At 38.5% G+C, this 288,358-nt stretch overlaps 1 protein-coding gene across 8 annotated transcripts; it reads left to right on the top strand.

Moving 5' to 3' along the window:
* The first annotated feature begins 45,872 nt into the window (after window positions 1-45,872).
* Window positions 45,873-266,207, top strand: LOC149226183 (uncharacterized). Of its 8 annotated transcripts, none has more exons than XM_089377417.1 (7): window positions 45,875-50,484; window positions 51,379-51,505; window positions 121,896-121,997; window positions 155,782-155,871; window positions 253,707-253,853; window positions 265,363-265,417; window positions 265,587-266,207. In XM_089377417.1, the coding sequence occupies exons 1-4, from the start codon at window positions 46,826-46,828 to the stop codon at window positions 155,842-155,844; spliced, it is 3,951 nt and encodes a 1,316-aa protein (XP_089233543.1). In that variant the 5' UTR covers window positions 45,875-46,825; the 3' UTR covers window positions 155,845-155,871; window positions 253,707-253,853; window positions 265,363-265,417; window positions 265,587-266,207. The 8 variants fall into 8 exon arrangements, with proteins under 8 accessions (XP_089233548.1, XP_089233547.1, XP_089233543.1 ...); XM_089377418.1 differs by having other exon boundaries at window positions 265,363-265,422; XM_089377420.1 differs by having other exon boundaries at window positions 265,363-265,454.
* Window positions 266,208-288,358: the final 22,151 nt, after the last annotated feature.

Below are 288,358 nucleotides of genomic sequence, written 5' to 3'. Positions count from 1 at the left end.
ACATGTGGTGTAAGCGAACTCGCATCATTGCAATGAAAACTTAAAAACCAACCATGAAATTGACCCATTGTGAGGGCGGACTCGATCCATTATAATGAAAACTTTAAAATCAACTATCAAATTGGCACATAATGGGGTTGACTTGTTCCTCGAGAATTGAAACAAACATTGCAGAAAAAAATAAAATAAAATAAAACAAAATAATAAATAAATAAAAATACAAAACAAAAAATAAAAGATAGAAGAAAAAAAAATTAAACTAAAATAAATAATAATAAAAAATAAATAAAAATTATTTGTTGAGACCGCTTTTAGAAGAGATCCATAATTTAAAGCTCTCTTTTAATGTGTTTACAATTGATCATATCTTCAGGGACCGGAATGAAGCAGCGGACAGGGTTTCTAAAGATGGTCTGCAACAAGTTATGGGCTCGTGGCGAATAACTGAACAAATCCAGGATCAGATCCGTGTGTCGGATCACCCTCCTTACACTTAATTTTATATCATCAGTTGGTTTAGAGTTTTTTTTGAAAATCCTTCCCATCTATAGACTGCAGTTTTAAAATTTTGGATAGTACAATTTTGTTGTTATCTGGACAAGGAAATATGGAGATCTCGATTTCTTCTCTGTGGGTTGTTTTTCCTCTTAGAAGGAGACCCACGAATTGGAACCGAACCTGTGACTTTTTTGACTATGTTGTTTTTGTTGCAACAAGCCGGATAGGTAAAGAACGTTTTGGAAATAAGGGGAACAGTGTTTTGGTTTTTTCTTACACTGATTATTATACAGAGGAGACAGGTCCCCCGTTTGGACTGCTGTTGGTTGCATCACCACAACTCACTGAATGTTAACTCATCTGCTTGTAACTTTTTTATCAATCCTTTATAAAAAAGTTCGTTTTTTTTTCTTTGGAAAAAATAAAAAATAAATAAAATTTTATATATATATATATATATAACAAAAAAAATCAATGTAAAAAAATAAAATAAAAAAATTAGCTTATAAAAAGATTAAAAAAAAATAAATAATAATAATAATAATTTAAGAAAAAATAAAAAATAATATCTAATTGAATAATAATTTAAAAAACAAAAAACATTACAAGTAAGTAAATAAATAAATAATAATAAAAAGGCTTCGAAATAATAATAAAATTTTAAATAAAAAATAAATAAACAATAAAAAGAATTAAACTCTGGCCCGCAGCCCCGAGAATCAACCTAGCTCCCCCACCCACCCAAGGGGCCACTAGCCAACTGCCCCTTGGACGACTAGGGGGCTAGGCCGATTTACGTAGCCCCTTCCCCCCTCCCTTGCCAACGATCCCTTGGGTGGCTAGGGGCTAGTTCGATTCATGCAGCCCTGTCGCCCTGGCCAATGGCTTGGGGCACTAGAGTGATTCCGAGAATTGGCCTAGCCTTCTCAGCCACCCAAGGGGTCACTGGCAAGGACAAGGTGACAACTCCCATGTCCCTAACCCGCAACCCCTTAGGTAGTTGGTGGGCATTTGTATCTATTTTTTATTTCTATTTTAATTTTAATGTTTTCTTATAGTGTTTTATTTTTTAATTATTATTTTAAATGTTTTTATTTTTTATGTTTTATTTTAATATATTTTTTTTCAATTTCTTTTTTTAATGTTTTATGTTTTATTTTATTTTTATTTTTAATGTTAATTTAATTTTAGTTTTTATTTTTATGTTTCTTATTTATTTATTTTTCTATTATTTTTACTAAATTTAAATAAATAAAAATCAAATGTCATTTTTTTTTATTATATAAAATTAATAAAATTTTCATAAAATTTGTTATTTTTCCAATTATTTTATTTTAAAAAAAATATATTTTATTTAACATGTCATTTTTAGTGAAAATACATATTTTTTTAATTATATCTATTTGCAAATGTCTATTTTTGTGTGTTCAAAATTATTATTTTTTATTCACAATTATTTCATGTGTTTTGATGTATTAATTAACGATATATATATAAATATATAAAAAATCGTAACCTCAAAATATTAATGTTATTTTTTTAACTTTATAAAAAAAATTAAAATTTTCGTTATAAAAAAACATTGCAAAAAACAAAAGAAAATTTAAAGTGTCAAAAATATGCCAAAAAAAGAAATGTTGATGTTTTTCAAAGTCCCCATCAAAATCACTAACATTTAAAAAAAATTATCCATAATATATCAAAAAATCCGAAGTGTCAAAAATAAAGATGTTGCATCAACACTTTTCAATTTGGCATGAAAATCACTAACATTTAAAAAAAATTATTCATACTTTTTTCTTTTCTTTTTTTCTTTTCATTTTTTCATTTTTCATTTTTCTTTTTTTCTTTTTCTTTTTCTTTTTCTTTTTCTTTTTCTTTTTCTTTTTCTTTTTCCTTTTTCTTTTTCCTTTTTTTTTTTTTTCCCACATGGAAAAATCATAATTTTCATTGATAATATCATAAAATTACATGTTGTAGATGCAAATAGCATATGTAGAATAGTGGGCATAAGCCACATACAATGCAAAACTCCAAAAAGAGTACCCGTCAAAAGCCCTAAAAACCGGCTTCAGTTCATACTTAATACATAAGAAAATTTAAAGTCTCAAAAATATGTTCCAAAAAAAAGTGTACTCTGAATCAGCGCTTTTCAAAATCTAATGATTTTTTACTATCTCTAAAAAGTGAGAACTTAGTCAAGTTCTCGTTTGATTGGTAACTATGTTAGACTCAATTTTGAATCTTTGCTATTCCAATAACCTGCAAATTGACATAAGAGTTCTGATAAAACTACATGCGCATAATTTATATATACAAAAAAATGCAATGACTTGCAACCACATGACACTTATTATTTAACATAAATTAATTAAATATATATATCCATAAAACTAATTCTAAGGAATTTGATAATATTAGCTATGCATACAATTGTCTTCCTAATTCAAGCCATTTGCATTGGTACAAAATATAAAATAAAGCTCACTAATGTATTTTGGCATTGTTACTACAAGGTTTATAAAATATTCATAAAAAAACTAATTATTCTGAAAAATATATATTGTAATAAAAGATATGTTGACTTGTTACTTCTTTTGATCATTTGCAAATGTATGCTTGCTCCTAGTCTCTAACGTCTATGGCTTCGACCTCTGAATCATTGTGTCTTCATCTTTATTCTCTTTTAATTTAGATATTATTAGTCCCTGCCATCTCGCAATGGCATGGGACTATAGTAATCGAAAGGGCGCCATTTTACATTAATTCAGCTGCTTGTTGTCACGAAGCATCATGAATAAGCAAAGTTTTATATTTCGCCATCTTATTTGGCCTCTTCCCGAGGCCGAGAGGCAAAACTATATATTATAGTTATCCATTTGGATAACATTTTGAAACTGTTGAAACTAATGTTAGCATTAATCGAAAGAAATAAATGCTAATTTACAAACCACAACTAGTTGGAGTAAATGTTTTCATTTCGTAAGAAACTTGTAACTTGTAATTGCCAGGTGGTGCATGTTGCATACTGCATGTTTTTGCCAGGTGGTGCATGTTGCATACTACATGTTTTTTCCAGGTGGTGCATGTTGCATACTGCATGTTTTTGCCAGGTGGTGCATATTGGATGTTGTTGCTGTAGGCCTGTGCGCAAAACTATAATAGGAATACGAATAAGTAGAGTGCATCAGATTAGATACCCCAGTAGTCCTAGCTGTAAACGATGGATACTAAGTGCTGTGCATATCGACCCGCAAAGTGCTGTAGCTAATGCGTTAAGTATCCCGCCTGGGGAGTACGTTCGCAAGAATGAAACTCGGGGGCCCGCACATGCGGTGGAGCATGTGGTTCAATTCGATGCAAAGCGAAGAACCTTACCAAGGCTTGACATGCCGTGAATCCTCCCGAAAGAGAGGAGTGCCTATGGATGAAGACATGTACACTCTAGACGTTCTTCAATTTTATTTTGAGAATGAACCTTCTCTCTCCCGGGGACAACTTCTATTCTACCCCTTCATATAATCCCTAACTATAAGCATAAAGTCGGGTCGATACCAACTATACCTGTGACATATGATGATTTTTCATCATCTGGAATGGAAAAAAAAAAGAAACGAATTTCCCTCTCCTCTCACACTCAAATATCAAATTGAAAAAGTTTGAAAGCTTGATCAATTTATGGTCAAATCCTTTCCATAGTAAATTTGATCAGAATTGAAAATTGGGGATCGGATGGTATAGTCTATTCAATCTATTGGGAGCTTGTAAGATCATATGAGTCCCTCCGGGTCGTAGGGAAAATTGAACCCGAAGTTGAGCTATTTGGGTGGGGGGGCGTACCTCAGGCGAGTCCCTCCGAGTCGTAGATGTTGCGATATCATATGTATATCGATATGTATTTCGAGATCTAGATATGTTAGGTAAACTTCAGGAAAAGGTCATGTTCAGTAATTAGTCTTAGCCCTATGGAGTAAGGCCCATGGGGAATATTGAAACGGTCCTATCCAGCAGTATTGCTGCTGTGTTTTTTGCAGCTTTCATTGTTGCTGGGATCATGTGGTATGGCTCCGCAACTACTCCAATCGAATTATTCGGAGTTCAGACTTGCTTAACGACCTTGTCCACTTGGCCTGCCTGCCTTCCTGCAAGACCGGGTGGTCATCCAAGAGCGACAAGGATGAAATCGGTGCTCTGGATCTATTAATAGGGTATGGTGGGCATGGACTCGCACGGGGAAAATTTCTTGGTGCTCATGAAAAAAAATGTAATATTTTTCTAATTTCCTAACTATATTGGGGTTATTTTGGGTTGTTGGGTAGTGGGATTGAAATCTCTTTATGTTCAATTCTGGCCACTGATATGTATATTTCTCATGTCTAATTTGAATGTAATGCACTGAATATGTATAGTTTTCATATTTTTCATATCTAAATTTAATGTAATACGAGGAATATGTGTATTTCTCATAGCAAACAATGTAATACGAGGAATATAATAAACAGAACATGTATATTTTTTATAAACACAGAAAAAACTAACGAACTTAAAACATACTGACCACAGTGCTGCAGAAGCATTTGTGTTTAATGAGAGTACATTGCAGAGTCGCCTTCATAGAAGGCACATGAACTAGTTTTTCCAGACCTATGATCACTAAAATGTAACTGTCCATGTAAAAATGGCGAAATATAGCTCCTTGTGGAGACATGGGTTCTTCTTCTTCATTTAAATTGTCTTTTCTCAGACTGATATGCCTCAAGTCTGGCTGTTGCTTCACACAGGACCATAATCTGCTCTCATTGTCGTCCATGGCTACTGTTGTGGCTTGTCCACAGTCCATGGCAGAGTTCTGCATAGTGCAATGGCCTCTGAATATTTTATGTCAGCGTGTTTCAGTGTTATTCAATGCATACTGATCTTTCTGTAAAATATCTACAAATACATCTCCATTAATGAAACCTCCGCCAACAACTCAAAGCAATGCGGCTCCTCGCATTTAATATTCGAAGACTTTGCCAAATTAACCTACACTACATTGGACGATTTGTAAGCACATAACAGCAAAGGCCACATGTGTTGAGATATAAATAATTAAACCGGAGATAGCGAGAAACCATCATTTGTCAACCAATAGAGAAGAGTTGGAATTCGATCGTTGATCAGTGCAGCTCTGTTCCACTCATCCGCTTCAAGCTAAAAGAACCAGCTACGCTACGCTTCAAGCTTCCTTCATTCAAGACAGATAGAACAACAGCATTCCACATGACCGACATTTCCAGACGACCAGCAGCAGAACTGACACTATGGCTCCCTAGCAACTTATTTGGTATGCAAATAGGGAGATCTTCTGTTATGCTCGCCACAGGTATGCACTCTCGAATCACCCATTCCCCTAACTACTTTCTACACCCATTCCAGGTTTTCATGATCGTCGAGAGAACCTCAGCTCATGCGTGCTACTACTGCAAGTACTAACCAAGCTTCTAAGCTTTTTCGCTCAGCTATCCAACACACAAGATTAACATAGAATGGTACTTGTCACTGTTGTCCTGCTCTTCAGCCACGTTTCGATCATGCATTATGATATGATGCGTTATGTTCAACCACTTCTCTTGTTATGTTCAACTACGTCTCTGTGGCGCTTGGCTTGTCTCTCGTGGTGGGGCCAAAAACTCATGTTTTCTTGAGTTCTTAGCAGCACAAATGACCGATATCTTTCCATGTGGTGACTCAGCAACTGATATGAAGGGTATTTTTCAGGAACAACTTAGTAGTGTCAGGATTCAAATTGCTTCTTTTTGTTTATAATATATATGGACAACACTATTCTCGTGTTTCATCGAACTTAGTGCTTTTCTCGATCAATTTTTGTTAGTTTTTTATTTGTAAATTCATGTAATGTGTGAAAACCGGTGAGAGCATGGAATAGAAGCGTGCCTTCTATGATGATTAGTGCTTTGCTTCTTTTGTGGATTGCAGATTTGATAATTGTTGAAGAAACGATTACAAGGTTTAATCGTATTGTATGTTTCTAGGAAGCAAATAGACGAAGCGAGTCATGGATACCGCCACCTTGGGTAATTGTTGCTTTGGTCGTTCTGGGTTTCAACGAGTTTATGGCACTTTTGAGGTATGTTATATGCATTCTTTTGTGAGATAATGTATATGCTTCCTTTCTTATCTGTACTGAAGTATGCCAACTAGCCTGGAATCATCATTGGAATTTATTGCTAACAGGAATCCAATCTATATCGGCGTGATTTTTGTTCTTTACCTATTGGGCAAAGCTCTTTTTGTGCAATTGGACATCCCTGGGGAGTTCCGGCATGGATTTGTAAGTAACATTATAATTTGGGACATATTTGCTTCTGTAAAACTTTCTCACTTCTATTTAATAAGCGTGATAGTGTTTTGACGCTATTAGCATTGGTCTCTTTGTGCATTTACATTTATAATGTTTGACGTGTGTACTTCATTCAGCTTTTTGGAATATTGTCATTGTCGGCTAAGTTTCAACCAACAATTATGGCCCTCTTAAAGAGACTTGCTGATGAGGGCCAGAAATTCAGTGGTTCAGAAGCATCAAGCAATACCACTATTCTTCGTTCTGAAAACTATGGAGTTGGTGTTAAGGATGTGCAGTTGCAGGACCCTGCATGAAGTTCTTCTCAGTCAAGTTCTGTTGAAAATGTCGAATGCTCGCATTCTATAAGACATAGACAAAGCGCACCTGTCAAGGCCACTTATTGATTACCCAGTTCATTGGATGGTATCTTGTCGTGATGTTTTGATAAACCCGCCAATGATACTATGCACTGCTGGTCATATGAGAGGAGTTTGCTATATTTGTGTGGATCAAGAAGCCAAGTAGCCAAGTTTACGGATAAAGGAAATCCTGGCTAGCTGGTCAACCTAGCTAGCCAGCGGGGGCTGCCGGGTGAGACTTTGAACTTCCTTACCTTAATCTCTTGACCTTGCTCCTTGACTTTTACTTGACACGATGTGATCCGATAAGCCCAAGGGTTGTGTGTGTTTGTTCGTTTTCTCTGGGAGTTCTGATTCTCGGTATGCTGGTGGTTCCTGTTTCTTTGGGGGAATCAAGTCAGATGTAATATCTCAAATTGCAGAATTTATGCTTTTTGTCTTCTTCTTGCTTGGTTCTGTAGGGGGGTCGTCAATCCTGCCTACCCTTAGAGGGTAAGGGACAGCTACTAGCACTGCTTCCAAATGCTAAACCTCTCGACTCGCTCACTCTCAGCCTAACTCTCCTAAACCTGACAACCATGTAGTCCTCAACCACCCGCTCGCTGCACTTAAGGCAGGGACTAGCTGTCGTGCAGCCCCTTTTGTTTCATTGGAAACCATCAAACAAGAGGCTCTATTCCTTTCTCCACTAAATTTAAATAAAAACAAAAATCAACTTAGAGTATAGAGTTGAATGTGTGAAGAGATGCACATTGTCCTCCCACCACAAAGAACAAAGAGGATGAATTTAGTAGTGTCCACCTTCATTATAGTGTAGTGAGTGCAATTACTACACATAAACCTAAAGAGTTGCACCATAGCACCATTATCCTAAATGAAGTTTTTAGTCCTTATAATACCTCATAATTAAATCTAGTTAATCTCTTACAAAGTGATATGGGAAAAAATGTAATTTATATGAATAAATTCCTGTGAACTTGCTTCTCAATGATAGTTACTTAATACTTGGTCTTGACTATTCTTAATGATGCAATACACAACATTGCTAAAAATAATACTTAGTCATGGAATATTTTATTATATTTAAAATTACAATCGTATATTGAAATTATTAAACATTACAAATGATGTTAAATATCATTCTCTTATATAATTAATTTGGTATAAAATTTGAAAATTACATTATAATTGTTTGATAATTTTTTGTTTTAAATTTTGTGTGGAAAAAGTGAAAGTTTGGTTCTAGGGTAAGATTTAAAATTATTTTCAATTGGTTAGGAAATTGTCTTTCTTGAACATAAAGAAACATAATTCATTTTTCTTGACCGAGAGGCATCTAGCATGACCTAGAGTTTCCCTCTTTACGGACCACCAACAAGTCATTTCAAGAGGTGTGTGGTTTTCCTTCAATAATGAGGACAAGTCAACCGCATTTGTAGATAGCAATAAGTGATGCCTATTCTCACTATTGGTTGACAATTGAGTTTTAATGTGTTTTTCCATCTTTCGAAAAAAAAAATGATAAATTAAAAATGAAAAAGTTCAAGTATATTTTTCTTCATATTGAAGTGGATGGTTATGACCTTCGTATCTAATTGTTTCTAAACATTCAATATAGCTTGTTCATATTATTATTATTTATTTATTTTGTATCCTAGAGGAACCCAACACTCTGCCTGACACATAACTACTAGTAAACCTCTTGGAGTCTACGGTTTGTCTTACTCTTCGCAAACTGAGTCATAACAAGGAAGATTTGAACTTTGGTTCTCTCAATTTTCACAGAACTCACATTACTTCGATGACCAGTTAAACTTCCCCTAGAATATTATTATTATTATTATTATTTAAAATTAAATTTATTATTAAAAATAACTCCAATGAAACTAACAACACTAGTTATACCTCCAAATATCTACAAATTTAGTTATGATTCAAAATTGTTTGCACTAGTCAAAAACATAAGATCGAGCTTGCAATTGTCCATTGGCAAACTTTTCTAAGAATTTCTTCAACAATTCTCAAGAAACCGATTACTCTAAAACATATAATCCAGGAAGGTGTGATGACTTGTAGCTTCATCCAATCATGTGTCGGTACATGTGGCTCTTGGTCTCAAGTGTCCATGGCTTCAATTATTTGAATTGTGTCCTTGTCTTTATTCTCCCCTTATTTAAACATTCTCTAATCCGAAGCCACCGAGTAATTATGCATTTCCAATTCTCCACCAAATTTTTAATAAGAGAAAAAACAACTTGGAGCATGGTATTGAATCCATGTGTATTTTCCCACCATCATACCACTAGAACAAGGATGGATTGGCCATTATCTCACTTGGTTCGGATGATTAAATCACAACCTTCGTTGCTACTTATCCCTACCACCATAAGCATGTGAAAGGAGACCTTGTGTCTCATCAAGTTTATTACTCTCTAGTGGATGGGTTTGTACATGAGAGGCACATGGCTTGATACAATTGAGGTACTTGTTATTAAATTAGCAAGGGGCATGATCCTAGTATTACTTGGGTAGTTAGAATTCCATTTACCCATAGCTCCCCATTTTTTTAGTGGTATTTCCTTATTAATCATTAGGTCAAATTGATGATTGTGATTCCCTAATACATGAAAGAAGGTGATGTCATGAATTTTCAAAGCATTGTATTGAGCTTTCTTTAAGATTGATGCAAGTCTATGATCATATGGACTTGTTTTCGTGATCATTTACTTGATGATCATGTTAGAGTCCCCATTATAATTAGGTGCTAGATTTGATTTTCCACCAATAATCTCAACTCGTGGGGCAAACACTACGCTTCTTTTTTGTTATTAGATAATGTTCCAATATATGATAGTTTAATTTTTCCTCCAAGATCAATAAGGATTGCCTACCACCCTTACCACCCTGGTTCATAATACATATTATATATGTGCAATGCTTCCATGATTAATTTTCCCAAATCATTAAGAATAGTTACTTTCTTAAGTGCACTTTGCTTTCCTAAACCAAAAGATGGTTCTTAAAATTCATTTTAAAATATAAGTTAAAAGAATGGCTTGTTTTCTCTCTCAACACTTATTAAACTAATTTAAGACTTGATCTTTGTAAACAATTGACATATTAAAGTTTTAGTGGAATTACAAATCAATGTATATCCATTTTAACCATGAATCTATTAAGCAGAAGAGGAATAAATTAAATTAAGATATAAATTTCTAAGTACTTAGAGTATTATTTCCATTGGGCTTGAATTGCAAATGAAATGAATGTTGGTGTTGTGATACTTCACATTGGAATTTTGTTATTCACAATTTTTCCATATCACAATAAAAAATCATGCCATACAATATATATTAACTGTAGATTGTGCCAAGAGGCATTGTCTCGCCAGTATGGAAGAAATGTTGTAATGTTATGTTATGTGAATATTTTGACTCGATCAAATGACAAAAAAAAGTTAGTCACTAGTTATTAAGAATTAAACCAACCTAGATTTATCTTAACTCTGAATCTATCAAGCGCCAAGAGGGATCAAAATCTCTCGATGTGCAAACCTTTATTCAAAAAAGAGGTTTGCACCTTGAGATATTTGATCCCTCTCGGCGCTTGATAGATCCAAAATTAAGATGGATCTAGAATGGTATTATACCATATAAATTAATTATTGGTAAATGGAGGTTTGAAATTGTAATCTTTGTATAAAGAGTGCTTTAACATAACACCCTCTCACCAACCACTTTATAATCTATATATATATATATATATATATATATATATATATATATATATATTATTATAATATAAATTAATAACACTTGTATAAAATATTATTGTAGTTATTTTATATACATTAATGTATATAATGTTGTTAAAAAAAATTAAAATGGAGAAAAAGTAATTGAAAATGCTTTTTTTCATCAGTCATGTTTATTTTCTTTTTTATTTATCACCCCAATAAAACTTCAATTCTTTCCACCAATAAAATGATTTACAAAACTAAGATTTTAATATATTAAATAAAATTGCTTGTTTAATATTTTACATTGATAAATAAGTCAATATTTATAATCAATTATAATTAATGCAGGTTCAATAATGAAGTGATTCCTATAGACCTCGCCTTGCATAAGCACTAATAAGATTTAACACTTTATTTTACCTTTTTTAATTAGGAAATTATATTTAGAAGTTAAAAAATTCAATTTGATTTTTCATAGCAATCTTTAACAATGTTGAGGACAAATCTCAGATCTTTGACTCTGGTCCATGTTTATGGGGTAGCGTAGGGCTCTCCATGCAGCGTTGGTTTCCCATATTTGATCCCCTCTCAGCATCAATCTCAACTGCTCTGGTTTGGGTATGGCTCCCCAACCTCCCTTTACATTGGTGGAATCTTGCCTACTTGATTGCTATTGATAGTGCAATAGGAAAATTCTACCGTCGAGGTGTTGATACCAAATTATACTTAAATTTTACATATGCTCGCATATGTGTGAATATGGATTTCAGTAATGGATTTCCTATTGAAATTAAGTTAACACATCCTGGATTCTCATGGATGCAAAACTAGATTATGAAAATACATCATTCCATTGTAGAGGTCGTTATGAGACTAGACACTCCATCAAAGCTTGCCCCAAAGCAAGGAAAAATACAACAAAGAAAGCTAGCCAAAAACCTCAATGGTGGGAGGAAGCCAACTTTGATCACTGCTCAATCTCTAAGGAGGACCCTCTCTCAACCTCTTGTAAAGAGGGAAAGTCACAAAATGACTCAAATTGTCCAGCAAAAAAACAAGAAAATATGAGGTCTAATGTAGAAGACATTGGCATCTCGGCTAAATATATCACATCAATTGCTTCACCAAGCACTTCCCTAGTGAACTTTAATGGGAAAAAGCCCTTTGTTGTTGGGCAATCAAGTTTGGACAAGGATATGAATATCTCCAAGTCCATCCCCTTCGCAGATGCCCCCCAGGAATTCAGTTCGAGAAAGGTCCTTCTTGGGCAGATTTGATGGACGAGGATGAGCCTCCATTGGCTCGAAGGAGCGAAGATGTTAACATAGATCGTGCAAAGAATGGTGGTAAGTGAGATTCTTCAAAAAATATGGGTTGGACCCAAGTGGGAAAAAAAAGGAAGAAAAGTAACTCTCCAAGGAAAAGTGGAAGAATTTCTAAACCAAAATGAAACCAAGTTAAAAATGGGATGTAAATTCATAAAGATTTTAGGGGTTTTTTGGAAAGTCTATAGTTGAAATGGGAACATTTTTCTTGTAATATGGAATCCTCAAGTAAGGTTTTGGGATGATCCTACGTTTTCTTTCCCAAACCTTCAAATAATCAAGGAAATTCTGATTCTTAGAAAAATTGTAACTGTTTGGGCCGAATCCCGCTTTTATTAATATAATTTCAATATATATTTCTTAAATAAAATAAAAATATATATATATTGTCATTTTAATGTTGACTTACTTCTCGTTATCCTTGGCGAGATAATATTTTCCTTTTTTTCAATTTTGATCCATCCCAAGTTATCTAGTGAGTCTATTGCATCACCTTTCTTTAGATGGTCTTTACTAGTAGCTTCATCCTTTTGAATCATTAATGGATCTTCCTTGTTTTCTCGGTTAGCCCAAAAAGATACTTATTCTGGAGAAACACAGACAGAGGCATTGTTCTTAGAGCAATTATCTGAAACAACAATGGAGTTGTCAAAATTCTCTATCTTGTCCTTAACCAGTTTTGGAAGATCATTCCCAAGAGTCTTTTTTTCAAATTTATTCTCAAGGGAAGCAATTGGGGTACCATAATTCTCAAGGTTGTCATAAGCCTCCTCTCTGCTACCTGCCATTCACTTGGATTTCTATTGAAATTCCTTGACCTTGATGGGGATCTTTCTTGGATTTTAATGAATTTTTGTCCTCTTGTTGATTTGCCTCATTACTGAGATCTGGGGGGAGTTCATCCTTAAAGATCATGTAATGTTCTGACTTGGAACCTTCCCACCATCTTGGTTTGTGAATATTTTTCCTAGCTTTGATCTTCCCAGCTTTGGGACAATTTTTGAGGGAATGCCTTGTTTCATAACAAACTCTATGTTGAAAAGAAATATTTTCATAATCTAGCTTTTGCCCCCATAGATAATCTAGGATTTTCAGTTTAATTTTTGCAAGAAATCCTTCATTAAAGTCCATCTACACACAAATGTGAGCATATGTGGGTTTCAAGTACTATTTAGTATCATCGCTTTGGCAATAAAATCTACCTAAAGCAATTCTTATTGCTTTCAATGATGAAAAAATCCACATCTGCAAAGGGAGATTGGGTAGCCTTACCAAAACTGAAGAGGTAGATATTGAAGTCGAAAGAGGGTCAAAAGAGGGGTATCAAGGTTTCATAGATATCCCCGCACAACCCCAAAACCACAGACCAGAATCAAAGATCAGTACTTCAACTTCAACTTTATTGAAGATTATTACAAAGAACCCTCTAGCCAAAGGATTAATATTCAAGTCTTCTAAAATTAAGGGTTTCCAATGTTCATAAATCCATGAGTGTAGATCTACTAAGCATGGCCATATATCATTAAATTTACAAACCAATCTTGCCTTCGAGAAGAACGTTTCCTCCTTAAGAGCTTCATCCACAAAAGGAACCTTTATCAATGGGGATTCATGAACTAGCGACCCTAAGAAAGAAAGGTCAGATTCATATTTCACTACATCATGAAAAGATGGAGAATCCAATGTCAAACTTGTGCTCATCGAGATTGAGAATTTTTTTGAAGCAAAGGGCAGATTCGAGCTTGTCGCCATGGTAGCAGAGGGAAAAATCAAGCATGTGGCCATGGAGAAGGTATGAATCAACCCCATGTCAATAAATGTGTTATTCTTTCCAGCTACCATGGAATCTAATGCGAAAGACAAATTCGTAGCAAAGGACGAAAATGCAGATGAGTTCGAGTTTCCCACTGCCATGGGCACTAGAAAATGCAAGTAAATATAAGGGTCTTCGACGGATAGAGAGGAGAGGATTGAAGCTGCAGTGGGAGAGGAATCCACCATCTACAAAATTTTGGGAGTAAGGGAGGAGAGGCGACTAGCGAGGGCTGAACCCTAGTTGCCACAACAGAGGAGCCTAACACGAGGTCCATTCTCTACATGGTCAACAATCAACTAAATCTTATCAATAATGCGTTAATTTAATTAATGTTATTAACTTAATAATGATAATATTTGAAATTATTATCTAATATTTACTTATTAAACATGTGTTTATTTATAAAATTTAATAAATTAAATGTTGTTTAATTAATGTTTTCAAAAATATTTTTCTTTTAATTTAATATAAGGAAAATGTGTAATTCCTTTTTTATTTAACATTAATTTGATATATAGCATGTAACATGTATTTTTCTAATTTTCAATGTTTGTAAATTTGTAATTAAAGAATGATAATGTTGGAGATCTAGCATGGATATATTACGAGGAGTGTCTCACGTAAATATATTTTTATTTCATTACAAATTTCTCAAAGCTTCAGAAGGAGGACAAGCATGTAGGATCTTGATGTCTAGAAGGATAACTTGCTTAGGAAGTATGTAAGGGATATCAAGAAGTTTCTTGTCTTCTTTGAATTTAATATTTTGATCCCTAATGTTCTGGTTAGACTACTAATTTCCCAAGTAGTTATGAGAAGATGGGGAAGGAGGTACTAGAGCTGCCCAAGCATGGGCTGTATACCTCACAGTAGAGTCCCGGTTGACTTCGCAACCCAAGAAGGAGACCCTGGACCTTTCCTACATGAATTAGTGCTCATGGGGAGAAGATAGGGAAGTTTTTTAGTTTTTCGTGCTGAGTGGAGTTGGGGGGTGGTAGAGATTCAAGACCCAGACAAAAGAAGAGATCTTAATTAGGTGTAATCCCAAAACCATTATGAATTTTTGAACCTATAACCTTGTAAACCAGTGTTTAGAAACAGGACCATAGAGTCAACGCTTGAACTGTAATAGATGAGGAAACCAATGGGAGAGCCCTCCACTTGAATTGGGTAGACTTAAGAGAACTATGTTATTTGGTCGTGTTTGTGCATGTGAAACACTAGAAAGAGGGAGGATCATTGAGGGAACCATAGGAAGCAGTGAAGGGGTCTCCCTTTGTGTCATGTAGACCCTTAGTGGCCATATTTTGTTGTGTATTAAGTCTAGAATTAGTGCTTGAAAAGTGACATACATTTTCCCATCTAGTGAAGGAGATTAGCCTTCATTCTCCATAACTGAATTGACTCATTTGGTATAATATCTTGAGTGAAGCATCTTCCAAACATTGGATATTGCTTAGGGATGACCAACTACAAGAAATTTTCAATGTAGTTGTGCCTATGATTGGGTGGAGAGTGGCAGTCTCTTCTTCAATTTCACTTCAATTTATAGCATAATTAAGTGGAACAAATAAATGTGATTCTATCTTGTAAATGAATTATGAATGTTGTTCAATGTTTCATATTTATATACCATGTTGCATTTAGTGTGTATGTATGTATTAGTAAGTTGAAGGATATATATATATATATATAGAGAGAGAGAGCGAGAGAGATATCTCTCTCTCTCTCTCTCTCTCTCTCTCTATATATATATATAGAGAGAGAGAGAGAGAGAGCTCTCTCTCTCTCTCTCTCTCTCTCTCTCTCTCTCTCTCTATATATATATATATATATATATATATAGAGAGAGAGAGAGAGAGAGAGATGGTGGAGAAAAAATGAGTTAATAAAGGAGTAGTTTAAGAGATGAGCTGGTGAGATGCAGTTCCACTAGGGGGCGGTTAGGGAACCCTAGCTGCCTTTGCACCCTTATTCAGACTGTCGTATCTAGATTGTTGGGATCAAATCTAAATTCTAGGGCATCGAGTGCCTCTACCTTGGCTTATAGCCTTGCTGATGTGGCTTGTTCATTTTGCGGGTGGTGCTTCCACTACGACCATTGTTGCGTTGGTACCTTGGCTTTGTGCCTATCATCGTTGTTCCTTTTCGTTGTCATTGTCACCACCTTTGGTTTTTCCATTGAGCATACACTATGGGTTTTCTACAGGGTTGTCTTAATGAATCCTCTTCCGTTATCACCTTGCGGCCATTGTCTGCTAAGTCGTTGCAAGGCTTTTTGGATGCAGATTTGCTAATATATGGATTTGAAGTTGTTCCCGTGCCTTCGTTGTTGCGTTTTTCACTGCCGCCTCATGTTGTTTGCCACTTTACACTCATTTTTTGTTTCTCATAGTTTTGGCCTATGGGCTTGCTTGCAAGTGATGTTTGAGCTGGATTTTATGGATGCTTGTTTGTTTGAATGGGGGTTTTGGCCCTTGTAAGGTGGTTTCCTATGTATATGGGTTTTCTTGTATTTTTCCAGATTTATCATGTACATGCCATCAACCGTTTCAAATGGCAATTTCAACCTTGAAAAATACTTTCTTTGTATTTTTTTGTGATTGTAAGTTACATGTCTTATTTATGATCATATTTTGCTCCTTGCAACATGTTATTCCCATGCCACACAAAAGAAATTACTCGAATACACTCACACGGTATATATGCAAAAAATAAATTCTTTTCATTTATTTTTTTTTATGAATGGGATTACCGGTTTTTTTCTACGGGAATATATATATATATATATATAGCCCCAAGGGTTAGTTATCGGTCAAGTTCTCGTTGCTAAAGAACCTCTCTAATAGGAGGTCACGAGGTCAATTTTCATTGATGCTCTCGAGATTAGTCTCTGGTAATAAGCTGACAGGATGTGATCCCTTTGTGTTGATTTACCTAGATGTTTCCTCAGAATATATATGTGTGTGTGTGTATTATGTTAAAATGAACATGAATAGAGAGCTGAGGTCTAGCATAACTTGCTTGAATGTTGGTTTGAAATCCTTTTATGAGTATGAATGTTGTATGCAAGTGGAAATATTTACTTATATTATCTGTGATTATGTCATGTAGTATATTCATGGATTGAGAAGTATTGCTTTGGCTATATCTCATCATTGCTTCATGAAAGTGATCATGTTGTATTACTATTACAATTGGTGGTGAAGAGGAACAATTGTGATGACTAAAATTGAAGGCTTTGTGTGACTATGGAGATGAGCTAGCTTGTGGGCCTCCATATAGTATAAGGGATCTAGGGGAGGGGGCTTGAAGCCACTTTGTGAAAGGCAATGAATTGCTTGGTTTTGGCGCTACTAAAAAGCTCTAACCAAACAGAGGAAAATGGCCTAAAGTCTTGATTTTTTTGGAAATTTGGAGTTTAGGAAGTCTCTGTCCTTTCCCTCAGTCACATGGTCTGAGGGGAGCCAAGCCCGAGAGTTAGCTAAAAAGGAGGCTTATCGGAATATCCACCCTTAGGAGTTTGTGAAAGGTTTATAGTTGTCAATGATGTGTTGAGGCCTAGATATATTGCGGCCCTAAGTGATGAACTATCATATGAAAACCCTAATTTTGTTTAATGGACCCGTCCACTTACAACCTCAGAGTATCATAGTAATTAGAAGAATTGGAGTGATGTCATGGATGATGGTGTCATTATGCCACACGTCACATAGATTTGCCTCTTTTAGGTATTCCAACTATACAAATACAAGGGACACGTGGCACATGTTAGCGGGTGCCATGTGGCAGCGGACACGTCAACCTTTGTCACATGGAAGAATGCAATTAGACGTAAAAAAATGAGGTGGCATGATGATCTAGTCACTGTCTTATTGATGTTTTGTAGTGATTTTTAGTTATAAAGAAATTTGTCAATAACCCATTCATTCGTGTGGGTATATTGACATATCCATGAACTAGAGATTTGTGCTTATATCAACATATAGACCATATCAACCATATCGACAACCTGTTATACTAGCATGTTAGAGTGTATAGCCATATCAACTAAATCAAAGTATTGACTTACCAATGGTTGTAACTATATCAGCCTGCCAAGATATTAGAACGTCGAAGATTAGATCACAAGGCATTTTATAGAAAATGTTGATATGGTAGGGTCTGGTATGACACATGGGTTGGGAGCATGACCAATGCAGAGTTACTAAGTGGCCAGGAACATATTATGATGAGTCCCTTAAGGGGAAATTTTCAAATGGGCATAGCTTTGTGTCTCAAACTCAGAATGAGATGAAATTTATATTTTTGGAAATCTCTCGACAAGTTGAAGACAATGGCAGTATCATAAATGTGATTTGAGGAAGTGAATGAAATATTACTTTTTATCACCCCATCTTCATAATAAACCTTGAAGGTTGGGTCTAAATTATATCTAAGCCCTAGTATGACATTAGGGGGTTGAGTGTGTTACATAGGATTAACAAAAAAATATTAATAAAAAATTGTCAAGTATAACAGAGATGTGTAAAGATTCAAGTCATTACAACAAAGTTCATTATGTTGTCATTTGTGAGAATTGAACCTAGGTAGGGAGGATTACACTGGTTCCCCCCAACAACCCTAAATAAACACAAATGACATAATTGAAATGTGGTATTTAAGAAGAAATAAAAACATCAATAATGAAAAACTATTTAAATATCTACCATAAATAAAATATTTCAATTTCATATTTTAATGGCATTTCTCTCTCTCTCTCTCTCTCTCTCTCTCTCTCTCTCTCGATATATATATATAAACAAAAAAATATTATTAAAGCATTTTAATGGTGTGATGCTTAGTATGAGAGATATGTATAAATTTTTAATGCTCAATATGGAGTTGACATGTTGCATATATATAATGGGAGTAAGTCTCTTGTTAATCATTTTGTGGAAGTACCGTTTTTATAGGTCACTATTAAGCCATAAGATGGTGTTGACATATTGCATTCAAAAATATTAATGAAAAGATATTTCAACCATAAATTAAAAATTTCAATAAGTGCGTATCATTTTTTTCTCTATATATATAAAGTAAATGAAAGCAAAATTTTATTGTCTTCCTAGACAAATGATTTTTACATTACAACATGAGAGAGACCTATTTCATTATTTAACATGGAAATAACACATGTATTTAAAAATATTTCAATGTAGATCATAACTAAACTATTTCAATGTTTATGTTACATAGATATTTCTCCTTATATAGTTTTTATACAACACCATGAGATAGATGTGTAATTTTTCCCATCATGAAATTAACACATATTGTTTAAAAAAAATACTAATAACAAAAAATATTTCATATTAATTATGAATAACTAGGACAACCATATAAATTAAATGGTTGATAGACTCAAATGGACCTCAAAACACTTACATCATGATACATATCATATTGCCAAAAAAATTAAAAATATTAAAAAATAACTTATTACTATTAATTATAAAAAGAATTAATATATGAGTTAAATATATATACGTTTAGAAAAATATGCAACAAGATTTTTTAACCATGGAGATTCACCCCTCTAGATTCTTAAACCATGAGCCAATTCCATGGTTTACTAATACCACATGCCTAAAAACCATAACTCATATTCATATGACACATGTTCGTATGACCTTTTTTTAGTTAATCAATTTAATTAAAAAGGCAAGAACATCATAATTACCTTGGAAATAAATCTCAACCTTTGATTTGTGTATAATACTAAGAATATTCTAGGATATTCAATCAAGGTTAAACCCCTACCATCCATCTAATAGTTGTTGATATTAAAATTAAAATTTTGGAAGCCCTATTCCAAAATAGACACGCTGTGTAGATATTTCAATGTCATCTTTTAATAACATTTTCAAAAAAATCAATTTTTAGTAAAAAAAAACATTTAATTAAAATATTTCAATATGTAGTTGTTGATATTTAAATTAAAATTTTGGAAGCCCTATTCCAAAATAGACACGCTGTGTAGATATTTCAATGTCATCTTTTAATAACATTTTCAAATAAATCAATTTTTAGTTAAAAAAAAAAAACATTTAATTAAAATATTTCAATAGGTGAGTGCTAGATTCAGAATTAAATGGATGCATGATAAATCCATGGTTAAGATGGATTTATGTTGGTGGCTAAAACATTTTAAGAGTGTGCTATTTAGTATGAAGGAGGTGTGTAACTCCTTCCATACTAAATATGGAGTTGATTTCTCCCATATCTATCTATCTATATATAAAATCAAGAAGGAATCAATTACTTCAAAGATTTTTGTTTTTAATTGAAAATAAATCTAAGAAAACTTTTGCAACTAAAGTGATGGATTTACACTTGTTATATTTACAATTTTGACGATATAGATGGACTTCAAAAGTTCATTTAAATTAACTAAAATTATTATTGTTATTATTTTAGATATTATTTTATTTTATTTTTTCTTAATTCATTATGGATCACAAAGCCTCAATTCAGAAATTTTAGTTTTATTTTATTTTTTTGTGTTCAGATGAGCTCTCACTTGATAGGAGGTTGATTCCAACCACTACCACTATAACCTCTATATGCACCACACGTCCTCCAAACATAGCACCACTTAGGCAAGATTTGAACCAATGACATAGTAAACAATACCTTAACAATACATTTTATCACCAACTAATTTACACCCACAAAAGTATATAATTTTTCCATTTTAAAATAAATTTTATTCTTAATTATTCATATTTCGCACCCTAAACATTAAAGGGAGGCTTAAACCTTAACATCTTTATCATTTTTGTTGATTGTTTTGAAACCATGATTCTATGGTTATTATCTTAACTACTTAAAAAAAAAATGAGTTGGGGGAATTTTTATTTTTATTTATTATTTTTTTTTCTTCTTCGACAAAGACTAATTCTATTAACTGAAAATCAAAATAATGTTACAAGGGGGTTGAGGCCTCGGGCAAGAACAATCGAGAGCTTTCAACGCAACAAAACTGTCCCAGGGAAGGGAGAACCAGTTACAATGAGCTAGGAACCAGACATAGGAACCAAAATTTAACAAAAAGATCATGAGGAAGAGATGGTATAACCACCTATTAAGAAGACGAGACCAAAAAAGAGAGACAGATATGCTGGCCAAAACCACAAAAGAGCTTTATACTATCGCCCACCAGGAAGAAGAACGAAATCGCCAGGCTATAGAAGCAGAACCAGAGCTACATCCAAAACCACATGAACTTGATCATTCGAGCCATAAAAAAAAAACTGAGAAGGTATGAAAGGTCCCAGGTGGCCTCATATCGCCATGTTCTCATTCGAAGGCTCCTCCACCACCGGGCATGCGTTGCCATACCACATTTCATTATTTCCTGCCATGTCACCCGCATCACTACCACCAGGATGAAACGATGAGGGATGTGTGTCACTGGAATTTCCTTCCGTGACCATCGAGACAAAGGCTCCCTGAGAGCAGCCACCTGGTGGTTGATTGTCGCTGGGAGCACTGCCCTTGTCATGCAGCTCACCATTCCTTTTCTCCTGGCTTCCATCAACCAAAATATGCTCACTGCTCTGGCTGCCTGCCTCTCTAAGACCACCCTAAGAAGGCTCAGACATCAAGCGCACCATAGTTTGAGGCGGAACCTCTTCAGAGAAGATAATAGTAATATTGGACAAGATAACTGGCCTGTTAAGATTGCTTTGAAACTTGAAGTGAGTAGTCTGAAAAGCATTGTGCGGAATCGGCCTGCGGGAAGGGCTGAGAGGAGGCGAATTCACCGGAGAAGAGGGCTGAGAAGCAGGAGGTGGGGTAATATCCACAGAATGAACAGACTGCGAACGCCCACGACCACCACGGCTTCCCCCAAAGCGACTTTTCATGCGATGGCGTACCATGATGAGGCGATGGAAGGGAAGCACAGCAATACCAGAAGCAATGGCGTGGAAACAATACAGCACAACGGGAAACCACTTCAAGCTTAGAGAACAGGCCTGAGAGTGAAAGGAGGGTAGCACAATTCTAACGACAAGAGCAACCGAGAGCTTGCCTCTGTTAGCAGAAACAGTCCTGCCACAGAGACGCACAACCAGAAAAGGCCTGAGACAAGAAGGCAGAATGCAAACAGTGGGAAGGAGAGCCAAGATCGCCATGGTAATATCAGCAAGAGCCTCGCCTTGGATGGAGTGAGCAGTTAATACTGAATTCAGGCCAAATCTCCCTCGCTTAAGGTTAACCTGCTTGAGCTAGATACGCTCATGGATAGCTGCGCTGGTCTGCAGCTAGCAGTACCACGCTCTTCCGCCCGTCATTAAAATCATCAATTGTCATTTAATTCACCTGCACCCGGTTGAGTTGGGGGATTTTAATGAATTGGGGATTTTAAATTATAAATCCCTATTTGGTGAGTTCTCAGCATATATTGCAAAAGGATTATGGTTATACGTAAAAAACTTACAAAAAAACAATAGTATTTTTACTACTCTATACTACATTGTCAAAGTTTAAAACTAATTGAAGGATGATGCGTTTCTTTGGTCCCTTTAATATCCATAGAAGTCTTACTTGAGTTGCTTTTTGTTATTTATTGATCGCTTCTTCTAGCATCAAAGATTGCCAATGTACCTAAATCGTCATGACAAAATTTGTATCTCAAAATAATTGTTTTCTTGATGACATTGAAATCAAAATCTATGACTAATATCCTCTTGAACAATACCTCCAAATTCACATCCTCATGGAAGTAAATTGATGCCACCTAATCCTCTAATTTTTTTAGCAACATCCTCAACTTAATTGAGAACCTCTTTAGGACTTTCATGTTTCCCATTCACAGGAAGAATATGTATTCTTGTATCGAGGAACCCAACATAAAGGATTAGAATACAAAAAAAAGTTTGAAGTGAATGGCCCCAAAAGAAGGATAAACCACCTTCCCACTAGAGCCATAAAAAAGCTTGGAGAAATCCTGCAAGAAACAAAGCCCAACACTTGACTGATGTCATATAATGGTTAATACAAACCTAATTTTGCTTGGGAATAGAGAAAAAATCAGCCATAGTTAACCATGCACCAAAAGTTGAGACCCTTGAAAACATATCAACATAGATTTGAACAACTAGTCCAACCTAGGATAAAGACAAGAAGTCCCAATATGAACAAGTTAGCAACACCTGCCACACAATTTCATTGGAATCCCAGCCATACAATTTCAAGTAAGATCTTGATTTTTTTGTTGCCCAAAATGCATTTTTGAATGTTTAAATAGATTCAACATCTGAAAGCCTAGGGGCACTAGAATTATGTAGATTAAACAACTTAAACACAAAGTTTTAAAAATATCTATCGGATTTTGGTTAAAATTAACTGAAAAAAAAATGCCCTAAAAAAAAGAAGAAGAAGTCATTTTGTCTATTAGTTATTTTACACTTAAATTAAATGGCTAGTAAACATTCATAGCCATCAATCCATGATAGAAATCAAAACACTTACCTTGTCATGCATCTTACATTGCCCAAAAAAAAATCACAAAAATTAATTAAATTATAATTTAATTTTAAATTATTATTATTATCAAAGGGAATTAATATACGAGTTAAATACATATACATTTACAACAACATGTATCAAGATTCTTAACCATGGTGATTCACTCTCACTTTACTATGGTGATTCTTAACTTGTAAATATACTTTGTTACAATACCATGGCTTATCAATACCACATGCCTAAAACATTATAACTCTTTTCATAGTCAAAATATTTTTATACATGTTTCAATTTAATTTAATTTATAACATTTTTTTAATTAAATTGAAAAAACAAAAGGGCATAACGACCTTTGAGATAAATCTCAACCCTCTATCATGACTACTATTAACTAGGGCAGTTGGATATAAATTAAATGGCTGGTAAACATTCATAGGGGCATCAAAACACTTACTTAATGGAACATGCCACATTGTAGAGGGAAAGGCAGTTGTTTTAGGGTTTTGTAATGTCACCTTTCTGAACTAGGTGTCTCTGAGGTTAGGGAGACAAATGGGAATCTAGGCTAAGGAAATGGACGACTTGGAAGAAGACAAAGTTGTGGTCTATGACTTGACTTATTACTTTTTCCACAAGCATTCTGGATGGACACATAATTCAAAGAAATCTTAGGGTGTGTCAAATACTTTGATACTAGCCTTCAAACCCCCCTCCCGCCCTCCCCCGTGATATTAAAGGAGGTTGTGCTAGGTGGCAAAAGGATTGTGTTGGTTGGGTCACCCTCCTGTATTGTCGCCAAAAGACTTACTTTTGGCTCAAATGATGGGAAAGGAAAGAAGGATCATCTTTTGTGTGATCTCCTGGAGGGGGATGCTAATGGCGTAGTTTCCCAGCTAGGTAAAAAAAACTCCAGTCGCTAAACATTCTCATTGTCCAAAAGTTCCAAAGAGAAATTCCCTCTCAGTTGATGTTCAACTAAAGACATGAAACACAACCCTCCATATTGTCATGCAACATAAGTCTAATTTTAAACTTAAACGTCAGATTAGGTGTGTCAAGAGGCGAAAGGGGGTTTTTGTCCTGGTTTTGGGATTTGATGTGAGGTTGGAGCATGCACAAACCCCAACAGAAATAGGGTTAGTTGGAAAACTTATGAATAAGTGGGTGTTCAAGTGTGGTTTAGAGGAACGGGTGGAGTAGAATTGGAGTTGTAGACTTGGTTATACCCCTTCAGTTAGTCAGGTGATAAAAGGTAGGCTCTATGTGTTTCCCAAATGTAAGAACGATGAAATTTTTATAAGAGACAAGGTCTGGTTCTAGGGTACGTTGAGCCTTGTTCTCAAAAACTGGCACCCAACCTTCGACCCCATAATTAAACCTTTGTATTCCAACATATATCGGCTTTATTTCCTGACTTGCCCCATTCATTATGGATGAAGGATGTGTTGGATCAAGCTTCAAATGTCCTTGGTAAATTTGTATTTTGCAAGGAGATGACAAGTGGGGTGGTAGACCAAAGAGTGGCTAAAGTACTCATAAAGGTCGACCTCAACAAAGGATTGATTATTGAGTTGGAGATCAATTGGGGCGGGTGGGTGTTGAAGCAAAAATAATAGCCCTGCGTTAGGCTTTTTAGTCAAAAATCAGTACAACTGAAATGACCCAAAAACTTAAGGAATTTGAGACATTGAAGGAAAGTGTTTTGGATGTAGAGGAATCAATGTGGAGATTCAGAAGTAGAGCCATGTGGTTGGAACGAGGAGATAAAAACATAAGGTTTTTCCACAAGTTTGTGAAACATTAGAAAGTAGTGAACACGATTTGGGGACTAGCTGGCCCCAATGGGATCAAAGCAACTACACAAGACAAGCTAAGTAAACAGGGCTATCAGTGATTTTAGGCTATATTTCAAGAACCAGAGGTTCAATGACTCAAGCTCAATTGAAAGTTATCAAGAACTACCCATGGATGTTCCATGACAAGGAGATTTTGAAATTAAATGACCCAATCACTAAGAAAGAAGTCACCGGGGCACTTAAGAAAGCAAAGAAAAATAAAATCCAAGGCCCAGATGGGTAGACAACTGAATTCTATTTGGCCTTTTTCGATATCTTGGCTAAGGACATAGTAAGATTCATGGAGGAGATTAGAGTAAGGGGAAGAGTATCGAGTTCTCTAAATGCAACGTTCATCACATTAATTCTTAAAATATCAGATCCAAGGACATTTTCAAACTTCAGGGACATCTCATTATGTAACTTCCTTTACAAACTTAATGCTAAAATCCTTATCAGTAGATTAAAAGAATTTTTGCCACAAGGTATATAACAAGAAGAATCTGATTCCCTATTCAATTGATATATTCTTAATGCCATTAGAACTGCACAAGATGGACTTCACAATATGAAAGAAAAGAATTTGTTAGCTTTGGTATTGAAACTAGATCTAGTGAAGGCATACGACAAGGTTAACTGGATATTTCTAAGGTTGATCCATTTGCAAATCGGCCTTTCATTGGAAGGTTCTGGTGAATGGTTCACAAACAAAGTTCTTTAAGGAAATGAAGGGAGTCATATAAGGATGCCCACGATCTCCTTTCTTATTTCTACTAGTAACAGAGGGGTTGAGTGTCTAGTTAAACTAAACTATAAGGTATAGTCAACTAGAAAGTATTCAAGTCTCTTCTTTATTCAAACTCTTACAACTACTATTTGTGTATGATGTCTTTATTTTCAGACATGGATCCTTAGAGGGGTGGAGAACCATTTGGCATTCCCTCAACCTGTATTGTGAAGCGTCAGGAATGGAAATAAGTAACACAAAATCCTTTGTCCTTATTAATGGCATTTCAAATCACCTTTTGATGGATCTTGAATCTTTACTTTATTTTCATCAGGGTATCTTTTAAGGATTCAAATATTATGACTATGTATATTATTTTAGGCAACAATTATGGTTTGAAAAATTATACATATACAATGTAGGCGAATACTCAAGAAAAAAATATGTACTTTACTACCAAAATTGTTGATTTTTTAGCACATATTACCAATTGAATCATATATATGTAAAAAATAGGTGAATTTTTAATCAAATGGGTCAATACTTTTTTTCAAAAAATGTCTAAAAAATAACCAATTGGCAAAAATTCCCTACTTTTCATTTTTCTCCTTTAGAAATTGGTTTGAAATACTTAGGTTATCAACTAAAAGCTAAAAATTATAGAATCACATATTGGCTATGGTTATTCAAGAAGGTTTAATGCAAGATTACTTACTGGTGCAATTGTTGGCTCACTCTAGGCGGTTGACTTATCGTGGTTAAATCTATCTTGGAAGGAATACCGATTTACTGACTAGTGTTGGCTAGAGTACCCAAAGCTATTATGGAAATTTTTTGAAGGATGTACTTCTCTTTCCTATGGAAAAGTAGAAGAAAAACTCGTTACTCTTTAGTAAGCTAAAAATCATTAGCTAAGTCAAAGAGGGTTAGAGGCTAGGGTATAAGGAATATTTTCTCCTTTGTTAAAGGCCTAACAACAAAAAGACTCTGGAGATGTATGTTTGATACAGGTATGTGGGGTAGACTTATGAGGGACAAGTATTAGAGGAACAAGCTTGTCACTGAATGGATGAGATCATATTAAAAAATGGGATAAGGGGGTGAAACATCTTGCGGGCCCTAACAACAGATTACCTGATCATTAAAAAGTATTTTACCTACCATGTAGGTGATGGACATTGTGTTGATATTTTTTCCAAGGAAAAAAAATCATAATTTTATTCAACCTAAAACTAGGGAAAAATTACATTTTGTAGATACCTAAGGGTGTTACAAATACATCACCAAAAATCCTACCAAAAAAACGCCTCATGAATATACAAAAAAGGCCTAAATTCCCACAAGAAAGCAAATGCACATGCCCACCAAAAATCCCCAAAGGCTGCACCAGAAGAAACCAAAAAAGACAGCCCAAGGCCACATATAAGAAAAAAAGGTATGCAAGCCCAACAAAAAAATCTAGAGGGAGCACCCCCTAAGCCCATATATGTTGAAACTAGCAAAAAGAAATGTTAAAAATAGAATCTAGAATATTCCAATTTTAACTTGTCCTTGAATTAAAATTGTGAATTAAAATTCAAATTTAGTCTCACCAGCTGCTTGAAAATAATTAATTAATTCATCTTGAGTTAATTAGTTGGAGAAATTCAAGTTAGAAGTCTTTCTGAATTCATGCAACAGTTATCCCTTAAATTAAGGAGATTACCCCTTAATTAAGGAGATAAGATTGAGTTGTAATTAGTTAGCTCAGTTTACTGAGTTAAGTCCAGTTAAATTAGTTCCAAACTGTTTAAGGAACTAATTGTGAGTTCAGTCAGTTAATGCATGCATGCATCCAACTGGTGTACTCCAGATAACTGAAGATTCTCTCATCGTTAACTCATGCATGTCTATTCTGAGAAAGACCCATTTGAGATTAAAGATAGGGACAATGTACTATCAGTTGCATGTTTTCTCCTATAAAGGAAATTCATGCATGTAGAAGGAAGCAGGTTCCTTGAGGATTGCGTAGTTTTACAGGGTGTGAGATCAGTGTTACACTTGGTAACAAGAGGATCACCCAGAGAAACTTCGCAAGGAAATAAGAGGCTTGGAGGGCAAAGGAGAAGGTTTGTGAGAAGCCTTGTTTGCCTGTGAGCATCTAGGAGGATTGTACTGAGAGCTGGTTAGCTGTGAAAGCTAAGGCTTTTTATTATTCTGATATATTACCACCTTGTATGATAATATAGATAGTGGGGTTTTTAGCTAAGGCTTTCCCCTGAGTATTCTTCTGTGTTTCATGTGCATTGATTCTTCTTCTGGTTATATGTGTTCAGCTTGATCTTGCTCAAATCTTTTAAGCTTTCGCAAGTTTGATAGTAGAAGTAGATTATAGTATTTTGCTTTGGTATATTGCATTATCGAGTTAATCTACAGTCACATTTTCTACATAGGTCTCAGAGCGAGATTTGTAGAGAATTTGCAGAATTTCTACATGGTATCAGAGGTAGTTGATTTATAGAGAAATTTCTACAATATACACGCTGCCAAACTTGGGCATAGGTTATTTAGTAAGCCCATAAAAACCCCATAGAAAATTTGTGGTAAAAAAATCCTCGAAAATGGCCACAACCACAACAGCGAATAAGGCCATACCCCATGGTGATGGGACACATTCCAACTGAGAAAACCATGGATGGCAAACGGTCCATAGGAACAACTGGTAAAGACCATACCCCGATTGGTGGCAGCAAGGCTATAGGCGCAAAAAAGCGCAAAGAAACTCAATGGAGCTGACAACGACTTCAAAACATGGTTAAACAAAACGATTAGTCAGGGTTAGATGACCACGGTGAAAAGAGATAGTGCCCTTCAAGTGAGGCTTGAAAAAGAATCACTCCAAAACCATGCTAAGGGAACCTGCAGAATGCAACACCTGCTAAGGAGAGGAAGACCTTCACAGACAACATGGACTGGGAGGCATGATACTGAGAGCAGTGGCACTAGGGTTCCAACCGCCCCCCTCTTGAACTTAGCCCTTTGCCCTGGACATAGTGTTGATCTATTAGTTGATCCTTAGATCATTGGGGATGGAGTTAAGAGGTTATCATTAGCCCTTATGATGGATCTTAAGTTTAGAGGCACTAACACGCTTGTGAATGCATCCTATCTAGATGACATTGATCCTTCACGAAAATGGTATACATCACGTGTATTGGGTCTCTCAGTTGGTCAAGAAAATAAATGGTCTTCCTTCATTAGCTCCTTATCACAGAATGGAATTTCCCTAAGGCGAGGTTTAGACCACTTGCTATGGGCCAGAAACAAAGTGAATGGAGTGGTAAAAAACAAACTAGCTTATGAAGCAATGAACCAATTTGAGCAGGGGACAAGCCATTTTTGATGGTGCGCTGTAATATGGTAATGGAAATTCCCTCTCAAAATTTAGTTGTTTGGTTGCTTGGCACTCCATAACAAGATTTTAACACAAGTCAACTTGTAGAAATAAGGTTGGGTAGGCCCAAGCTCGTGCGCACTATGTCAAAAGGATTTAGAGACTGTGGATCAAATTTTTTTTAGGTGTGACTTTTCCCTCTCTATTTGGAAAACTGTTCAATTTGACTTGGCATGTTCTAGAGTATGGGAGGGTCATACTCTTCTTGAGTGCATGTCCAATTAGTTGACATTGCCTTTACTGACTACCTTTACTTTCATGCCTTGTCTTGTTGTGTTGAATATATGGCTTTCCAGGAATATGATCATATTCAAGGACCAGGTAACCAATATTCCTAGGGTGGTCTATAAAAATCAAACGAAGTTTTTTTCGGGCTCAAAGAGGAGAGATGCATTAAACTTGCATGGGTTCATGTTGGCCCATTGATTGATAGAGCGCTGCCCTGGGCCTTCTTTGACAAGGCCAAGAATAGATCCCTTGACAATGTGGAGAAAACATCCTCTTTTATCTAAAGTTTGATCACTCCTTTTCCTTCAGTTTAGGATAGAGAACATGCATACATAACAAAGCAGAGCTTGTGGGGTTGTGGCTCACATTGTTTATTTCCTAAGAAAGGAATGTGAAAATATTGTAGGTTTTTGACAACTCCCAAGTGCCCATTGATTGGCTAAATAATATTAGTTCTCTAAACAACTTAATTCTTTCACCATGGCAACAAAAGATTAGGAAACTGCATAAGTTTTTGAGGAAATTAGAGTCTGTCATATTCATTGAGAACACAATTGCTTAGTTGATTAGTGGTCTAAAATAGTCATCGACCTATCTGTTGGGCAACTGGAGGTCCTAGAATCCACCCCACTAGGCATTGTAGAGAAGTAATTATCCTTTTTCTAAACACAAGAACATATTTTTGGCCTTCCTATTTTGTGGTTACAAACATTAAAGTTATTTTCTGTTAGCAACCATGTATTTTGTTTTTATGATCCATTTGCTTATTGTTGAACCTCTCTATGTATACTTTGATTCATGTGAATAACAAGTATATGTTTTTTCCACGAGAAAAAAAATAAACATTTCACATTGCCAAAAAAAAAAAAAGAATTTGAATAAATAAATAAACTATAACTTTATTTTAAATTACTATTATTAATTATAAAAAAAATCAGCGAATGAGATAAACATATATAAATTTAAAAAAATATGTAGCAAGATTATGAACCATGGCGATTCAACCCACTTTATCATGGAGGTTCTTAGCATCATGGAGGTCTTAGCCTGTAAATAAGCTTCTTTACAATAATGAGTAATGATTTTTTTGGCATGTGGTATTGACAAGCGATAATATTGGTCCATGGTATTGTAACAAAGTCTATTTGCAGATTAAGAATATCCATAATTCAGAATCTTGTTACATTCTTTCTAAATCTATATATGTTTAACTCATATTAATATAAAGCGATAATTTAGTTAATTTTTATGGATTTTTTTAATCTTGGCAATTTGAGATGTATCAAGAAGTAAGTTTGCCTATCGGCTTACCAACCATTTGCTTTATATATCTGCACTAGTTGATAATTAAATTAAAATTCAGGAAACCCTATTCATAAATAAACACACCTATAAGTGTAAAAATATTCTATGGGAGGTTAAATCCTTACTGTCCACTTATGAATTAGTGCATCCATGTAAATTAAATGACTAGTTTAACACGAGTTATGATTTTTTAGGCACGTGGTATTCGTAAGCCATGGTATTGTAACAAAACCTATTTATATTCTTAAGAATCTCCATGATAAAGTGAGGACGAATCTTCATGGTAAAGAATCTTGTTATATATATATATATATATATATATATATGATTCACTAAGATTGGTGACCGTGGACGAAATATTTGTTCTAGGCAGATCCACACTTCCCGTTGGTTCAACCATGGGGCCTACCCTTGAGAGTGTCGAGAGAATTGAATGTGTGACAGGGTTTTTTTTTTTTTTTGTTTTTTTTTTTTTTTTTTTCTGATGAATTGGTCTACTCCTATATTGATACAAAAATATGTTTACAGCGAGGCAGATGCCTCGAGAGTTCTAGCCCAAGAGATGGCATGCTTACAAAAAACGCTTGATGTACTGACTAGAGGACCTGCATAGTGACTTACTTCAGGACTTGAAGTTTCTGAAAACCTTAAACTCAGTACCATGACAATGACCAAAATCTGACCTAGACATTGACCAAATCTGACCTGTGAACAACATGCACCTAAACAGAGACCAACATACAAGAGAATGCCGCCCACACAGGGGAAACCGGCAAGTAAAAGTTGAAAGAGACCTGATTCTGGGAGCTTAAAAACATGAAAAACTATGTATCCAGAGGGGATTGAGCGACTTCCTTCATCAACTAACCAAAACCAAAAGGCGCAGACCTGTTCAATCTTCATGCGAGGTTGTTGGCTGTTCTTCAACAATGCGGCACCCGAAATGGTCTGGGTCTTCAAACTCAGAGGGATGGCCCTCTATACCTGAAGGACCGCCTCCTGCTGGAGCGCTCAGGCCGGCGTGCGTAGTAGAATCCAGTATTGCCGAGCCACCTGTATCTCTGCGCTGAGAAATGTTCTGGTCTTCCATCCTGGGTTCCAGAGGAGCCCCTGGACTGACCTCCCCCGAACCCACATCATCCTTACACAACTCTACGATGACTGACACAATGAAGGATGAATTTCCTAGAGTACAAGGGAAGCGGAAGCGAGCTGTGTGCGGATGTGAGTGGTGAGAGTAAACTTCTGTTATGAATTGCCCTCTTCCCCTGCCCCGCCCACTTCTACTTGCAGGATATCTATTACAGCAGAAATCCGAAGCCTCAGACGAAGGGTCTGGGGTTATGGAGGAAGGCTGGCAGGATACACGGCCTCGAGAGCTGCCTCGTCTGCGACCCATCCTTGTGCACTCTTTGGGCATTTTAAAGTGAGCAGAACAAACAACCGAAGAGGGAATGGCGAAGTGGCTATAGAGGAAGATGCAAACCGGATGAATAGGAGCCTGAACGCACTGATAAATGTCAGCACCTTGAGCCAGAGCCCGACAGTGCCTTGTTCTGTTTAGAGAGCGAGGAGCTTCCACCTTGCTGGACCAAAATGAGCGCAGAGGGGAAACAAGAATGAAGACCAGGCCGAGCGCCATTGCAAATAAATCATAATCGAGGGAGAGCGGCGTTAATGCTGCATTTAAGGTGTTTGTGTGAAACCATAACTCATACCTCCTGCGAATCCATCTGGCGACTGTGAGTGGCCACGCGCCCACCCTCCACGCCACCTTCGTACTGCTATCCGGACTACTCATTCGCATCCGTGAAAATGTGTGACGTTTTAAGGACCAGGAACTCAACCAATTGAGCTAACCCTTAGGGCTATAATTAATAATAATAATAATAATAATAGGAGCTAATTATTTTGACCCCTTTACCTTTCTATATATATATATATATATATATATATATATATATATATATATATATATATATATATATATATATATATATATATATATATATATATATATCTGTGTGTGTGTGTGTGTGTGTGTGTGTGTGTGTTATTTTCTCATTTGACGTATTAATCTTCATGCTCCTTTTCCTTCTAATTTATATACTGTATTTTCTATTAATTTGTTTCTCTAATTAATTAATATAATCATTATTTGGACACATTGATATGATCTTCTTATTGATGTACTAGTTTCATCTAACGACTACTTAGTAACTTTACCTATTTAAAGGTTCCTCAACACTCATTCAAACATATTATTTAGAGGATTCCTCAACACTTGCTTAAACATATTTAAGCTTTCTGGTCTTGATGATGGGTGGAGTGACCACTGAAATGTTGGACGAACTTACTCTACTACATAGTTCTCTTTTGGAAAATAATATCAATAACAAAAAAGTTATAATTGTTGCTATGCAGATCTCCAACCCAATGTGATAGAGATGTTCTAATGTAATGTCCTCTAAACATTTAACTCAATCAAAATAAAAATAATCTTATGTTAAAATAAAAATTCTATGATATTATTTTATTATTATTTTTTTTGCAGGGTAGTTAAGGTAAACTTGATTTGATCAAGTTATCTTAACTCCAGATCTACCAAGCAATAAGAGGGAACATCCAAAGATAAGAGTGAAGCTCCAGAGATAAGATGGATCTAGGCTGGTTTAGTTAATTTTTATGATTTTTTTCATCTGAACAATGTGAGTTGTATTATAAGATAAGTATTTTGATGTCTATTTGCTTTTACCAACCATTTTATATATATGGTTGTGCTAGTATATGAGTTAAACATATATACATTTAAAAAAGCATGTAGCAAGATTTTTAATGATGAAGATTCGCTCCAACTTTACCTCTCTTTGTTACAATACCATGGGCTTCTCAATACCACATGCCTAAAAAATCATAAAAATCATAACTCATTTCATGGTGAATGTTAGCTTCCATATTGTTATTGTGTGCAAATATTTAAGATGTCCAATGTTTTAGGTGGACTCACCACCCATCATGAGGAACAAAAGCAAACTAATTGATTACCAATATGGAAATATACATACACAAATAACTCATTTCAATTTACAGTGAAACTATTTTTTGTATATTTTATTTTAATTGAATTTTATAATATTATTTTTATTATAAAATTAATTAAGATATGCAGGGCAACTCAATTGCCGATGGCTATGAAAATGAAGTGTTTATACTAGGAAGTGACGTGTTTATACTAGGAGGTTCAAGGTTCAAATCTTCATGATTAGGAAGGGACATATGTAGGCACCTAGAGACTATAGTGGTAGGTGTTGGAATCAACCTATTGTCGCTCAAGTATGAGAAGGAGAAGACAAAAAAAGTAAAAAGAAGAAGAAATAATTAATGTACGAGTTAAACATATATACATTTAATAAAAACATGCAACAAATTCTTAATCATGGAGATTCACCCCACTTTATCATGTAAATAAGTTTTGTCACAATATTATAATTTATCATTGTTCTTACTCTCACAAACAACTGATGTGTCCCTAGTGATAGGTGGAGTGTCCACCCAAAAGCTTGGTAGTTTCAATCAAGATACATAGTTTCTACATTAAAAAATAATTTGACAAAATCAAAATATTTATATATATTTTATTGTAATATAATAATATAATATTTATTTAATTAAATTGAAAAGCAAAATAGACATAGCTACCTTTGAAATAGATTTCAACTCTATTCTTAACTATCACTAAAAATACGCTATGATGTTTTATAAAGTTAAACCCCTCTCATCCACCTAACCATTGTTGATAATTAAATTAAAATTCTAGAAATCTGATTACAAATGAGATACTCCACGTAAATATTTTATGGATATATACTTATTAATTATTGATAATTAAATCTTTATTTTTTAAAACTTTATTCCAAAATATACATTTTTATTTAAGTAATTATTGATAATTAAATAAAATTTTTGAAGCCATGTTTCAAAGTAGACATCTCCATTTAACAACAATTAAATTTTAAAATTATAATGAAATTCGACACTAAATTGATTTATGAGACCTCTTCGTTCAATGATTTGCTAAAGTCTATAGAAATATACGTACAAAATCCACTTAACTCAATTACTAGTTTACGGATATGAACATAATCTACCACTTTATTTTTGAAAATATATTTTTCTAAGAGGAAATACACACACACACACATATAATCTTGTTTTTATTCACATTTTATTATATTTAAAATAACAATATTTATTATATTGATCTCTCAAGCCAAGTATGGAAGAGACATTGTAAGGTTATGTTATGTAAAGATCTTGACTCGATCAAATTACATAAGAATAAAAATAAAAATAAAATATAATTAAAATAAATAAATAAAATATAAAAATAAAATTAATAGTTATAATTATATAATAAAACATTTTGACTACGTCAAATTACCTAAAAAAACAACATAAAAATAAAATAAATTAATAATTATCAATTATCGATTATTAATACTTAAACGAGTTTAGATCCATCTTAACTTACTAATCTATCAAGCCCACAGATGGATCAAATCTCTTGAGGCGCAAAGCTCTTTTAGAGTGAAAAGAGATTTGATCCCTCACAACACTTGGTAGATATAGAGTTAAGATGGATCTAAGCATATAGATAGAATAGTAAAGCATCACTTCTGTTTGTCTAGTTTTTTGCTTCACATTCCATTTCCCGCTATCTGCGGTGTATTTTGACTTTCCCATATCCTCTGATGCCATCTTTTGGCTGTTATTCATCCATATACAATTCCTCTCCACCATTTTTCTGCACGTCCATGCCTGCATGACGGACTACCTTTGGCTTCACTCTTCACCTGAAAGCACCCCATCTTTCGATCTGTCGGCATTACCAGGTATGTTTTAAAAGACTCCTATCTCTATCTTTGCATCATTTGGGCTATATGTTTTAGATAATTTCTGCTCAGGTTATTGGCATAGTAGGGTCGGTCCACAGGATAATTATAGCCTGCTTCTATGATATTATCCATGTTATCCATCTTTGGAGGCTCATAGCTTTTCTTAGAAGTGTTCTATGGACATTTTTCATGTATAAGCTCGCGAGTATATGCTGGTCTTGGGTCAATTGTTTCAGATTTCAGAGTGTCTGTTTCATTTCTAAACCATGTACAGATTTCCGGTGTAAACTGGGTCCATGGTGGTGCAAATGTGTGATATGTTTCTGCTGTTGTTTTACATGCCAGACTGATTTCACATGATATTGTTTTTTTCTCTAAAGCCATTCTCCACTGGATTACCGGATTTCAGTCTCTGAATTTGAGTCTCTGATTCCTGTATCTGGTATTAGATCTCTGGTCTAGCGGTTTTTTTGGTTCGGCAGGATTTTAAAATTTACCACCTTGGGGCCTGCTGTATTAAAGACCATCAGCTACTCCTGACAGGTATAGGACCGATATAAATGAGGTTTGGTCTATTTCGCCGTCGATAGTTTGTGAAATCCTTCCTGCAGTATCTTCCTATATCTTGAAATTATCTATGAGGGTGACTGGCATGTTTTTTATATCTGACTTTCCAACCGAGTTAATGCTCATCCTTGTGGGAGGTGTACTTTGATTGTACTATCTGAAGATCCTTTAGGATTGATCCATCCTGTTCCTGTCCTTCTCTTTTATTAGCCTCCTTCCATTTCAGATAGCGATATACGGCTATATCCTTTTTTAGTCTTTCCTTGGATTTTTTTGAAGTCATGTGTCAGACCTTTTAATATGATGGAATTAAAATCTGACTCATCAGCCACGGAGGCTATGGTCCACGCGGCCATACAGGCTGAATCACTCCATAGCAAAGCCAGACCGTCTTTTGACTGGCCTTCCACCTTGGATGACTTGCTGGTTCAGCCATCGATCCCTCCTCATGTTTCTCATGTCGATAAATGTCAACAAGGCAAAGTTCCTTCTGTGGATCGCTCCCGCAAGTGTTATAAGCCGGCTAAGACTTCTCATCCTCCGGGAGCTATTCGGATTGACAGCTCACAGTTGTCTGAGCGTATTGATAGTCTTCAAGATAAAGCCTTAATTGGGAGGTGGCATTTCCCGGTTCTGAACGATAATCAGATGAGAGACTGGCTCGAAGCTCAGTGGAAACCCATAATCGGGTATACCCCGATTATTGCTAAGCTCTTGAAAGAATGGTTTTGTTTCCATTTTCTAAATGCAGGGGATCGGGAAGCCATCTTAAAACACCAATGGGTATATGGCCGCAGTTTTCTTTCTCTGCATAGGTGGTATCTGGGATTCAATCCCCTTAGCAACACTCCTTCTAATAATCTTATTTGGATGAAACTTCCGGGACTTCCTCTCGAATTCTGGTCTTCTGAGACTCTTTCTGAGATTGGTAATGCTGTTGGTAGAAGTGTTTATGTTGATCCCTGGTGTCGGGGAGAGAAAGACAAACGTATCGCCTGGATTCTGATTGAAAGATCCTTCAGAGGCGGTTTCCCGGAGCATATCGACATCTGCTGGAGAGATTTGTCGATCAGACAGAGATTGGATTTCTGGGGTGTGTCGTTTCGGTGCGCAGCGTGTCATCATACTGGACACCTCATTATGCATTGCCCGAGAAGGCGAGCATTGGGTCGAAAACATCATCGCCTTACTAAATTTTCTGAATTTCCTTTTATCTCTAAAGATCCTATTAAAATACCTGAGAAATCTCTTTCCCCCTATATCTCTCCTCGCCCCCTCAGTTCAGATTCTCCGATTGGATGTCATGAGAATACTCCCTATCGGCCTATTGATCCTGACCCATTACTCCGGGTATCGCCGTCGATGCCGGAGTTGGAGACTGCCTCCGAGTATGAGTTGCCCCATCCTCCGAATCATCCTGCGGAACCAATCGGAGATCAAAATGTCCCGATATTGCCTCCTATCCCACTCTCTTCTGTCAAAATTGATCACTGTACCCATCGCAGTCCGCAATCTCCTCACATTATTGATTCCTCTCCTGAGGAAAAAGGCACCGATCCATTGATTACTCCCACACCTGCTAACTCTCCGTCTAAATCGCCTATCAATTCGATTGGTAGCGATTTAGACTTTTTGTTATCCAAGAAATCTCTGGATCTTGTTCCTCTCACTGTTCATAAGCCGTCATCTCCTATTTCTCCAAGGATCAGCCCTTCTTCTGCTATGAATATCACTGTTAGAAGGAAGAACAAAAGGGGTAGTAGGCATTTCAGGGGGAGGGGTGTTGTATCCGATTGTTGTTTCAGGAATTTATCTCTGGTGGATGTTCCCATCACTGATGTCTCAGTTGACAGGCCTCTTAGAGCTGGAAAGGCCGATCTTCCTTCAAAATGAATTTTATCCTTTCAGTAAATATTCGAGGCCTGGGAGCAGACCTGAAGTTCTTGGCCTTAAGAAACCTTTTTTTGTCAAAGAGTCCTAAAATTATTTTAATCCAAGAAACTATGCATCCGGTTCCTATCACTATATCATATTTTCGGAAAATGCTTCCTAATTGGCATATCTCTGCAATTGATGCCGTAGGTTTATCTGGTGGTCTAGCTGTTTTGTGGGATCCTCTGTGGATTTGTGCGAAGGCATACAGCTGCCTAGCTGGTATTCTCATCTCTGCACATGTTAGAGGTCTTAGATGCCGCATCAACATTCTGAACATATATGCTCCATTCCGGAACAGAACTGCATATTGGGAAGGCCTATTTGCATCGGAAGTTTTTGATATTGACTCTCTGTTGGTTGCAGGTGACCTTAATATTACTTTCACCTCGGATGAAATATGGGGGAAGGGTAAGAGAATGGATCCTAATGCATCTATGATAAGAAATGAATTTCTTATGAGAAACTTCATTGACATTCTTCCGTCCACTATTCTGCCCACCTGGGACAATGGAAGGTGCGAAGAGGCTTACATTGCTAAGCGGATAGACAGATTCCTTATTCATGCCTCCCTGGTAGATATCCTCGGCATGCCTTTCTCTGTGGTTGAAAACTCCTTCATATCGGACCACCGACCGATAGTTCTGGGATGGAAGTCCTTGGGCATCAGAAAAGGAATCCCTTTTAAATTCAACAGACAATGCCTTGAGGAACCTGTTTTTAATGATATAGTTGTTAAAGCATGGCGAAAATTTGCAGATAGCGGATCTGTATCTCATCAGGAGAATTTTATGAACAAGATGATTAAAATCCGGAAAGTGGTTAAAGAATGGCAGAATCAGAAAAGAAGATCCAATAGAAAAGAACTTCAAGACATCCAAGAGGAATTAGATAATTCTGCAAATTCTTCAGATTATAATTCTTTATCCTTCGAAAGGAGACAATTCATCAAGAATCTCCATAAAAAGAAGCTGCTTTTTCTGAAGAAGGAAGAAATATTTTGGCGCCTGAAAAGCAGGGCCATATGGATGAAAGAAGGCGATAAAAATTCGAAGTTTTTCCATAGGTACGCAAATGCCAGAAGACTCAAAAATGCTATATGGAAAATTAAGGACGAGAATGGAGGATATCTATACTCTCAGCAAGACATTTCAAAGGAAGCAGTATCTCATTTCAGAAAGCAATATCAAAGGATGGAACATAGAAGCTTTCAGGATATATTGTGGGGTATAGAAGTTTACCCAGTGATGTTTGATGACGAAGATAATGACCAGCTTTTCCAGCCTATATCAGAGGAAGAATTGATGGCGACAATGAAATCTTTCAGCAGGGACAAGAGCCCTGGACCAGACGGCTGGTCTATAGAATTTTTTATACATTTCTATGAATATATTAAGGACGATCTATTAGAGATGCTGGAAGAGATCAGAATAAAGGGGAATATCAGCAAGCAATTGAGTTCCACATATATAGCACTCATTCCCAAAAAAAAGGAAGCTCAGACTTTTATGGACTATCGGCCGATTTCTTTATGTAATACCACCTTCAAAATATTATCAAAGATCATTGCAGAAAGGCTGAAAGGAGTGTTATCTGAGTCAATATCAAAAGAACAGTATGGTTTCCTTAAAGGGCGAAGCATCCATGACGCTGTAGCTGGTACACAGGAGGCATTATTTTCTATACACTCAAAGAAAAGAGAGGCGGTCTTACTCAAAGTAGACCTCAGAAAGGCTTACGATTGTATTGATTGGGGATATATCAGGTGTTTATTGGCAAGAATTGGGTTGAGGAGCAACATGATCAACTGGATCATGGCTTGTGTCGATCCTGTGGATTATGCTATTATTATAAACGACATTCCTACTTCCTTCTTCAGTGCAGAGAGGGGGCTGCGCCAAGGATGTTCTCTCTCCCCTTTATTATTTATTCTGGCTATAGACTCTCTCAGCTTACATATTCATAAGGCAGTAAAAGAGCAAGCATGGCGGCCCCTCAAAATTTGCAGGAACATATCTCTGACTCATAACTTTTTTGTAGACGACATATTATTATTCGCTATGTTTTGCAGGACCACTTGGATGCGCTTTCAAAAGATAATGGAAAAATTTCAAAGGGCTACGGGACTTCAGGTTAACCTGGATAAATCTTTTATATACCATTCTGATCTCAAGCAGGAAGATGTTCAATGGCTATCTGAGCTATTTGGTATAAAAGCCCATCATATCAGCAGTGGCATAAAGTATTTGGGTTTCCGAATCAAAGCGAATGGATACTCGAGAGCCGATTGGAACTAGTTAGTGGACAGATTCTATAGGAGAATCTCCGGATGGGAGTATCGATGCCTTTCTTTGGCTGGGAGAATTATATTAGTACAATCCATTTTGAATCAACTCTCTGTTTATTGGGCGCACCTATACCATCTTCCGGTGAGTATTATCAACAATATGAACAGACTTTCTGCAAATTTCATATGGGGGGGTCATGCTGATAGGAGTAAATTTCATCTTATTAAACTGTCTGGTATCTCTCTTCCTAAGTCGATGGGCGGCTGGGGATTAACAAATTTAAGAATCTTTGGTAGAGCTCTCCTGTGCAAGTCTTTTTGGAGAGCTATACAAGGTGTTGGCCCGTGGAGTCATATGATAAGATCGAAATATCTTGCTAAAAAGAATTTCCACTTCTGGTACCGTAGAGGCTCTATTGGTGCAGCATATGGATCCCCCATATGGCGTAGTTTTCGAAGGATTGAGGCGCTCTGCTTGAAGCATCTGATCTGGCGCTTTCAATCGGGGAATAACATCATTATAGGCAGAGACCATTTCAAATGCGGGGCTGATGATATTGATATTCCTGAATCCCTTCTTCATCACTTCCACAGAAGCAGAATCTTTTATTGGGATAAATTGATAGCAGAATGGAATGGCCCCATTCCACGATGGAAAGATGCAGCCGATTTGAACATCCCCCAAGAGATTGCGCAGCAGTGGCATAGCATAAGATTGAGGCTACAGAATGGAGGTCTCTACAGAACAAGAGATTCAGATTTCTTAACTTGGAACATCCCGAATGAGGCGGAGAATATATCAGTAAAAGGAATTTATCAGCAGTTGATCGGACAGCATACTACTGGATCCCCTATATTCCCACAAATCTTCTGGAAAGATGGCTGCCCTATGAAGATGATTCTCTTCTCATGGCTTGCATTTCACAATCGAAACCTTACCTGGGAGAACTTATTGAAGAGGGGATGGAATGGACCTAACATCTGTTCTTTATGCAGAGAAGACGAGGAGTCAAACTTGCATATATTTCTTAAATGCAAGCAGTCATATCTAATTTGGCAGGAATTAGATAGAGTCTATGGCTTTAAGCTGGAAATGCACGATTCGATCCAGGAATGGTTCATAAAATGCAGTAAGCGACATATCCTATGGCGTAGAATTTGTATTTTAACCATGTGGTATATCTGGAAATGGCGCAACAACTGTATCTTCAACAGCTCGAAATTTTCTTTTGCCAAAGCATTTGATTCTATCTCTGTTTATTTGGAATCGCTCCCTCAGAAGAAAATAAAGAACCAATACAATTCCCCAGACAGGTCTTCTTCTGCTCAGCTTTCTCAGCCGACAGCATTCTTCGACGGGGCAGCTCAAAAGGGTCAATGTGGATGTGGATTCCACATCAAGATATCTGAAAAGTCTCATTTTTCTTCTTTCTGGCACGGTGGTCATGGTTCCAACAATCTGGCTGAAGCCTTAGCCCTCACAGGTCTTTTAAAATTTTGTATATTCCTAGACATTCAGCAGGTGGCTATCTATGGAGATTCGAAGCTATTGGTAGATTTGGTAAACAGGAAAAATACCATTTTGGCGTAGCACCTGAACGGTTGGAGAGACAGGATCAACTTCTACTGGAGCCACATGGAGAATTGCTCTATTCAGCACATCAACAGGGACAAAAACTCAACAGCCGATGCACTTTCTAAAATGGGTCTTTCTTCCTCACCTGGATTCTGGCATCTTGAGATAGTATCGGATGATTCCACTTATCAGATCAATGATTTTGTCTTACCAGACTTTTAGTGCTCTGTTTTGCAAGTTAGCCACACCATTTACAGAGATTTTGATAGCAGATAGTTTCATAGACATTATGTTTTTCTCTATAGATCATAGGTTTTTTTGTTTGAGACTATTGTGGCATACAGATCTGAATCATACCAAGCGGATGTATCTCAGCAATTTTTGGACTTTATATTCCTCATATAATATATTAAGCTTTTTTTCTCTCTGAAAAAACTGATTAAAAAAAAAAAAAAAAAAAAAAAAAAAACTTATTTAACTAAAACAACAACAACATATTTAACCATAGTCAATTAAAATTAACTATGGTATACTAATCCTTCCCCAACTTATTTAACCATAGTCAATTATGGTATACTAATTATTTCACAACTTATTTAACCATAGTCAATTGAAGTCAACTATGGTATACTCATCCTTCCACATAAGTTGGTTTTCGAACAAACACATTAAAATTATTTGATATACATCATAGATCCCATTAATTTTTTGATGATGAAAAATAATGCACATCTATGTATATCAATCACTTTTAATGTGGTTTAAACATTGAAAGAGATTTGAGCTCTCTCAATATGGATTTACTTCTTTTGATGATGAAAAATAATGCACATCTATGTATATCAATCACTTTTAATGTGGTTTAAACATTGAAAGAGATTTGAGCTCTCTCAATATGGATTTACTTTGGTATATATACCAACCTAGATCCATCTTAACTATGAGATCAATTTTTTTTTCACTGTAAAAGGGGTTTGCATCTCAAGAAAGAGATTTGAGATTTTGTCCCTTTTGACTTTTGGTAGATCCAAAATTAAGATGGATTTAGGCTGATTTAATTACTAGCCTTTAAACAGGCCACATTAAAAAGACTATGGATTAAAAATACCATGGGAAAAAACCATAGACACCAGATTTTTATGTTTTTATTTTATTTTATTTCTAATTTAGTTTTATTTTGATTAGGTCAAAATGTTAAAGGCTATAACATCTCCCTCATACTTTGCTGGAATCCTCTCCACTTAATAAAAAACTACCCTAAATCTATCTTAACTCCGGATATATCAATTTTTTTTAATAAAATTATTATAATATATATATATATATATATATATATATATATATATATATATATATATATATATATATATATATAAACAAAAAAAACACAAAAAAACAATAAAAATGAATGTCCACAGTCATATCCATATACAGAAAGTCCATGAATGTGGATAACAAAATGAGTGTCCACAGTCATATCCATATAAAACAGGGCGCTGGAAAAGGCCAAAGGAAGTGTGGGAGGAAAGGGTATGCATTTTTTGTGCTTCCGGAAAAGTGGAAACAGAAAAACATTTCATTTTAGAATGTGAGGCCTTCAAAGACAACAGGGAAAGTTATGCAGATACGCTGACAGCTAGCTCTTGGGATAATCTATTTAACGAGGGGTTTGTCGAGAAGATGAGAGCATTTATTGTGAAGCTTCACAAAAGAAGGGCCGAATACATCAAGCAGATGAAGAAGCAATCTGTCCCATAGGCTATCTTTAGCTTCGTGGACGTTAAAATAATTTCTATTCTTTTTATTCTATTCTATTCTATATAGAAAGTCCATGAATGTGGATAACATTATCTCTCTCTGAAATGGTATTTTAATTGGCAACATGCAAATACTTTCAAAGACAACATTTCCTTTTGTTTTCAAGACGTTTACCATAAATAATCGATAGACATTTTGAAAAATTCATATAATGATTTCAAGCGAGAGTCCACAAACATGAAGATTTGAATTATCTCCTCCTCATGCCTCTCTTCTATGGTTGGATAATAGGATCACAAAACTTTGATGACAATTATTATTTTTGCAAGGGCAATACAATTGACCATGATTATAGGATTATTTTTGTAATGGCAACACAATTGTGGGATCTGCATCAACTTTATTACTCAAAAAATAATTTAAAATCTTTAACCGTGTAAATCAAATAAATTTATATTTTTGGGAAATGATTTTATTTCTCAATTAAGTAGTTAAGAAAATATGTGTAAATATTATATTTTTTTGATCTCATATAAAAGGGACAAATATTATAAATGCAATGTCCATTAATTCAACCGTTCACATGAAAACTAGTTCATTATTGTAATAGTTATTAAATGATAATTTTTTTTAATGAGTGATAATATTTATTCTATTAAGAGAACTTTTGCAAAAAGAATTGAATGTTGAAATAGCTTGTAAATGGAAATAAGTGAGACCATTTCACTAACAATATTGTTGCAATTATTTGGAAACATAAAAATTGCAAGAATTCGCCTTAATTAGGAATGTCATTGCATTGAAAGGTGTAAAGATTTGGTTTAAACTCTTGGAAGATTGCAATTTGTTTAATTAGATTACAAGATCTTAAGCATGATCTCCGTGAAAATTGACTAGTTATTAGATTAATTATTAAGGTGAGCAAATTTCATGAGTAATATGGATAGACATCAAGAACCCTAATATAAAACATACGCAATTTTAACCAATTAAATGCTAGCAAATTAATTTTTAAAATAAAAATAAAAAATACACGAATTATTTATAAAGTTAAATGGTCAATGTTAAACTGAGTGGTTAACAAACAAATGGATTATTAGAGGGACAAGGACTAATAATATATAGGCATTGTTTACCAAGGCCATAAATTCTCCCAAAAAGTTATTTTTCACAATTCAGTGATTTTTTTTCCAAAATATCTGACCCTCATTTGCATTATCCCAAAATCCTAAACTTTAGCTATAATCTAGATTTTCTAAAATTTCTATAAGATTTTAACAAAAATCATACCAAAATTTCCACTATTTACCAAACAAAATTAAAACCTCTTTAAATTACTTTATAATATATTATAACTATATATAAATAAATGAAAAACACAAAAATAAAATAAAATATAGAAAATATGCCACCCTACTTAATGAAATATAGCTTTTTTTCTGCCTGAAAAAAGTTGTTAAAACAATTAAGAAAATCAAAATAAATAATTGATTTAACAATTCACGTCTGTTAAAAGAATTAAGAAAATCAAAATAAATAATTGATTTAACAATTCACGTCTGTTAAAACAATTAAGAAAATCAAAATAAATAATTGATTTAACAATTCACGTCTTTAATCAGCTAGATCCCTTTTAAATAAAGCAAATAATAAAAAATAAAAGGGAAAAAAGTTTGAGAGGGAAATGGGAAATCAGTAGCACTGTGCTCTTTCGGTTGAAAATTGCAAAGAGAGAAAAAGAATGGAACAGTTGTGCCAAAAACATGTATTTCAAATAAGGTAAAAGGTGGAGATTTGAACCTTGACAGCAACGCCAACGCAATGTTGCTGGATTCAACACATGTGCAATTATATATGTGCGGTATTCCACAGATTTCATATCATCTCAATTAATTGTCTGCACTCTTCAGTGTGTCAGCTTACGCAAGTCGAAGGAAAACTTGTAGACCCTAATAAGTGGTTTAGAAAATAAAGAGTTTGTATTGCGAGTCCGCCGATTCACAAAATAGTGGATTTTGCTGTGAATTTGAAAGTTCATGATGGCCCGTGGTCGGGTTGTTGAATTCTAACATCCATGAAGACATGCCTAGCTCCTGGTATATTAGAAGGTTAGGGTTTCTATACGCAGTAATTGCTTGAGATATTGTAAGTGTTCCAGTGTGAAGGTTTTCAAGTGAGCCTGCCTATATTTTTTTTCCGGTCTCTTACGGTTTGTTAAATGTTTGGTGAGAAGAGGTTTTGGGAATAATGGGGACTATGCATTTATTACCATACTGATTGTTATCATGAAGACTCGACATGGGCCTGGAGAATTCGCCAGACACAGGTCTCAAGTTCCGTCCATGTTAGCAATGGTGACACTCTTGCAGTAGCCAGTAACCGGGTCGGTTATTGTTTGGATCTCGTGCTCAGAGGGCCGCAAAGTAGTAATTACCCAGACTAAGTAACAGCTGTACTTCTCATAACTGGGCTCTGACTATTTACTACTGGATACTGCTGTCATTGCTCCTAGTGGTGCCAAGAGATAAATAAATGTAATCTTCGGAAACAAAGATTTAGCATGAAGGCTTGCGAGTTTGGATATGCCGTCTTCATTTGACCTGGAAAGTTTAGGGTGCAGGCTGTTTTTTCCAGTTGGGTACTCTCCCGGAATTCATTTGACCTGGAAGCTGCAATTGTTTGAATGGAGGCCCAGATTATTGATGGACGCAGCAATACTGTTCATGAAGCTGAGGACCGTAAATTTGACATGGACAAATGTTCGGAAGCCGAAAGTGCCGAAGACTGGGACAGGGGAGGAAGGTTTGATGGTAACATGGATGGGCAAGATCTTCTTGCTTATATTTCTGATACACAGGATTTCCTTGAGGAAATGGAAGGCAGATTATTGGTGTCAGCGATGGTTGCAGATGCGGTTACGAATGGAATAGTAAATGCCGTCTTGGAGGAATCGTCTGAGTCCCTTGCTGGAAAGGAATCGGAGATAGTTGCATTGAATGATAAATTGGAGGATAGGGACGCTAAACTGTGGAAGCTCGAGGAAACTCTACGGTACAATCACCAGGAAAGCAGATCGGAAACGGAGAAGCTTGTTATGAATTTCATGCACGAGAAAGATCGAATGCAGCGCAAGTTGAATGCCATGGAACAGCAGATAAAATGTCTGCAGGAAGTCGACTCTTCAAATAGAAGAGAAATTTCGGCTTTGGTTGAGAAACTTAAAAGAGCACAAAAGCACCAAGACACAGATCACTCGTTGGTTAGAGAAGAAACTTTGCAAAATGAGCACATTGAGGATTTACAGAGGGTTATAAAGGAAAAGAATGAACATATTGGCTTCTTGGAATGGTCAATCTCTGAGAAAGACAAGAGCATTATGTCTTTAAAACAGAACAGTTTGCAGCTGCAGAATATGAAGACTCTCGAAGTAGCATTAAGAGAAGAATCTGAAGGGCAGATGCTAAGGCAAGAAATTGAGAGGTGTGTAGAGAACACCATTTATGAAGGACAACTACAAGAACTAAGGGACATGCTCGAGGGAGACAGATTGCAGTCAAATGCTGTAGTATTTGATATTCAACAGAAACTAGAGAGACTAAAGGAAGATTCTGAAACTGAGTTGACAACAAAGAAGTTGGAAATTTTAGATCTCGCAGATAAAGTGGAAGAAAATGAAATTAATAATGGATTGCAAACTACTGTTATTGTTGGTCTACTAGAAACATTTATTCAGGAGTTTGAGTATCAAATGTCACAGTTTAGGCAGGACTTGGATTTTAAGAATGGACATATAGATTCATTGGCTACTAAGCTTGATTGCCTGGGGTTAGAGTGTGAGAGATTGCAGGCCCAAATATCTAGCAATCATGTAATTGAGGCAGAGATAGAAAACAATCTTAGTACCCTGAAGGCAACAATGGAAATTCAATGCTCTAAAATGAAGGAGGAATTAAAGGAAGAAAGAGCTATAATAACAGATAATATGCCAAGGATAGCAAAGCTTCAGACAGCCAATGATAGTCTGGCTGAAAGGTTGAGAGAATATAAACTAAACTTAGAACGGTTGGAGGAAAAGTTGTTGGAACAGCAATGGCAACAAGAAACCGAATGCCAGTTGGTTAACCAAGTCTATGAAAACAAACTGATTGAAGACCTGCAACTTATTTCAGACTTACGGTCAAAATTAGAAAAGAAGGATATGGAATTAGCTGTTTATTTCAAAACTGCTCTTGCATTAGGGACAGCCCAGAATGCCGAGAGGCCAGAAGTGTTGAGATTACAAGAAAGGCCGGAAGGTTTTGAATCTCAGATTGGCTGCCTTCACGGGGTAGATTCTGTGTTTGGCTATATTAACTCCAAATTCTTGGATATGACCCTAAAATTAGACGGCTTGGAAGAAACTTCAAAGATGTTCCTTCAACATATTCAGAGTCAGGTTGACTTATATCAGGAGGAACATCTAGATCAACAATGGAAGTATGATTTTGAAGAGCAGATAAGGGAACTTGTGCTAGGAGGATTCTTAAAGGACCTTGAAGGGTGTCTTAAAATAAAGGAGCAGGAGGAAAGAAAACCGTCTATGCTGCGAGTGAGATGGGATGATGGGAGGGTGGCACTGATGAATGAGTTAAATCATCTGCGTCAAGAGTTAGAGCTCTTGAAAATCGAGGAGCCAGTGAAATCTTCTGTCAATTCTGATGGTGGCAACTCAAATGGATTCGCATATTTCTCTAATCTTACACATGAAGTGAAGAGTGGGGAATCGCCCGATAGTCAAAGAAGGGACTGGTCCTTGAAAAAGTTTTATTCAGGTCAGCTTTCTACTGATACATCAAAAGTGGAGGATAATAACTATAATACTGCTCCGACAGGAAAAGATGCAGGTCATTCTTCAAAGGAGCCAGATCTATCTGGGCACACTCACACTGAGATTGCAGATATTCTAGAATCTCCTTTAAAAAGCATGTCTAAGGAGCAGCTCACAGCACATTATAAACGAGCAATGGCTGAACAAAAAAGGGAGCATGAGTGCATTATGGAAGATAAAACTGAGGAGATTTACAAGCTTAAGAGGGAACTCCTCAGAGAGAAAAACAGTTTGCACTCTAAAAAAGACAAGGAGTTAAATGTTTTGAAGAAAAGGATTGCTGAGATTACTGGAAGGTTGGTCAAACTTGTTGAGGAGAATGACGAGTTATCTTTAGCTGTTGTTGAGGATCACGACTACAAAATGGTTTGCAGATTGAAGGATGAAATGCAAGTTGAAAAGATAAGTTTACTGGAGAAAGTTACAGAAAAGGAAGTTGAATTGAAAGCATTGTCTGAGAAACTCTCAGATGCCTTGAGAAAAGACACAGAGCGTTTGAATCATATAGCAGAGTTGGAGTCTGAAAAGGCAGAGATGGATATAGTGACATTGACTACAATAGACATAATAAGCACTCTGTTTGAAGAGACAGTCAAAGAGAGAGATAGTTCTTTGAGTTTGGCATTGCAGGAACGGGATCACATCATGCAAGAAAAGGTTTCACTTGAAGAGATGTTGCATGAAAAAGACAGCTCTCTGAACTCAGTGTGTAAAGAAAACGAAGAGCATAAGCTAAAATTAGCTCTGCTGGAGAAACTGATCAAGGAGAAGGAAAATTCTTCAACCGTGTCATATAGCCAGTCGGAGCAAAGAGATCAGATTGAAGAACAGAAAAAGATGTTAGATCAGGCATTGGAAGAATGCAAAGAACTCAAGAAACAGAAACTGTGTCTTGAAAGTTCTCTATTGAATAAGAATGGTGTTGTAGATTCAGTGAAAAGAGAGCAGGAAGAACTGAAGGAGCAAATATTATCCATAAAGAAAACAGTAGAAGAAAATGAAGCTGCACTGAATATAGCATCGAGGGATCTTGAAAAGGAGAGGAAAGAAAAAGAAGTACTCGAAGGAATAATCAAAGAGAAGGAAAATACTTTATATGTGTTTGCTAAGAAAGATGAAGACCAAAGGAAACAGTTTGAAGCCATCATTTCAGAGAAAGAAAATGCATACACTGTGGCTACAGGAATTACCAAACAATGCAAAGAAACAATTCTTTCCCTCACGAAAGATCTCAAGGAGAAGGAATTATCCTTGGAGTTGTCTATGAAGGGTAAACAAGAGGAATTACAAGAAAAGTATCTCTTACAGGCAGAAGTGCAGAAGCTGAAGATGGCTGCCAAGAATATGCAAATCCACATACAAACAATTGAAAAGCTGAATAAAATAGAGGTTGTTGAGTCTGTTAAAAAATGCATGGATGCATCGCTGGAGTTGGAGCGCAGGGTGATAGAGAAAATTCAAGAAAATGTTTCAAGGTGCTGAGCACGTCATAGCCATTGTTTACATGTGTTTATTTTGGCATTGCCCATTACTTGATTTTTTATTTTTATTTATTTATTTATTTTTATCTTTGTCTCACTCAGGGTCAACCTTTAAATTTGGGCTACAAGGCAAACTTGTTGAGCTTGTCTTTACCACTGCAGGGAAAGCCCTTTTTTAAAATTTTGCATGTCCTGTATGAGAACATGATAACCTTTATCATAACTTCCTACTAGACTATTTCAGGTTACATCAGGTTAGGTATGCATAACTAGTAGGACAGTAGTTTTGCTTTAAAAAGCATTGCTGATGTGCTTGTTGATAGATTTTGTGACTACTAAGAAAATCTTGCTTTTTTTTATCGATTCAAGCATTGTTTATCACTATGTAGACAGTTGAGGTATCCATATGACTTCTGAAGTCTGTTAGACAATCAAGGGATGCAGACGACTTTTAAAGGCTGTTATGAATTTTGTCAATGCTGTACTTCTGAGGATTAGATCACACATGTTGCCTTTGTGAATGTGTCTGGAAAGTTATGAGACTTGAGAACCAGGCGGTTCTGTGCTGTTTTAGGTCTAAATTGGTCTGGACTGGTGGTACCAATTGGTTTGAGATTGCTTCTGTGTTGAACCGGCTGGTTCAAGACAGAACCAGTCAACTGGTCAGTTCAGAACCAGTCAATCTCCAGTTCTGGTAACGCTAATATTATGCATCTTAGAACTGTCGATGTAATTTTATTTTTTGCATCCTTGCATGCAATACAAATAACTTATTAAACAAACTTTGCTCATTTGGTTATGGGTCTATGTTTAGTGTTTTATAACTGTACTTTAGGAGCATTCTAATTTTCAAAATTTCAATTAACATGTCCAACTATTATTTATCAGGTTGGACCAAAACAAGCAACAACTAAAGAAGCTACATGAGCGAGTTGATGCACTTGTGTTAAGGGAGGCATATTACAAGGAGAAGCTCGAAAGAAAATGTCACAATCTTCAGAAAGCTGAGGAAGAGGTCAGTGGAATATCATTATAATTGGTTTGATAATTTGAGTCTGTAGCCTGTTTTGATTTCTCTCTCTCTTTCTCTCTTGCTCTCCCTTTTCTATCTTAGGAAATTGAGGAAAATTTTTGTGATTGTTTCCATGAATTATGTCATGTAGCAGATAAATGGTATCCTTTATCCATCATACATATTTTACTAGGATGACATGTGACAATGTTGGAATAACACCAACTGCAGATTGGTTGGTATTTCGTAGCTTGCAGTGCCAAATAAGTGCTCATCTGTTGCTCAGGACGTTCCACATGATACGTTTAGTTCTATCACAATTTTTTTGAGCCAAGTGATGTACTTTTACTCGACACTGTCCATAGTATGCTGAATATTTCATGTTTCTGTGTCAGATCCTTGAATGGTTTAACTCCACACAATATAATTGAATTTTAAAAATAAAATACTCACAAGAAGGACCTTGACTTTTATGGAAGCACTTTTATCTAGTGTGTACATTTTAGGTCCCTATGGTGCGTTCCTCTTATTCTGTGATGAAGAGCAAGCTATATTATTTTTGTGTTTGTACCTGTACCAATTAAGTGAAATGCTTCCAAAGACTCTTGGAAGTGATGTATTTGAATGATGGAATGCATTTAGATATTTATATGTATAGGATTTATAATATCTAAAATATTTCTTTATCTATATAAAATATATGAGAAAGGTTTGACAAATCTGTCCATGTGTTCATCCCCTCGACTGGGATTTAAAAGATTTTGAAAAATCTCCTTTGGGCATGGAGGATGAGGCCCTAGGAACATGGGGTGATCCTTGTAGGCACACAAGACATGAGTCACCTGTTCACATAGGCCCTGAGGTGCCCTGCAGGTCATAAATCAATCCAATTCCAAACTTTTATATTAATTAAGTATTTTATCCTGTCAAATAATTGACACAGTTCATACTAGTATTAGCATATAGATATTATTCTCAACCTGTTAGATTATACCATTCTATGTATGTATGTCAGCCATTGATAGTATTAATAAAGTTCATATTCTGGACTTGGTTTAGTGCTTGAAAAAGGCCAGAAAAATTTGTAAAACTAGCTATTAACAAAAATCTTCCGGTTTTCATATTGCAAGTCTAGCCATGCTTATAAATTTGTGAAATACATAGTTGCAGATTATAGGCTTTGATTCAAATATAGATAGCATTGATTAATTAAATGTGAAGAGTGGGGTGCCTGTGTTCTAAATGTCTTCAGCTGATTTGCTATAAAACAATTTCAAATGGTGATCAATAAAAACATATTGGTTACTTTCATCAGAGCATGTGACAGTGTATGTCACAAGGTTCCTCGAATTTCAAGTCGTCAACCTTGAGGTTCAAAATTTGGCAAACCTAATTATTTTTTTTTGAGGATTGGTGAACCTCTTCAAACCTCATAGCCAGTGACCAAGTCCGTAACTCAAAATTAATAACCTCATGTCACAACTCAAGCTTGCAATCTATCCTTGCAGTTTCCAAGTCCATGATAGCATTTTTTATGTTTATTGATGTTGATTTCATACTATTCTATGATATATTTCCTTTTTTTTGTGTGTGTGTGTGTGTATATATATATTTTTTTAGACGAAACAGGTAGAGATTTATATTACTAAAAAAATTTGGATTACAAGGCCAGAACTTTTACATATTCCAATCTTCCTTGCATGTTTAAAATTGAGCACAGTCTCAATCCAAACCTTCAAGCAAGTTCCCTATGACACGTATATATTTCTATATATATATATATATATTTTTTTTTTAAACGAAACAGGTAGAGATTTATATTATTAAAAAAATTTGGATTACAAGGCCAGAACTTTTACATATTCCAATCTTCCTTGCAGGTTTGAAATTGAGCACAGACTCAATCCAAACCCTCAAGCGAGTTCCCCATGACACAAAAATTTCAGTCCCTTTCCAACTAAATTTTTTCCAAAAAACCCCCAATATCCAGACACATTTACATTCCATTATTCACTATTTTTGTTTTGATTTAGTTTGACTTCTTGTTTTTCTTGGAGAAATACTTTTTCCTTTCTTCCCAACTTGAGTCCAACCCATGTTTTCTATAGATTTCAATGGATTGTTCTTCAAGAAGTGCACGTTGCTGTTCTTGAAGTCTTCCTTATCCACCTGATTTTCCCAAGAAGTTGCATTTCCACGTTATTCCTTATGGTTCCTGAAGGGGATGCATTTTCCACAAGGGTTTGCTGCTTTTCCACTTTTGCTGAGACCGAAGAATCTTCAGTGGCATGTGATTTTTCCAGATTGACTTTTGTTACCTTTGATGTATTTTGGCAGTATCAATTTCTGGTTTATCTTCTGGTTCTTTCTTATCCCAAGACTTTTTCTCTTTGTATACTATATAGTGATCGCCTTGAGCTCCTTCTTACCAATTAGACCTTTGGTATTTTTTTCGATCTTTGTTGCTCTGATGCTTGCGGCAGTTTTTTTTTACATGCCCTGTTTCATAGCACGCTCTACACTAGAATGAAACATTTTTGTAGTCAAGCTTTTGGAACTAGACATAATTTGGGGTTGTCAAATTGATCTCAGTAGGAAAATCCTTATTGAAGTCTATCTCCACACAAATTCGAGCATAAGTAGTTTTATAATAATTCCCTGTATCTGGGCCGCGACAACAAAATTTTCCAAGAGCATTGCCAATAGAGGATAATGATTGGAGATTCCAAAGATGTAAGGGTAGGTTCAAAATCAAAATCCTTACCCAAATTGGAGTTGTGGAGATTGATGTGATTGCGAGATCAAAGATGGGAGACTAGGTGTTAATTTTAGGCAACAATGGTATGTTCTATGCTTTAGAGCAATTTTACTTCAATTTCTTTATTAGCCCAGTATCAATATTCAGATTAGCAATCACATCAACATGATAGTAAAATGCAGATAGAACATAAACATAAAAAATAGAAGACAAGCCAAGACAAGAGGACACAAGATGTGGCACTAGCCAGGGACAAACCCCAATGTGGAGAAACCCTTGATCAAATCTTTTTTTAGTCTTCAATAGTTTAGTAGAGAGAGATAATACAATTTACAAATATGATAATTTATAACAGCAACAAAAGAGCCCTAACCAGAAAAGTCAACGCTGGTCAACAGGGCAGATTTTACCCTCAACAAATCGGTTAACTTCAGTTAACTTTGACCTCCAAACAACAAGATAAAACAACCCTCAAAACAGTCAAATTCAGCCCAGTCAAATTCTGGTCAAACAACCCACCTGCGGTCAGCCCTAGCTGCAGTCAACACTGATCAAACTGTCCATAAATTCGGTCTCCTGAAATTTTGGCCTCCTGAAATTTCGGTCTCCTGAAATACGGACGTGTGGATAGAGAGAGGCCCAGAAATCTGTACCTAATCAATGAGGAAAGAGAAAGAGAGAAGTGTGAAGATGAATGTGTACAAATGACGCTAAGTCACCTTCTATTTATATGCAACGTTGAGGATGAATAGACGTGACTGTTGGGCTTCTGAGCCTACATAAGTTTGCTGGCCGACCTTGACAATTTGACCATAATCAAAATAAATTCATAACTTCATTTGTACATGTCAGAATCAGATGATCTTTAGATCAATCCTACACCTCTCGGAGAGAGGAATCTAAGAAAAATATCATCTGTCATAAATAAGATGACCCATGTGCATTTTGGCCCTAGTTGCCAATTTTAACACCAGGGCTGCATGAAAAGGCTACCACTACTTTGGAACCACGACCTAGATTCACAAATGGCCTTATTGTCCTCAATAATATCGAAAACAACAATGAAAAACCCCGAGCCATGGGATAAATATTAAAATCATCTGTTAAACGAGGTTTCCATGTCTCAAAGATCCATTTATGCAGCTCTGTTAGCCACCAAAATCCACTAAACTTATAAACCAAACCTTGCTCCAATGAAACTTCTCATTGCTGAAAGCTTCCTCATCCAAAGAAACATCGAGGGAAGGAACTTCTTGAACGACCAGGAGGCTAGATCCGGATTTCAGAATGACACTATATGAAACCGAAGAAGACCTTGCTTGTCCAGAAACCATTCCTGCAAACGAAATTGTCTATCACTGAATCACTAAGATTCACCATTGATCAGATTGCCACACAGATCTACAAAGAAACCCATGCGATTTGTTCACTCAAAAAATCCTCCTCGCTGTGAGATAAGGTAACCTTTTCCAACCAATCTTGCAGATTGAAGGCTAGCCCCTTCAATTCAAAGAGGGCTCTCTCTGACAACCTAATCACTAAGCCTAGCAATTGGATGTATCTTCAAATAATGGCTAGATCTTCAGTAGGGTTGCAATGAAATAGGGTTTGGTTGGGATGAAATAATTAATCCATTGGGCAATGGGGTCAACAAACTAGTTTGCAAATATAGATACTAAGATCTTGATTGTATGAATCAAGGTGGACAGAGTTAGGGTAGATGGCAGACTTTAGACATGTCAAAACATCATTTAGATTGTAGTAGAAGGAGATAACAATCCACTGTAGCAAGGCATGAAACATGAATCCTGCAAGCTTTATAAGAAAAATTGCATATGTCTAAACCATATGAACCAAAGCATTAAATTAATGAATTTTGTCACATAATCTCATTTAAACATCAAAAGGTAAAAATATAAACTGACATCACATAGAAAGGAAACTATCACAAAAGAGAACAAACTGAGCACACCATCACAAGAATCTCTGTATCATTGATCATAATATCCTATTCCTCTTGGTATTTGAAGAAATGAATAATTTGATCACACACACAACAAAAGAATATTTTGTTTCAAAGTCCAACCTTTTTTCTTCCTTTCTGATTTATTATATAGGAAATTACATAAAGTTTTCAAGATTTACTAATTTTGGAAGTTTAACTATTAAATACTACAAAACTTGAAAATAGAACTTACAAAATGTCATAAAACCTATTACAAAATGTACTGAAATTGCTGTACTCATCCTCTGTTATTCTTCTGGGAAAGGACAAGTCATAACTGTAATGTAGGATTTGGAATTGCTCACACCTTTGTAGGCTTCATATCTAGAATTGTAACTCACTCCTTTCTTGTAGCAAAACTGATGCATGAACCTGTGAAATTTGCTGAAACTGTGCAACTGTCTTGTGTAATAGTTTGTACCTTTTAAGGCCCTTTTCTCTTGTGTTGACTCATATTCTTTGCTCTTCATTTACAAAACTTTATCGACATATTACCATAATATACTGAAGATAAACCAACTGTTAAAAAGATAAACTGGAGCATACCAAAATGTTGAGGTAAAACTAGGGTTTTTAGCAAAATTAGGGTTTCATACATTGCTCTGCCAATGAGGTAAGCTTATCATTCTTCCATAGCTTCTACAACCTGAGCAAGGAGGTTTAACTTGTCTTGACTTCTTGTCATCCTTCTATTACCTTTCTGTATGGTTTTGCTAGCTTCTAGGGTTTCTTTCCCTTTTCTGCCTACATACTCTGTTTCTTTTGTTTGGTAGCCTTCTTTCTGCTCTTTGAAATCTTCACAATTTCTTCTTCTTCATAAAAAATCACTGTCTCCTTTAACTTAGGGTTGAACTTTGCCTCTAACCTTGGTCTTAATTTATTTGTAGGATGAGTATGGGGTTTTCTATAGTAAACCCTAGGCTCTGTTTCTATTTCTTCATCCCTGTTTCCATACTTTGTTTCCCTTTTTCAGTTTTTGTTGTTTTATCCTTTGCCTCTTCTTCTTCTAGCATTTGCTTCTGCTGTCTTCTTTTTCTCCTCTCATAGACCCTAACCTCTGCTTCATTTACAAGGTTTTCAGTATGTTCTTCAACAGGGATATGACCAGGTTCTCCCTCTGTTTCTTGAGCTAGGATTTTGATAGAAATTTTAGTTTGACCTCTCTTTTGCCTTCTGGGTGTAGGGTTTCTCATATTTATTTGTCTCAGTTGTTCCACCTGCTTGTTCAACTCATGAGTGTATAGTATCTTTATTAGGCCATGATGACATATGTCATGAGGTAACAACTTAGGTCTAGTTCTAGCTTTAGTAGACATTTTCAACAGACTTTGATGAAGAAAATAAGGCAAATTCATTTTATTGAAACCTGCTAAATGACACAAAAAACTCATGTGATATAAATAAGCTTTAGAGTACTTGCCTTCACAGGTAAAGAAGAGTTGCACAGTCCTTAGAGCATTAGACCATTCAGGTTTCAACATGTTCTGGGGGACTCCTACGTTCCAATCTTGGTCTTGACAGTCTTCCTTCAAGAAGAAGTTTAGGTCCATGTTCTGTAGTCTCTGTTCTTTAAACCATCTTTCGTCCTCAATAGGCAAACTTGTGGCCTCTCAGTGGATTCCTCGGTGACTAGAAACTGTAAGGCTGTTATTCGTGCTGTGCTGCCATCAAAGGAATGTATAAAGTCATGACACCAACTTAGGTTATATCCATTGAAGCGATGAAAGACTGATTCCCAGTTGCATTTCAGAATAGTGACAACATTTCTAGATAAACCTCAAAATACATTCCATCCGACTCAAATTGTTTTACATGGCTTGATCTTCCCATCTTGCAAATGCTTTGACATTGTAAATGCTTCCACCACCTTCAATCCTCCTGGCTGGATGCTGTACCCTTCCACAACCTTCATGCGCGCTGCAAATGGTTTTTTGGAAGTGTTGGAAATTAATTTTTTTTTTTCACAAAGAAAAAATTCGTAACTATTCTATTAAAAGATTAGTTACATGTTACAAAAACTGGTAGTATCAACTACTGTTCAGTCCATAAAACTATTACAAGCTGCCACAAGTGAAAACTGCAGGCGATCACAGTCCCATAAAACCATGAAAAACATCAGTGATGAAACTAGTGTCCACATAGTAAGTGCTGGAAATTAATGTTTAGGGAAAACTGTGCGTTTTTAGGGTTTGATTTTAAACTTCTTTATTAGGCCTCAAAATGTTGCTAAGTGTCATATCAAGGATAACAAGGGATAAAACTTTGTGAAAAACCACTTAGGCATTTGAAATGATAAGGATAGCAACTTGAAAACATAAGTTTTAATTTTTCCTGTGAGCGCTACGAAAATATTTCGTAGCGCCAACTATAGGCTTGCGATAGGCTGATTTCGTTACAAAACTTAGGGAATGCTTAGGATGAAGTGAAATAACTTGTTTGGACATGTTCTTAAGCTTATATTGCAATTTCCATATTTTTTTTTATAGGCACTTACACCCCTTGCACAATTAATTGAAAATCATAACCTGTGAACCTTTAGAAAGGTACAAACTTGGTGCTAACAATTGGCTCTAATGGGGATACTGTCTCCCCATGAGGTAGTAAAGAACACGTAGACTCTTAAAAAAAAATCTGCTTTGAAAAGACTGAAAACTTCAATCTGTTTTATTGAAAAATAAACACTTTGGAATTGCTTAACTGAACTTAAAAAATGGAACCAAACTTTCTTCACAATGTGACAACCACCAATCAAAATCGTATTGCCTTCACCTCGGGCTTCAAATCCTTCAAAGTTGTTGTCCAAATCTGAAAACTATTATGAACATGGATATATACAATGAACTTGTGAAAATTGATCTTTCTCAAACTAGGAAATGTTTTAAGAAGCGTCCATTTATTGAACCTCCACTCAACAAAACTCCACTTAGATCTTCCAAAATAAAAGCATTCTTACCTCTGAAAGCAAGAATTCTATAAGGTCCCTGTTGAAAATAACAACAAGAAATGTTAAAATAACATCTAGAAATTCCAATTTAATTTGTCCTTGAAGTAAATTGTAATTATTTTCTCATAGCAACTTGTAATAGTTAACTAAGTGAAGTTGACTTAGTTAACTTGGGAATTTCAAGTTAAGTCTTTTGGAAGTCATGTATATGTTCTCCCTAAGTTTTAGGGGTCCATAATTATTAAAATTGGCAACTAGGGCCAAACTCCATGTGGGTCATCTTATTTATGGCAGCTGATATTTTTCTTGGATTCCTCTCGTCGAGAGGTGTAGGATTGATCAGAAGATCATCCAATTTCGCCATGTATTCATGGAGATATGAATTTATTTGTGTTATGGGACAATTCGTCAAGGTCGGCCAACAACCAAATTGCCCCCACTTATCTTCCAATTTTTAGTATAAATAGAAGAGGACTTCAAGTCATTTGTCACACACACTCTTGTGATCTCTCTTCATTCTGTTTTGGGTTTGATGAAGATGAGATCTAGAGGGAGTGCCCTAGGTGATGCGCTGCCCTTATAGGAGATGCCCTAGAAGTTGTGATGGAGAAGGCCTTACGCTGTCATGGACAAGGCTCTACGCTACCCTAATGGAGAAGCCTAATGCAACCATGGAAGAAGCCTTATTGTTATCATGGAGAAACACCTACACTGGCATGGAAATAAGCCCTAAACGTTGAAATGAAGAAGCCCTACTTACAGTTAAGAATATGCCCTAATTGCTGTTCTAATTGAAACACAGTCATGAAGGATAGATGCTAAATGCTGTCATGAAGTCCTGATGCTAAACGTTGTCATCCTAATGCTAAACGCTGTCATGAAGAGATCCTAATGCTAAACGCTGTCATGGAGGATCTATCCTACCCTAGCCGCAGTAAGGAAGTAAACACAGTCTCCTAGCCACAACACTTAAGGCAGCAAGAAGGGACACTTATATACAACAATAATATATTGTCCTAGGCTGCATTCATAAAGGGTTTAGATGCAGCAAGGGGAGGCCCTTGACAAGCCCTAACACAGTCAAGAAAGAGATGCATACACAGTCCATGAAAGAATCTAAGCCGCAATTAAGGAGGGTGGTATAGGCAGCTCAAGGAGGCTCCAAACAACAACATTTAAATAGGCACTAGGACGCAGTCATTAAAGGCCTCAATCTGCAGTTGAGGAGGATTGTTCGAGGTAGACCTTACACGCTGTTTATAGGAGGAAGGTCACAAGTAGTTGGTTGTTGTCCTGAAAGAAGTCTTGCATAGTCATCTAGCCACTTGCTGTTGGAGACAACATGGTTATGTTTTGGTATGATATCCTAGGCATAAGTATCTCATAAGAAGAAGCTATGGGGTTGCTATTTGAAGGATGAATGGATCACTACATAAATGGGACCTATTGAAGGAGTCTGCTACTATAGCCTAGCTGCTTTGCTAGGTTGTAAGCCATAGCAAGCAGCTAAGGCTGGCATGCATTGAGTGTGTGATGGTGCAACATAGTGCACAGTAACAGTTAACAGTATGCATCATATAGGTGACAGTGAGGATGGGTGCTGCATGGTGCAGCACAATGATGATGGGCATGGATGTATATCAACAACAAGAATATATTGCAGCAACATGATGATGATGTATTGCAGTATGTATTTGGGTGCAACATAGTGCAATGAAGGGTATAGCATAGTGCAACATGAAGGATGCAGCATAATGATGATGAAGAGCAGCTTGATGGGTGCAACATGATGATGAGGTGCAGCACAGTGATGGGTGCTGCATGGTGATGGAGTCACCTTGGAGGATCAGTTGAAGCAATATGCCTTCACTTGAGTTCAGATCAACTACCTCATGTGTTATCTTCATAGAGAAGATCTCTGCTCTTATTATGACAAAGTCAAAATGTTGACTTCTGATGTATATGTACTGTTTCTCTCTCTCTCTGCTGAACTATTGAAGAATATATAAGAAGAATTGATCAAGGGTTTCCCCACATTGGGGTTTGTCCTTGGCTGGCGCCACATCTTGTGTCCTCTTGTCTTGGATTGTTTTTTGATGTTTATGTTTATGTTCTATTTGCAATTTACTATCATGGTGATGTGATTGCTAATCTGGAATTGATATTGAGCTAAATGAAAAATTTGAAACAAATTGCTCTAAGCATAGAATATACCAAAAATTAACAATAATGAGTTTATTTATGAGTTGTAATTTAGATAACTCAGGTTACTGAGTTATGGTCAGTTAAATTAGTTCTAACTATTTGGGAAACTAATAGAGAGTTAACGTTCAGTTGGTGCACTAGTGCATCCACAAGTGTCACTGTAGTTAACTGAAGACTCCCTCAGCAGAAACTCATGCATGTCGATTCTGAAAAAGACCTAATTGAGACTAGAGTGTAGGGACAATGTACTCTCAGTTGTATGATTTACTAAGTTGTAAATATCATGCATGTAATCAGAGAATGACCTAATTTTGGATTGCATAGTTATGGATGAGGGATTTCCCTTTAAATACGGGCTAATTCTCCCAGGAATTGCGCAAAGAAGTAGAAGCTTGGAGGCTTGGAAATTTGGCTAAGTATTGGCCAAAGGAAGTCATCAAGTGGAGGATAGGAAATACTTGTGCCGGTTAAGCTCAAGGTTGAGCAAAGCATATTGTATTCATCCAAATTCTTTGACCAAGGGCGCAAATAGATTAGGGGCTTGGAGAGTTGCAAAATTGGCTAAGTGTTGGCCAAGAGCTTGCTTGTGAGCTGAGAGAGTTGAGCATACTTGTGCGGAATTGTTCTAGTGAGAACAAACTTTGTATCTTCACTCATATTTTTGATATATGCAACACAAATAGCGGGGTTTTGAGCAGTGGCTTTCCCCAGATACATCTTGCATTATGTGCCATTAATTATCTTCCTCTTGTCGATTACTGTTATAATTGGTATTTATGGGCTTTTGCTGTAAAGAGTAGAGTAGATTCTTGTCTTGTGTTTTAGGAAATTACTTGCGCTATGAATTTACAGGAAAATCTACATGGTATCAGAGCTAGATTTGTAGAAATTATCTACATGGTATCAAAGTTGATTACAGTACAATAGAGTAGATTTCGAAGCTTTTTGAGGTGAAATTCGAATTTGCAATACATACTTCAGGATCGACAGATGGCGTTTTGCAGTTTGTGGCTCGAGTATGCCTTGAATGGCAGCTCGAATTACATAGCCTGGAAGGACAAGATGGAGATCGTGTTCGAGGATAATAGCTTGAAAGAATTCATTGATCAAGACATTCCTAAGTCACCAGCATCAGATGCAAAAGATCTGGTCGAATGGAAGAAGTGTGTGGCAAGGGCGAGGCAGATAATCCTCGAGGGAGTTTGAGACCACATTGTCTGAGTCTTCATGGGAAAGAGACTTTGTATGCTATGTGGAAAGCATTGACAGACCTTTTCCAGAACATAAGTGACCATAGGAAGTTTGCACTAAAAGATAAACTTCGAAAAATCAAGATGGAGGCGGGCGACTCGATTCCAAATTACTTGACAAAGTTCACTCATTGTCGAGATGAGCTTGGAAGTGTTGGAATCACTGTTGCTGAGGATGATATGGTGAGCCTAGCTCTTCTAGGTCTTCCCAAGAGTTGGCATAGTTATTAGGACTCTGTCAATGGGAGGGGGAAGCTTCCGGGAACAACTGTGGTTGGATTTGGTACAAGAGGAGTTTTGATAGAACACCAGAGATGGGACCTCTTCCAAGGAAGTGGAATAGGATTTTGCCTTAGAGAGTAAGGCAAAGAAGTCCAAGGGAAAGAAGTCCCAAGGCGAGGTAGGGGACAAGAAGATGGACTTGTTGAAAGTCAAGTGTTTTCACTGTCACGAGCATGGGCACTATGCCACAAATTGCCCATAGAAGAAAGCAAGCAAGAAGGAGCCTGCAGTAGCTGTAGCAGGTGAAGCTCTAGCTTCACAATTCGAACTTGATTTCACTCTCATTGCATGTATGGCCAACACTGTCATGGGAGGTGTGTGGTATGTTGATAGCGGTGCCTCGTTCCATATGATGAGGAAGAAAGATCTCTTTAGAGATTTTGAGGAGAAAGACCTCAAGCAAAACATAGAGTTTGGAGATGACGAGAGATATAGTGCTACCGGGTTGGGTACAGTTACCTTTTAGAGGGAGTCTGGCTCCCCTCTCAAGATCACAGATGGGATGTATGTTCTAGGACTAAAGAAGAATCTTGTTTCAGTTGCGGTATTGGAAGACTGTGGCTATGATGTGATTTTTAGTAAGGGAAATATTTTCCTTAGACACATCGCCATGGGACAGGTGAAACAGATCGGTGCACGAGTCAAGAATTTGTATGCTCTTGAGGTACAAGATGCATGCAAAGCCTTGAGGAGCAAGGAAAATGTTAGAGACTTGGTGGTTGAGAGGGAACGTAAATTACCTCTCAACATGCAGCCCCAGAAGAAGCCTCAGAAGCAACTTCAAGAAATTGTGGAGCAGCCACAATTGGAGAAGCTGAGAGGAGACAAAGTGGAGAGATCCACTCAAGCAGAGAAGAAGCAGTCTCAGACAATTGCGGAGCAACCACAATTGGAGAAGCAAAGAGGAGACCGAGTGGAGGCTTCCACTCATGCAGAGACCTCCAATAGGGGGAAATTTCGAGCCAAGTAGGCAGAGGGAGCACATGCAACCATACCGCTAGGTGTGAGGTGGGGCGATGTGAAGTAATAGTCCCAAGAGGGCAGAAATTTGGGCATGGTCCATTGAGAGGTTTTATCTCATGGATCGTACCTTGCTACGGGAGCCCAAAGTACATAGTAGCGGGAGGAATCAGTGGTGATTGATGCAGTCAAAGATCAGAGTGACAGAGGCTAGAGCAGTCAAATACTGAAGAGCGCAGAGAAGGGTTGACAACAGTGCAACAAGGCAGAGTCAGCAAAAGCACATAGTTTTCAGATGACAAAGGCAATAACAGTCAGATACTTTGATGACAGATGCATCATATTGATTCAGGTTGGATGTTTTCTTTTTTTGTTTTGTTTCTGGAGTTGATGTAGCAGCAACACTAGAGAGAAGTGTTGCATGCAGAACATTCCAAAGGTTCAGGATTGGGATCGAGTTGAATTCCTATCTTGTTGAGAGGGGCTGTTGAAAATAGCAACAAGAAATATTAAAAATAATATCCAGAAATTCCAATTTAATTTGTCCTTGAATTAAATTGTGAATTAAAATTGTAATTATTTTCTCATAGCAACTTGTAATAGTTAACTAAGTTAAGTTGGCTTAGTTAACTTGGGAATTTCGAGTTGGAAGTCTTTTGGAAGTCATGTATATGTTCTTTCTAAGTTTTAGGGGTCCAAAATGAGTTTATTTATGAGTTGTAATTAGATAACTCAGGTTACTGAGTTATGGTCAGTTAAATTAGTTCTAACTGTTGTGGAACTAATAGAGAGTTAACAGTCAGTTGGTGCACTAGTGCATCCACAAGTGTCACTCTAGTTAATTGAAGATTCCCTCATCAGAAACTCATGCATGCCGATTCTGAGAAAGACCCAGTTGAGGCTAGAGTGCAGGGACAATGTACTATCAATTATATGATTTACTGAGTTGTAAATATCATGCATGCAATCAGAGAAGGACTTAATTTTGGATTGTGTAGTTATGGATGAGGAATTTCCCTTTAAATATGGGCTAATTCTCTTAGGAATTGTGCAAAGAATTAGAATCTTGGAGGTGTGGAAATTTGGCTAAGTATTGGCCAAAGGAAGTTATCAAGCGGAGTATAGGAAATACTTGTGTAAGTTAAGCTCAAGGTTGAGTAGAGCATATTGTTTCATCCAAATTCTTTGACCAAGTGTTGGCCAAGAGCTTGCTTGTGAGTTGAGAGAGTCGAGTATACTTGTGCAGAATTGTTCTAGTGAGAACAAGCTTTGTATCTTCACTCATATTTCTGATATATGCAATACAGATAGCGGGGTTTTGAGCAGTGGCTTTCCGCAGATACATCCTGTGTTGCGTGCCATTGATTTATTTCTTCTTCATATTATTTTCATTGATCTATTGACTTCCGCTGGTTGAAAGTAGAAGTAGATTCTTGTCTTGTGCTTTAGTACATTGCATGAGTTTGTGAATCTAGAAGATTTTCTACAGTCCCTTCCATAAATGATCGAACTTTCCATGCTTCCCCTTTTCCTCAAATTTGGCATCCCACTTCAAGACTAAACCCTGAATCTTAAAATCATCCTCCTTTACTTTCTTATCATGGATTTGCTTGATTTTGTCTTGGAACAACTAAGACTGATTATATGCTTTCTCTCTTAACTCCTGTACTTCAATAAGTTGATTAGTCCTTCTTTGAAAATCATTAGGCTCTGTATCATTTTCTTGCAATAATATCGTCACGGGTATACTCAAGGAAACTGGGAAAAATACTTATGTGCCATAGACTAGCTTGAATGGCGATGTGACAATGGACTTTTTGGTGTTGATCTTGTTTGCCCATAGTGCAAACTTCAACTTGGTATGCCAAGACTTTTTGTTTTCCTCTAACAGTGTCTTAATGATTTTGACTAGACTTTGGTTAAATGATTCAGGTAGTCCATTACCTTGGGGGTAATAAACTGTTGAATGACCTAGGGTAACATGATAATTCTCACAAAATTTGACCATTTTATGAGATTTAAAAGACTAAGCATTATCTGTTATGATCTTTCTAGGGCAACCAAATCTTGAAAAAATACTTTCTAAAAACTGAATCACCACATTATCAATAGCCTGTCTTGTTGGTATGGCTTCAATCCATTTAGTGAAGTAATCTGTGGCAGTTAATATCCACTTATGCTGTCTTGAAGAATGTGGATGAATTTCTCCAATAAAGTCCAACCCCCATTGTTGAAAAGGAGTTTCTACTGAGATGGGCTTCAGAGGTAATGACAACAATTTTGTTTTTCCTTCAAAAATATGACATTTAAAACAAGCTGCCACTTCTCTGTGTACATCTGCAAAAAGAGATGGCCAATAGTAGCCTGCCCTAAGGATTTTATTTGTGGTGGCTTTCCAATTGCGATGCTCTTCACACACTCCTTGATGAAAATTTTCCACCATCTTTTTTGCTTCAGTTTCAATGAGACAATTCAAAAGGATCCCTGCTGGATCTTTCCAAAACAAATAACCATCAAGACAACAAAACATGGCAACTTTCAGCGTCAATGACCGTGCTCTAGTTTTATTCATCCCTGGTGGGACTTCCAAATTTTGTAAAACGTAGATTATGTCGTTGTACTAGGGGGAAGTTTTAAGTTCATCAGATACTTTAAAAACCAACCTTTCTTTTGAATCATTGGAAAAGATTGAGAAAAAAATTATGCCCAAAGTGTCACAATTGGTTTCAGTCATTAGTTTTTATAGACCCTGACCTTTGATTAACTTTGTTGGTTTAATCTCTAGGTCATACTCCAATAATCTTGCTATCCACTTGCCTCTTCTACCATTACTGCTAGGTTGACTTAGGATGTCCTTTACAACAACATTGGGAACACATGCTATTACATGAGAGTGCAAAACATATGCCCTAAAATCCTTCTGTGCTTTTACCAATGCAAAGCCCTGTTTTACCATAATGTTGTATTTTCGTTTTGCATCAATCAAATTTTTGCTAAAAGACTAAAATAGGCTGCTCCTGATTGTCCTTACTTTTTTGCAACAAGACTCTTGAAATAGTATGTTTTGAAGCAAATGAAAAGACTAGGAACTCTTTTGAGAAATATGGGCTAATAAGAACAGGGGCTACAATTGTCCACTTGACTTTACTGTTATTTTTTAACATGTTGTTAATTACCCTTAAGATTTCAACAAAATATGGAATGAATCTCCGCAAAAAATTTACTTTACCAAGGAATGAATGGACCTCCTTTTTACTTCTGGGTAACTTCAGCTTTTGTATTGCTTCAACTCTTTTTGGATCAATTCAGATGCCATATTTAGATACTATATGACCCAATAGCTTATCCTCCTTCATAGCAAAATGTGATTTTTTTGGGGTTCAGTGAAATACCGAATTTTCTGCATTTCAAAAACACTTGTCTAAGATGTTTTAAGTGCTCCAAATTAGATGCTGAATATACTGTGATATCACCCAGATAGACTACCACAAACTTATTCTTCTCCTCTGCAAAGGCTATGTCCATTGCCCTTTGAAATGTAACTCCTGTGTTCATCAATCCAAAAGGCATTTGGGAGTACATGAACGATCCCCATGGCGTAGTGAAGGCTGTCTTTTCTTGGTCTTCTGGATGCACCGATATCTAATTGTACCCCGAGAAACCATCAAACATTGAAATCCTCTCTGAACCAACAACACTTTGCAAAATATGTGCCATCTTAGGCAGTGGGTAGTTATCCTTCACCGACACTTTGTTTAGATTTTTGAAATCCACACATAGTTGAATCTTCCCATTCTTTTTTCTGACTGGTATAAGGTTAGCAACCCATTTGGAAAATCTCAAGGAAATTATAATCTTAGCATCCAACAACTTTTTAACCTCCTTTTGAACCTCCTCAGTTTTTGTTTGAGAAACTTTTCATTTTCCTTTAAGGGTATAGTGTGCTGAATTATGCTTTTGTCATATACCCTTAAATCTTCATATCTCCATGCAAATACATCAGAAAACTCTTTCAATAAAGCAACATATTTTTTCTTTTGCTCTTCATTTAAAGAGTTAGAAATTTTGACAACTTTTGGTTCCTTTTCTGCCCCTAAATTACAGTCCCGTAATTCAATGTTATTAGGCTTAATCTTTGGTTTAACAACCACATCATTGCTATCAAATAATTTTTCCAGAAGTACTAACCCACTAAGCAAGAAGTTATTGCTTAGCTAAATTATTTTATGATCACCTATAGTATTTAAAAACCTGTCTGTATCAGCTTGGTTATCTGAATCTCTATCTTCATCATTGGGACTGTTGGCAAACTCATTGCTCATTTCCAAAATCTCTTTATTTGCTGATCATCTTCAAAGACCTGCCAATGTTTAATGTTGTTTGGAATGGAAGGTCTGTATCTCATTTCTATCTGATATTTCTTATTTGGGTAAACAAGAATTTTGAACTTACTTGCTGTACTGTTTAGTGAATCAACAATACAATTTTCTTGTCTAGAAATTACTGAAAACAAGAATTTTGAACATACTTGCTGTACTAGCTATTGAATCAACACAATTTTCTTATCTAGAAATTATTGAAATTTTGGGTTCGACAAAGAAATTACCAAATAAGTCCCAAACTTCATTTCTGTAAGCTCTTATCCTTGGGTGCTTTGTCTGATATATTCCTTTGACCTGATTTATAATGAGCTATGAGTCCCCAAAAATACAGATCCTTTTAGCCTTTTGCTCCTTGAGTTTGTTCAAACCAATAAGTAAAGCCTCATATTCAGCTACATTATTAGGGAATTCAAAATATAACTTGAAAGAATACACTTGACTACCTTCATCTGGTGTAATGATCCATATACCAGCGCCTGATCCCTCTTTGCAAACAAACTCATCAAAATGCATGATCCATGTCTCATTCATGTCAGGTACTTGCTCATTTTCTGTTTGAACTTGATCTTCCACTTGCTGCTTATTTTCTTCTTCCAAATTTAGGTCATTATATAGAATTGCTGATCCGAAATTAGTATCTACAGCATAAATGGGATGGCTGTTTGGTTCAGCCTTACTACTTACCACATATTTCATTTTGACCTCTCTCTAGAGCCTCCTTATTTCTCCAAAAAACAGGGATGGAAGCATAGGACATGTCCATTTGCAGAGTACCACCCACATTGGCTGCCCAAGAGCAAGAAAGTAACATTTTGAATCTTGGCAGTATATCTGCCATCCATCACAATACTCTTTGCCGGAATTTGAGTCAAATTTACAACCAGATCTTTAATCAGCCCTAAACACTGTACCTTTCTTGAATCAAATGAAAACAAATCTTTATAAGGTCTAGTGATATCCAACCCCAAATTATCCATAACAATCTTGGGCATCAAATTGTGTGAAGTCCCTGAGTCAAGCATTGCATTATGCAAAACCATATCATGAATGTTAAAGCTAACATAAAAGGGGGGTACATCTTCATTTAGCTTAGTAGCATGAGGACCAAATAAAGATGTAGGTGAATCATCTTGGATACTCAAAGAATCCCGAGTATTCATATTCATTGTCTGATCAATTGGTAAGCCCTTTACCATCTTGACAATCTGTTCTCAGATTGCATATTTTTTAACAATTCAACAAAAGGAATATATATCTTAATCTTTCCTATCTCATTTTCCAAACTGAAAGAAGACTGAACTTTTTCCAAATCTTTTACATTTCCTTCTTTTCTGCCTTCATCACCCTTCATAGATGTATCCTTCTTTGATTCCACTGTTTTCTTAGGCTCAAACTTGTTGCTGCTCAATTGCAGATTTCACTGGAGGAGATTTAGCAACAACTACATTTCTGCCTCTCAGGTTATATTGTATCTGGATTCTGGAAATCAACAACAACATTGTTGTAACCTTGCTACTGAATCAAACATCAATTGATTACTATCCCTTTCTTCTGAACATTCAGTAGACCTATCATGCTCTTCTTTAGTTAAAAATACTTGAGTTTCTTCATCATCAAAGCAATTAATCTGCTGCGGTTCGGTCTCTTCATTATCTTCCTCATCAACAAAACTCTCAAGAAATGGAAGTCTGACTCTTTGTTGTTCATCTGGAATCTTTTGACGAACTTGAGGTCCAGGTGGCCTTCTAAAATTAGGATTTCGAACTTGGGGTTGAGGCTCACCTCTAGGAGGAGTTAGCTTGTCAACCAATTTCTCCATTGTCTTTAGCATAACATCGAATTTGGTATCCGCTGAAGATGGTTCGTCCTTAAATGCTACTCTGCTCTTTGACCTCATCTTTGCTTTTTTAGCCAACAAATTTACTTCCACTCCTATAACATTGTTTTGCATAGCTTCCAATGTATCAAGATTTCTTTGTCTCAACTGATAAGCTAGCTCAACATCAAAACCATCAAAATAGTGAAGCAGGGCTAAACCAGGGGGATTTAATATCAATCGAGATTGAATTATAAACCTTATTGAACCTAGCAAAAAAATCTTGAACTGTTTGCCCTGGGCTTCTCTTTAGATTTTCATATTCGGCCAAGATCTGCAAAGGGTTTTTCTTCACCTCCCACCTAGCGAGGAACAACTGTTCAAACTGCTGAAAGTTTGCAATGTGTCTTGCTGGCAATCCTCTAAACCATTTCTTAACTTCCCCTGAGAAACTTTGTGCAAAAAATCTTAATTTAACATCTTCATGATCTACCTCCTCCAAATCTATGGAGTCATTGAATTTATCCATGTGTTGCTGAACTGTAATGGGTCCTATCCCATCAAATTGAAGTAAACGCTGACCATAATTCAGAGGAAGATCATATAGTGGAGCTTGGAGATTGAGAGGGGCATATCTAGCAGCCATGATTATATGAGATGAGGTAGAAGGACTAACAATAGGAGTTTGGAATGAAGATAACAAAGGAAGTGAAACTGTTGTTGTAACAATTGATGAAATAGGCATCGCAGAACCAATAGAAATAACTGGAGCAGAACAATATGGAATGGAAAATGGAAGTGAAACAAATGGAGCAGAAAATGGTGGGACAAAATGTTGAAATGTAGGAGATTTAGAAACAACTACTTGAAGTTGATGAACTAAATGCTCTAATTTGTGAAACTGTAACCAAATATCTTTGTCCTCTTGTGAGACACTTAATCCTTGAAAAGTAGTACTAGGAATATAAGGTTTAAATTTTGTTTCATCAAGGACTATTTTTGACAAATTAGACTCTGATTTTGATCTGAATAAACTATGCTCAAATTTTAGATCAAACTGGATGTCTTCAACAAATTTTATCTCTTTAGGTAGAGACAAAGACTTTTCTAAAAAAATGGTCCTTGTTTCCTCTGCAAACTTCCTTTTCCTGAAAAGTTTTTCTGGACTTGTTAGGATCTTTGGTGGATTAGGATCTGGGTTGCTCCTTGTGTGAATCCTTCTATGCGCCAAAATTTCCAATATAATCACCTCAATCTTTGAACTGTGGAGTCGCCAGAGCAAATAGAACAACCAACACTGGTATCTAACCCTCTGTTTGCCCTCAAAAGGTAGATTTGATGATTAAAAACAATTCTAGGGAAGATGTACTTCATATTCCCAGTATGGTTGCCAAGATGTTATCACTCAAAAAGTCCTCTTGGCTGTGAGAGAGAAATTCCTAAGGTAACATTTTTAAACGAATCTTGCAGATTGAAGGCTAGCCCCTTCAATCCAGAGAGGGCTCTCTCTGACAACCTATTCACTAAGCTTAGCAACTTGCTAGCTGTATCTTCAAATAATGACTAGATCTTCAGTAGGGTTGTGTTGAAATAGGGTTTAGTTGGGATGAAGCAATTAATCCATTGGGCAATGGGGTCAACAAACTAGTTTGCAGATATAGATACCAAGATCTTGACTGTATGAATCAAGATGGATAGAGGGCAGGGTAGATGGCAGACTGTAGACATGTCAAACATCATTTAGATGGTAGTAGAAGGAGATAACAATCCACTATAGTAGGGCATGAAACATGAATCCTGCAAGCTTTAGAAGAAAAAGTGCAGATGTCTAAATCATATGAACTAGAGCATTAAATTAATGAATTCTGTCACATAATCTCATTTAAACATCAGAAGATAAAAATATAAACTGGCATCACATAGAAAGGAAACTATCACAAAAGAGAACAAACTAAGTACACCATCACAAGAATCTCTGTATCATTTATCATAATATCCTAGTCCTCTTGGCACTTGAAAAAATGAATAATTTGATCACATAACAAAATAATATTTTGTTTCAAAGTCCAACCTTTTTTCCTCCTTTATGATGTATTATATAGGAAATTACATAAAGTTTTCAAGATCTACTAATTTTGGAAGTTTAACTATTAAATATTACAAAACTTGATAATAGAATTTACAAAATGTCATAAACCTATTACAAAATGTACTGAAATTTACTATCCTGGCTATCTAAGCTATTCAAATTTCTACTTGACATATAAACATTGGTCAAAGCATTTTGAAACTGCCGTATGCATCCTCTGCTATTCTTCTGTGAAAGGACGAGTCGTAGCTGTAATGTAGGATCTGAAACTGCGCACACCTTTCTAGGCTTCATATCTGGAACTGTAACTCTTGCTCCTCTCTTGTAGCAAAATTGATACATGAACCTGTGAAATCAATTGAAACTGTGCAACTGTCTTGTGTAATTGTTTATGTGAAAATTCAGAATCTCGAATCACTACTGCAACAACTGATTACGTTTCTCACATTTTTAATTATTGAACCAAATTATTTACTGTTTCCTACAACAAACACTGAAACGAATACACTGCAACCTACACCATTTAAATTTATAAGCGGAAACAAGAAACATAACAAGAAAAAAATACAACACATCTACACAATTATTTTTGGACAAATGATCCTGGAAAAACCCAATGTGGGAAACCGGTGCAACAACTCTGAGGGTTTTATTATTATGTAGTAGTAATTTCTGAATACAATCTCTGGATGCCTTCTTGACAATCTAGTTACAGAGAATATCACTGACAGAAAGATAAGTGAGGTTACCTCACACTATCACTGGAAATCCTGGCTGATCCAGCCACTGAATGAGCTGTCTCTGGCTGCCTCTGCACAGTCATAGCGTCAGCCCAACGTCACACCCTCTAGGGACAACGTCACCCCTTCAGCTGATCGATTTGCCTCTGAGATCCTGACTTTAGCTCTCCCGGTCTCACACCCCGGCTTCCAACTACAAAGATCGATCTTGCCAACAAATTTTCGGACTTCCTCAAGGCTTTGCGCTGGCTCTGCGCGGCCCTGCGTCCGCGTCTTCTGGCTTTGCGCGGCCTTGCGTTAGCCTCTTCTGGCTCTGCGCTGCCTCTCCCAGATCTCTCTCTGCCTCCTTTGCTGAGTATTCTCCGATCGAGAAAGATTTACCTTCATATACTATCCGTTGAAAATCTCTCCGGCAGCTGCTCTGCTTTAGAAAATTGAACTTCGGATCTCTCCCCTTTGTGTGTTCTCCAAGTGCCCCTCAATCGTTTTTTTAGATCTTTTTGTTGGACAACCAACGACTTAGATTAACTTCTAATCAATGGCTTAGATCATTTTGGCTTGATCCTCGTCTTCTCTAGAAGTTACACCCACAATTTAGATTAATATTAATTATTTTAATTTCCTAAGTTTAAACTTAGGGTCCCATTAAAAATAATTAATTATTTTAATAAAATTGCCTCTGGGTGGAATTTCCTAAAACGTTTTCTGGGTATTGGAGAATGCATGTGTCTAAGCCTCCCTGTAAATTTTGAGACTTAGAGCACATTTGATGCTACTAGAAATCAACACTCCCTCTTTGCAAGGAATGTGCTCTAGCAATGCCCCCTGTTGAAGCATCACTCTGTTCTGTAACATTTCCTTCTGTGCTCCTGATGTCTGACATCCTGTCCACCAAGCTATTGTGCAAATGTTGCATCTGTACTGTTGCTGACCTTGCCACTGTCACTGTCAACACTGCATCCGTACTGCAACTCCCTCTCAATTTTGAATCTGTGCTGCAGTACGGATGCAACATTCCCTTTTCTGCCTACATAATATGTTTTCTTTTGTTTGGTGGCCTTCTTTCTGCTATTTGAAACCTTCACAATTTCTTTTTCTTCATCAACAATCACTGTCTCCTTTAACTGAGGGTTGAGCTTTGCCTTTAACCTTAGTCTTAATTTATTTGTAGGACGAGTATGGGGTTTTCTACAGTAAATTCTATGCTCCGTTTCTATTTCTTCATCCCATGCTTCCATGGTTTGTTTCCGTTTTTCAGTTTTTGCTGTTTTATGCTTTGCCTCCTCTTCTTTTAGCATTTTCTTATGCTGTCTTCTTGTTCTCCTCTCATAGACCCTAACCTCTGCTACATTTACAAGGTTTTCAGTATGTTCTTCAACATGGATATGACTAGGTTCTCCCTTTGTTTCCTGAGCTAGGATATTGACATAAATTTTAGTTTGACCTCTCTTTTGCCTTCTGGGTGTAGGATTTCTCATATTTCTTTGTCTTAGTTGTTCCACTTGTTTGTTCAACTCATGACTGTATAGTATCTCTATCAGGCCATTATGACATATGTCATGAGGTAACAACTCAAGTCTAGTTCTAGCTTTGGTAGACATTTTCAGCAGAATTTGATGAAGAAAATAAGGCATATTAATTTTACTGAAACTTGCTAAATGACACAAGAACGTCATGTGATATGAATAAGCTTTAGAGTGCCTGCCTTCACAGTAAAGAAGAGCTGCAGAGTCCTTAGAGCGTTAGACCATTCAGGTTTCAACATGTTCTGGAGGACTCCTATGTTCCAGTCTTGGTCTTGACAATCTTCCTTTAAGAAGAAGTTTAGGTCCACGTTCTGTAGTCTCTTTTTTTTAAACCATCTTTCGCCCTCAGTAGGCAAACCCTAGGCCTCTGCAATGGATTCCTCGGTTACTGGAAACTGTAGGGCTCTTATTCATGTCGTGCTGCCATCAAAGGAATGTATGAAGTCATGACACGAACTCAGGTTATATCCATTGAGACGATGAAACACTGATTCCCAACCTGCATTTCTGAATAGTGACAAGATTTTTGGATAAACCTTAAAATACATTCCATCTGACTCAAATCATTTTACATGACTTGATCTTCCCATCTTGCAAATGCTCTAACAGTGTAAGTGCTTCGACCACCTTCATTCCTCCTGGCTGGATGTTGTAAACCCTTCCACAACCTTCTTGCATGCTGTAAATGGTTTTCTGGAAATGCTAGAAATTACCGTTTAGGGCAAACTGCGTTTTCAGGTTTGATTTTAAACTTCTTTATTAGGCCTCAAAATGCTACTAAGTGTCATAATTCAAAATTTCGGGTCCCCCCCCTCCCATGCTCGCCTTAGACCACCAAGGGCAGGATATAATTTTGAATTGGCCAACCTCCCCATGGCTTGTTCTTATCAAACCTTGTCGATGTACCCACCCATGCGATGTATATTACACTCGTTCGTCTTGTTCTATCTCATGTTTGCATTAGGGTTTTGGAGGTTTGTTGCTTCAACGATGCATTAAAGGTTCCTTGTGACATTGAAACCCATTCTTCTATAATATCTGTCACAATCAAGGGAGGCAATATGTGGAGATGGATTGGTTTTCAGTTTGGTCTTCATCATATTGACCATATTAACGTTGGGGAGAAACCCTAATGTTGTCAAAAGAATGTTTCCCTTCATAGTTTAGCCTAATTCAGATACCTTTAGGGGTGCATTCTCATTGACGTTGTATGGCATCATGGTAAGGGTCATGTGCTTTTCATATGTCTCTAGGCTAATGATTGGTTCCCCGTCTCGCCCTGTTCATTAAAGTTTCGGTAACTGATGCCTCTTTTGAAATCATATGGCAACTTATCGTGTGTGTCTGCCATTTCTCATCTTGGTTCTTGGAATGTATTAGGGTTCACAATGTAATTATTCTAACATGGTTCCCTAATCTTCACCTTCCTTATGGGTATACTCCTTGTCACCAGCCATATTTTGCCTCTAAACTCGTTCCTTACCTTGCACTCTCAACCTTGAATGCATGTTAGGCATCACATGATATATCAATGTCACTTGTAATCAATAGGCCCATCAGGGTGCTTCAATGCTGAGTTGATTTCCAAATTTAAGTATGTCTTGTTCAATTCATACAATTCATAACACCTTAATTTGGATGATTACATATGTGCTCCTTAAGTGGATTATTTTATCATTATGTATTTTCCATGTTCTCATTAATGTGGAATGACTTAATGAAATGTTTTACTTCGTTTTCTTGCAGGAAATTAAGTGAAGACAACATGGATGTGCAACAAATGGTGCAACACTTACATTAAACAATGCCTTGACATAACAATACTCCAATGTAGGGAAGATGGAGGATAAATCATTTCCACATGAACCCCGCACACAATTCTAAAGCATGCAATAGGTGGTCAACACATACATGAATTGAAAGAGGCATCGAAAATTATAAAGGGTGGCACCAAACGATTACAAAGGGAAGGATACATTTATAATGCGCCAAAAGGTCACCAAAAGGAACAGTGAAGCAAAGCATTTGCATTGAGATGTGAGGTATCAACTGCATAAGCTTATAGAAAGAAAGATACAATGTTCTCTAAAGTGCAATCCAAAGTCACGATTTTGGGTTATTGCGTGGTGGGCCCTTGAAATGGGTAAAATGGTGCATGTCTGGTGTTGAAAGGCATAAGATGAGTGCATATCCATGCGTTGGATACGGGTGTACTTGTCTTGTAACCCACCAACGACACCAAACGATTACAAAGAGGAAGGGCCTTATAATAATGCATGTAAATGATAGTCCATTGAAAATGTGTTGAGGGCCCCAACTAAAATTAACATTTGAGCCAACTCGTTCTCTTGGGCATGGATTTTTTGTAAGCCAACGATTGTGAGAATACAATGTTATGCATTATGTTAAGAACCTGTAGAGAGTGTGTTGGTGGCAATCAAAAGGCCTGTGAAGGAGAAGTGAGAGCGGAGGATTGTGTTGTTAACATACACGTTGGGAGCAATGGTGATCACTTTATATGTATATGTATGTAAACAACTCCACCATGGTTTAAATATCTCTGACATTGCGATGAAGGACTTTCATTTCGATCAGAGGTTGACCCTTCCAAAAGGAAGCTCTAAGTCAAAAGCAAGGATGAAGGCCTTTTGATGGAAATATATGAAAGTTCCCCATCACATGCACGCTATCGCATAGATCTATGGGAAGGATTGGTATAATATGGTTACACCATCATGTACATTATGAGTATCAATGGAATGCATTAGCTGTAGTAAATTCGTGGGACATTATCATTGACTGGCAATGCATGGGGCATTGAAAAGGCCAAGATGAAGCAAGAGCAACAATGCGACCAACGCATGTCATAATAGCCACGCAGCTGCCTAAGAAGCATGCACCTGGGCGATATGGACAACGCACGTGCCAAAGGATTTTGACAACGCTGCCTTACTAGAGCTTAATGCAGACTTTTCTGAAAGGGCATTTACTAAATTTGGAACAGACCTTGCGCTGGCCCCAAGCAGTGCTAAAGAGGCCTGTCTTCAAATAATGGAAGCAGTTGAATCTCACATATAGTGTTACTACAAAGGCACTAGTGCGGATTCAAGAGCGATGCGCTGCCATATGAATGTGCTGGATGGTTGATTACAGGAATGTTAGATGCCATTGGAAACGCTTCATGTTGGGTGTCTTTACCATTCAATTGAGTGTCTTTTATGCCCCGGGGCAGTGAATATTCCATGTGACAAATGCGCCAGGGATGTGGGTGTTTCTATACTGATGGAGATCACCCATCATGGCAAATAATAGTGGGCAACATTATTGAGTCAAGAGTATTTCTCCAAGTTTGAATATGAGTTATGGTTTTCACCTTTATCCCTGGCAATCACAGTTTTATTCCCATCGGCAAATGCGACTTGAATGATCGTACTAGTCCTCCTCTGCAAATCTGCTACTAGCTCCCTCCCTGTTAATGCTATAGGTTGCAAGGTCGTGCTTCAGGACCTCAGACAAGCAACAAAAGGGTGTGACTTTCATGCATTGCAACTATGCAACCTCTTTAAAGGTCGCTAAGTCACAGGATCGCTCTTGCGAAAGTCCATAACAATGCGATCTTCAATGGGATGTGACTATGCGACCTCTACCTAGGTCGCTAAGTCGCATAATCGTAACCGAACCTTATCAACAATCCACCAAATCTCCATTATAATGCGACCTCACTGCCTGGCACTAAAAGCTACCGTGGGTCACAGTCCACATACCCAACCTCCACGATTGATTCTCAAATCTGACTTGTGCTCCCAATGTGAAATGCGACCTGTTTTAAAAGTTGTAGAGAGCTTAAATAACAACAAATGAAACACCAATATGTCAAAACATTATAAGAACAATATTTGTGACACTCCATGGATATGTGAGGATAGTTGGCAATAAGGTTAGCTAAGGAAAAGGAGACAATATAAAGACAACCACACGATCAAGAGAGGGATATGAGGACAATGTGATAGCACCAAACACGACTATCCTTCACATTGAAAGTAGACCAAGGATGAATAGTTCGTCACTGTAGTTCCCTGGGACATGGCAAAAGATTATCTAGTTTTGAGAGCACTATGTCTTTCTAACATCTCAAGACAATAGAGCTGTATTCAATGCTTGTTATATGCATAATAGCAGGTCTATGGATGATGACATGATCAATGAAACTTGGAAACATTGCGCAAAGACCACTTGCTTCGGCAACACCGTTACATAAAAAAAGGGAGGGGGGACTATACAAGGGGCTCGATGAGTGTTTTCTTTCAATCAAATGCTTATGTTTTTAAAATCACTCTCTATTAAAAAGTATATATGACCAATGTCATTTGTTTGCTGGAGGACGGTTTGCATGGAGAGTTAGGATTTCTTCCAAGAAGCTGGTCAATTAGGGTTTCAACAAATGTTAGTTGAATCCATGGCGCTACTTGAAGCATTGTGTCAACTATGATGATAGGAACATTAGCAGGAAAATCAACATTCAATGCAGCGAGTGGACCGCAACCTTGTCCAGTTGCTTATCATGATTTCACAACAACATTAGGGTTTCTCAAAACCCTCTTCATCTTCCTCATGACCTCTCTTTTATCAATGTGTAATATTTCTTGTTATAATACCAACAACTTTGCTGAGGTTGATTGGAGCATGTAACAATTACTGGATGAGAGAGAGTGGTGAGGGAGCTCAAGAGTCATGAGGGTAGATGAGGGGTCACAGGAGAAGGTGAAAGGTCACCCCTTTCTTTCCTATAAATATACCCTCACGACATATTGTAGAGGACTTTTAGTACTTGAGTTGGTTGGCAATAGTAGATAGTTGATTTGTGTTTGAGAGCTAGAGGTACTCTGCTCTTGGAAGCTAGGAGGGCGAGTCAAAGTGAGGCTAGGTTTTTTTTTGCATTGGGCAATGGTATGAGCAACCCATGTTCCACTGTTGGGTTTTTGACAAATTGCAAGATATGTACTTGAATTTGCAGCAACATTAATAAGATGTTCTTCATGTTTGGCATTGATTCCCATGCTTACACATGGTGGTTGTATCGTTTGTTTGGTATTTTCAGTGTATTCGTATGTGTGCTTTCATACACGTAATATGTTATGGATTGGTTCATAGTTGTTACATGTATGTTTTTTTTCGAATCTGTGTTTTCTTATTTCTCGCCATGTCGATGATCTATTGTGAACTAATTTGCAATTAACCTCTGGCATGTTCTTGTTCATGTATGTCTGATTGGGTTTTGGCTCACTGATCCTTCTCATGGCATACTCCTTATTGTTGTTGTGACTTGCTTGTATCGCCTTCTGTAGTTTGTGAATCTTGGGATGACTTTGCTTCATTGCTTAGGCATTTCATTCTTGTCCTCACTCTGACACCTTTTCATTTGATAGCCAATAGAGAAAGCATTCTTGGTGGCAATCGGGCCCACATATCGGATGGGGCTCCTATCCCAAACGGTGTGAGGTCTAATTGGGACTTTGCACCGGAGAGACCCCCTCGCTGTTGGCGACATCCAACACTGTCAACACAAGCATAACAAGGGATAAAACTTTGTGAAAAACCACTTAGGCATTTGAAATGATAAGGATAACAACTTGAAAAAATAAGTTTTAATTTTTCTTGCGAGCGCTACGAAAATATTTCGTAGTGCCAACTATAGGCTCGCGATAGGCTGATTTCATTACAAAAACTTAGGGAATGCTTAGGATGAAGTGAAATAACTTGTTTGGACATGTTCCTAAGCTTATATTGCAATTTCCATAAATTTTTTTATAGGCCCTTACACCCCTTGCACAATTAATTGAAAATCATAACCTGTGAACCTTTAGGAAAGGTACAAACTTGGTGCTAACACGATCTAAGCATAGATCTATATATATATATATACACACACACACACAAAAAAGAAGAAGGAAATATATGTATATTTCCTTCTTGCATATATATATATATATTAGTGAAGCACGACTCGAGTCTTCACGAGTCAATAGCTGAAAGGAGTCTAGAGGCCAAGACTCGCGCTTAAGACTTAGACTCATGAAGACTCATCTAGAGTCGACATGACTCATGGACTCGCCAAGATTTGCACAAAGACTCGTATAAGACTCGTGACATACCCATCACAAATTTCCTTGCCTGAAATTTGATTATTTTAAAAATTTCTTTGTTTTTTTTGAGATCTGGTGGAGGGAAAGGGAAAATGGAAAGAAGGAAATGCTTTATAAGCACCTCTCTCCCTCTTATATTATTTTAAATTTTTCTTTGTTTTTTTGAGATCTGGTGGAGGGAAAGGGAAAATGGAAAGAAGAAAATGCTTTATAAGCACCTCTCTCCCTCTTATTTCTCATTAATTGAGTGTTCACTGAAGGAGGTGAGTGAATCCATTGCATAATGAAGGAGATCTTGCAGGAGGTTGAAGAAGGCTAAAGGAGGCTTCATCAGACCTAACTTCATCACAACAAGGTAGGCTTCATGAAGTTTGATTATTTGTTTCAATTTTTTTTTGCTTTCTCTAATTTGTTTTAGGCCTTGTGGTTGAGTTTCCAACGATACACCGGGCCAAAAAATTCTCCTATAGGCTATTACATAAATTAAAAAATTTAAATTTAGAGCTAAATTTCATAGTCATTTAATATTTTTTTCTCTTCCAGATTGCATGCCACCGAAGGGTAGTAGAAAGCCTTTTGATTTGGCATGGACACATTGTGTCAGAGTCATTCTCGGTGATGACTACCAAGTCAAGTGTTATTATTACAATGCCGTAATGTATGGGGGCATAATCAAGCTAGAATACCACCTAGCTAGAATTCGTAGCAAAGGTGTGGTGTTTTGTGATCATTTCCCTCCAGAAATCACTGTTGAAATGGTTGCTTTTGTTGAAATATGTCAGTAGGTTCGGTCTTCATAATGACATGTGTAATCATGATTTTATGTAATTGATGAAATGAAGAAAAATAAAATTATTTTGTAATGGGTTTCATGTTCAAGGAATTTTATTTTTAGCCGAAGCTCCCATTGTGATCTATTAGGTTTGGTCATCAAGTCATAAAGTCTATTGAGTCAATGTCAAGTATTGAAGACCCCTTTGGGCATGTTACACATTGTAAAAAGAGAAGTTATTTGTATCACAAACTTTCCAAGACCTTGTCACAAGCACTCCCTCATGTCGGCCTTCAAAAGATATGAAGATCATTCTAGACAAGCATGTCGACCTAGTCACAAAGTGAAGTTGGCCTATTTTGATGGACAATCCACTATATATAGTGAGGACTCAGCCTCCATTAGTACACCATTCGATCAAGCATCTAAGTTAGAGAAAGAAGTGCGAAGAAGGGAGAAAAAGAAGCCTCTCATCCAACGAAGAAAGGAGAATAGCAAGCCGAAGTATTTTGGGTCTGTTTAAGGCTAATACCTCCACACATGCGAAGAAAGAGGATTGCCACATGTTGCAAAACAAACCAAAGTTATCACTGCTGTCTTAGAGGCCAAATCAAGAAGAAAAACAAGTTAGTTCTCAAGCTGAATTGCAGAAGAAAGGAGTCTTCATCTAAGCGAAGGGAATCAAGGGATAAACCTCTCACACATGTTGTAACTAGGTTTTTTGGAGAGGCTGAGGGTTGTAGGTTTGAACCAAGAAGCGAAAATCTGAAGGAGAGCCAAGATAGAAGGGGAAGCAAGTAGTTTGACCATCGTTGACTCAAGGAAGAAGAAATCAAACGAAGAAGTCTTGTGACTTGGTCTTGGAGAGGTTGATATGTCAAGGGTCTTGGTCTTGGTATTCGTCAATTGAAGTTTCTATAAGAAGAATAATTCATCTGGGTTTTCCTCTCAATTTGGAGAGGTTTTCGCCCTGGCTGATCGCCTACATTCTGTGTCTCTTGTCTCCTCATTATTTACGATTTGGTAGATATTTGATGAAAAGGAACACTATAATAATCTAAGTAGAGAAGAACCTAATCTATATAGGTAAAAATCATTCACAAGTAGTTATCATTACAAGAGAAATCACTTAATCCTAATGCCCTAGATTTCTCAATAGCTTTGTGCCAAATATCCCACCATTTTTTGGACTCCATGCGTTGCCCATTGCATAGACTTGATACTGGAGGACATTGGGAAGTTGGAGAGGGTGCAAGAGTGCAAACAAATTACCAAGTATATCTATAACCATGCTTGGGTGTTGAACCTTACGAGGGAATTCACAAAGGGTAAGCTTAGTCACCCAACTATCACATATGTTGCTACAAACTTTCTTTCCCTCCAAAGCCTTTTGTATGAGTACCAAGCTTTGAGAAGAATGTTTTGTAGCCAACAATAGCTATTTTGGAAAGATATCACAAAACTAGAAGCATTGGCCGTGAAAGCATCTCTCCTAGGTGATAGTTTGTGGGAGGAAGTCACTGAGATTGTTAGCTTCACTGAGCCCCCTGTGAAAGTATTGAGGTTGATGGATGGAGAGAAACTTGCAATGGGATACATTTATGAGATCATGGACAGTGCCAAAGAGGACATCAAGACTTTCCATAAGAGAGATGAATCTAAATATCTCCCTTTATGGGAAATTGTTGATTCCATGTGGGACAAGGAGCTACATTCACCATTGCATGTAACATGGGAATATCTCAATCCGACCTTATTTTATAATGAGGGGTCTAACATTCAAGAAGATCCCGAGCTGTCATGATATGCATTGAGAAGATGTTCCCAGATCAAAATATTTGGGACAAAATCAACATGCAACGAGATATGTACAAGGAAGCACTTGACATGTTTGGATTCAACTCAAACCAACGTCTCAAGGACAAGAAAATGCCTTTGTTAAAACTTAGCATATAATTTTGCTAGTTCTCTTTTATATGTTTGGCTTTGCAAACTGATAATATTTGTTAGTTTTTACAGCTCATTGGTGGATAAATTGTGGCTCTGAGGCAACATAATTACAAGAATTCACCATCAAAGTTCTAAGTCAACCCTACAATGCTTTTGGTTGTGAGTGAAATTGGTCGGTATTTGAGCACAATAGGTTGGTGCATGAAAGGTTGGAGAAGTTGGTTTTCATCTACTACAACCTTCGAATGCTCACAAAACAACTGTAGCCAAAGGATCTAGATCCAATTTTATTGGATAGTATTGATTTACAGTCTATTTGGGTTATGGAGGAGGAGTCCCCTGATTTGAGTTGTGTTAAAATTTGGCAGCGCAGGGATGAATTTCTCTTAGAAGAAATCAATCTTTCAGTTATGTTTGAACCACCTATAATAAAATTCATTTCTGACAATTCTAATATGACTTTCCAAAACTAGTAAGTCATCTCAATTTGGAAGTGACTTTTCAAATATAGAAAGTCATGTCTAAATGATCAAGGATAATCTCGATATATGGAATCCACTTTAATATCAAATCAATCATGATTATACAAGTCAAGAATTAATATTTTTATCGTTACTAGTATTATTATTATGATAATATTATTTATAAAATAGTCAGTGATTCACTTTTAATGGATTAATAAAATCTAATTCTCTCATGGAATAAGTAAATTAAATTGAGAATCTCTAACTTGGCAAATCGAACCTTTCTCTTGGAATCAAATAGTAACTCCACACTTAAGAGAATGTAACTATCCTTCACTAATTCAATGTAGGGCAAAAATGTAACTCCTAATTAAATGCACTTGTAACTCCCTCATTCAATTCGATTTATAACTCTCACCAAATATTCTCTCATGTCTAAGTGTAATTCTCTCTCTCTAATTTGGATTTTAACTCATCAAGACAAGGGTACCTCTCTCTTTATTCTTGGGATGAGTTACACTTCTCCTCGAGTAACTCCTCCCTCATGGAATTCATCTCTCCTATTATTGGCTCAAGGCATGGATTCATTTTGTAACTCCTTTCTCATCTATTTAAGCAAGAACAAGTGAGAGTTGAGTGTAGCATGTCCATTGTGAAGAAGGAGAGCGAGTGTTGGGTGTGTGCAAGAGAAGTGTGAGAGCTAGTGAAGAGCAAGAGCAAGGGAAGAGCGGGAGCAAGTGTGAAGGACGTGATCTGACCAAGAGAAGGAGCAGATCTTCAAGCAAAGAGCAAGTGCACTTCAGCTGCAAGTTGATTAGACATTGGTGACGTTATTCATTCTCATTTTCTCTCTCTCTGTACTTTGCTGAACAATTAAAGAGCAAGTGCACTTCCGTTGCAAGTTGATTAGACATTATTCATTTTCATTTTCTCTCTCTCTGTACTTTGCTGAGTAATTAAAGAAATCTAATAGAATAAGAATCATTTAGGTTTTCCCCCTTGAGGGGTTTTGGCTTGGAAGTTAATTTTAGGTATGTTCTATGCTTAGAGCAATTTATTTCTATTTTCACAGTTAGCTCAATATCTTTCGCAGATTAGCAATCACATCAGCATTAAAGTAAATTGCAAATAGAACATAAACATAAATCGCAGAAGACAAGCCAAGACAAGAGGACACGAGATGTGGCGCTAGCCAGGGACAAACCCCAATGTGGGGAAACCCTTGATTAATTCTTCTTATATGTTCTTCAATAGTTCAATAGAGAGAGAGAGAGAGAGAGAGAGAGAGAGAGTACATTTACAACAGAAGTCAATACTTTGACTTGTCTAAATAAGAGCTTAGATCATCTCTAAGAAGATGATACATGAGATTAGTTGAAGACATGCTGCTTCAACTGATTCTCCAAGGTGACTCCTTCACCTATCATTGTGCTGCATCTCATCATCATGCTGTACCTCACCGTGCTGCACCATGCTACTCCCATCATCACAATGCTGGACCTCATGACCATGCATCATACTGCTGCAACATATGCTGCACCTTCCAATATTGTGACATCTTGCTAATGCTGTCACTACTCATACTGTTGCACCATGGTTACTTGCTGTCCCATTGTTTTGCTGCTGTCACTGATGTACCATCACAACTTGTTATACCTTGCTGCTGTCCCATGCATCTTAGCAGCTGTCCCATGCATCTCAGTAGCACTATACCTTACTGCTGTCCCATGCATCTTAGCATTGCCATACCTTGCAGTTGTCCCATGCATCTTAGAAGCACTATACCTTGCTGCTGTCCCATGCATCTTAGCTGCTGTCCTATGCATCTTAGCAACACTATACCTTGCTGCTGTCCCATGCATCTTAGCAGCACTATACCTTGTTGCTGTTCCATGCATCTTAGCTGCTGTCCCATGCATCTTAGCAGCACTATACCTTGCTGCTGTCCCATGCAACTGTTGTAGGAGTATAGCCTTACAACCCTCCACAACTCATCCAAACAGTTCTCCGTCCCACTGTAATTACAACAGGGATTTGCGGCCTTCAATTTCAGGAAGAAGTTCACCCTAATCTGCACCAAACAGTCCAGATTCAATGTTGCTCTTTGGCCTTGTCACCTACTCAAACTCGGACCCAAAACAGTGAAGAGAAACACCCTAAATCTTGCCCAGATTTGCCTCTAGGCCTGCGGCTTACCTCCTATAGCAGCTTGGCCTTATTACAGATGTTTTCTTGCCCAAAACAGACCCTTCACATCAATGTCCTCCTTCTTGAGCTGCCTTAGGATAGCTTTGTTAGCGTTTCCTTTAAGTCTTAGTGAGGGTTGCCTTTAGGTCTGCGTTAGGGTAGGGACCAGCGTATAGGTTTAGGGCTCCTTCTTGATAGCGTTTAGGGTTTTTCTTCATGACTGCATCCTCTAGATTAGGGCAGTGTATTTCTTCTTCTTGACTACGGCTAAGGCAACCTCGTTTCCTCCAACGTCTAGGGCTTCCACTCCTAGATTTCTCTTCCACTAAAACCCAAGACAAGTGGAGAGAAATCAAGATAGAAGTGTGTGTAGAAATGACTATCAAGTCACCTCTTTCTATACTAAATCGTGGAGCACATGAGGGGTTTATTTGGTTGCTGGCCGACCTTGACGAATTGTCTTATGGCACAAATAAATTCATATCTCCATGAATACTTATCAAAATTGGATGATCTTTAGATCAATCCTACACCTCTCGATGAGAGGGATCCAAGAAAAATATCAGCTGCCATTAATAAGATGACCCACATGGAGTTTGGCCTTAGTTGCCAATTTTAACACTCCCTCTCAACTAGGGAGAACTCCATCCGCTGAACCATATGTCCCACTGTACTATCTCTGCCATCAGTGCCCTGCATTGCTCTGCTCTACTGAGCTTTGCTCAGCGTTGCTCGGCTGAACCATGAAGAAGAAGAATTCATCGAGAATGTCTCATACCATTCTCTACTGACCCGAAGTCAGTGTCATCTGAAGAGAGTGTGTCATATCACTCTTACTGACCCGAAGTCAGTTTTATTCATCTCAGATCAATATCACAAGAGTGTCTCAAACCACTCATACTGATCCCAGATCAGTTGGAGGTCATCCTAGCATAGGGAGTACGGTAGATACAATGATGTGTCCATCGATAGTACTATTATGGTCCCTAACCCCATTTCCCTGCTCATTGATCAGATGAGAGGTACTTCCCATGACTCCCCGACTGCGTGGGTAGGATGCCTCGACAGGAGAACTAATCATCCTGTCTCAAGGAGAACGAATCATCCTGGATCACAGGAGAACGAATCATCTTGTCCCAAAGTCGCCTCGAGGTATCACAGGGGAACGCTGAGCTATTCACCCTATACACAGCGCACCATTAGGGGAGGGTGAGTCACCCTGTGGTCGTGTGTTGCTCCAGTAAGTACCCCAAGCCCCTCAGAGTTCCCAGAGCTCAAAGCATGCATCATGCAAGACCCTCATAAGAAGGTCTCTCAATGACTCCAAGTCATTCGGGAAAGTCACAAATTTGACCTTTCCCCAGGGCTTTGACAGAATGTCTGTGACTTGTACATCAGTCTTAATGCGATAGAGCCTCCTTGCTCATCGACATACCATATCCTAGATAAGGTAGTATCTGATGTCTATATACCGGAGCAATCATCGAATATGAGATTCCTCAACAATCGAATCCCTCCCTAGTTGACACAGAACATCATGGTGGTATCCATCATGTGTACAAATAGCTCACTGAAGAGCTCCCACAACCAAGCAACTTCACACGAGGTCATACTCGTAACTATATATTCGGTCTCAACGGTGATTATAACAACCGAATTCTGCTTCCTCCTCATCTAGGATATCGAAGCAGAACTCAAAGAGAACCAACACTCAAAAGTGCTGTTGCGATCCTCCACACTACTCGCCCAGTTAGCATTCGAATAATCATGCAGCTTCACATTTTCGACAGTATATCTGAATCCATGAGAGATTGTGCCCTGAAGATATCTCGGAAATTCTTGGCACCAATCTAGTGAGGCTCAACCAAATATGAGCCCAACATGCTAACTGCAAAACATATATTCGGACGAAAGTTCACCAAGAACATCAATGCGAATGAGTTTATGAAACTCAGAGGCATTTCCCAAATCTGGTCCGGCATCACTACCATATAACTTTTGAAAGTTAAGATCCTCAAGGTAGTCACGGGCTTGCAGTTTACCATTCCACATTCGGAATCCAACTCCCTCTTACTTTTGCAAATGAGAGGGTCAGCACCTGTCAGAATTAGGTCGTCCTCAGAAGGTGCTGGTTTGAGAGTTCTATCATCCACAACCTTCAAGCAATGGTTTGGATCGGCTTCACTCCTAGTGAATCTTAGCTTCATCAGACAGCTATCAATCCTCTCATACTATGCCTGGGGTGTTTTGCTTCAAGCCATAGAGGGCTTTCTACCACCTTCATACGTGAGATTCCCGATCATGAATCTCAAACCCCACGGGTTGCTCCAAACCTGTGGATCTGCTACATGAGGGGAATGGTCCCCTTGTAATAATTTCCTTCGGTATATCTCGGACATGTACCTTGCCGGTTTGAGAGGTCTATCATCCACAACCTTCAAGCAATGGTTTGGATCGGCTTCACTCCTAGTGAATCTCAGCTTCATCAGACAGCTATCAATCCTCTCATACTATGCCTGGGGTGTTTTGCTTCAAGCCATAGAGGGCTTTCTACCACCTTCATACGTGAGATTCCCGATCATGAATCTCAAACCCTACGGGTTGCTCCAAACTTGTGGATTTGCTACATGAGGGGAATGGTCCCCTTGTAATAATTTCCTTCGGTATATCTCGGACATGTACCTTCATGCTCTTTTTGAATTCAAGCATCCGAGTCACCATCTGACTCACATCGGGTAGGGCCCCATAAGTAGACCTCTGGTGCTATAGATGAGATGTGTCAACTGACATGGTCCCCAATGGACCATCCTGCAACTTGATACAAATTGCCAACCCTGAACTCAAAAGCATCTTAGAAATTTTTTATTTTTAAACACGTACCTTTCCATCGATGAATGCCACCCTGTAACCTTTGACTTCCATTGTCGAAATGGACACCAAGTTCTTCTTGCGATCAGGTACATAAAAGAGATTCTTGTAAATGAATCGAGTTACCCTTATTCAATTGAGGAGTAACATTCCCTACACCCTTTCCGGGATAGGTGGCATCGACTCCAAGTATAATCCCACGATTGTTTCCATCTCTACCAAATTAGAGAGAGCACCCTTCTATTCGATGAAGTCCCTTGAAGCACTACAATCAATAAGCCAGATTCCCAAAGAGTCTGAAGGAGAGGGCCAATATAAGATAACACTTCTTTATCTTATCAGAAACAACATTTGATTCTTCATACCTGGGGTTCCTTTCTTTCTTGAAGAGTCAGCTGTTTCCTTGATGACTTGAATTACTTGTCATTCCTTTGATCATTGAAGGTGTCCCTAGAATGATTGTTATCATCATCAAGTGATGTGTCCCTGCTATTCGGATACTCCTTCGCATAATGGCCGAACTTATTACAAACAAGGCATCTGCCTTTCCTTCCACCCTTAGACCTGGACTTCCCATTGAAGTGATCTTTAGGTAGGCCATCAGAAGCTTCCGTTGCGCCATTCTGATAATATTCTTTGCTTCGACTTCACTCTTGGTGAATTAGAAGAGGGATGAGGAATCCATTGATCCTTTTGTCCTCTCCCAATTGCCTTTGGTGATTGCTTTTTCACTCTTGCTTGGGCTTTGTCTTCACCTCACCGCTAATACCAAGTTAATTTTAGGCATGTTCTATGCTTAGAGCAATTTATTTCAATTTTCATAGTTAGCTCAATAACTTTCCCAAATTAGCAATCACATCAGCATTAAAGTAAACTGTAGATAGAACATAAACATAAATCGTAGAAGACAAGCCAAGACAAGAGGACACGAGATGTGGTGCTAGCCAGGGACAAACCCCAATGTGGGGAAACCCTTGATCAATTCTTCTTATATGTTCTTCAATAGTTCAACAAAGAGAGAGAGAGAGAGAGATAGTACATTTACAACAGAAGTCAATACTTTGACTTGTCTAAATAAGAGCTTAGATCATCTCTAAGAAGATGATACATGAGATCAGTTGAAGACATGCTGCTTCAACTGATTCTCCAAGGTGACTCCTTCGCCTATCATTGTGCTGCATCTCGTCATCATGCTGCACCTCACCGTGTTAAACCATGCTGCTCCCATCATCACAATGCTGGACCTCATGACCATGCATCATACTACTGCAACTTATGCTGCACCTTCCAATATTGTGACATCTTGCTAATGCTGTCACTGCTCATATTGCCGCACCATGGTTACTTGCTGTCCTATTGTTTTCGTGCTGTCACTGCTGTACCATCACAACTTGTTATACCTTGCTGCTGTCCCATGCATCTTAGCAGCTGTCCCATGCATCTTAATAGCACTATACCTTGCAGCTGTCCCATGCATCTTAGCATTGCCATACCTTGCAGCTGTCCCATGCATCTTAGCAGCACTATACCTTGTTGTTGTCCCATGCATCTTAGTTGTTGTCCTATGCATCTTAGCAGCACTATACCTTGTTGCTGTCCCATGCATCTTAACTGTTGTCCCATGCATCTTAGCAACACTATACCTTGCTGCTGCCCCATGCAACTGTTGTAGGAGTATGGCCTTACGACCCTCCACAACTCATCCAAACAGTTCTGCGTCCCACTGTAATTACAACAGGGATTTGCGGCCTTCAATTTCAAGAAGAAGTTCACCCTAATCCGCACCAAACAGTCCATATTCAATGCCACTCTTTGGCATTGTCACCTGCTCAAACTCGGACCCAAAACAATGAAGAGAAACACCCTAAATCTTGCCCAGATTTGCCTCTAGGCCTGCGGCTTACCTCCTGTAGCAGCTCGGCCTTATTACAGATGTTTTCTTGCCCAAAACAGACCCTTCACATAAACGTCTGCCTTCTTCTTGAGCTGCCTTAGGATAGCTTTGTTAGGGTTGCCTTTTGGGTCTGTGTTAGGGCAGCGTTTAGGTTTGCGTTAGGGCAGGGATCAACATATAGGTTTAGGGCTCCTTCTTGATAACGTTTAGGGCTTTTCTTCATGACTGTGTCCTCTAGATTAGGGCAGCGTATTTCTTCTTCTTGACTGCTGCTAAGGAAGCCTCTTTTCCTCCGACGTCTATGGCTTCCGCTCCTAGATTTCTCTTCCACTAAATCCCAAGACAAGTGGAGAGAAATCAAGATAGAAGTGTGTGTAGAAATGACTATCAAGTCACCTCTTTTTATACTAAATCGTGGAGCACATGAGGGGTTTATTTGGTCGCTGGCCGACCTTGACGAATTGTCTTATAACACAAATAAATTCATATCTCCATGAATGCTTATCGGAATCGGATGATCTTTAGATCAATCCTACACCTCTCGATGAGAGGGATCCAAGAAAAATATTAGCTGCATTAATAAGATGACCCACATGGAGTTTGGCCCTAGTTGCCAATTTTAACATTATAGGACCAAAAATCTCAGTGTCTCATACTTGTGCTTGGCTATCTTCATATGATCTTTAAGTTTATGTTATATCTACAATTTCTGATCTGAAATGTTTTGAAGAATAAATCTTCATTCTAAGTAATTGTAACAATATATAACATTCAGTTCCATTCAATTTTCTGCAAAGTACATTCAACTTTATGCAAAGTACATTCAGTTCTGTTCAGTTTTATGCAAAGTACATTCAATTTTCTGTATAGAACTTTCAAGTTTCTGCAAAGAATTTTTAAAATTCTGCATAGAACTTTTAGATTTTAAATGGTATCAGAGCCTTGGTGAAGACAAATCCAAGGAGACCAGAGATGACCTAAAGAGACCCCACTTGTTGCCAAATTTTTCTGATCAATATGATTTCGTCCTATTTCAAGGTAGAGGAAAAGCTGAATGATGCTTCAAACTTTGGTCCATGGAAAGCAAGACTAGATATCACTCTTGAAGAACACAAACTTCTGGAGTATGTTGAAGTCACAGTGGCTGATCCACCAGAGAATTCAAGTGCTACTGTCAAATCCAAACATAAAAAGGTGAAATCAAAGCTAGAAAAATTATCCCTAATTCTCTTAGTGATCATCTCATTAATTATGTTTTTGGTTTGAAGAAAGATAAATAAATGTATGACAAACTAATTGTCATGTTTGCAATTAGTAACTTGAACCATATTATTGCCTTGAAAAATTAACTGAAGGACATCAAGATGAACAAAGGAGAGACAACTCAAGCATACTTCTTAAGAATGACAAAAATCAGGAATCAACTGTTAACAATTGGTGAAGTTATAGCCAACAAAGAAATGGTGTTGATTGCGTTTGGAGGCCTTTCTCTTGTTTGGGAGACTTTTATCACCACCGTCAACAATATCATCACTATTCCCACATTTGATGAGCTCCTGGGAAAGTGTATCCAAGAGTAGGCCAGAATGATCTCTAGAGGGAGAATTCCACATCATGAAGAAGGAGAACCTACTGCATTTTCAGCCTATGACAAGAAAAAGAAAGGTAATAAAAAGAAATCTGCTTTCAAATCAAACAAATGAATTTAGACATGTCAAAAGTTAGATGCTTTAACTGTCAAAAGCATGGTCTCTTTGCTCGTGACTGTAAAGAAAGAAGAACACTTAAATTCAAAAACAAATCTGACTATAAAAAAGACACTTATGAAAATCAAAGAAAAAACCATTCTTAGAAAATAAAAAATCCAAGGTATAGAAATAATGCAACATAAATTCAATCATAATATTTATTTTATTTTATTTTTTATTTTTAATTTTCCAGTTCTTCTTCTGCAAATTCATTTGATAGCTGGTTACTTGATAGTGGTGCTTCCAAACATTTTACTGGTTACAAAGAAGCACTCTCTAATTTAGTTGAGAGGGAAACTAATTTAAATGTTATCTTTGGAGATAATTCTACGCACCAAGTTAAAGGTTATGGTTCAGTTTCATTTCAATTAGATGATGACAAATCTATTTTTCTGCAAGAAGTTTTGTATGTACTTGGTCTGAAAATAATCTTATATCCATCTGCTCTAGAAGATAAATGAATGAAAGTTGCTTTTATCGATGGAAAAGTTCTAACTTGGCCTTTGAACTCAAGTATGAGAAAAGCCTTCACTCTTGGATCAAGATGTGAAGGGCTTTTCAAAGTCAATGGTAAACCCATTCATGCATTGGTCCGTGATATTGATCTTTAATGTGAGCTATGACACATAAGATTTTCTCACCTACACTACAAATCCTTACATCATGTAAGGAAGATGATTTCTGGAGTGCCTAAGATCAGAATGTATCATGAAGGAGTTTGCCCAGGATGTGCAAGTGGAAAGCATATAAAGGGACCATCTCTTTCAGGTAGAACAAAAACTAGTTAGGTACTTTAGCTCATACATTCTGATTTATGTGGACATATCTCTGTTACTTTTCTTGGTGGCTACTTGTATTTCATGATTTCTGTTGATGATTTTTCTTGTAAGACATGGATATACTTTTTGAAAAGAAAGGGGAAGCATTTGACATATTCAAAGATTTCAAGGCTTTGATTGAAAATCAAACTGGAATGCTGATCAAAGTTTTTAGATCTGATAATGATGGAGAGTTCACCTCCAATGATTCTAATGATCTTTGCAAAGACGCCGGAATAAAGAAAGAAACCATTGTGTCGTACAATCCACAACAAAATGGTGTGGTTGAGAGGAAGAATAGTGTTGATTTTTGTAGCTTGGGAGGTACTCCAAGCCTTGAGGATCGAGGGTTTGGAGGAAGGAGCTCCATAAGTGGCCTTGAAACCCAAGCTTGGGGTTATGCACCCATCGATGTTTGAGCCAAAACCATGGAGATATTTCTACATGTGATGGATGGAGATGATAGAGGATGGCGCGGAGAATCCAACACAATGAAAATCGTCAAAATCCAAGTTGTAGAAGTTGAGATATGAATTTTTGAAGATATGATGGGTTAATTTGTCTACTTGGGCAAGTCGGCTTGAGGTCAAAGTGGTTCCCAAAGACAATTGGTTGGAGCCACTTGATGCATATAAATATAGGTCAAGTGTGAGGCACTTTACATATCCCAAGTGCATTCCTTCATAGATTAGCTCTGCGATTTTGGTGTGGATTTGAGGCAAGATAAAGGAGTCAAGGCAGCTGAGTTTTGAAGAGAGTATCTCTGTGATTTTGGTGCAAATTTCTCTGTGGAGCAGTACGTAGCTCTAAGGAAGCCGAGAGGTGACTTAAGGGCAGTTTTCAAGGGTCGGTTTGTGTGTCTAATATGCCAGATCAGGCCGCAACAAACCAAGTATGTTTAGGGTTGTTCTGTGCTAGTTTTTGGTGTGTGGAATCTCTATTTGGACCACAGGAAAAAGGGATGCTACAACAGCGTGTAGGGTGGCCTGTTTGGAGGGATGTGAGCCCTTAAGAGGGTCTCCTCACGGAGCCACAGTGATATCAAAGAGGCTGTAGCCTAAACAAAGTCTTCTTCCTTGTTTTTGGTGTTGACTTAAGTTGCTAGAGTGAAAGGCTTGCTGTAGGGTGCTGTAGGGTGTCTTGTGAAGCTTTTCCAAGGCCCAAAATAGTGCATAAGAAGCCTAGATTGGACAACAAAGAGAGCTGATTTGTTGGAGGAGGATACACAGGTTTGGAGCAAGGGTTGAGGGTTGTTAAGTGTGCCCTAACCAAACTTGCAGATGCACAAAACTCAAGGGCAAGAGGGAAACAACACTATGGTTACAAAATGTCTTCTTGATTGATGGTTGGATGCTAGGTGGATGGCAGTCCTAGATTAGGACAGTTGATGGACATTTTAAGGAGCAGATTACATCAGCAGCTTATGTGACATGTCAAGAGGAGCAACAGAAGGTTGCAGAACAGGTATGGTTGTCCTCTTGAGTTGATGTGACTTGCAGGTGAATGGGTGTCCTAGGAGAAGTTTATTGGCAACCAAGAGGAAGGGCTTCATAGGTGTTGGATGCCCTAACTAGGAGCATATGCTACAACGAGGATTGGTCACTCGTGGTCTGTTGGAGGGTAGTGTGAGAGTGGACCAAGTGTGGAAAAGGATTGGGCATTTATGGTATGTTGGAGGACAACGTGATAATGCCCAAGTTGGAGCTCGATGTGCACCATCTTCATGGAATTAGGTGGTTTCTAGAGTGGCAGTTGTTGAGCTCAAGGTTTGATGAGCCAAAGGAGCAGTTGAGCAACCCTAGACTTGTGTGTGGAGAAGGACTTCTATAGCAGATGATGGGCAGTCCTCCTAGCCCGTGTTCATTATGGGAGATGGACATCTTGCAGTGATAGGTGGCAACCCTTCGTGCCCTATGTTAGTCTTCATTGGAGTAGTGCAAGAAGACTATAGTGGGTTGAAGTCCCTGAGTAGCTAAGGAGCAACAGTGGGCAGTTGAGAGTTGTTCACAAGTGGAGCTGTGAACAACTCAATAGGAGTCTCGATGTGTTGTGCCCTTGATGGACTAAGGCACAACTAGTGAGCAGATTGGATAGCCGAGGTTTAGTGGCCAGATGGACTTGGATTGTTGATAAATGTAGTGTTGTAGATTGGGAATCAAAGGACCGGGCATGCATAGGGTACGGCCGAGGGGAGTTGTGAAGTCGACTACATCAACCAGATGGTCAGAGTATCTTGTTGAGGGTAGGTTGGTTGTCAATGGATTGACACCAAGCCCCAATTTTATATTCTTGTACTAGTGGATGTATGAGGGCCATTATCTGGTACGAGAGCCATAGACTGTTGTATTATTCAGTTTGATTAATATAACGAAGTTGGGTTAAAAATTGTAAAAAGGGTTCTATATTTTGTGCACTAGTAGATTTACTGCTGTTTATATTCCGCTGTGCAAAGTAGCTTTGTTGTGATTCTTGGTTTGGTAGTGTCAAAGATTTAAGATTTTATCCCAAACACAAGGGTCGTGGAGAAACAACAAATAGAACCATTATGGAAGCAATCAAAGCCATGCTGCATGATCAAAAGCTACTAAAGTTTCTGTGGGGAGAAGCTACAAATATTGTTGTTTATGTGTAAAACATAACTCTTCATCAGGCCTTAGACAACAAGACCGACAACGGGGTAGTGCTATTCTTGGGTTTTTAAAAATCAAAACAAACCTTCTTTCATTGCGCTAAGTCGAAATGGATGAGCGTTATGGTTTAAAGCTATAGGATGTAGTTTTTAAATTAAATTCATATGCGCTATATTAAGGGAATGAGATATAGTTGTTAAAAACGAAGTGCATAATGTATATGCATTGAGCCATTTCATTAGCTAGCTGCTAAATGGTTAAAACAAATTATGCTAAAAGTAGCATTTCCCATCCTATAAAAAACTTCGAATGTTTAACACATAAACACACTTGTGGAGAACACATATTCAGTGTGAGAGCCCTTAAGAGAGTTCAGAGCTCTACTTGGCGTAGATTGGTCATCTTGAAGCCAAATTGGGCACGGAGACAGGCGACGGAAAGACAATTCAGAGAGCCATCTTAACACAACATCCAAAGGTGCCTGCGTGCATTAGTTGGGTCAATTTGTGTGCAAGAAATCAACCATAGTTTTTTCTGATTCATCGCTTGTTGTTGTAAGCTGGTCGTCAGAAAACTGAGTTAGAGAATTTTTCATTGGACAGAGCCAACTGTGTCCAAGGCAGTGTTTTAAGATTCGGTCGGCTCGAAACCGATTCGGCCGAGTTGGTCCGAGTCAAGGCCTCACCGGGTCGACTCGGCCAGTGAACCGGTTCAGTCGGCCGGGTTATTACTGAGTCGACCGAGTTGTCTAACAACTCGGCCGACTTGGTAATAACCCGGCCGACTCGGCTGAGTCCGAGCCTACTCGACCGGGTTGGATGACAGCGGCCCGTGAATTAAAAAACAACGATTTTTATTTTTATTTTTTTTGCTTTTGGGGGACTCCAAGGTTTTCACGATGATACTTTAATGGTTTTTTGTCCCTAAATAAGTTTATCTTGCTTGATCTTGAGAGGTTTGTTTAGTTGGTATCACATATGTAGTAGAGATTCCTTAAGGGATAGCTTCATTCTTCTTCAAAACCTTCCAATAGGTTCTTTGCCCCTTTCTTAAAGCAAACCTAACTTTGTGGCCCCAACCTTGGCTCTCCAAAGATAAGCATCGAGCCTTGAGTTGATTCCGCGTGATGTTACAACCCTTGATGAGCCTCCAAATGCTAAAACAGTAAACTTAAAAGCTTGGACGTTGGACTATTTGATGATATGCCCCATAGTTGCGGGGGAGCGCCCCCCCCCCCTCGCTCCCGCTCCCGATCCGCGCTCCGGGCGGGAGCGGGTCAGGAGCGCGCTCCCTAAAAAAAATTTCGCTCCCTGCCTTTTTGGGAGCGTTTTGCTTTTTTTGCATTTTTTTTTTTGTAGTAATGTTCGAAATGCAATTTTTTTTGAAAGAAACAAATAGTTTTCGAGTGGGGCAGCTTAATGATCAAGTCTAGGCCCTAGTATTGATATGCTATTCATGGTAATGTTAAATTCTTAAAGTAAAAGTGACATTTTCTTTAATTTTCATTTTCATCCTTTTACTTAAATTTTTAACATTACCATGAAATGACTCAGGATGTTTGAGAGTGGTTTCGTCCTCATTGGATTTCATATGGAGAAAGTAGAATTTTAGATTTCATTCAAAATCCAGCAGACTTATCAGTTTTTCAGGATTTCAGGATTGGGGGATTGCAATGTTTCCATTGAATTTTGTCATGTATTAGGGTATGGAACTCGTATTTAATCAAGAGTACCAATCCCTCTATGTACCTTGATGTTAGTGACATTGGTTGTCGAACTCCTCTATCATGACCCTTCTAAAAATGTACGCATCACTCAAACAAAATCTTGACTTGACATGCTATGCTTTTTCTATCTTATGTTAATGCTTAGAGGGTGATATTAATGACAAAGATCCCTATACAGATACAAAGGTAATGACAAAGATACCTCTGGATATTAATGCTTGGAGGGTGATATTAATAACAAAGATCCTGATTTTGCAACAAGACTAAAAAATTAGACATTTCTCGTGGTGGCAAGAGGCCCAAGCATAAGAAATAGATAATAGATTTACTTCTCTTTTCTAGTTTCTAGTAGCTTTTATAACTATTGACTCTTTCATATTTATTATGATATTTTTTTAAACAATATATGACAATTTAAGTTTGAAGTTGGCAATTATAACTCATTAGTAATGAATTATGAATATGATGCTTCATGAAAGTTGAAAGTTGTTTCATTTCATTTCATTTTATAACATTTCATTTCATGTTAGATATTATTTGTTGTAATGGTTACACTTAGCTTACAAGTACAACTTTGGTGATCAATGATGATAAATGTTATATATTGAATTTTGAAAGCTTGAAACTTTAAGATTGATGAATCATGAGACTCAATATGTTGTATGTTACTATGTTACTAACTTGCGGACGTGGTTGATGAAGATTATAACTTCTAGATGATTGTTGTTATATGGTTCAATCTATGCTTTTTTATGTTTTTTATATCTAATTCATCATTCTACATGTTTTTGTTGACATATATGTATCAAAAATTAAAAAATATAAAAAATATATATATTTTTAAAAAATCGCTCCGGGATTCGCTCCCAAACCGGGAGCTTCTGAAAATGGTCGCTCCCGCTCCCGTTTTCGCTCCCGCTCCCCGCTCCCGCTCCCGCTCCCAAGTAACATGGATATGCCCAAATGGACTGAAGATGCCCCTTGGCTGGCCTTGACCCTATTTTGGTGGATGGTGCCTTCTTCCAAAGTACAGATGAGGATGGTTATCATTGAGATGACTTAGGAGGGCTAGCACATCCCTCTTTGATCATTGATGCCAATGCTTACCCTTAGGGGTACCATGTCACTCACATGCTTGAAAAGGGTGACATAGGGTCTCTCCTAGATGACACCATGGTGGAGGATGCACCTTTTGAAGATGTACACATGCACTTTGGGACTTTCTTGGAGTGAGGAACACTCTTGGACCCTTGTATTAGTTCCTTGATGACTTACAATCTATTTTGGAGTATAACGCCATTTTTAGCCTCCTTGGTTATGTGTTTTTGTTTTGATCTCTATAGCATCATCATGCATGTATTGGACAGTGCACTAGTTGCCATTTTGATATAATGGATATATTCATGAGCCTTCTTTGATCATATGTTGTCTTCTATCTATATTCTAATGCTGTGTGTTTGAAACATGAATGAAAATCTTTAAAATTATGTTTTTTTATAAAAAAAATATTTAATGTATTTTTTACAACGACCGAGTCATTGAAATCGAGTCGACCGAGTCGGAGTCGACCCTCGGTTGAGTCAGAGTTTTAAAACATTTGTCCAAGGACATGATTCAGTTGGATTCTCTTTGTAAGAAAATTTGTCAGCGCTTTCCTAATACAATGGACGCTCAATTAAAAGTAGACCCGGAGACGTAGTCCAGGAGGGACGAACTCCGTCAACAAACTGAGTTGCATCTTTTTAACTGCTGCTTATGCATCTTTTACTTTAATGGTTTAAAGTATAATGTCTGTTAAGTTATCTCATGCATTTTTATTGAGCAATCGTCTTCCAGTTCCATTTTAGCCTCGCACACATTGAGAGAATGATCTAAATTTTCCGCATTTCAGATCAGAAATTCATATATGCAGATTGAAGAAAGCCTTATATGGGCTGAAGCAAGCTCCAAGAGCTTGGTATGCTCGCATTGATAGCTACCTGATAAAGCTTGGTTTCACAAGTAGCAGTGCAGACCCAAACCTCTACTTTAAGATAGTCCAAGGTATACCTTTGATTTTGGTATTGTATGTTGATGATTTATTCTTGATAGGAGGAGAACCTCTTATCCTCCAGTCTAAGGGGGAGTTCGCTTTTGAATTTGAAATGAAAGACCTTGGTTTTATGCATTACTTTTTGGGTCTAGAGGTTTGACAAAGACCTAGTGAAATTTATCTTTTTTAAGGAAAATATGTTGTTAATGTTCTTGAAAGATTTGCTATGGTAGAATGTAAGTCCATGCATACTCCTATGGAAATGAACTTTAAGAAATTATGTGGCAAAGCTGCAACACCTAATCTGGCAAATCCCACAAAGTATAGACAACACATTGGTGCCTTGATGTTGTTGGTAAACACTGGGTTTGACATATGATTTGCTGTAAACACTTTAAGTCAACATATGATTGATCCCTTTCATGCCCACTAGATTGTTGCAAAACATTTACTCTGATACTTGCATGGAACTATCAATTTAGGATTGAAATACACTACTAAAAATGTAAGACTTTATGGATATATTGACGCTGATTGGGTTGGTAACTATGATTGATCCCTTTCATGCCCACTAGATTGTTGCAAAACATTTACTATGATACTTGCATGGAACTATCAATCTAGGATTGAAATACACTATTAAGAATGTAAGACTTTATGGATATATTGATGCTGATTGGGCTGGTAACTATGATTGATCCCTTTCATGCCCACTAGATTGTTGCAAAACATTTACTCAGATATTTGCATGGAACTATCAATCTAGGATTGAAATACACTACTAAAAATGTAAGACTTCATGGATATATTGATGCTGATTGGGCTGGTAACTTTGCTGATATAATGAGCACTTATGGGTGTTGCTTTAGCTTGGGATCTACAATGATCTCTTGGATGAGCAGAAAGCAGAAGTCTGTTGCACCACGTACAACTAAAGCTGAGTATGTTGCAGCTAGCATGGCTAGCTGTGAGCAATGTTTTAAAACTCCGACTCGGCCAAGGGTCGACTCCGACTCAGACTCCGACTCGGTACCAACTAGGTTGACTCGATTTCAATGACTCAGTCATTGTAAAAAATACATGAATTTTTTTTTTTTTTATATAAAAAAACATAATTTTAAAGATTTTCATTCATGTTTCCAAACACACAGCATTAGAATATAGATAGAAGACAACATATGATCAAAGTAGGCTCATGAATATATCCATTATATCAAAATGGCACCCAGTGCACTGTCCAATACATACATGATCATGAATCATGATATAGAGATCAAAACAAAAACACATAACCAAGGAGGCTAGAAATGGCCTCTACAACAAAAGTAAATTGTGACCAGTACTACTGGCTACTGCCAGAGGAGCCAAGATCATGTGGATCAATCTCTGGATCATCATCAGAGTCAGACAGGGGGCCCCATGGCTCCTCCTCATCATCATCTCCAACTGCAACTGTAGAAGTGGTAGCACTAGCAGGTTGTGTAGCAGATGCAAGCTGAGATAGACAAGATATGCGCTTCTGTCGTGGTTGAGCAGAGGAAGCGCCTGCAACTGGAGGACTTGCTCGCTGTGAGGCTGAGGCTGGTACAAGTGGATCAGGATCTGCATTCAACTGAACATTATGTTCAAGTGATGCTATCGTCTGTAATTCATAATCCATATCCTCATCAGAAGCAAACTCTGTTGGATGACTCTCCACTACCCAATCTGATGTTGGATCAATGTCTTCCAACACAATGGGATCTGAATCAGGTCTTTTGTTCAGCAATTGGTTGCGTCTGAGCCAGAGGTTGTATTGGACATAGACTAGATCATTTAACCGTTTTTTATCCAAACGATTTCTCTTCTTTGTGTGAATCCTCTCAAAGACAGATCAATTGCGCTCACACCCAGTAGCACTGCAAGTTTGACTCAAAATACGAATTGAAAACTTCTGCAATTCAGGACAATGGCTACCAAAAGCCTCCCACCATTGTGCTGCAAAAAACATAGGAGTGTAATGAGTTAGCTCAACAAAATTACAAATAATATCCAACCTTCAAATTATAAACGATTTAACAAAAAAAGTATTAAGAATTTGAAAATTGAAATTTTTGTTTACCTGGCTCATCTGCTTCCCTTGCAATCTTTGCTAGGTTCTTCCCAAAGGTACGTGAGGCATTGGTGAAGGTTGTGACCTGTCGATGTATCTCCAGCTGATCACACTCCAATGGGATCATGCGATCAATGCAGTTAATCAGTCCATCTCTAACCTCCCCCCTCAAAGCTCTTGTCGCCTTAGCTTTATAATGATACCGTGGGTTCAAAAAATACCCAGCTGCATGTATAGGGCGATGGAGTTGATTGTTCCGTCTTTCATTAATCCCAAATGGGTCCATACTTAGCCACTTTATCCTTGTATGCACTCTTTATTTGCTTATTTGCTTGATCCATAGCCTCATAAATGAAGCCCATAGCCATTCTTTCCCCATCCACCAACCGCAACACCTTAACCAGTGGCTTAGCAAGCTTCACAATCTCTGGTGCCTTTCTCCAAAATATTTCTTCATTAACTTTCTTTTTCAATTCTTTGCCTTCCAGTTTGTGATACCACTGGCTTAGATTCCATTCTTCACTGGAAAAAATCTTTTGCAAATTTCTATGTTGTGGAAGCATAGATTGCAACGTCAAAAAATGAGTAGCAAATCTAGTGATGGCAGGCCTAATAATATCCCTGCCCCCTGTGTGTTTCCTCATGAGGCTCAAAATCCATGAATGATTGTAGATAAATTTTGTTATGCTTTTGGCATGATCTAAAGTGTTTTTGACCCAATCTAGTTTTCCAATATCCTCAAGCATGAGGTCTATGCAATGTACAACATATGGGGTCCAAAAGATGGTCTTGTGTTTTTCTTCTAACAGTTTATCAGCAAGAACATAGTTAGAGGCATTATTTGTGATGACTTGAACAAAATTAGCCACCCCCCCTCCTCAACAACCTCATCCAATAGCTGAAACAACAATTGCCCATATTTTACCTTATTAGATGCATCAACTGATTTTAAAAACATGGTTCCTTGTGGGCAGAAGATAAGAAAGTTTATGATGGTACGGTTTCTTTGATCAGTCCATCCATCTGACATGATGGTACATCTTGTTCTTGCCCATGAGTCCTTGAAATCTTTCAAATAGTCATTAATGGATAAAATTTATTTCTGCAAACGATACCCCCTTAGCTCATGCATAGTAGGGCCTTTGAAGCCTTTTCCAGCAGCATGTATGGCATCAAACATAGGCTCATAATATGGTGAACGGGAAGCATTGAAGGGGATATCAACATCATACCACCATCTAGCTATGTAATCACAAGCAGTCTCCCTCAATTCTTTCTTCCAATGGTCATCTAAAGTGGGCTGCATTTGACTTCTACTAGCTTGAGGACCATGTGCATCTGATGGAGAGGAGGGAGTGAAATAACTTTTGATATTCATATCACCCTTTTTCATTCTACCCTTTCCCTTTTCTTGAATAGACTCAAAAGAGGGAGGAACATATCAGAAGGGGTTGGATGCATCAATACAAGGGATAGAGGAAGAACCCTCAAAATCAAAATGGGGGTTGGTAGCCATCATTTTTTGTATATTCCTCTTCCTCCCAATTTCAACCTCTAACTCTTTTTGCCTAGCCTTATCTTCTTTAAACTTCTCAAAGTTGGCTAACAAATCCTTCCTAATCTCCCCAATTTCTGGTGAGGTACATGGAGTAATTTGGCCTCTAATCCCCGCCAAGTGTTGTTTCAGCCTATTAATGCCCCCAGGACCTTCTTTAATTTTCATATGGAAAAATTTGCAATGCATTTGACTATCAACCATTTCAACATATGCCCAAGCAACATCTTTCACTATAGGTGCCATTTTTTGACTCGGAAATGAAAGCAAAAAATCTAAAAATGAAAAAAAAAAAAAAAAAAAAACATTGATTCAATGTTCATTTCTTTCACAAAAAACACTCTTTAGGATTTCAAGATTTGTACATAAAATTTAATAAGCAAAAACAAATTTCTACAAGTGAAAAAAATACCTCCAGGCACAAACTGCCTCCTCAAGCTTGCTCGAAGAAACCAACTCCTCAATGCTGCTCCAAATGGCTGCCCAAGAAGCTCCTCACTCCAGCTACAATGCCTGCCCAAGATTCCTCACTGTTGCTCCAAAAACAAACTCAACAACTCCTCACAAACTCTCACTGAAATTCTCACTTAAATGGATGAGATGGCTATGAGGAAATGAGAGGGGTTGGGTGAGTTAAATAGGGTTTAGGGGAGGGGAATGGACCCCAAAGACCAAATAAACAAAAACTAAAGTGCTTTGGAGTCCCCCACACTAAACAATTAAAAACAAATCATTGTTTTTTGGTTGTTGGGCCGTTGTATGTAACTCGACCGGGTAAATACGGACTCGGCCGAGCTGGCCGAGTTAATACCGAGCCGGTCCCGCCCGACCGAACCGTTTCCTAGGCCGGGTCGTTGTTGGGAGGCTTGGCTCGGACTAACTCAGCCGAGTCGGTTCTGAGCCACCCGTTTTTAAAAACAGTCGCTGTGAGGCAGTTTGGCTGAGAAAGATTTTTGGGGAACTATTTGAGCAAGTTCCAGACACAACAGTTATATATTGTGACAATAAGAGTGTGATTCATCTTGCAGAAAATCCTGTGTTTCATGGTAAGTCCAAGCATATTGAGATCAAGTATCATTATATTCGGAATATGGTGAAGAGAGGAGCAATGAGGCTCCATCACATCTCCACTGATGATCAGACATCCTTACCAAGGCTTTATTGAAAGGAAAGTTCTTGGTTTTTAGAGAGTGGCTTGGAATTATGTACACATCCTTACCAAGCCTTTACTGAAAGGAAAATTCTTGGTTTTTAGAGAGCGGCTGGGAATTATGTACACATCCTTACGAAGCCTTTACTGAAAGGAAAGTTCTTTGTTTTTAGAGAGCGGCTTGGAATTATGTACGTGAGCCTTCTGGGAAGTGGTCACAACTGTATGAGAACACTGAGTTGCCTTCCCCCTTGTCAGAGTTCTTAGGATTAGGGGATGATGTCAAAAAGATCCCAAGGATGAGGGACTTCTTGTGTAGTGTGTGCCACAAGAGTAGGCCTCAGTATGCATTCGACCCACAGTCTGGGACGTGGGAAGAGCCACCTATCTGGCCAATATGTGTAGTGAGACTTGTCTGTGTGACTTGTTTAGGATGCAGCTGTTCCACCACTTGACGTTTAATGAAACTTGGTACTTGATGTTTAATGAAACTCGGTTGTGTTTGATTCTTGTTCGTGTGACTTTTTTGAGTCTTGTCCATGTGATGATCCTTTCCTTTCCAAATTAATGTCATGTGGATGATTCTTCTTTAGATTGCGAATTCATTGTTACAGATGTTACAAAGCAAAGTTGAATTGAGAAGAATGAAAGTGATCAGAGGAAGTAGAGATTTTTGATGTAGAAAGAAATTCCTCCCTAGCTGAGAGTGTGTTAAAATTTAGCAGCGTAGGGATGAATTTCTCCTAGAGAAATCATATTTTTTAGCATTGTTTGAACCACCTATAATAAAATTTAATTTATGACAATTCTAATATGACTTTCCAAAAATAAGTCACATCTCAATTTGGCAGTGACTTTCCAACAATAGAAAGTCATGTCTAAATGATCAAGGATGATCTCGACAAATGGAATCCATTTTAAAATCAAATCAATCATGATTATACAAGTTAAGAATTAATATTTTTATCCTTACTAGTATTATTATTATGATACTATTATTTATAAATTAGTCTAAAGTCATTCACTTCTAATGGATTAATAAAATCGAATTTTCTCATGGAATAAGTAATTTAAACTGAGAATCTCTTACGTGGCAAATCAAACGTCTTTATTGGAATAAAATAATAACTCCACACTTAAGAGAATGTAACTCTTCCTCACTAATTCAATGTATGGCAAAAGTGTAATTCCTCCTCATTAAATGCACTTGTAACTCCTTCATTCAATTTGATTTATAATTCTCCCCAAATATTCTCTCATGTCTAAGTGTAAGTCTTTCTCTCCCTAATTTGAATTGTAACTCCTCAAGACAAGTGTACCTTTTTCTCTATTCTTGGGACGAGTTACACTTCTCTTTAAGTAACTCCTCCCTCATGGAATTCTATTCTCATATTATTGGCTCAAGGCATGAATTCATTTTGTAACTCTTATTTTTCATCTATTTAATCAAAAGCAAGTGAGAGTTGAGTGTAGCATGTCCATTGTGAAGAGGGAGAACAAGTGTTGAGTGTGTGTAAGAGAAATGTGAGAGGTAGTTAAGAAAAAGAGTAAGGGAAGAGCTGGAGCAAGTGTGAAGCACATGATCTGATCAAGAGAAGGAGGAGCTTTTCAAGCAAAGAGCAAGTGCACTTCAACTACAAGTTGATCAAACATTGGTGACATTATTCATTCTCATTTTTTTTTCTCTCTCTATACTTTGTTGAACAATTGAAGAAATCCAATAGAAAAAGAATCATTCGGGTTTTCCCCTTTGAGGGGTTTTGCCTTGGTCATTGGACCAAAGATCTTAGTGTCTCATATTTGTGCTTGGCTATCTTCATATGATCCTTAAGTTTATGTTTTATCTACAATCGCTGATCTGAAAAGCTTTAAAGAAGAATTCTGCATTTTAAGTAATTGTAACAACATATAACATTCAATTTCATTGAGTTTTCTGCAAAGTACATTTAGTTTTCTACAAAATACATTCAACGTTTTTCAAAGTACATTCAAGGTCATTTAGTTTTCTGCAAAGTACATATAGTCTTCTGCAAAGTACATTCAGTCTCATTCAGTTTTCTGCAAAGTACATTCAGGTTCTTGCATAGGACTTTCAAGTTTTTGCAAAGAATTTTTAAAATTTTGCATAGAACTTTCCGATTTTAGCAAGTCCCATTGATGAAGAGACTAATGATCTCTCTAGTTTGGCATGTCAAATGGAAACTCCAAATACACCTTCCTCACAATTGCTTCAGCGTTCCAGTTTTGGCACTAGCTCCTCGAGGGCTTATTTTAGGCGTAGTCGTGCATGAAAGTCAGGATTGTTATGAGACTATGCCTTATCATTTATGACATATGTATTTGAATTTTGAACTTGCTGCTATTTTTGATTCTGACTATGGAATCATGATTCCTTTGCCTATTCACTTTCTAAATTTTTTGCTTACAAAAATCAATTATGTTATGTTGTACTATTGTAGCTATGAGATGATGTTATGAATTATTGCATATATTATGGTTTTATAACTTATAAGGATTGGAAATGTCATTAGTTTCTTTTTTTTGTGTGTTTAAAATTCACCATATTTTAAGTTTAGTTAGTTAGTTTTTTTTTATTAATTTTAATTTCAGCGGATTCTTATATGAGTTGTTCCCAGGTCTTATACTAGTCGCCGAGTCAATAGCCAAACGAGTCTTATGCGAGTCCGAGTCTTGCAACACTGAACCTCATCCTGATCTGATAAAAAAATTCAAACTTGAACCGAACCTATTCATTGCTGAACCCAAATTTGAACTCGGATGATGTGACTTAGGCAATAGTGATAATTATCAGATACAAACTAAATGGGAGGTTACTATAAGTGTTGGCTAATATATGTGACAGACGAGGGGTGCATATGCTCAGACCTACATGACAATGTGGACTATTTTTGTAAAAAGAAAATACTCTTGATACTTAGGTTATGTTGTTACTACAAGACGAAATGCATTTAGTGACAAAATTGTGCTAACTTGAGAATCTTGAGTCATCTCCCTTTAGGTGTGACAAATCCTCATGCAGGGCATGTTCATTTGCTGGACATGCCTTTCTTGAGTGCACATTACATGAAAATCTCGTGAAGGTGGTACTCTTTATAGTAATATATATTAAGTGAGACATGCATTTAAAAATGAGCTTTGATTTAAGGCTATGTTGCATTGTAATATCCCTTATCAGGAATATTCCTCAAACACAAGCAAACTCCAACCAGAGATGGACTGGGAGGGCATTTACCAGATATGTCGCCTCTAAAAAGAGGACGAGATCCGGAGGCTACCTGTCCCTTTCCAGAGTTTGTCTAAGAGTATAGGAGAAAACACACACATGGTATAATAGCTGAGAATTCTTAGAGAGATAAAAATAATAATGGTGTAACATATAACAATATAACCATAAGCAGATACTCAAGAAATGCAGAGAGAATGCTAAGCCATTTTATTATACTGAGCAATAAATGAGTACAAGAGGTGATTAGACAGATGGCACCTCGACTTGCACAAGGCAAGTGAAGAAATACTCTCAGAATGACAAGAATGGCCTCTCTGCGTGGATGCTGCTGCTGTTGCTAGAAAACAAATGATGATTTGGGGCTGCTCCCCTCCTCGGAAAAAGCTGAAACTCTGGATTCGGGCTCTACTCAAGAAACCCAGAAAAACCCAGAAAGCTTTCCTGGAATGGCCTCACACTGATCTGCATCCCAGCTGCTGGGAAACTGCCGTGCTACTGTTGTTGCTGGAAATCGAATGAGGATTTGGGGCTGCTCCCCTCCTCAGAAAAGGCTGAAACTCTGGAATCAGACTCTACTAAAAAAACCCAGAAAAACCCAAAAAGCTTTTCTGAAATGGCCGACCCCCGAAAATCACCCCCTTGGGGTTCTGCGTAGTTCCTCAAAGACGCTGATGAAACTGCTGCTGAAATGCTGATGAATCTACTGCTGGAATGCCAATGGAAATACCTTGCCCGAGCAGGCACTCGAAGTCCCCTGGGGCTAAGGGTGAGATCTCCGAACGGAGACACTCAATGCACTAAACAGTGCTGCAGACTAGCTAAACAACCAGCGTGCTCTAAGTCGAAATGACTATCACAAATGCTCATAACCAGAATGATCCCAAATGAGGGGGTTCCTCTCTATTTTATAGCCTCTGCCTCTCACAATCCCTAGGCTCACTTTCTCCTGCGTGATCCCCTTCTTGCCATGTGTTCCTTCCCTCCTGCGCAGTCCCTCCATGTGTCTGCGTGGGCCCCATTTCTGCGTCCCCCTTTGGCCCCCTTGGTTCCCCCTTAAGTCACAACGTTGTGCTACCTAGGAAGTGACTTTTTATTCTAAAGTGAGTTATGTTCCCCCTTCCTCACTTTTTATTTACAAATAACTATAGAAGGCAAAAATCGAACAAAATTGAATATTCCAATTAGCCATAGCTAATTAGGAATATTACAGTCTCCCCTGGCAAAATGTTGCTTGTCCTCAAGCAACTGAAGTGATGGATGCTGTAAGATCTCCTCACTCTCCCAAGTGGCATCCTCATCCGGCAAATTCTTCCACCTCACCAAGAATTCCCGGACCGTCTTGCTCTGCAACCGTCTCTCCCTAGAGTCAATGATAGCCTCTGGCTGCAATACCAAATGCCCCTCATCATCCATGGGTGGTAGCTCATCCGTCACGGTCACCTGCTGCCCCAATGCCTTCTTCAGGCATGATACATGAAAAATGTTATGAATCTTGCTGCCTTGGGGCAGCTCCAACTCATATGCAACCTGTCCAATCCTACGTATCACCCTGTATGGCCCATAAAAGCGGGGCTTGAGCTTCTCAGCCCTCTTCTGCTTCAGCGATGATTGTCGGTATGGCTGTAATCGTAGGTAGACCATGTCCCCTACCTCGAACTGCCTCTCCACCCTACCCCTGTCGGCATACAGCGTCTGTTGGTTTTGCGTTGTAGCCATGTTATCCTTGAGAGCTCGGAGGATATCCTGACTCTCTTGGATCCAAATCTTGGCTCTAGGAGCCCTGCTATCACCAAACATCACGTCGACAAAAGATAAAGGATGATACCCATATAAGGCATAGAATGGTGACATACTGGTGGACATGTGATGCGAAGTATTGTAGCAGTACTCCCCTAGATGCAGCCACTCCAGCCATGCTCGCTGCTGCCCACTGACATAGTTACGCAAGTAGCCCTCCAGCCACTTGTTAACTATCTCTGTCTGTCCGTCCGTCTGTGGGTGATAGTTGGTACTCGGTGTCAACTCCGTCCCCACCAATTGGAAAAGCTCCTGCCAAAACCCGCCCATGAAACGGCTTTCCCTGTCACTGACGATGGTCTTAGGAAGATCATGTAGCCTGAAGATCTCCCTGAAGAACAACTCGGCCACCTGTGCTGCTGTATAGTGTGCGAATATGGCAGAGAAATGTGTGTACTTCGTCAGTCGATCAATGACGACAAAGATACAATCCTTGCCCTGTACCATGGGCGACCCTGTGATGAAATCCATCGAAATACTTTCTCATTTCCCCTCCGGAATGGGAAGAGGCTGCAATAATCCTGCGAGATGGCTCATCTCTCCCTTGTTCTTTTGGCAAACATCGCACTCCCGGATGTGTTGGAGTACGTCCTCCTTGAGGCCCTTCCATGAGAACCTCTCCCTAATGGCCCTGTAGGTTTTGGTAAAACCCTGATGTCCTGCCAATGGAGAATCATGTGATGCCTGGAGTATCTTCTTCTTGAGCTGAGACCCCTCAATCAAGAAGATCCGGTCCCTGTAGTAGATGATCTCATCGACCACCCTGTACCTGTCATCTGCCACCTGCCCATCTAGAACCTCACATGCAAATTTGTCCTTGGAGTACTCTACTAAGAGTCGAGCCCTCCAATTTGTATCTAAGCTCATAAGAGACAACGTGGTTGGTCTACGTGAAAGGGCATTTGCTACCACGTTGTTCTTACCTTTGACATACTCAATGTCAAAGTCATATGCTTGGATCTTACTGATCCACTTCTGCTGCCTCTCCTGTAGCTGCTTCTGCTCCAAAAGGAACTTGAGGTTGTTGTGATCAGTCCTCACCCTAAACCTGTTGCCTACCAAATACTGCCGGTACTTAGCCAATGCATGCATGATGGCCAGCATCTCCTTGTCGTATATGGAATACAACCTCTCGTGCGGAAGGAGCTTCTGGCTCTCAAATGCTATAGGGTGACCTCCCTGCATCAATACTGCGCCAATCCCCTCTCCCGACGCATCACACTCCAAAACAAATGGCTGCGTGAAATCTGGCAATGCAAGCAACTCCTGGATAGCCCGCTCAATCTCATCCCGATAGGCCTTGGGGTGCCTATAGGGGGTGGTAATCACGGCCTGTATGCCCTGCTCAAGCTCGATGGTGTGCTCAAACCCCCGATCTGGTGGCTGTCCTGGTGGAATCTCCCCAAACACTATGGCATACCGATCAAGGATAGACTGTATCTCTGGGTGTACTGTCTGCCCTGTAGTTCCTGCCTTTGATGCATGCAGCTCCATTGCCCACTCTATGTCTCCCTTTCGGAAGACTGCCTCCATCCGATGAGCCGAGACAGTCTGAGGCGGATATGTGTGCTGTCCCCGTATCTTCTCATGCCTCCCTGTCTTCTCATCATCCCACTCCATCTCCAGGGTCTTCCAATCTATCGTGGCCTTCCCTAGAGTGATAAGCCACTGAACACTTAGTATCATGTTGGTGTTCGGAATATTGACCACGAAAAAGTGGTCAGTCAATGTGTAGGTGCCCATCATCACTGAAAGCTCTGGAACATAACGAGCACACGTCATGGTTTGATCTCCTGGGACCAAGACTGAAAACCCATCGAAGCTCTCTGTCTGTATACCTCTCCACTCGACCATTTGGGCATCGATGAAGTTGTGGGTTGCCCCATTGTCAACCAAAATTGATATGCGTTGCCCACGTACTGTTCCTCATACGCTTAGCATCAGATACTTGGGAACTCCCTGCAACGCTGCAAGGGCCCCTCCGGTGGGTGCAAAAGATGCACCACCTGCTGCCGATGGTGGAGGTGGCAAAGGTCCCTGTTTGGCATGGCTATCTCCTGCCTCCACATCCTCCTCGTCATCCTCTTCTCCACTGCTCTCGGAGAAGACCTTAATAAAATGTGCTTTACCAGCAGCACATCTATGTCCTGGTGCCCATGGCTCCTGGCAAGTGAAGCACAACCGCTTCTTCTTCAGCTCCCTCCTGGCATCATTGTCAAGCTGTACTCATCTTGGATTCCCCTTTGGAGGTGGAATCCTCACATCCTTCCCCTTAGACTGGAATGTCGGTCTCTGGGGTAAGGTGTCTGGGTCCTGGGTAAGACATCTTGTAAGTCCCGGGTCTTGCTGATAGTGTCCTGGAGCGTCACTGGTCTAGTGGATCGGACTAGACCCCGAAGTGGCTCTGCTAAACCCTCAACATACATATAGACCCTCCGTGCCGTGGATGGGTCTGGCACCATCATAGAGACCCTCAAGAAATCTGCAATGTAGGGCTTTGGGCTCCCTGTCTGTTTGAGCCTTGTCAGCTCAACAAAGTGCTGCTCTGGATCCCTCCGATCAAATTGCTCCATCAGTCTCCTGGTAAACTCAGCATATGTCGTCACTGTGGAGTGCCCCAGTGTAACCATCCCATGAAACCACCAATCCTGGGCCTCGCCATCCAAATGTAATGTTGCCACCTTGATGGCCTCTGCCTCCGACATCTGGTTAAGCTGGAAATAAATGTCCAGCTTCTCCACCCAAGACTTTGCCGAACTGTTTGATGAGCCATCAAACGTAGGCAAGTGGAATCTACTTGCTGCACGGTGGGTGTCACCATCATGGTAATGCCGGTACCCTCTGTGATGGTCGCGGGGTCTACTATCCCGCTGGAGCTGAACAAAGTCTCTGAATGAGAGGGCTTCCCTGAACTCCTGCCCATAGGCCTGGTACTCTGCAAAATAATCGCCCATATGTCCGGGCTTTGCCTCCTGCTGTGCTACGGCCCCCGTGTCTGCGCCTAAGAAAGTGGGCATGGTAAAGCGTGTAGGGGCATGTGAGGCCACCTGTTGCGCAGTATCACGCTGCTTTGGCAAGTGATGGGATGCACTTGATCCCTCACCAATATGGAAAACTCGTGGGCTTTCACGCTGTCTGGCCTCTACTACTGTGAATCTCTGCCCCATCACCTCAATCTGCCTCGACAGATCTTGCACTGATTTGAGGAGCATCTCCGCAAATCTCATCCCGTCCTCGTTTGCCATCTGCTTTGCGTCCACTACTGGCTCTCTTTGTTCTGCGTCTACCACAGGTTCCTCTTGTTCTGTGTCTGCCACAGGAACACAATCTCCCTCTCCGTAGGTATTTTCCAACCTACGCCCAGTGTCTCTATATCTCTGACCTCTGTAATAGATATAGGGTTTTTCCCCTGGTGTCATAGATTGCTAGTTCCACAGGCTGAGCCAGATCTATGCTCTGATACCACTGTAATATCCCTTATCAGGAATATTCCTCAAACACAAGCAAACTCCAACCAGAGATGGACTGGGAGGGCATTTACCAGAGATGTCGCCTCTGAAAAGAGGACGAGATCCGAAGGCTACCTGGCCCTTTCCAGACTCTATCTAAGAGTATAGGAGAAAACACACAAGTGGTATAATAGCCGAGAATGCTCAGAGAGATAAAAATAATAATGGTGCAACATATAACAATATAACCATAAGCAGATACTCAAGAAATGCAGAGAGAAATGCTAAGCCATTTTATTATACTGAGCAATAAATGAGTACAAGAGGTGATGAGACAGATGGCACCTCGACTTGCACAAGGCAAGTGAAGAAATACTCTCAGAATGACAAGAATGGTCTCTCTGCGTGGATGCTGCTGCTGTGCTGTTGCTGTTGCTAGAAAACAAATGATGATTTGGGGTTGCTCCCCTCCTCGGAAAAAGCTGAAACTCTGGATTTGGGCTCTACTCAAGAAACCCAGAAAAACCCAGAAAAACCCAGAAAGCTTTCCTGGAATGGCCTCACACTGATTTGCGTCCCAGCTGCTGGGAAACTGCCGTGCTACTGCTGTTGCTGAAAATCGAATGAGGATTTGGGGCTGCTCCCCTCCTCAGAAAACGCTGAAACTCTGGAATCGGACTCTATTAAAAAAACCCAGAAAAACCCAAAAAGCTTTTCTGAAATGGCCGACCCCCGAAAATCACCCCCTTGGGGTTCTGCGTAGTTCCTCAAAGACGCTGATGAAACTGCTACTGAAATGCTGATGAAACTGCTGCTGAAATGCTGATGAATCTACTGCTGGAATGCCAATGGAAATACCTTGCCCGAGCAGGCACTCGAAGTCCCCTGGGGCTAAGGGTGAGATCTCCGAACGGAGACACTCAATGCACTAAACAGTGCTGCAGACTAGCTAAACAACCAGCGTGCTCTAAGTCGAAATGACTATCACAAATGCTCATAACCAGAATGATCCCAAATGAAGGGGTTTCTCTTTATTTTATAGCCTCTGCCTCTCACAATCCCTAGGCTCACTTTCTCCTGCGTGATCCCCTTCTTGCCATGTGTTCCTTCCCTCCTGCGCAGTCCCTCCATGTGTCTGCGTGGGCCCCATTTTTGCGCCCCCCTTTGGCCCCCTTGGTTCCCCCTTAAGTCACGACGTTGTGCTACCTAAGAAGTGAATTTTTATTCTAAAGTGAGTTATGTTCCCCCTTCCTCACTTTTTATTTACAAATAACTATATAAGGCAAAAATCGAACAAAATCGAATATTCCAATTAGCCATAGCTAATTAGGAATATTAAATGCACGGATTCGCAAACTCGAGGGTGGGGTTCTCGAACCCGTCCTGGGTTCTCGTCCCTAAGTACCAGATTCGGGTATGGGTTCTTCTGAGAGGAACCCATAAGAATCGGGCTCTTCTATGAAGAACCGGGTTCTCTATAAAAAAAAATGGGTTCTTTTGTCTTGACGGGCTATGTCACAAGGTTCGTCGAACTTTAACCTTGAGGTTCGAATTTTGGCGAACCTCATTGAACCTCATAGCCAATGACCAAGTCCATAGATCAAAACTCATAACTTCATGTCACAACTCAATCTTGTATTTTATCCTTGCAGTTTCCAAGTTTGTGATAGCATATTTTATGTTTATTGATGTTGACTTGTTACTATTTTATTCTATAATTCATTTTAAATTAATATATGTTTATATATATAGACAAACCTAATAGCGAACCTCATCAAAAAATTCGAACTCAAACCGAACCCAATCATTGTTGAACCTGAACTCGAACTCGAACCATGTGACATTGTTGACGGGTACGGGAAACCTTGATGACGGGTATCTGGAACCCTAAAATCGGGTTCTTTGGGGTTCATTTTAGTTTTTTTTTTTTGTTGTTAATTTTAATTAATTTAATGGGCTTCACCTAATATTCGAGGTAGCTAGTTTTTCATCTTGCGAAGGAATTGGAGTATTTATGCTTTTATCCATTTAGAAAAGAGAAATAGGCTGGGCTCAAAGAAGGCAGAGAACTTAGTGTTCATTCATAGCACACTTTGTCTCATATCTCGAAAAGACCCTGGGTACAAGGAGGGTCCTTTCAAGAGATGGGACCAATACACAAATGATGCTATGTGTGTGGACGTGGAGATATAACCAGATGGCCTTATTGAGCTACCTCTAGTTGCTATGGATGAGCAGGAGCCTCAAGATGAGAGTGATTCCTACTTGGAGTGCTAATTGAAGATCTGAGTGATGCTGATGACACAAATGTTGATGACATGGCTTGAGGAAGCCATTGTTCACTATTAGCTATTTTTATTTTAGTATTATAAAATTTCCTAGTTCTTGTAGTATGACAATGGACATATATCATGATTCTTATTAATATGTAAACTCTAATTTGCGCTTGGTATCAAACTAGAAATTTCGAAATTTCATTGTGAATGTTGAATGTTCAATGATGTGCATGTTTAAATATTTGAAGTTTAAATCATAAATATTTTATTTTTCTTGTTTAAAGTTGAAAAATATACAAATTCATATATATTATAATTTATAAAATAAAATATTTATATATTATATATATAAATTATAATATACCCCAGATGAACCCACGCACCCTGCTTCAAAAAATGACATACCCGTCCCCGAATCCATGTTTCCTGGCAACATAGATTTAAGGGGTTATAGCCTGCTGACTGCCCCTTAAGAAGCATGCTATATTGTCAAGGGCATGATTATTGCTTGAATTTTTTGACAGGGGTTCATGTTAGTTGTGTCTGTATGTATTTAGAGACTTTTCACGACATGAATTTATATCTTGCAACCAAAAGGAATTTGCTGATGTTTTGTAGCTGGATTGCCTTGACATCTTCCTCACATTGTCAATGTTTTTTCTGGTTGTAACTGCTTCAATTTTAATCCATTGTGTTTCAAATGAACCATTCACCATCATCAGGGATGCAAAGTAACAAGATAGTAAGCAATCTTGCGAACAAGATCGGACAATGCTTCTATAAGAAAGGAGGGAAATTTGTTAAACTTCCAAAGTGAGCGTCTAGAAGAGTGGAACTACAAAGTTATAGGACAAAGTTACATATGAAATAAAGTGAAATTCATACAGGGAAGAAGGTTGAGAAGTAAAAATATTCACAATAACTTTTAAGGGTAAAATTTGAAGCATGTCTTTAGAAATGGGTGTGATCTCCATTGGTAAGAGAAAGGAATAAAACAAATTCAAGAATGTGGTATAATGAAGAACAAATAAGAGAAGGGGTAACTTTATTACAACAATGCCTTAGAGAGATGAAACAGCCACATTAATATGACTAAACAAAGGAGGAAAGGTTTAAGGACTATGGACACTTGGAGAATATCCTAGAAAAATGTCTGTTTGGGGGGACGTGAACATAGCCAATGGGGAAAAGAAAATGAAATTGAGGGAAATGGCCTAAATACCATTGAGTTAAAGAGAAGGAATGGAAGACAAATGAAGGAACAACTGAAGAGTTGAGTTTTGGGGGAGGGGCCGAGGGGTGGGCGGGAGGTAAGTCTGGAAGGCAACGTTATATTTAATAAGCATTGAATCAGCATTTTATAATCATTGAGATGTTGAAAGGGTCAGGTAAGAACATGGCAACACTATAAAAGGGGTTGGGGAAAATTATATAATAATCGATAGAAATAAAAACCATGGAAAGGAGTAAAGAGAGGGAAGAGAAAAATACAAGGATAGGACTAAAGTTTTGGATTTTTTGTATGTTAGAAAGTGTCCAGTAGAATGCCATTAATGCCAGTAGCAAGCAGAGAAGACCTTTGCGCATGCATAGAAGGTATATTGGCAGATATAACAACAGAGCAGGGACAACAGGCACATGTTGCAGTGTGCATGTCTGTACAGCAGCAGGGTGACCCTCCTGCAGCTGAGATTCCATAGAGATCTGTCCTGCAGTGCATGAGGATGCATTCCTGACATTTATTTAGTGGAGAAAACATGAGAGGGAATTGCATACCTTTTGCACACACGTGCCATCCTTAAGATACCTACAGTTTTCAGCAGTCCAGACTCCAAACTCAGTTTGTTTTAATTAGTTGCTTTTCTTGTTTGAGAAAAGCATTTTGAGATTTAGAACTAGTGTATTTCTGTTTGTCTTTAGTTAGATGCTATTAACAGATCTAGTTCTACTTAGATGGTATTTCCAGTTTTAACAGTTCGGTTGCATTTATGCATGCTCATTCAGTTGAGAGAGTGCTGACCCCTAGGTACTGGTTGCATGAAGGTAGTTGGAGGAGGCACAAATCTCAAGCAGATAGCAGGCTTGCATGAATAGCACGTTCTTCAGTTGAGGCCACTCCTTATTGGCTTCTTCTGTCCATCTAGGGTGGTGGACTAGTTAACTATGGTTTGACTTAGTCTAGTAGGCACCATTGTGCATGTGTCTAGATTCATTGTACTCACCTTTATCCTAGTCTATAAAAGAGGTTGTGGGTGGACTGTTGAAAGGGTGTGACTATTATTTTTTTGAGACTGTTGTAGCTTACTGCTTTTCCAGTTCATGCATAAATAGAGTTGTCCGATTTTCTGAACATGTTTACTGTGTTGCGGTGAGTAAATTCCAGCAGTATGTGCAGCAGAATTTGTATGAAGATTTAGGCTTTAATTTCACAAGGTTTGGGTTTGTATTTAATTGCAGAACTGACTGCCACGGTCTAGAAAATTAACATGGTGTCAGAGTCTTGTATCTGAAGCATTGTAGAATTTCATGTTAGAGACATCAGCCTTAAAGGAAAGAAAGCTGTTGGGTGGTTTCAGTGGGTGGTATGTCCAGGCTTTGGTGACTGAAGCAGATCTATTCTAGTGATTGGCATCTGGACTTGACAAGGGTTGTGGGGTCATGGGTGTGAAGAGCTTGACCAGTGAAGTTGACATGAAGGACACAGGAGGTTGGGAGGTTGCTGATGCAGTATATCCTTTACAGAAGGTTTTCATATTGAAGGTTTTGAAGAGAGTTCAAAACACAGAAGTAACCAGTGACCCAGAGTCATGTTTCTTCAAGTTTGTTGGTGTCAACTGTTTGACTAAGCCCCTATCAGAGAGGAGATTCCAGATCAGCATTGCAGGAACTGTCTCTGCCCCCCCATTCCTCGCATCAGACCATGCATTGTGTGGAATCGTGGCTGAAGCGCCCTGGGAACCATGCTTTGGGCCAAATTTGTGTGGCTCCTGGAAATTTGGAACTGCCATGTGCTGAACCTTGCTCTCGTCATGCCTCCTAGACACTCCCTAGGTGCTCCTTGGATGCTCTCTAGATGCTCCCTAATGGTAATGTTAAATTCTTAAAGTAGAAGGATGAAAATGAAATCCTTTTACTTAAAATTTTAACATTACCATTAATTGTTTCATGATCTTTGAGAGTGGTTCCAACCTCATCGGATTTCATATGGAGAAAATATAGTTTCATATCCCATTCAAAATTCAACAAACTTAATAGTTTTAAGGATTTCAGGATCAATAGTGTTGATTTTTGAACTCCTTTGTCATGGTGTTAGCTAAAATGCAGTGTTCCATGAGGATGTGCTCCTTAGGGTGGGATGCACACACCCCACGTTTCCCACTCACCTGGGACGGGGGGACACTTAGGGAAACGTCGTCCACCTTTTTGGGAGATGTAGGGACATATTTCCCAAAAGTAGCACCCCTTTTGAGTTTGACTTATATCAATTTACTATTCTAATATTCAATCTCCAGTATCTACTATAGTCTATTTTGCTCAGCACTAATTAGATTCTAGAATGATGAATGGTGAATTTAAATTTTAAATCTATTTACATTCTAGAATGATAAATGATGAATCAGGGTTGCGGGGGAGTGCCGCTCCCCCCCCCCCCCCTCTAACCCCCTCCTGGTGCACGCTTACTAATTTTTTTTTGCCTCCTTGCCAATTTAGGAGTGATAGAGAGAGCTGAAACAATTTGTTTTGAGTGGGGCAACCTAATGTTCAAGCCTATGGCCCTAGTGTTGATATGTAGTTCATGGTAATGTTAAATTCTTAAAAGTGACATTCTCTTTTATCTTTCATTTTCATCTTTTTACTTAAATTTTTAACATTACCATGAAATGACTCAAGATGTTTGAGAGTGGTTTCGACCTCATTGGATTTCATATGGAGAAAGTAGAATTTTAGATCTCACTCAAAATCTAGCAGACTTATCATTTTTTTCAGGATTTCAGGGTTGGGGGAATTGCAATGTTTCCATTGGATTTTGTCATGTGTCGGGGTATCGAACTTATATTTAATCAAGAGCACCAAGCCCTCTTTGTGGGGGAGACTCCCAATAATCAAGAGCACCAAGCCCTCTTTGCGGGGGAGACTCCCAATAATCAAGAGCACCTAGGGTACTAGGGTATGGAACTTGTGTTTAATCAAGAGCACCAAGGTCGTTCGACTATGCAAGAGGAGACTCCCAATAAAGGACGAGACAAGAAATTAGAAATTTCTCGTTGCAAGAGGGTCAAGTAGTAGATAATAGATTTACTTGTCTTCTTTAGTTTCTAGTACTTTTTATAACTATTGACTCTTTCATATTTATTATGGTATTTTTTGTAAACAATATATGACAATTTAAGTTTGAAGTTTGAAGTTGGCATTTATAACTCATTGGTAATGAATTATGAATATGATGCTTCGTGAAAGTTGAAAGTTGAAACATTTCTTTTCGTTTTAGATATTCTTTGTTGTCGTTTGGTTACTTGGTAATGGTGATGGTTACAAGTACAAATTACAACTTTAGTGATCGATGATGATAAATGTTATTATATATTGAATTTTGAAAGCTTGAAACTTTAAGATTGATGAATCACGAGACTCAATATGTTGTATGTTACTAACTTGTGGACGTGGTTGATGAAGATTATAACTTCTAGATGATTGATGTTATATGGTTCAATCCATGTTTTTATGTTTTTTATATCTAATTCATCATTCTACATGCTTTTGTTGACATATATGCACCAAAATATATAAATATATATATTTTATAAAAATTCGCTCCCGATTCGCTCCCAAACGGGAGCTTTTGAAAATGCCGCTCCTCGTTCCTGCTTCCACTCTTGCTCCCCACTTTTGCTCCCGCTCCCAAGTAACCTTGTGATGAATGATGAATATGGATCAATGTATTTCATTAATGAATTTCATTATTGAATCTCGTGGTGTATGGATGAATGATGAGTATGAATAATGTTTCTACCAATATGAATGATGAATATGGATCGGTGTGTTTCATTATTTAATTCAATTATGTATAGATCAATATATTTATGCTTTCATTATTGAATATATATATATATACCCTGACATCTTCTAGTACCCTGTAATTTCCCTAAAAATTGAGGGTATTCCCACACGCCCCCCCTTGTGTGTCTCCCCGCACTTGCGTCCCCATGTCCTAGAGTCTTGGTGGAACATTGCAAAAATGTAACCTCAGTTAAATAAAAGTCATTGATCAGGGACGTTAAACTTTTTCTACTATATTTTAAGGGTTGGATTAGGCAATTTGATCAAAGTTGGGCGGTGTTGACTGATGTCCCTAGAGAATTGAGGTAGAGACAAGGGCTAGACAAGCAGAGAAGAATGAAGGATGATACTAATAGTAGTGATTAGGATCTTGATATTAGTGATGGTGGAACATTGTTTGTCAAGGAGTGGTGGAACATGTATGACGGTGCTAAACATGTGGCAACACGGGTGCTTTCACAATTGGTGAATGCTTCTTCTATGGAGAGGTTTTCAGCAACTAGCTCGTTTATTGTTTTGGACCTTTTGGTCTTCATATTTTGGTGTGTTTTGGACCTTTTGGTCTTCATATTTTGGTGTGTCGATGGCCTATTTCGTAAACATAACTATTTGGTCATGTTACTGTTGACAGTTGCTAGATAACCTATTTCATGTATTCTATTAACTAGCTCATGTATTGTTTTGGACCTTTTGGTCTTCATATTTTGGTGTGTAGATGGCCTATTTCGTAAACATAACTATTTGGTCATGTTACTGTTGACAGTTGCTAGATAACCTATTTCATTCCATAAGTTAATGGTCTATATTCTATTATATTACTTAAAAAATTGTATGTTTGTTTGTAATTGATAGAATCTAGATTCTGGATGGTTGATGCTTAAATGATTAATCATTAATGTACTGTGGATGCCATTTCTATCTTGATTTATGTACAAACATGCACGCTTTCATATATGTTCTGCAACTAATTTGGCATTCTAGATGTTTTTTTTGAATATAAATGCAATAGTTAACATTCTATTCATGCAAGCCTAGTTAACAATGTGTTCAATAAGAGCTCATCATGTCACTTGTGGGAATTGAATCTGGGTGGGTAGGACAACAACATTCCTCCCAACCACCCGAGATAAACCCACTTGCATGTGCAGTGGAACTTGCATTTAAGTTACGGAAGTTTTAATTGAAGGTTAAAGATTTAATTTTAGGTTAAAACTTTAAGTTTCTTGGGTTAAGGTTTGTACTTTAAGTGCAGATCTGATCACCACGGGCCATAAAATTAACATAAAGGACTCATAAGATAAATAACCTAGATCAGGAGAGATGGAGGAAAGGTAGAGGGTACTGATTTATTTTTGGTTAAATTTGTTAATATTGTTGTTTACAGTTCCCCTCAAAAAATTGACGTTATGGTAAATTACAGAAATCTGCGCTTTATTATCTCTCACATTTTTAGGCGGACACATATATTTTCTCTTTAGTACTTTTGCTAGAATGCCTTTTCTTATTCTTTTCTGTAGACTTTGTTAGTTACCTTTTTATTTCGAAGACCTATTGATGGAACTTTCTGGATTGAATGTAAGGTTGATTTATTAGGAGATGAAGTGGATGCTCTTTTAAGCCTACTTGAAAAGATATATGCTGCACTTGATCACTATTCACCAGTATTGCAGCATTACCCTGGGGTAAGATCACACATTCTGGACTTGATTGTCATCTGTTTATGAGAAATTGTTGTTTCAAATTCACAGTGATGAATTTTGTGGCGTCTCTTTCTAAATACTACTTCTGTTATTTGTAAGGGGTTAAATCTGTCAGTAAATAGACTCTGGAAAAGACTGGTGAGGGCACTTGTTGAAAAGGAGCTTTAAACTTGTTTTTAATTGATGTTTAGCTTGCTATGGGAATTTTAATCAAAGTTTGAGGATTATTCTTTAGGTATTTCTTCTGAAGCAAATTGAGTAGAAATGTGCTTCTGAGGAATAATTGATATCCATTTTATTTAAGGTCTTTGATTAGAATTGGTAGAATCGACACTAGCAAATTTCCAATGCTATTTGACACAGATTAGGATTCTTTAAATAGGTTTTGCTAAAAATATGACACTGTTTGTTCTGTGAAATAACAGTAACTGTTTTTGCTGCCTTCTACCTCTGAAGTGATAGAGATGTAATTTGGTTATACCTGGTTCCTTTGACATAGATCTGGTTATCATTGTTTGATGGATGGTTCAAAGTATCTTGATTCAATTTGCTGCAAGATTGGTTAGGCATGTGTTTTCTAATTTTTGGAGTGGAGTAGAGTGGAAAATGCAAAATATAAAGACAGGTACAGAAGGCTCACCTGAGTTGGCAATTCTTGACCTGGAATGTGTTCCTTACTCGAAATTTGTAGAAGAAATCACGTATCCATGATTTCATGGTTCTTTTTACTGTTCCAACTTTGTAGCTTAATAGGGGCCTCTTCTTCCCTGTATTGAGGTTGCCAACAAATCTTTGGGTTTTTGGTTTTATTATGATTTGAGGCCTACCTGACATGATGTTTCTCATAATGAAATAGTTTTCTGTTTATTACTCCATTTTCTGGTTGTCATTTAACACAGGTACAGAAGGTTCACCTGAGCTGGCAATTCTTGACCTGGAATGTGTTCCTTCATCGAAATTTGTCGAAGAAATCACTAATGTATCCATGATTTCATGGTTCTTTTTACTGTTCCAATTTTGTAGCTTAATAGGGGCCTCTTCTTCCCTGTATTGAGGTTGCTAACAAATCTTTAGGTTTTTGGTTTTATTATGATTTGAGGCCTACCTGACACGATGTTTCTCACAATGAAATAGTTTTCTGTTTATTACTCCATTTTCTGGTTGTCATTTAACACAGGTACAGAAGGTTCACCTGAGTTGGCAATTCTTGACCTGGAATGTGTTCCTTCCTTGAAATTTGTCGAAGAAATCACTATTGTATCCATGATTTCATGGTTCTTTTTACTGTTCCAACTTTGTAGCTTAATAGGGGCCTCTTCTTCCCTGTATTGAGGTTGCCAACAAATCTTTGGGTTTTTGGTTTTTTTATGATTTGAGGCCTACCTGACACGATGTTTCTCATAATGAAATAGTTCTCTGTTTATTACTCCATTTTCTGGTTGTCATTTTTGTTTCATTTGTCTTTTATCCCCTCAATAGATGCTTTTACTGCTGTTGTTTAATCTCTCTCAGTTTAATCCAAGCTTCTGGGATGCAGGATTGTTCTAAAGTGTCCACGAGGTGTATGGGCAACCCACCCAATTTTCAGGGAACGTGAGGGGTCCCCAACAAAAGGTACCCTGCTATACTAAAAATTTAAATCTAAATATATGAAAGTTTGAAAAAATTAAAAATAAATAATAATATAATGATAATAAGACAATAGTTGAAACATAACATGCATACATTGCATGTATATAAAAATAATACATATTACATAATAAATGAAAATGAATGTTGGTTTTTCGGGGATTGTGCCCAAGAGTCCCTCTTTTTACAAGGTAATTATTAGAGTCCCCTTTCAACAGGGAATGCTGCCATTTTTTTTGAGAAGTGCCCCCTAGTGCATTTCTGTGTGACTGTTTCAAAAGGGTATGATAGGGAACATCTCCCTTGGAGTTTTTGTCTTGGAAGCATGGAGAGTATGCTCCTAAGTTGCATGAAACACCGAAACGTTTCAGAGTTTCTGAAACGGGTACGTTTAGAAATGTCACCTCCCAAAAATAGAAACGTCGGCCGAAACGTTGGCTGAAACACCATATATGTTTATATATATATATATAAAGAAATTTATAAATAAGTGAATGACACATTATCTTGCAAGAAAAAAGGTAATAAGACCCATAAATGACAATTTAGAAGGAAAACCAAGTCTATATTAACTCTAATAGATGATTACATAATGGTCAAGTTTCGGTTGAGTTTTGGAGTTTCGGGTACGGGTACATCCTGAAATGTTAGGCTCCTAGAAGTTTCATGCAACATAGTTATGCTCCTACCCTTGGGAGCACTTCATCAAGTAACAATAAATATTTAGTTAAAATTAGAATATATAGAGAATGTAGGGACTCAAGTCTATAAAAGACATTGGGACAATTGATATTTTGCCCTTTTTTTTTTTTTTTTATACCCAAATTCCATTTTTCTTGGTATTTTTCTAAAGGTAGTAAAATCCCTTTAGTTTGGAGAGTGTATAAAACCAATGTTTTAAAACTTCGGCTCGGCTCCAACTCTGACTCCGACTTAGTATCAACTCGGGCAGGTTGATTTCAATGACTTGGTCGCTAAGTTGCAGGAAATGTGGGTAGAGGGTCCGTTTCCGTACGGAAACGAAACAGAAACGGGGAAACCCGTACGGTATGGCCCAGAAACGTGTTTCCGTCCGTACTGGCCTATTTCTCGAGGAGGAAACGTGGCCAGTACGGCCAGAAACGCGTTTCCGGGCCGTATGTCGGAGTTTCCTCTTGTAACTTGACTTTTTCTTGTATTTTTATTTTTGTTTTTGCGCTTCTAATTTTTTATTGGGCGCCTCAAATATCCTCTAGATGCTTCTAGATGTCTCCCAAGTTATAAAAAAAGGAGTTTTTTGAGTGGGTCAGCCGAATGTTCAAGCCTATGGCCCTAGTGTTGATATGCAGTTCATGGTAATGTTAAATTCTTAAAGTAAAAGGATTTTTAACATTACCATGAAATGACTCGGGATGTTTGAGAGTGGTTTTGCCCTCATTGGATTTCATATGGAGAAAGTAGAATTTTAGATTTCACTCAAAATCCAGCAAACTTATCTGTTTTTCAGGATTTCAGGATTGGGGGGATTGCAATGTTTCCATTGGATTTTATCATGTACTAGGGTATGGAACTTGTATTTAATCAAGAGAACCAAGCCTTCTATGCAGGGGAGACTCCCAATAATCAAGAGCATGTAGGGTACTATGGTATGAAACTTGTATTTAATCAAGAGCACTAAGGTCGTTTGACTATGTAGGAGGAGACTCCCAATCAAGCACGAGACAAGAAATTAGAAATTTATCGTGGCTGATTTTGGATATTTCTATTTTCATTATGTGATCATTCATGAGTAAATGTGATGTAAATTTAGAGACTTATAGTTTATGCATTGACAATTGACAATTGTATAATAATGTAATAAATTAGAATGTATCATATATGCTTTATGATTGCACATATTTCTTAAATGTCCTATATATATATATATATTTGTGTTTCCCTGTTTCCAAAATTTGGGGGGGTCACGTTTCGTACCTGTGCTCGTTTCGGAAACTCGTACCCGTTTCCCCGTTTCGTGCAACTTAGCTCGATGGTTGTAAAAAATACATTATATATATATTTTATATTTTATTTTATTTTATGAAAAACATAATTTTAAAGATTTTTATTCATGTTTCCAAACACAAAGCTTTAAAATATAGAGGGAAGACAACATATCTATGTTGCCAGGAAACGTGGGTGCGGGGACGGGGACGGGGACGGGGACGACATTTTTGGAAATAGGGTGCGTGGGTTCGTCGGGTAATATAATAATATTAAATTTTAATAATTATATTTTATAAATTATAAATTATAAATTTATAATTAATAATATATATGAAATTTGAATTTGTATATTTTTTCAACTTTAAATTTTAAACAAGAAAACTTTAATGATAATCATTTAAACATGCATATTATTAATTAATATTTCATATATATATATAATTAATAATATATATGAAACATATTAAAGTTGAAAAAATATAATTAATAATATATATGAAATTTGAATTTGTATATTTTTTCCAAACCCATTCTGATAATGCATAAATGGACCCGCTTACCATTTTCATCTGATGGCAGTCTGGCACATGCCTTCAGAATAATAGTGAAGATCACCTGATTTGGATTTATGCCAAACCAAAGCATTCTGCCACAAATTGGAAAGCATCCATGCAACAGTTGTGGTCAGCATATCCTGCTGTCATTGAGTTCAACGAAACCGCATACCACACAAGCATCCAATCAAATACAGTTTTGTAGGTCAAACTTGTTCCCTAACTCTATATTGCCATATTAACATTGCAGGCATCATTGTTTGTCTGATCACACTGCTATAATGTCCATCCTTTTCCATGCTTCCAATTTCTCGTCCTATGCTTATCTTTCATTTTATTTTCCAAATCCAACAGAATTTCAGACCTTTCTCAATTGTTATGTTACCTGTTTGACCCTCAAACACAAGTCCCCAGTATTAGCTACCATAAAAAAGAGTGAAGATATTAACTATTGTTTTATACAGACAAACATAACATCTGTTGCTTGATGCAATTAACTTATTCAATTTAGAGCTGCACCATATTTTCACCCAAAAATGAAACACATGAAATCAGTACAAAGTCAATTATACAGCTTGCTGGCAAGCGTCTTTTGTCAAGCCAACATATGGAATAATACATTACAGCTATAAACTATAATTCTTGTGTGCATCTCTCTATGTCCATTAATGTCTGTTCTCTCTATGTCCATTAATGTCTGTCTATGTGTATGCATCGATTTGTGTGCATACATCTACATCTTATATGTATTTATGTGAGATTTGAATTTCAACACTTCTCATCATGAGCAAAAATAGAACAAGAGTGTCTCTGAAAATGCCTTTACTGCTATTTATAAGTCATTACCTGAAGCTCCAAGGAAAAAAAAAGGTCTCTAACTGAAGCCCGATCCCTATTCTGCCCAGACAAGCTCTCTGCAATCATATATCCAAGGAGGTCGACAGTCCACTCACATCTTTTGTTCACTTGAATATCTTGATGTAACTTCAACCTAAAAATTTTGGAAATACCCATGCTACTTCAAACTTGTTCTATGGGCTCTTGTCCTTGAGAAATGCCCTAGGGAGATATAGCCTTTGGCATGATACATGAAAACAGTAAACAGTCCTCAAACCTCCACTCCCTTTGTAGAGACACCAACAGAATAATATAGCACTTCCAGCTAACTTATTTTACTTAAGCCTCAATATAAATCCGAAAAAAACAGAGTTGAGGAAATAATGAAGTGGATTAAATCACTCAAGACGGTTTCCTGCATGGTGACCTCATTTATGAACTTGGCAGAATAGTGGCAATTACGACATATGCACTTCTTGCGCTTTTGATGAGACTTCAGTGGTCTTTACAACTTGCTGAAAAGCACATGCCACAAACAAAATATAAGCTTCTTCCTCTTGTAAAACAATGCAGATTCCCACCACTCCTATTGCACATCATGTGATGATCACTACCACCTGCTCCTGTTTCTTATCATGCAGCATAAAGTGCACATCAGGTACATCCCCTGCTTCCTTCATCAACCCTGTCAGTCACTGCAATTCTGCATAGATCTCCTCTATCTGTGGGTGTGATCTATCTCCTACAACAAATGTATGCACTTTGTTCTTAACCTCAATCCAACTATATATTATTAATTATATTTTTAATATACCTTTTTTATGAAGAACCCAAAGAACCCAACCCGAAGAACCCGAAGAACCCAAGAACCCGTTAAAGGAAAAGAACCCAATTTTTTCTTTTGAAGAACACGGTTCTTCATGGAAGAACCCGGTTCTTCTGGGTTCGTCTGGGAAGAACCTGTACCCGAATCCAGTACTTGGGTGCGGGAACCCGGGACGGGTTCGAGAACTCCACCCCCGGGTGCGGGTACCCGTGCAACACAACAACATATGATCAAAGTAGGCTCATGAATATATCCATTATATCAAAATGGCACCCAGTGCACTGTCCAATACATATGTGAATGATGATATAGAGATCAAAACAAAAACACATAACCAAGGAGGCTAGAAATGGCCTCTACAACAAAAGTAAACTGTGACAGTGAAACATCACTAGTCACCACTGACCAGTACTATTGGCTATTGCTAGAGGAACCAACATCATCTGGCTCAACCTTTGAATCAGAGCCAGATAGGGAAACCCATGGCTCCTCCTCATCATCATCTCCAACTGCAACTGTAGAAGTGGTAGCACTAGCAGGTTGTGCAACAACTGCACGCTAAAATAGATGAGATATGCGCTTCTGTCCTCGCTGAGCAGAGGAAGCGCCTGCAACTGGAGGACTTGGGGCTGGGCCTGAGGCTGGTACAAGTGGATCTGTATTCAACTGAACATTATGTTCGAATGATGCCTCCACCTGTAAATCCAAATGAAGATCCTCATCCGAATCAAACTCTATTGGATGATTCTCCACTACCCAATTTGATGTTGGATCAATATCTTCCAACACAATGGGATCTGAATCAGGTCTTTTGTTCAACAATTGGTTGCGTCTGAGGCAGAGGTTGTATTGGACATAGACTATATCATTTAATCGTTTTTGATCCAAACTGTTTCTCTTCTTCGTGTGAATCCTCTCAAAGACAGACCAATTGTGCTCACACCCAGTAGCACTGCAAGTTTGACTCAAAATACGAATTGGAAACTTTTGCAATTGAGGACAATGGCTACCAAAAGCAGCCCACCATTGTGCTGCAAAAAACATAGTAGTGTAATGAGTTAGCTCAACAAATTATATCCAACTTTCAAATTATAAACAATTTAACAAAATAAGTATTAAGAATTTGAAAATTGAAATTTTTGTTTACCTGGCTCATCTGCTTCCCTTGCAATATTTGCTAGGTTTTTCCAAAAGGTACCTCTGGCTTTGCTGAAGGCATAGTTTTAAAATTCGGCCGTTTCGAAACTGAAACGGCCGAGTTGATCCGTTTCGTTGCCCTCAGAAGTGACTCGGTAGAAGAAACGGTTCGTTTGCTGACTTGGCCAACTCGGCCGTTTCCATATTGACTCGGCCGAGTCACAAATAGCGGCCCTTAACCCTAGTAAAACAACGATTTAACAATTTTTTAATGATTTTTTAAGGTGTTTGCTGATTGGTTTGGACTCCAATGTGTTTTATGAATTAGTTAAATGTTATTTGGGGTCCATTTCCCCCTCCCAAACCCTAGTTAACACACTCAAATACTCTGTACTATTGATATGCTATTCAAATTTCATGGTAACGTTAAATTCTTAAAGTAAAAGTGACATTCTCCTTAATCTTCATTTTCATCCTTTTACTTAAATTTTTAACATTACCATGAAATGACTCAGGATGTTTGAGAGTGGTTTCAACCTCATTGGATTTCATATGGAGAAAGTAGAATTTTAGATTTCATTCAAAATCCAGCAAACTTATCAGTTTTTCAGGATTTCAGGATTGGAGGATTGCAATGTTTCCATTGAATTTTGTCATGTATTAGGGTATGGAACTCGTATTTAATCAAGAGCACCAATCCCTCTATGTACCTTGATGTTAGTGACATTGGTTGTCAAACTCCTCTGGGATTCGCTTCCAAACCAGGAGCTTCTGAAAATGTCGCTCCCGCTCCCGTTTTCGCTCTCTTTCCCCACTTTCGCTCCTGCTCCCAAGTAACACTGAGCCAGATGATGTTGGCAACTCTAGCAGTAGCCACTAGCCAGTAGTACTGGTCACAGAATTTTGTTGTAGAGGCCATTTATAGCCTCCTTGGTTATGTGTTTTTGTTTTGATCTCTATATCATCATCGTGTATGTATTGGACAATGCACTGGGTGCCATTTTGATATAATGGATATATTCATGAGCCTACTTTGATCATATGTTGTCTTCTATCTATATTCTAATGTTGTGTGTTTGGAAACATGAATGGAAATCTTTAAAATTATGTGTTTTTATAAAAAATAAATATTTAATGTATTTTTTTACAATGACCGAGTCATTGAAATCGAGCCGGCCGAGTCGATACCGAGTCGGAGTAGGAGTCGGAGTCGACCCTTGGCCGAGTCGGAGTTTTAAAACTATGGCTGAAGGTTGTGACCTGTCGGTGTATCTTTAACTGATCACACTGCAATGGGGTCATGTGATCAATGCAGTCAATCAATCCATCTCTAACCTCCCCACCCAAAGCTCCTGCCTCCAGAGCTTTATAATGATACCGTGGGTTCAAAAAATACCCAGCTGCATGTATAGGGCGATGGAGTTGATTGTTCCATCTTTCATCAATGATTGCCCAAATGGGCCCATACTTAGCCACTCTATCCTTGTATGCCCTCTTTATTTGCTCCTTTGCTTGATCCATAGCCTCATAAATGAAGCCCATAGCCAATCTTTCCCCATCCACCAACCACAACACCTTAACCAGTGGCTCAACAACCTTCACAATCTCTGTTGCCTTTTTCCAAAATATTTTTTCATTAACTTTCTTTTTCAAATCTTTGTCTTCCTGTGTGAGAGACTATTGGTTTTGATTCCAATCATCACTGGAAAACATCTTTTGCAAGTTTCTATGTTGTGAGAGCATAGATTGCAATGTCAAAAAATGAGTTGCAAATCTATTGATGGCAAGCCTAATAATATCTCTACCCCCTGTGTGTCTCCTCATCAGGGTCAAAATCCATGAATGATTGTAGATAAATTTTGTTATGCTTTTGGCATGATCTACAGTGTTCTTGACCCAATCTAATTTGCCAATAGCCTCCAGCATGAGGTCTATGCAATGTGCAACACATGGGTTCCAAAAGATGGTTTTGTGTTTTTCCTCTAACAGTTTACTAGCAAGAACATAGTTAGAGGCATTATTTGTGATGACTCGAACAACATTAGCCACCCCCACCTCCTCAACAACCTCATCCACTAGCTGAAACAACAATTGTCCATCTTTCACCCTATCAGATGCATCAACTAATTTTAGAAACATGGTTCCCTGTGGGCAAAAGATAAGAAAGTTTATGATGGTACTGTTCCTTTGATCAGTCCATCCATCTGACATGATGGTACATCCTGTTTTTTCCCATGAGTTTTTGAAATGTTTCAAATACTCATTAATGGAGGAAATTTCTTTCTGCAAACGATACCTCCTTAACTCATGCATAGTAGGGCCTCTAAAGCCCTTTCCAGCAGCAAATATGGCATCAAACATAGGCTCATAATATGGTGAACAGGAAGCATTGAAGGGGATATCAGCATCATACCACCATCTAGATATGTAATCACCAACAATCTCCCTCAATTCTTTCTTCCAATGGTCATCTAAAGTGGGATGCAAAGTTCTATTAGCTTCAAGACCATGTGCATTTGATGGGGAGGAGGGTGTGACATTAAAATAACTTTTAATATTCATATCACCCTTCTTTTCATTTTACCCTTACCCTTTTCTTGAATAGACTCCAAAAATTGAGGAACATAGCGGAAGGGGTTGGATGCATCAGTACAAGGGATAGAAGAAGAGCCCTCAAAATCAAAATGGGGGTTGGTAGCCACCTTTTTTTTGTATACTCCTCTTCCTCCTAATTTTAGCTTCTATTTTTTTTGCCTAACTTTTTCTTCCTAAAACTTCTCAAAGCTATTTAACAACTCCTTCCTAATCTCCCCAATTTGTGGTGATTCACAGGGAGTAATTTGGCCTCTAATCCCTGCCAAGTGTTGTTTCAACTTGAGAATGCCCCCAAGACCCTCCTTAATTTTTCTATGGCAAAATTTTCAATGCATTTGATTATCAACCATTTCAGCATATGCCCAAGCAACATCTTTCACTCTAGGAGTGATTTTTTGACTTGGAAATGAAAGGAAAAATTCTGAAAATGAAAACAAAAAAATAGCATTGCTTCAATGTTCATTTCTTTTACAAAAAACACTCTTTCAATTTCCATATTTGCACAAAAGATTAAATAAGAAAAAATAGATCTTAGAAGTGAAAAAAATACCTCTAGGCACAAATTGCCTCCTCAAAGTTGCTCCAACAAACCAACTCCTCGATGCTGCTCCAATGGTTGCCCAAGAAGCTTCTCACTCTTGCTCCAATGCTTGCTTAAGACTCCTCACTACTGCTCCAAAAACAAACTCCACAACTCTTCACAAACTCCTCACAAATTCTCACTCAAATGCAATGAGATAACTGTGAAGAAATGAGAGGGGTTGGGTAGCTTTTATAGGGTTTGGGAGAGGTAAATGGACCCCAAAGAACCCAAAGGCAGAATAGAATGGGGTGTTGGGTCCTGAATTTCCCAAAAAGGAATGCAGTGCTTTTCGGCCGCGACCACCGAGATGACTGGGTTGTTATCGAGTCGGCCGAGTCGGTGACGATGACTGGGTTGTTACCGAGCCGGCTGAGTCGGTCATCGACTCGACCGACTCGGTAACAATCCGGCTGGCCAAACCAATTTGGCCACTGAGCCGACTTGGCTAGGCTCTGGTTCGGTCTGGCTCGACCATTTCGGTTTCGAGCCGGCCATTTTTTAAAACAGAGTATAAAACTCCTTACAAGATCTCTCTTACAATCAAGTTAGCTTTGCCTAAGAGTTTGAGTGATATGTATTCCATCAAAGTCAGCGATGTCTTGCACCTGGATTCCTTTGTATAGAACATCTCATTTGCACGAGAATTGCCTTTTATCACACCTTTGCTTTATCATGGAACTAATGTTGCCGTCTCTAGCATGATTTGCACGAAGAAAGATTTGGTCAACCATATTGGTGCAAGGAGTGAGCCCGATGGGTTTTAAACCTAGTTCATCATTGTTGCAAGTGGTCCAACTTGTTGCTAAACTATCACTCGATCTACAAAAATATAGTTGAAATGATGTCGCTTTCTTTAGTAAAAACAATAAGAATGTACATTTGAGTATTGCCCTTACATTGATGTACCTTGATTGGCATTTGGTACTAACTGGGCCTAAAAATTCTTACAATGATTTTAAGAATGTGAAATAATCCTAGTTCCCACTACATCATTTGCCCATTCTAGTTTGTAGTTTAGGTTGTTTGTTGGACCAAATAATTTCTTTGCAATGGTCTTCGGTGCATGGGTTCTTGTTTTCGTTCTACTTCTAGGAGGCTTCCTTATGTTTTTCTCAAAAAAAGGTGCTTCTTTATGCTCCAAATAATATAGCATTTACAATTAGCATTTTACAAGAAAAGTGAGTGGCAAAAGGGACCACCACTACCGGGTAATAAATAGGTGTGATTGCTTTTCCTCTTTATAATAGAAAATTAAAATCAATTAAGGGATAAATAAACAAAAGCCCCATTAAAATTGAACCATGCCTACGTAAATCATTGGCACATGGCCAAATAATAGTGAGCCATTAATGACACTAAGTTTGCTCTAAGGGATGCAATCACAATAAACATAAACTTCATGAATTAAGTACATGCCATCACCGTTGTAGGATATGCTACATCATCTTTGGGATTGGGACAGCCTACATCACTGTGTTGGTTGATTTAATCTTTGAAGTTTTAACTTAGAGAATTTGATGGGAAACTAAATAAATTTGTTGAAGTTATATAGTAAATTGGTTAAATTTCGAAATTTATTCTTTCATTCAACAATTTTGAAATTTGATTAAATTTGTTCAAGTTCAAAATTTGATGATTAAATCTGTTTAATTTCAAATTAAATTGGTTGTAATTCAGATTAAAGGCAAGTTTATAATTTTATATTTCCTCAACCTTAATGACAAAATTTATCTTGAATTTTATCACATTGTTTTGCATTGATGATTTTTTTTGAATGTCATGGTTGTTGAACACAAACTAGATGACTTAGGGGACAACTGCTTATTTGGGGAGGTTTGCTGATGATGGGAGGCCTCAATTTGATGTTTCTTCTTTGACGGTATGGTCATCTTTGAAATGGCGAACTACACAGCTAGATCTTATCTTCCAATGGTACCAAAGGAGTGTTGTTGTGCTAGCCATGTGGCCAACTTTATCTTTGCTTTGTTTGCCCATGTGCATAATATATCTACCTTTTCCCAAGCAGTTTGGGCCATTTTGCAATGCTAGAAGATGTGCTTGAGAGTTTTAGCATGTCTGCCAGAAGCATAGACACGTATGGCTACTCCTAGATGATTTAGGTGTTGAACAATGACCAAACTTCCATGTACAATATACCAGATAAATATCGTATTCTCATGTTCCAAAGGAAACTTCTCCATCCCTTGAAGTTGAAAAGGCTGTGTTGTACCCTCTCTAGGTGGCATGTGTGGCTTCCATGTGGCAAAATAGGGTGAGAACTTGGCATATAGAGGCAAACCTTACCTCAAAAAGTTATGCAAACGTTCATTTTTGCTGCCCTAGCTTCTCCAATCCATAGATCATCAAGCTAGAGTGTATACACAATTTTGGGTGGCCTCGAAAAGGGGTTTACCTTCCTGTCTCCTGCATTTATTTTAGATTGAATTTACAGGACATCAAGTAGATTTATGTAGCACAACCTTTTATTAAAGGTACAACTCAAGAATATCTTTTGTATTTGGTAAGGTCATTCTTTACTCTCTTTTGGGTTTATAATAGTTAAATGTCTTGAGTTGTGAATGGTTTTTAGTTGCTGGTCTGCATTATTTCCTAGGTTAATATCACTTCCATATTAACATAATTTACAATAATTAATTTCTTCTATCTTGATCCTTGACTCCATTAGTAGGTGCTACTCTGCTGATCTCTTGGGTGAAGCATTGTGTGTGTAGGAAATCCTCCCATAGCCTTTTAGGAGGCGTTGGGCTTTAAAGAGTGGGGACTTGTGCTGAGGTGACAGTGGGTACTTGTCCTGTGTGCCTTATGAGGACCTTGACAAGACTGCTAATTTGGGTGGCAACAAAACCGCTTTTAAATGTAACATACTCCCTACTATCCCCAACCCCAACTAAGGTTGAGGTAGTTACTATGCTGACCCATTCTCCAAGGTCAAGTTATGGAAATCGGGCCTAAAATTTTCATTTTTGTTTACCCTTTCGAAACTAGAAATGGATGGTACCATCACATTTGTCTCGTCAAGACAATTTCGATGATACAATTTTTTGCTTCGATCCGACCCTCGGATCCAAAGATCTGGCCATCCAAAGATTACCCATTTAATTAGTGTCACCCTAACAACTTGCCATGTGGTACCCACATGGCAATCCTAGTCGACCTCTTTTTGCCACATGGCAGTATTACCATACCAGTCGAACAGAGCCCTCACCTCCAAATTTCTGGTATGTGCACACACTCTTTTGAATGTATCCCTCACTCTCTCAAAGAAAACCCTAGAAAAGAAGGCACAAGACTGAGGTTTCTCGATCTTAATAGGTATTCACAAAGTTGAGGCCCGACAGAAAGGGTTTCTTACAAACGATATTTCAACTAAGCCAAGGCTCCTGAAACCCTCAAGAAGGTTCTCAAGTTGAGGGGAAAAGAAACTAGAGTTTGCCTTTTAGAGCAACACCTAGGGAAAGACATTTTATGGATGAAATTTGAGTGGATGCCCACCAAATTGATAGGTTAGGTAGCCTAGACTCCTATCTATTGATGTTTAGGCTCTCAAATAACCAAAAAGCCTCCTCCCTAAAATTTTTCTCCAAGCCTTAGATTTTCGTCCTAGCCTTAAAAGGATCAAATTTGAGAGGAGAAAATTATGGAGAAAATTTAAGGTTGATCATCAATTGATTAGACCAGTGCCTTGTCCTGTGGGGATATGGAGTCAAGGATGCGTTAGATAAGCCTAATTCCCTTCCAAGGAGGTTGAAATTTGATGCCCTAACTGTCAAAATTTCAACAATTACATGATGGAATATTCGATTTTTATGGAGAATAACAAGAAGTACTCCACTAGGAACATTCATTACATGTTAAACAGTGAGTAACATATGCAATATTCAACTAGATAGCTTTTAAAATTTATTTTTAACAAATAAGGGCAGAAAAAGCATAATCTAGAAGCATCAATTCCATACTTTAGACAATTTGAAATAATAATCTTCAACAATAGGCACTTACAAGATAACATGTAGTATATCTATCCATTACACCAAGAAATAACTTCAAAGAATGTCAAAATCAACTTCTATACATCAAAATGCATCTAAGTATCTCCAAAATCACCCACAAGAAGCATGTGCGAATTCTCTAAGAGGTTCAAAATTCACGAGTTTGATGAGGGAGATCAAATGAGATCTCTCTAATGGGAAAGTACTAAGTAAGGTCACAAGGCGACCTTATAGCTAATATGTAAACATAAGTAACCCACAAAGACGTTGAAATGCTGATGTCATGCATGCATAGGACCTTTTAGGGCATGCATTGAGCTCCTCCAGTGCCAAAGTGAGTGTAGAGGGTTCCAAAAATCATGATCTAGGTATTGGCCCCTAAATCTCCATGCAAATCATCGTATGGACCTTAATTTTGTGTTTGGGACACAAAAGGGGTCTCATAGGTCTCTTGGTGATAGAATAGCTTGGTTCTGCACCAACATTGAGGGCTTAGAGGATTTTGCTAGCCCTCCCATGTCTCAAGGGGTGAGACAAACCTCATGTGGGCCTCAGATCAACTACCAAACCATGAGATCATTGCTAGCCGGTTGGGGCACATTGGTCCAAGTGCATCATCTCATGAATAACGTGGAGCAAAGTGCAGACTGCTGGGTGCTGTAGGTGCCCGTGAAATAAGCTAAGCTTCATCTCGAAACTTGCTTTTGCCACATACTCAAAACCACTGCAACCTGCTCATAAGCCCTCGAAACCTACAATAGAGATTTTGGTCATCAAGGATATATCAATAAGGCTTTTCGTTCCTTCAAAATTGTCCACCTCTGAGTCCTGATCATATTGCTTCTTCTAGATTCTAATTTGGACTTGAAATGAGTCTAGAAACCCCCAAAACCATTCAAAACCATATATTAAATTAAGGGTTCTACAAAATGCCCTTTTTGGTCATGTTCTATAGAATGCCCAAATTTTGGCAACTGCTTTGACAAAATGGCCTTTTTTGGCTTGTTAACTGTGACAAATTGGTAACTATATATAAAAATAAAATATAAATCTGACTTGACAACTGTCGGAAGTCGAACTCGTGACCTCAGGTGTACAATACAAAACTCCCACCAATTAGGGTGCACGATGCAACTTGTCACACTATCCTTGCAATTTATCTTTGTTATGCTTTGAACCAACTTCAAGGAGGTGGACTCGATTTGGTCATCAGTCCACACCCAATAATACAACTCGACTTCACCAATGTTGCGTGTCAATCATTGTTCACCCTCGACGCTACAACTTAGACCGAATATCGTTGTTTATATAGGGTAATGGTTCCAAGGTGACCTACTAGTCATATTTGTGTATCTAACCATCAATCCTACGTGTTGGAGAGGACCAGCCATCTTTAGCTTCCTCGACTCACTGTGTATTCAACTTGATTTGTCAATTGTTGCTACATATAGAAATCTCCGCCAAAATTAAACTCTGCTAAATCATTTAACCTTTGCTAGGAATAGAGTCACACTCATTCTGAGATCTCCACTATATACAATGGGACTTTATCATTGTAACAAGACTTAGCTTATTGTGATTGGATCACCGCCCGTCGGAGATTAGTGTTGGTAACAAAACCAACCCAACCTTGGTTTGACTTGGTCCCCAACTTAAACCTGAATTGGTTCTAGTTCAAGGGAAACCATTATGCCATAACAAAGTTTCACGTCAACTAATGAAACTAGACACTACTCATCTTGTCGTCGTCCTTATGAAGCCTCGGCCAATGAACCAATTGTATTCAACTTAGAACAATTCATATATCATTCATGGAGCTTGTTGTTGTGTTAACGATGATCAAGTTCCCGTATTTATATCAATTGAGTGGCCCTGGGGCTTAGGGTAAGTCGACCTTGGGTCGACCATAGGCCATGGATTACGCCTGCCATCTTGGAGGGTTGACACTAGACCAACCATTCCCATATGACCAAGTACATATGACCTTGTTGAAACCTAGGGACTTTGGTGCTCAGCCCATTGTGACCACGCCGTGTGACCTTGACCTAGGGGTCCATGGTATCATCATGACATCATCATGTAACGTGGCAAACTGTGAGGGGTGCCATGTGTCACCCATTTTGAGCCTTTCACCAATCAAAGTGCGCCAAATATGCTTGCCACATGGCAGCCCTTAGTGATGCCACATCACCTTGCTGACATCATTGGATGATATGTCATGCCATGTTGTACACAACCACATTGTCAGACCAGGAGTAACTCCAGTTTGCCAGAAAACTGATACGATTTATTTCATTAGGTAGCTATTGTTATGTACAAAGAATGTGACTGCTCAGTTCATCTTCTGATGACTGTTCACATTCCAAATTCTCCCAATCGCAGAGAATTAGGTGTCAACATTCCCCCCTTAATCTGAAGGGATGTTGGTGAGTCCAAGCATCGTTCTGAATCTTTCAAGCTTTTCTCTTCCAAGCGCTTTGGTGAAGATGTCTGCAATTTGCTCATTTGTGGAACAATGACGGAGATGGATTGTTTTGGCCTCAACATGATGTCGGATCAGATGATATTTAGTATTGATGTGCTTTGTACGATCATGGAACTTTGGGTTCTTGGCCAACTTTATTGCAGAGGTGTTGTCAATCATGAGTGGAGTTGATTGTACTTGTTTTACCTGCAAATCTTCAAGAATTTTTCTGAGCCACACAATTTCTTTCGTTGCTTCAGCTGCTGCCACGTATTCTGCTTCAGTTGTGGAATCTGCTGGAACTGATTGTTTGCGTGATCTCCAAGAGACAGCTCCTGATCCAAGACTCATAGCATATCCTGAAGTAGATACCCCAGTTTCTTTGTCTCCATCGAAGTCTGAATCAGAGTATCCAATCACGCTGAAGTCGTCCACCTGTGTATACTTGATTCCAAGGTCTTGAGTTCCCTTCAAGTACCTTAGAACTCTTTTTGCAGCAGACCAATGTCCCTCACAAGGCTTTTGCATAAACCTGGACAGGATTCCAACAGCAAATGAAATGTCTGGTCTGGTAGTAGTGAGGTAGATGAGACTTCCTACAAGCTATCTATACTTCGTTGCATCCTCAAATTCCTTTCCTTCAATAGATGTGAGCTTTAAGTTTTGTTCCATTGGAATAGAAAGAGGATTGCACTCTGTCATGCCAAATCTGTTTAACAAATCTCCAATGTATTTCTTTTGAGAAAGAAATATGGATTTTGGATGTTGGGTTACTTCAATGCCAAGATAGTAATGAACATAGCCCAAATCAGTCATTTCAAAACTTTTCCCCAACTCCTTCTTTATGGATGCAATGTAGCTTTCATTGTTCCCTGTCATTAAAAGATCATCTACATATACCACAAGATATACAACTGTTTTGCCAACTTTCTTGACAAATAAAGTTGCATCATCAAGATCAAAATGATTGAAGTTGAGTTTCAGAAGATGCTCAGTTAGTTTTTTATACTAGGCTCGCGGTGCTTGTTTGAGGCCATACAAGGACTTCACAAGTTTGCATACTTTTTGTTCATGTCCTTTCACAGCAAATCCTTCAGGCTGGGACATAAAAACATTCTCTTTTAGATCTCCATTCAAGAAGGCAGTTTTTACATCCATTTGATGGACTTTCCAACCGTTCTGAGCTGCTAGTGCAAAGAGTGTTCGGATGGTGGCCCATTTTGCTGTGGGGGCAAAAGTTTCCTCATAATCGACCCCTTCCTTCTGTGCAAAACCTTTTGCCACAAGCCTAGCTTTGTGCTTGTCAAGTGAGCCATCAGCTTTGTACTTATTCTTGTAGACCCACTTGCAGCCAATTGGTTTGGTTCCGAATGGAGGATCAACCAGCTTCCAAGTGCCATTCTTTATGAGGGCATCATACTCCTTTTGCATCGCTTCTTTCCATTCATCATGAGAAGCAGCTTCTTTGAAGGAAGTTGGTTCAAAATCTGTAGACAAGTTCAATTCACAATCATAAGAAACATCCATATCAACAGGTGAATTAGAGTCATCTACATCACCTCCATTTTGTCGGTTTGAATTTCTGGTTCCTGTTTTTCCAATTTCATCAGGATGAACACTTTCAAGTGTCTTTGTCAGCCACTTTAGGGGACCTTTCTGAGATGGTCCGGGCTGCTCTGTTGATTGAGTTGGGACTGAATCAAGATTGAGTCTCCTAATTCTATCAATTACATCACTTAAAGCATCATCCATTGTTGGAGTTTCATGCAGGGGAGATTGTTCTTCAGAAGAAGATTCCACATGTTGATCTAGTATAGGAATCCCCCCTTCAAGATGTGGAATCTGATTATCAAATTCTTGAAATGATTTTGTTTTTGCGAATCTATCCAAGCGATCAAGTTGCCGCTCAACAACATTGTCAGATTTGGATGATTCAAGAAAAATTACATCTCTAGATACAACAAACTTTTTATTTGCTTCATCATAAAGGCGGTATGCTTTGGAGGTGTTTGAATACCCCAGGAAGATACACTTACGACTTCTAGCACCAAGTTTGTTTCTATGTACCTTTGGTATCAAAGCATAACAGGTGGAACCAAAGATCCTGAGATGTTTTACCGAAGGAACATGTCCATACCACAATTCATAAGGAGTCTTGTTTCTTATAGCATTAGATGGACATTATTCTTTATATATGCAGCACATAGAACAGCATCAGCCCAAAACATTATCTTTACATTTTTGAAGAAAAGCGTGGATCGTACCATATTCAAGATTGTTCTATTCATTCTTTCAGCTGCACCATTCTGTTGGGGATTATAAGGCACAGTTGTTTGATGTTTGATCCCATGTTGGCGAAGATAGTTTTCAAATTCATTTGATGTATATTCTTTTCCATTATCAGTGCGAATAGACCCAATATGAGATTGTGCATCATTTTCAATCCATTTATGAAAATTCTTGAATGTTTGAAAGGCATCAGATTTGTTCTTCAATAAATAAACCCAACACATTCTGGTGTAATCATCAATAAATGTCATGATATATTTATTTCTATTTGCAGAAGGAACAGGCATTGGACCACATAAATCTGAATGAATGAGTTCAAGCTTCCTATGTGCTCTTGAATGTGAATCATGAAAAGACTGTTTGCTATGCTTTCCTAGAATGCAAGCATCACATTGCTTATGTTTCCTAGGAATTGTAGGCAAACCAGCAACACCATTTTTCTTCAATAAGCGGAGACTGTCATAGTTTAAATGTCCAAATCTAGCATGCCATAATAAACTTGATGGAAGTGTACCTTCTTCATGATGAGAAATATATGAGAAATGTTGTGCATGAGCAGAGGTTCCCTGCAGTTTGAGAAGCCTTTCTTCTTCTATTCCCCTCATGACAAGTGAGTGGTCAGATGCTTTTCTTACCTCAAGCTTGCCATCAAACATATGAATGGAGTGACCTTGCTGGCGGATGTGAACCAAGGACAACAAGTTTCTCTTGAGCTGCGGGAGATATAGAACATGATCCAGAGGAAAGTCTGGAAGACCAGGCAGTTTAAGCCTGATTGTGCCAAGCCCTGATGGCTTGATTTTTCACTGATCTGCAAAGTATACTGCTCCATCAACATTGTCAGTGAAATCTTCAAAAAAATCTTTTTTATGAGTCATATGACAGGTTGCTCCTGAATCAAGCAACCAATCATTTTTCGAAGAAGCAAGTGAAGCATTAAACAAATCTTCATTTACTCCAATGTTACATTGTGCCTCAATATAGTGAGCAGATTCAGGTGCTTTACCTTTGTCTGTATCATCAGTTTTACCTTTCTATTGGTTTCTTTTCTGCTCAATTTTGTCCCATGGTAGCTTGCATGTAGAGGCATTATGTGATCCATTTCTTTTGCAGCGAATGTAATGTAAGTCTGCCTTTTCTCCTTGAGAATGTCTGCCCCCCCTGCCTCTAAAGTATCTTCCTCTTCCTCTTCGTCCACCTCTTCCTCTTGTAGAATCTTGAGCATGATGCTTTTCTTTATGAGCAAGGCACACAGTCTCTTCAGAAGATTCAGGGGCTGTCTTCTTTCCAAAGGCTTGCTCTCTTTCAGCAAAATTTTTCATAAGAGAGTCAAAGGTTATATCTTTAAGATTTCCATTTGCTTGTAAAGACTCAAGATAATTGGAGTAAGTAGGATAGAGTGCCTTGAGAAAAGCAATAAGAGGGATATCCAGCTCAACCTTAGTGGATTTGATATCATGCATTATAGATTTTACTTCAGATGCAAGAGCAAGAGGATCATTATTTTTTAGTTCAAGAGTGAAGAGTTTAATCATGAGCTGAACAACTTCAAGTGCAGAATGTGAGTCATAGAGTTCTTTCAGCTTTTGTAAAGCTTCAAAGGCAGTTGAATATGATGAAATATGGCGACTTACTTCTTCATTTACAGATGCTGCTATTAATGCATAGGCTTTGCTGTTCTTGTTTTCCCAAATGACGAGCTCTTTGTCTGATGTAGGCTGCACTAGGTCATTGTCTACTTCTCCGACACACACTCCTTTCCATAACTCATTGAAGATGAGGGTGTGTTTTATCATCCGGGACCATTCAGGATAGTTCTCCTTGCCAGTGAGAACTATTCCCACCATAGAGATGATTGAATGCATTCTGTAAAAAATACTTCTGCTGATAAAAAAACTTCTGCTGATGTACAGTGAAATTGTACTCAGATATATTAAAAACAAAGGTATTATTTTGTCGTGGTATATGGGGGACAGCGTGGGAGCCAAACGCAAGAGCGTTAATAACATTCCAATACGACAACAATAATAACATTCCAATTGTATGTTAATAACATTCATATACAACGTGGGAGCCAAACGTCGGAGCCAAAAGCAACAACGAACTAATGTATATCAGCATTATATATGTATAGAACAATGTATTTAGGTAATATGGAACAACGTATTGAAGTAACCGTTGTGTGAGATATGAGAAATCGAAGCGGTGAGGGAGGTATGTTATGACAGTGGGATATGAGAAACTGGAGCGGGAGGGAGGTATGTTATGACAGTGTTATGGAGTGATGAATCAAATGGTCCACCGCAAGAGTGCACGGAGGTGGTTTAATACAGTGCAACCGAAGGAGAGGGCGCACAATGAATACACTTGTGGGAGCTGAGGGGACCGCATACACAGTTACTCTAGTGTATAGCGTATGGAAACGGTAGAGCAGTGGATACAATCATTCCAACGTACAGTGCCATTCAATTGACTAAAAACTTCATGCATTCACCATATATGCCATTGACCATCAATCTTCTGCAATTTATGAGCTTGATAACGAATTCCGATTATTGAAAGCACTTACCAAAACACCGCAACACCTCCAAGTTTTGACCAGGCTCTCACACTAATTCTTCAATCGTTTTGAACTTTCCAAAACAAATGTCTCAACACAGCAATACGACCCCTTCAACAGTAATATTATTGTTGAATACAACATGCAGTGACACGCTTCAACGAATGTATTCAAGAATGAACGAGATTTGCAGGGTTTCGACAGAGATTTTAGCCTGCAAAAGATGTAGAATAGACAGACAGAATATGGCACAGAAATCTGACAGGAGTTACACTACAAAAAACTAATTTTGGGACCTATGCTCTGATACCATGTCAGACCAGGAGTAACTCCAGTTTGGCAGAAAACTGATATGATTTATTTCATTAGGTAGCTATTGTTATATACAAAGAATGTGACTGCTCAGTTCATCTTCTGATGACTGTTCACATTCCAAATTCTCCCAATCGCAGAGGATTAGGTGTCAACACACATTATGTCCTATAATCTTTTGCCACATGTCCGAGTTGCCACTTCATCACACATCGAGCCAAGTGTCAATTTGCCGTGTCACCATATGAAGCCAATCAAAATAAGCCAAGTGTCAATATGCCATATTGCCATATCATGCCAATCGAAACTTGCCAAGTGTCAATTTTCCATGTCATCATATCGGGCCAATCAAAATAGGGCAAGTGTCAATTTGCCATGTCATCATATCAGGCCAATCAAAATGTGCAAAGTGTCAATCTAAATGGGGCCATTCTGGTGAGGTGGTACATGTTCATTGTCGTGTAAGTTATCATATTTATTATTGATCAAATATTTATCCAACCACATCATTCGTCCAATCAGTGTAGGCCGCATGACTTTTAACGATGTTAAAAGTCGTGCAAGTTTAGCCATTAGCCTTCGTTAACTTAACGACTGAACCATAGATCCGTTTGGAAGTTGCACACTTTTTGATGTATTAATATTTTGGATTTTTTGCCCTATAGTTTTGGGCCTTTAGTAGTGTTGATTTTCAAATGGCATAACTTCTCATTTAGAAGGAGTTTTCCAAAGTGGGATATACTATTGGAAAGGTCTCGACGAGGACTACGCCAACGTGTTGTATATAGGATTATTAGGGCATCACAACCTTGTCAAAAACTCAATAAACTTCAAGCTTCCTTTGACTTCACCAGATGAGTTTATGCAAGATATCCAGTGGTCACACTGCATCCTTTGACCCATGAACGATACTACTGCCGTCTCTAACATCCCCTTCGACATCAATGACACTTATTGTCATCAATGACAACACTATGTGCAACAATTGGATAGGGGTTTAACATCTGCCATGTTAAGAATTGCAACATCTCTTATGAAGTCTATGTACTTTCTATGCAAAATTTGTCATCAAGTATCCATCAAGGAAACTAGATTTTCTTCCCTTGCCCTTAAGTCTCCTAGTTTGGAAAGTCACTAGGGTTATATCGAGAAGTTATCCCTCTCTCTTTTCCCTCAACATCCAAGGTCTTTAGCTATTAACCCACTCCTTGTGTGATTCCATATGCCTAGAATTTCATTGATAAGTCAAGGCACTAGGCCCTCATGCTCCATCACTTTATACTTTCTTTGAAAAGCATTCAATTCAAAGTGGTATGTGTTCAATTCAAGATGGCACGTGTTTGAGAATTGGTTTTAGCCCTCCAAAGCCTGTCTCGAGCCATCGGTTCTTTGACCTAGCTAATTTGTTTCATGAGGAACCATATTCTATTGAAGACTATTTTGAGGTGTAAAATTTGCAAGCTCCTTAGATGGCCATTTGGCTAGGATCCATTTAGTCATCTAACTTTTAAGTCTTGTTGGGGAAGCCTTCCTTGTGGGGATAACACCGACCTAGAAAACAGCAGGGGAATTTGTTGCTATGGTGACAATGGTAGTGGATCCTGTTGTTGCAGGGGATCTAGTGCGGCTTAGCACTGGGGCGCTAGTTTTTGCGGTAATAAACACATTACTTCATAAGTCATATCCAGTATAATGGAAGATTTATCTGCTGTAATATGTGAAATGTTGTGACCAATTACTCATACAATATAGTAATTATATTGTTATTATATACATAGAGTATATAACAATAGTAACAATACAATATATTATTATTACTATTAATTTGTTAATGATAAGAAGGCCCAAGTAAATATTATACACTAATGAATATTTACTGCTGTCCATTTTTCTGCAAAGCAGTAAATTCTTGAAATAAACAACTTTTGATTTATATGCTGTGTTTTACATTCTCTTCTATGTTTTCTGAAGCAATCTTGACTTCTTTCACAGATGGTAACAAGTCAGTGACGTTCTCGGCAACTGGAATAGTTAGAATTAATGATCAAATTCTGAAACTTAATGACTTTATTGGGATCTGTGGGTTTCCATTCAGCCCCAGTTATCATCTTACAAATGTTTTTGTAGGATAATATGTTCTCCTTAACAATAGTTCATGAAACATAGTTTTCCCTATTCAAATTTTGAAAGCCAGTCGAGTATAATTTTGTGTAACTTCCATTCCTACTTTTGCACTGTACAGTGCAAACCCCTTCTCTCTATGGTTCAGCGACACTCTTGGAATTGGTTTGAAACTGCAGTTTTCCCCTTTTTTTCTAGTTTTGTCTACTGCTCCAGGTTCATCCCTCCTTTTTAAGATTTTACTTGTGATTCAAGTTTGCGTGTGGCTCCTGTGTAGTTCACATCTGGAATAGTTTTTTGTTTCACCCATTGACAATTCTGGAAAACAAATTGTTGAAGCATTTAATCACTCGACTGCAACAGAAACAAGTTATTTTCAAGGTAGCTGTGAGGTGCAGGCCACAGCTCATTTTCATTTGGCTTGTTTTCTTTAGGTGTCTTGCTCTGTTGATAATCTTCTTTGTTTCTGTAGTCTTGTGCACATCCTTCTCTGTCAGGCTGAATGTTTTGCCTCCTTCAAATGGTATCTGTAACCTGTTCAGTGTTTGACTGATCTGCCATTTGAGTTCCTCCATGTTACATCTCTTTGGACTAGTGCATTTGCAGAGCATCCACTGTTTTCTACACATATGCGGGATGTTCTCCCTTCAAAAGCTTCTCTTTAGAACATGTCTGTATAATGCTTTGCAAGTCATTGAGGGTACGTTGCTGTTGTTGTGTCTCTCTGTGCTGTTTGACTTTGTTGATTGGAGGAAGGTTGTCGAGGGACCCTCTAGTGTGCTGGCTAACATCTCCATTCAACGAATTTTCTATGGTTTTCTTCTCTATATAAATGTTTTAAAACTCACATGCAGATTTGGAATCAGGTGAGGGTCATCTCAGATTCCGACTTGGACTCAGCACTGACTTGGATGGGATTGAAGCCTACGACTCAGTTTATTATAAAATACATAAACCTCAAGTGTAACTCAGAAGAGTTGCCATTTTCACGTCAACAACTACTTCCCTCACTTTAGGTTGGGTATCTCAACACAATGGGGGATTTCCTAATGGCAACTAGGTTCCCAAAGGCAAAGTCTAAGATGGCCTAGGTTACTATGTACTTGAATAAACTGTGTGGATACTGGTTGCTAATCAAGTTGATTTCTTAATGGGTAGTTTCAGATCGGATTTTTGATATTTTGGTGAAGTGATCTTATGATTTGTGAGGTATTTCTTATGTGTGTTAACACCTTATTTTCCAGATCTGAAAAGAAGCTAAATGCTGTTATAAACTTGCCTTAAATATGAGTTAATTCAAACCAGCAGTAAAGTTTGTTACAGCAGATTGTTCTAACTTTGTATTATATGTGGAATGGTGTGAATCCAAGGATAAAACACGTGCAAATCTGAAGAACTTCTATTACTCGCTAGAGCTGAAAAGTAAACCCAATGAACAGCTGTGCAAAGTAATCTAAATTACCCTATTTAAGTGCAAATGTTTGTGACAATGTAACAAACAAAGTTCGTACTCAGCGGAATATTTAGAATATCTGTAATATGTAAATATTCATTTATAGGACAAGTAATATTTATATATATGAATGTTAAATGTACACGAGATATAATATTATATTGTTACAAATGAGATTCCCTGCTCTGGTACCATTGTAATGAACAAAGTTTATACTTAGCGGAATATTCAGAATATCTGGAATATGTAAATATCCATAATAGGATAAATATTAATATATACAAATGTTGATGTACAAGTGATAAGGATATGCAGATTGTTTGAGATGTCTGCTTTTATGATTTGGGTGTCGATAGGGAGTTCTTGTGATTTAATTTTCCTTTATCCTGTTTGTGGTGATTTATTGATCTAGTTGAGTTATCTGATTTCCATCAGGTACGGAAGTCGCTTGTTTAATCGCTAGATCTTTACTTGGAATTCCCATAGTTTGAACTGCAACGCCTGAGTATGTCTTCAGTTCAATTTGATTGGGATTTTTCTGAATCGTGATACTATTTGAATCATCGTTTGTTCCTTTTTTTTCAGTTTTTGATAAACTTCCATTCGATTTCTTCTTGATAGCTTCATTTTCTTGTTCTAATTTGTGCGTTGTAGCTTTACACTTCTTGACTTGTGCAAATAGTTTCTGATTATGTACTTTTAAATGAGAAATTTCTTCAATTTTATTGGAGATGGCTTCTTCAAGTTATTTCTACTTCTCTAATATTGTTTTTTGATTCTCTCGAAGCATCAATTTTGAAATATCTTTAAAGTCTTCTAAAGAAAGCATTATTGATTCTGATGTCATTGTCATGTCCTGGAATGTTATCATCTTCTTCTTATAGGGAAACATCAAAGTTTTTTACTCCATGTTTAGCATGAACGTACCCAATTCTTTAAACCAAGGTAGACTAAGAATTAAGTCAAATCTCTTTATTAGACATAGTTACGATGTTGAATTGAGATATATATTTATAAGGATCAACTGTTACTTGTAAATCATTAATTTCATACTCTTTGTTGCCAAAAATATCTTCTCTTTCCCCTGTATTTGGCGATGGAATCGATAGTTGATTCGCCAAATTAATGTTGATGTAATTTTCCTTGTCGCTTGCTCTGATAACAATATTAATCTCTTTCCTTTGGATAATCCCTTTTAATGTAAATAACCTGTGATCTATGATTGGAAGACTGTTATAGGAAAATCTTTCATCTTTCATTTATGGATTATTCTCCATTTTTTCTTCTTCAGTGATTCACTCTATTATGCGTTCGTCGATAATTTCGTCAAATGATACTTTGACCAAGGAGTTTATATATTTTCGTATGAGAGACCCACGTCTCCAATATTTTTTTAATGTATAATTTGTGATAAATAATACCTTAATATCAGAAATTCTTTAATGACTTTTGTTTCACCTTTATTTTCAAAACCCTTTTATTATTATTATTTTATAAATCACTTCTCAAAATTTAATAAAGTCCCTTGTTATCCAATGGATTTGAACACCTTTATGGATTATACTTAATAAAATTCTCTTTCTTACCTTATAATTTCGTACTTTAAAACTACCTTTGAATTGATTTTTTCCCCTAACTCTTCTTGCTTTCACTTTTTAAATTTTTTTCAACATATCATAAATTTTTCTAATCTTTTTATTTGAGTTTTAGGAATATAATGATTTATTCTTTTTTACTTTATAAGTGCCTTCACGACTTTTTAAAACAAATTTATTAAATATCCTTTGACTTTGTAAATATCTTCATGATTTTTCTTTTTATATTTTATATAATATTTATATGGTACTTGCTTTATGGAATTAATATAATCCGTCGAACATATTAAACTTTAGCTTTTAATCTAAGTCATCTGGTTCTAGTTTGTGTTTGAATTTGACACCTTAAAATTCAAAAAAAATTTGACAATAAAAAATTAGACGATAAAATTCAACTTGAAGTTTGCCAAGTTATATATATATATATATATAGCCCACATGGCATAAAATAGACGATGACAAAGTGTACTATTAAGGAATTCTGTGGTGAAAAGGTCCCCTGTTTGAAACTATGGGTAAAAATCCATCTATGCTAAGGGTTGGTGTGGTCTAGATTGGGTGCGTCTCTAAGTGATTTTGATGGCTTAGATGCCCCTTGATCGCTGCTACTCAAGCCATAGGTTAGTCATGCAATCATCTAAAGACTCACATAAACTAGCAAACAAAAGATATATATATATATATATATATATATATATATATATAATACTTTTTTTTAAATGAAATGGGTATGAGAGTCTTATTAAAAAAGATTGGGATCTGACCTAGAACCGTTACTTATATATTATAATTGAAATTATTAACATTTATAATGTAATTTTATAAATATATTAAAATTAATTTATTATTATATATAATTATAGTAATGAACAAATAAATTATATAAATTTAAATTATGATTATACAAAACTTTAAATTATTATGTAAATGATTTTTTTTTCTATATAAATATATTAAAATTTATATATTATTATATAACTATTGTGATAAATAAATAAGTTATATCAATTTAAATTTTAAACTATGATTATTAAAATCCTTTTAAGTTACGTCAATATTTTTTTAACATATATCTAATGTTTCAATTTCAACTACATAGAATGTTTACACATATTTACTACTTTGATTTCAACTACATAGAACAAAGTCTTCAAGTATTGACGTCCCTATTTAAAAAAATGATTGAACCCTTGTTGAACCCATTTGAATATTATTTTTAGGTTCGTGTTTGTGTTCAATTTGAATTTTGCCTGCGAATTTAAACGAACAAGTTTTAGGTAGGATTAAACCCTCGTTGAACCCATTCAAATATTATTTTCAGGTTCACGTTTGTGTTCAATTAAATTTCGCCGGTGAATTTAGACAAACAAATTCGATTTGGTTTTAGGTTCGATGAATTTTGAATTTCAACGATGAAATTTTCTGAACCTGGTGACTTGGCCTTTAATTAATTGAATTATTTGGGTTCACTAGGTTTGGAGAGTCACGACTTATCGTTGATCATTTTGGAACCTTGTTAACTCTTTTCTCCCTTCACATGACGATTGGATTATCAACCTAGATAGTGGCACAATCTCTCAAGCTCCTACGAATCTTGGTTGCCGTTACACAATATGGTTACTTCACTAAAGAAAAGTCTCGAACTAATCCCATTGAAGGTGTCTTCCACCCAATATCGATATAATGAGGAGAAAACCGTTTCTTGAATTTATTTCAAACCTAGATGTTGTGTTTCCAAACCTAATTCCCTTTTGTGTGATGCACATGATTGAAAATATGGCAAAACATGCAGATTCATATGGATTGAATCTGTTTAGAAGGGAAAATGTGTAAGGTAGCGTACAAATGACATCGATGTGGACGACGACGGCTGAATAGTGCTTTCTGGGCAGTTGGTGATGGATAATGCGACAACGGCAAGTGGAGGGTGCCAACTGTTTGTTTGTTTTTTTTAATATATATCTATATATATAATGGTGGTTTTTTTTCCTCCTTTTTTCTTTGTTTTTTTTTTTAAATTTAAATTTAAATTTTCTTTTATGTAACGACTAAAAGTTTGGTGGCCAAAGGCTGAAATCGGATTCCCTATCGAGCTTGTAGGAGAAACTCTAAAATCTTCGAGTGTGTAGCAAAATATTGGTCAATGGCCAGTGTTGACCACTATGTGTCAATGACCCATAGTAGTACACCCCCTTTTTTCAAAAGGGATAGCGCCTGATCGATGAGTTCATGCTGTACAACTATCATCATCAGTTTCACTTCCAAGATGTTATGTAAACCCTTTCTGCATGTGTATAATGTAAATAATCTCAACAGATCCGTGTCGTGTATGTAATTGCCTAAGTAAACCTACTTTTCTGGTGACGATCTACATTTCGGGAGGTTTTTTGTCTCACTGATCCATTCTTGGATTGTCGACAAAGGTTTCCTTCAGTCTTACCCCAAAGCCGAAATGAATTTTGTCACTGGGACTTTAGGCGAGTCCTAGTGTTCTAAACCGAGTCTATGTAAAAGTGATTTGGGAATAATCCTAACTATTTGGTTAGGTTATTTTATTACAAATTGCTTGGTTTGCTGATTATATTTGTGTTGCAGAAATGGGTAGTCTGTGAGGGTCTTTTACAAATGGGTTTTCCCTCTTGAGATTTTAAAAATATGAAAATCATGATGTAAAGTGTCTTGAGGGTTGGAAAAATAATTTATTCCCTTATAGGTTAATTAATTCAATTTTCTGGCCAAAAATTAATTAAAATCTTAAGCTAGAAATTTAATTAATTCTAGGTCCTAGGTAAATTTAAATTCTCTAAAGGCAAAATTCGTTGGTCTTTAAAAATCAAAATTTAAAAGGTCCCGTGACTAAGGTAAATTAATTATTTTGATAAATTTTAAGTCTTTGATCCCTGGGGTTAAGTCAAAGTCAAATTTTGGAGAAATTAACTAAAAAATTTAATCTTTGAGTTAATTAAAATGCATTTAATTGAAAAATTCAAATTTTCGCAAGAATTTAATATTTCGACGGATGAGATTAAAAGAAATTTTAATCTTCATCAACAGTCGAGATTGTTTTGACGAGGATCACTTGAATTAGCCGTTGGATGATTTATCTTTAAATAAGAAGTCATTCATCCGATCTTTGGATCGTGTGCTAAACGAAAAGGTCTCGTGTAATCTTTTTTGAATAATAAAGAAAAACTTTGGGGTTAATATTCGCCGGTGTTACTTTTCATGGAAATACTGTAAGATGTGTCGTTTTTCATGCATATTTTTTTTTAGCCATTGATAATAGCTTCTGAAGAGTGATTTGAGTATAGGTATCTTACTCAGTCGCTGGGGTTTAAATGATAATTTAAATTTTGAATGTAATAGCAGGTATCTCTATTTATCTAAATTTTATTATTATTTTCTCACTCTATTTTGATGGCTGAATTGAGTTTTGCAGGAAAGTCTTGATTTTTAGATCCTCGGGCATTAGGGGAAGTTTTCGGTTGGACCAGCCAACTCCCGATCCGTGTTTTCTGAAGATCCCAACTTAATTTGATCCTAGGGTTATCATAAGATTTTTATTGGTGATGCATGAAGGGTTTTGAGCTAAGCACCTCCTTTGAATTTTTTTTTTTTTTTTTTTGTTGGTTTCTATGTGCGAAATTGATGAATCTGGCTATTGAGAGCCTTAGATTATCAGATCTGGGAGCGGAGTTGGACTCACACTCCTCAGATCTGATAGATCTGCCATTCCTGTGCATAGATTTGTAAATTTTTGGGTTTTCTGACTTGGGTTTTTTGGGTTTTATTTATTTTTTGTATATCCGGGTTCTGGGTGTTTTTATTTTCAGGTACAAGTTTCATATCTGAAGGTGAGGTTTTATTTGAAGCTAGATCTAGGCCTTAGAGGGTAAGATCTGGCCTCAAAATAATTTTTGAAGTGATATTATCCAACCTTTTTATGGTCCAAGGGTTTGAAATTTTTTATCTGGAACTTTTTTAAGGGTTTCACTGATAAATTTGAAGCAAAAGTATACTATTTTAATCAAGGTTTTCCGGAAATTAATGTGGTCAGTTAAACCTTTTCATGTAAGCTCTAGATAGACTAAGAAATGGATAGGCCTGAGGTTTTAAATCACTGTCAATATTTTAGTGGCTTGATCGATTTCAAAAGTGACAAAGAAAGATTGTAAAATAAAAATCTTCACAAACCTTGAGAGGGGATCAACTATGCAAGAGATAAATGAGCATACAAGCATGTATTGAATGGTATGACCACACTTAAACTATTCCAATATCAAATACCTCAATTCTTGAGAATGAAAATTACTGAAAAATTGACTGAAGATCATGCATTTGTGTATTCATCCATCATTTAAGCATCCACACAAGAAAGCTTTCTCCTGAGCACTCTAGTCAACCATCCATAGCATAAAGTAGTAACTAGACAAGAGTTTAAGAGTGTATTTTCTACAATCTTCTAGCAAAGTTTACAATGAGAGGAGCTTCACTTATATAGAGAAAGAAAACCAACAACCTCAATAGAATAACAATAAATTCCTAGATCTAGCCCAAGTATCCATAAAGAACCATTATCTCTTTAACTTAACGAAAGAGATATATTCAACAATACATTATAAAAATGAAGTAGTTATGCCCGATGTACAAAAGTGTCCAAAAGAGAGGATGTCTCTACTAAGAAGGGGGAAAATGGTAAAAAATCCCCAACATTCGGAGTTCCTCCTTCAAGCAAGGTAACAACCTCATCAAAGTCTACTAAGTGTCGTCAATCCATCAAAAATATTGAATGACTCACACATGTGGCTCATGGAATCTCGCAAAAGTGGATGACTTTTGTAAGGTGCTCCAATGAACTCATGGGTGAGTCCCCAGAGGCATAACAAACTGCATTACCCACACTGGTGACCTCTTCCGTAGACCAAGGACATGTTCCATTGCCTAATGAATGTGCCACAATGCCCAAGGCATAAGCTTTAGCACGCTCTAGGTTGGCATATCAAAAGTGAGGATAAATGCCTCTAAATATGTGTCAGTAGATGGTGACCATCGTGTGACATCCTCTAATAGCTCAATATCTCTTTTAATTTTTGCCTCCTTCCTAACTTGACCATGTTGTGGACATCATTAAGCTTAATTACATGTGGAAAACCCTATAGACGATGCATTTCCTAGGACTCTAGGTCAGGTACAGGTGATGTGATAAATTTGGTACTAGAAAAGTGTTTTCATGAGTTGACCCTCAAAGTCACGTGGAATGAGTACATCAGTGATGATCAAATGATAATCACACATGAAATTAGAACTATAAACTGCAGTTCTCTTCAAGTTAATCAAAATCAAAATTTACTACATAGAGACTGTGCCACTGCTACTAAGGTGGGAATGCCAAGAATTTGAAGCAGCACTTGCAGCCCCATTTCTAGCAGGGGTGGGGCAACCTCAATAGGGCTATTCCTCGCTTTCCTTTGATTTTTTCCAGCAGCCTTGCTGATTGTGGCATGATTTTTGTGGAATGAGGAAGAAAATGGACTGCTGTAGGAAAGAAACTGAAGACTGGTGGAAAAATCTCTCTTGCCTAGCACTTGGAATCCCCTCAATGCTGCACTCAAAGGCCCTCAATGCTCCAACCTGCTGACTGAAATGAGTGAAAAAGGAATACATATTGCCTTTTTTAAGACCTGCTGGGTGCTTTTGCCAGTGACATGTGTCCAAAACATGTGACATGTGTCCAAAACATGTGACATGTGTAAGGCACATGTCCTGTTTACAGGACATGTGCCAAACTCGTGTTTGACACATGTCATCATGAATTCATGTCTGACTTGTGGGGTTAGTGACATGGAACCCCCTAGGGATGTGTTTGCTGACATAGGTTTTAGTTGTAATTTAAAAAAAAATTGATGTTTATTATCAAAATATGTGTTGCATACATACAGGGTATGTCTCAGCCAGGTTGGACTTATTTGGTACTGAACTGGCTGAGTTGGTGAATGACTTGGTCATTTCTGTATCAAATCTGTCCTGGTACTATTTAGAGGGGTCTAGTTGGAATGTACTGGGTCAAATTTATAAACTCTGCCAAGTCTGAGTCCGAGTTGACTGAATTCTAGAAACTTGCTTTATATTGTGATTCTCTGCCATCAAGCCTCGCTTAATTCACTATGTGATCTGCATGGTGGTGGGATTTCAAACCGCTTCAAAGTCCCGTGTCCCTTTTATAACTTCTAAGTTCACTTTTGAAACTTGAAAATATTTGATGTCTTTGTGAAAATTGAAGTGTAGAAATAGAGACAGACTTGCCTCTTTTATGTAATTTGCAGTCAAGACATCCCTCACAACTCTTGTGCATGTCCCGGTTCACGAGTCTTTGATTTTGATCACATGCACCGATCACTACAGCTATGACACCTTGTGGAGAGAGTATAATTCACAGGGAGGAACGTTTAGTCTTATTAATGAATTAAACTTTACTAACCAATCTTTTGGAAATAAGGGCATGAGTCCCTAAGACAGGGAAGTATGTAGTAACGAGACTCAACTAACTTTATTAGCTGAACTGATTCATGTCTATTATTAACAATGGTCATTAATATCTAACACTATGGAACTCTTACTTTCCTCCCTCTTTTTTAATTTTTTGTTGCAGAGGTTTGTTAATAAAGTTTGTGACATTTTACAATAGACATTTAATATTTCCTTGTATCATGATTGATGATATTATTCTTCTCTTTATTTCTCTTTCACCTCTTTTTCATTTCATCCATGTTTTGTTTTGCTTATCTAGTTGGAATAGCAGCCTAATTGGTTAAAGGCGTGGTGCACTTTGTGTGCAGATTCTTGATCTTCTAAAACTGATTAAAAGAGAGTTGATGGATCATGTTGATTCTGGGCCTTAACTCTACAAGGAGGCATTTGAATACAAGGTTTGTCCATATGCATTTGCTATTGCAGTATTAATGAATTCATTCCTTTATTAGAAGCCATGCACTGGTTTCTGTACATAAAAAACAGTTCAGCAGCAATTAAAAAATGACATGATGATATAGTTTCCAGGAAGGTGCTTTCTCTATGTGCATCATCTGTATCAAAAGTTGACATATTTTTCTTTCCTTCAGATAAAATCATGAAATAAATGTTTTACATTGCAGTCTGTCTTTTCCTAAAAATTGAAGTTGACTTTAGAATAAGTACTACATCATCGTTCTAAAGGAAGACTGGGTCAATTGAATTGTTTAAATGAAACTAGAAAATGATGCTAATGACAGAAATAAGGGATTTGGAAATATAATTTTGTAGAATGTAAGAGTGATTGCTTAGTTCAGGTTGATGGAGCTAAATTTTCATTCGTATCTTGGTCTTTGAGCTCATAAAAATGGAGTGGCTGTTGCTCAAATGAATTGCCGTAAATCTGAGTCATTGTTAGGCTGTGAGGCTGATTGCTCAGACGTGATTGAGCTTCCATAGTGGGCTTTTAATCGATGAAAATTAGAATAATTTGAAATCCATTGTTGCATTGATGTGCTTTGAAGGATAATCATGGATGCTGAATTTTGCCATTTGGGAAGTTTCAACTTTAATTTGGGAGTGAAACTGTAATATTAAATATCCCCAGGGGATTGTAGGTTTTCCATGAAATTCTTATCTGCTAGTATGAACAATCTAAAAACAAATTTTCTTTTCACATGGACACAGAATTTCTCTACCAAATAGCAGCGGAATAGAACAGAAATAATTGCACAAATTCACAGAGAAAAACAACACAATTTTTCTAGGAAACCCAACGGGGAAAATCCTCGCTTGCTCCAGAATTCTATTGAAGAAGAATAAGCTACAGGTCTCTTACAACCAGCTTGTCTCAATCAGAAAAAATTACAATATTGTGTCTGCCTTAAACTATGCTTGAAACACCTACGAAAATTCTTATCTGCTAGTATGAACAATTTAAAAACAATTTTTCTTTTCACATAGACACAGAATTTCTCTACCAAATAGCAGCGGAATAGAACAGAAATAATTGCACAAATTCACACAGAAAAACAACACAATTTTTCTAGGGAACCCAACAGGGAAAACCCTCGCTTGCTTCAGAATTTTATTGAAGAAGAATAAGCTACAGATCTCTTACAACCAGCTTGTCTCAATCAGAAAAATACAATATTCTGTCTGCCTTAAACTAGGCTTGAAACACCTGCTAGAATACTGATCTGCTCCTCGAAAACTGTGCAAACCTGAGCTCCAAATCTATGCACATTCCTTAGGAAATATGTCCCTATTTCCTAGCACATTCCCAGTTCCTAAAAAATAGGAATTTCCTCCTATTTTTCAGTGCACTTCTCAAGGCTGCCTTCCTTCTCCAACTCGCACAAGAGAAAACTTCTTGGCTCATTCCTCTCACAAGCTCACTTGCTCACAAACTCATGCTCAAGAAATTATGAATACAAAGTGTGCCTTTGATCTTCTTATAAGCAATTTGATTTGGCTATTGTTAGTGAGTTTCTAAATTAGGAAGTTGAACTGGAGCTTTTCTAGTTAACAAAAGTCAACACACTTAGTTAACTGGATCCTCCTAAAATTTAGGAGGCTAACTCCACTTGAACATTCAGTTCCCAATTTAACTCACACTAGAGGACAGATAACTCGGTCCTCCACAAACTCGCACTAGTCAAACTGCTTCTTGAACTTGTCCTCATCATTGGAACTCGTGCATGATTAAGAAGATCACTAAATCGATTCCTTGAATTAAGGCACAAATCAAGGAATCCATTCCTTCGCTACTTTTCAACACTCCCTCTTAGTGAGGAAGGGATTTTGTACAACTCCCAACTTATCTCTGTGATGAACAAAATTGCTTCTTGCCAATGCCTTGGTCAAGATGTCTGTTGTCTACTCCCCTATTGGAATGTACGATAGCTTGACTATCCCCTTCTGCATGCAATCTCTAAGATGGTGATATCGGATCTCAATATGCTTTGAGCAATCATGAAACACTGGATTCTCAAAGAGTTTAATGCAACTTTGATTATCACAATGTATCATGGTAGGCTCCATCCTCTGTCTGAAAAGTCCCACAAGTAACTTCCTCATCCAAATAGCCTCACAAGCTGCCTGACTAGCAGCCATGTACTCGACCTTTGCTGAACTGAGTGCAACTGATCTCTGCTTCCTGTTGTACTAAGAAACAGTTGTTGACCCAATGCTGAAGATGCCACCTGAAGTACTCTTCCTGTCTGTGGAGCTCCCTGCCCAATCTGCATTTGTGAAGCCCTCAAGCCTCACTCCATCAACTTGTCTGTACCACAATCCATAGTCCGTTGTGCCTCTGAGATATCTCAACACATGCTTTGCAGCAACCCAATGCACTCTGGTTGGTTCCACCATGAATTGACTTAGTTGGTTGACTACAAAACAAATATCAGGTCGTGTGTTGACTAAGTACATCAACAACCCAATGAGCTACTTGTATACTGTAGGATCCACTCACTCTTCTTTGCCAGCATCCACCTTCCTCTAGTTTGTGACTAGAGGTGTGGCCATGGGCCTGCAATCCCGCATATGAAATCCCCAGAGAATCATTGCTGTGTACTTGCTTTGTCCCATAGAGATCTCACCATCACCCTACCAAACCTCCAAGCCAAAGAAATAGTGCATAAGCCCCATATCGTTTATCTCAAACTCCTTTGCAAGGTCCTCCTTGCAATCGTGGATCAAGTTGTCATCTCCAATCAGTATAAGGTCATTAACATAGAGAACTAGAATGAGCGGAAGCCCTGCAACCATGCTGTAGTGTAGGTTGGAATCTGCCTCACTCTTAGTGAAGCCCAATCCTCGAAGGTAGTTGTCAATCCTATTGGAAAATATGGAAACTTGTAGATCAAAACTTATTTTCCTTATCATGATAATTACTTGTGATGTTAGTTGATTCTTTATTACTTCTTTAGTTCTGTTCATCAAGCAATTATCAAAACAATGAAGATCACAAAGAGACAAAGTATACAAGATATAAGTTCCTAGCTAGGGAAAAACCCCTCCAAGGGGAAAACCCAAAAAAATGCTTCTGTTCTTCTTTATAATCTGCTTAGAAAAGAGACTTCCAAGACCCAAAGACCCAAGCCAATAAACCCTCCAAGCCCCAAGACAATAAAACCTCTAAGCCTTAAGTCAACCCCCAGCAAGATCTACCTTGAGACAACTTCCAAAACTTTGATACTGCTACATTGCTACTGCAACTTCGACCCCTACAATAGAATTTTGGACCTGCAATTACGACCCCCTGCAACTGCTACAAAATTTCGTCCTCCTGCAACTTGCACCCTAGTGAGACAAGAGAAAAGCTTCCTTGACAAAATTCGAATTCTACTTTTCTTCTTCGTCCTCTCAGCTACTCTTCTTCTCTGTAAGTAGATAACTGTCATGCATGCCTGTCCCCATAGGAATTGAGGGAGATCTTGATTATGTATCATAGCCTTGACACATTCTTCAATAATACGGTTCTTCCTTTCTGCCATGCCATGCTGTGCATGATTATAGGAAACAAGGAGCTCCCTCTTGATTTACTGCTTCCTTGTAGAAAGCTATTAACTCTTTGGAGGTGTATTCTCCACCATTGTCTGACCTTAGAATTTTGAACTTTCTCTTGGTTTGGTTTTCCACTTCATTCTTGAACTCCCGAAACTTTTCGAATACTGCATCCTTTTTCTTGAGAAGTTATAACCAAGTTTTCCTTGAGTAATCATCAATGAAGGTTACATAATACTGATGCCCACTAAGAGACTTTATTGCTATAGGTCCACATACATCCGAGTGTATGAGATCTAAAATTTCCTTAGATGTGGTGTCACTACTTGCAAATGGTTTCTTTACATTCTTGCCTAGGGCATATCCCTTAAAGATACCTTCATGATCTTCCTTTTTTTTGGGGATGCCATTGACCATTTGACTCAAAGATGGCAGTATCTTATAATGAAGGTGTCCATACCTTCTATGCCATAGTTCAGAAGGACTCACTTCTAGGTGAACTAGGGCTTGAGCTAGGGGTGTATAGAGTCTATACAATGTACCTTCATGAATCCCAATCACCCTTGCTTCATTAATACTAGAGCCCTTACCCCAAACGAAAACCTTGCCATCAACAAAAGCAACTCTATCACCCTTATCCTCTAGAAAAGAAATAGAAAGTAAGTTTTCCTCAAACCTGGAACATATAAAATGTTGTTGAGGTGAATGCTTCCACCTGAATTGAGCTCCAACGATGTAGATCCAATGCGTTTCACGGGATAACTCTTGTTGTCTCCAAGTTCGATAGAGTGAGATGAGTTTCCCTTAGATAGGGTTTGGAGTTGACTGCATTCTCCTGTCATATGTCTGGAGGCACCACTGTCAATAACCCATACATTCTCGTCCTTTTATGTGTCGGATAAAGCAGAGAACACGATTCCATCAGTTACTTACTTTGCGAGCTTGGAGATGATCTTCGATAGATAATTCTTCATACATGCAATGAGATTTCAAAGAGCCTTGAAAGTTGAAACCCTTCCTTATAACCCTTGCCATAGTGCCAACAAGGATGTGATCTTCAGTCTCCTTCTTGCACCTTACCTATGATACCATGTTTGGAAAATATGGAGACTTGTAAATTAGAACTTATTTTCCTTATTATGATATTTACTTGTGATGTTAGTTGTTTCTTTATTACTTCCTTAGTTCTGTTCATCAAGCAATTATCAAAGCAATGAAAATCACAAAGAGATAGAGTACACAAGATATAGGCTCCAAGCTAGGGCAAAACCCCTCCAAGGGGAAAACCCAGAAAAATGCTTCTCTTCTTCTTTAGAATTTGCTTACAAAAGATACTTCCAAGACCCAAAGACCCAAGCTAATAAACACTCCAACCCCCAAGCCAGCCCCTAATAAGATCTTTCTTGAGACAACTTCCAGAACTTTGATACTGCTACACTACTACTGCAACTTTAACCCTTGCAAGATAGTTTCGACCCCCTGCAACTACTACAAAATTTCGTGCTCTTGCAATTGGCAACTTTAGAAATCCTAGCGAGACAAGAGAAAAGTTTCCTTGACAAAATTCAACTTCTGCTCTTCTTCGTCCTCCTAGCTACTCTTCTTCTCCTTCGCTATTGTAGATCGAACTTGGTTGAGATGTGTGTCCAAATGAGGTCGAGCTCCCTTGTATTTATAGCCTTTCTAGAGAGTTGAATACCCCTCCTTTAGGCTGAATTGATCTTGCTCTTGGGCCAACTTGGTCTTGGGCTCATCTGTGGCTTTTTCTCAATAAACTAAATATTTTTCTTCATTACAATGAGTCCAAATGGGAACTATGACACATGACCAATATTATTCTTTATCCTAGAAAGACTTAAAAAGACCTAGAAGACCTAAAGCACGAAGAACATGTTTTTGACTCAAACTTGAGTATGAAACCCATACTCCAAAAATAAAATATAATTTCTTTTTGTTTCTCTTTCTTCCTCTTTAAGGAATATACAATGTCATGATTATGATGAAGACTGAACCTAGTTACAATTTTCAACAAATCTGAGAGTACCATGCTCTCGGAGCCTACTTGAGCCCATAAAAATCTCCTCCTCAACAACTCCATTGAGGAAGGTTGTCTTCACGTCCATCTGGTGGATCTTCCACCCCATCTGTGCTGCAAGTGCTAGAATAGTCCTAATGGATGAATACTGTGCTACTGGGGCAAAAGTCTCCTCATAGTCTATACCCTTAATCCGTGAGAAGCCCTTTGCCACAAACCTAGCCTTGAACTTCTCCACACTCCCATTTGCTCCATGCTTCAGCTTGTACACCCATCTAGATCCAACTACTGATTTCCCCTCAGGTCGTGGAACAACCTCCCAGACATCATTCTTCGTGATAGAGGAATACTCCTCCACCATGGCATCTTGCCAAACCTGCTAAGAAGTTGCCTCCTTATAAGAAGAAGGCTCAGTGTCCACCAACTTTGTCATCAGTGCCATATAACCTGTGTACCTCTATGGCTGTTTACTCTGCCTAAACATGGTGCTAGGAGCCTTGACATGCTCTTGAGCCATCTGAATCAACCTTTTGGCCCACTTGGCCTTCTTCCCTGTGGTGGGTGGCTCTGGCTGATCTGTCTACTCTTGGCTTGGCTTATCCTCCTCATCTTACTGCAAATCCTGTTGCGCTACACTCTTTCCACTAGACTATGGCTGTGGCCGAATCTGATGTGTTCGCTGTGACTTCTGTTTGGGAGCAAGTAGCTTCTCCTCAGGTACTGCAATCTTCTCACGGTCTAAGGAAACTCTCAGAGCTTGAACCTCCTGGAATCTCACATCTCGCTTGAGAACTGTCTTCCTAAGTCCTGGAAGATACACCCTGTATGCTTGAGATGTCTCACTATACCCCACAAAGATACCCTTCTCTGTTGTGGCATCCAATTTCTTCTTGTGATCTTTGGACACATGACAATAGACCTTTGTGCCAAAGATCCAGAATTGTGAAATGTCAGGCTTCTTGCATGTGAAAGCCTCCTTTGGTGTGACTCAACCAAGTACCCTGTGTAGACTCCTGTTTGGCAAAAATACCGCAGAGTTGCATGCTTCTTCCCACAAGAACCTAGGTAGATCTTGATCATGCAACATAGCTCTAGTTGCTCCAACAATACTCCCGTTCTTCCTCTCAGCTACCCCATTCTGCTAAGGGTTATGAGGTGCTATCAACTCTCTCCTAATACCTTCCTTTGCACAAATCTTCTTGAAGGCATTGGAGATATATTCTCCACCATTGTCACTTCTCACTGACTTGATTTTCTTCTCGGTCTCCTTCTCCACTAGGGCCTTAAACTCCATGAACTTGTCTAAGACCTCATCTTTCTTTTTCATAAAATAAATTCAAGTTTTCCAAGAGCAATCATCAATGAAAGTAACATAATACCCATGTCTCATCAGTGATTGAGAAGAAAAGGGCCCACACACCCAAATGCACCAGCTCCAAAATCCCTTTGGCTCTGCTATCTTGACCATGGAAGGAAGACATGGCGTACTTGTTAAGCGTGCATCCCTTGGATACTCCTCTTGTCAAGTCCTCCTGCTGGTAATCCTGTTGCAATCTGCTGAAGAATCTTCAGTGCCCCTTGATGCAAGTGTCCCACGCGCCTGTGCCAAAGTTCACCTACATCTGCACATCCCGCCTTGTTGATCAAGGCTGCATTAGTCTCTACATGCAATTTGTAGAGGTTTTTCACCCTCACACCTATCTGCTTCTTACATCCAGAAGCCAAGTGCTAGAGGTAAGCCTTACCTCTACTGAAGATGACATCATATCCTTTATCCTCAAGGATAGCTACTGAAACCAAGTTGTTCTTCAACCCTTGAACATAGAGAACATCTTTGAGATGAAGAGTATTACCTGACTCCCTCTCAAAGCTGACAATACCAAATCCCTTGGTAGCATACTTGCCATTATCTCCAAGCTCGATATTCACATGCATATCCTTCTCATCCAATTGGCTGATATACTCCCTATTCCGCGTCATATGGAAAGAGGCTCTTGAATCAACATACCACATACTGTTCCCTACTAAGCTTGCCAGGCAAGCTATCAATGAGAAGTCCTCAAACTGAGAGGCAAACTTATCTACCTCAGTTGATGTAGCTACATGCTCCTTATTCGACCCATTCTTCCGATTGTGACACTTAGAAGCATAGTGTCCAAAAGTATGACAATGGAAGCATTTGACCTTACTAAGATATGTCTTCTTCTTGTCACCTTTTTGACTGTTCTCGCTTTTCACCTTGACTTTCTTGCCTTTGACTTTACTTGCAAGAGCAAGATTCTCCCCCTTCTCATCCTTGGAACCCTTGCCACTGCTGTTAGAAGTCTCAACTAGTTTGAGCCTTAGCTCCTCCTGGATGAAGTCACTCCATAGGCGTTCCCAATCCGACAACTTATCTTGTCCAGTAATGCTTTGGACAAAAGTATGCCAATCTTTGGTAAAACCATTCAGAGCCACACGCACTAACTCTGTGTCCATGGGATTTTCTCCAACAACTGCTAGCTCATCACAAACCTCTTGGATTCTAGTGAGATAGGAAATTACACTCTCACCCTTTTGCATCTTGATTGTCCTCAACTTCTCTTTGAGGACCATCTTCTGATTCTTGGAAGAGTTTTGGTAGAGCTTGACTAAGGCATCCCAGATGTCCTTAACTGTATCTTTACCTGCAACATGAGGAACTACATGATCCCGAAGTCCATCCAAGATCATCCTTTTGGCCTTGGCTGTCTGCCTTTGGAAGAGTCTCAACTCATCTAGATCTGAAGGTTCTTCAATACCTTGCTCAACAAATTCTTTCAACCCAAACTTGTCCAACAAAAGCAATATGTAGACCTTCCAAACACAAAAATTGGAGGAGCCATCTAGTCTATCATGCTCTCTCAATCCTAGTCTTGTGTGGGTTGTCATCTTGAAGACTATGCACTGATTGATCTTTGTTCACATCTCTGATACCATGTAGATTTTCCACGAAATTTTGATCAACTATTATGAACAATCTAAAAACAAATTTTCTTTCACATAGACACAAAATTTCTCTACCAAATAACAATGGAATAAAATAGAAATAATTTCACAAATTCACATACGAAAACAACACAATTTTTCTAGGGAACCCAACTGGGAAAACCCTTGCTTGCTTCAAAATTTTCTTGAAGAAGAATAAGCTACAAATCTCTTACAACGAGCTTGTCTCAATCAGAAAAATAACAATATTTTGTTTGCCTTAAACTAGGCTTGAAACACCTACTAGAATATTTGTCGACTCCTCGAAAATTGTGCAAACTTGAGCTCCAAATCTATGCACATTCCTTAGGAAATATGTCCCTATTTTCTAGGGAATTTCCAGCTCCAAAAAAGTAGGAATTTCCTTCTATTTTTTAGCACACTTCTTTGTTGAGAAATCTATAGGGTAATGATTATAGAGATTTCTATTTACTTGATAACTGCTTGTGATGTCTTTTTACTTATTAGCTTTACTAATTATTATATGTGTGTATCATCAAACAACTACCAAAATAAGAAGAACAAGAACACAAAATATAGGCTGCAAGCTAGGGAAAAAACCTCTCCATTTGAGAGGAAAACCTGCAAATCTCTTCTCTTCCTTATAAATTCTTCAATTGATGAATTGCAAGACCTTAACATTGACTTCAGAACCCTCAAAGACCAAGACCAACTTCTCCGGATGATGTGCTAACCTTGATCTTGTCAAACATAGTCAAATCTCTTCTAGTAGCACTTCTTCGGCCTCCTGTTGCGGAAATTTCGGTCTCCATTGCAGATTTGAAATTTCAGTCCCCCCAACAGTTGTTGCTGCCACACATGTGAGCTTCAATCTACCTTCTGAGTTTTCCCTTGACCTTCGCTTGCCTTTCCCTCACTTCAGGAGCATGAGGATTACCCTTGGTGACCTTTGCTTGACCTACTTGTCTTCTTTTCTCCAAGATCAAACTTGTAGATAGAAAACCTAGATCTTGCTACATAAACCCTAGTTCTCCTTAGCACGTGTGAGAGAGAAATAACCCAAACAAAGATATTCTTCGTCCTCTTCCTTCTTCGCTGCCTTCTTCTTCCTTCTTTGCTAGAATGAGAGATGAGTGAATGTTTTTCAAGGGGGACGAGTTCCCTTCTATATATAGGCTCTTCAAGGTGGGCGTGGCTCTTTCTTTTAGGTCGACTTGCCAGCTGCCAGGTCGACTTGGTTTTGGAGGGTATCTGGACATTTTTTTAAGACAAAAATAATTTTATTTACAAGTTATAATGTGCCTGATGGGGTCTTCAACTTATGACAATGACTCTTTTGACTTCTTGACTTAGAACAAACCCTAATTTCGGCCTCCACTGCAGATTTGAAATTTTGGCCCCCCCAACAGTGGTTGCTGCCGCACGTGTGGGCTTCAATCTACCTTTTGAGCCTTCCCTGGACCTTCACTTGCCTTTTCCTCACTTCAGGAGCATGAGGATTACCCTTGGTGACCTTTGCTTGACCTACTTGTCTTCTTTTCTTCAAGATTGAACGTGTAGATAGAAACCCTAGATCTTGCTACATAAACCCTAGTTCTCCTTAGCATGTGCGAGAGAGAAATAACCCAAACAAAGATCTTCTTCGTCCTCTTCCTTCTTCACTGCCTTCTTCTTCCTTCTTCGCTACCTTCTTCTTCCTTCTTCGCTAGAATGAGAGATGAGTGAATGTTTTTCAAGGGGGACAAATTCCCTCCTATATATAGGCTCTTCATGGTGGGCGTGGCTCTTTCTTTTAGGCTGACTTGGTCTTGGAGGGTATCTAGACATTTTTTAAGACAAAAATAATTTTCTTTACAAGTTACAATGTGCCTGATGGGGTCTTCAAATTATGACAATGACTCTTTTGACTTCTTGACTTAGGAAAAACCCCAAAAACCCTCAATGGGTGCTTGACCTATAAAATAAAAGACCTTGAGCATGAAACCCATGCTCCAAAAAATAATAATAATAATTTTTCTTTCATTTTACACTTTACAAGAATCAAAAATACATTTTATCTATATGAAGACTGAATCTAGTTACACATTTTTCAACATTCTCGAGGCTGCATTCCTTATCTAATTCGCACAATAGAAAAATTCTTGGTTCGTTCCTCTCACAAGCTCACTTGCTCATTAGCCCGTGCTTAAGAAATTATGAATACAAAGTGCGCCTTTGATCTTCTTATAAGCAATTCAATTTGACTATAGTTAGTGAGTTTCTAAATTAGGAAGTTGAACTGGAGCTTTTCTTCTTAATAAAAGTAAACACCCTTAGTTAGCTGGATGCTCCTAAAATTTAGGAGGCTAACTCCACTTGAATATTCAATTCCCAATTTAACTCACACTAAAGGATAGGTAACAGAGTCCTCCGCAAACTCACGCTAGTCAAACTGCTTCTTGAACTCGTCCACATCACTAGAACTCGTGCATGATTAAGAAGACCACTAAATACATTCCTTGAATTAAGGCACAAATCAAGGAATCCATTCCTTCACTAGTGTTCAACAAGTATTTTTTTCCTTAGGGTTTCAAAACATATAAGCAAAATTCACAATAATCTTTCACTTCAACAAAATACCATGATGTAAACAATAAACTTTACTCAACAATATATCCCATTTACAAGTGTTCCTCGCACTGTTGCACAGTGAGGACAAACTTAAATAATTAGTACAGAGAATACTTAAATTTCAATTTGTTCACTAACTATAAACTACCCTATGTAAGCTTATTAGACTTGGCTATTTTGTTAGGAAGGACTGGTAAATCCTTCTTACTGTCTAGATTGCCACTGGTATATCAACCAACCACTGTTTGAAACTGTGCTGAAGATTGCTGTCTCTGAACTTTACCGGTTACCGGAAGCCCTAATTTGTTCTTGAGTTGCAGTGAGGTGCGAGTTGTCTCCTAAGCAGTGTTATTGGAACCAGGCAAGCACTGGTCAGTCTGACCGGTGTGGGGCTCAAACCGGTCCGGTTTGAGGTACAAAACGAGAAATGGCCGGTTTGGTATTGATTGGCCAATGAATTGGTCTTTTTTTCACTGAATCTGCTGGTTTTGTACCGAACCTCTTAGTGTTGTACAATTTGACGAAAGACATTCCAAATGTAATTTTTTATAGAAAAACAACACTTTTTGAGTGGTGCAACATATATTCACGCCTATGGCCCTAGTATTGCTATGCAATTGATGGTAATGAAATGACATTGCCATGAAATGACACAAGATGTTTGAGAGTGGTTTCGACCTCAATGGATTTCATATGAAGAATGTAGAATTTTAGATCTCACTCAAATTTCAACAAACTTAACAGTTTTCCAAGATTTCAAGATTGGGGGAATTGCAACATTTCCATTGGATTTTGTCATGTATGAGGGTATGGAACTAGTATTTAATGAAGAGCACCAAGCCCTCTATGTACCTTGATGTTAGTGGCATTGGTTATCTAATTCATTTATCATGACCCTACTAAAAATGTACCCATTACTTAGACAAAATCTTGACTTGACATGCTATGTTTTTTTCTATCTTATTTTAATGTTTAGAGGGTGATATTAATGATGAATATCCCAATATAGACAATGATTTTGATGATATCCATCTCTGAATCAAAAATACATCAACTAACAGGCTCTACATGGCCTCTAGCATCCAAAACAAATCATGCTATTTTGGTTATGTGCACCCTTGCATGCTATATAAATGAGAACTTTTGCTTATTTGTTTATAAATGGTTTGGATTCATATGGATGCACATGAATATATATGATTTTTTTTTTTTTTAAATTTGAATATTTTTTGTGTTTTTGGTTTGGTTTTTTTACAATGTTCCAACCAGTTCCCAGTTCAAAGGTTTTTTTTGGTTCGATCACCGATTTGGTCCCAATAACATTGCTCCTAAGTATAGCCGCAGTTGATTGCAGTAGGATATGATTGTTTTCCTTGGGGATAGTTGCAACTCTAGTAGGGGTGATTGTTGGTCTGAGGATTGCCTTGTTAACCTCACTGTACTTAACAATGTCACTAGGATAGCTGTAGATTTGAACATTTGATTGCAATTGGGTTTGGGTAGTTTTTCTATGGATAACCGCAACCTTAGAAGGCTGATTGTTAGGTAGTTGATCCCAAATTTGGCTAAACACACTCGTTGTTCTGAACAAAGTCATAGTGATGTCCTTTGTCACACATTGCACCTTCGCTGCCAAAATAATCTTGGACCTCAGATGAGTAGGAAAGAGCCAACTGATCCTCCACATAAATCTCTTTAATGTGCCAAACAATAGTTGAATGATCTGTTGTAGAAGAATGTTACCAAACAAATGTTGAGGGGAGAGAAGGGGGATTAGCTAGGGTGTGATCACCTTCGTTGAAACAGATCGAGGAAAAAGGGTCTTAAAACCTTGAGAGCCTCAACTCAAAGAAAGTAGAGATATTTCAATCCAATCTTGATGATGATAAAATGATTCATCTCTCCTTTATTTATAGATTCCTCATGGGAGCCTCTCTTCTTTAGTCTAATGTGAGGGGTTACAAGTGTAGCCCCCAATTTGGGCTTTTTTCTCCGCAGATACTCCAATTTTACCCAGTGTTGCCCCAAAACACTAGGTAATGGGTTTCCCTCTTGATCAATGACTATGCTCTTGATTCACAATTCGCGGAGACTTTACATCTTTTCATCAAAATTTACATCAAAACTTGGGTTTTTAACCCAAAACTGACCTCGGGGACCCCATCCCAATAGGCCCCCAACACAAAGGTCGTGACTCGCCCTCGAGTCACTCAGCTGGCGCGGTGATCTTGCTGCGAAGATCCCCTAGCTCCACCTGCACAACTGTTACCTCAACAGCGCTCTGCGTAGCTGCCTGCTTTACTTCTTCGACGAGCTACTCCGTAGCTGGACCTTCCCCATCGAGCTTGATCTTTTGTTGTGTTTGCTGCAAGCTCGTCAGCTTTTCTTGAATGTTGGTTGTTACTTGGTAAGCCTCATCTAACCAAGGTCCCAACCTGGCCTTAAGTACTGCCTCCTTCTTCTGAGCTGCTTCCACCTGTGCGAGGAGCTGCTTCCCCTCCTGCAACTTGGCGAGGCGCTGCGCTGGAGCAATTGAGTGTGTCGTCGCCCTGACCTCATCATATTGCTTTTGCAGCTCGCGAACCTCTGTGTTTAGGATCTGCAGGGTTGGGTCTTCTTGCAGAGTCGTTACTAATTCCATGGCCTGTTTATCCAACCCTCAAGCAATTGCAAATTCAGGTGCTACAAAATTTGTTCTTCCTATGTTGCACCCTCTTCAGGTAGGTCTTTCCATCTAATAAGATATTCTGAGATCATTCTGCCCCTCAATATTCGTTCTTGAATTGCCATGATTGCCTTCGAAATTAAGTCTAGTTGCCCTTTGTCCAAAGGGGGTGGGTCGATGGAAGTAGTAACCTGATGCTTGACGACCTTCTTAAGACATGATACATGAAATACATTGTGAATTTTGCTTTATTTTGGTAGCTCCAACTGATAGGCTACTTCACCAATTTGTCAGAGTACTTTGTAAGGTCCATAAAACCTTGGCTTCAATTTTTCTGCACTGCTTTTCTTGAGTGTAAATTATCTATACGGTTGTAATATCAAGGAAACAAGGTCTCCTACCTCAAAATTGTGATTTGTTCGGTGTTGGTCCGCATATATCTTTTGCTGGTTCTGGGCGGCATGCAGGTTCTCCTTGAGTGCCTTAATAATGTCTTGGCTGTCCTGTATACAATCTTTCGCTTTTAGGGCCCTGCTATCTTTGAAGGCCAAATCAATAAAAGATGGGGCGTCATAGCTATGAAACGCCCAGAATGGGTTCATCCCATTAGACAAGTGATAAGTGGTGTTATAAACAGTGCTCTTCGATATGCAACCACTTGATCCATGCCATCTGCTGGCCCGTAACATAGTTACACAAGTACCCCTCAATCCATTTATTCATGATCTTCATGTGACCATTTGCCTGAGGGTGAGAGCAATTGAGCGCGCCGTCGCCCTGACCTCATCATACTGCTTTTGCAACTCGTGAATCTCTGTGTTCAGGATCTGTAGGGTTGGGTCTTCTTGCAGAGTCGTCACTAGTTCCATGGCCTGTTCATCCAACCCTCAAGCAATTGCAAATTCAGGTGCTACAAAATTTGTTCTTCCTATGTTGCACCCTCTTCAGGTAGGTCTTTCCATCTAATAAGATATTCTGAGATCATTCTGCAACTCAATATTCTTTCTTGAATTGCCATGATTTCCTTCGAAATTAATTCCAGTTGCCCTTCGTCCAAAGGGGGTGGGTTGACGGAAGTAGTGATCTAATGCTTGATGACTTTCTTAAGACATGATGCATGGAAGACATTGTGAATTTTGCTTTCTTTTGGTAGCTCCAACTGATAGGCTACTTCTCCAATTTGTCAGAGTACTTTGTAAGGTCCATAAAACCTTGGCTTCAATTTTTCTGCACCTCTTTTCTTGAGTGTAGTTTGTCTATATGGTTGTAATATCAAGAAAACAAGGTCTCCTACTTCAAAATTGTGTTTTGTCCGGCGTTGGTCCACATATATCTTTTGTTGGTTCTGGGCGGCATGCAGGTTCTCCTTGACTGCCTTAATAATGTCTTCGCTGTCCTGTATCCAATCTTTCGCTTTTAGGGCCGTGCTATCTCCGAAGGCCAAATCAATAAAAGATGGGGCGTCATAGCTATATAATCCCTAGAATGGGGTCATCCCATTAGACAAGTGATAAGTGGTGCTATAACAGTGCTCTTCGAGATGCAACTACTTGATCCATGCCATCTGCTGGACCGTAATATAGTTACGCAAGTACGCCTCAATCCATTTATTCATGATCTTCATTTGACCATCTATCTGAGGGTGAGAGCTAGGAGTAGGGGTAAATTCCGTCCCCTCTAGCCGGAAAGGCCCGACTAGAATTGATCTGAAATGGGTCACCAAAGGCTTCTTGTCAAACTTACAAGAACCTCTCCCACTCCAAAGCTTATATATATTTCCAAGATCTATGCTTATGATTGATAATTGCGGAATTAGAAGTACTTGAAAGAGGTGTATGCTTATGTTTGTTTTTAGACTGTTTATGTGCTTTAAGTTTATTTGCTTGAATTGATATAAAACATATAACATCAAATATAATGCAGCAATACATAATCACACATAACAACAATATAATATGAGTTCACCCAAACCTCTTGAGCTACGTCTCCTTGAGCTCTAATCAACTCAATTAGACTCTTTGGGATTATGGCTGAATTCTTTTACAAGTTCTACACTCAACTCCAATAGGTTACGACTGAACCATTGGGCTTAGAATACCATTTTTATGCCTGGCCGTTTGGCTCTCTGGCTCTCGACTCTTGGCTCTGGCTCTGGCTCTTGGCTCTTGCTCTAGCTCTGGCTCTGGCTCTTGGCTCTTGCTCTAGCTCTGGCTCTTGTCTCTGGCTTTGGCTTTGGCTCTTGGCTCGCTATTGCTCTTTTCCCAACTGTGAGCTCCCTGAAGTGAAAACTAGCTTCTTCGCTTGGCTCTCTGGCCTTTGAGGAATCCTTCGACTCTGCGGCTTCCATCTATTCCACTGTCCCCTAATCATGAGGAATCATTCCTTTCTGGCTCTGTCTCTTCGTGCTTCGTACACATTCCTGTCACAGAAACGCTCGCTCATAGCGTGGCACAGGTGCGTTGGACTATTTCCAATGGAAATGAACTGGCGGCTTTTTCCCAGCCTAAATTCTGAAAATAGCCAATATAACTGAATACACAGGAATTATGATGAAAATCCGTTCATGAGCCTTAAGTCCAGACTTCAAATTATATGAAATCGCGCTTATGATCCCATCGGGTCTGTGTTTGGTCGTAATATCGCAATCGCACAGGCAGGAGGTCAAAACCTCAATACACGGGAAACACACAGAAATCTGCTTAAACTGGATTTCAAATTATGTGAAATAGTGCCTATAAACTTATCGGGTCTTGCGCTTTATCGCAAGTCGCAATGGCATGGCCCCTTTGTATTGCTGCGATCCCGATCGCCGATTGCGCTATCGGTGCATCACATATCACATATCGCAATGGCCCGAAGTCCATTCAACACTCGTGGTTTGTTTCGATGCGATGATTGTCGCTGATCGTCGATTTGCACCTCCGAAATGTGATTAGCGATCTATTCCTGACCATTGATCTACTCCTCGATCCAATGGTCGATATGCGATCACACATCGCATATCGCAAATCCTCCAGCCAGGCCTCTTTCCCTTCAAAGCTCCGATCCGATATGTCTTATGGATCTGATAAGGGTTCTAGGCTGCAGAGTATAGTTTTTCGGGTCCGCCTCCACATTGCTCCATCGTCGATTGCTTTGTCTGCACGTCGCGACATCGACATATCGCCAATCGGCCTACCCAGTGTTCCGATGTCGCGCGAAGGCCTTCCTCTGATGCAATATATCGGAGATCGCTATCGGGGAGCCCTTAAGGCCTGCTGCGCCGCCCTTTAAACCTTTTCGATGTGATTTTCTTTAAGGAGCCCTTAAGTTCCTTTTATATAAGAAATTGCCTCATTTTCTAAGGATAATGGGCAATCTTCTTTTTGCAATAACTCCTTCTTCTGGAGTCCATTTTCGCCCATTCAAATTGCAGTAGATTCAGAATGAAGAGATCTTTGCAATGAGACTATTTCCAAGAGCATCCTTTGACTTTCATTTTCCTATGTGAGGAATATTTTTGGACTTAGAAGTCTATTCTAGATCCATTTTGGATCACGCCTTCCCACGAAAAAGCTTTTGGACTCCAAAAGACTGATATACTGATCTGAACAGTAAATGAGAGTACTTCTCCCTCTTCTTTCAGCCTCCATACACTTGCCTTGCATAGTGCCTTTGAATCAAAGCCTTTAAACACTTTCCTTCCTGGATGTGCTTGTCCTCCTGGGAAGAATTGTCTTACTCCTTGACTTCATGCAGAACTCCTGCTGAGAAGGTCACGGAAGGTAGTTTGAACTTCTCTGCCTTGATCATTGATCCAAGGTGGCCCAAACCAATGTGAAGTTACATCTGTTTCACAAAATTTTCATTTGTACCTGTTTGACATACTGTCAACAACAACTATTAACAACGACAAGATTATAGACAACAACTGGATGGTCTAAACTCTTGCTTCAACAAAAGAAACAGATTTCACATTTTGTGAACACCTCCATGTCTTTACATTTGCATACAAATGATTGACTAAATAACAAGCCAACAAAACATGTCTTTAAAACAATTGACCCTTCAAGTCAAGCATGTAGAAAAAGAACTTTAAGATTATTTTTCAAAGATGAAACACTTCATCATTATCTCCATCTTGGAGACCAAATCAACTTTTCTCAAGTCAATATTGCATTACATGCATGTTTACAACAAAGTAATCAACCCTTCAAGTTAATCACACATACATGTTTAAATACAAGGAAATCATCAACATCCCTGTGTTTATGCACATCATTTTCATGCATGCATTTCATCCTTCAACTTTCGCTTAAGTACACTGTACTTTCGAAGCTGAAATGGAATATAATGTTCCATCCTTCAACTTTCGCTTAAGTACACTGTACTTTCGAAGCTGAAATGAACAAAATGTTGCAGCAATAAAGTGAGTCCCCTACTCAACTTTTTCCATTCACCTTCTTGGTAAAAACCTGCAACTTGCATTCCATTAACAAAGAAATGCATATAGATGCATTATATCGATTGACATGCAATCTTAATTGGATAAGGATTCTAACCATTTCTTACCAATCCATTTCAAATGTCCTTCCTTTGTCTGCACATCAGCATCAACATGTGAATCATCCTGAAACACATCAATCATGGAATCTTTCTTTCCATTCCTGCCATTCTCTCTTTCCACCTTCTTCAAGTTTCGTGGAAGCATTGTTGGATTCAGAGTCCAACATTTTGTAGAAATATGTCCTTGCTTATGGCAGTAAGTGCAACACATGTGCATCCTCTTGACAACATGATTTGCCTTGTCCAATGGACCTTTGGCTTCATGCTTCATTTCCTTCAAAAGTTTCTTGTATGTGGCCATTCTCTTCCAACATCTAGAAACATTATGGTTATCCAAACCACAAAAGGAACATGCAATTCTTTTCCCATACTTATATGGAAATTTACCATGCTTTACATAATCAAAAGGAATATGATTAGAACCAGATTTATACCTTTCTCTATCACCTTTATTACCTTCATGAGGAGGTGAATTGAATGAAGAATTAGCTCCCTTTGGAACACCATCAACCTCTTCAATGCTTTCAGAGTTTCCACAACTCTCTGGTTCAAGTATATGCTCATATACACCTTCTTTTTGCAAAGTATGCTTCACACTCTTGAGGTTGAAGACCTGAAATGAAACCCCTTCTTGGAACTGTTTCAATTGTCTTCATGGCAGCTTTGGAACTATCTCCATAACACTGTCCATAGCCAAGACCCAAATACTTAGGCCTTTCCTCAACCATGACTGGCTCAACAATACCTTGTGCATGTTTGCCCAAGCCTTTTCTTTCATAGCCCACCTTGGACATTAACTTGGACCCTATGCCTCTGGTATGTTTTTCAACATAATCATTCTTAGAAGAATTTGAAGACAAACGAGAATTGTTTACCTCTTCTTCACACTGATACTTGACCAAGGCTTCTTTGGAAACAAAGAGCCGTGTCTCCAACTCATGCATCCTTTCCAGGTACATATCTGTAATATGAAGTTGCTTCTTCTTTTCCTGCAATTTGTCAGAAAGCAACTACTTCTCTTCCTTCATGGAATTCAACTGCTCTGTAAGTATGATGCTCTTCCTTCCATTCTCGTACATTTCTCTCACCATATCCATCATGATGAACAAGTCTTGTTTCATGTCTTCATCAAAGACTCTTGTGAAGAAAGAAGAATTTGAGGACTCACTTGTAGAAGTTGTCATTATTAAAATGAACAAAAGAACTTCAAACAAGGTTAACAAAGAGCTTATTCAAGCAACTGTTTGCAACAAACCTCTTGTGCTTAAAGGATTTCTTTGAGGTCCTTTGGGAGAAGAAGAATGCCTTAAGCCCTTCTTCCTTCTTGTCCTCTCCTGGACTTAGCTATCAACAACGTTCACCTCTACAAACTCACACAACAGTCAGTTTACAAACAATCAAACAGCTAAATTCTTTCTACTGTTTGAACACCTTTCAAGTCAAACAAGCATATAGATTGCTCTGTCAATCAAGCATCTTGATTTGATATCACCTGCTCTGGTATAACTTGAGCTTTGATATCACCTTCTTTGAAGGTGGGGTTAATCAACCTGATGCTTTGATACCCCCTGATCTGAAAATGAGATCTTAAATCAATATTAAGGTATTACAGACTCATGTGCAGGAACGCCCATATCATTTAGTGCAACAGATCGAAAAGATTGCGAATAATATAGACAATGAGGAATTAGAAAACATAGCAATCACACATCAACACAAGCAAAATAATGAAGGAGTTCACTAGCCCCCCTTGGTTACGTCTCCTGGTCCAAGCTTTCAGTGTCGACCTCTATATTATGTCTTCAAGAGCAGAATATTACAAGTGTGAGATCAAACAGAGTCTCAACACAATAGTGACAAAACAACAGGGATTTACTCGAAATCCTCGAGTCTAAAAGAGTGCACAGACTCTCCCTCTTGCTCTCTGTCTTCTGCTTTCTCTTGCTCTCTTCTCTGTCTTCTTTGTCTACCATAGAGTTGCTTTTAAGCCTTGCGGCTCTATCCGTTCGTCTACATTCTTGGGCTTTCTGGCTCCTAGCCGCTGTCCATTCAACTCCCTATTGAGCGTTAAAAAATCATTGTAAAATGCTTAAGGTATGGTGGCCACCTGTTTTCAAATGGAAAGGACCAGCGCGGGTGAAAATCCCAAAGAATCGCTTCTTTGTTTACATAGAGAAATACACAGGAAATAATCTAAAAATAGTGGAAAATCCGACCAAGCTGGACTTTAAAAGATATAAAGTCCGCCCTATAATCCTCTCGGGTCCGCGCTTGATCGCTATCGCAAGTCGCAGCGCTATGGTCATAATCCCTTTATATTTGGTCCATAGCGGGAATATACAGAAATACATAGGAAAATGCTTATTATCGGACTTCAAATTTTATATAGCCGCATCTATAAACCCTGTCGGGTCTGCCTTGATTGCAATCGCAAGTCGCATGTCAACGACCCCTTTGTATTGTGCTACCCGATCGCCGATCGCCGATCGCATGATCCGCGGTCCATTGGCATCACCCCTTTGTTATATTGCGATGCAATAAGTCGCAATCACATATCGCTTGTGTCTCTAGCCTGCAGTAAGTCCTTCCCTTTTAAATCTGCGATGCGATATATGTGGTCTTCGCCATTGATCTGCGCGTCGATCCGACGGTCCACGTTATATCGCTGGATCGCAGTCGCAACTCACTCAGGGTTAGCGCCGATATGCCTCGCTGACCTCTGCCAATGCGATATCACTGATTTGATCTGGACCGTTGATCGGCCCGATCCGACGGCTCCTGTGCAACGACATTTGAACCTTCGCTTAGCTCTGTTTCCGCCAATTCTTAGTGTTTTTCCATGCGATAGTGTTTTTCGATATTTGAAGACTTAGAGGTTTGGAGGGTTTAAAATCCATTTTGGATCACGCCTTCTCACTAAAAAGCTTTTGGACCACCAAAAGTTGGTCTAGGCGTCGATCAAGTGAGGACACTGCTTCTTCACTTGTCCAATTTCTATCCATCGTGCTCTGCTTGGTTTTGAACCTTTGAGTCCTATTCTCAGGTACTCAACATCCCCTTGACGTGTAGTTCTTACTTTCCTATCTAGAACTGTGTCCTCCTGTAACTCATTGAGATATTCAAGCAACAGATCCTCAATAGAAGGCAACTGACTTTGCTCTTCAAGATCTTCAATCATTGATGGTTCATACAATCTCAAGTTTTCTTCATTAACGACTGAATAGATCTGCATATACGCTGGTAAATCAAGGCGGAAAGCATTTTCACCAATTTTATCAAGTATCTAGAAAGGTTCATACCTTATTGGTTTTAGCTTCTTACCTTCACCCTGCATTCTGTCTTTGCTGATGTACAACCAGACTTGATCACCAACTTGAAAACTATGCTCAACTCGATGCTTGTCATGTCTTGCCTTGTACTTGGCTTGACTTCTTTCCAGCTGTTCCTGTACTGCCTGGTGAATTTCCTGGATTTGTTCAATGAACTTGGTTGCTTTGTCCACATCACTGTGTCCATCAACTGCTATGTCTTTACCAAAGACAAAATCCAAGGGAGACTTTGGTATAAAACCAAAACAAGTCTCAAAAGGAGATCTCTGAGTAGAAGAGTGCTTGGCACGGTTGTAAGCATGCTGCACATAACACAAATGCTCATCCCAAAGCTTGGGATGCTTGCTGCAATAGCCTCTGAGCAACTGGATCACTGTCCTGTTGACCACTTCTGTCTGACCATCTGTTTGTGGATGAAATGCTGTGCTCTTCTTCAACCTGATGTCCATCAACTCCCATAAACTTGACCAAAACTTCCCAACAAATCGAGAATCTTGATCAGATATAATAGAAGTGGGTAAACCAAAATGAACCCATACATTCTGAAAGAACAACTTCGCTGTTTGTTCAGCTGTAGCTTGTTTGTTACAAGGTATCAAAATACACATTTTACTGAACCTATCCACAACAACATACAAATAATCATGACCTTTTCTAGATTTTGGCAATCCCCCAACAAAGTCCATGGAAACACTTTCCCAAGGACGAGAAGGAACTGGGAGTGGAGTGTACAAACCTAATTTTCTATTACTTGGTTTGCTTGTAGCACACATTGTACATTCTTTGATATATCTAGAAACTGTCTCATGCATTCTCGGCCAATAACAGAACCTTTGCAATTGTGCAACTGTTTTACTTACACCAAAATGACCTGATATTAGAGAAGTATGTGCTCGGATTATGTTAACTCTTTCAGTTTGTGGAATGCATAACTTTCCCAAATGATATAAGAGTTGGTCCTTTACATAATAATCCAATTCTTCTACCTATTTGCCATGACTTAAAGTTGTATATACATCTTTAAAATCTACATCTTGAGCATATTGTTCAATGTAACTTTCATGCGTTACTGAGTTATGCTCAAGTATAGTAGATGCATTTATCGGAAATTGCTATCGGGGAGCCCTTAAGGCCTGCTGCTCCGCCCTTTAAACCTTTTCGATGCGATTTTCTTTAAGGAGCTCTTAAGTCCCATTTATATAAGAAATTGCCTCATTTTCTAAGGATAATGGGCAATCTTCTTTTTGCAATAACTCTTTCGTCCGGAGTCCATTTTCACCCATTCAAATTGCAGTAGATTCAGAATGAAGAGATCTCTGCAATTAGACTATTTCCAAGAGCATCCTTTGACTTTCATTTTCCTATGTGAGGAATATTTTTAGACTTAGAAGTCTATTCTAGATCCATTTTGGATCAAGAATGCACTTATCAATCTGCTATTTTGATCACTAACTATATGTTGAATTTTCTATGTCTATCCGTTAGAAAATTAGTCTATATTCTTCTGGTTTATTTCTTCTACTTGTTTAAATTCGAAAAAGTTATTTAATACATTTAAATACCGAAATAAACACAATACAATCACAACATCTACAGATCATCAACTAAAAGAAAACAAGCACACAAGTGACACAGTTATTTTTGGACAAATGTCCTTGGAAAAACCCAATGCAGGAAAACCAGTGCAACTATTCAGAGGGTTATATTATTATGCAGTCTTTCTGAGTACAACAGGGTGCCTAACCGGCTCACCCGACAGAGAAAAATACATGGAAACAATACCTCTATTTTCGGAAACAGGTATTCAGAAAACTTGCCCAACGAAACCCTCTCCGACACAACTCAAGCTCAGCGCTGGCCCTTCTGGCCTCTGCGTTAGCCTCTTGTTGACCTGCGTTAGCCCTAGGATCCTCTGTGTTAGCCCTCTGAGGCACTGCTCAGCCTCTGGGACCCTTTGCATCACTCCAGTAGCCTCTGCGTGGATGACGCAGTCCCTTTGGCCTCTGCGCCGTCTTTGTTGGGCTCTGCGTAGCCTGGATTGGCTGCTGCTCTCGCTTTCTCTGCTTCTACGCTGGTCTCTCAGTATTGTCTCTGCCTCTCTGCCTCGTACTCACTGCCCCTCGCTGCTGATCACTGATTCAACTTTGCTTAGCAACGCTCTAGCAAAATGAATGACTGATCACTCTGGTGTATTCTCCAACTGACCCTCATGCCTCTTCTTATACTTTTCTCGTTGGTCCTTCAACGACTGAGTTAAATATCTAATCAACGGCTAAGATTAGATTTGGCTTGATCCATGACTTTCGAACCTTCTAACCCAGTTTTATATTAACACCCATTAATATTTTATTTTGCCTAAGTTTAGACTTAGGAATTCCATTAAAAATATTAATTATTTTAATATCTTCCAAACCGGGTACAATCTGTGCAAACCATTTCTGGGTCTTGGAGATCTCATGTGCTTTAGCCTCTTCACCAATTTTTATGGCTAGAGCACATCTGATGCTACCAAAAATCAACACTCCCTCTTAGTGAGGACTATGCTCTAGTAATACTCCTCACTGAGCATCACTCTGATTATCTGGCACTGGTACCTATGTTGATGCTAGGCCTCCCGCCCAACATCCTCTGCACTGCTGCATCTTGTACTATTGCCCATGACACTCCCACTGCCACTGCTGCATCCGTACGACAGCTCACTCTACATCTGTGCTGCTGCTGGTCCATCCTCCCAACACTGCATCCCCATCTCATCATGCTGCATCATGCTACTGCACACTGCTACTGCACTGCAGCTGAGTTACTGAGAAGTAAGTATATGATCCACCCAACAGCTGACATCCTTGTCAGGCTAGAAACACTCCTAGTGCTGAAGCTCCCTTTGCCGCTAACAAGTTCTCCCTCTATTGACCTCTGCGCTGCTGCAACAACTCCCTGCATCTCACACCGTTGCACACCTCTCTGTGCCATCCTGCACCGTTGCAACACTCCTGTGCCTCTCGCACTATTGCAGCCTGCTAGCCTCGCGCTTCTCGGGGACTCCTGCACTGTAGCACTCTCTGCCGCTTCATTCGCATCCGTCTCTACCGACATCCACCAGTCCTGCTACTCCTCTTCGGGGCTCCCGTAGCAAGGTATAATCCAAGAGGTTGGGTATCTTAAGGATCCGGCCCCTCATCGCCTATAGTCTTCCCGACTACAGCTCGATGTCTCCCCACTTCTTCTCAAGTGGCACATGAGCACTCATGGCATAATCATCATCCTCCTCGACTTATTTCTCTGCCCTCGCTGGTGCTGCCTTCAAGTTAGAAGCCTCTCCCTTACTCTTCTTCCTCGGACATTGGTTCACATAGTGACCCAGTTCCCCACAATGGAAGCACTTGACCTTGGAGAGGTCCTTCTCCTTCCTCTTCTCTTGCTTTCCCGCAGATGCTAGAGCCGCATCCTCTTCCTCTTCCTTCTTGATCCTGACGGACCTGACCCCTCTGCCGCTACTCCCTGCCTTGGTCAACCGTTTGATCTCTTCTTGACGAAGAGCCGCCCACAATTCTTCCAATCTGGAAGACTCGTCCTGCCCAGTATGCTCTGGACAAATGTCTCCCAATCCTCGGAGATCATGTTAAGTGCGGTCCTTACCATCAATTCCTGATTTGGCGTGGTCCCTATGGAAGTCAGTTGGTCACGGATCTCCTTCAACTGACCGAGGAAGACATCTATCTGCTCTCCCTTCTGCATCTGGTATGACCTTAGCTGATTCTCCAAGAGCTTCTTCCTCTGCACGTAATTTTGCTGGTACAATGTCTTCAAAGTGTCCCACACCTCCTTCGCCGTTTCCTTCTCGGCAATGTGGGACCACATGATTCTTGACCCCATCAAGGATGATACACTTTGCTTTAGCCATTGCCTCCTCGTACCTTTCATTAGCTACCGGGTCAACTAGGATAGCCATCACTCTCAAGGCGAAGCCCTTGATACGATCTCTGTCTAGAATGGACAAGATCCTGGTCTTCCAGACCGCAAAGTTGGACGCTCCGTCTAGCCTATCCTGATCTCTCAGCCCATTCACGACCATCTCGCTGCTCTTCTTTGTCGACTCCTCCGAGTCTCTCTACTCCCGCCTGGAAGTTCTCAGTTCGACTCCTGCTGAGTCTCTCTACTTCTCGTCTGGAAGTTCTCAGTTTGACTCTTACTGAGTCTCTCTACTTCCCATCTGGAAGTTCTCGGTTCGACTCCTCCGAGTCTCTCTACTTCCCGTCTGGAAGTTCTCTTCTGGACTCCTCAGAGTCCCGATTTCCCTCCTGGAAATCCTTCTACCGACTGTCAAATTGCTCCTCTTTGATCGTCTGTGCAACTGCAACACTTATCCGGATTCCTTGGCTAGAAATCCACCACCGCAACAACTCCTTCTACATTGGTTTTGCCTTGTTAGGTACTGTTCTAACCACAGTCCCCCACCAGCTTCGCTCCCGCAAACTGCCCACAACTTCCTTCGCCCTAGCAATTAAAGGATTGAGCCTCTTGGCTCTGCGCAATCTCGACACCGGCAAAACAACTCCCTCAACCAACTGCGTCAGCCCTCCTGGCCTCTGCGTGAGCCTTTCTTTGCCCTCCTCAACATCTGTGCTGGCCTTTCTCTAGCCCAGACTGATGACGCAGTCCCTTTGCGTTAACCCTTCCTCTGTCGCTTTTGCAAGGATCGACTACTGTCACTCAGGACAACTGATTCTATTGCAAATGCTCGGCTCAGCTGATGCCTTCAGTTTTCCTGTGATCTGCAACCACCCTCTGATACCATGTTGAATTTTCTAAGTTTATCCGTTAGAAAATTAATTTGTATTCTGCTGGTTTATTTCTTCTACTTGTTTAAATTCGAACAAGTTATTTAATACATTTAAATACTGAAATAAATACAATACAGTCACAACATCTATAGATCATCAACTGAAAGAAAACAAGCACACAAGTGACATTGTCATTTTTGGACAAATGTCCCCGGAAAAACCCAATGCGAGAAAACCGATGCAGCTATTCAGAGGGTTATATTATTATGCAGTCTTTTTGAGTACAACAGGGTGCTTAATCGGCTCACTCGACAGAGAAAAATACACGACAACAATACCTCTATATTTGGAAATAGCTATTCAAAAAAACTTGTCCCACGAAACCCTCTCCAGCACAATTGAAGCTCAGCGCTGGCCCTTCTGGCCTTTGCATTAGCCCCAGGACCCTGCGCGTCAGCCCTCTGAGGCACTGCGCAGCCTTTGGGACCCTCTGCATCACTCCAACAGCCTTTGCGTGGATGACGCAGTCCCTCTGGCCTTTGCGCTGTCTTTGTTGGGCTCTGTGTAGCCTGGACTGGCTACTGCTCTCGCTCTCTCTGCTTCTGCGCTGGTCTCTCAGTATTGTCTCTGCCTCTCTGCCTCGTACTCATTGCCCCTCGTTGCTGATCACTGATTCAAATTTGCTTAGCAACCCCGCTCTAGCAAAATGAATGATTGATCACTCTGGTATAATCTCCAACTGACCCTCAAGCCTCTTCTTATACTTTTCTCGTTGGTTCTTCAATGGCCGAGATTAAATCTCTAATCAACGACTAAGATTAGATTTGGCTTGATCCATGAATTTTAGAACCTTCTAACCAGTTTTATATTAATACCCATTAATATTTTATTTTTCTTAAGTTTAGACTTAGGAACACCATTAAAAATATTAATTATTTTAATATCTCCCAAACCGGGTACAATCTGTGCAAACCATTTTTGGGTGTTGGAGATTTCATGTGCTTTAGCCTCTCCACCATTTTTTTATGGCTAGAGCACATTCGATGCTACCAAAAATAAACACTATATTTTTAGGTAGTCCATGGAGTTTGAATACCTCTTTGAAGAACAATTTTGCTACTTTCCTAGACTGCTAATCAATTGGAATTACGAATTAAGGCGCAAATTTCGTCAACCTACTAAGGATTGTGTAGATACAATCTTTGCCTTGTACTTTGGATAGTCTTGTAATGAAATCCATTGAGATGCTTTCCCATTTTTGTTTCGGAATTGGCAAGGGCTGGGGTAGACTTGTGGGATGCATGTGCTCGTTCTTATTTTGTTGGCACGTTATGCACTGCTTAGCGTATTTCAATACATTATCTTTGAGACCTTTCCATGAAAACCTTTCCCTGATTTGTCGATAAGTTTTGAAGAAACCTTGGTGTCCTTCTAATGGTGTGTCATGTATAACCCTTGAGATTTTTAGCTTGAGCATGGATTCAGGGACCAAATATATCTCGTCATTATAGAAAATAATGTTGTATATTATTTTGTACTTGTCATCTTGGATGAGGTCGTCCATTAGTGCACAATCAAACTTGTTTTTGGAGTATTCCACAAATAGGTGAACCTTCCAATCTTCTTTGATCTCCATGAGGGAACATGTTGTTGGTTTCCTAGAAGGTGCATCGACCATAACATTCTTTTTACCCTTTAAGTACTCGATGTTAAAATCCTATGCTTGGATCTTACTTACCCACTTTTGGTGTCTTTCATTTAGATCTTTTTGATCCAAGAAATGACGTAAGATGTGATCTGTTTTGACTATGAACTTGCTTCCTAACAAGTATTGCCTGAATTTCGCAAAAGTGTGCATAATGGCTAGCATCTCTGTGTTGTATATGGAGTAGAGTCTCTCTAAATCTTGGAGTTTTTGACTTTCAATGCAATTGGGTGTCCCTTCTGCATCAATACAACTCCCACCCCTTCTCTGACACGTTGCACTCTAATACAAAATGTTGGCTAAAGTCAGGAAGCGCTAATATTGTCATGAGCTCATCACCTCCTTGAGCTTGTTAAATGCTTTATTCGACTGTTCTGTTCATCTGAAGGTCCCTTTCTTTGTCAAATCTGTGAATGGGGAGCCTAACTAAGAGAATCCTTTGACAAATCGTCTGTAATCGCTGAAAATTCCAAAGAATCCTCGTAACTTTGTCAAGTTCCTTAGTGTAGGCCAACCTAATATTGCTTGAATCTTCTCTTGATGCATCTGCACTCCTTATGCACTGATAATGTGCCCCAAATACAAAGTCTTCGTCATCCTGAATTCACACTTGGATGCCTTGGCATATTGTGACTATTTCTTTATAATGCTAAAAATCTCATCTAGATGTCCCAAGTGTTTCCCATGTTTTGCTGTGTATGAGGAGGTTGTCGAAAAATAACATGAGGAATTTCCATAGCTGCTTGATGAAGATCTAGAATGTGGTTGGTGCATTAATTAGTCCAAATCGCATAACCAGGAATTCAAAATGTCCATAGTGGCACTTTAAAGTTGTCTTAGGCTTGAACCCGAATTTGATGATGTCTCGATCATAAATCAATCTTTGAGAAATATACCGCCCCATGCAATTCGTCCAATAGTTCATTGATCTTGGGAATACGGTACCCGTTCTTGATGATCTTTTTGTTTAGTGCACGGTGGTCGATGCACATTCTTCGTGTGTCACCCTTCTTTCTCACCAAAACTATTGACGAGGCAAATGGGCTTGTACTTGGTCTGATGTGGCCCTTAACTCAAAGCTCTTGATTGCTTTTTCTATTTCATCATTGAACTTCTTTGGTTGCCTGTAAGGTGTGGTGATCACATGTTTGGCCCCTTCTTCAAGTTCGATGGTGTATTCAAAACCTCTGTCGTGTTGAAATTCGTTTGGAAACTAGAATTTTTGATCATGATAATTACTTGTGATTGTTTATCTGTATGTTTTTCATTAGCCATTACTTCATTCATTAGGTCATCAAGCAATTATATAAATATAATGCAAAAAAAACAAAAGACACTAGAGATTAGGCCAGAGGCCAGGGCAAAATCGACAAGGGGAAAACCCATCAATCCTTTCCTTATAGATTCTTCATCAACAAGAGAAATCCAAGTCAGACTAACCAATGATCAAAGTGCCATGTCAACCCTCCAAACTCTGCATGTTCTGTCCACAAAATAGTTAACTAATCTGCCACATGCCTGTCATTAAGATGCCTCATCGCATTGAGATATGCAACTCATATTTCATAGAAATTTATACCCTTCCTGTAGCTCACATTATACAGACAATGTAGCTTTCTTGTAGCTCGCATTATACATAGTGATTAGCCTTCCTAGCATATGCATGATAAACAAAAATTAGCCTTTCTTCGGCTTGCATCACAGAGAAGATATGTCTTCTGTAAATCGCATTCATTGAGATAGAAGGTGCCACATAAAGTTTGTTTTATGTGCCTCAGATTCCATGCCACAGACCTGAAATCCTTTCCGCAGAAGAGACCGAAATTGGATGTCGAATGGTGTAGTGAAGCTGCCAATATATAATTGTTCCGTCATGTGAAGGGACAGGCTGACTTGCCTTTCTGGAGGGTCGACTTGGCAACTTGGAGGGACTAAAGACACTTACAAAAATTCGAATTTTCTTCTTTTCATAAGGGTCACGAAGAACATGCCCTTTTACATTTTCTTTTGACCAAAAATAAAGCGTGAAGAACATGCTAGAAACAAATAATAATTTTACTTCTTTTCTTTTTACATAAAATACATATTGATACAATGACAATTATGAAGAGCAAACCTAGTTACAATTCCAAGATGTGAGGGGGTCCTTCTCAGGGGAATCTCGCCAAGTACTTGGTCATGCTTATTCAACAATAGCTGAATGTCTGCTTGGCACTTCTGCTTACTATTGGGTGTTTTTTAGCTTGTAACCACACATTCTGTTGCATAAGCTACATCCTCGTGCCTAAATATGGCCTCTATTCTTTTAGCTGAAACAATTCGTGGGCCACCATTAGACATGCCTCTCAACACTACCTTGCTACCATTTGATGTTTTGAATTCTACCTCCATTTCATGGTAGTCCAATTGTGATTTTTCCTGGCAAGTGGAACCACCGAACTCCTAATACAACATTGGTATCTACGAGTTCTATTACATAAAAATAATTAGTGTATGTATATTTACCTAGTGTTAGGCTCAGACATGGGATCATCTTTGTGCAAGCAAGACTGTACCCATCAACTACCATCACTTCAAAGCCCTCAAATTATTTGGTGGGAAAACATCTTCTTGCTACCAAAGTTGCATCAATGAAATTGTGCATAGCTCCTTTGTCAACCAAGGTCGTGATTCGTTGCGCGTTTATGACTCCCCTAACCCTGAAAGTGTAATACTTGGGGGTTCTTGAAAGAGAGGTGATGGCACCACCTTTGATTTTTCGACGTGGCTTCTCTTCTTCTTTAAGTTCCTTTATGGGCTGCTCTTTCTCGGGGCTGTTAGGTTCATTGCTTGGTCCTCTTCGTGCTCGTTTTCAGACACTACGTCAATATAAAGGATGTTCCCCTTGCCCAAGCATCGATGACAAGGCTCCCATGGTTCCTTGCAGGTGAAACAAAACTACTTCCTTCTTAATTCGCTTTGAGTTTGATTGTTCAATTTGTCCTTTCTAGTCTATTCCTTCTAATACGACTTGTTATTTTTGTCCTTTGTAGGGATTGGTAGTTTAGATGGGACCTTTGTTGTTGGTGCCGTATCACTCATATCTCAAGTCTTGGTGATGGCATCATGTAAGGTAGGAGGCTTGAAAGCCTTGATCCAGCCATGTAGTGGCTCAACTAAACCGTCTATAAAGAGAATAATCAATCTCTGCTTAGAAATATCTGTCACCATGATTGCTAATTGTTAGAATTTTGAGATGTAGGATTCCAATGACCAAGTCTGCTTAAGCTGTGCGTTGATGGTGTTGGAAATCTGTCAACAAGGGGGTCTCCACGATGTGTAGTCCTAATTAGACCTCACACATGTTTGGAATAGGAGCCCCATCTGGAGTGTTGTCTGGGTTGCCATGTATTCTTAGAGCTTTGCCTTGGCTCTAACCGTCAGCAAGAGAGAAGAGCGCAGATGTGCCTTCGGAAAACAAATAAGTGTGCCTGGTGAGTGTTTGGTTCTAAGTGTGTCAAGGTTCTTCTACTGTGGAGGGAAGGGAAAGTGAGCCTCTAAGAGAGAGGTAATAGTACCACCCTAGTAGAGACACATGTGAACAAAAAGGATCCGTCTAATATCCAACGGAATAATCCACAAAGATGCGACGGTCATTGCAAACAATCCAACACATTCTCAATATTATAAGCACTAAAATAACTGAAATAGTTCAACTACTTTAGTACAAGTGAAAGAAAACATGAATCATAAACGTTCATAGAATAATCTTACAAATATTCATAATCCATGCATGAAGAATGTGTTGGCCATCAGGCTTCATATATTGGAGCGTTGGAGCCACCTCTTGCTCCTCAAAAGAACTAACTTGCCTCTCAAATGCCTTGTGGGAGCAGCCAAGGTGAAAAGTCCTTTGCTTGTACCATGAGGGTGTATATATAATAATTGGGGAGATCCTTCACCTCCCTTGTGACTCTTGGGCTACCCTCATGGCTGTTCAACTTTTCTATGACCTTTTGACTTCCTACATGACTTTTCACATTACATGAATGACTCTTGGACTTCCACTTTACATTACATTTTGAACAAATAATTACATAATCCACAATAATGATGTGGCATATGACGATTCATGACATGAAATGACATGGCATTGCTGACATGGACTGCATGATGACATGGCAATACCAAGTCATTCTTGCTGCTCTTTGCTGTGTGTCTTCTCGAGTATGCTTTTTTGTCCATCTCCATATGGATTAGAGGTGAGGAGTCTTCAATGATATCAAGTCTTGAGCTGTGATCGCAAACTGGTGTCCCTTTGCTTTGTCTTGATTGATCAACTTGCATAACCAGCTACAAAGATGTCTTCTAGCATGTTCCCCTTCTCCATCTCCTTCATCATCCTGTCATAGTGTGATAGAGTACCTGCATCTATAATTCACTCATGACAAGACATAAGTCTGATAAATCCCTAGTCAAAGATGTTGCATGTTGATTCACTGATTGAGCCAGAAATGGGTGACAGGCTGAGGGAGGAGCTCAGTGATTGCGTAGTTGCGCAACTTAGGCAGTCAGGGGTGAAGCTTGAGCCTTGAGATTGCGCAATGCGTAGTTCAGGCTGGACTGGACAGGCAAATTGCGCAGTTTTGGGGCTCAGTGAGCTGGGTTGAGGGGTTTTGCACTGTTTCAACCAACTGCACAGTTCTGGAAGGTAGAGCAGACTTGGTGATTGCGCAGCTTAAGAGCTCAAGGGCTGGGCTTGAGCTTAGAGACTAGGCAATGCACAGTTGGGGTCAGGTTGGAGGGCTGAATTGCGCAATTTTGGAGGCCAAGGTCTAGGCTTGAGCATTGAAACTGCATAGTGCGCAGTCTTGGGAGGCAGGAATTGCGCATTGCGTAGTGCCAAGAGGCAGGGTTGTAGCTTGAGGGCTGGAACTGCGCAATGCGCAATTCAGGAGGGCCGGATGAGGCTAAGTTGCTTGGTTGGAAAGTTTTCGGAATTTGACTAAGTGTGGGATCAATGAAGTTGATGTGAACATTGATGAGACTCGACTATGATCACACGCTAAGAACATTTGACGACACTACAACATCTATCATCCAGGACACATGAATAACATACTTCCCTTAGTGCGACAACTAAAGATACACTTTGTGACGACCTATGACAAGCGTGACACTAAAGATACACTTTGCGATGACACTTGTGTGACAGTGCTTAAAACTTTTGGAATGAGTGCGATGAATGTTTACATGGTAAGATCAACTCATTTTCACAAAGATAACCCCTTGAAACCACCAAAACAAGCTTATATACATCGTGCGACACTTAACATGCGAAAATACGACATTTTGATTTTCTCGCAAAAGGGACCAAAACACTTAGAGAAAACACATACAATGGATTTCAATGTTTGTGACGACAATATGCAAGACCAAGGTAGGCTCTGAAATTTGGTGCAGGCTAAAATTTTGGATGGTGTTGTAGTAGCGATAACACTATGTTAACTCTCTAAAATGTATATCAGGATCCTTCTGGTCGAAATGTTCTATCAATTTTTGTGGGAAGTCCACATAAGAGATTACGTTTGAGTGCCCCAAGGTGACCTGTCCATGGTACCTATTGCACTCAAATTGTCAAAGTTACAGGGAAGCGGAAGTACCAACTTTTTCAACAAGGATTAGATCACATATCAGCAGTCCACGTGTCATGGTCATCCCATTCTGCAAGTTATATATTGTAAATGATCTTAGTAAAACCTTGAATTTATGTAACAAACTAGGTAAGCCTATAATTTGATGACGAATTCCATTCTAGGAGAGTTTTTAACCTCACTAATTACCTGTGTTTTTAGACATGGCTAATCAGGAGAGTTTTTTCCTCCCAACTTAAATCCCAAAGCTAGGGTGAAATTTATTGTCGAATTATTAGGTGAGTCCTAGTGTTTTTAGTCGAGTTTGATGTAAAAGTGGTTTGGGAATAATTTAAGCTAATTGGATAAATTATTTATTACAAATCACTTGGTTTACTAGATCATATTGTGTCGCAGATGGGTTATGTGTCTTGAGGGTCTAAGCCAAATGTGTATTCCCTCTTTGAGTCTTGTAAATGAAAAATCTTATGTATTAAAGGGTTGGGAAAATAATTAAACCCCTCATGTATAAATTAATTAATTTTTTTCTTGCAAAATAAAATTAAATCCTAAGCCAAAAAATTAATTAATTAGAGTCAAATTAAATTGTCTTAGGAATTCTCTTAGGAAAATAAGATTCCTCCGTAAGGAAACATAACGGGACCCAGAATCTGGCAAGTGATGAGTGCTCCCTTGGTTATTTCAGGTGGCGTGTTTTCCTATCTAACTATGATGAGTCATTCGCGGATAGCAGCCAGAGATGGCTGTCCTCAACACCTGAGTTGATAGGTTTTTCCACCTAGGTGAATGGAAAAATTCGTGGTTCTTGAAAGAATCAATTTTTAAAGGTAATCCACCAAGGGAATATTCTATATTTCAAGAAAATTTGGACCCTTGGACCTTGGTGGTTAAGTCAAAGTCAAATTTTAGAGAAATTAGCTCAAAATAATTAATTTTGAGCTAATTAAAATGGAATTAAATGATAAATTCGAAAATTCCTCAAAAATAAAAATTGAAGGGCCAAGATTAAAAGATCTTGAAGTGTTTATCCACAACCAAGATTATTTGGACAAGGATCAAAGGAACTAGCTGTTATTTTTGCATTTGGAGGATTTATCTATAAATTAGAGAGTTAGTTGAGTCTCTAGTCATCTTGATCTATGGCTAGAATTGTTGCTGAAGCATTTTGTAAACTATTGTCCCATTGGGAACTATTTTTTCTACTATAATAAAAGACTTTGGGTCGCAACTCGAGGTGTTCTTGTCGCTTATCTGTGGTATGTATTGACTATGGACTTCCTATGTGGTGCTTTATATTATTAGTTTGAGATAATACATAGTGTGTGTAGTTACTCAATCCTTGGCCTCCAAGTTCACAGACTATGGGCAAGGGTTACTTTGTTTGGATCTCTAGTTTTTATATGGTAGATTGAATCTTCGCTTGGGCTATAGTGAACATTAATTTTTTTGAGGCGTTTTAGCCATTCTTTCAAGGAAAACATATCATAAAAATTATTTTCTCAAAATCTATTCTAAAAACCCATGTATATTTTGTAAAATTGTGAATTAATTTTTTTAACTTGGGTTGGAGTTTTTAGATTCATTTTGTATATATTTGGGGTTTGGGTGTTGTAAATTTTATTTTTACAGGTTAGATCAAGGAGTTAAGTGGAAGAAGAGCTAGATCTAGGCCCTTGAGGGTAAAATCTAGTCTCTTGGAATTTTTTGCAGGGTTTCCATTGAAGAATTTTCAGAAATCAAAGAGCTGAAGCATAAATTTTGTTTGGAGCAAGGGTTTCAAACTTTTCAGAGCTCCTAGCCTGGTTTTGTCTTCATAGGCCTCAACGTCAGCATTTCTCCCTCCAGCGTCTTGGTTTCTAGCCCTCCCAGGGCTATTTGTGACCTATGTCACATGATTCGGGTTTGAATTCGAGTTCATAAACAATTAAGTTTGATTTGAATTTGAATTTTCCGATGAGGTTCGTATGAGGTTCGGCATTAAGTTCGACTATATATATATATATATATGACATAAAATAATAAAAAATCAAAATCAATCAATAAAACTATATGAGTAGCAGTGAGCACCCACGAGCCACAAATCACGACCACTATTAACTTCACGCTCCAGGCAGTGGGGACAAGCAGCATCTAAAAATTGAATTCAGGAAATTGTAGAGAATACAACATGCAGCGGCAACACTGAGCACAATAGAGCGAGTACACTCAGACTGAAATTGGCTTGTGAAAATCTATTGACAACCATGGTAAATATAGCCAAACTAGTGTCCACCGCAGGAAAACTAATTAGTGGGAAGCGAAACAAGAGAAAACCATGTGCTGCTCATGGTTTTTCTCATAAACCTTAAAACAACTGACGAAAACTGCCCAAAATCTAACCTCGAACCCCAAAAAAAAAACTATAAAATTATAAAATTGGGCTTCAGGTTTGTCTTAAGGTTCGCCTTCAAGTTCGAATTCGTTAAGGTTTGAATTTGAGGTTCGACTATCAGGTTCGAATTGCTTGAGGTTCGAATTCGTTGAGGTTCAAATTTTCAGGTTCAAATTTGAATTTTTTTTTTTGGGTTCGCCAAATTTCAAACCTCAAGGTTCAAATTCGCCGAACCATGTGACATAGTCCATGACCCATAGGAACTGCGACTTCCCTTCTTTACCCTAGCTGCAGGCCCAAAAGGCCTTGCGACCTCCTATTTTTCTCTCTGCCTCACTCCTCGATCACTCCCTAGGCCACAACCCTCCAAGGGCTTGCAACTCCCTTTCCGTGGCCTTTAGGCTATAGGCTTTAGGGCTCTTCCTAGGCCTCTAAGCCTTCCATACCCCCAACGCTAGCCTCATTGGACATAGCATTGCCTCTTTGAGGCCTTATTCTTCATCCTTGGCCCCTGATCCATCATCCTAGCCCTTTTATCCCCATAAAATTTGCCTCCCTTAGCCTTGTTCTCAAATTTCTTGGTCACTTTTGCCCTAAATTGACCCGAAACCCTAATCTGAAGTTTAAGGCTAAATACTTGGCGGTTTTGCAGCCTTAAGGTCTCAAAATTCATATTTTTCAAGCGGCAACGTGATTCCAAAATTTCAACGAATTTCAACTGTGAGATCTTCAAGGCCTTGTGCCTAAGGTTTGGCCTCTAAACCCTTGTTTTTCATTAGTTTTATTACAACAGTCAAATCATTAATATCTAACCCCTAAAATCACATTTTAATTGGTCAAAATCAATTAGAATTGCAAAATCTAAATTTGCACAAGTTTTGGCCACTTGGGCAGCTCTAATTTGACCTAGATGTAACTTTTTAGCTTGCTGGAATTCACTGTATCACCGCAAATATTGAGTTTGAAGTATTTCTTAAGCATATACTTGATAAGTATAAAAAATTTGAATTTTCAGTTTCCGGCAAAAGCTTACTATTTTTAGACATTTTGGGCATCATTTTAGTATTTTTAGCTTGCTAATCTGTCACTAATTTACTGCTGTAATAAATTTATCTATTTTGAAATTTTTGAATCACAGTTCCTAAAAGCCCTTTCAGTTCTAGTGCATTTTTACTATTTTTAGGCATATTGACCATCTATTTTTGACATCTTTAGCTTGCTAATCTGTAAACTAACAATCAGATCTGAAATATCACTGAATACATCATCACAAAGTGGGCTAAATAAGTTAATTTAGATTTGTTGGTCATTGAAATTTTTTATGTTTTATGTGTAAGGGAAATTTCATGATTTGAAGTGGTTTCCTCACTGCTGTTACAATGTTGATTAAGTCCGAATTTTCTGAATTTTTACTGCTAATATAAATTGTCATAGATATGAAATTGGCTAATCTCATCTTTGCACTCAGATTCCGACATTGATCTTGTTGATTGGCATAATATTTGTTGTTAATAATCATTGGTGGATAAGTTGGTTACTTGAAATATACACCTGTATCTCTTAGCATTCATCTTAAGATTGCATCACAACATTGTTAAGTACTTTTGCATTAAGACAAATTTCACATAAGTACTTAAATAACTTAAACAATCTTAACTCAAGATAATCTCACCCATAATCTCTTGCATAAGCATACTAGATTTAGATTGCATTAATAATTTACCTCCTAGCATAAGCTAGGTTGATAGAGATATAGGGCAACCCTTCTCACTTAGCTTGAGGGGCCTCGACAACTCTTCGGTGGTTAACATGGTGACCTTGCAGTCGTCAGAGCCATAGTCTCTGCAGCGCCGGAGGCATCGAGTGATAGGAGCACAACAAAAGGTATCGTTAATCAGGGCCTACCCTGCGTCCTGTTGGCCTCCTTCCCACAATCTACTTTGGAGCCCAACTTCAAAATAGTTAAAGGAAGGTTACATCTAGATTAGGCATTTAACTAAAAATAACCAAGATCTCTGCATCACACATAGGTCATTGGTTTGCATATCATTCAGGTTAGTCAATCATCTTAAGCAGTGAGTGTCGATTCGGTCATTTGGTTCCAATTTATTATAAGCAAGAATTTGTGATTCAATTAAGACACTGGGCTCATACTTTAAAATCTAATCTAATCAATAATGTTGCTCGAATTTAACCAATTGGCTAGGCCACTCATTCGTGTCTCAACTTGTTTTCCTTCATCTCATTCCATAGGGACTAACCCCCATACCCTGTTGTTGGGAGACAACTAGAACGAAATGGGTGGGGATCAGAGTGATAACCGTCGTCCTAAGCGTTGTCACGGTGCCTATACAATCTGGACGACAGCAGTACCACCATTCATGTGCTTCCCCTTCCAAGTGTAATGCAACAAATTTGATAGCGTCTGCTTCCAAAATGGAAGCAAGTTGGAAGTAGGTATCCGACTTTTGTACCCAAGCCCTTGCTGAACATTTAGATGATCCATCAAAAGTGGGAATGGATAGTTTACCCATCGTATGCATCAGATTATAATTATGTTGTTCCTTTGGTCTATTATTGTATTTGATGTTGCTGTATTCTTGGAAAGACATGGCTACCTATGTATTCTCCTCTACCTCTAGTGCTTCATGCTCCCGAAAGTACTCATCCAAGAGTCCATTCTGTTCTGTTGATCCTTGGGTTGCCATTGCTTGATTGTGTAAAAATTGAGAAAGTAATGGTCTATGACTTCTTCCATTGGATGCCCTTTGTTAGGATGTGTAAAAGAGCCAGGATTGTGGCTGTTGCTGCCTTCAACACAAGTCTTGTTACTGACATTCAATTGTTAGCATTGTTACGAACAACATTTGAATTTCTGATGAGATGAACAATTAACGAGCCTATTTGTCTCTGCTCTTGAGGTAACACCTGGCCTATCTCCTGCTACCCTTGAATTAACTGTTGTTGCCCCTGCTTATCTCATTCAAGAATATCATGGGATCTCCTTGCTCTTCCATGGCTGAACTGTGGAATCCTTTTCCTTCGGACTGTAATGTTTTCCCTATCTTTTGGAAGCATACAAGGCTCTTTTACTCACAAGTTGGCAGGATGCACAACTCTGTTACCCATGGGGGCTTCACTTAATGAACCTCTGACATATTGCGTGCATTTGTGGCATATTGAACAATACCCTTAATTTGACTACATATTGGAAAATACCCCTAAAAATCACATTATTTAATCCCCTACCAATATGAACCTAATATACTTTCCCATTTTAAAAACCCCTACTTTCACTAGATATTGTAAGTATCGATTTTTTCATTAACATTTTTTATACCCCTTTATATTTTTTCATTAACTTTAGGCTCCATTTTTTATACCTGCCAATATAAAAACCCTCTACCCCCTATATATCCTCGATTATATTATGTCATTTTTCCCTTTGTAAATATCCCCCAATATGAACCCACGTGGTATGGTATTGCTCCCCCAGTGAAGCCCCCGTGCTGTTACCACTGTAATATCCCATGGGATTTTGCCCTTAGGGTTTCAAAACGTATAACCAGAATTCATAATCATCTTTCACTCTGATAAAACACTGTGATGTAAACAATAAACTTTACTCAACAATATATTCTATTTACAAGTGTTCCTGGGGCTATTGCACAATGAGGACAACCCTAAATAATTAATATAGAGAATACTTAAATTCCAATCTGTTGATTGACTGTGATTTAGCCTTCCACCACTCACCCCTTTGCCTATAAATAAGATGGAGGTTGGTGTGCACATACACCATGGTTCTTGGCTTGGACTGCTCAAGCACACTCTTCTTCAAACTATGCAAATTCCCATATGTGCTCCAATTCCTCTTGCAACAAGAGGATGAAATAACTTGAGAGAGGATCCTCATGGCTAACTGCTGCAGAAGAGGGCATGCTACCCCATGAGTTGCCCATCAAGCATATTTGCTCCACTGTCTCTAAGCACATCACAATGTCCAAATCTCCCAGTGTTTTATTGAAAACTCTACAAAGGCCTTGTACACCTCATCAAGTGATGCTCTATCTTAATATATCCATCTAAATGCATTGCTCCTTCCCTGTGAAATTTCACCATCCATGTGAGGAGGGAATATGTGTGAAGGCCCATTATTGAGGCAATCATTGTTGTGGTTTGGGATTCGATGAGTGAGCAAAGCAGTGCAAAGGTGTGTAATTCTTATGCTACCTGTTGACAAGAGTATTCTCTATGGTGGTCGTTACCCACAAAATTGTTGGGTAACCTTGAAAGGGATCTTGAAGTTATTTTGAAGTTGGATAACATTCCTATGAAGAGGGCCACAATATTTGTATAATGTATTGGACATGTTACCATGTTTATACAAATTGTTATGATGATGATGCTTTCATTGACCTTGTGCAAAAAATACAGCAAAAAATTCAAACCAAGAATGGTATAGGGGCTATCATTGTCTGTTTGCATTGGGATGTGTCTCCATGGACATGAAAACCAACATCTACCAACAAGTTTCACATATGGCGTATGTCAGATACGCTTGTATGATATGTACCAGGTTGCGTATTTTCATGTCAGGTACTCATTTCTTATACCAAAAATAGAATTCAGGTCCACAGAGTTATCTTTGTAGCATTCTTCACATACAAGGTTATTTGTGTAGCAGATTGGCGGATTCAATATAGAGTAACTAGTTCTCGGGTGCTGCAAGTCATATAGATTTTAAGTGAAGATCATTATGCTATTATTGTCAAGGATACCCTTTGATCATGGAAGTAGACGAGCTGAATTTTTTTTGATATACCCAAAACCTTTGTTATTTCTTGAGGTTGGGTTGACTTGGTTCATGAAACACTTGGTTCCCAAAATTGAGTTGATAGAAGAAGATGGAAGAAGTCAATGTTAGATGAAGTCATTACATCCATATCCTGTTCAGAGGTGGAAACATAAACCTGTCGAAATGTAGTTGGGCCCTTGAAATTACAGTTCGAATTGTAGGTGGGAAGAAGGAAATGTGATACAAAGCTCTCTCTCTCTCTCTCTCTCTCTCTCTCTCTCTCTATATATATATATATATATATATATATATAGGATCAGTGCCTCTAATAATCTGTTTTGATGAGCTGACTTGTATATGATGGAAAACTTGGAGAGCTAACCTTATAGATAACAACTGTATGAGTATATTGGACAGGAGGGCCAACTTGGGCTAACATTTGGGGCTGAACTACAAAATGCTAGATAATAATATGTTTGGCCTGACCTCTTTAAATGCATATAATGATGTGGATTCCTTGGAGGGATGAATCATTTTGAAGGATATAATTTATAAATAGAAAGGACCCAACCTTTGGGAGTTTTGTTGGCTGGGTATCACTTTGGAAGCCCATGTCCACATATTAAAAGTCTTTGGGTTTCTTTTGCTCGTGTGGAGACTGTACCTCGGAATTTAAGGAAGAAAAGGAGTGGTTGGAAGGCTTTTGGAGGCCCTTATGATGTGTTTGAAGCCATCCTCCCATAATACTTGGAGGAGAGGTCATACCCATTAGGGGCTTGTGCGCTCACATGAGTAGGAATCCTAGGGGATTTAAGGACAGATTTGAAGGTTGCTTGAAAAAGGTACATGCTTTGAAGGGCCTTTGGAGGTTGGACGTTGCACCAAATCTTGTGTTTTTCCCCTTTGTTTATGGAAATGGTCATTTTTTGAGGGCTTGTGCCCCTAATTTGTGTACAAGTGGCATGAATGCCCAAAAATTGTGTAATCTAGATTAATTAATTTGTGAAGAGGGAATTTTGATGCAGGGTTACCCTCGCTTACACCCACAGTATGCATGTAAAATGCATAAACACATTTGTCCTAGGTATTTAACTCTCCAAGGAGTCAAATCTTCATCCATCAATGGTTAAGGCCCCTTCATCAATTCCTATGCTGAATGATTTACTAATGCCCAACATAGGCTAACCCCTGGTCCATATACACTTATCGGGACTTTAAACAATCCTCAAGCCTTCATTTATGACTTTATTAAAGTCATTCGTTAAATCCTTCCTATTGGGACTTTAAAACCCTTCACAACCTTCATTAACCTTTATACACCCTTCGTTAACCCTTTAACCACACATATGTAACCTTTTCCTCTCTTAACGTTGGTTAAATATGTTTTAACGTATAAACCTTCTCATCGGCGCTATTTTCCTTTATAACCCTTTTACAAAGGAAATACCACAAAACATTCATAAACTTACCTTTTCTGCCTTTATACGGCCTCTGCACACTTCTTGAGATTACCTTTATCGCAATCGGGTATCACTTCTCTGTGGGTCACATTACACACTCTTGCTTTCCTGATATGCGATCATATAACTTTCCGGAATATGTAGGAAAACACTGGAAAACAAAGGAAAACCCCGCTTTGCTCTTGGACCGGATCTCAAATCTTATAAACCCGCATATATAAATATTGTCGGGTCTGCTCATTCAGACCTCTCCGCAGCGCTCCATCGATTATTCGAATCTCCGATATCTCCGATCTCCGCTTATTGGCTATTGGTGCATCACTTCATCGCAATATCGCAAGTCAGAGGATTTCAAGGTCCGATGCTATAACACTTAAAAGCTTCAATGCGATCAGGCTCACGAACCCGATAGGATTATAAATGTGCCTTTATAAAATTTCGGATCCAGTTATATCACAATATCGGAGTTCAGCAGTGCAATAAGCCCGGTTCCTCTCCACTGAAGCGATGCGATGCGATAGTGTTTCGCCGATGCGAAGTTAATCCTGGCCGTTGATCTTAAAGATCCAATGGTTGCTGTGCAACCATACTTCACTTCTCTGCTCTTCCTTTTTACTTAGATTTTATGCTAATTCTTCAGCGTTTTCTCTGTGGTTTGGGTTTTTCTTCAGGGTTTCGCTTTTCGCTTCTGCTGCTCAACTTCTCTGAGCTTAACTCCTTTGTGAATTCTCACTTCACTACTTCTCTCCAGAGCTCCACTCTTATCTTCAACTGGATTCAATGACCCATTTATGATTCCTCTGAATCATTCTGCTCCTCTGCCTGTCCTTCAGAATTCTGCCTGCAACCCTGTTACAGAACCTACGAATTCACATGTAATTCATTCATAAATACTCATTTCACACAGTGACATAACTAGGAATAAACCTCTGTATACACAAGTATAAACAAATGATTCCATTCGAGACTCTGTGTCTCGCACAGGCCTGATCTTCAACTATCAGTGGCCTCTCCCTTTCATTCTGCTCGTAGGCTTACATTTATACCAGAAAGCTCTGTTGAACTAATTCTGGTTCAAATCCTAAATCTATTGAACTGACTCCTAAATCCTCTATGTCCACTTCTAACTTCATTTAATTCCTAAGAACTCTCTCTAGTTCCTCGAATCATGAAACTGCTTTAAGAGTTATATTTGACTTTTAACTTTTTGTCTTTATTAACCACTCATGTTCTCCTTTATTTGAGAGCATTTACAAACAACCTCACATCATGTAATTAATGCTTATCCTACTCACTCAAAAGCCCAAATGTTACATTAATTCATCACTTAGGAATCTAACTTCCTTAAAACACTTAACGCCCTATGTCTACTAAATACAATGATTTTCTCTTGGGTTGAATGCTCTTGCATCAGACTCTCAAAGTAGAAGATATTCATGATCTCCTGATCATGTGTCTTCTTAAGTTGATAGAAAACCTCCAGGGTCCCAAACTTTAGTTTGTAATTATCTGAAAGCTTTGTTCCTTTGCTGCTGCTGTACTTTTGCTGTCTTTTTCTTCATCTTCTTCTCCTTGTCAATTAGGTTCATACTCTGATTGATCATTCTTCCTGCTACTATCATTCTCCTCCCTATGGCCTGTTTCATCATTAACTGCCACAATTCTTCAATCTCTGTCTCTAGTTTATCCTTGGACTGGTCCATGTTCTGCCCCTTACTTCTTCCTCTTTCTCTTTGCTTCAGGTTGTTGCTGTTGTCCACTAACTCTTCAAACTGCTGCTGGTTACTTTCACTTTGTAGCTGCTGGTTTACTTTTCTTCTTCTTTTGCTTTTGTTCCAACTTTTGCTTTGTTTACTGCCTCTCTATCATCCTTACCCTCTTACATGATTATTTCTGTCTGCATTGAATCATGACTTTCCAGCATTCTCTCCAGCAATTGAGCATCTCTGTTCCATGGATGAAATTCTTCCACAGAATCTTCTTCTTTTATCTTTATTTGGCTGCTCATCTGTGTCAAATTTCCTTCAGCATCTGCAACAAAACATGCACTCACAAAACACTTGTTAAAATCAAAATCATAAGGTTTTGTACCTTATCTTCCTTTGGCAACAATTCAGTTTGCTGCTCTGTTTTTTTCTCCTTTGTCAGCACATTAGTATGCTGTTTTGAATTCTCAAAAGAATTCATGACCCTGTCAACTAGCCTCTCATCCACATTATCTGCTCTAATGATGTTTTCCTGCTCTTGTCCACTGTAGTGAACTCCTTTCTCTGCAATCACACTATCATACTTTGAACTTTCTAGCAAATATTCGAGCAATGCAATTTCTCTGTGACACTTTACAAGTGTTTCATCATCACTTATAATTCCTGCATTTATAAACGAATTGTCAGTTTGAAAATCATAAGGTTCAACAGTCTCAACTGTTGCTTCACATATCAACTCTTCAGATTGAATTTCATCTCCTTCTTTCACAAGAAATTCTTCCTGTGTTGTCACAGTTTCAAATATCAACGCATTATTAAGTTCTTTTTACTGTAATAAATCACTGCTTCTCTCATTTAAGAGACATTCTCCATCCTCCTTTACTTCAAAGTTTTTATCTTCTGAAAGATACTCTTCCATACTTCTGACAGCTTCAAAAGATTGCTCATCCTCTGCGAAACACTCCTTTGTTAGTGTTCCTTCTCCTAAGGTTAAATCCTTTGCATAGGTTTCTACCTTCTTAACATCTTTCAGTAGATGTCCTTTTTTCTCATTGTCTTAACAACTTCCATGGCTATTTCCACTGTGCCTATCATCATGGTGAATTGATGATCCTTTACTATGTTTTCAGCTAACATAGTCTCTTCTTCAAGTTTGCCTTTGATCTCTTGTTGTTTACCTTCTCCAAGAGCTATCCTTGTCTCACCATTTGCATTAATATTCTCCTTCATTTGTTCTACATCCACAGACAAACTATCAGTCTTAAAAACATAAGACCCTGTGGTCCTACTTGATGTTTCAGCCATCATATCTCCTTGCTATTCTAAATCCTTCATATGATTCAGAAATTCTTCGATGGTCTCCTCTTCAATCTCCTCAAGCCCTTCACTTGGTTGCTTGATATCTTTCCCCAACTGTATATGAGAGCTATCTATCTCATCTTCTTCCAGAACATAATTTAGATTCTGCTTGTTTTTTTCCTCCTTTATGACAATATCAGCAAATTGTCCTCCTTTACATGTTTCACCTGCAAACATACACAAATTGTCAGATTTAAAACCATGTGACCCTTTGGCCTCACTTGAAGTTTCAGTCTTCAAATCTTCATCTTCATTCAAAACTTCACCCTGTTTTGCTTCACAAATGGACACTTCCATTTTCATTTCCAACTCAGCTTCTTTGGGTTTTTCCATCAACCACTTTACTTGCTTTTGCTGTAGCCTTCTCTGCAACTTATGCCACTTCACTGGCTTCTTCCTCAAGACCCAACCTAGTGTCTGGCTTTCCTCTAGTATTCTCCTTAATGCATCGACTTGTTCTTTTAACTCGGCAATCTCTTCGTCAATTTCCTCTTGACTCGTCCTCTTGCCATTTGCCTTGGCATCCTCTTTCTTCATCTTTCTTCTGCTGTGGTCTTCCTCAGAACCTCTACTATGACTATCAGAAGCCATCTTCTTCTCCTCTCTCTTCGTGAGCTCCTCACTCACTCACTATGAGCTGCATTAAAGTCTCTGCAACAACAAGTCCTCCTTGTTGCAACTTACCTCACGAAGCTTTCCTCTGTACTTGGTTTTTTGGCAAGCCTTTGGTTCTTTGTCTTTGGAACCTCCTTTGAGCACTTCTCCCTGCTCCCTCTAGGCTTCAACTCATTTGCACTTCTCAAGAACACAACTATCCTCTTGTATTTCAATCACAATGAAATACTTGGTTCTGACCACTTCTCCTTCAAAGTGTTTTCCTTACTCTGCCTTTAAGAACACATCTGGTTCTCCTCTCACAGCGTCTCTTGCTGTCCTTTGCTGAAATGCTTCATTTGTAACCACAATCTTCAATTTCAATTTGAAACAAAACACACTATCTTACCTGCAAGATCTATGTATGATCTTATTCCACCATTCCACCTATACCTTGAATGGATTGTCCTCTGTTTCTTGCATCTGCAAGTTCTGCTACACATCACCTCTGTGTGCCTACTTTCTGTCAGATTAGAATCTGATCCTTCCTTGCCTGCATAAACATCTTTGACACATAACTTTGTTATCAATTCTTTCACATAGAATTTCTTTGTTCTGTTTTAACACTAATTGTTTCAATTATAACTTCTGCTCTGATACCAAATGATGCAAGGTTACCCCCGCTTACACCCATAGTATGCATGTAAAATGCATAAACACATTTGTCTCAGGTATTTAACTCTCCAAGGAGTCAAATCTTCATCCATCAATGGTTAAGGCCCCTTCATCAATTCCTACGCTGAATGATTTACTAATGCCCAACGTAAGCTAACCCTTGGTCCATATACACTTATCGGGACTTTAAACAACCCTCAAGCCTTCATTTATGACTTTATTAAAGTCATTCGTTAAATCCTTCCTATCGGGACTTTAAAACCCTTCACAACCTTCACTAACCCTTTTACACCCTTCGTTAACCCTTTAACCACACATATGTAACCTTTTCCTCTCTTAACATTGGTTAAATATGTTTTAACGTATAAAGTTTAAACCTTCTCATCGGCGCTATTTTCCTTTATAACCCTTTTACAAAGGAAATACCACAAAACATTCATAAACTTACCTTTTCTGCTTTTATACGGCCTCTGCACACTTCCCGAGGTTACCTTTATCGCAATCGGGTATCGCTTCTCTGTGGGTCACATTACACACTCCTTCCGCTTTCCCGATATGCGATCATATAACTTTTCGGAATACACAGGAAAACACTGGAAAACAAAGGAAAACCTCGCTTTGCTCTTGGACCGGATCTCAAATCTTATAAACCCGCATATATAAATATCGTCGGGTCTGCTCCTTCAAACCTATCCGCAGCGCTCTGTCGACCATTCCAATCTTCGATACCTCCGATCTCCGATCTTCGCTTATCGGCTATCGGTGCATTGCTTCATCACAATATCGCAAGTCAGAGGATTTCAAGGTCCGATGCTATAACACTTAAAAGCTCCGATGTGATCAGGCTCATAGACCCAATAGGATTATAAATCCGCCTTTATAAAATTTCGGATCCGGTTATATCGCAATATCGGAGTTCGGCAGTTCAATAAGCCCGGTTCCTCTCCACTGAAGCGATGCGATGCGATAGTGTTTCGCCGATGCGACTTAATCCTAGCCGTTGATCTTAAAGATCCAACGGCTGCTCTGCAACCATACTTCACTTCTCTGCTCTTCCTTTTTACTTAGATTTTACGCTAATTCTTCAGTGTTTTCTCTGTGGTTTGGGTTTTTCTTCAAGGTTTCGCTTTCCGCTTCCACTGCTCAACTTCTCCGAGCTTAACTCCTCTGCGAATTCTCACTTCGCTACTTCTCTCCAGAGCTCCACTCTGATCTTCAATTGGATTCAATGATACATTTATGATTCCTTTGAATCATTCTGCTCCTCTGCGTATCCTTCAGAATTCTGCTTGCAAGCCTGTTACAGAACCTACGAATTCACATGTAATTCATTCATAAATACTCATTTCACACAGTTACACAACTAGGAATAAACCTCTGTATACATAAGTATAAACAAATGATTACATTCGAGACTCTGTGTTTCGTACAGGCCTGATCTTTAACTATCAATGGCCTCTCCCTTTCACTTTGCCCGTAGGTTACATTTATACCAGAAAGCTCTGTTGAACTAATTCTGGTTCAAATCCTAAATCTACTGAACTGACTCCTAAATCCTCTATGTCCACTTCTAACTTCATTTGATTCCTAAAAACTCTCTCTAGTTCCTCGAATCATGAAACTGCTTTAAGAGTTATATTTGACTTTTAAGTCTTTTGTCTTTATTAACCACTCATGTTCTCCTTTATTCGAGAGCATTTACAAACAACCTCACATTATCTAATTAATGTTTATCCTACTCACTCAAAAGCCTAAATGTTACATTAATTCATCACTTAGGAATCTAACTTCCTTAAAACACTTGACCCCCTATGTCTACTAAATACAATGATTTTCTCTTGGGTTGAATGCTCCTGCATCAAATTTGCCCCTCCATGGGCTAAAAATAGGGGATTTCAGCTTAGAAAATATTATTTTATTTTAATAATGAGTTGAAGTTCTTCCCTATAAATAGAGAGAGCTCTCACCTCATTTTCAAATGGAGGTTTTGTTAGAAAATGAAGAAGGGAGAAAGATTCTCTTATATTGATACTTACTTGTGATATTCTTGCAGTATTATTATCTTCTCTTTATGTTCTTTTTATCTTTGTTTCATCAAGCAATCATGAAATCAAAACATGAAGATCAATGGCACCAGGTGTAGGCACTCAGCCAGGGCTAAAACCCCTCCAGGGGAAGACCTTGTCAAACTCTTTCACTAATCAAATTGAGATAGACCAAGACCTTAGATCTGACCGAAAGACCTTCCTCCTCCACCAAGTGACAAGTCAGCCTTCCAAGATGATTCAACAAACTTCAGTAGTCTCTTCTTGTCCAGCAGCTTCAGCCAACAACAATCCAGAATTTTGGTCCCTAGCTTCAAAATTTCTCCCTTACTGCAGCCCAACAACTTCGACCTCCCCAGCATAGTTAGAATTTCACAGGTGTGAGAGTAGAGAGAGAGAATTTGACTTCATTTTGCTTGACAAAGACTTCTTTCTCCTTCGCTAGGGTTTTATTCCTTTTCCTTGAACTTTGCACCCTTTTTCTGCCTTCAGCTACTGCATATCAAACTTGTTGATGTTGTTGTCCAAATTTGTCGAGTTGCTGCTACTTTTATAGTGGATTCTGCCTTCCTAATTAGGCCGACTTGTCCAGGTTGAGGCAGACTTGGTGGAGGAGGTCTAAATGACCTATTTTACATAAATAATTTTCTTTCTTGATTGATAATGCCCAAGAAGGGTCTGTTACATTATGACATTGACAAGGACACTTGCCATAAACCCTCGAAGCCTACAATGGAGGCTTTAACCAAAAAACATTGACCCAAGCATGAAACCCATGCTTGAATAAGTCAATTTCTTTTAAAATATAATTTATTTTTCTTTCTTTTGACAAATACATTACGTCATGACTCAAATACAATTATGAAGATTGACACTAGTTACATTCTTCAACACTCCCTCTTAACTAGGGAGGTATTCATATGTACATATATACAAAGGTACATTGAAGATTTCAAATGATATACTCTATGAAGAGTCACAACACATGCAGTGTTACAAATTAGATACCTGACCACGGTACTTTAATTGGGTGGGACTAAGGTTTACTCAAGCTTTAGCCACTCTAGGTATCATTAGGCTTTTAAGCTCTAACACCAACCTAGGGATCTAGGTGCGTATCCAAGGTCAGAGCTCCATGACCAACACCACCCTCCCTACTTCGAGATCTAGACATCAACACATAGGCCAGCTAGATGTCCTCCCAAGTATCTTGTTGCCACAAGATGCTTCATCTCTCCTTATCAACTAAATTAGATATATATCCACCACTCCAAGCATGCTTTAAACATTCAATCTTTTTATGGAGAGATCCTGCACAATCACAACCCCAATCAGTAATAAAATTTCAAGTATATATACAAGTAAACACAAACCTTTGGGGTCCTCAATCATTCTGATGCTACTTATATCATCATCAAGTTATCCAAATACAACTTGTCAGAAGCTTTCTTCTTTAAGTGGCACCAAATACAACCTCAATACTTCTCAAGTCTTCTGTTTGCAAATCCACCAATATTCATTCATCGCTTTCATTATTTGTTCAAGGTATTTACTATGATTTTCATAATATGTCCTCCCTCTTAACTGGAGAGATGTACCCTTTCTTCTAACCAAGCTCCCTCTCAACTTAGGGAGATCAACAACTTCCTTCTTTTATGATATCAGAGAAACTTCAACCTTTCAAGGCTTTATTTATTTCTCATGGTATCAAGGTCATCTTGATCATCATCATTCTTGTAGCTTCCTTCATCATGCCTATCAATATTATCATTTTCAACATCTTTAAGATCATGTACCTACAAACTTTAATAGCAAGTACAACCAAGATACATATACAAAAGCATGAAGTGAACTATATCAAAGACATGTCATTACAATAGAAGCATCAAAATACTCAAACTTTAGACATCAAATATCTGAACCTAGATGGGTTCATGATTACGAAGGGTTACATCTTTTATATACTAGACTTCAACTTCTTGCTAGGGTTGTGTCATAAACCCTAGACTCTATCTTCGAGACACACAGCCATAAATATCAACAATAACAATCCAATCATAGTACTATACATCTAAGGTTTCAACATTATGCTTTTAGAAGTTACATGTCAAACTCTACTAGGGTTTGTTGGAAACCCTATATTTTATCATCAAAGTTGAATCATATCAATAATCGAAAACAATATCATCATGCCTTAGCATATCAATCTATACCCTAGATATTATCAAGATAACATACTTGCATATACATATCTAGGGTTTCATTATCATGCACTAGCATCTCATATCAATATCTATTAGGTAAACCCTAGATACAAACATTAATACATCAAAGTTAGATATACAACAATTTTGACCAGATTAGGGTTTCAATCATACGAAAGAATATACACCTAGGGTTTCATTCCTAGGACCTTACTTTAGTTATTACAAGGGTTTTCGCTCATAAATCCTAATTCACAAACCCTACAAATCTAGCGTTTCATTATATAACCTAGACATTAACTGTAAACCCGAAAGGACTAGGGTTTTACCATAACAATACCAAAACCCTAAACTTCAAAAGAATAGGATTTCATCATATGTTCTAGGTAAACCCTAAGAAGACCAGAGTTTTATAATCAACTTTGACATACCCTTAGCATCAAGAGGCTAGGGTTCTACAGAGAACCCTAAAGGTTAGGGTCTCATAAACAAATGAAAGTAGATAATATAACAAGGGTAGACTAAATCTAATGTTTAATCACCCTAACAAGAATCTTTATGTTTCAAAACCCTAGACATAAGACGTTAGTAGTGTAAAGCAAACTTCAAAAGAAAATGATCATACCTTTCTATATGAAGAAAACCTTGCAACAAAACTTGTAGTTTAATACATACCTTGAGTTGTTCTTTAACAAACCTTGTAGGACATCAATTCTTGATGGGATTCCTTTGCAACAAAACTTCTATGATTTAAGTCCTTGCTTTGAAGTCTTCTCCATAACCTTTGTGTATTCTACAGCTTTTCCTATCAAGCAAAATATAAAGAAAAATGTTATGAGTATAAATTTTAAAATACAAACAAATCTCGAAGTGAGGAGGAAACCAAGCATGAAAGATAAAACAGAGAACAATACTTATCTTTTGGTAAAATGGTGAAGGCTCCCTCTTAATCCAGTCTTTTTGAGGGATACCTACAACTTATCAAAACAACTTAAAAGATTCTAACAAGATATATTGAATCTATGAACTATGAAAATCAAAACATAAAAGAAAACATTGCAAAACTTAAAGTAGGATATGCAAGGGATAGTATCCCTAAGAGTCTCTAGCAAATAAGTCTTTGACTTCAGATTCTTCTGTCTTGTTCTTCTTTGGTGGAGCTTCATTAGCAACATTCACATGTTCTCTTTCTCTCTTCTTATTCCTTGGATTTTCAAGACAATGACTTTTGTAATGACCCATCTTATGACAATTGTAGCATTCAATCTTGGATAGGTCAACTTTCTTCCTAGGTCCTTTAAACTTCTTGAATACACCCTTCTTCTTGTGTTGAGCAGTGTAGGCATTTGAAATGTTGTCTTCTTCTTCCTCATTATTTACTAATGAGATGCGGGCTTCTTCTTGATTGCATGTGTTCCACATTTGTTGAAAGGTAGGTGTGTCTATCCAACTACTAATTTCTGATGCAAATGAGCTCCATGATTTTGGTAGACCTAGTAGTGCAGCAATCATGAGTTCTTTCGCTAGTACATCTTCATCAATCACTTGGAGTTCATCTCTTATTTTAGATAATCTTACAAAATATGATGACACAATATCATCTTTTGTCATCTTTATTGTCCTTAGTTCATTCTTGAGGCTAGCTATCTGACCAATGTTCTTGATGGTAAATAACTTGGAGAGGGCTTCATACATTTCTTGAGCAGAATCTATATTGGATATGTATGGGATTTATTGTCATTTACTCCATCTACTATGAGATTCATGGCCAAGATGTCGGTTTCCTCGAAAATCTCCATTCTTGCATCATAGAACGAAAAATCTTGTTTTGGGCTCTATCTCTCTCACACATGCGAAGTTGTAGGGTTTTTGATGTTGCAGAAAGAGGCCGAAGTTGCAGGTCTGAGGTGCAGTAGGACAAAGTGTAGTATCTTGTAGCTGGAAGGAGGAATACGCTACCTTGACTTTGTTGACCTTAGGAGGAGCTGTCTTGCTCTATGAAGGTCTCAGGAGGAAGGTGAATTAGGGTTTCTATAGAAGCTGCAAGGCCAAAGTTGTAGGATCGAAGTTGTAGTACGAGTTGCAGTAGTGAAGCTGGTAAGTCGAAGTTGCAGGTTGAAGCTAGTTGGTGCTGAATTAGGGAAATACTTGTTGGAACGCTGACTTGGTACTTGGAGAAGGACGGTCTAGGGTTTGGGTCTTTGTGTCTCAATTGACAAAGATTTTATAAGATGAGAAGAGTTTTCTGGGTTTTCCCCTTGGAGGGGTTTTGCCTTGGCTAAGAGCCTAACTGCTCTATCCTTTGTTGCTGCTATTTCATTCTTGATATTTGTTTGATGTAAAGATCTAACTAAAGAACTCGTGAAGAATAACTAATTTCACAAACAAATATTAAGGTAAAAGAAAATAAGAATTAATAAGAAAATAAGAATTAATAAGCTGCCAATTTGTATTTTTCCAACATGTATATCATCAAAGAGTCCAAAATATTACAATGGCGACTGAGTGATAAAAAAATTAAGTCACAGAGATAGGCTAGGATCAAGTTTAGAATCTGTAGTTGGAATATGTACATATATGCTCACAACAAAGAGCCAAAAATGGGCACAGGAATAAGCTCATATATCATCGGATATTAAGAGAAACAGAAGCAAAAATAGTCCAAAATATTACAATGGCGACTGAGCGATAAAAAAATTAAGTCACGGAGATAGGCTAGGATCAAGTTTAGAATCTGTAGTTGGAATATGTACATATATGCTCACAACAAAGAGCCAAAAATGGGCACAGGAATAAGCTCATATATCATCGGATATTAAGAGAAAGAGAAGCAAAAATAGTGAAATTATGTAACAACTATTGCTTGTGACGTAACAGGCACCATCATTAGACCACAAGCATATGAAGTAGAAGCCCCATCATGGACCTCATGAACTCGCTGTTGAAGAATCAAGGGCTTGTATGTATATTAGGATTCTTCTTGACTTGATAACAATTTGTGAAGCACTTTTACAATTGTCTTAGCTTGATCTTCTTCTTCTTATATCAAACTGCTACTGAAAACATAAAGACAAGAACACAGATGTTGGCTCTCTGCCAGGGCCAAAAGCTCTCTCTCTTAGAGAGGAAAACCCTCTGGTAGGTTTCTCTTATTGAAGCTTCTTATTGATCAATGCCAAACCCTAGACCTTTGATTAGGATGTTCTCCAAGCACAAGTCAAGTCCTTCCTCCTTTCTGCACTTTGTTCTTTGGCACTTAGTCTTCCTTCTTCCGACACTTTGCTCCCCAACACTTTGACCTTCTTCTTCGTTCCTTGTCTAAAGATAGACCTTGTTTATGTGAGCTTCTAGATGAGATGTTCCTTCTTCAATCCTTGGTGATGTCCTTTGCTTATGGAGACACCCTTTTCTTGCTCCAACGAAATACTTCTTGAGATATGTATGCAAACTGATATGACTGTACAACAACCCTAAATTCTTGCATGTGTGATAGGTTAGCTTGTAGTTTAGGCTCTTTTTGTCTTCGCTTGAGAGAGGGACTTCTTTGCTTGAGTGAGAGGCCTTGTAGGCCTAAGATCTAGCCCAAACAAAGATGGATACTTGACTGTTATGTTGTTGCTGTTATACCCACATACAGTCCTCCTTTTCCTTCTCACGTGTGACTGTGTCCAGCCCTAGAAACAATCCATAACTTGGCTCTTCTTTGCCACACTTGGAGACCCTTAGACTTTCCTTTTGGTACCCTTTACTCGTCCTCTATCTCGCTGATTTCAATGATGACTATCTTCTACGTTGAGGAGGTCTAATGGCTCCTTATATAGGAGTCTGTCTCCTCATTTTGAGCCGACGACATGAAGACTTGAGGCTGACTTGTTTATTTCTTCACCATTTTGCTACTTGAAGGCTTTCGTTGCAAGGAGATGACTTTGACTTTGCTTGGAGGTATTCCTTTTGACTCTAATACAATTATATACATAGTGTAACATGCCCTCTAAGGGTTTTACATAAATACATTGACCTTTTGACTTCCTAGAAGCACTTAAACATGTGCTTGACCTACTTCAATGAGCAAGAAACCTATTGACAAATAATATAAAAATAATTTCTCTTTTCTTGAATAAATACAAATTACATTTATGAAGACCGAATCTAGTTACACTTGCCAAGACCCCTAGTCTAGAACTAAAGCTGCCTTGGACAATCGATCTTCTTCCCTGTTTCGCTCCCTGAATACACGATGACATGAAAAAGAGTTATAATAATTTTTTAGATTAATAACATGGTCTAATATTGGAGACAGGAAAATATTTCTGCAAGCCTGTACACTGTTGAGCCAATTAAACACAAGCAAAGAGTAACCAAACAACTGAATGTCCGAAATCCCCTGTTCAATGGCAAGTAGAGAAGATTGCAACAAGATAATAATTCTGCAAAGTTGTTCAACCCTGGCCTAAATCCCATAGAGACATGAAAGTAATGAGAGGCTGAGATGTGTAAAATAAAACCACCACCACTACGATCCCTCAAGACATTAGATGCCCCATTAGAAAAAACCCATGGAAGAGTCCGATCATAATTTTCTGCGTCTATTACTCTGACTCTGTGCGCATCCTTTTCTTGGGGCAAATGACTCAGAATGGCCATTGCTTAAGCAACGACAGCCCTGGGAGAAGAGGTTGCATCTTTAAGATTGATCTATTTCGAGCAAGCCATATTCCCCAACAAATAATCAGAGGCAAAGCTTTATATGTTTGAGAAGAAGGGAGAGAAAGCCATTGCTACCAGGCATCTTCTACAGATATACCAGTCCATAAGCTCATTTAAGCCTCGACAAACCAATAATGAGACCATATTTGAAGACCAAATGGACACTGGAGGAGCACCAACCAGGACCATGAAAGAAACGTTTGCAGCGGACGTCCCAAGTCGGAACTTTCCCATACATGATGCACCACATAAAAATCTTTGCTTTTGGAGGGCAGCGTGATTTCTAGACAAAATTCCACCACCATTGAGGATTGATGGGATTGTGTTCAGAATTTATAAATACGTAACCTACCTTAGGGAAATATATGCCTGAGAAAGACAAAGACCACACTAATTCATCCTCCTTGTCAGAGACTCTAATATGACCATGACATAAGGCCAGGAGGAAGTTTCGCCATGGCTCACTAAAGATATCAGGAATGCGCAACTCAATAGAGGATTTCCAACCCTGGCTCCATATTGTCGTAGTGGCCGGATTAGCAATGTGAGCCATCCTAGAGATACAACTATCTCGAAGGAGCTCAATTAGAGGCGAAGGAAGTATATGATCATGCCCACTCCAATAGTAGCTAAGGTGTAAGTTTCAACACCAAAACCAACACCCAGAATGAGAGTTTCCAAAAGCCCTAGTCTGTTTCTCAAGAGCTCTCCAAAATTTTATTTCTCAAATGAGCAAATGCAAGATTGATGGGAGACTCCTCGTTTTCCCCTTTTTATAACTCACTTAACTCTTTTGCCACCTTTTTACCAATTTATTTTAATAAAGTCACTTAAGTGGGTTTTTTCACTTTATAATTTAAAAGTGAATTTTTGTTAGCTGAGGACCCATGTCTCCCTTTTCCCCTCTATAGCTTTTATAAGGTTTTCTCCTTGGCGATTGTGTTCCCTTGATTAATTTTTCCTTCCTAGCCCACAAGAACTTAATTAGGCTAGTGCAATCATCCCCTTATGTATCCTAAGTGGATGGGACATTATAGTCCTCCTTTCCCAAGATTGCTTGTCCTCAAGCAAATTTAGTTCAGGATATTAGAGCACTTGTTCTCCTTCTCAAGTGGCATCTTTGACAAGCAAATCTTTCCATTTGACCAAATATTCTTTAATGGTCTTGTTTCTTAGCTTTCGCTCCCTTACCTCCAAAATTTCCTTTGGGATCAAAATCAACTCCCCTTCTTCGTCCAATGGGGGAAGCTCAGTAGAAGTGACAATGTTTTGCCCCAAGGCCTTCTTGAGGCATGAAACATGGAAGACATTGTATATCTTACACCCCTTTCGAAGCTCTAGCTCATAGGCCACCTCCCCTCAATGCCTCAAAACCTTGTAGGGCCCATAGAATTTGGGTTTCAATTTCTCTTCCCCCTTCCTTTTAAGTGATGATTTCCAGTAGGGCTGCAGACAAAAATGCCAGGTCCCCATCCTCAAAGCTACGTTCCACCCATTGTCTATATGTATAAATCTTCTATTGATTTTGAGCCATCTGCAAATTATCTTTGAGGAGTTGTAGTATGTCCTGGCTCTCTTGAATCTTGTCCTTAGCTTTAGGTGACCTGTTGTCTCCAAACACCCGATCTATAAATGTTGGTGCATCATACCCATACAAGGCTCTAAAGGGTGTCATGTCAAATGGAATGTGATAAGTGGTGTAATAACAATGCTCTCTAAAGTGCAACTGCTTTATCCAGTCTTTTTGCTGGCTCGACATATAGTTTCTTAGATAGCCCTCCAACCATTTGTCTGTGGGTGGTAACTAGTGCTCGACATTAATGTTGTCTCAACCAACCTGAACAACAGTTGCCAAAATCCTCCCATGAATCTGTTGTCCCTATCGCTAATAATTGTCTTTGGCAGTTTGTGCAATCGGAATATCTCTTTGAAGAATAACTCCACTACTTGTGACGCCGAATATCGAGAATGAATGACGAAGAAGTGTGCAAAATTTGTAAGCTTGTCTGTTGAATTTTTATAACTATGGTCGATCTTCATAATTAGTATTTTTAGTGTATTTGTAAGCATGTTTTTCATGCTAGAGTTAAAAAGAAAATATGAAAAGACATGTTATTCATGTCATTTTCAAAAGAAAAAAATTGAAATTGAAATTTGAAAAATTGTGGCTCCAAATTATCCATGTTAGCCTTCTCCTAGTCAAGTTGGCCCATCCAAATATTCAAGTCGACACAGTTAAAGGAAGGCACCCATTCAACTCATTGAAACTCTATATATTGATGCATTCGACCTCTTCTCCAAGATGACTTTGGATCTTCTGTGATATCTCTCCGAGGCTAGTGAAGAAGCTAAGAAGGAAATTCGTCTCCCTCTGCCTTGAAGACAATTCACATCCCTCTCTTTGTTGAAGGCAATGCAGATCTCCCTTTGTTGAAGCCTTAATGCAGGATCAAATCTTTCTATTGAATTAATTTGAATATTTGTGGAAGCTTTCTTTCTAAGTACGAATTTATTAGGTGCAACGGAATTGAAGGACCAAGTCTATGACTGATGCTGAACGACAAATTCCACCCTAGTAGAGTAGACCAGAGCAAGTTTAATGGGCTAGTTGATTGACTTGACTAGGAGGATGGACCAGGTTTGCCCTAATGTTTAACTAAGATGTATCTCTATTGACTTGAAGAATTTTTCTATTGAAAATGTTGCTAGGTTTTTTCCCATGTGGGTTTTCCCAGAGTAAATTCTTTTGTTCTTTGTGTGGCTATCTCTTTATGATCTTACTGTCTGAAAGGTTAAAGTGTTGATGTCTTTTGTGTAATTTGCTTAATGATGAAATCACGGATAAAAATGTGTAAAGGAATAAGTGTAGAAAACACACACATACACAGACATATATAAATCACCACTGTCAACCACCACATAAAGCAGTCCTTCCCCTGCACTTGAGGTAACCTTATGATGAAGTCCATTGAAGTTCTTTCCCATTTTTACTCTAGAATGGGAAGTGGTTGAAGCAACCTTGCTGGATGAGAATGCTTTATTTTGTTGGTAGATGCTGCACTCCCTCATGAATTTCAACACATCCGTCTTGAGGCCCTTCCATGTGAACCTCTCCTTGATCTGTCTGTAAGTCTTTCAAATATCCAGGGTGGCCTGCCAGTGGTGAGTTTTGTGTTGCATGCATGATCTTTTCCTTAAGTTGAGACTCTGGTACCAGGTAGATCCTATTTTTGTAATAAATATTGTCATTTATAACACGATACCTGTCATCTTGAATTATCCCATTGAGGATCTCTCAAATAAACTTGTTCTTGGAATACTCAACTAGTAGAAGAGATTTCTAGTTAGCTGTAATCTCCATGAGAGAGAGAGAGAGAGAGAGAGAGAGAGGGTTGCATTCTGGGGCATCGGCTACCACATTGTTTTCTCCCTTCACATACTCGATCTCAAAATCATATGCTTGAAGTTCACTGCTCCACTTCTCCACTTCTGCCGTCACTCACTCTACTCTTTCTGCTCCATGAGGAACCTTAAGCTATTATGTTAAGTTATGGTATGTTCTATGCTTAGAGAAGTTTACCTCTTTTTATTATTATTATCTACAGATTAGCAATCACATGTACATTAAGTAAAGTGCAGATAGAACATTAAACGATTGACATAAAACAAGCCAAGACAAGAGACACAAGATGTGGCGGCTAGCCAGGGACAAACCCCAATATGGGAAAACGCTTTGATCAAATCTTCTTTTATCTTCAATAATTCAGCAAAGAGAAATAGTACAAAAATCTGATTTGCATTAGCAGCAGCAAACCCTAGATCAGCCCTAAATTAAGGCAGACAATATCTTGCAAACCGACCGTCGGATTGCCTTTATTCCTTCACCAAAATGTACGGCTGTTTGAGGAGAGTCAATTCCACCTACAACGCAGTTCTTAGAGAGAGTCTGATGGTCAACGCTAGTCAAACTTCTGATCTGCAGTTGCAGCCCTAAATTCTGCGTCCTTCCTTCCACACGTGTGAGAGAAGAGTCCCTTTCTGCGCAGTGGGAGAAGAGCCTCTTTTTTGCGTAGGAGAGAGAGAGAGAGATGTGATGAGATGAGTCTCCAAATGAGGAAAAGACCTCTTGTATTTATATACAAATGTTGATGATGAATAGATGCGTCTGTTGGGCTTCTGAACCTACATGAGTTGCTCGTTGGCTTGATAATTATTCCATAATAAAAATAAATTCATATCTCCATAAATACTTATCGGAATCGGATGATCTTTAGATCAATCCTACACCTCTCGACAAGAGGAATCTAGGAAAAATATTATCAGCCATGAATAAGGTGACCCACATGGGGTTTGGCCCTAGTTGCCAATTTTAACACTCCCTCTCAACTAGGGAGAACTTGATCAGCAATCCGTCTGTCTGTCGCTACTAATCATCCATCAAATGCACTGCCCTGTACAACTTGACCCTTGCTATGCTATGCTCTGTTCTGCCTTGTGCTGATTTGCTCTGCTCTGCTTGTTCTGCTCGAATTATGAAGAAGAAGAAATGATCGAGGATGTATCATACCATCCTCCACTGACTTAAAGTCAGTCTCAGAGTGTGTACCACTGGTCCCAGACCAGTCCTCAACTGACCCGAAGTCAATGTCATAGTGGGTACAACTCCTACCACTGGTCCCAGACCAGTATCATTGATCCCAGATCAATGAAGGTCATCCTAGCATAGGGAGTACGATAGATATAGCGATGCGTCCATTGGTACTACTATGGTCCCTATCCTCATTTCCCTGCTCATTGATAAGATGAGAGGTACTTCCCGTGAGTCCCAGACTGCATGGGTAGGATGCCTCGACAGGAGAACTAATCATCCTGTCCACAGGAGAGCGAATCATCCTGTCCCACAAGAGAGCGAATCATCTTGTTCCACAGGAGAGCGAATCATCCTGTCCCACAGGAGAGCGAATCATCCTGTCCACAGGAGAGTGAATCATCCTGTTCCACGATCGCCATGGAGAACACATCATCCGGGCCCACAGGAGAACTAATCATCCTGTTCCATAGTCGCCATGGGGTGTTACAAGGGAAGGTTGAACCTTTTACCCTATACCAAGTGCACCAACAGGGGATGGTGAGTCACCCTATGGTCATATGTCGCTCCAAGAAGTACCTCGCACCCCCCCGGAGCTCCCAAAGCTCAATGCATCATATAGGACCCTCACCAGAGGGTCTTTGAACAACACCAAGTCGTTCTCGGAAGGTCAGGAATTTGACCTTCCCTAGGGGCTTTGTCAGAATGTCGGCGACCTGTTCATCTGTACCGATATGTTGGAGTCTTATTGCTCCTCGCTGCACCATATCTCGAATATAGTGATACTTGATATCGATATGCTTGGAGCGGTCATGAAATACGGGATTCTCTGATAAACGAATCCCACTCTAGTTGTCACATAGGATCACGGTTATATCCAATGTAAATCCAAACAGTTCACTAAAGAGCTTGCGCAACCAGACTGCCTCATAGGAGGCCATGCTAGCAGCAATATACTCTTGCTTCAGCAGTGGTCAAAGCCACCAACTTCTGCTTCTTGCTCATCCAGGATATCAAAGCAGATCCCAAGGAGAAACAACACCCGGAGGTGCTGTTACGGTCCACCACACTCCCTGCCCAATCAACATCAATGTATCCAAGTAGTCTCACATCCCGACAATGTATCTTAACCCATATGTAATTGTGCCACGAAGATATCTTAATAGATTCTTGGCACCAATCCAATGTATGTGGTGAGGTTCAACCATATGTTGACTGAATGTGTTGATTGCAAAGCATATGTTTGGACAGGGGTTCAGTAAGAACATTAATGCTCGGATGAGTTGACGATACTCGGTGGTATTTCGTAAAACAGGTCCAACAGCACTACTGCTTAACTTCTTGAAGTCAAGCTCCATCGTGGTAGTTACAGGCTTGCAGCCCACCATACCGAATCTTTCCAATATCTTCACCGCATATTTTCCTTGAGATAGGAAAATTTCTCCTGGCTTTTGCCAAACTTCAAGTCCTAGAAAATAGTGCATCAGTTCTAGGTCCTTCATTTCAAATTCAGAAGCTAACTCCCTCTTACATTTGTGAATGAGAGGGTCTGCACCTGTTAGAAAGAGGTCATCCACATACAGCACCAGTATGAGAGGTTTGTCATCTTCAACCTTAAAGTAAAGGTTAGGATCGACTTCACTCCTAGTGAATCCCAGCTCCATCAAGTAGCTATCGATCCTCTCATACCATGCTCGAGGTGCTTGCTTTAGCCCATAGAGAGCCTACTTCAACCTGCATACATGAGATTTTCGATCATAAATCTCAAATCCTTCGGGTTGCTCCACATAGACCTCTTCTTTGATTGAACCATGCAAGAACGCGGTCTTGACATCCATCTGATGTAGGTTCCATCCTTGTGAAGCTGCAAGGACTATGATCGAGCGGATGGTGGTATATCTGGCAACAGGTGCAAATATCTCGTCATAGTCTATACCTTCCTTCTGGGAGAAGCCACGAGTGACAAAACGAGCCTTATACTTTTCTGTACTTCCGTCTGCTGCATGCTTTATCATGTAAAGCCATTTAGAAGTGACAACTGTCTTGTCCTAGGGTCTGGGAACTACTTCCTAGACATCATTTTTCATAATAGAATCATATTCTTCAGTCATAGCATCCTTCCATACTTGATGCTTGACGGCATCTGAGAATGATGAAGGCTCATTTTGTATGATCGTGCTCATGATGGTCAGGTATCCTGATACCTGTTAGGTTTCTTACTTTCACGGAAGGTTCCTCGGGGTGCAGTGTGTCTTTCAGCATCATCGAGTAGCCCCCTAAGCCAAGAGGGCCTCTTCCTAGAAGAGGAAGGCTTAGGTGGATCAATAGGATCCATGGGTTCATCCACATCGGGCATTGTTACATCATCTTTTTCTTTTGGTTCCCTGGTGTCAGCTTCTTGAGAGCTCCTTAAAGTAGGAAGATTGTTCACCTTGCTGAGAGCCATATCTTCGTCAAAGGTGACATCATGACTAATCACGACTTCCCTTTGACCGACTACATAGATTCTATAGCCCTTAGTATTTTCACCATAGCCCACAAAGATTCCTTTCTTTCCAGATGCACCCAATTTATTCCTTTTCTCTTTCGGCACATGAAAATATACAGGGCTTCCAAAAATTCTAAAATGAGATATGTTAGGTTTCTTACCGGTGAATATTTCTTCAAGAGTCTTGGAACCCAATGCTTGATGAGGGCATCGGTTTTGTACATATACAACGGTGCTTGCAGCTTCGGCCCATAGAAACTTGGGAAGTCTTTGATCATGGAGCATGGCACGGACAACTTCCACAATCGTACGGTTCTTCCTTTCCGCCACACCATTCTGTTAAGGAGTATATGGTGTAGTAGTCTTCTTCTTAATGCCAGCCTCTTTACAAAAGTCATGGAACTCGTTAGATTCATATTCAGTCCCATTATCAGTGCTTAAGATCTTGATCTTCTTTTCGGTTTGATTCTCGATCAAGTCTTTGAAGTGTCGAAACCAAGAGAACACTTCATCCTTCTTTTTCAAGAAGTATATCCAAGTCTTTCGAGAATAGTCATCTATAAAGGTGAGGTAATATGAATATCCTCCCAAGGAGTTCACAGGCATCATACCAGATATGTCTGAGTGAACCAATTGTAGTATATTGGAGGTCTTGCTTTAGCTTGAGGGGTATGGTCCCCTTTTGAGCTTTCCTTCAGCACATCCCGGACATACACCTTCTTTCTCTTCTCGGAATTCGGGCATCCCTGTCACTATTTTTCTTACATCAGGTAGAGCTTTATAATGAAGGTGAGCAAACCTCCGATGCCATAGTTCGCACTGAAGAGATGTGTCACAAGACTTGACACCTAGCGGACTTCCTCCGACCTGATATAATGAATCAACTCGAAACCCAAGAGTGAAGGCATCTTTAATATTGTTTTTCCATGCACGTACCTTGCCATCGCTGAAGGCCACCTTGTAGCCTTTGTCTTCCATTGCCGAAATGGACACCAGGTTCTTTTTGAGATCAGGTACATATAATACACCCTGTAGGTGGATTATATTACCTTGATTCAATTTAAGAGAGACATTGCCTACACCTTTCACGGGATATTTCATATTATCTCCAAGTACAATTTCCAGATTGGTTTCTTTCTCTATTAGATTATGGAGAACTTCTTTGTAACCAATGAAGTGCCTTGAGGCACCACTATCAATAAGTGAATTTCCTAATGAGTCTGGAGGAGCAGAGGTAGACAGGGCAGCTGGTAGATAATATTCATCCTGCTTATTATCAACAATGTTAGATTCATGCTTGGAATTTCTTGCCTTCTTGAATGATTGTCCTCTTCCTTGATTTCCAGCACTCCTTTTGCCTCGGCCATTTGACCTGCCATTTCTTTGATTGCCATGAGAGGGATTTTGATTGTCGTCCTGGTGAGAGTTCCTTCTATCAGGGCATTCCCTGGCATAGTGACCTGCTTTATCGCAAATGTAACATCGTCCATTTCTTCCACCCTTAGGTCCAACCTTTCTTTTTGATTTAGTCTCGGAATTATTTATTTTCTTAGCACGAGAAGAAAAGGCAGTAGGAGGACTTTTAGGCATGGGCATTTCTTGCTCTTTTATCCTTGTTTCTTCTTGAATACATCTTGCCATTAAGTCCTCGAAACTAGGAATTACGTTATTGTTGAGAAGAGTAGTCCTGAACACGTACCATTCGAATGGTAATCCTCCAAGGGTTGAGAGTGCCATTTCCCTATCAGTAATAATTTCTCCAATAGATAGGAGATCGTTCTTGATCTCGGTGATTCTTAAGAAATATGCTTTCATGCTCTCATCTTTGCCCTTCTTAATTTCCTTCAGCTTATTTTTAAGAAACAAAACTTGATTTACATCATTAACTTTAAATAAACTCACCAGTCTATCGTAGATTTCCTTGGAGGTATTCCGATCGGAGATGTAGGCCACCAAACGTTTGTTGATAGAGTCCCGGATCATCTTCTTTGTTTTGACTTCACCGGTTTTCCATTTGTTCCTGGCAGCAGCAGGTGCATTTGATGGAGGCTCAACAATATTACCTCTCACATGGTCCAACACTCCTTGATCTTCTAGGGTTAGATCGAGAGACATCTTCCATTCGTGATAGTCAGACTTCTCACGGAGCTTGTCTTCGATAGGGAAGAGTGTTGAGGACCCCATAGTTCTTTTAGGATAGCCTTGCCAATCTTCTCTTCGGTAATTGCTCTTGCTCTTGCTTGGGCTTTGTCTTCACCTCGCCTCTGATACCATGTTAAGTTATGGTATGTTCTATATTTAGCGCAGTTTACTTCATTTTATTATTATTATCCACAGATTAACAATCACATATACATTAAGTAAAGCACAGATAGAACATTAAACAATCGATAGAAAACAAGCCAAGACAAGAGACACAAGATGTGGCGACTAGCCAGGGACAAACCCCAATATGGGGAAACCCTTTGATCAAATCTTCTTTTATCTTAAATAATTCAGCAGAGAGAAAAGTACAAAAATCTGATTTGCATTAGCAGCAGCAAACCCTAGATCAGCCCTACACTAGGGTAGACAATATCTTGCAAATCGATCGTCGGATTGCCTTGATTCCTTCACCAAAATGTATGGCCTTCTGAGGAGAGTTAGTTCCACCTACAACGTAGTTCTAAGAGTTGATGGTCAATGCTAGTCAAACTTCCGATCTGTAGTTGCAGCCCTAAATTCTGCGTCCTTCCTTCCACACGTGTGAGAGAAGAGTCCCTTTCTACACAGTAGGAGAAGAGCCTCTTTTCTGCGTAGGCGAGAGAGAGATGTGATGAGATGAGTGTCCAAATGAGGAAAAGACCTCCTGTATTTATATACAAATGTTGATGATGAATAGATGCATCTGTTGGGCTTCTTAGCCTACATGAGTTGCTGGTCGGCTTGATAATTATTCCATAATCAAAATAAATTCATATCTCCATAAATACTTATCGGAATCGGATGATCTTTAGATCAATCCTACACCTCTCGACAAGAGGAATCTAGGGAAAATATTATCAGCCATGAATAAGCTGACCCACATGGAGTTCGGCCCTAGTTGCCAATTTTAACATATTATGGTCTGTCTTCACCTTAAATATGTTCCTCACCAAGTATTGTCGAAATTTGGCCAATGCATGCATGATGGCCAACATCCCCTAATCGTATATTGAGCAATGCTCGCTCATATTCCCTGAGTTTGTTTCTCTCAAAAGCAATGGGATGGTTATTCTACATCATCATGACTCCTATCCCTATCCCTAAAGCATCACACACAAGCACGAACCACTGAGTGAAGTTTGGTAAAGCTAGCACTGGACTTGAACTCACCACTTGTTTCATTTTCTCAAAGGTCACCTGTGCTTTATTTGTCCAACAAAAAAGCTCCCTTTTTAATGAGGTTTGTAAGAGGTGCTGTCAGCTATGAGAACCCCCTAACAAACTTCTTGTAATATGTGTAGAGGCATAGGAAGTTTTTCAACTCTGTTACATTCTTTGGCGTGAGCCACTAAATGATTGCCTTAAGTTGCTCATGGTGTACCTGGACCCCGTTCTCCCCGATCGTGTTGTTGGAAACACTGAGAAGGGGGGGTGAATTAATATTTCTTAACAATTAATCCTTTTCAGAGCATTAGCTAATCTTCAGTTATTGTTATTATTGTTCAGTAAGAGTAGTAGACAACAATGCAAAAATAGAGACAGTAGGCACAAGATTTTTAGGTGGAAAACACCCTCCGGGTCAAAAACCACCAAACACTTTTCTAATAAGTTCTTTAATTTTCAGCCCCAACTGAAAAGAACGCTACAACTTACTAGAACTCTAGAAAAACATTCTTCTCCAGCTCCCACTAGAAGGACGCCCCAATGCCCTGGTTTTATTAGCAGTCAACTGAAAGGTAGACCCAACACCTAAGTGAGCCACAACTCACCCTAGCACCACCCTCCCACCCTAAAGTGTTTACAGATCCCAACCTAAAGGTGACTTCATTCACCAACTTAGCACCACCCTACCACCCATAAAGATAAAAATAGATAAAAGATGTGGAGTCTCGTACCAGGGACAATTGTTGATTTTTGCGTAGCTTGGGAGGTACTCCAAGACCTAGTGTTTGAGGTTTGGAGGTCAAAGTGCCACAAGAAGGCTTGTGGTCTTAGAACCCAAGCCTGTGGTTTTGCACCCGTAGATGTTTTGGCCAAAACCGTGACGCTTTTTTGAGATGTGATGGATGAGGATGATAACTCTCAGCGAGACCATTCTAACGCAACGAGAATCATCCGATTCAGAGTTGTTGTTTAGGAGTTATGAATTTTTGAAGTCATATGTTGGGGTTGTGATATATGTTTAAGGTCGGCCTAAGGATATTTTGGGCATGTGATAGTTGGACAACCCCTAGAATGTGACTTTTTGGAGCCTTCTTACTGTGTATAAATAAGAGGTGGGTATGAGGCTTGTTAATTATCCAACAAGTGCAACACATTCTCTAAAGGGCAGTTCGGTTGAGGGAGAGAAGGACGCAGCAAGGAGGCAAGGAACAATGAGGCTTGGAGGAGGTCTATTTAAGGGTTTTTACAAGGTCTAAGCTATTGTTGGAGGCCGAGACTCTTGCTGTGGTAAACCGATCCCTTGAGGGTTGAACGCAGGGCATCCTAAGTGCTGTTAAAGTGGGCTACAACCCCATTCTTGAAGGCTGCAACCCTAGGAGGAACAACAAGAGGGTTTGGAGTTAATCTGAAGGGTGGACAATCCTTGCAAAAGGTTGCCACAACCCTAGTGTGGGTGCTGGAAAGCGCCACATTATTTTTTAGGGAGAATGACCCTTGTTTTGGGCATGAATCTACCTTAAAAGAGTAGCATGAAGGGCAGCGTACACGTAGAGGACAACTGCAACTAGGAGTAATTATGGGCCAATTTGTTGGGTGGTTAGGGACTGTGGTTAGTGCCCTAACCAGTTCCAGAATTGCAGCATTGCAGCAAGTCGGAACAACAACGTTTGGAGGAGCGTTGGGTCAAGTTTGACCAGTGTTTGGATCGGTCCACATCACAGATTTTTGGGAGCCATTTGTTGGAGTTGCCTTGGGCTTGAAGGAACTCCAACTATGAGCAGATCCCGCTATGGAGTGATGTAGGTGTGGACAGAGTTGTTGCAGCCTGTGGAAGACAAGGAGGTAATGCTGACGTGGCATGTTAAAAGCCCTAACCAGTGGGCAGTTTCCACAGTGAAGATTGATGCCTAGATTTGCGCAATAGCTCCTCTATTGCAAAAGAAAATGGTGGATTGGTGAAGTCTGTGGGCACCCATGTGTAACGTTCTCCTAGGTGTGGGGATGCCCTAACTAGGTGCAGATACTATAACATGGACTTGGTCTCTCATGGACTGTTGGAGGGCAGCGTGAGAGAAGACCAAGTGTGGATGTGATTGGGCACTTATGGTCTGCTGGAGGACAACGTGATAGTGTCCAAGTTGGAGCCCGGTGAGCAACACCTTGATGGACAAAGGTGGTTGCAAGAGAGGCAGTTGATGAGCTCAAGGGTCTGATCAACCAGGAGTAGTTTGTGAAGCCTGAGACTTGTGTGTGGAGAAGGAAATCTACAATAGAAGATGGGTAGTCCTCCTAGCCCATGTTCATTGTGGGAGATGGACATCTTGTAGTGATAGGTGGCAACCCTCTGTGCCCTATGTTGGTCGAGCTGTGAACAACTTGACAGGAATCTTGATGTGTTGTGGCCTTGATGGACTAAGGCACAATTAGAGAGCAGATTGATAGACGAGATTCAGTGGCCAGAGAGACTTGGAGCATTGATAGAGGCATGAGCTGCAGATTGGGAGCCGAAGGACTTGGCAAGTACCAGGTATGTTGATTTGCGGTAGCATCGAATGTGCTCTAGTCACAAAATTTGGTGGAGAGGTTGGGGCACATAAGATCTCCAATACCCAAAAAGGGTTTGGGCAAATTCTAAACAGATTAGGAGATATTAAAATAATTAATATTTTTAATGCAGTCCCTAAGTCTAAACTTAGGGAAAATAAAATATTAATGTGTATTAATATGAATCTGTGTTAGAATGGTCCAAAAGACATGGATCAAGCCAAATCTAATCTTAGTTGTTGATTAGGGACTTAATCTTGGCCGTTGATATGTCAACAGGAAAAGTATAAGAGGAGGCTTGAGGGTCACTTGGAGAACACACACGGGTGATCAGTCATTCTATTCTCTAGAGCGTGGTTTGCTAAGAGAGGTAGAATCAGTGATCGGGAGAGCAGTTGAGGGGCATTGAGTACAAAGAAACAGAGAACGCAGAGATTGTGCCGGGAGAGCAGCGCAATAGCCAAGGAGGGTGACGCAGAGCCACGTAGAGGCAGCCAAGTGCTGCACAGAGAACCAGAAGGGCCAATGCAGCTGACGCCGATGCTCCCAGAGCTGACGCAGGCCTAGAAAGGCTGACGTAGGGCCAACGTGAGACAGAGAGGGGCTGACGCAGTCCAGTTTGGGTAGACACTAGGGTTGCAAAGTAGTTTTGTGTTGAGGAGCTGCTGGAAGGATTTTTCGGGGTTTCAGCCAGGAGATTTCTCTCAAACTGTGAGGTATAGCTGCTAAGGAACTTCTCTGTTAGGTAGGCCAGTTTCGACACCCAGATTGTACTTTGATATTGCTTAATAAGAAAACCCTTAGATAGCTGCATCGGTGTTCCCACATTGGGTTTTTCCGAGGACATTGGTCCAAAAATAATGGTGTCATGTGGTGTGTTTGTTCTTGTTTCTTTTAGTTGTTGATCTGTAATATGTTGAGCATGCATTGGTGTTTATTTTCAGTATTTACTTTATAAATAACTTGTTAAAGGAGAATAACAAGTAGGTAGGAATAAATTAGAAAAAGTGCATGAAAAGTTTCTAAACTAAGTAGAGTTAGAAACTTCAACATGGTATCAGAGCCTGATTGCAGATCACAGGAGGACTAAAAGACATCAGCTGAGCGGAGCAATAGCAGCAGAAAACAACTGTCCCTAGGTGACAGAAGTTGTTTCTAGGAGCGCAAAAGCCAAGGAAGTGTGATGCAGAGCCAACCAGAGCCACGCAGAAGAAGTCGAGAACTGCGCAAAGCCTTAGAGAGGCCAGCGTTGCTGACGCAGAGGACCAGAGGGCTGACATAGGGCATCTAAGGGCTGACGCAGACCCATTCGGGGTAATGCAGAGCCAACATGGGGCAGAGAGGAGCTGACGTAGTTCATAGAGAAGCAATTGTTGGGGTCTATAAGGCTGCAGGAATATTGCAGAGTGGAGCTGGTGAGGCACTTTAGTTAGAACAGTACTTGACAGAGCAGGGCCAGAGGAGTTGTTACCAAGGGTTTCTAGCCGAGGAACTCGATCAACAGTGCAGTTGCACAAGACGATTAGAGTAGGGGGCATCTCGACAAGCGGCTGGAGGATTTCCAGGAGGAAAATTAGGACTGAGAGGGAGTCCAGAAGAGAACTTCCAGACGAGAAGTAGAGACTCAGAGGAGTCGAACAAAGAACTTTCAGGAGGGAAGTAGAGGAGCATCATGGCACTACACGGGGTAAGAGACTAGGATAGATTGGATGGAGCATCGAATTTCGCAGTCTAGAAGGCCAGAATCTTATCAGTGCTTGACATGAATCATGTCAAGAACTTCGCCTTGAAGACAATAGCTATCCCAGTCGATCCAGATGATAATGACAAGTACGAAGAGGCGATGGCGAGGGCCAAGTTCATGATCCTTGATGGGGTCAAGGATCATGTGGTATCACATATAGCCGAGAAGGAAATAACAGTTGAGATGTGGGAGGCTCTCAAGAACCTGTACCAACATACCTCTGTGCAGAGAAGAATGTTGCTCGAGAACTAGATGAAGAAGGGTCAATCGATTGACACCTTCCTCGGAGGACTAAATGAGATCCAAGACCAGTTGACTGCTATAGGAGCGACACCGGATCAGGAGCTTATGGTGAGGACAACCCTGAATGTTGTTTCAGAAGATTGGGAAGTGTTTGTCCAGAGTATCCTGGGCAAAGGGACTCTCCTACCTTGGGATGAGATGTGGTAGCTCTTTGCCAGGAAGAGATCAGACGGTAGTCGAAGATAGGTAGCAGCAGCAAAGGGATCAAAGTTTAGCAGGAGGAGGAGGATGTGGCCCTAGCATCTGAGGGAAAGCAAGAGAATCGGAAGAAGAAAGATCTCTCCAAGATCAAGTGCTTCCACTGTGGGGAGATGGGTCATTATGCGACCTAGTGCCCAAGGAAGAAGAGTAAGGGAGAGTCTTTCGAGACTAAGGCATCGCCAGCACGGGCAAAGAAGGAAGTTTTGACAGATGATGATTGTGCCATGAGTGCATACGCGCCACTTGAGCGGAAGTGGGGAGACATCGAGCTGTAGTTAGGGGGACTACAGGCGATGAGGGGCAGGATCCTTGAGGTACCCAGCCTCTTGGATTAGACCTTGCTATGAGAGTCCCGACTATGAGTAGCAACACTGACTGAGTGGGTAGAGACGGATGTGGATGGAGCGACAGTGAAAGCTACAGTGCAGGAGTCCTAAGATAGCGCAGAGCTAGCAGGTTGCAGCAGTGCGAAAGGCACAGGAGTGTTGCACCAGTGCAGGAAGACACAGAGAGGTGTGCAACAGTGTGAGATGCAGGAGAGTTGTTGCAGCGATGTAGAGGTCAGAGAGGGAGCACTTGTCAGCGGCAGAGGGAGCTTTAGCATCAATGGGTGTCTCTAGCCCAATAGGGAGGTCAGATTGGGAGATCAGTTACGTACTTCTCAGTAACTGAGTTGCAGTGCAGCAGTGGGCAACACGATGCAACATGATGAGAGGAGGTGCAGTGCGGATGCAGTGCTGGGGGAAGGACCAGCAACAACACGGATGTAGAGGGCGCTGTAGTACAGATGGAGCAGTGGCAGTGGCAGAACCATGGGTAGCAGTATAGGATGCAGCAGTGCAGAGGATGTTGGGTAGGAAGGCCTAGCATCAGAACAAGTACCGATGCCGGATGATCAGAGTAATACTTATTAAGGAGTATTGCTAGAGCACAATGCTCGCTAAGAGGGAGTGTTGATTTGGGGTAGCATCAGCAATACCCAGAAAGGGTTTGGGCAGATTCTAAACAGATTAGGAGATATTAAAATAATTAATATTTTTCATGGAATCCCTAAGTCTAAACTTAGGGAAAAGAAAATATTAATGTGTATTAAAATGAATCTGTGTTAGAATGGTGCAAAAGACATGGATCAAGCCAAATCTAATCTTAGCCGTTGATTAGGGACTTAATCTCGGCCGTTGATATGTCAACAAGAAAAGTGTAAGAGGAGGCTTGAGGGTCACTTGGAGAACACACACGAGTGATCAGTTATTCTATTCTCTAGAGCGGGGTTTGCTAAGAGAGGTAGAATCAGTGATCGGGAGAGCTACTAAGGGGCATTGAGTACAGAGAAACATAGAAGGTAGAGATTGTGTCGGGAGAGCAGCGGAATAGCCAAGGAGGGTGTTGCAGAGCCAACAAGGGCTCACGCAGGGCCACGTAGAGGCAGCCAAGTGCTGCGTAGAGCACCAGAGGGGCCAGCGCAGCTGACATAGAGGCTCCCAGAGCTGACACAGGGCCTCCTGGGGTTGACGTATGCCTAGAAAGGCTAACGCAGGGCCAACGTGAGACAGAGAGGGGCTGACGTAGTCTAGTTTGGGTAGACGTTGGAGTTGCAGAGTAGTTTTGTGTTGAGGAGCGGTCGGAAGGATTTTTTGGGGTTTCAGCCAAGAGATTTCTCTCAAACTGTGAGGTATAGTTGCTAAGGAAATTCTCTGTTGGGTAGGCCAGTTTCGGTGCCAAGTTTGTACTCTGATATTGCTTAATAAGAAAACCCTCAGATAGCTGCATCGGTTTTCCCACATTGGGTTTTTCCGGGGACATTGGTCCAAAAATAATGGTGTCATGTGGTGTGTTTGTTCTTGTTTCTTTTAGTTGTTGATCTGTAATATGTTGAGCATGCACTGGTGTTTATTTTCAGTTTTTATTTTGTAAATAACTTGTTAAAGAAAAATAACAAGTAGGTAGGAATAAATAAAAAAAAGTACATGAAGGTTTATTAAGCTAAGTAGAGTTAGAAACTTCAACAAGGTATGATTGAGAGGAGCTGGGAGAGCGTGCTACATCAACCAGATGGTTAGAGTATCTTATTGAGGGCAGATTGGTCGTTGATGGATTGACACCAATCCCCAATTTTGTATGTTGTATTAGTGGATGTATGAGGGCCATTATCCTTGTTACAGGAGCCCTAGATTGTTGTATTACATGTTGTTTAATATAACGAGGTTGGGTTGAAAACTGTAAAAGGTTGTCCATATTCTGTGCATGTATGATTTCCTGTTGTTTATATTCCACTGTGCAAAGTAGTTCCGTTGAGATTCTTGGTTTGGTAGCATCAGAGATTTTAAGATTCTATCCTAGCCCCAAGGTTGTAAAAATTCATCATGGTATCAGGGCATATTTGAGCTACTTTGATGGATAGTTAATCAAAGTGTGCACAACAAAGCAACTCAGAGGGAGTTGTGGGTGTCTAGATCATGGAGCAGAGGGTTCAGCTGAAGACATGGAGATGTAGTCTTAACTGGCTTGGCAGCGAGATTGGCTAGGAGTTTTGGTGGATTGGTGGTGAGCTTGGTGAACAATAGTTTAGTGTAGGGAAGATTGCTGATCGTGGACTTCCGTTGACTTGCCATGGGTGGTTGGGACAACTCGAGGTTTCTTCGGCATGGACGAGATCAGGTTGATCGAGATGGCTTCATGTGATGGACTAGAGATTAGTAGGCTAGAATCTTCATCGGATTGTGATGTTGCATATCCGAGATTGGTGGGATTTGCACGAGTGGTATTTGATCCAGGAGGATGAGTGCTTGCAGGACTGAGCTAGTGGAGATCGTGTAGGCTCAGAGGGAGTCTAGCCTTAGAGGGAGCAACCCTATGGAGGTTCGAGATCTTCAGGTTCAGATGTGATGAGGCAGAGGCACTACTGAGATTGTCAAATTCATTCTACAGGTATGCTGTAGTGATGGATGCCAAATGGGCTAGTGTCACCAGATGATGATGGTTACTTCCTAGTCTTGGAAGTACCTCCCTCGCTAAGAGGGAGTGTTGATTTTTGTGTAGCTTGGGAGGTACTCCAAGCCCTAGTGTTCGAGGGTTGGAGGTCAAAGCGCCACAAGTAGGCTTGTGGGCTTAGAACCCAAGCCTGGGGTTTTGCACCCATAGATGTTTGGGCTAAAACCATGATGAGTTTTCAACATGTGATGGATGAGGATGATAGCTCTCGGCGAGACGATTCTAACACAATGAGAATCATTCGATTTCGAGTTGTCGTTGAGGAGTTATGAATTTTTGAAATCATATGTTGGGGTTGTGACTTATGTTTAAGGCCGACCTAAGGTATTTTAGGCATGTGACAATTGGACAACAACTAGAATGTGACGTTTTGGAGCCCTCTTATTGTGTATAAATAAGAGGTGAGTACGAGGCTTGTTAGTCATCCAACAACAGCGACGGATTCTCTAAAGGGCAGTTCATTTGAGGGAGAGAAGGACGAAGCAAGGAGGCAAGGAACAACGAGGCTTGGAGGAGGTCTGTTTAAGGGTTTTTACAGGGTCTGAGTTGTTATTGGAGGCCGAGACCCTTGCTGTGGTAAACCAAGCCCTTAAGGGTTGAATGCAGGGCATCTTAAGTACTGTTGAAGTGGGCTACAACCCCATTCTTGAAGGCCGCAGCCCTAGGACGAACAACAAAGGGGTCTGGAGCTGATGTAAATGGTGGACAGTCCTCCCAAAAGGCTGTCGCAAGTAAAGTGTGGGTGCTAGAAAGTGCCGCGGTACTTTTAGGGAGACTGTCCCTTGTTTTGGGCATGAATCTACCCTAAAAGAGTAGCATGAAGGGCAACGTACACGTGGAGGACAACTGCAACAAGGAGGAGTAATTTTGGGCCAATTTGTTGGGTGGTTAAGGACTGTGGTTAGTGCCCTAGCCAGTGCCAGAATTGCAGCAAGTCAGAACAACAACTTTTGGAGGAGTGTTGGGTCAAGTTTGACTAGTGTTGAATCGATCCACATCATAGATTGTTGGGAGCCATTTGTTGGAGTTTCCTTAGGCTTGAAGGAACTTCAACTAGGTGCAAATCCCGCTATGGAGTGATGTAGGTGTGGACAAAGTTGTTGCAGCCTATGGAAGCCAAGGAGGTAGGGCTTACGTGGCATGTTAGAAGCCCTAACCGGTGGGCAGTTTCCATGGTGAAGATTGGTGCTTAGATTTGTGCAATAGCTCCTCTATTGTAGAAGCAAAGGGCAGATTGGTGAAGTCTGTGGGCAACTGTGTGTAAGGGTCTCCTAGGTGTGGGGATGCCCTAACTAGGTGCAGATGCTACAATGTGGACTTGGTCTCTCATGGACTGTTGGAGTGCAGTGTGAGAGAAGACGAAGTGTGGATGTGATTGGGCACTTATGGTTTGCTAGAGGAGAATGTGATAGTGTCCAAGTTGGAGCTCGATGAGCAACACCTTGATGGACAAAGGTGGTTGCAAGAGAGGCAGTTGATGAGCTCAAGGGTTTGATCTACCAGGAAGAGTTTGTGGAGCCCGAGACTTATGTGTGGAGAAGGAAATCTACAACAAAAGATGGGTAGTCATCCTAGCCCATGTTCATTGTGGGAGATGGACATCTTGTAGTGATAGGTGGCAGCCCTCCATGCCCTATGTTGGTCTTCATCGAAGCAGTGCAGGAAGACCATAGTGGGCTGGAGTCCTTGAGTAGCTAAGGAGCAGCAGTGGATAGATTGAGAGTTGTGAACAAGTGGAGTTGTGAACAACTTGACAGGAGTCTCAATGTGTTGTGGCCTTGATGGACTAAGACACAACTAGAGAGCAGATTGATAGCCGAGATTCAATGGCCAGATAGAATTGGAGCATTGATAGAGGCAGGAGCTACAGATCGGGAGCCGAAGGACTGGGCAAGTATAGGGTACGGCCGAGAGGAGCTGAGAGAGTGCGCTACATCAGCCAGATGGTTAGAGTATCTTATTGAGGGTAGATTGGTCATCGGTGGACTGACACCAAGCCCCAGTTTTGTATCTTGTACTAGTGGATGTATGAGAGCCATTATCCTTGGTATGGGAGCCCTAGGCTGTTGTATTATATATTGTTTAATATAATGAAGTTGGGTTGAAAGCCGTACCATATTCTATGCATGTGTGATTTACTGTTGTTTATATTCCGTTGTGCAAAGTAGCTATGTTGAGATTCTTGGTTTGGTAGCATAAGAGATTTTAAGATTCTATCCTAGTCCCAAGGTTGTGGAAATTCAACATCCTAGCACCACCCTACCACCCTGAAGTGTTTATAGGCCCGAACCTGAAGGTGACTTCATTCACTAGCCTAGCACCACCCTACCACCATATAAAGATAAAAATAGGTAAAAGATGTGGAGTTCCGTACCAGGGACAATGATTTTCAATAAATGGTAGACAATACTAGGACCTACCCTTGTTCCGACAAACTTGACAATAGAATAGACTCTCCCCAACAATGATGTCTTTACAACTCTAGGCACTTTGAGCCTTTTACAAAATGGGCTTTGGTACCAGAGATAATGCCCCTAGTTACAATGATTTGACTTTTGACTGTGACAATGCTTTACAATATATGGACAACAGTTGATGATGGCTGTTATGTCTTCAAAGAATGTCCTGTTGCAATGCTTCCTTTAAGAGATATTGATTTGACACTTCAGACTCTTGAATGCTTGCTTGGTGTTGTCCTTGAATCTTCTTCTACCTGCATGCAAATTGCCCAAACGAAACCCAATCCCAAAGCAAAACAAAGTACCCTTCACTTACCTTTGCCTACAAAACAAGTGTGAGTATAAAATAATGAATGTACAAATTGAATGATTCAAAACGTACCTGAATTGTGCTTGTGACTTGCTTATTGTCGGTTTGTTTTAGTCTTGTTCAATTACTATCAATAATCTAATATTTGAACAAACTGTTGACTAGGACAGACCTAATGAATGCTTTCAATTCTACCTAGTCCTTACCACAAACTGTGAAAACTATACAAGAGTTCTAATAACCTTTAATTACACATTTTATGCAGACCTTAATCTAGCTTAGTACACAACCCTTCATTACTCAAGCAAACCTTAACATGTTTAGATACAAGGCTAACCATGTAATGCAAATCTTATCAAAGAAGATACTTACAGTTCTGGAGCAATTAACCTCAACAGATCCTTCAAAACACAGTCCAGTTGAAGGCTTGAAACACTTTACTAGTCCAGTAGTCCTGTCCGAGACTTCACTTGCAGTCTTGTTATAACTGTTTAGGACAGATTTCTCAATGCTAGTCCTTAAAAGGTAGACTGAGACTTTTATTTGCAGTCCTGTAGCAACCTTCCAACCTTTTTTTTGTTGCCTAATGACCTTCGGTGATTCAGAAAGGGTACCATAATTGAGGGCCGAGAGCTATATAAAAGAGTTTACTTTGCTGTGCTGAATCTAGGAAGATACATAGAGTCACAGGTCCACAACATAATCCTTAAAACACATCTGAATTTGCAACTCTTGGAAGAGAATATTGCTTCAAAAATAAGCTCACTGTTCCTCAAGTATGGACTTGATGGCTGCAAGGTGTTGATTTGTGATTAGTGCCTTTGCTCTTCCTCAGACCCTTTACTGTTCTGTGGTCTGAAAAGATACAACAAGGTCAACTCGTTTGTCTGGATTAATGTTTCCAGCACAGGTCCAAGATATTGTGTCAAAAATTCATATCCTCCACAGAACCTTCGCTCTTCCTCTAATGGACAGGCCTGCAATAAAAGTGAACTACCAAGCACACAGAACCAAACCCTAAAATATCCTATAGATACCTGCGTGCTGCTCCTTTAGGATGGCCAAAAATTTCAGATGTCCTTACTCAAGATAATTGTTCAAGTGCATTCGTTTGGAGGATAATAGATCTCCCTTTTTATAGACAAGTATGAGGGCTAACGAGGGGTTTCTATGATAGACGTTAGAGGAGAATAAGGAGCCTAAACATATTTTAATAGTATGACTAATTTAATAATTACACTCATAATTACCTTAAGCCCTAAGTGAGGAGACAATTTAATGGATGAATCATTATTTTAATGAATTACCAAAATAATATAATTTTATCAATATGGATTTAATAATAATAACTAACCCCTTAAGACCTCTATTTAATATTGTGTTAAGGATCTTTCTTAGAAATACTAGAAATTTGAAATCAATGATTGGCTTAGTGCATATGGTCTTACCCGAGTGTGAACTTTGAAGTCAATGACTGGTTTACTACCTCTGGATCTTGAAGTTATTCAACTTATACGTGGTGAGATTACGGTGAGAATCCTTGTCATAAATTGACAACCGTTGGTGAATAAGGTGTCATGTCTCTACCACCTGGGGTTTTAGCCCACAACCTCAATTTTCTCTCAAACCAGTAGGAACCACGAGGTGTACCACATATCAACGGAAACATTTCATCGAGGAGAATCTATCTAGAAGGATCTTGACACAAGATTCCATGAATTGCCATGTCAAATTTGCCATCGAAGATCGGGGTAGCTCTTGGTGTTGCTTGGGTTGACATCAATGACAACCACCTATCAACAATCTCCCCCTTTGGCATTGATGGCAACACAAGTACTCCTCCTGCGATCATAACTCCCCCTGACACCATGCTTCTAACCTTCCTAATGCTTTCTCTCCCCCTTTGACATCAATGGCAAAGGGTAACTCCCCCTAACAACTTGCCTCTCCTATGGACCTGTAATCTACCTCAACTCCCCCTATCTACTTGACTAGAGAAAAGAATAGTCTAATGGGAACTTGGGAGAATCCCAAGCTTTTGGCAAAGATACTCAAATGCCTCACGTGGTAAAGGTTTGGTAAAGATGTCAATGATTTGTTCTTTCGTCCCAATGTATTCAACTTTGATGTTTTTCTCAGCCACATGTTCTCTAATAAAATGGTATTTGATGGGAATGTGTTTCGTTTTTGAATGCATCACGAGATTCTTGGAGATACTGATGGCGTTGGTGTTATTACAGAAGATTGTAATGGGCTCATCAAACTTCACTTGAAGATCGTGCAAAGTTTGTTTCATCCAAAGGACTCGGGTACAACACGCTGTTGTTGCTATGTATTTTGCTTCCGCTGTGGATATTGAAGATTGCTTCTTGCTCAACCATGAAACAAGACAACCACCTAGATAGACGGTTGCTCCACTAGTGCTCTTACAATCATCAACACTTTCTACCCAATCTACATCAATATAAGCCTCGATGGTTAGCTCATTTCCTTTAGGATACCATAGTCCATATTTTGTTGTTCCCTTAAAATATCAAAAAATCCTTTTTACCACAATGATATGGGATTCCTTTGGTGCTGCTTGGAATCTTGCAACTTGCCCAACTGCCTGCATCACATCTGGCCTAGAAGTTGTCACATATCGCAGACTACGAATCATAGATCTATACATCCTCTGATCCACATCTTTGGATGAGTCATCTATGCTCAACTTGCAACCTGTCACCATTAGGGTGAGAACCGGCTTGCAATCTTCCATTTGAAATATCTTCAACATTTCCTTGATATATTTGGTTTGATAGATAAATATTCCCTTGTCTTGCTGAGATATCTGAAGTCCCAAAAAGTATGTCAACTCACTAAGTAGTGACATCTCGAACTCACTCTACATATTTGTAGCAAACTTTTTACTTAACCTATCATCATCACTTCCAAAGATTATATCATCCACATATACTTCAATAATCGTTAGACTATCATGTTGAATCCTTACATAAAGGTTGCTATCCGCACTTCCCTTCTTGATGCAAATACTTGTCAAGACGGGCATACCATGCTCTGGGTGCCTGTTTGAGACCATACAACACCACCTTTAACCTGCGAACATAATCTTTCTTGTCATTGAGCAAAAATCCCTCACGTTGTTCTATATAAACTTCTTCTAATTCTCCATTTAGAAATGCTGATTTCACGCCCATTTGATTAACTTTGATCTTTCTCGAACATGCATAAGCCAAGAACATCCCGATAGCTTCCATTCTAGCAATGGGAGCAAATGTTTCTTCAAAATCAATTCCTTCAACTTGTGCATATCCTTTGCAAACCAACCTTGCCTTGTTCTTGGCAATGTTTTAAAACTCCGTCTCCGGTTCAGAAACGGCCGAGGGTCGGCTCCGACTCCGACTCCGACTCGGTATCGACTAGGCCAATTTGATTTCAATGACTCGGTCGTTGTAAAAAATACATTAAATATTTTTTATTTTTATAAAAAGACATAATTTTGAAGATTTTCGTTCATGTTTCCAAACACAAAGCTTTAGAATATAGAGAGAAGACAACATATGATCAAAGTAGGCTCATTAAAATATATCCATTATATCAAAATGGCACCCAGTGCACTGTCCAATGCATACATGAATGATGTTATAGAGATCAAAACAAAAACACATAACCAAGAAGGCTAGAAATGGCCTCTATAACAAAAGTAAACTGTGAAACATCACTATTCACCAGTATTATTGGCTATTGCTAGAGGAGCCAACATTATCTGGCTCAGACTCTGAATTAGAGTCAGACAGGGAAACCCATGGCTCCTCCTCATCATCATCTCCAACTGCAAATATAGAAGTGGTAGCACTAGCAGGCTGCGCAGCAGTTGCACGTTGAGATAAACGAGATATGCACTTCCGTCGTGGCTGAGTAGAGGAAGCCCCTGCAACTGGAGGACTTGGGGCTGGGCTTGAGGCTTGTACAAGTGGATTTGCATTCAACTGAACATTTTGTTCAACTAATGCCTCCATCTGTAAATCCAAATCAAGATCCTCATCAGAATCAAACTCTGTTGGATGACTCTCTCCGCTACCCAATTTGATGTTGGATCAATATCTTTCATCACAATGGGATCTAAATCAGGTCTTTTGTTCAGCAATTGGTTGCGTTTGAGCCGAAGGTTGTATTGGACATAGACTAGATCATTTAACCGTTTTTGATCCAAACAGTTTCTCTTCTTCGTGTGAATCCTCTCAAAGACAGACCAATTGTGCTCATACCCAGTAGCACTGCAAGATTGACTCAAAATATGAATTGCAAACTTTTGCAATTGAGGACAATGGCTACCAAAAGGCTCCCACCATTGTGCTGCAAAAAACATAGTAGTGTAATGAGTTAGCTCAACAAATTATATCCAACTTTCAAATTATAAACAATTTAACAAAATAAGAATTTGAAAATTGAAATTTTTGTTTACCTGGCTCATCTGCTTCCCTTGCAATCTTTGCTAGGTTCTTGCCAAAGGTACCTGTGGCTTTGTTGAAACAAGTGATCTGTCGGTGTATCTCCAACTGATCACTCTCCATAGGGACCATGCGATCAATGCAGTCAATCAATCCATCTCTAACCTCCCCACCCAAAGCTCTTGCCTCCAAAGCTTTATAATGATACCTTGGGTTCAAAAAATACCTAGCTGCATGTATAGGGCGATGGAGTTGATTGTTCCATCTTTCATCAATGATTGCCCAAATGGGCCCATACTTAGCCACTCTATCCTTGTATGATGTCTTTATTTGCTCCTTTGCTTGATCCATAGCCTCATAAATGAAGCCCATAGCCAATCTTTCCCCATCCATCAACGCAACACCTTAACCAGTGGCTCAGCAACCTTCACAATCTCTGTTGCCTTTTTCCAAAATATTTTTTCATTAACTTTCTTTTTCAAATATTTGCGATCCCGTTTGTGAGACCACTGGCTTTCATTCTATTCATCATTGAAAAACATCTTTTGCAAGTTTCTATGTTGGGAAAGCATAGATTGCAATGTCAAAAAATGAGTTGCAAATCTAGTGATGGCAGGCCTAATAATATCCCTGCCCCCTGTGTGTCTCCTCATCAAGCTCAAAATCCATGAATGATTGTAGATACATTTTGTTATGCTTTTGGCATGCTCTACAATGTTCTTGACCCAATCTAATTTGCCAATATCCTCAAGCATGAGGTCTATGCAATGTGCAGCACATGGGGTCCAAAAGATGGTTTTGTGTTTTTCCTCTAACAATTTACCAGCAAGAACATAGTTAGAGGCATTATCTGTGATGATTTGAACGACATTATCCACCCCGACCTCCTCAACAACCTCATCCAATAGATGTAACAACAATTGTCCATCTTTCACCTTATCAGATGCATCAACTAATTTTAGAAACATGGTTCCCCGTGGGCAAAAGATAAGAAAGTTTATGATGGTACGATTCCTTTGATTAGTCCATCCATCTGACATGATGGTACATCTTGTTTTTGCCTATGAGTTTTTGAAATCTTTCAAATACTCATCAATGGAGGAAATTTCTTTTCGCAAATGAGACCCCCTTAACTCATGCATAATAGGGCCTTTGGAGCCCTTTCCAACAACAAATATGGCATCAAACATAGGCTCATAATATGGTGAACGGGAAGCATTGAAGGGGATATTAGCATCATACAACTATGTAATCACAAGCAGTCTCCCTCAATTCTTTCTTCCAATGGTCATCTAAAGTGGGCTGCATATGACTTCTACTAGCTTGAGGACCATGTGTATCTAATGGAGAGGAGGGTGTGACAGTGAAATGACTTTTGATATTCATATCACCCTTCTCTTTCATTTTACCCTTACCTTCTTTTTACTTGCATGGATGCCAAAGAGTGAGGAACATAGCAGAAGGGGTTGGATGCATTAGTACAAGGGATAGATGAAGAGCCCTCAAAATCAAAATGGGGGTTGGTAGCCATAATTTGTTGTATATTCCGCTTCCTCCCAATTTCAGTCTCTATTTCTTTTTGCCTAGCTTTTTCTTCCTGAAATTTTTCAAAGTTATTTAACAACTCCTTCTTAATCTCCACAATTTGTGGTGATTCACATGGAGTAATTTGGCCTCTAATACCAGCCAAGTGTTGTTTCAACCTACGGATGCCCCCAGGACCCTCCTTAATTTTTCTATGGCAAAATTTGCAATGCCTTTGATTATCAACCATTTCAGCATATGCCCAAGCAACATCTTTCACTCTAGGAGCCATTTTTTGACTTGGAAATGAAAGGAAAAAAATATGAAAATGAAAACAAAAAAATTAACATTGCTTCAATGCTCATTTCTTTTACAAAAAAGACTCTTTTCAATTTCCATATTTACACAAAATGATAAATAAGCAAAAACAGATTTTAGAAGTGAAAAAAAATACCTCTAGGCACAAACTGCCTCCTCAATGCTGCTCCAACAAACCAACTTCTCAATGCTGCTCAAATGGTTGCCCAACAAGCTCCTCACTGCTGTTCCAAAAACAAACTCCACAACTCTTCACAAACTCGTAAAAAATTCTCACACAAATGCAATGAGATAGCTGTGAGTAAATGAGGGGTTGGGTAGCTTTTATAGGGTTGGGAGAGGTAAATGGACCTCAAAATCACGCTAAGGAAAATTAGAATTAGCTGTGGGGTCCAATTCGCCCCCAAAACACCTCGCTGGCCGTGCTTTTGTGTCAGTGATCGAGCCGGTCGAGTTAACTCGGGCTTAGCCGAGCTAGTCAGTTTGTTACTGAGCCGATCGAGTCGGTGACCGACTCGGCCGATTCGGTAACAAACAGGCCAGTCATTCCGTTTCGATCACTGAGCCGACCCGATCATGCCTTGGCTCGGTCTGGCTCGGCCGAGTCGGAGTCGGCTTGTTTGTTTCTGAAAACACTGATGAGAACAAGCGGGTAGTAAGAAACAAGGTAAAACTTGGATGTAAATGATATGTCCATGTTTAAGGGGTGGACTTCGAAGAGACCTTTGCTCCAGTATCCAAACTTGAAGCACTCGAGATGTTTTTGTCTTTTGCTTGTTTTAAAGTGTTCAAAGTTTATCAAATGGATGTAAAATCAATGTTTTGAATCGAGAACTCCAAGATGAAGATTATGTTGAGCCGCCAAAAGGATTTCAACTATCAGAAGACAAGGACCATGTTTGTAGACTCAAAAAGGCCTTGTATGGTTTGAAACAAGTACCCAGGGCTTGGTATTCTAGATTGGATAAGTATCTTCAACAAGAAGGTTTCAAAAGAGGTTCAACAGACAGAGTAACCTTTACATTAAGATTGAAAAAGATAACAAGCTGATTATTGTTGTCTATGTGGATGACATAATATTTGAAGTGATATTGATTCTATGGGAAAAAGTTTTGCAGCCAACATGGAAAAAGAATTTGAAATGTCTATGCTCGGGGAATTGTCCTCCTTTCTTGGCCTGCAGGCTAATCAAACAGAAATAGGGCACAATGCTTAGAGTAGGGGCTGTCACTCTGATCCCTACTTACTCCGTTTAGACTCTTTCCTAGCTAAGTCAAGGGAGGTAGTCCCTAAAGGATGAAAACCAAAGGATGAAACTTGTTGAAACAATAATTCTAGGAGATTCAAGGGCAAGACAATTATTATTAGTGTAACTTGATTGTTAATTAGTGCAAGTCTAAGAATTTATGAACACTGTATATTAAGACAAATACAATTAAGATCAATAAGGATGATATATGATGTAAATGTGATAGACCAATGCCTTCAATAGTGCTCAATGTAAATGAAAGTACTTGCAAGGAAATGAATACTTCAAGTCACAAAAAAATAACAATGCTGCAGGACAAGTTAGTACAATGAAATGGCACAGTATCAAAGTATGAGCAAATAAAAGAGATAACTTGTACTTCAAAAGAAATGTCCAAGTAAAATATAAAGATGCAGATACACAATGAGCGAAATAATCAAAGATAAGTACAAGGTTGCCAATGCTGCAAATAAAATGGCCACAACTATCAATATGCCACAAGAGAAAGAAAGTTAGAAGGATGAAATGCAGATCTGAACTAGGTGAAATGCAAGATCTTGGTTGATTTTAGTTGAATGCCTACTCTAGGTGAGATCCTTCTCCTCAATTGTTTTGAAGTAAGTCTCACACAAGGCTATAGAAAGAAGTCCACGAGAAGGAGGCTAAGGCCTCATTAACGATACTTCCCCTGGAGTTATAACGACCCAAGGGATTGCCAGCAAGAGAACTGCAAGGTTGCTTGTTTTAACCGTTATGCAAGGGTCAAGCGTCGCAAATTGGGTGGAAAAAGGGTTCCCAATTTTCTATCAACCAAGCTTATGCTTGGAGGTAAATTTTTAGGATGCAAGGCTAAATTCTAGGATGAAAATGCAATTGCTTCAAATGAGACAATGATATCAAAATTTGCTTTAAAGAGAATTAATGCCAATGTGTTTGCAATCACAAATGAGATAGGTGCTTCAAAGATACAAGATTGCTAGCAAATAACAATGCTTAACAAAACAATAGGAAATTACCTCAATGAAACAATAGCATTAATAGATGTTCAGATATTAGAGCAAATCGCACAATGCCTTAGGTAATAGTGTGTTTGTTAGATGTTCTCACTTATTTAGACAGTTGAACAAGCAAGAAATTATTAGAAATATCACACTTATAAATTGGCAGATGAGATTGCTAATAGGAGACAAGAAAGACTACTTAGGTATGCAAGTTAGGAGATTTCGCTAGTTTCCTTCAACTTACAGCCAAATCTTTAATGACTTGGTAATTTCTTAGAAAATGTGAATTAGGCAGTTAGATTAGGATACTTCAATTAAATCCACCTTTAGCCAAATGTTTCAATATGAATAATGTTGATTCAACTTATGAAATATTTCTTGAAGCACAAGCCCTTCAATGATACGCTTTAGTCAAGAGAGTGTCTTCACCTTATGATAGAGCGTTTAGCAACGCGTGAATTATGTAAGCATAAATAGTTCAAGATTAAAGGAGATTTCCAATAGTGATTCTAAATGAAGCAATGCAGCGAGATTGAAATGCAACACATTCTAAATATGCAATGCAATACTACAAGAGAGAAACAGTTATGCAACTAAAATGCAACTAACAACTAAGAGGTGCAATATGAAATGCAATTAGAGTTGTAGTTAGTAAAGAAAGATAATGGACTTAATCCTGACATGACAAGAGAGAAGAGCCAAGGTGATAGGTGTCCAATGCTAATCTCCTAAATCTGCTATCCGAAGCCAATAGATGCACCGCTATCTTTCAAAAAATGCACTAGACCTCTGATATACGATTGTCAAGACAAGATGAATTCACTGTAAACACTGTTGAGTATATATCAGTCCACTTAAATATAGGAACAGTCTATGCGCAATGCAAGGAACAATCCCAATGCTGAATAAACAAGTATAGCGCTAGAAACAAATGAAAAGATACCACTGTAGTGTCAAGATCAGACCTCTGCAATATATATCAAACTTCTGCAATAAAGATATTAGTCCTTTAACAGTGATTCAAACCATCCAAATATGCATGAAATAAAAGCCAAACACTTAGAGTTAATGTGGGATTAATATTGCAATTGTTATGAATTAAATTAGTGTATTTTTAGCCTCAGATTGGGTGTCAATATTGTAATTGGAGACTGCAACAAATTTACCTCAGATCTGATATGTGACTGGACAATCCTCAGTTTAAGGGAAATTGATAATTTTCTGCAAAAGGATGGCCTGAAAATTTCAGTGGAAGATCCTCTTACAGCAGTGATGAAAGTGCTTTCAACCCTCCAATCAGTGATAGCGAGGATAAGGTTCTTGGCCTAGGAGGCTTAGAAGTTAGAACTTCAAACTTCCTTTAAAGGAAGGGTTTACAAATATGCCGAACTTCTGCTACAAGGGAGGTTTGATACATGAACAATGTCAAATGGAAAACCCTCACAAGAATGATGTAACACTTCTTTTATTCCTAAAGATTAATGTAAAATTCTTTCAGATGGGTATGCTTTAGATTAGTGAAAAGGAAGCTCTTAATGAGCTCTCGGCCAAGACAGTGAAAGAAACCAATAACTCCTATGCCCAGATGAGAAATTAATTCACAATTTTGATTAAAATTTTATTGAGATGTGAGGGTAAATTTGCTTAAGTTTCAGGTATGAAATTTCTGAAAGTTTTTTTGTTTTTGTTTTTGTTGTTGTTGTGTCCCCTATCTGATCAGGCCCTCGCACCAGTAGATGGGGGCTCTTTCAGAGCTCAAGGTTAGGAGGAAATAATCCTCTCAATGGATTGATCTCAATGATAGTTTTTTGCCCCAAATCTTCTTGGATTAATTGCACTGGATCAGAAAAATAATGCTCAAACAAAGGTCTCAGCCTTCAAGTTTAAAGAGCCTCCACAGATTTGATTTATGCCAAGAAATTTGTTGAAGGAACAGGCCTGCAAACAAGGGTTTGACTCGGATTTTTTTTTTTGCAAATAAATTCCTTTCAAATCCCTGTAAGAAAACACAGTTAGACAGGGCACAAAAATATGCAAGAAAGGAGGAATATAACCCTCACATCTCCTCAAGAAAGAATGATATTATAGTTTAATGAAAATGTCCTCAAGGGATTTTGTTGATCACTGTCAAAACCAGAGGTTAGCCAAATGCAAAAATAATAATAAGATTGTAAAAACCTAAAGGGTTAGCAACTTACCACTATGTATGCTATCTCACTGCCTTAAACCCAAAGAAAGATTGCAAAAATCTTAAAATAATTTTTTTTGGAGCTAGATTGAATTTCGAATGGAGAAAAATTTCTTAAACCCCTGTGGTCGTGGAAATTTTTTAAACCCTCCTCGCTTCAGTAAAAAGGATTGCATTATAATAAGCACTTCATTTGGTTTAATCTAAGTAGCTTTGATTTATATTGAAATATATTTATTTGGCTAATAGATCTAAGTTATATTTCTATTGAAGTTGATTATCATCATTGGAGTAATTACTTGTGCCTTGTAATTCATATACGCTCTTAGCAATATTGAAGTCATATCATAAGTAAAGTGACATTCTAAATCCAATCAATAATTCACTCACATAAAGAGCAATTTCTATTTAAGGCACTTGTGTTATTGGTTTGTTTCATTGAGTAAACCTTGCCTCATGAATCATTGCTACTGATTGATCTAACTTTAATCTTGTGTTCTAAGCACTTATCATAATCTTGGTTATAAGTAGATTGGTATATCTTACATCTCTATTTGAAGCATATTGATTTAATTGTGCCTTATTGAAGCATTTGGATTAACATTTGCATCATTATTTGCATCTTAGTTTTAGGCTTGCATCCCTTAAAATTTACTTCCAAGCTTAAGCATGTTCGATAGAAAGATAGGACAACCTCCTCTATTATTCAATTTGAGGAACTCGACCCTTTGACAACGGTTAAAACAAGTGACCTTGTAGTTCTCTTGTGGGCAATCCCTTGTAGGCATGGAGGCACTTGGGTCATTAGAACTCTTGGGTAGGTATTGTTAATGAGGCCTTAGCCTCCTTCCGTAGGACTTATTTCTACAACCTTGTCTAAGACTTGTTTCAAAACAATTGAGGAGAAGACTTTCATCTAGGTTAGGCATCTTACTTAAAATTAACCAAGATTTTGCATCTCACCTAGCTTAGTCTTTCATTCATTTTAACTTTCTCTCATTGAGCATATTGTTAACTGTGAGCATTTAATCTTTTCTTGCAAATCACTGCTCTTGTACTTGTCACTTAATTTCATTACTCATTTTCCTTGTGATATTGTCATATTTTATTTGAGCATCTCTTTGGAATAAAGTGCAAGTTTCTTTCATTTTGCAAGTTATATTGTTCTGCTCATTTTCGATATTGTCTCGTCTTGTACTAACACTCTCTCTTGCAACATTGTTGTTATAGTAGCTTGAGATATCTATCTACTTGCAAGTATCTTGATTTACTTTGAGCATTATTTTAAGGCATTGGTCTATCATCTTTATATCTCGTGTTTGTCTCATTGATCTTAATCGAATCCATCTCACACGCATTGCTCATAAATAATATCACTTGCTGATCTAAATCAAGTTGCATTAACAATAATTGCCATGCCCTTAATCTCATAGGACTTGTTGTTCCAACAAGTTTCCCCTTTCCATCTGCCCCTAGGGACTACCCCCCCAGCTTGTCTAGGAGAGAGCTTAAAAGAAGTGAGTAGGGATCAGAGTGACAACGCCTACTTTGAGCGTTGCGCCTTAGGTGTTCACTTTAGGGGACAACATTTTTTGGCACTGTTGCCGGGGATAGAGTTTTTCTGTTCCGATTTTTCGACTAACATTTTGGTTCTTGCATTTTGGGTTTTGGAGTTTGATTTCTGTTCAAGTGGCGACTCCACTTATTTCATTTTACACAAGGATTTCTGCATGAAGCTTTCTTCTTATAGCCTTCTTGCCAATCTTGGACAAGAGCCTCTCTCTAATATTTATTTTCTCTTTCAAGTTCAAGTGAGTAGGACATCATGGATGACTTGTTTGCTCCTTGTGATTTTGTTAACTTTCAGGAAGGTCCACACAATTTTCCGCCTTCTGTCAGTGTGGCCATTGATGAGGTGCCCCTTTTTCGAGGTAACAAAGGCATTACTTTCGAAACTCACCTCAAGAATGTCAACTTTTGCCTAAGCAAGTGTCGCCAATATACCGACCATGAAGATGTGAAGATGCAAATTTTCATTCTCACCCTAGGTGATGATGCTATGGATTGGTTCTTAGAGTTCCCTGACAACACTTTTGATTCTTTACAATCAATCATTGATGCCTTTGAAGATAAATATGGAGATAAGAGAAAGGTCAATGCGAAAACTGAAGTAAAGGAAACTAAAGAGACTGAAAATGATCTTATTAAGGATTTAACTCAGTTGGTTAAAGATATGCAAGTGAATCAAGCACAAGTAATTAAAAATATGGAGGTTAACCAGACTCAACTCATTAAGAACATGGAAATGAACTACACACAAGTGATCCATAACATGGAACTTAATCAAGCGAAATTAATAGTTGATCACGCCAAAGAAATGAGTTCCATGGAAGCTAATCAGATCACTCTTCAGAACAAGTTGTTGGCTATAGAAGAAAAACATGTTAAGGAAATGGAAATCATGGAAGCTAGTCATTCGCATCAGATGACCACTATGCAAAATTATTTGAGTACCATAGAAGCAAATCATGACAAAGAAATGAGATGCTTGATGGCCATGAAAGCAAGTAATGACAAAGTGATAAAGGACATGGAGGAAAAACAAGCACGATTAGTAAAGATCATGGAATCAAAGCATGCAAAGGAAATCAATGTCATAAAGGATAAATATTCTAGTCAAATGAGCACCTTTCAAAATAAGTTGGAAGAAATGGAAAGATTACAGGTTCAAAAATCCCAACTTAGGCTAGATGATGAAGTAAAAAAGAATAAAGAACTTTCAACTGATTATGGGCCTCCACATCCGCTGAAGCAATATCATGAAAAGGTCACTTCTGCCATTGAGATATGGTTAATTGAAAGTTGTATGTTTAAAAGGGAAACTGAGGGGAATTAGGTTCATACTTGTACATCACTCGTAATAGAGTAGGTTCAGGAAAATGAACAAAAGCATGTAACAAAAGTCTTCGATGCTTTAAATTTTTCATATGATTGTTTTCAAGATCAAGTAGAAAGTTATAGATCAATCGCATCATCACCAACGTTACAACCTGCCATGAAGAAAAGTAGAAGGCAGAAAAGGGATATAAAGGATAAATCACCTGTGGTAAACAGTGTCAAGTTTCCAGATGGCGGAAATCAAAAAGGAAAAAGGAAGAAACTTGATGCATCTGATGGCCGAGAACAACATGCCATTCAAATAAGTCATTGTCCTAAGATGACCATAATGGGGCATGGCAGATCAGACAAACAACCTATTGATCTGCCTGAAAGTTGACAAATGCTCAAGATGGACTTCATTGAACACATCTGATGCCATAGGGCATCATTTGTATTAAATTTTTAGCCCTACTCCTTGTCATTTCAATTGTTATAATAGATTTACATTTCACATTAGTAGAATAGTTTTTGTTTACAAAGCTTTTATCTCATGTATTTAATGTCATATGATGATTTTGGATGGATGCTACTTATATGACTTAGTGTGTTGCTTTGATGCAAATTTTGGATTCTCACATTCCTCCAGTGAAGCAACATGTCCCCAAGTAGAGCCAAATGTTGACCACTTTGTGTCATCCACCCTATAGCAGCAGACATTTTTTTTGAAGGGACTCCATTATGTTCAAGCAATCAAACATCCATATATCATCATTTATCTTTCAACATTTTATCAAAGTTATAATTCCAAATTCTTCAGCGTTGTGGGCCTTCATTGTAAAAACGATTCTAGTATGCTTATAAAGCCATGTAAAAACATCTAGGTAGCATATGACCCTTAGCAAAGAGTTTCCTCTAAGGAGTTTTTTACCCGCCTCCAATTATTCACATTTCCGAACCCAAATAATTGGTAGCGTTTTTCTCCCAAGCATCCCTCAAAGCTAGAGTGGGTTCGATGATAAGGTCTTAGGTAAGTCCTAGTGTTATCAAGTCTATGTATAATTATCATACTAGATCATGCCTTGAGTCTCGCAGAATTTGGTTAAGTCTAAGTTTCTATTTTTAATTATTAAAATTTCCAACTAGTTGGATGTTTGATAATTATTTGGATGTAAATTGTAAAATCAAATGTTTGTAAAAGTTGAAGGGGGTGGAGTACACATAATCAGAACCTCTACACCTCAACTTTGTGTTTAAACACCTTTTGAGGGTTGAAATTATGTCTATCTCTTCAAATTATTTTTATTTTTGGACTTATGGCAAAAACGACAAAAAAATTAGCCAGAAAATTAAAATGGAGAGGAAATAAAATTCTCTCCAAGTGGAAAAACGAATTTTTGGAGAAGGTGGTCTTTCCCGAGGAAGAATTAAATTTGACAAACTCAATTCCAAGGCAGAAAAATCCACAAGAAATTTGCTGGGGCCAAAAAACAATTATTTTTGAAGAAAATTATTTCTCTGGGTCTAGTTGGTTGAAGAAAATTTGTGGGTCCATAAGAAATTATTTTTTCAAGGTCCTCCGTCAGAGGAAAACTCATTTTTTTAAGAAAAAATGAACTTATGGAGTCTAGACCAAGGTTGTTAAATCAAAAGTGATTTTTTGAGGAAAAAAGTTCAAAATAATATTTTTTGGACCAAAAAAGAAGGGGTTTATTATAGAATTCGAATTTCTTCATCTAGATCAAGGGACAAGATTTAATTGCATGGATCAAGCATCTAGCAGTTGTTATTCTCCAGAATGAAGTCAAAATTGTGCAACTTCTTGGACCTAGTTGTTTTCCACTTGGAGGGGGATCTAGAACTCTCTATTTTTCTATAAATTGAGCCCGAGGCTCCTCATTGTATCATCCTTAGATGTTGTAATTGGCTCTAGAAGTTCTGTAATTTCTTCTTTGGTTAATAAAAACAAAAGTCTTTTGGGGTAAAGCTATGTGTGTATGTCTTAAGCTTGTTATGGTAAATTTATTCTGGTTTTGAACTTAATGTTTTACTGAATTTTAATGTTATTTCCACATGCCTTTGGGATTTGTTAGTGTACGAGTATCTTGCACTTTTATTTGGGTTGAGTAAGCATTGGTGATTGGGCAAATGTATTGGTTTTCAGTTAAAACCTTAGATTTCCCTTTTACTGTGTGAATCAATTTCGATCCTTGTCTTTTACTTTACCAAAATCATCTATTTAAAATTTTATCTCATCTATTTTCAAGTGCTTTTATTTAACATCTGCTATCATAAGAGCTAACAACTTGATCTATAAGGGCGGAGGTGTCCTCCCACCCTTAGGATCAAGCCTTGTAAATTGCTTGTATATATTTTTTGTAAATAAATTGTGTATATAGATCTAGCTTTTGTACATAATTTTATTATTTTTGTATATACCTTTGTTTTGAATCTAATTTTATTGCAGATCTGAAGACGGGTTTGAAGAAGGATTTCGGTTTGATCTCTTAACAAAAGTGTTTGCAGGTGGAAAGAAAGAGATTGAATTTAACCTTCCATTAGGCTTTCCTCTTCTACCCTCACAACTAGGGTTTTGGAGAGAATTTTGAGCACAAAGTGGATTAATCCCAACAAATAAAAAAAGGGAAATTTCTCCAAGCCCTCCATTTGTGCCAGGGTTTTGGGAACTGATATATTTAATTATAGCTCCATCTATTTTCTTCTGGTTTGAAGGAAAATTTCGAATTGTTTTTGGAGAAGCTGTGAATTTATTTGAGCCGTAGCCGCTAGGGTTTTGAGCCTGCTAACTTTTGAATTTTTGCAGAGAAAAATAAAATTTCTTTTTTGAAGGGTTTCTAATTGAATTTCTAGCAGGGTCAATTTGTTCAAGGATTTTGATTATTTTACAATTTTTTTTTGGAGACCCACACGTGATTAATGAAATATTTGAGAAGTTGTTCTCATTCCAGAAGTAAAAATCAAATTTGTAGAAGGCTCTTTCCATTTCCGGAGGGAAAATTAAAATTTTGGGAGACATCATATCTGTTTAGGCAGATCGAAATTTCTTGGAGCATATCGATTTATTGTTGACGGTTGCTTGCAATTTCTTTGACACTGATTCTAACTGAGCTGAAACCCTTTTCTGGAATTGTTTTCCTTTAATCAAGAACTTGAAAGAGGTCGTCCTCTTCTCTAGTGCAAAAGCCCTTTGTTGACTTGGTCGTTTTGCAGCAGGTTCGATTTATTTTCTCCAAGGGGCTAAATTTTAAGAGGCAGTTTCTTTAAAAGTTCGACTTTGAATGATTAAATATTTTGGTGCATGGGGGTTTTAAAAATTTAATTTTTGAAGCTCTCCCAACCATAAAATTTTATTCCTCCATCCCTTGGGTATTTGCTTAGACTTTTTTTTTGTTTGGGAAGTTTATTTTATTTTGGGAGGAGATTCAATTTCTTTAGTGGATAAATATTTCTCATTATAATGTTGGTAAATTATTATTATTATTATTTTTTTAAACCATATTAAAATTCATCCCATATTAAGGCATATTATATTTTTTTTATCTCAATTCCACTTGGAGTAAAAGTCGTTACCCTTTTTTTATTTGAGAGGAATATTCTCATTTTAATTTTTAAAAGGTTATCATTAATGTTTTGTGGAGGGGTATTAAAGACCCATTTGTAAACCACCCTAAAAAATATTGAAACCCTCTCACCTTTTTCAAAAGGGTTGTATTATAATAAGCACCTCATTTGGATTAATCTAAGTTGCTTTGATTTATATTGAAATATATTTATTTGGCTAATAGATCTAAGTTATATTTATGTTGAAGTTGCTTATCATCGTTGGAGTAATTGCTTGTGCCTTGCAATTCATATATGCTCTTAGCAATATTGAAGTCATATCGTAAGTAAAGTGACATTTTAAATCTAATCAATAATTCACTCACATAAAGAGCAACTTCTATTTAAGGCACTTGTGTTATTGTCTTTGTTTCATTGAGTAATCCTTGCTTCATGAATCATTGTTACTGATTGATCTAACTATAATCTTTTGTTCTAAACACTTATCATAATCTTGGTTATAAGTAGATTGGTATATCTTACATCTCTATTTGAAGCATTTTGATTTAATTGTGCCTCATTATAGCATTTGGATTAACATTTGCATCTTAGTTTTAGGCTTGCATCCCTTAAAATTTACTTCCAAGCTTAAGCATGGTCGATAGAAAGATAGGACAACCTTCTGCATGATTTAGTTTGAGGAATTTGACCCTTTGGCAACGGTTAAAATAAGTGACCTTGCAATTCTCTCGTAGGCAATCTCTTGTAGGAACGAAGGCAGTTGGGTCGTTAGAACTCATGGGTACGTATCGTGAATGAGGCCTTGGCCTCCTTCCCTAGGACTTCTTTCTACAACCTTGTCTAAGACTTGTTTCAAAACAATTGAGGAGAAGGCTTTCATCTAGGTTAGGCATCTTAATTAAAATTAACCAAGATTTTGCATCTCACCTAACTTAGTCTTGCATTTATTCTAACTTTCTCTCATTGAGCATAGTGTTAACTGTGAGCATTTAATTTTTTTCTTGCAAATCACTGCTCTTGTGCTTGTCACTTAATTTCCTTGCTCATTTTCCTTGTGATATTGAGATATTTTATTTGAGCATCTCTTTGGAATAAAGTGCAAGTTTCTTCCACTTTGCAAGTTATATTGTTATGCTCATATTTTCAATATTGTCCCATCTTGTACTAACACTCTCTCTTGCAACATTGTTGTTATGGTAGCTTGAGATATGTATCTACTTGCAAGTATCTTGATTTACATTGAGCATGGTTTTAAGGCACTTGTCTACCATCTTTACATCTCGTGTTTGCCTCATTGATCTTAATCAAATCCGTCTCACACATTTCTCATAAATAATATCACTTGCTAATCTAAATCAAGTTGCACTAACAATAATTGCCATGCCCTTAATCTCCTAGAACTTGTTGTTCCAACAAGTTTTCCCTTTCCATCTGCCCTTAGGGACTACCCCCCTTAGCTTGTCTGGGAGAGGGGTTAAAAGGAGTGATTAGGGATCAGAGTAACAACCCCTACTTTGAGCGTTGTGCTTTAGGTGTACACTTTAGGCGACAACACTCCAGTAGCAAGACTTGAAGCAATCAATATGTTTTTGTCTTTTGCATGTTTTAAAGTGTTCAAAGTTTATCAAATGGATGTAAAATCAGTGTTTTGAATCGAGAACGCCAAGAAGAAGATTATGTTGAGTAGCCAAAAGGATTTCAACTATCAGAAGACAAGGACCATGTGTGCAGACTCAAAATGTCTTGTATGGTTTGAAACAGACACGTAGGGTTTGATATTCTAGATTGGACAAGTATCTTCAACAAGGTTTCAAAAGAGGTTTAGCAAATAGTAAACTTTACATTAAGATTGAAAAAGATAACATGTTGATTATTGTTGTCTATGTGGATGACATAATATTTGAAATGATGTTGATTCTATGGGAAAAAAATTTGCAGCCAAAACGGAAAAAGAATTTGAAATGTCTATGCTCGGGGAATTGTCCTCCTTTCTTGGCCTGTAGGTTAATCTAACAGAAAAAGGTATCCCAAGTACCTTAAGGAAATATTAAAGAAATTTGGTATGGAAAATTGTGCATTTGTGAGCAATCTTATGGAAATAGGCTGCAGACATAATAAGGATGATGAGTCTCCAACAATAAACCAAGCCATGTACAGGGCTATGATTGGCAACTTGCTTTACTTGACAACATCTAGACTAGATATCATGAAAGCAATAGGTTTGGTGGGCAGATTTCAATAAGATCTGAGGGAGTCTCATGTGAACGCAGTTAAAAGAATATTTAGATATCTACAAGGCACTACAGATTATGGTTTATGTTATTCAAGGGAAACAAAGCTTACACTCAGAGATTATACAGATGCAGATTGGGCTGGTAGTATTGTTGATAAAAAGAGCACCAATGGAGTACCTTTTTTTCTAGGTAGATGTCTGTTTTCTTGGGTTAGCAAGAAATAAACTTCAATTTCTTTATCCACTGCTGAAGCAAAATATATCGCAACAACCTCCTGTTGTACCCAAGTCCTATGGATGAAGCATAACCTAAAGGATCTTCCAGAGAATGGTGACCAACCTGTTCCTATTGTGTGTGACAATACCAATGCTATAAACATTTCAAGAAACCTTCTTGTGCATTTTAAAATGAAGCATATTCCTATTAAGTATCATTTTCTTCGAGAATAGGTTGCTTATCAAGGTGTCAGGTTGGAATACATTCCAACAAAGAAACAAATTGCAGATATATTAACCAAAACTGTGCTAAGAGAAATCTTTGAATATCTCAAGATAAAAGATGGGAGTAATTCCCGACTCACAAGGAGGAATGGCTCACTAAACTCAGTTATGAAGTATGCTATTGACAGGGGGAGCTGAGATGCAGATGGCAAGAAAGAAACATTGGTTAAGGAGGAGCAATTCCACATTGGGAGTAAACTTGAGAGTCATTGGTTGAACCGTTATCTACAGTTGAACAATGCCTAGTAATCCTTTTTTCCATTGATGATGCCAAGTGGTAGTGAGTCGGTGGCATAGTAACAATGATGATGTGTCACTCTATGAGCGTGACACATGGTAGGCAAATTTGGAATTTTGGGTGGCCAAGTAGCCCTATTCCAAGTGATGTGGCAATGACATGGCATGACACATGGTAGATGATGTGGTAGTGACATGGTAGAGATGATGTAGCAAAGTGTTACACGCGGTAGGTTCTGATTGGTTCTTGAAGTTTCGTCATGGCAATCTTGGACTCGCGCCAGAGACTTCTGTGACAAAGTTTTTTAGTGTATTATCCTTTGGCTAAATTAGTGGCGAACAAGGCAAATTGCCCCAAAACGACTGAATGCTTATTTGGCTTATTCAGATATCTAGGGTCTCCATGAAATCTGGGTGTACCATCATTTTCCATAAAGTCCTAGATCTCGGATACTATATAAAGCTATTCTAGCTTGTGGTCTCAACTCCTAGTCCTATCAGGTAAATGATGATCTTTCGTGCTAATGCTTCGAGTCAAAAGGAATCCTTGGATTCAAATTTTTTGGTCTCCGGTCATATCTTATAGTCATATGAGTTAATTGTTGAAGCCCCAAAGAGCCATTGATTCAAGTTATATATGGGTCATTCGGACCGGATAACCAACAAAAAAAAGAAAAATTGTATAGTTTTGTTGCATGATCGTCAACCTTGTTATTGTTGGTCGATCCGATAGAATATAAATGAGCCAGAATACCTTGAAGATTGTAGTGTTGAGAGGACTGTGGTGAAGCACAGTAGTCCCTGGCAGTCTTGCGGAATAACAAGGATGACTTTTTAAGCGAGAAGCATAGTAATAGACAACAAAGATGCTACAAAGATGAGTTTTTGCTGAAGTTTATATTTGTTTTGGATTGCAGGGCCAAATTAACTGCTGAGTCGAGAGGCGACTCTGAGCTTGGTTGTTTACGCTGTGGAAGTTCAAGAAGTTTTCGAAAGTTAAGACTTGACAGCTGTGGATCTAGTTTGAAATATTGTGAAAAGGAGGTCCACAGTGATATTCAAAGGTTGGTGCCTCAATTAGTTTGTTGCTTACAATAAGCTATGTCACATGGTTCGAGTTCGAATTCGAGTTCGACAACGATTAAGTTCGATTCGAATTCGAATTTTCCGATCAGGTTCGAATGAGGTTCGGCATTAGGTTCGACTATACATATTTTTCAATATATATATATATATATGACCTCGGTCTAATGGAGCAGGAATAACCTTGTATAATGGACGTTGCAAAGATTGAAGGATTAGACATTCTCGGCCAGTGAATTATTGTAATTAAAGATGAAGAAAAAGATAAGAAGATTAAAGATGAAGAAAAAAATAAGAAGATTTATGATTTTCTCCTTCAAGGGTTTCCACGTATATCTGGCGTTCTATGTGTTGATGTGATGAATCATCATGATTGTTCTTATTGATGTTCTGTTATGTTTTTAGTTATGATAATTTGTGAAATTGTTTAATTTGTTTAATTGGCCATTACACTGATTCACACCCCCCTCCTAGAGTAACCATAATTCTAACATAAATACTGGTCACAGTAGAGGTGTGACACACAGTTGAGCAGGTTGAGAGAGAAAGTGCGGGCAGCCGGGAAAGAGGTGTCTCTGGGCAGCACATAGTTCTGTACAGTCATATGGATAGAGTTGTACAGTTTGTCAGCCAGCTGTACAGTCTGAACAACATGCTGTACTTCTCAGGCAGTCATTCTACTCAACTTTGGAGTGATTTTGGTAACCATGCAATGCTGTTTTTGGGCAGCATGTGGAGGTTTTCTTGTAATTTTTTTGAAGGGATGAAAAGCTGATTTGAAGGAGTAATTATCTGTGTATGTGTGAAATTAATATTATGCTTTAGCTATTTAATTTTGAGCAATTGCATAATTGATGCTATGGTCTAAAATTTATTTCTTCTGTAACATCCTCTCTAAATTGATGGGCTGAGGAGGACGAAATAGCCTATCTGACCCCGTAGGCTATAGTCTTGATAAAGGGGTAAAACCCGCTTTTTCCAATGTTGGGGCAATATTGTGCAAAAATTGGGTCGGCTGTGGCAAAAACAACCAAAATTGGGGATTGCACTCACAAACCCTCACATTTGGGAGCCCATGGAGAAATCTATAAATAGAAGAGTTGAAATCAATTTGGCATCATCAATTGTGGATGAAAAAATCTGTTTTCTTGAACTGTGGATCTGAGGGTTCTAAGATCCCTTCACTTCTAATTTCGGTGGTGAAAGATTCCACTCTAGTTAGTAAATTTATTTTTATCTTTTCTATTCTGTTTTGGCAAAATGGGTAAATCATCTATCTGAAGACAGCAAATTCTGTGGTGGGAAATCTGAGGCAAAGACAAATCAGAGTCATCTGAGGCTAGACGAATTCTATGAAAGAGGCTGAAACTCCTCTGAGGCAAAAAGGACAACATTCCTGAGGCAGCCGAAATCTTCGGAAGCCAGCAGGCCAAAACTTCTGTGACAGCCGAAAATCCTCTGAGGCGAACAGGCTGAATCTTCTGTGGCAGGCTGAAACCCCTCTGAGGCTGAACTTATGCAAAATTTCCGGAGGCAGACCTGCATCATTCTTCTTGAAACAGTCCGAGAGTTTCTGAGCATAAATAGAAGTCATTCAAGTAGAGAATCAAACTTCCCTGAGGCTTTTCGGTGGACTGGTTAGAGACTGTGGTAGACCTGCAACTCCCTGAGACAATACAGTGACCCTGAGACAGCTTTGAAGGACTTCTGATGTAATTCCAGAGGTAGATTTAAGACAGAGTTCGATCATCCTCTCAAACAGCTTGCTTACCATCCCGAGGTAATTCAGCCCTAAAATACAGTGGCAGTCGGTTAATTCCCTGTTGCAGAATTAGGGTTTCGTTGCTGAGACTATTCAGACATTTCACAAGCCATTACCAGCTGCATAGTCTGCGGATCAGTATAATATATCTCAGGTCATTTAGGGTACAATTGTTTATTGATCAATCTCCGTTGAATTTGGAATTTACACTGGGACTGTTGCTAAATCTGTGGATTGGTTGAATCATGGTATTGTGTTGAATGGGATATTGTTGCTGAGAGGACAGTGCTATATATTGGAGTTTATATTGCTCATTCATATACTGTGTTACTGAATGAATTATTTGTTTCATTGTTGAACAAAGCAAAATAAATTTTGTTGTAAAACCTTAGTTATTTAAGAAAAACTAGGGAAACATTTCTCTGGCACGTTACATCTTCTTTAATTATATTCAGTGATTACTCGGTTGATTGAGATCGTCACCTAGCCTGGGAAATGTTCACAGAGATGTCATCTTGTAACTGTACGAATAAAAGCTCAAACGATCTGCTGGAAATAAATCAGATCAACAACCTCACACAAGTGCAGATCACCTCTCTCAGGATAAATAACAACACTCCACTCTCTGGAGTATAATTGGCATCTCGCCCTCAAACCTCTCACAGTTCCAAGTACCTTTCTTAGGCATGGATTGGCTCTCTCACACTGAAACAGTCCCATCCATCCATGGATCCTTGGAAGATTTCAGATGCACAATGCTGATATGATTCCAATTTTTTACATCATAGTTCAGATCTGCACTCAAAAAATGAATGCTACAGGTCCTAAAACTGGAGGTTTAGATCCCGTCTATCAAATTGTTAGATTAACATATACTAAACTTTTGTGAAGGTAAATTCAAGAGTCAAACACTGCAATCTATGAGAAATTCAAAACAGCTGATAGAAAGAAGGAAACTCCTCATAAAATCTTCAATCTGGAAACTGAGACAGCAGGGACAGCCTCCAATCAGTGATCACATTATACTCTCGGTTACTCAGAAACTACAGTGGCTGTTAACACACAGGCTGCCACAAACCAGCTGTCACAGCAGCACACAAAATCACTCAAACTTGCTGAAGAAATAATGTGCCCACTTCTCCATTCATTAATGAAGGGAAAGGAGCTCACAAGGTAACCAGACTGAAATGTAACTGTTAAAATTGGCAACCAAGGCAAAACTTCATATGGGTCATCTTATTCATGGCTGATAATATTTTTATTAGATTCCTCTCGTCGAGAGGTGTAGGATTGATATAAAGATCATCCGATTCCGATAAGTATTCATGGAGATATGAATTTATTTTGATTATGGAATTATTATCAAGCCGACCTACAACTCATGTAGGCTCAGAAGCCCAATAGTCACATCTATTCACCCACCAACGTTGTGTATAAATATAAGAGGACTTTTCCTCATTTGGATTCACTCATCTCATCACATCTCTCTCTCTCTCTACTGCGCAGATATGAGTCTCTTCTCTACTGCGCTGAAATGGGTCTTTCTCTCTCACACATGTGAAGCCGGAAGTTGTTGAATTTGAAGCTACAACTGCAGAAGTAAAGATTGACTTGCGTGGCCTAGAAGATCTCCTCTTTGGAACTGCGATGTAGGTTCATCTGAACCTCCTTTGAAAGCCGCAACTTTTGGTGGTGGAATGAAGTCAATCCGACGAACGGTTTGCAAGATATCGACTGCCCTAGTTTGAAGCTAGAAATTGCTGAAACTGAAGCTGCAACTGCAGAAGTAAAGATTGACTTGCGTGGCCTAGAAGATCTCCTCTTTGGAACTGCGATGTAGGTTCATCTGAACCTCCTTTGAAAGCCGCAACTTTTGGTGGTGGAATGAAGTCAATCCGACGAACGGTTTGCAAGATATCGACTGCCCTAGTTTGAAGCCGGAAACTACTGAAACTGAAGCTGCAACTGCAGAAGTAAAGATTGACTTGCGTGGCCTAGAAGATCTCCTCATCTGAACTGCGTTGTAGGTTCATCTGAACCTCCTCTGGAAGTCGAAACTTTTGGTGGTGGAATGAAGTCAATCCTATGGTCGGTTTGTGAGATATGGTCTACCCTAGTTTGATAATGAAGCCGCTAATGCTGATGCTACTGATCTAGGGTTTGCTACTACTGATATGAATCAGATTTATTGTACTATTTCTCTCTGCTGAATTATTGAAGATAAAAGAAGATTTGATCAAAGGGTTTCCCCACACATTGTGGGGTTTGTCCCTGGCTAGCCGCCACATCTTGTGTCTCTTGTCTTGGCTTGTTTTCTGTCGATCGTTTAATGTTCTATCTGCACATTACTTTATGTACATGTGATTGCTAATCGGTGGAATATAATAAGAAAAGAAGTAAACTGTTATAAGCATAGAACATACCATAACTTAACATGGTATCAGCGCTGAGGTGAAGACAAAGCCCGAGCAAGAGCAAGAGCAATCATCGAAGAGAAGATTGGCAAGGCTATCCTAAAAGAACTATGGGGTCCTCAACACTCTTTCCTGCCGAAGATAAGCTCCGTGAAAAAGCTGACTATCACGGATGGAAGATGTCTATCGATCTATCCCTTGAAGATCAAGGAGTGTTGGACCATGTAAGAGGCAATATTGTTGAGCCTTCATCAAATGCATCTGCTGCTGCCTGGAACAAATGGAAAAATGGAGAAGTCAAAACAAAGAAGATCATCTGGGACTCTATCGACAAGCGCTTGGTGGCCTACATCTCTGATCTAGACACCTCCAAGGAAATCTACGACAGACTGGTGAGTTTATTTAAAGTTAATGATGCAAATCAAGTTTTGTTTCTTAGAAATAAGTTGAGGGAAATCAAGAAGGGTAAAGATGAAAATATGCAAGCATACTTCTTAAGAATCACCGAGATCAAGAACGATCTCCTATCTATTGGGGAAACTATTACTGACAGAGAAATGGCACTCACAACTCTTGGAGGATTACCATATGAATGGTATGTGTTCAGGACTACTCTTCTGAACTATAATGTAATTCCTGGTTTCGAGGAATTAATGGCTAGATGCATTCAAGAAGAAACAAGGGAAGAAGTGCAAGAAATGCCCATGCCTAAAGGTCCTCCTGCTGCCTTTTCTTCTCATGCAAAGAAAAGAAAGGACTCACACCAGGACGATGATCAAAATCCCTTTGATGGCAAATCAAAGGAATGAAACAGCAAAGGTAAGAGGAGAGCTGGAGATCGAGGAAGAGGACAACCATTCAAGAAGGCTAGAAAGTCCACGATGTATTAAATGCACTTGACCTCAAAAGGAACCTAGTGTCCATCTTGGCAATGGAAGACAGAGGCTACAAGGTAACCTTCAGCAATGGCAAGGTATGTATATGGAAAAATAATGTTAAAGATGCCTTTACTCTTGGGTTTAGTGTTGATTCATTATATCAGGTCGATGGAAGTCCGCTAGGAGTCATGTCTTGCGACACAACGCTTCAGTCCGAACTTTGGCATCGAAGGTTTTCCCACCTTCATTACAAAGCTCTACCCGATGTAAGACAGATGGTAACAGGGATGCCCGAATTCCAAGTAGAGAAAGAAGGTGTATGTCCGGGATGTGCCAAAGGAAAGCTCAAAAGGGGACCATTCCCCTCAAGCCAAAGCAAGACCTCCGATATATTACAATTGGTTTACTCAGGCATACCTGAGGTTGGCATTAAGAGGGAGACTACTACACCACATACTCCTGAGCAAAATGGTGTGGTGGGAAGGAAGAACCACACGATGATGGAAGCTGTCTGGGCCATGCTACATGATCAAAGACTTCAAAAGTTTCTATGGGCTGAAGCTGCAAACACTGCCGTATATGTACAAAATCGATGCCCTCATCAAGCATTGGGTTCCAAGACTCCTGAAGAAAAATTCACCGGTAAGAAACCTGATGTTTCTCATTTTAAAATTTTTGGAAGCCCTGTATACTTTCATGTGCCGAAAGAGAAAAGAAATAAATTGGGAGCATCTGGAAAGAAGGGAATTTTCGTGGGCTATGGTGAAAATACTAAAGGCTATAGAATCTATGTAGCCGGTCAAAGGGAAGTCATAATTAGTCATGATGTCACCTTTGACAAAGATATGGCTCTCCGCAAGGTGATCAATCTTCCGACTTTGAGGAGCTCTCAAGAAGCCGACACCAGGGAACCGAAAGAAAAGGATGATGAATTAATGCCTGATGTAGAAAAACCCATGGATCCGATTGATCCTCATCCACATGAGCCTTCCTCTTCTAGGAAGAGGCCTTCATGGCTTAGGGGGATACTTGATGATGCTGAAGGACATGCTACACCCTGAGGAACCTTCCATCAAAGTAAGAAACTTAACAGGTATCAGGGATACCTGACCATCATGAGCACGATCATACAAAATGAGCCTTCATCATTCTCAGATGTCGTCAAGCATCAAGTATGGAAGGATGCTATGACCGAAGAATATGAGTCTATCATAAAGAATGATGTTTGGGAAGTAGTTCCCAGACCCCAGGACAAGACTGTTGTTACTTCCAAATGGCTTTACAAGATAAAGCATGCAGCAGATGGAAGCACGGAAAAGTATAAGGCTCGTTTTGTTGCTCGAGGTTTCTCCCAAAAGGAAGGTATAGACTATGATGAGATATTTGCACCTGTTGCCAGATATACGACCATCTGCTCGATCATAGCCCTTGCCGCTTCACAAGGATGGAACCTACATCAGATGGATGTCAAGACTGCGTTCTTGCATGGCTCGATCAAAGAAGAGGTCTACGTGGAGCAACCCGAAGGATTTGAGATTTATGATTGAAAATATCATGTATGCAGGTTGAAGAAAGCTCTCTATGGGCTGAAGCAAGCACCCCGAGCATGGTATGAGAGGATCGATAGCTACTTGATGAAGCTGGGATTCACTGGAGTGAAGCCGATCCTAACCTTTACTTTAAGGTTGAAGATGACAAGCCTCTCATACTGGTGTTCTATGTGGATGACCTCTTTCTAACAGGTGCATACCCTCTCATTCACAAATGTAAGAGGGAGTTGGCTTCTGAATTTGAAATGAAGGACCAAGGAATTGAAGTATGGCAGAAGCCAAGGGAAATTTTCCTATCTCAAGGAAAATATGTGGTAAATATATTGGAAAGATTCGGTATGATGGACTGCAAGCCTGTGACTACCTCGAGGATCTTAACTTTTAGAAGTTATATGGTAGTGATGTCGGACCAGACTTGGGAAATGCCTCTGAGTTTCAAAAACTCATTCGCATTGATTTTCTTGGTGAACCTCCGTCCGAACATATGTTTTGCAGTTAGTATTGTGAGCTCATATTTGGTTGAGCCTCACTGGATTGATGCCAGGAATCTTCTGAGATGTCTTCAGGACACAATCTCTCATGGATTAAGATAAACTGCTGGAGATGTGAGACTATTTGGATACACAGATGTTGACTGGGCAGGCAATGTGGAGGACCGTAAGAGCACTTCTGGGTGTTGTTTCTCCTTGGGATCTGCTTTGATATCCTGGATGAGCAGGAAGCAGAAGTCGGTGGCTTTGAGCACCGCCGAAGCTAGATATATTGTTGCTAGCATAACCTCGTGTGAGGCAGTCTGGTTGCGAAAGCTCTTCAGTGAGCTGTTTGGATTTACATTGGATACCACTGTTATTCTCTGTAACAACCAGAGGTGGGATTCGATTATTGAGGAATCCTGTATTCGTTGATTGCTCCAGCAGATAGACATCATCTGGGATATGGTAAGTTGATGAGCAAGGAGGCTCCATCGCATTAAGATGATGTACAGGTTGATACACCTTGTCAAAGTCCCGAGGAAAGATCTAATATGTGATTTTCCCAAACGACTTGGAGTCGGCAAGAAACCCTTGTACAAGGGTCCTGCATGTTGCATACATTGAGCTCTGGGAGCTCTGAGGGCTTGCGGTTATTACTGGAGCAACATATGACCACAGGGTGACTCACCCTCCCCTGGTGGTGCACACTGGAACAAGATGATTCGCTCTCTTGTGGGACAGGATGATTCGCTCTCCTGTGTAGCAGGATGATTAGTTCTCCTGTGAGGCCTGGATTGATGTGTTCTCCATGGCAGCCTGGATTGATGTGTTCTCCACGGCGATTGTAGCAGGATTGATGTGTTCTCCTGTGAGGCCTGGATTGATGTGTTCTCCATGGCAATTGTAGCAGGATTGATGTGTTCTCCTGTGAGGCCTGGATTGATGTGTTCTCCATGGCAATTGTAGCAGGATTGATGTGTTCTCCTGTGAGGCCTGGATTGATGTGTTCTCCATGGCAATTGTAGCAGGATTGATGTGTTCTCCTGTATGGACAGGATTGATTAGTTCTCCTGTCGAGGCATCCTACCCATGCAGTCTGGGACTCATGGGAAGTACCTCTCATCTGATCAATGAGCAGGGAAATGAAGTTAGGGACCATAGTAGTACCGATGGACGCATCGTTGTAACTACTGTACTCCCTACGCTAGGATGACCTCCATTGATCTGGGATCAATGATACTGGTCTGGGACCAGTGGTAGGAGTTGTATCATACTATGACGCTGACTTCGGGTCAGTTGAGACTGGTCTGGGATCAGTGGTACATACTCTGAGACTGACTTTGAATCAGTATGATACATCCTCGATCATTTCTTCTTCTTCATAATTCGGACAAAAGCAGAGCAGAACAGAACAAAACAGTACAGATCAGTGTAGGCAGATCAAGACAAAGCAGAACAGGTAGAATAGAGCAGAGCAGGGCAAGGGTTAGGCTGTCCAGGGCAGTGCATTTGATGGATGAATAGTAACGACCGATAGACAGATTGCAGATGAAGTTCTCCATGGTTGAGAGGGAGTGTTAAAATTGGCAACCAAGGCAAAACTTCATGTGGGTCATCTTATTCATGGCTGATAATATTTTTATTAGATTCCTTTCGTCGAGAGGTGTAGGATTGATATAAAGATCATCCGATTTCGATAAGTATTCATGGAGATATGAATTTATTTTGATTATGAAATTATTATCAAGCCGACCTACAACTCATGTAGGCTCAGAAGCCCAACAGTCGCATCTATTCACCCACCAACGTTGTGTATAAATATAAGAGGACTTTTCCTCATTTGGACTCACTCATCTCATCACATCTCTCTCTCTCTCTACTGCGCAGATATGAGTCTCTTCTCTACTGCGCTGAAATGGGTCTCTCTCTCTCACACATGTGAAGCCGGAAGCTGTTGAATTTGAAGCTGCAACTGCAATAGTAAAGATTGACTTGCGTGGCCTAGAAGATCTCTTCTTTGGAACTGCGATGTAGGTTCATCTGAACCTCCTTTGAAAGCCACAACTTTTGGTGGTGGAATGAAGTCAATCCGACGAACGGTTTGCAAGATATCGACTGCCCTAGTTTGAAGCTAGAAACTGCTGAAACTGAAGCTGCAATTGCAGAAGTAAAGATTGACTTGCGTGGCCTAGAAGATCTCCTCTTTGGAACTGCGATGTAGGTTCATCTGAACCTCCTTTGAAAGCCGCAACTTTTGGTGGTGGAATGAAGTCAATCCGACGAACGGTTTGCAAGATATCGACTGCCCTAGTTTGAAGCCGGAAACTGCTGAAACTGAAGCTGCAACTGCAGAAGTAAAGATTGACTTGCGTGGCCTAGAAGATCTCCTCATCTGAACTGCGTTGTAGGTTCATCTGAACCTCCTCTGGAAGTCGAAACTTTTGGTGGTGGAATGAAGTCAATCCGATGGTCGGTTTGTGAGATATGGTCTACCCTAGTTTGATAATGAAGCCGCTAATGCTGATGCTACTGATCTAGGGTTTGCTACTACTGATATGAATAAGATTTATTGTACTATTTCTCTCTGCTGAATTATTGAAGATAAAAGAAGATTTGATCAAAGGGTTTCCCCACACATTGTGGGGTTTGTCCCTGGCTAGCCGCCACATCTTGTGTCTCTTGTTTTGGCTTGTTTTCTGTCGATCGTTTAATGTTCTATCTGCACTTTACTTTATGTACATGTGATTGCTAATCGGTGGAATATAATAAGAAAAGAAGTAAACTGTTATAAGCATAGAACATACCATAACTTAACAGTAACCAACATCAGTTACAACTTACATTGCTCCATTACTTTAGTACTTAAGAGCCTACCTGCGGAGGTGCACCCTACTCTAATAAATGCAAGTTTCGCTACAAACCAAAAATAAAGAAGTTGGTCATTAGACCAACTTAGCCTCATGAGGAACACTTGTGCGCCCTCCAGTGCTGCAATCTCTGCTTTGCTGTTCTACTCGGCATGGCTGAAGGTGAACTTCTGCTGCCGCTTGCCCAGGCAGAACGTGAACATCTCTGAGCAACAGGTAATCTAACAAATATGTCTAACATAATCACTATTTACCGAAGCTAAAATATGATCTGACAGAATCAGTTTCTTGTAAGCAGAAAAGACACTACTCAAATATCACAAATTGCAAGGATATCAAAACTAATTTCTCATCAATGCAATGTGAAACATTGCTGTTATTAGGATTGTCATTGACAAATAGGGCTGAAGCTGATGTACTTTGTGATAGGATGATAGCTAAGTACTCAAACAGGGGTAGATATACTGCTGAAAATGATTGGCAGGGTTCTAATCCGAGGCCATTCTTGAGTGGTAGCTATTAAGGTAAGTACTTGAACAGGAGCAGATATACTTATTGAAAATGCTTCTCAGTGTTTTGATCTGAGGCCATTTTTGAGCAGTTTCTTTCTATGAAATGATTCCTTAGAAGCAAAGCATTCCTATAGCAAGGAGAGGAACTTGCAATAATACCAGGAACTTGCAATGATACCAGTTTTATATTTTGACCTAATGCGATAACAAATGCCAAAAGACTTATTTTTCATAAGTAATTGGTGAATAAGCATTTTGAGCGAGTGGGCTTCTATTAGTTATCTTTACTTCTGTTGTTAGCTTGCTATTGCTGTCTGCATGTCTTTATCTCTCTGGCAATCCTTTGATCATCAGTAGATATAATTTGTGGCTGTGACTACTTTCTCTCCAGGAGCAGATATACTTATTGAAAATGCTTCTCAGTGTTCTGATCTGAGGCCATTCTTGCGCAGTTTCTTTCTGTGAAATGATTCCTTAGAAGCAAAGCATTCCTATAGCAAGGAGTGAAACTCACAATAATACCAAGAACTTGCAATGATACCAGTTTTATATTTTGACCTAAGTTTTATGTTTTGACCTAATGTGATAACAAATGCCAAAAGACTTATTTCGTAAGTAATTGGTGAATAAGCATTTTTATTTCTGTTGTTAACTTGCTACTGCTGCCTGCCTGCCTTTATCTCTCTGGCAGTCCTTTGATCATCAATAGATATAATTTGTGCCTGTGACTACTCTCTCTCCAGTCAAATTCTTCAGCCATATTAAGCTCTGTTTGAACTGTGTTCGAAGGATAATCTTTGAAGTTGCTTATTATATGACTAAGAAAGTTCAAATTCTCCTAAAGGAAGCACATAACACATCTTGGATGTTTTATAATCTTTGTCTTCGTTTTGTCTGATGTATGTGAAGTGGCTGACTATTACAGAGTAATTCTCCCATGTTTCTATCATCTACGAATAAAATGTCTTAGCAGTTCGTAGGAGGGTTGCATTATATGTTTATTCTGATTTTTAGCTATTGTAATTCTGTTTCAGGGAATGATGCAGATTGACATATGTCAATAGGAACTGCAAAATCATACATGGGCATGTAAAGTACAGTGCTTGCGAGAGAAATTCATTGATTTGTAAAGAATTTCTTATTGTTTGAATATGGGCTTGTTGTTTGATAGGGAGATGCCATTTATTAATGCCCGAGCTTAACATAGTTTGTTTTGCTTTTTATACCAGAGTTATCTTATAATCTCTACTGCATGCAGATTCTGAATTCTCTCTCAATATTTGAGAAGGCAGCAGTGGTTCATGTGATTCAATGGAGATTGCATGAAAACCAGATATTCTATCTTAGTGTGAAATATTGATCAGGTTCATGTAATATATTTCTTCCAAGGCATGGGTTGTACATATGTAGAGTCTGAGTGGTGCTGATTATGTTATTATTTATATGGTCCTCAATTTGTATTCTTCAATTCTGCATTGTTGCCACGTTCAATCCTCCATTGCTTCCACGTTGGATTCAGTTATGATAACTCAAGTCACAATCTTCTTGGGTTTGATATTTGTATGGTGAAAACTCTAGTTCTCAAGGGACCGAAATTTTGTTTATATTTGATCTGCTTACAGGTCAGTTTTGTATACTTCATCATGAAATTCAAAGAAAGGTAAAACTAGACAAATCAAATCGGATGTCTAGACAGTGGCAAAGTTTCATTCTACATTCAAGTTCTAAACTGCTGTCTTGAATTTCAAAGGAAGATGCACAGGATCTACAACCATTATATGATATGAGACCATCTGCTTTATAGATAAAACTAAGAATGATCTATGTTTATATTTTCTGGACAGATATTCATCTTGAAAGCTTGCCAAACTTACGTGCAGTTATGACCCATCACTCCCGTCCAACACCGCACAAATTAGATTCCTTCGTGCTTGACAACCCCTATCAAATGTTGCATGGTGATTTTACGGATATAAATGCTGAAGAGTATTGGGTGGGCTATATGCCTTTAGCATTAAGTCTCCATTAAATCGGCTAAGATGAGTTTTTTTTTTCTCTTCAATTGTGGAACCATACTACGTTTTATGGTCCATCATTGCAACGAGCGCTAGATCCCTCGACACCTGATGATCCCTGTTAAATGTTACATGGTGATTTAATAGATATAAAAGCTGCGCTATATTCACTGCTACAGTAGAAGTCTCTATCAAATTGGGTATATGCCTTTTTTTCACAATCATAGTCTCTATCAAATTGGGTATATGCCTTTTTTTCACAATCATAGAACCATTCTACATTTTGTTATTTGAAGGTATATACTTACAACTAGCGTTTGCTACAGCCTTCCAAAACAAATCTATAGGCCTTTGCCGTAAGTATTTTATGTAGATCCTATTTATCCCAATCATACATACTCCAGCCCTTTATTGGAGTCTCAGTTATATCAATTGTTGGGAGACAACACTTCAGTACTGAATACATTACTAATACAATGTAAAGTTAACGTAAGATGAATATTGGTGATTACTAAAAGAATATTATATATCAGTTGAGTGAGTTGAGTTAATTACCAGTTTTAATAGTACATAACATGTTTTTTATTGAATATTCACCTACATTCCATATGTATGATTTTTCAAATCAGAATAATTGCCTAGAATACTATACACAGGTAGGCATAGTCTAACTAATAGATTAATGAGTTTCTTGATCGGAATCTGGCAGTACAATTTGTTGCATGCCCCAATGAAAAGTCACTTCCCACTACTCTATTAAAACCTGCCAATCTAATAACCACATAATAATCCTTCAGAGCCTTACATGCAGCAACCCTATAGTTTCCTGCCGAATGGCAGATGAGACGAGAAGCAATTTTGACTGTGTTACCATAGTGACCATACAGAATTCTAGATTGTGATTTCCTGCTGTTTAAAGTACACTTCTGAATGCATAAATGGATTCAGCACCCTGAAACCCCCAAGGCACTCTATCTTTGCAGATTAAACAACTTAAACTTACGATTTTTAAAAATCTGTACTAGATTTTGGACTAAATTGACCAGAAAAGAGTAATTTCATCTATTACTTAGACTATATATATAGGTATAATATTTGAATCCTTAAAAATACGCTCGAATTACATTAAATTCTGGGAATGTTTATCCCACTCTTCTATTGGTATTGGAAACTTGTTGAAATGCCGAAGTGGTTTGGAAACGTTGTTAAATATGTCTCAGGGCGTTTCAGCATGAAACCTGTGTGTTTCCTAATGTTTTTCAAGTTTTCTGGATCCATCCAAAAACATGAGGGGTTTGGCATCAGAAATTAACGTGTCATTGTTTTTTTTTTTTGCAAGATAATGTGTTTTATATATCTATCGTGTTTCTAATGTACTTATTTGGGGCATTGTCTAATTATTCTAATGGATCCGGTGTTCCGACAAACTTTTGGGTACCTAGATTGTGCAGAGTTCACAAATCAAATTTGTGATTCCAACAAATTTATGTTAGATTTTGGACAAATTTGACTTAAAAATATTCCCAAAAGCTTCCAAAACTTATAACCGTTCAAATTCGGCCTTATTTGGGAGATAATGTTTGCGAGGGTTAAATTTTCAAAACCCATATTCTTTGCCAATTTTCGAAACAAATAAATACAGTCAAATCGAGAAGACCTGGAGTCAATTTGTATTCTGCGAGTTGATTTGACTTTCGGCCTTACTTGGGAGATTATGTTTCCGAGGGTTAAATTTTCAAAACCCATATCCTTTGCCAATTTTCGAAACAAATAAATGCAGTCAAAGCGAGAAGACCTGGAGTCAATCTTGTAGTCCGCGAGTTGATTTGAAGTCAAATCATGACTGCAAATTAGAAATCAAAAGATTAAAGAGTATTGAATTCCGTGTAAAGAAAACATATTTGAATTTTGCAACTCTTCGTGTTTTTTAAAAAGTTAAAAAGCGCGAGTGTAAAAGGTGGCATATATATATGGCAAAATTTGTGGTGGTGATTAAAAACATAGTGAATGTTGCGGCATATAGGTTGACACTATATGGGTAAGAGAAACTGGCTATACCGCATACAGTGACTGTATAATTTTAATTGGGCGACTTCACGAACCAGCGTTCACGCGAGACCGTAGACATAAATTACACAAGTCGGTGACAATATTTTAGAGAGAAACTAGTGACACCTGAAGACAATATCCACACGAGGATGGATACCCGCGCTTTTAAGCATTGTATTGCATTGACGGATGCCCACAAAGCAGGCAAAGATCTATGATTATTTATGGAGGAATAATGAGTTCCGCCGATCATATTCATCGGAACACGGTCGCGCTTGGCATTATCGTTCGCAGGTACTTCGTACAAAAAGATGGAGAAGCAGAGACATAGCAGATTTCGTCCTCAAACTTTAACAAACAGCCTGCAAATGATCCAAGAATACCCTAATGCGACTTTGAGAAGGGCAAAGGTATATTTATTATTTTGATTTTATTTTTTCAACATAGGAAAAAAGTCGTAATGCGTTAACCGTTACATCAAACAGAGATGTTTTTTCAATCACCAGTTTTGGCAACATGAACACTCACATATATATTATGCAGTGCAAGTATGTTTGAATTTCCCCAATTGAAACGAGAATGGAAGATGATGATGGCAATAAAAAAAAAAAAAATTGTTTTGAAGCCATGTGACTGAATCAAAGAAGGTTTGACTCCGGATGGAAAGTTGTTCAAGTAGTTTGGAACTTTGAGAAATTTAGGATCCAGAACTCTACCTTATAAAGGGTGAGAAGACAACTCGATGGTGCTAGTCCTGATCGAGAGAAGAAAATTTCATGTTCATTTGGATAACGCTCTGATTATAAATTCAATGTGCAATACAATCTGGTGCCTGCAGGATGAATTGCTAGAGGTACTTGCTCTGAGGAAACTTGGGTACTGACTTTGTGGGCACTTCTTCCTTGCTAGTATGAATATAGAAATTGAAGAAAGTGTTTGCCTTTTGGATCCGTCAACTGATTTTGTATGCTTCCGTGAAATCATATTTTATTATGTTGTTGGTGCCCGATCAGTTTCTTTTTAAAACGTAATGGATTCTAGGGAAGAAGTATCTTCTCTAGTCATAAATAATAACAATTTATTCATAATGGCTACTCAGAGTACAATTCAATTATGCACACAATATTTTTGTGTTTACATCATGGCAGACTTAAAGTATAATCCATTTACGCACACAACTCAAAGTATAATCCATTTATGCACACAATATTTTGTGTGTCCGGCTTGGTTTAAAAAAAAAAAAGTCCATCATCCTAATCATCACATCAATGTTGAAGTGAAATGATAGAAATATAAATGTTATACAGAGTAATTTAATATACTAGCAATGACAAGGAGCTATTTACAACATCTTATAACTTTGCATATTGGTATTCTAAATAGTTATTATAAATTATTGTTAATTCAAATTAGATGCAACTTTTAATGAAATTGTTCAAATATAATTTTATTGATGATATGATTTGTGAAATTATATCTATATATGTTATATAAGATAATTTAGTAGGATAACATTCATAGAAAATTAATAGAGGCATTTTTGTAATTTTATACATTATTATTGAAAGTTATAAAAAGATTAAATGGAATTACAAGTTTATATAAACATATTAGTAATATCAAAATAGATTTATATCAAAAAAAATTTAAAATTGTCACTTAAAAGTGAATAGTGATTTTTTCAAAATTATAATTTAAATTATTTTAAGAGTTATTTTTCAAAATCACCTTTAAATAAATGAAAAATAATACTTTTTAGAGAAAATCTAGCTATTTTTAAAATTATAACTGAAGTATTGTATTTAATAAAATTTGCATTTGGAGGTGTAGCATTGCATCAATTAAATAAAAAATAGCTATTCTAGTGGTTTGATTTCTTGATAAAATTTCAACAACTTTACTATTTTACCATATATTCTAATAAATAAAAATCCCATATGCAAGCTCACAACTTCTAGCTATTCTAGTGGTTGGATATCTTGATAAAATTTCAACAACTTACTATTATATCATATATCCTATTGATATAAATACCGTAAAACGACCCTAAAATCAAACAGAACTTGACCTCCATATAATCCAATTATGGTTACAATGGTGCTTTTCTTATTGCAAGGCTTCTTAGTCCATAACATTGAAAACTTTTATCCTATTATGTTCAATAATCATTGAAAGTTGTGTATTGCGAGTGATGGTATTAAAGAACAATACAAAGAGGGTGATAAAATATTGCACTACAACATTGGATGTTGAATAATGATATAGACATGAGAGGAATAATTTAAAATTTAAATGCATTATTCCGGACAACTCTTTTTCATTATTCCCATGCTCTCATGTGCAGGTATGGATTGTGGATATGCAACTCCTTTATGACTTTAGTATTTTCAAAGTGTGGGTTGTGGAACTCCTTTATGACACGAGAGGTATGAGCCTCTCAGATTACATGTACCCTTTTATCAATGGGTATGCACAATTTGCTAAGGTGATACAATAGTTTTCCCTGCAAATAATATTTGTCCACCTGCGATCCACGAGTTAGTTTTGCATAAATCTCTTTAAAATCATTATTGTTAGCATATTCTTCAGCATAACCTTAACGATAAAGAAGCATTTTGCAAAACTACAGATGCAGAAATAGGAGGGTGAGAAAGCATATCTCCTACTTTGTTGTTGGCGCTCATCTTGTATTTTATTACTAGATGAAACTGCTGGAGGAATCACATCCATCTAAAATGACGGGCTTGTTGAAGCTTGGTCTGTGACTGAAGGTACTGCAAGGGCTAATGATCTGTATGGATTATGGTCTCCTTGTCGATCAGGTATTGTTTCCACTTCTTTACACTCTGGACCAAGGCATACAACTCCCTGTCGTATGTGGGATAATTCACAATAGCCTGGGAGAAAGTCTCTGAATGGTAACATACATGCTTCCTTTGTTGCATCAATACAACGCCCATGGCATATCCGCTGGCATTTGTTTCAATATCAAAAGGCTGTTGAAGGTCTGGTAAGGCTAGCACTAGTGTTGCGATGATCTTCTCTTTCAATGTGTCGAAGGATTTTTGCTGCTTTCTTCCCACTAAAAGGTCTGCTTCACACTTGTCAATGCGTGTAAGGGGGTTGCGATAACAAAGAAGTTCACAATGAACCTTCTCCAATACTGTACCGCACCCAAAAAGCTTCGGACCTTTGTAACATTTGTGGGCTCAGGCCACTTCATAATCGCATCTACTTTAGAGGGATCTATTTTCAATTGCCCATTACTGACTATGTGACCTAAATAAACCAAAGAGGTCTTCCCAATGTCACACTTTGACAACTTTACATACAGGTTTTCTTTTTTCAGAACATCAAGCACTTTCTTCACATGACATACATGTTCATCCCATGTTCTACTATACACAAGAATGTCGTCTAGATATACAAGCACAAAATTATCAAAAAAAGGTCTAAACATATCATTCATTACCCTCATAAACGTGGCCGTAGCATTGCACAGTCCGAATGGCATCACCATCCATTTGAACAACACCTGTTTGGTTTTGAATGTAGTCTTCCAAACATCTTGTTCTGCAACACTAACCTGGTGATATCCACTACGCAAATCCAGTTTTGTAAAATAGACAACATTTTTCAACTGATCTAATAATTCATCAATGCGAGGGAGAGGGTCCTGTTTGGTTTTGAATGTAGTCTTCCAAACATCTTGTTCTGCAACACTAACCTAGTGATATCCACTACGCAAATCCAGTTTTGTAAAATAGACAACATTTTTCAACTGATCTAATAATTCATCAATGCGAGGGAGAGGGTATCGATTCTTCACCGTAATTTTGTTTAGTGCCCTGTAGTCTACGCACATTCTCCATCTGTAGTCTTACTTTGGCACCAACACGATCGGTGAGCCACACAAAGAAGAACTCGGTTTGATGACCCCTTGATTTAGCAACTCCTGCACCTGTTTCTTGATCTCCTCCATCTCGATAGAAGCCATCCTATACATGCCAATATTCAGTAAAGGAGCATTATGTTGTAAATGGATCTCATGTTGGATTTTCTGTTTTGGGGGCAGTCCTCTCGGTTCTTGAAACAATCCATCATAGTCAGAAATAATTTCAAACAATTCTTTCTTATGATCAGGATCACAACCTTTGAAAGCGTCAGCCGTCTCGATCTCTTTCGCTCTCACTACCATCAACATGCACCCTTTACTGGAATTAACCAATCATTTAATCTCTCTTGCACTTACAAGGCTAGCGCTAACTTTCGTATGATGAGCTCTAACTATATATTCTACCCTGTCCTTTGTGAGGTGGTATTTATTTTTGTGCCGAAAGAAAACTGCCTTTCTATCATATAGATACAGACTTCCCAAGATAATTCCACAGATGTCCAAAGGGACAACATCTAACTCTACCTCATCAACTAATTTGGAAGCAATAACTGCTTGGTTATTTGTAATTTTTCTTTATCACTTACCCAACTAAGAGGGTATGGACTCGGATGAGGCTTAGTTTCGATGCCTAACTTTTTCACTAAGGACTCTGAGATTAAATTTGCATGGGAACTTGAGTCGAACAAAGTTTCAACCTTTGTGTGTTTTATAATAACTCTAATGTGGAATAATTCAATTCTCTTATGCTCATTACTTATAGGCTCATTCAAATAACTAGTACTTGCAATTGAATCAGAACTATTATTAACAAAAGGAGTACCTTTTGCGCCCACGGCTGTGATCAATGTCTCATCGCCGAAATCTGATCCAAGGTCCTGCTGTGTGTTGCCATTGTCTTTTGCTTGCCCTTTCCGTTGAATCTCTTTGGTCTCAACTCCAGATGTAGCTTCCAACAGTGGTCCTCGTCATGACCTTCTCTCTTGAAATGCGTGCAAGATGGTGTTTCTCCATCCCCTTTCTTGGCTATGACGGTCTTCTTATCCTAACCCTTGCCTTTCTTCTGGAATTTGCCATGTTGAGGGTTGAACAATGTTTTCTTGGCTTGATCATCTCTGTCATTCTTGCCTCGGGTTTCAAGATGAATCGCCTTTACGCTCGCTGCATCAATTGTAGTAGGCTCAAACAATAACAGTGAGTGTTTGATGTAACTATGTAGCGCACCAACATACTTAGTTATAGTCTCAGACAAATCTAATGAGATGCCCAAATTCAATGCTTGTCTATGAAATTCTTCAGTGAAGCTTTGCAAATTTTTTCCTTTACCTTGCCTTAGATATTTCCATTCCATTAGTGCCTTTTGTTTATAACCAAAAGGGTAAAATTGGTGTTTCAATGTAGAAATAAAACTAGACCAAGAGGAAAGAAGGTTACTCGAGATTTTGCTACGCTTCTGCAACTTGCTTTTCCACCAAACAAGAGCAGTGCCTCTCAGCGAAGAGATGCTAACTGGACCTTTGCCTCATCTTCTTCAATCTACTGAATCCGGCAGTAGACCTCTATCTATCTTATCCAATTATTAAGTTTTTCTGTACTACACTCTCCATTGTACATGGGCAGGTCAAACTTTACATCTAGCTTGAAGAACAATTTCTTAGATGTATGTTTGTAATCGCGATTAGAGTGATGAGAAATATCACTTTAAGAAGGAGAGGGAGGAGGCTCTTCTCTACCACCTTCACGATTTGTTGATCTATTATCATTGATACCTTCCTTCTCGTGCCCAAGTGCCTTCTCATACTTTGAAAACAACTTGTCTACTTTCTCTGCCATATTATAGAATACCTTACGGAAATTTTGTTCCTCTTCCTAACGAGCTTCTTCATTTTCCATGTTTCTTCTTCGTTGTGCACATCCCACTTCAGGATCAAAGGACTTAAGTGTTCCTTCTCCTTTTTGTAGCTTGTTCCGGGTTAGCATATACTATGCAATTCACATAAAATAAGACCTGCTCTGATACCAAACTTGATCCATGATCTTTTACTTATGGATGCATCAGAATTACATGAAACAAAGCTTATAAACCATGAAACTCAAAAGCACATAAAACAATGCGGAAATAACATAACATAAGCAAAAACTATGACACACAGATTTGATTACTGAGTTAGTCCAATTTGGACTACATCTTCAGGCCTTGCTCAATAGTGGGGAGGATTTCATTCATTAAGTGGCATAAAAAGAGATAAAAGTACAAGCAACGTTCGTTATAATTCTTATACCTCCAAGCTGGAAGATGGACGAAGAATGGAGAGCCCATCTTTAGAAACATATAGTATCATTGAAATCCTGGCAAAAAATTATGGAAAAACGCCTATCCAAACACCCAATTCGGATAATCAGGGCTTTTTCAACTTCTCGGAACCTCCTTGCTGCTCAAGGCGAGGTCCCGGCCTGCTGCTAGGTCAGGGTCTACTACGCACAATGGCTTCTGAACAAATCTGCCAGTTCTCTCTGCCTTTCTCCAACACGGGCAATCCTTTATATACGCTGGCGGTAAAATCCCTCAATACACGGGCAGTTCCAAACAAACAACAAAGTTAGCAGGCGAGTTTGATTTAATAATACAAAAAATCTCGACCTTGAATAATCCATGACAACAACTCTTACAAATAAGGCAAAAGTCTTTAGCTGTGTGTTTCACCCGACGACCCTTTACTATCAGCATTTACCCCTATCAATGTTTTCAATCGGCGGGTAGACCCAAAGCCTAGACAACAATCGCCTTGCAATAACCGCGGACCTAATGAACTTATTAACAACAATATATAATATATCAGGTCCAGGGTCCATATCGAAATCACAATCGGCGAAAACCCAAGTTTGATACAACATGCCACTGCTTCCCCTTGCGAAATGCGGTTGCGATCGCATCGCAACTTGGCTTGCTCTAGGGGTCGATTCTTTAATCCTTGCGAAACGCAATTGCGATTTCATCGCATCGCAACAATGGCCAATTTTCCTTAAGCCGCAACCTTTTTTCTTCTGCGATCTGTGGTATGTAGGACCAATGGCAGCTTGCCACTTGGTGCTTCCCCATTTGCTGAGTGTGTCTGCCACGTCATCTCCTCCTGCCACTTGGACAAGTCAAACATAAACTTTGACTCTCTATCTTTTTCATATGAACTTGGATTTGAGTGTCATTCGTAGCGTTGGAATCAGTATGACGAACAATTCGATCCGATGCTAAGTTTATCTAAACTATTTCACTCTGAGTTTTGTGTCTTTTAGCATGCCACTGGTACTTTTTGAAGATCCATCTGGATCAATTAGTTTTAAAAAATAGTTGTGCAATTCCAGGGCCCTTACAAATAATTATAAACATGCTAATAACATCCAAATAGAAGTAAATGGACATCAAAACCATTTTTACAATTTTCACCTTAAACTCGAGTTATTATTGAATTGAACATCATATTTTACAATTGAAATTTCAACTTTTTTGTTTGTTTGGAAATTTAGAAGTAGTCATGTGGGTGGCACAACAACTTTGAAAATGAAATAAAAGGGTGTTACTATTGCATTAGATGATTTTGTTGTAATAAGAACTTACATTTTACAATAGTCTAGCATTCTCTCTTTTTTCTTGTGTGCTTAAAATTTTAACATTAAGAAAGTGATACAATTTGATGTCCCTAGGTTTAATAGTAATAGATACTTGTCATGAAGAAACTTGATTACAAGTCTTGTGGGCACTTTTCCTTGCCTATTTTAATAAAAAAAAATTAAAAGAAGGGGTAATAGATTCCAATATTTTGAGTGATCATTTTACTTGTATCAAATTATATATATAATGTTAAATAGATCATATGAAATGATTTTCTCCATAACCATAATCACTTGAATATAATCCCAACCAAATATTGTTAAACTACCGTAACCATTTTATTTTTTCTTCTTCTTTTTTTCTATGTATAATTGTTCATGTTTTTTTTTTTTTTTTTCATGTAAATTCAAATTCAAAGAAACCTTTTTTATATATTAAAATTAAACCAACCTTTGAATTAAACTTTTCAAGTACAATCTAATTGAGTTATGCATTGTGGAAATTATATAATCATAAATATTACATTGTCTAAATGGTTAGTATTGATAATAATTATTTAAGCTGAGTATTTTGTAACTTTGTAATATGATGGTAAAAACCAATAAATCAAAAATTTCAGAAGTGCTTATAAATTATATATAAACATGCTAATAAAATCACAATAGAAATATTGAATATCTGAATCATTTTATGATTCTTAATGTAAAAACATGAATTCTTATTTTTTCAAAATTATTTTAAATATCTTTAAGGAAGTTCGACATGGTGTGTATATGATTGTACACATGCATGTACATCTACACAAAAAAATCACTATTTTGTTTACATTGGTAATATTACATTATAATGATAATTTTGAAATTTTTTAAAACGAGATTTATTTAAGATTTTAGTTTATTTTTTTATTTTTTTCTGCATAAGTTAGTTAGCGAGGACTTTATATTATATGAAAACTGGTATTACAAGTTAATGTATGTGCATGAATGGTTTTCCATTAGGGAAACTAGACCAATTACACTTCAAAATAGATTTTGTCCATGTGAAGTTATAAAGCTGAAATAAAAATTAAAATAGAACTATATGCTAATACTGACATAACTAGCTTGCCCATTCTACCCCTATCATTTGCAACTGATAAACACAAAAAAAAACCAAACAGATTGGCATAATTACTTAATATAGTTGATCATTCAGAGGGTAAATCCACCTATATAGTAAGAGGGAGGAAGATGTTGTCCTTGGACTTAGTAAACTCCATATTGACCAACGCTTGTGTCATTCTCTTCACCTTCATATCTAATTTTCTCATCTATTTTTGGATCTTGTACAAACAAAGAAATATTTCCTATTGCTCCTATGATTGCTCCATTAGAAATCGTCCTATTATTGTTTTGACTTGCTCCTATGATTGCTCCATTAGAAATCGTCCTATTATTGTTTTGACCCGCTCCTATGATTTTTGGTTGTTGATCTCTATACTAATTGCATGGAAAAAAGGTAGTAATAATTCTATGAAAGATGCCCCATTCAACAATCCTACCTTCCCAAAAAAGAAGAACATCTTCCAAAAGAAGTAGGTGTGTAATTTACAAAGATCTGGTCACCATAGCCCCTTTTATCAAACCATATTTTTTTGCTTTATTGATAATTCTAATTAGGCCTTCTATGACAAGGAGAAACAATAGAGAAATGGGGCACCCTTGTTTTAACCCTTTGGAACTATTGAAGAAAACAATCAGAGAGCCATTTACAAGCACCGAAAAATTAATGGATTTTACACAACCCATAATCCAGTTTGTGACCCTCAAGTCAAGACCAATGTGGAGAAGTAACAACCTGAGGAATTCCCAATTAACTTTGTCATAAGCTTTAACTAGATCCATTTTTAATATCATAGCATCAAGTTTTTTTGTCTTGATGGTATGGATGGACTCTTGAGCCACACCTATGGCATCATGAATCTTATGAGTAGGTAAGAACCCAAATTGTTCCCACGATAAGAAATCAGCAAGTTTTCTTTTTAATTTGTTTGAGATGATTTTAGCAATAATTTTATAGATCATATTGCATAGAGAAATCAATCTGAAATGATTAAAAGTAGAAGGTTTGGAGCATTTGGGTATAAATGCAATAAAGGTAGCATTTAAAGCCCCATAAACGATCCTTGAATTTCTAGCCGCCTCCACAACTTGAAGGGTATCATTCCTCATCAAATCAAAGAAAGCAAAAAAAGTTCAACGATCCACCCATCGATATCGGAACTTTGATCCTTAACAAAGGAATTTAAGACCGATTTAATTTCATCCAAATAAATAGGCCCACCCACCTTTACCAAATCCTCCTTTGTGAATACGCGATGGAAGTGTTGTAAGACGTTTAACTAAGCGAAGATGAACCTTTTATCTGTATTTTTGAAAAGGCTAGAGGAGTGATCCTTTGCAACCTTCTCTAAATATTCCTTTGTGGTGCAGGTTTTACCGTTAGCATCTTTTAGGTCACATACAAAGTTGGTAACTCTCTTGTATTTCCATCTCTAGCCTTGACCTAGGTAGCTCTACTTTTCAAGTGCCACTCCTCCTTGACAACTTTAAGTAAGAGGGATTTCCTCTCTTCCAAATTTCTGATGCAGTTTCACTTCATATAGGAAGCTTGATGAGATATAGGATTAAAGGTGGATTCATACACTGATTCAATCAATGGAAACTCCCTTTCCAATTCAAGTTTTCTATGTTTAGCCCATGTTTTGACCCAATTCTTGAGTTCCTTCATTTTGAGAACCACAAATTCCATGGTTGAGTGAGAGTGCCCAACCGATAACCCCTTCCAACAAAATATTCTAAAGAGATGAAAGAGTAATATTTTAACCATGAATGATTGAAATTGAAGGGATACTTGATGGGGGAAGCATCCAAATCCAGTTGCAAGAAGATGGGAAAATGGTATGATATGCACTCCGAACAGATCTAGGACCTAAATTTCCCATCTTATTAGCCAATGAATCTACTATTAAAAAGTGGTCCAACCTTTTTTCATTCCCTTGAGTCCTCAATCACCCATTTCTCCAAGTAGGGGCTAGAGGGATTGGACAAACATATAAGAGATTGGAATCTTGTAATAACTAAGTGAAAAACGAAGCTAGAGGGTCAGTCCTAGCATTGACCCCCCAAACTTCACTAACAAAGGTGGAGAATTTCAAGTCCCTTGCTAAAATGAGAGAGTGTTCTAACAACATACCATTGGATTGAATTTGTCTCCAAAATAACTCTCTATCCTCATACAACCCATAATAGTTCACAAGCAACACTGGACACTCTAGTCCTCTAAGACGTCCCTCTAAAATGCTACCAAACTTTGAATGAAAAGGTCTGAGAACAACATCATGTAGGTCTCACATGACCAAGAGGTCCCCAGAGTGACCCACAACATCAATAGAGCAGTAAAACCACCCATGGCATATTTTTAGAAACTCCTCCCTAGCTTTTTCACTTAACACCATCGTTTCTTGTATAAAGATAACAAAGGGTCTATGAATATCCCTAAATTTCCCATCCTATTAGCCAAAGAATCTACTATTAAAAAGTGATCCAACCGTTTTGCATTCCCTTGAGTCCTCAATCACCCATTTCTCCAAGAAGAGGCTAGAGGGACTGGAAAAATAGCTAAGAGATTGGAATCTTGTAATAACTAAGTAAAAAACGAAGCTAGAGGGTTTGTCCTAGCATTTCCCCCCGAAACTTCACTAAAAAAGGTGGAGAATTTCAAGTCCCTTGCTAAAATGAGAGAGTGTTCCAACAACATACCATTGGCTTGAATTTGTCTCCAAAATAACTCTCTATCCTCATACAACCCATAATAGTTCGCAAGAAAGACTGGACACTCTAGTCCTCTAAGATGTCCTTTTAAAATGATACCAAACATTGAATGAAAAGGTCTGAGAACAGCATCACATAGGTTCCACATGACCAAGAGGCCCCCAGAGTGACCCACAACATCAATAGAGCTGTAAAACCACCCATGGCATATTTTTAGAAACTCTACCCTAGATTTTTCACTTAAACACCATCGTTTCTTGTATAATGATAACAAGGGGTCTATGAATATCAACCCGTCGAGAGAGCACGCTTTTTTAGGGGGCCTCGACACCTGGGATATTATATGACATAAAGATCATGGTGAACACTCACTAGAGGGCTTCTTTTCTCTAAGTTCCCTTTGGTTTACAGTGGTGTTTATGACCTCCTTAAAGAGGCCAACCTGGACAACCCCCTCCCATACAAGTTCTTTCTTGTTCTATTTCTTCTTTTTGATAGTCACTTTTTTTAATGAGTTATTCAAGTTCGAGGAAGGAGGAGAGGGATAGATTGGTATCGGAGACAAGTTTAATGAATCCTTATAAGACATATTGAGGGGACGAGGACCAGAAAAAGAGAAGGCCACCTTCTCAAGGATAAGATCATGCTTAGGATTCAGGGAAGGATGAGACAACATCGAGGAATAAGGGTGTTTTGGGTGCCTACCCAAGGGTCTAGAAATCCCATAATGATTAAAAAGTTCCGAAGTGAACAAAGAAGTTTGAGGGTTGCCAAAAGACCTTAACAAAGGATTATGACAAGTGGTAGAGCTTGGAGGGGGAAACTATTTAGTAGGAAGAAAGGGGTTCCTACTAAGTAGAGGAAAATTTTCATTGTACATACCAACAATGGATTGAAAATTTGAAACAGAAGTAGAACCAAAGGGAGCGACAGACAACGAAACAATAACATTGCTTGAACAATTAGCATCAGTGAATTCCAACATTTTAATTTCTTCATCAGAAAGGGACTATATTAACATACCTCAGAGAGTATCAAATATGGAGGATTCTTTCCTAGGAAAAGGAGTAGAAAATGTGATCCCATCATGCATTCAGGAACATATGTCTTCTATCCTCTTGTCTCTTTGTATTGCAACTAATAGAGGTAGAGGTGTCCACTTCTAGAAGATTTCCAAGGTGAGAACAAGAATCAACATGTAGGAGGTCTCCAGAGAGCGCAGAAGCACCCCACTACCCATCAACTAGCTTCGCTTTGTGGTCAAAGAACCAATCACTACAACCTTAGGGGGAATTTCCCCTTCCAAAGGAACTTAATGTGTGGCAGAAATGACCTAAGATAGCACCACCCCATCAACATATGGTGCAATGACAAGCTCCATGTTTACTATCATCCCCTTAGAAACTGAGACCTCATGATTTAACAAGGGCATATATATATAATATGTGTCAAAGTATAACGATACAACAAAAACTCTTAATTTCCCTTCTTATATCAACCAATGAGGGCATATATATAATACATGCACCCAATATATTAAATACCTATGCATCTGGCGAGACTCAAAAGGCCTGAACTTGGGCCTCTTATCAGATACATTTGTTAGATTACAAGGGCCTAGACTTGGGTAGCTTAACAAATACATACGCCAGATTAAAAGGCTTGGATTTGGGTGACTTAACACATACATCCAATGAATTAAAAAGGCCTGCCTTGGGAAACTTGACATATACATCCATTGGATTAAAAAGGCTTAGAATTAGGTGACTTAACACATATATATGTCGGATTAAAAGGGTATGATCCAGTTGTAAATTTCAATTTAGTTTAACACACATTTATGAATCTCCCATACTTAATAAATACATTGTGGAATAGTTGGAATCACCTGAATCGCCATGCCCTTAATCGATTTATGTTTACTCACAGATCAATGTAAACCAAGGTGTGGTCACCATATTAGGAAAATACCCAACACAAAAATACAACATGATTACACACACACACACAGTTTTGGACATGTGACTCTCACACGTTTGAAACCCCTGCAGTCCGTTTACAGAATTACACATATATTGTCATGATTCGAAACCACACTAGTTTCATAGTGGTGTGGTTTCAAATCAAGACAATATATGTGTAATTGTGTATCTTTGTGTTGGGTATTTTCTGATATGGTGACCACACACACACACACCTATATATATTTTATTTTATTTTTTTACTTGGAATGAAAGCACGGATATCCCAAAGTACTTCCCTACATATCATGGATGGTAAATGGGATAAATCACATGTCTTGATTATGAGGCCTCACCCCAAGGGAATTGAAGAGAGTCAAATTCGTGATCAGCAACAATTAGCAAAAAATCAAAGAACTTCACATCTAGCTCTAAACCACTTGAGCTAACCCTTGAGAATATATATATAGGAGCATCTTACCTCCAAGTCAAAACACATTTTGATTAGATCTATGGGTCGTTCACTTACCCAAAAAATTGGTTCCCTAATTGAGTGTGATTTATTAATTATTTGTATTTCCTATGTTTCTAAGGAAATTTATAGATATTGTATAAATAAGATTGAGGTTTTAATAAGATCTAGAGGTCTCGATAATATTTGAATGAGTTAAATAAGTTTTGGGACCAGTTAGATCTCTTGAGAACTAGGTGGATCTAGAGAACCTTAGAGATAAGGGTTTGTTGAGTGATGTATTGATATGGACCGATTATTGTTTCATAAGCCTTTTTGTATAATTATGTATCCAAGAGAAAAGAGATGTAGATTTGAGAGAGGAGAGTTGAGAGGTATCAGAGTGAGGCAAAGTAGGGCCAAGGCCAAATCAAAGGCTGATTAAGTGGAAATTAGGCACAATGGCATCTATGTAATTATGTAACTGTGTGAATATTAATAGGAAGAGACAATCTATTTTCAAGTTTTCTAAAATTCCTGTGAATTCCAAGCCTCTATTCATTATAGTGTAAAATTAGTCCCTATAATATCTAGGTGCATTTAAGTGTTATGCAGGTGTGCCACAATTGAAGCTTAGGAGGGATTGCGCGTAAGAGAAAGTGCACAAGTGGTGTACCATTGTTTAATTGAAGCTCAAGAGGCATGGTGATTTAGGAACATCATATAAATGTAGGGTAAAAAATACTTCATTTACAATTCGTGAATATTAATTGTTGATCATTGATCAACGAGTGAATAAACAATCCAATTCAATCAGAGCTCACAACATAAGTGTGGAGATTCAATAATCCTGAAAAATCCTACTAGAGAGGAATAATGTAGAAGTGTTTAAGTTTGTGTTAAAGCCTGCAAGTGAAGACCATTTCCTTCAAAAAAAGCACAAGGCGAGATAAAAGTTTATTAAGTCACGGAAGTCCATTACATATCTACGAGAAAGAAGATGGGAAGTGAGTTTCGTCAGGAGATTTCTAACTTGGAACAGAATCTTGGAGGAATCAATCTCAGATATTTCTACAACAGATTCATATAAAAAATGTTGAGATCGAGAAAAATATTTTGGTGGAAAGTAACAAGAATGGATCTGGCAGCCAACAATGATATTGTTGGTCAAAGTCGTCATTGATGTCAATATGGAATTGTTGGAGATGGAAAATATTCTTGTGATGCATGAATAATCCTTTTGTGATGTAGCCAGCTAGCCTTGATAAAATTCTCATGAAACCCTAGCTCTATCTAAACAATGATAGCTCTAGATTATTGATTCCCAATGTAAATCAATGAAGCACTAGCACAAGCCTTGAGTGATCTAGCCCTGATCCTTGTTCCTTAATGAATAAGCCTTAACTATAATAAGTAAAGTGCGTTAATCTTGATGTCCTTTCATACCCTAAATACCTTACTTATTGAAGATTCCCTAATATTATTGAGATTGAAGGCCTAAGTCTATGAAGACGGAGCCCTAAAAAGGCTTCCATGAATAAAATAATAATGACAGTTCAAAAAATCAATTTTCTTGATGGTAAAATGACCTTGCTTAAGGATGGAACTACCATAAGCTTGTAGAGGGCACTTTCCCCCTTCCAACGAGCCCTTACTCACCCTCTAATTCTGCATAGAACAAGAGAAAATTATTTTTGAATATGAAATATTATATTTTTTTAATTCTAGCTACCCTAAGCTTACTTGTGCAAGTCGGCCTCACCACCAAGGGACGCGTCTCTTCGTCAAAGGTCAAAACTAGTATTAATATAAGTTCAAACTCATTGTTCTAGCCAGTAATTCAGTGAAGAATTCAAGGATACAAGGTACATAAGAAGACATAAGGCCAAGGAGAACAAGGAAACTACTCTTTAGACTGAGGAGGAAAAAGGATAATTCTATTTGGGCATAAAATCTTGGACCTGAAGTGTATACCTCTTATTAAGCTTAAATTTTTAATCCTGTGGTAAGCACACTTGTTTGGGCTATTTTTCTGTTGGGTTATCATTCAGGATCAGACTTATGACTACAGTGGCATATTCCAGACATACCTACTTATCCTTGGAAGCTTGAAGTTACAGAGTCTGTGGTAATAAGACCTCAGACTAGACTGTGTGATAGTCTTGTGATAAAATCAGATATGGAATTGCAGTCCCATAAGAGGCTTAGAGTTCGGATATGTGATTAAAGACTTTAGATTTGTGATATAAGGCTTGATCTATGGAACAATCAGATTAGAAAATCTTGGATATGTGGAATTTATTTCAAGCTTGGACTAGTGGACAAATATTTGTTGGAGAAAAACCTTAGGCTCAGACTTGAACACACCTGTGATAGTCATAACTTCGGATCAAGCTCAGTGTCGCAGAATTCAGATGACATAATTGTTGGGGAGGCTTGAGTTAAGGTTTAGTCTTGTTGAAAATTTTGGACAAGTGTCTTGTTGAAGGCTCGAATTTTGAAGGAAAACCATCTAATTTGTGGAAAGTGAGAGCAGTTTGTGGACAGTAAATCTATGGTGGCATTTAACCTTCAAACTAGTGACAAATGTCTTGTGGATGGACTGTACTCTCAGACCTTCGATAATTCACCTTTCAAGCTCAGACTTGGGAACAATAAGAGGCTCGAACCTAGCTCATATTTGTGAGGTCACCTTGAAGGTTCAGTTTTAAGGGCTCAGTGCAGGAAAAGAACAGTCACCTAGATACCTTGGAGCTATGGTGTATGGAAAGTATCAAGCTCAAATTGCATAACTGAAGTAGCTCATTGCTTGAAACAAGTGGAGGGACATTTCTAAGAACTGGAGGAGGCATTATTTTAGACATACCTTAGACTAGAATGACATGTGAGGGCTTGGGCATGTGAGCAGTCACCTGCTGAAGGCTCAATGATTGAAGATTGATCTAAAGTATCGAAGCCATCATGAGGTAACCTTGGAGAATTTTGTTTGGGTAAGATGAAGAGTTGTGGAGACACCTTCATGGGAAGACAATGTTGTCATTGATGAGCTAAGTGCCTTGGAGATCATTTGAGGGTAGTGTTGTAGGTGAAGATATTGTCATGACTCATTGCAAAAGATATTGGGAGCCGTGAAGAATCATTAAACTTATCTTGACGAATTGAAGTTGTGGGTTGGAGCCCTAGAGGATAGGAGTCCTCAAGAAGACCATGTTGGAAGCTTGTACCAGTGGTAGGGTTAGAGCCCTAAAGGTTGGTGCCTCATAGAGACAAGGTTAGAGCCTTGGGAAGATAGGGTTGGAGCCCTAGAGGTTGGAGCCTCGTGAAGTCCAAGTCGGTGCTTGGAAAAGTACAGGTTGGAGCCTGGTGGATTGGATATTGGTGTCTTCATCTAGGGTTGGAGCCCTACACTATATTGTACCTGATTTATTATAAAGAAGAGGATTGGAATCCTCGTGATTTCTAATTTAATAAAATCATTTATTATATCATTGCTCATTTTTTGTTCTAATTATAAGTGACCTTAACTGGTAAAAATAACAATTGAAAAGAATTAATGGTTCACCCCCCTGCTCAGTATTTCCAACAATTGGTATCAAAGCCAGTACCTTCACTCAAAGCCTAACATCTTGAAGGTAGATCCTTAGAAAAAAATGGAAAAGCCAAGGACGAAAGCCTCCAATCCTTATAAATATGTCTCTTCTTCAACCATGAAAACAAAATATAATCAATTTGGAAAAGATCCATTGTTCAATGGAAACTTCGATATATGGAAGGCAAGAGTGAAGAATTTATTAATGGCTCAAGGCTTTGAAGTCTGGGAATAAGTGATTAATAAAAGCATGATGGAAGAAGAATCCAAGGAATATAATGCAAGAGTGATGAAAGAAACCTTGAGTGGGCTACCAGATCCTATAAAGGCTAAAGTGGAGAAATGTTCATCAAAAAAAGGTATGTGGGACAAATTTCAATATCTGCACTCAAAAGGAGCATTGACCATGACCTTTATTCATGAAGATGATGGAAAGCAAGAAAGAAATCTAGAACCCATAAAGGAAGCTAAAAAAAAGAATGAAGACATCAAGACCAAGGAGGACCTAGAAGATGAAGAAAATGAAGAAGATATCAAAGAAGATATCATGGAAAATCTTGTAGTTGCCCTAGAAGAGATAAGCAGTTTGAAAAAGGAAAAGGAGGATATTGAGAAAGAATCGCAATATGATGACCATGACCTTGACAAGACAAGGAAGTAAGTTGACCTATTCAAGCTTCAAGTACAAGAAAGAGATGAGGAACTCACCAAGCTAAAGGAGGAATTTCATCAAAACAAGAAAATACATCATGAAGAAATCATATCCATGAAAAAACGATTGGATAAAGCAAATAAAAGGGAAGACACTTTATTAAGCCATCTTGAACAAAGACACGAGGACTTGAACGAACTTGAAGAGAAAATTGGTCAATACAAGGAAGAGGTCTCATCCCTTAAATCTCAACTAGAATAAGTAAAGAAACAAGCACAAGGAGATGAAAGGGTGATGGAAGTTTTGACTCTCCTGGAAGGACAAGTTGATGAAGCAGAAAAGGAAAGAAATAACATGACATGCCAACTAGAAGAAAAGGATGATGACATCACCAAATTAAGATCAGGAATCACCTCACTTAAGGCTCAATCATGTAAAGAAACTAGAATAAAGGAATAAATAGAGAACCATCTAGCAAAGAATGATGAAGAATGCAAGATGTTGAAAGAAGAAATTAATCTCCTAAGAAAAGAAGTTGATCATCTAAATAAGAGTCTAAAGAGCTCTCAAACCCTAGATGACATCCTAAGTCATCAAATATCTCCTCTTGATAAATCAGGTCTTGGTTATGCAGGTGAACCCTCAAACAAGAATGATGCAAACCCTAATGCTTCAAACAACAAGGATGTGGAGAAGCTTGGAAGAAATATTGATGCCCCCAGTTCCAACAAAATCAAGGAGAAGAGTCAAGATGACATTGGAAGAAACCATACTCCAAGAAGATATGCAGATGGTGTCAAGAATGCAAGAGGAAATGGATATCATCAAAGGATCCCAAGGAAGAATGACTTTAGAAGTACATCAAGGCAATCTCCATCCTCCAGGTACCAAAGTATATTTTTTGGTTATTGCTATTCTTGTACAAATTTTGGGCACATGGAAAAGGATTGTAGGGCATACCACAAGGACAAATATAATGGCCCACATCAGCTCCCTAGAAGAAACTTTGCAAGAAGAAGTCATGATTCCTCATTCATGAACAAGATGGAATGCTTCAAATGTCATAACATTGGACATATGGCTCGTGATTGTAACTTGACTTGGGTCCCTAAACAAGCTAAAAACATGACTACCAAGCAAGAAAATAAAGTTACACAAGTATGGAGAAGGAAGCAAATTGGATCAGAAATCCTCTTGAACACTCAAGAAATCAACTCATGTTGATCTAATGAGTACATCTTTGGTAGATATGATATTCCAAGTTTTGATGAAATTCTGCCAAAAAAGGGACCATGCATATTGTTAGGGGGAGCTTGTGATTCTTGATTAATCTTACAGAAGCTATCCATGAAGAGCCCTATGAAACCCTTGATGAGTCACACATGGACAATCATCTCTTGGAAGTAACTACATTGAAGAAAATCGTGATATTGTGAAGATGTCTTCCACTTGATCACAAGGCAACAATATTTCTTATCTTGAGCAAAAATAAGAGATAGAGAAATTTATGCAGGCATGGGGAATTGGTTGATCATCTACCTCATCCATTTCCATGAAGGCATGAAAAGGATTAGGGGGAGAAAGTTCCTTAAATAAGAGCACCATGAGAGGAGGAGAAACATATCTATCATGGAGAACTATCATTGATGAAGAAAGGAATAGAATACAATGGAGCAACATGTCATTAAACAAATTGATAGGGGGAGCAATTGGACATCCCATCCACCATTGATATCAAAGGGGGAGAGAATTTTGAAAGGGAAAGAATATTTCCATCAATGATAAAGGGGGAGACTATTGGTCAAAGTTGTCATTGATGTCAATAAGGCATTGTTTGAGATGGAAAATATTCTTGTGATGCATGAATAACCCTTTTGTGATGTAGCCCTAGCCTCATGATTCCCTTGCCTTGATAAAATGATCATGAAACCATAACTCTATCTAAACAATGATAGCTCTAGATTGTTGATGCCCAATGTAAATCGATCAAGTCCTAGCA

Source organism: Pinus tabuliformis, chromosome J, assembly GCF_031772625.1.
Source record: "Pinus tabuliformis cultivar Carrire ecotype Pingquan chromosome J, CPIR1, whole genome shotgun sequence".
In the NCBI taxonomy this organism is placed as follows: domain Eukaryota; kingdom Viridiplantae; phylum Streptophyta; class Pinopsida; order Pinales; family Pinaceae; genus Pinus; species Pinus tabuliformis.
Note: the sequence above shows the minus strand (reverse complement) of the source record. Positions and strands in the feature narration are given on the sequence as shown.

Bases quoted from the DNA above. Each gene is read 5' to 3' on its own strand.
- LOC149226183 (XM_089377414.1), top strand. From the start codon at position 46,826: ATGGAGGCCCAGATTATTGATGGACGCAGCAATACTGTTCATGAAGCT. The intron at 51,506-121,895 runs GTCAGTGGAATA...ATTGAATGTAAG, and splicing joins TTCAGAAAGCTGAGGAAGAG to GTTGATTTATTAGGAGATGA. The intron at 121,998-155,781 runs GTAAGATCACAC...CTTTGTGTGCAG, and splicing joins TATTGCAGCATTACCCTGGG to ATTCTTGATCTTCTAAAACT.